General features: G+C 45.3%; 4 protein-coding genes across 13 annotated transcripts; 2 read left to right on the top strand and 2 right to left on the bottom strand.

Annotated features, from left to right (window-relative positions):
• Window positions 1–813: 813 nt before the first annotated feature.
• Window positions 814–31,731, top strand: LOC125466730 (tumor necrosis factor receptor superfamily member 1B-like). The gene is made up of 8 exons (XM_048561663.2): window positions 814–928; window positions 10,738–10,840; window positions 20,427–20,555; window positions 25,067–25,216; window positions 25,682–25,769; window positions 27,475–27,656; window positions 28,628–28,756; window positions 29,652–31,731. The coding sequence occupies exons 1-8, from the start codon at window positions 860–862 to the stop codon at window positions 29,873–29,875; spliced, it is 1,074 nt and encodes a 357-aa protein (XP_048417620.1). The 5' UTR covers window positions 814–859; the 3' UTR covers window positions 29,876–31,731.
• A 9,235-nt stretch (window positions 31,732–40,966) lies between these two features.
• Window positions 40,967–78,846, top strand: LOC125466641 (tumor necrosis factor receptor superfamily member 1B-like). Of its 5 annotated transcripts, none has more exons than XM_048561437.1 (11): window positions 40,967–41,143; window positions 55,683–55,782; window positions 63,278–63,406; window positions 65,814–65,963; window positions 66,093–66,186; window positions 70,900–71,047; window positions 71,254–71,368; window positions 71,671–71,745; window positions 74,878–74,915; window positions 75,718–76,048; window positions 76,959–78,846. In XM_048561437.1, the coding sequence occupies exons 1-11, from the start codon at window positions 41,063–41,065 to the stop codon at window positions 77,309–77,311; spliced, it is 1,614 nt and encodes a 537-aa protein (XP_048417394.1). In that variant the 5' UTR covers window positions 40,967–41,062; the 3' UTR covers window positions 77,312–78,846. The 5 variants fall into 5 exon arrangements, with proteins under 5 accessions (XP_048417394.1, XP_048417393.1, XP_059494022.1 ...); XM_048561436.1 differs by having other exon boundaries at window positions 76,956–78,846; XM_059638039.1 differs by lacking the exon at window positions 55,683–55,782 and having other exon boundaries at window positions 41,063–41,143; window positions 76,956–78,846.
• Window positions 78,847–82,459: 3,613 nt separating this feature from the next.
• On the bottom strand, window positions 82,460–110,696 carry LOC125466638 (tumor necrosis factor receptor superfamily member 25-like). The gene is made up of 10 exons (XM_048561430.2): window positions 110,083–110,696; window positions 92,270–92,498; window positions 88,750–88,878; window positions 87,972–88,124; window positions 86,559–86,640; window positions 85,504–85,577; window positions 84,990–85,118; window positions 84,190–84,233; window positions 83,275–83,395; window positions 82,460–83,113 (listed from the first exon to the last, which is right to left on the bottom strand). The coding sequence occupies exons 1-10, from the start codon at window positions 110,134–110,136 to the stop codon at window positions 82,824–82,826; spliced, it is 1,305 nt and encodes a 434-aa protein (XP_048417387.1). The 5' UTR covers window positions 110,137–110,696; the 3' UTR covers window positions 82,460–82,823.
• A 123-nt stretch (window positions 110,697–110,819) lies between these two features.
• LOC125466637 (pleckstrin homology domain-containing family G member 5) lies at window positions 110,820–230,534 on the bottom strand. Of its 6 annotated transcripts, none has more exons than XM_059655610.1 (22): window positions 229,949–230,534; window positions 200,868–200,944; window positions 169,952–170,081; window positions 168,546–168,648; window positions 167,978–168,038; window positions 167,196–167,287; window positions 166,057–166,196; window positions 147,382–147,545; window positions 136,935–137,120; window positions 135,398–135,562; window positions 128,605–128,700; window positions 126,936–126,986; window positions 126,221–126,370; window positions 125,491–125,601; window positions 125,153–125,302; window positions 124,541–124,678; window positions 121,416–121,535; window positions 120,534–120,666; window positions 119,933–120,048; window positions 119,418–119,566; window positions 117,155–118,162; window positions 110,820–112,111 (listed from the first exon to the last, which is right to left on the bottom strand). In XM_059655610.1, the coding sequence occupies exons 1-22, from the start codon at window positions 230,019–230,021 to the stop codon at window positions 112,102–112,104; spliced, it is 3,423 nt and encodes a 1,140-aa protein (XP_059511593.1). In that variant the 5' UTR covers window positions 230,022–230,534; the 3' UTR covers window positions 110,820–112,101. The 6 variants fall into 6 exon arrangements, with proteins under 6 accessions (XP_059511593.1, XP_048417386.2, XP_059511594.1 ...); XM_048561429.2 differs by lacking the exon at window positions 229,949–230,534 and adding an exon at window positions 216,332–216,349 and having other exon boundaries at window positions 166,057–166,193; XM_059655611.1 differs by lacking the exon at window positions 229,949–230,534 and adding an exon at window positions 209,422–209,687.
• Between the last annotated feature and the right edge of the window lie 3,012 nt (window positions 230,535–233,546).

Below are 233,546 nucleotides of genomic sequence, written 5' to 3'. Positions count from 1 at the left end.
ATATTTATATAGCAACTTTAATGTAATAAAATATCCCATGGCATTTTGTTTCATTGCAGGACCATTAGGAAGCAAAATTGTCCACGAAGCTACATTAGGAGATATTGGGACAGGTTACCAAAAGCATGTTAAAATATAAATTTTAAGGAGCATCTAAGGGGATGTTAGATTGGCAGACAGGTGTAGGGAGTGAATTGCGAAGTAGCTGATGATGCAGTGGTGAAGATGATGTGATTAAAATCAGAGATGCTGAAGAAGAGGCAAGAATTGGAGGAGTACAGTATTTTGGTGAATTGTAGAGGTGGGGGATAGTACAGAGGTAGAAAAGTTGAAGTTATGGAAGGATTTGAAAACAAGATTGGGAATTGTAATTGGCCAGAGTAAACGAGGAGAAAGTATTCCCATTGGCTGGAGGATGGAGAACCAGAGGCCGCTATTTGAAATGATTGGCAAAAAGACCAGAGCCAACATGAGGAAAATTGCTATGTGGCCAGTGGTGATGATTTGGAATGCGTGGCTTGAGAGTGCGCTAGAGGCAGATTTAACTGAGACATTCAAAGAGAGCATTGGATAATTAACTGAAAGAGAAGATTTGCAAGTCAACGGGAAAAAGCAGGAGCGTGGCACCAGTTGGGTTGGACCCTGTGAGTCAGGACGGACACAGTGGGCCGAACGGCAGTTCCTTCCGTCAGTTGCAAACCATTTCCATGGATCTGTTTTACAGTCCATACATCGATGTTGAGCCTTGCGCCTAGCTCCTCCCACCCAATTCTGCATAACACGTGCTCCTGTTCTTGCAGTCGAATTAAAAGTGGGTCTGCAGAGTTAGTCGTGCGGGACCGATATCTCCAGCCCAGGGATGGTTCGTCCCCGGAGCGTGGCGGCTCTTTTCTGGATGTGCCTTTGGATCGCAGTGGCGGCAAGACAGGTACTGATGCAAATGGATGTGAATGCGATGGATGAGACGCGTCAGTGCAGCCAATTCTGTAACTTAATCTGCACAGTTCGGGGCAAAATTTGAATCTGGGGTTTGCTAAAGGTTTTAAATCCGGTTTGGGGATGAGGGTCTGGGTTCGCGGGTACCATCCCTCGGGAGATGCATCGTTGCCCCGGCTCCTAAGCGTACCTCAGTCGCTCAAACTGAAAACCTAGGTCTGTTGTGGTCTCGGACCCTCTGCGCGTTTGGGGCGCTGTTCATCCCTGGTCATTGATCCCAACGAGTCCCCCCCCCCCCCCACCTCCCACCCCCACTCCCACACCTCCCCCCCCCCGCCGGTGGTTTGGCTGATCGCCGTCAGAGCGAATGTCAAACCCACGGCTGTCTCTTGCTCTAACATGTCTAATTGTGAACTGACCAAAGAAGCTACCAGGGATAAGGAGCAATTTAGGAGGAAAACCATGAGATATTGGAACGTTTTGTCCCGGAGAGGCGGTTCCAAAGAGAGTTATTAAAAAAAAATTTTGTCCGGACAGTTTTCGCATTAATACAAGCCCATAGAATTGTTCCTTGGGAAAGTATGTGGGTGATTTGTTTTTAGGGACGTGACCTGGAAATGTTTCTGAGGGTGCACAGAACGAAATCTTAAAACATCAAGAGGAAAACAAAATGTTAAAAGGAGAAAGGTAAAGGAGGGATTGCTGTTGCCTCCGGATGCTCATCGTGTCTACCCTATGTCCCTATTCCCCACATGGAGGAATATAAACTCGGCTACTGCTGGGGAGTAACAGAGGGGAATGGGGACTGTAACATGGTGGGGGGGGGGGGGGGGTGGTGCGAGCGGAGGCGTGGATATCACAGAATTACCAATCCCGATGTTCAGTCACCGCTCCGGGAACCGCCAGTGAAATTTCCATTCAGTTCAAATACTTAAGGAAATGAAATGTGAGGCTGGGTGAACACAGCAGGCCAAGCAGCATCTCAGGAGCACAGAAGCTGACGTTTCGGGCCTAGACCCTTCATCTCCTGAGATGCTGCTTGGCCTGCTGTGTTCATCCAGCCTCACATTGTATTGTCTCGGAATCTCCAGCATCTGCAGTTCCCAGTGAGAAACGGTGACCATTCACCGGGCGCAATTCTTTACCGCCCTCTGAAGCGGCCGAGCGAGCGATTGAGCTCAAGAGCAATTAGGGCTGAGCAGCAAATGTTGCCCTTTGTATAAATATATAAAGAGGGTCCGAAACTGGTGAGGTGGAAGGTGATGGTATCCCTAGATAGAGTCCGCCCTCGGAGCTGTATCCTATGGGGGAGGTATTCTGGAGATGCTCACATTGGTACGTTGTAAGAGGTTGAAGCGAAATTTCCTGGTATTGTAGGAGTATAATTGATAAACACTGATTTCCATGGAGTTGATTTAGCTTTATGGATAGCTCCTGGTGGTGTAACTTTTGTTGTTTCATTGTTCCTGGAACAGTCTGAAGTCATTAACTGTAGACCGATGTGATTCATGCGGCTAGGAGCGAAGATCAAACAACTCACATAGCCGCCAGATCGATTTTCAGACTGACTTCTCTGAACCTGTATAAGTCACTTTCTGAAAATCAGATGGGTCTCGGGGAAAAGATAGTGGAGTCAACACCCCAACCATTTCATGAACACATTCTAATTACATACTAGCGGAATTAAAAACAAAACTATGTTATCAGAGGTCAGACCGCCAAGTGTCCCCAACTTTTTATTTGTAAATTCACTGCCCCTTGGTGACATAAACTTGTCTCGCCACGTTTGTTCCGTTTTCTCTGCTCCCAGATCTGCTGAGTTTCTCCAGCAATTTCTGTGTGTTTCACGCGTGAAGCCCGAACTCCCAGCTCCGTCACATCACTTCAAGCTCTCTCATCTGTTACCCAGCTGGCCCCAACCTGGGTGAGCTTAAACTCTCTAAATTTTCTGAACTCAAATGTTGGGAATTTTGAAACAATTTCGTTTCTGCTCCTATTCCCGGTTGCTCCCCGCAGCCCACTCCCACCCGGATTTCAGTAATGAGTTGCTGCTTGAGTTAAGGCCCATTGCACTGACATTACACAACAAGCGCCCAGTTAAGTCTTTCTTGGGCAACGGCACCACAATGTAGGTGTCTATGGAAGGGACGGTTCAGTGCAGGCTGGTTTACGGACCCGGCAAAGGGCTAGGGAATCTGTAATATCCATCTGTACCAGCTGTCGGCAAGTTTGGCTCGGTCCTTTCCTCCATCTCTGGGTAATCTCGTCTTCTGACGTGAAGCCGGGCCTGCAATGACCCATCCGCTATAACGAAGCAAAGAACAGCGGATGCTGGAAATCTGAAACAAAACCAGAAATTACTTGGGGGGGCAAAAACCCCCCAGCAGATCAGGCAACACCTGAAAACGGCAGCATCTGAAGTTGACTCTGCTGCCCATCCGTTTATGCTGCCAGAGATGCTGAGATTTTCCGATGATCAAGGCAATTTGTCTTCATTTGGATAGCCTGCAGGTTTTTCGTCATTAAACATAAAGTAAATTTAATTACTGTACAGTCTTTTTGCAGGTCACCTTCATGAACAGTCAAATGCAACACGATATCAGTTATTTGCATTTTCAATCCAGCCAATTTACATAGTACTTTCAAGACTCCAAACTCTGAAATCAAATCTCAGAAATGCTTAACTCTGCAGTTTTGCTAGCATTAACTGTCTCTGCACCGAGGATCCTGTCGCTGCTGATTTGCCCTTCTGACCAGAACTTTATGATGTGACTCTATTTCAACAATTTGTCGAGAATGCTGGAAACCGGGGTATCGAGGGTTAATTATTCCCTACATGGTACAGCAGTGACAATTTCAAAGTGAAACACCTTTTTTTTAGAAAAGTGACTGCTTCCTCTTTCATCGGACTATGGGACGGTTTAAAATAATATCAAACGGATTCCCAATTCCACTTTATTGGCCGTCAGCAGAAGCTTAGTTGGCTGGGCAGATAGCCCCGTCATAACTGGACATTACAGTTTGGCGACAGGAGAAAAGCGATTCAGTGACATTCGTCGTCCTCTGAACGCATGGCCCCTAACATTGGGTGATAGATCTGACGCACAACGTGCTGCTTCATTCCTGCCCTCCGTCTAGATCCTTAGTTCTGATAACACGCTGAGAATTGTCAGCTCGGACTGACCATATGTTCAGTCAGTGACCTCAGGTTTCTTTTCACATTCATCTCAGACTCACAGAATGAGAAAACAACATACACATGACTGAGCTCCCCTCCCTATCCAGCTAGCTGTGTAACCGGGGACAGCAACTGGGCAGCGACTCGCTGGGGACAGAGTGAGGCTTGGAGACGCGGCACCCCGTTAAGATGAATGGAGTTATCACATCCGTAGCCTTAGGGGGTGCCCTTCACTACTCGGCGCCCGACAGCCCCCGGAGTTTGGCCTCTTGCAGGTAGCAGAGTAAACATGCTTTGAACGCTTGCCGACTCTGCTGTCCCTCCGACAGTGCAGCGCTCCCTCACTAATACAGTCATGTCTCAACCTCGGGTGAATCTTTAAAACCAAAAAGTGGCTGTTTTGGGAATTAAACCAACGCTGACGCAAAATGGTGAGTCATAATGACTACGTTAGAGTTGGCTCCATTGTAGAAGTGCCATTCACATTAAGTAATTACAGTGCCTGATTCGGACAGTCTTTTCACATGAAGCAAGGATTCCTCCTACAGTTGGATTACATGAAGAAGTGTGGCTAGAGGTGGTGGCAAAAGAAGGAAACTGGAGAATCGCAGGGGGCGGTGGGAGTTTGCAAGGATGGGGGTTGGTGGTGGGGCTCCTGGAGGGTGGAGACTGTAACAGAGTGTTAGGCTCATAGGAACAGGAATAGATTGTTTAATCCTTTGAGCTTGCTGTGCCATTCAATAACATAATGGTTGATCATTAAACTTAGTGCCTTGTTCCTGCTTTCTTCCCATCCTTTTGGCCCTTTACTCCTAAGAACTATACATAGAACATAGAACATTACAGCACAGTACAGGCCCTTCGGCTCTTGATGTTGTGCCGACCTGTCATACCGATCTCAAGCCCATCTAACCTACACTATTCCATGTACGTCCATATGCTTATCCAATGACGACTTAAATGTACCTAAAGTTGGCGAATCTACTACCGTTGCAGGCAAAGCGTTCCATTCCCTTACTACTCTCTGAGTAAAGAAACCACCTCTGCCAGCTGTCCTATATCTTTCACCCCTCAATTTAAAGCTGTGCCCCTTCATGCTCGCCGTCACCATCCTAGGAAAAAGGCTCTCCCTATCCACCCTATCTAACCCTCTGATTATTTTATATGTTTCAATTAAGTCACCTCTCAACCTTCTTCTCTCTAATGAAAACAGCCTCAAGTCCCTCAGCCTTTCCTCATAAGACCTTCCCTCCATACCAGGCAACATCCTAGTAAATCTCCTCTGCACCCTTTCCAAAGCTTCCACATCCTTCTTATAATGCGATGACCAGAACTGTACGCAATACTCCAAGCGCGGCCACACCAGAGTTTTGTAGTTTTATACCTGACTCCTTCTTGAAAATGTTCAATGTTTTAGCTTCAACCACTTTTTGTGGCAGAGAATTCCACAGGCTCACTGGAAAAAGCTTTGTCTCATCTCAGTACTACATAGCCTAGCCTGTACCCTTCAGCTGTGACCCCGGCTCTGGATTCCTGGATCATCACTTCTTGCATTTACCAAGTCTAAACCTGTTAGAATTTTACAGGTTTCTATAATTTCCCCACTCATTCTTTGAATTCCAATGAATATAGTCCTAAGCAATCCAGCCTCTCTTCATGCTTCAGTCCTACCATCCTATAAATCAGCCTTGGGAATCTTCGTTGCCCTCCCTCCATAACCAGAACACCCTTCCTCAGGTAAGGAGATCAAAACTGCACACAGTATTCCAGATGTGGTTTCACCAAGGTGCTGTACAATTGCAACAAGACATCCTTGTTCCTGTGTTGAAATTGTCTTGCTATAAAGGCCAACACATCATTTCTCTTCTTCACTGCCTGCTGCACCTGAAAGCTTACATTCAGCGACTGGTGTACAAGGACTCCCTCAGGCTCATTGCACCTCTTCCTTTCCCAATTTGCCGACATAATATCACTAATAATGTTGCTACCAAACTGGATAATCTCACATTTATCCACATTATATTTTATCTGCCATACATTTGCCTACTCACTTGACTTGTTCAAATCACACTGAAGCATCTTTGCACCTCCCCATGGCTCACTGTCCCATTCAGCTTTGTGTCTTCTGCAAACTTGGAGATAATATTATTTATCTATATTGTTAATAGTTGGGGTCCAAGCACTGATCCCTGTGGTACTTCACTAGTCATTGCTGGTGACTCAGAAAAAGATCCATTTGTCTCCAGTCTGCCAACCAGATCTCCATCCATGTCAGTTCACTATCCAAAATCCCATGAATTTTAATTTTACATGTTAATATCTTAAGTCTTCGGAATGTACAAGTAAACCACTTCCATTGACTCCCTTTTATCAACTCAACTGGTTACATCCTCAAAAAATTCCTGTAGATCAGTCAAGCGTGATTTCCTTTTCATAAATCCATGCTGACTCCATCTAATCTTGTCACTGTTTTCCAACTGCTCTGCTATTAAATCTATAATGGTCTCTGGCATTCTCCACATTAGCAATGTTAGGCTAACTGGTCTACAATTTTCTGTTTTCTCTCAACATTTGGTTAAAATAATGGTGTTCCACTTAAGCGGCCGACACAGTGGCTCAATGTTTAACACTGTTGCCTCACAGCACCAAGGACGTGGATTCGATTTCAACCTCAAGTGACTGTCCATGTGGAGTTTGCATATCCTCCCCATGCCTGTGTGGATTTTATCCAGATGCTCCAGTTTCCTTGCACAATGCAAAGATATGCAGGTTAGGTGGATTGGCCATGCTAAATTGCCCCTAGTGTCCAGGGATGTGCAGGCTAAGTGAATTTTACATAGGAAATGCAGGGTTACAGGGATAGGGTAGGATGAGGGTCAATGTGGACTCAATGGGCTGAATAGCCTGCTTCCATTCTGTGGGGATTCAACGATAAACAACCTTTTCATCCAGCAGCTCAAACTGTCCCTGCTGACCCTAACTCTAACCCAGGTCCAGCTACTGTTCAGGGGGCAGATAATGTTTAGCTGTTAAAGAAAGAAAACAGTGTGCAGTATTTAATAAAGTTTGTTCTTTTTATGAAGTCTAAAGCTGTTGCTCTCAAATCACCTCCCATTGCTCTCCATCTCCTAGTACTTTTCTGACTACTTGCTGAGTATCTGAGCAGTTTTGTCATTAAATTCTGGAACCTTAAAACTACTAGGGAATGAGATGGGGTGATCCTCAGAAATAGTGTGAATAGAAGGACAGATGAGGATGCTTCTGAAGTTAAAGAGAGCAGGTTAATTAGACAAGGCAGGCGTGAGCATGTTTGAGAATGAGATAACTCTAGAGAATTAAACTGCATTTATTTCAATGCAGAAAACAGAAAATTATAGACCAGTTAGCCCTACATTGCTAGTGGGGAGAATGTCAGAGACCATTATAGATTTCATAGCAGAGCACTTTGGGACCAGTGATCATAATTCGATTAGTTTTAAAATAGTTATAGAAAAGGATGGACCTTGTATAAAAGTAAAAGTTCTTAATTGGAATAAGACAAATTTTGATGGTATGAGACAGGAACTTTCAGGACTTAGAGTAGACTGTTTGCAGTTAAAGGTGCGACCAACAAGTTGGAGGCTTTCAACAGTGAGAAAACAAAACTTCAGAGGCAGCATGTTCCTGTTAGAGTGAAGGGTAAGGCTGGTAGGAGTAGGGAACAATGGATGAATAAAGATATTGAGGTTCTGGGCAAGAAGAGGAAGGAGGCATCTGCTAGGTATAGACAACTTGGGATCAAGTGAATCTCTTGAAAAACTATAAGGGTTATAGGGCACTTGTAACACAGAAATCAGGAGGGCCAAAAAAGGAGATGAGATGGCCTTGGTGGATAAGGTTAATGATAATCTAAAGACATCCTACAAGTACATTACGCGTAAAAGAGCAACTAGGGAGTGAATAGGACCCCTTAAATATCAACAAGGACATCTATGTGTGGAACCTCAGAAGACGGGAGAGATTCTAATTGAATATTTCATGTTAATTTTTACTGTGGAGAAAGACATGGGGGCCAGGGAAGCTTGGGGCCAAATGGCTTGAAAACAGTCCAAATTACAGAAGAGGAGATGCTGCAGGTCTAAAAAAAACGTAAAGCTGGATAAATTTCCAGGACTTGAACATTTGTGTTCCAGGACTTTGTGGAAAGCTAGGGAAGAAGTTGTGGGGCCCCTAGCAAAGATATTTGCTAGATCATCTACAGCCGTGGATGAAGTACCAGAAGACTGGAGAGTGGCTAATGTTGTTCCTTCATTTAAAAAGGCTGTAAGGAGAAGCTTGTGAATTATAGACCACTGAGTCAGATAACAGTGGCTGGTAAGTTGAAAGAGGGGACTGTAAGAGATAGAATTTACATGCATTTGAAGAGGCAAAGACTGATTAGTTAGCATGGCTTTGTGCATAGGAAATCGTGTTTCACAAACGTGATTGAGTTTTTTGAGGATACAACCAAAATGATAGATGAGGGCAAGTTGTAGATGTTAGCTACATGGACTTTAGTAAAGCCATTGACAAGGTTCTACATGATAGACTGATTAGTAAAGTTAGATCACATGGGATTCAGGGAGAACTTGCCACTTGGATACAAAATTGGTTTGACAGAAGGTGATAGTGGAGAGTTGCTTTTTGGACTGGAGGCCTGAGGCCTGTGACCAGCAGTGTTCAGCAGAGATTGGCACTGAGTCCATTGTTGTTTGTCATTTATGTAGATGATTTGGATGAGATCCTCATACAGGAGGCATGGCAAATGACACCAAAATTGGTCGTATACTGCTCAGTGAAGATTGTTATCTAAGATTACAATGGGATTTTGATCAATTGAGCCAATAGAATGAGGAGTGGCAGATGGAGTTTAATTTAGATAAATGCAACATATTGCATTTTGGTTAAAGAACCAAGTGCAGGACTTGTACAGTTAATGGAAGGGCCCTGGGTAGTGTTGTCAAACAGAGAGACCTATGGGTTCTGGTACTTAGTTCTTTGAAAGTTGCGTCACAGTTGTACAGGGTGTTTAAGAAGGCATTTAACATGCTTGTCTTCATTGCTCAGACCATTGAGTATGGGAGTTCTTTTAATAATCTCCTCCTTTCAGTTTGCACATACAAGGCTTCTTAATGATATCTTCGGTTAATATAAAGATAAAACAAAACATTTTCACGGAGAGAAATCAGAGTCAACATTTCAGAACAGATATAATGGGAACCGCAGATGCTGGAGAATCCAAGATAACAAAGTGTGGAGCTGGATGAACACAGCAGGCCAAGCAGCATCTCAGGAGCACAAAAGCTTTTCTGATGAAGGGTCTAGGCCCAAAACGTCAGCTTTTGTGCTCCTGAGATGCTGCTTGCCCTGCTGTGTTCATCCAGCTCCACACTTCGTTATCCCCAACATTTCAGAACCGTTCTGATTTCTTTTCAGGAATGCTGCCAGACCTGCTGAGCTTTTCCAGCAATTTCTGTTTCTGTTTCTGATTTACAGCATCTTCAGTTCTTTCAGTTTTTATTATATATTCTATAAATATTTACCTTGATATTTCACTGATTAAACTGGAGGACTTCTAGGCACACTTACACATCTTATAGTCACAATCCTCACAATCGCTTACTGGCACTGCATGTGAATGTCTTGTCATGCATAGTGTCCTTAATGGACAGCATGTAGCCTAAAAGGGAGCCAGTTGAGATTGAGGCAGGGAGGGATAAGGACTAAGTCTTTAAAACCTTTAAAACTTGAGCAACCGAGCTAAAATTCTCACTTTGGTTCATGTTGCCTTCTCTCTTGGAGGTCTACGGAGTTTGACCTTTACAATGGGATTGTTCAAGTTACTTCCTGGGTACTAGCTTTTTTATATCAATGTATATTACTGTTGTCTGCAGATTGGGTTCCTCCTACTGTGGTTAGCTGCCTCAGTCTACACTATCTATCAGAGCCTTGAATTCAGAATTGTTTTTTCACAATTATACCATGTCACTGATCCATTTCAATTGACTGGAATATTTGTTTAATACAGGCAAATGCCCTTCTGTTTAAATTTAACCAACCATGTCCAACATCCTGGTGGAAAATATTCCAGTCAATCATTTGCATATAATATAACCGTGAGGTTTGCAAGGTGGAGAAAATAGCCAGCGGCGAAACTGGAGTAATAAATTTTTGGCTCATTTCTTTAGTTTCCAAATGAGACTTTTTTCCACTAGACCCTTTTCACAATGAAAAAATGAGATGAAAAGTATAACATGAAATCTACTTGAGCCTTGTGTCACAAACAGTTGGGACAAGGGAGCTGTTTGGTGTGATCTGACAGTCCTCCTTCTGCCTTGCCCCATTCCTCTCTGTGCCAACTACCTAGCTTCCTTGTCTCATCTCTCAAATCCCTGAAACTGACAATCAGCATTGTGACTCCTCTCTTCTTTGTTTCCAATGAATAAATGTTTCATGGTGTCATTTGACTGGAATTGGATCAAGCCTTCAAGGTGTTCTTGCTGCTGTGGATGGGCAGAGGATTTGAGGCAATGGAATCTTTATCACAGGTATTTGGAGTTTCCTGAAGTTTATCAACAGTGGACCGTTCTGTTTATCTCTTTCAGTCTCACCAGTGGTCTAGATCTCTCTGCCAAAAAGATAATGTGTGCCCTGAGAATGAATACTGTTATGAAGCGGAGAACCGGTGCTGCTCCAATTGTCCTCCAGGTGAGCATCATCTTTAACACTGTCTCGTGATCACTCCTACAACCCTGCTGTCATCTCACCAATGCAACTAGATAGGTTTGTATTGGGTTATTATTCAGCCGAAGTAGCATAAGAAGCACTTAGAACAGTTTCCATGACAGTGGATACAGTGTAAAACACTGATTGGTCTTACTTTGGGGAAATGTGAGCAGGTCACACCTTAGCAGGGATATATTGGCCTTGGAGGGAGTACAACATAGGTTTACAAGAATGATGCCCAGACTTTAGGGGTTAAGTTATGAGGAGAGATTCCACAAATTAGGCTTTTCTTTTTCTAGAATTCATAAGATTAAGGGGTGGTCTGATCAAAGAAAAGACAGGAGAGATAAACATAAACTATTTATACTGGTTGTAAATACTACATTCGGGGACATTGTCCAAAATGTTAGGACCAGACCATTCAGGGCAGATGTTAGGAAGAACCACAAGGGGGTGGTATCTGTCTGGAACTTTCTTCCATTAGCAGTAGATTAGATATTAGTTTTAAATTTGAGGTAGGTACATCTTTGTTAAGCAAATGTATTAAGGGATATGGGCCAAAAGCAGGTATATGGCAATAGATCACAGATCAGCTATGATCCCATTGAATGGAAGAACAGGGTCAAGGGGCTGAATGGCCTGATCATGGTCCTATACTCCCATCTGTACACTGTCTAACCAAACACTTCCATACCAGCTGCTGCAGGTCTATGTTCTCACTACACTGTACGTAAACTTTCCCAGGATACATGCGGCATGCACATGTTGGGGGGGGAGGGGCAGGAAAGAAGTGTGGACCAGGGTGTTCCGGAGGGAATAGTCCCTGTGGAAAAGGGAGGGGAGAGGAATATATGTCTGCTGGTGGCATCTTACTCTCCCCTCCCTCGTCTGCAGCGACCATTCGCTCCGGGACATGCGGGTCCACACTTACTTCACCCCCAACACCTCCTCACAGCCTTATGGCACCTTCCCCTATAACCGGTGAAGGTGCAACACCTGCCCATTTACCTCCCCCTGCCTCCCCAGTATCCAAGGGCCCAAACATACCTTCCAGGTGAAGCAACACTTCACCTGCACTTCCCAGAATCTAGTCGACTGCATTCGCTGCTCACAATGTGGTCTCCTGTACATTGGGGAAATGAAGCGTAGACTTGGCAACTGCTTTGCAGAACATTTACATTCTGCTCATAAAAAAAAGACCCTGAACTACCCGTTGCCTGCCACTTCAATGCACCACCTTGCTCCCTGGCCAACATCTGTGTCTCTGGCTTGCTACAGTGTTCCAGTGAAGCACAACGCAAACTGGAGGAACAACACCTCATTTTCCACTTGGGGACCCTACAGCCCTCCAGGCTCAATATTGAATTCAATAATTTTAGGGCCTAAACTCTCCCATGTCCCAGGTCCCCACCCCACACACCAGGCCTTGTTACCACATAGCCTGCCACTACACACCTCCAGTTGTTAGTCACTAACAGTCCCCATTAACAACTACTCACCCTCCCAGCCTGATCGTTAGCAACTCCTTTGTCTGTCCAACTGTCTTTCTCTCTTTTTGGGCTCTATCCTATCGTTTACTCCCTGCCCCCACCCACCTCCCTATTTTCTGCATATAAACTGACGTTTTCCCAGCCACCATCAGTTCTGAGGAAGGATCACCGGACCCGAAATGTTAACTCTGTTTTCTCCTTCACAGTTGCTGCCAGACCTGCTGGGCTTTTCCAACAACTTTGTTTTTGTTCCTGATTTACACTATCTGCAGTTCTTTTGGTTTTTATTAGAGCACAGAACTACAGCCAAAGTACCAGCACTAGTAATGATAGGCTGATTGGCCTCCCTCAATGTTGTGAATGTTTTGATTTTTCTGAAGTCTTTTGGGAAGGATCCTGTGTATTTCAGAGACAGTAATTCTTCTGTAAGAGTCATTGGAAATTCAACCCCACGGCATGTCAACATCTTGCTTATCCTAACTTCCTGGTTCTGCTTATTAAAAAATACACTGAGCCATTTCCTACTGTGATGAGACTGCATGCAATTTCAGGTTCCTATCTTGCATCACATAGATCAATGTCCTTTCGCTGAGATAAGATAACGCAGCAGCACATTTGGGCCAGACAGTTTAGACCAGTTGAATCAAGCAGTTAAATGGTCAGTACTGCCCTAAGTAACATAATCCATCATTTGTCTGCCCCTGTCCTGCAGCGCAGAGGCTCCATGTCAATTAAAACAGACTTAAATCCCAGTATCAGGTTATATTAGCTGGGTCTTCCTAACACATCCTACAAATTCTGCAATCATATCTATTTTAAATGAAAATGTCTAGAGGAAGAAATAAACCTGGATACACACCTGATCAATGATTTAAACACCAGAAGCATCAGCAAACCTTGTTTTGTTGATTCTGACTGATGAACACTTGGGGGCACGTGTTAAAACTGAGAGAGCTGTACCACAGATCAGGCAGGCAACAGCCCAACAATGTCTGCATGATTCCATGATTTTTTTCCTAGGAACTGCTACCTAGAAAAAAAATTTAAGAGCAGCCGGTGGCTCAGTGGTTAGCACTGCTGCTGTACAACGCCAGGGACCCAGGTTTGATTCCACCCTCAGGCGATGGTCCATGTGGAGTTTGCACATTCTGATTGTGTGTACATGGGTTTCCTTCGGGTGCCCCAGTTTCCTCTCAGTCCCAAGATGTGCTGGATTGGCTATGCTAATTTGCCCATAGTATTCGGGGATGTGTAGATTAGGTGGGTTATAGGGATGGGTCTGGGTGGGATGCTGTCAGGACTGGTGTGGACTTGTTGGGCTGAAGGGCCTGTTTCCACATTGTAGGGGTTCTATGATCTGCTATTCTATGAATGACTGTGTCCCAGACAGCAACATTACTATCCCTGGGTTTGTCCTGTCCTATTGGCAGATCAGATCCAATTGCATATACAATTGCGCCCCTGGGAGCACTCAACATTGACTCCAGACCCCCTTAAGTCTTAGGGCATCAGGTCAAACAAGGATAAGGAAGCCTCCTGCTGCTTGTCATGTGTCGCTTCCCCCCTCAGCTGATAAATCAACAGTCCGATGTTGAACACAATTCGGAAGTGTTGAACGGAGCAAGAGTGCAGAATGTACTCTGGGTAGGGGACTTCAATGTCCATTCAAAGAGTGGCACAGTATTGCCACTACTGATCAAGCTGGCTGAGTCCTAACAGACATACCTGCTAGACTGGGACTTCAGTAGTGGACAAGAAGCCAGGAGGGAAAAACTTACTTGCTCATCTTCACATTGAAGATCCCCTCCATCATGTGCAGTGGCATTATTACCAAGCTAAAAGGAACAAACTTTGAACAAATCTAGCAATTCAAAGCTGGGCATCCATAAAGGTGCTTTGGGCCATCACCTAGCAGGTGTTTCTGTATTCTCATGGCCAGGCATATTTCTCACTTTCCATTACCATCAAGTCAGGAGATCCACCCAGGTTCCGATGAAGCATGCCAGGAGCAGCATCATTCTTAAAAATGAGCTGTCAATTTGATGAAGCTACAACACAGGACAATTTCACGCCAAACAACAAAAGCAACATGAAGCAGACATTATGAAACATCCTAAAACCAATGGATCAGACCTAAGTTCCGAGGTCCTGCCTCATCCAATTGTGAATGGTGGTGGGCAGTTAAACAACTAGCTGGAAGTGAGGTTTCCCAAATTTTCCTATCCTCGATGATGGTGCCCAGCACATCAGTGGAAAAGACATGGCTGAAATATTTGCAACAATCTTTGATCAGACGTAGTGAGTAGATGATTCATCTATTCCTCTTCCTGAGGTCACCAGCATCACAGAAGCTAGTCTTCAGCGAATTTGATTCACTCCACTTGATATCAAAAAATTGCTGAAGTATTAGATAATGCATAAGCTAAGAGCCCTGACAAAGGAAGATGGTTGTTGTAGGTTAATTTTGTCATTCTCTGCAGGAATTCTTCCAGAAAGTGTCCTATGCTCACCCATCTTTAGCTGCTTCACCAATGACCTTCCCTGCATCATGAGGTCAGAGATGAGAACGCTTGCTAATCATTGTACAAATGTTCAGAACCATTTGTGACTCCTTAGAAAGCACAGCAGTCTTTGTCCATATGCAGCAAGATCTGGACAATATCCAGTTTAGGGCTGATAAGTGCCACACAAGTGCCAGTCAATTACCAACAAAATCTAATCATCTCCTTTTGGCACTACCATTGCTGAATCCTCCATTATCACATTCTGGAGTTAACACTGACCAGAAATTGACCTGGACCAGCTCTTTTAAACACTGACTACAAGAGCAGGTCAGAGTCAGTACTGATACATTCTGCAGTGTGTAACTCTTCCCACCGCCGCGCAGCCCCCCCCCCCCCACTCCGAACCTCCACAGTCTGTCCACAGTCTACCAGGCACAAGTCAGAAGTGTGATGGAATACTCTCTACTTGTCTGGTCGAATGCAGCTTTCATAATACTTAAGTAACTTGATGTCATCCAGTATAATGCATTATGCTGATTGACACCCCTTTTATCACCTTTAACATCAGGGCCCTTACCATCAATGGATAGTGGTAGCAGTGTGTACCATTGACTAAGATGCAGTGCAGTAACTCAAAGTCTCCTTTGACAGCTCCTTCCAAATATGTGACCTCTACCATCTTGAAGGACAGGGCAACATTGCCACCTGCAAGTTCACTTCCAAACCACTCACCAACCTGACTTGGAACTTAATCACTATTTCTGCACTTTTGCCAGGTCAAATTCTTGGAACTCCCTTCCTAGTAGCACAGTGGGTGTTCCTTCTTCTTAGCTCACTATCATCTCTTCCTAGATAGTTAAGTGCCAGCAAAAATGCTGGACTAGCCAACAATACCCATTTCCGTACATGAATAATAGAGACTTTTCCCCAGGGCAGGATTGACTGCCACGAGGGGTCATAGTTTTAAGGTGTTAGGAGGAAGGTATAGAGGAGACATCAGAGGGAGGTTCTTTACCCAGAGAGTTGTGAGCACATGGAATAGTTTGCCAGTGGAAGTCGTGGAAGCGGAGTCATTAGTGACATTTAAGTGACTGCTGGACATGCACATAGACAGCAGTGAATTGAGGGGAATGTAGGTTAGGTTATTTTATTTTTGGATTGGATTATTCCACGGCACAGCATCGTGGGCCGAAGGGCCTGTACTTTGCTGTACTTTTCTATGTTCTATGTTCTATAAAAGTATAGAAATGTGGCTAATCTCAGTTGTGTTAGACTTTCCTCTCGCTTTCCTTTTTTATTAGTTTAGTTTGCTTCTGATCAGCTTGTGAACTGGACTACCTGCATTATCATTCAAGTTTTGTGATCTTGTCACTTTCCAGCACAGCCTGCAGCCACATAACATGTGAGGAATAGGAACCCCTTGTGGTAAATATTTTGTTCATCAGGCAGACAGCTCCTAGTGTTGGGAATGAAACACATTACACTGAAGCAGCTAGTATCAACTACAGTGTGGGTTAGTTACCAAGTAAAGTTCCTCTACACTGCGCCCCATTAAAACACTTTCAGGGCAAATACATCACAGGTTGGATATAAAGTAAAGCTCACTGTATTTGTAAATACTTTAGTTATTTCACCTTTATCACTTTGCTGAGTAGATTGATTCTAATCATTCACTTGAGCTTGAGCTGATAAATATTTTCTGATATTTGTTCTAATTTCCTCTGCCCTAATTTCTGTTGTGGCCTCTGCCCACTTGATCCCCTGCTTTAAATGACATTGTAGATTCCCCTTCGTTGCCCCATGCAATCTTTGCATCTCATTCACACACTGTAGATACTGCGACCCAATGTCTTAGCTCGATTGTCTCAGTTATCTGCTGAATGCAGAGTCTTAAAACATAGTTGCATTCTGGGAAGGCTGTGCAAAGCCAGCATCCAGATCCAGGCTTCAATTTGTCAGCTTTAAAGTCACAGTAATTACTCTGAAGTGGTGGATATGTCAAACACTCCTCCTCTCTTTCTCATTTGTTGCAATTGATCTGATTTTTCTTTCTGACTGGGTAGATTTTAATCTGCAATTGTGGTGTAGTGCAGCCTCCTACACACCGTTCACTCTATCCCCATCTTACTTTCACTATTATTTTCAAACCAAAACAGTGGCAGTAATGAGGCTGGTATGGAGCATGCAGCAGTCAGAGCTGGAGTGAGGGCAGTGTTGTATTACTCGAATATCAGTAACTTGACCACATGCTGTATCTTGAGGTTCCCAGAAGAACATTTACAAAACTATGGCCATTAAAACAGAAACACTGTCCCCTATTAACCTAGCCCTGCTCATTCAGAACTGCACGAAATGCTGAATAATTTCCTGGAACACGAGAAGTGACGATAGCATGATATCGCACAGAAGGAGGTCAATCTCCTTTGTGCTTTTGACTGCTCATTGAAAGAGATATATAATTAGCTTACTCTGCTGTTTACAGAAAACCTTACTTCTTCAAATATTTATTCAATTCCTTTGTGAAAGTTCTTATTTAAAGTATGTTTCCACCACATTTTAGGCACTGCATTCCATATCACAAGTAGCTTTTGCTTTGTTTCATCTGTTGTCTCGTTCATTTTCCTAAGAAGCTTAAATGTGTGTTCTGTGGCTGCCAACCCTTCTGCCACTGAAAATTGTTTTGATTAACCTTATTTGCTCCGTCAAAACCCTTCATTATTTTAAAAATCTTCACTCAAATTTCCCTTTAATTTTCTCTGCTGTAAGGAGTACAAACCCAGTTTCTCTCTTCTTTTCGTTTAACTAAAGTCTTTCATTGCTGCATTTTCTCATAAATCTTCTCTCCAACTTTTCCAATGCCTTGACATCCTTCCTTAAACTTGGTGCCTAAGATTTGACACAATATCAGTGACATAATTAGCAACTTATAGAGGCTTAGAATAGCTTACTTGCTTTTATAATCTATACCCTTATTTATAAAGCCAATGAATGTACATATCTTTGATTTGCACTGCCATGTTCACAGACTCATGTAGACCCCTGGTCATTTGTGATTCTGCCTCCTCTTCATATTAAGCCATTTACTTTATGTTTACCTCTGTTTATCCTTACAAAATGTATAACTTCTCACGTCTATGCATTAAATTTCATCAGTCTCATCATGTCCTGCTGAAGTCTCTTTAAATTTTGCATACATTGTTTGATGTATACTTGTGAACTTTTAAATGATGTTCTTTGAATCTAGCTAATTTAAATACATCAAAAAGAGCTGTGGGCCCAGTGCTGAGCAGTGGAAGATACCAATGCTCACTCCAGTCTGGAAAAACAATCATTTTCCACTTTGTTTCCTGATTTCAGTTTGATTTGTATCTGCACCTACACTCCCTTTCATCTCTTCCACTTCATTAACATTTTTATTTTGCTTTATTCTACATTATGAAACAAATTTTGCAAGACCGGACACACAACAACAAATGCATTAGCTTAATCAAATTTGTTCCTTACTTTATTAAATAAGACATTACAAGATACGCAGACATAATTTGTATTTAGTAGATCTGCATTGCATTTCAGTTATTATGCCATACTTTTCCAACTGCCAATTAATTTTTGCCCAATTTACTGTCTTTTAGCATTTCCCCAACATCAATATTAAGCTGGTTGATCTATCATTATTGGACTTATTCCCCTTCCTTTTGCTGAAGCGGGCCAGAACATTTCTAATTCTCTAGTCCACTAACACCACTCCCATATAGAAGGATGATCACAAGATTGTGGCTAAAACCCGTGCAATTTTGAGCTTTACATTTTTCAACAATTTAGGATGCAGCCATTTAGACCCAATGATTTTTCTATATTGAAAAATGCCATCATTTTACAAGTTACTCCTTTGTATCTATTCTTATCTTATTCAATTTCTCTAGTAGCTTCTCCTTTGTGGTAGTATTGGCATTTAGTGAAGTCAGAACCAAGGGGAAGTTACTTACATCAACACAATGTGAAGCCGACAAGAGAGTGGGCTATACTAGAAACAAATAAAAACAGAAATTGCTGAAGAAACTCAGCAAGCCTGGCAGCAGCTTTAGAGAGAAAGTAGTTTGCTGTCACAGGAGAATCTATAATTCGGGGTCACTTTAAAATGTCAGGAGTCACCCATTTTTAAAACAGATTAGACAATATCTTAGATCTCAGAAGGTCTTGAGTGCTTAGAACACTGTTCCTCAAAAGGTGGTGAAAGGAGAGACCTTTATACTTTTAAGGAAGAGGTAGACCAATTCTTATTGGGCAAGAGATTGAAAGGTTATCAGGGGTAAGTGGCCATGATGATGAGGTGCTGTCCTAGACTGGGGTGGACAAATTCAGAAGTCACACGATACCAGGTTATAATCCAACACGTTTATTTGATATCACAAGCTTTCAGAGCGCTGCTCCATCGTCAGGTGAAGGGAACATGGGAATGTGATTAAGATGTTATAATCAGATTTGTCCAATCTTATTGAATGGCAGAGCAGCTCAATGCCTACTCCTGCTCCCGATGCATGTGTTTTCTTCATCATCTCTTTCTTCCCACAGACCTCCTTCTTGGTCTCAAATCAGCCTCACCTCTCTTTTGACTATACATTTACTATTTATAGGTTGCTGAAATATTTTGGCTTTCTCTCGATTTCCTTTGCATTTCTTCTCAGACTCTGTCTTTGTGCCTCGCTACTTTCTATTTCAGTTCCACTGTGTGGTTTCTACATTCTGCTTGATTCCCAACTGAACTATGAACCAAATTTATTATAAGTCTCTAAATCTCTGTTTACTTTAGAGATAATGGGAACTGCAGATGCTGGAGAATCCAAGATAATAAAATGTGAGGCTGGATGAACACAGCAGGCCCAGCAGCATCTCAGGAGCACAAAAGCTGACGTTTCGGGCCTAGACCCTTCATCAGAGTCTCTGATGAAGGGTCTAGGCCCGAAAAGTCAGCTTTTGTGCTCCTGAGATGCTGCTTGGCCTGCTGTGTTCATCCAGCTTCACATTCTATTATCTCTGTTTAGTTTAGTCCCTTTTTCTTTTGTCGTCTTAAGGAAGTTCTAAATTTGGATAGGTCTTCTTTTCATCCTCTTGGTCATGTTATTGATTAAGTATCTCCTTTCTGAGGGTTTCCCATTACTTTTTTACTGATTTGCCCGTTTTCCTTTGTGTCCAGTCCAGCTGGGCCAAAACTCTTTGCACCCCACTGAAACTAGCTCTCCTCTAATTAAGATCCACTACCACTTCATGCATCAATGCATCAAGCCAAAATTCTACACCCACCCATATTTCTCAAACCAGATCAATGACCTACACTGTCACTCCTGACTTGTCCCCATCCTAACAATACCATGACCATACACGTTAATTCACATCTACACATGCACTCACGCTCTCTTTCTCTTACTCTCACTTATTTACCTTGCGTTGGAAATCAGTTGTTTCACAAGCCTGTTGCTGTGGGCAATCCTGTACAGCATATTAACAGGCTGAGCTCTGCTTTTGAGCTCGTTCTCACCAAATGTAATTTCAAACTTTTTGTGTTTTCGTTTCCAGGATTCTACCGAAAAGATTTCTGCTCGTCCAAATCTGATACAGCCTGTGAACCTTGTAATCACCAATCATACAATGAGGACTGGAATAATTCGTACGAGTGCACAGTTTGTGTGGGAACTTGTGCAAATGGTAACTCTTCTTCTATCTCTTAACATATCATAGTCTGAATTCAGAGAATTAGATTGTCAACTGTCAGATCCAAAATTGTCTCAATACAGATTCAAAAGTATGCTGAGGCCCTTCCACAGACCTCAAGATCCACAAATATATCAGGTATAATAGGAACTGCACTTGCTGGAGAATCCGAGCTAACAAGGTGTAGAGCTGGATGAACACAGCAGGCCAAGCAGCATCAGACGAGCAGGAAGACTGACGTTGATGAAGGGTCCAGGCCCGAAACATCAGCCTTCCTGCTCCTATGATGCTGCTTGGCCTGCTGTGTTCATTCTGCTCTACACCTCAATATCAAAACCTTTCTTTATTGTTTGGACAGAGGACATGGTCAAGCTGGCTGGGCCAGCACTTATCCTGGAAAAGGCAGTGGTGACCTGTCTGCTTGCTGTCATCCATGTGGTGTAGGTGCATTAATGGCACTGTCAGAGAAGGAGTTCCAGGATATTGACTCAGCAATAGTGTTGGATCTGCAATATATTTCCAAGTCAGGATGATGTGTGACCTAGCAGGCAACTTGCAGGTGCTGGTGTTCCTGTATCCATCAATGTGGCAGAGGATGAGGGTTTGGTAAGTGCTTTGAAGGGATCCTCAGCCGGTTGCTGCAGTGTATCTTGTAGACAGCACACACCACTGCCTCAGTGCATCAGTGGTGGCGGCAGTGAATGTTGAAGATGGAAGATGTGGTTTGTCCTGGATGGTGTTGAGCTTCTTGAGCACTGCTGAAACTGCACGAGGCAAGTGAAGAGTATTCCATCACACTCCTGACTTGTGCTTTGTAGATGGAGGACAGGGTTTGGGGAGTCTGAAGTGAAATACTTGTCACAGAACCCTAAGCCTGGCTTTTGTAGCTATAGTATTTACTTCAGTAATCCAGCTCAGTTTCTGGATAATGGCAACAGCCAGGATTTTGCTCGTGGGAATTCAGCAATGGCAATTCCATTGAATGTCAGTGGTAGCTGGTTAGATTCTCTTTTGTTGGAGATGGTCATTGCCTGGCTCTTGGGGTGAAGTGGGTGACATGAATGTTACTTTTTACTTAGCAGCCCAAGCCTGGATGTTATCTTCTTCTTGCTCCATATGGGCATAGATGATTCAGTATCTGAGGACTCCCTTAGGGGCAATGGTTATGTAGCTGTAATGTCATTAGTCTGGTAATCCAGAAACCAGACTATTCACCTGAGGATATGGTTTCGAATCTCACCAGGGCAGCTGGTGGAATTTAAATTCAACTAATGCATTTGATATAGAAAGCCAGTCTCCGTAACAGTGACCATGAAACTATCATTTTTTTATCATAAAGGCAATCTGGTTCTTTTGGGAAGGCAATCTACCATCTTTAACATGGTTTGGCCTACATGTGACTACAGATCCACGGCAATGTGGTTGACTCATAATTGCCTCTCTGAAATGGCCTTGCAAATCAAGTTCAAGTGCAACTAGGGATGGGATCAAAAATGGCGGCCCAGTCAGTGATGCCCATAATCTCAGAAAAGAATTAATTGTAAGAAATCTTGAATGGTCTTGAACATCATGCAATCACTAGCAAACATCCTCACTTATGAGCTTTTGATCAAAGGAAGGTCATTGGTGAAGCACCTGTGGATGATCGGGCCTAGGACACTACCCTGCGGAACTTTGGGCTTTTGTGGTATGCTGGTAGTGTCTCTACCTCTGATTCAGGGATGCTTGGGTTCAAAACCCTGTTGCTCCAGTGGTGTGTAATTACCTCTGTGATCAATTTGAGAAAACATCTATCCTGAAGAGCTCCTGCTGAGATATCCTAAACTGATTATAGACCTCCGACAACCACAACCACCTTAGATACCAACCAGTGGAGAGGTTCCCCTTGATTCCCATTGACTTCAGTTTTGCTAGGCCTCTGTGATACCACACTGAGACAAATGTTGCCTTGATATCAAGGATAATCACTCTCACCTCAGCTCTCTTGTCCATATTTGGCCCAGGGCTATAATGAGACCAAGGGCTGATTGGCCCTGGCAGATTTCACAGGTTATTGCTGATAAGTGCCATTTGATAGCATTGTTGACACTTCTGCCAGTTTGAGAGTAGGCTGGCAGGGTGATAATTGGCCTTAAATTGGAATTAATCCTGCTTTGTGTGAACAGGACATACTATGGCAATTTTCCACTTTGTTGGGTTGTTGCCACGCTTGTAGCTGTACTGGAAAAGCTTGGCTAAGGGTGTGACTATTTCTGAGTCACAAATCTGCATTACTCTTACAGGAATGTTGTCAGGGCCCACCATCATTGAAATATATATATTCACTCATATGATTGTGCATCAGTGGCTGGGCCACCATTTATTTGCCCATTCTTACTGGCCCTTGAAAAGGTGGTGATGAGCTGCTTTTTTGAACCACTGCTGTCCATTTGCTGTACGTAGACCCATAATGGCATTGTGAATAGTGGTCATCTAGGATTTTGACCCAGGAACACTGAATTGACAGTGATATATTTCCAAGTCAGGATGGTGTGAGGCATGGAGGGGATATAGCAGGTGGTGGTGGGTGGTGGTGTTCCTATGTATTCTCTGCCCTTGTCCATCTAGATGGTGGCGTTGGAACATGCTATCTAAGGAACCTCAAATAATTCCTGCAGTGTATCTTGTATATGGTATACACTGTCACTGGTGTACTTCGTTGATGGAGGGACTGGATGTTTGTGGATGTGGTGCTTTGTCCCCAGTCATCTCAAGCATCTTGAGAATGTTGGAGTACCCAATGTCTCCATCTGTTCCTTGACATCATATGTAGTGAAATGAATTGGCTGAGGACGGGTGTTTGTGTTGATTACCAACTACTGTCATCCCTTTCTCCCACCACCAACATCCCCCACACCCCCTTGCCACTTCATTCAGCTGTTGACACAATACTCCGCCACGTTGAACACCAGTTGGAATACATCATCCCTGGTCTGTAGGAGAAGTGCTGGGAACCTCAGAAGGAGATCAAATGGATCATCCACTTGACTTTTCTGGCTGATACAGATTCTTCAGCCTTGCCTTTCACAGGGCTCTCCCATCACCGAAGATGGAGTTATTTATGGAGCATCCTTTCCTATTATTTTTTAAAAGGTCCATCACTGTACATGACTAAATGTGGCTAGACCACAGAGAGCTTGCATTTGATCCATTGTTTGTGGGATCTCTTAACATTGTCTGTTGAGTGCTGCTTTTGCAGTTTGCTGTGCAAGAACTCCTGTATGGTCACCTCATCAGGTTGACACCTCGTTTTCAGGTATGCCTACTGCTTCTCTTGGCATGCCCCCCTGTTACCCTCCATTGAGCCAAGATCGACGATCTGGCTGGGTGGCGATGGTAGAGTGGTGAAGTACCAAATCCAAAGAGATTGCAGATTATGGCTGAATACAATTCTGCTGCTAATGGCTCACGGGTGCCCAGTTTTGAATTGCTAGATTCTTTAAAATCTGCCCTACTCAACATGGCAGTAGTGCCACACAACACAATGGAGGGTATCCTCAGGGTGACGCTGGACTTGTCGCCACATGGACTATGTGATAGTCATTGTGATCAATACTGTCATGGGACAGATCCATCAGCGACAGGGAGATTGCTGAGGATGGCATCAAGTGGGATTTACCCTCTTGGTTTTCTCAGCACTTGCTGCAGACCCACTATAGCAACTTTGTCCTTTAGAACTTGCGTGGCCCAGACAGAAGAGATACAGTTGAGTCACTGTTATTGAGGGACATTGAAGGCCCCCTCCACAGTACATTTTGTGCCCTTGCCGCCTTCAGTGCATAATCCAAGTGGTATTAAACATGGAGAAGTACAGGTTCATCATTAGTTGAATTCAAGCTTCACTTCCAGTGAAATATAACTTGGGTATGGCAGTGACTATTTATCCCCCCACTCTAGTACTGACCTCTACCTGTCCTTTACACTTTTGGAATGGTACTAAACATTACAAACTTGGATGTTCAGCTGCGGTAACAAAAGTGACAATTGGGCTCAGTACCTCTGGATTAAGGATGAGCAGATCACCAAGAACCCCTTATTCCGAACACAAGCTAGGAAACGCACCAATGTCTCTGGGTTGAGGTGTCTGTGCCTCTTTAGGTAGGAGCAGGAGCTGTACCTCCTGTGATGCCCCCAAAGTTGAATATCACATGCACAAATATCTGTAATCTGGCTCGGATACACTGTCAACAACAAGAAAACTGGACTGGGGAGATCATAGATCATAGAAAAGTACAGCACAGTACAGGCCCTTCGGCCCACGATGTTGTGCCGTGGAATAATCCTAATCCAAAAATAAAATAACCTAACCTACATTTTCCTCAATTCACTGCTGTCCATGTGCATGTCCAGCAAACTCTAAATAAAGGATCAAGACCAGAGGGGTTGGGTTCCAAAATGAGGTGTAGTCTCCCAACGCACCAGAGAGTGATTAGTCTGACTTCTGTCTCTTGATATCTATTCTTTAGATCAGGTCGAAGTTCAAAGCTGTTCCCGAACAAGAAGACAGAAGTGTGAGTGTAAACCAGGAATGTACTGTAAATCTCCGAGTCTCAACTACTGTGATCAGTGTGTTCACCACACCAAGTGCACGGTGGGAGAAGAGCTGATCGAAGCAGGTGTGAAAGAGATGGTTTGGGTCTCAACAAATGCAAAAGAACAAATCTTTAAATAAATCAGTAAACTTGGCTGAAGGAGCACTGGTAGAGGGGAGGAGATGGTGGATGGGCGGAGGGTGAGAGACTGGTGTCCCAGAACAGGAGGCTGGGCAGGCAATGATAGTGATGTGGTACAAACAGGACTGGGCAGAGTGTGAACCGGGCCGGTGGCGGACGGGGGGAAGGGTGAACCGGGCCGGGGGCGGACGGGGGGAAGGGTGAACCGGGCCGGTGGCGGACGGGGGGAAGGGTGAACCGGACTGATGGTAGACTGGGGGAAGCTCAGAATGTGATTGCTATGATCAGAAGTTTAGCGCAGCTGTTGTTTCTTGGTGACTTTTTTGATTGAGTTTAATGTTGATCAAGCCATATCATGCAGTGATTATTGCCCATTGCTTGCTCACATTCTTTCTGTTTTATTCCCAGGAAACCACCACAAGGACAATGTTTGCAAACCCTGCCCCATGGGCACCTTTTCTGATGTACCGGGTGCCAAATGCCGATCTCATACCAAGTGAGTGGTGACCCAGGTCCCTGATTGATCAGTCTCAGCTAGGGAAGCCGTCCCACAACAGGCACCATTTGGGATTGAGCAGAGACACTGTGATGGTGAGACTGAGAGAGAGGGATTTGCAGTCAGCAGGAGAGGGCCAGGATTCGCCCTTGCTTGGTCTTTGCTTTAAGGTGAAACAGGAGCTACAATTGGCATCAGTGCTCCTTTCTTTGGCCAGTAAAAGTCATTCTGGTTTGGGATCACTGGTGGGAAGGATATTGAACATAAGAAATAGGAGCAAGAGTAGGACATTAAATGACAGAGCAGTTTCATTTAACAAGATCATGGTTGATCTGCGCAAGGCCTCTTTTATGCCAGCCCAGCATAGTCCTCAAGTCCCTGATACTGCCATACCCACAATGTAATCTTTTTGTGGTCACTCAGATCCCTCTGAACCTTTTTTGGAATTTCTCTCCATTTAACTAATAGTGTATCTTTTGATTCTTCCGATCAAATTACATGACCTCACACCTTCCTACATTAAACTCCATCTGACAAGTTTTTGCCCATTCACTCAACCTATCCATATCCCCTTTCAGATTCTTTATGTCCTCATCACACGTGCTCTCTCTCCCCCTTTTTATTGATATTGTCAGTGTATTTGAATTGAGGCTCAAGGACTGATCCTTCTGACACTTTGCCAGTTACATCTTTCCAATCTGAAAAAGACCCATTAATCTAGACTCTCTGTCTTGTGGGGGGTTACTAGTTGTCAATCTATGCTGGTGTGTTTCTTACAATCCCGTGAGCTCTTACCTTGTGCAGTTACTTTTTTTATGTGGCACTTTATCGAATACTATCTGGAAATCCAATACACCACATCCATCAGTTCCCCTTTATCTGCGCTGCTTGTTATATCCTCAAAGAACTTGAGCAAATTTGTTAAATATGATTTCCATTTCACAAAACAATGTTAACGGGGTTGTCATAGAGGCAGGTTTACAATCTGCTGGAACTCTGTCTGAATTCCAGTGAGTTCTGGAATATTTTAACTGATGCCTCCACTATCCCTTGCACACTTCTTTTAAGGCATATTTATCTCTCCATCAATATGATTAAGACAGATTAACTGGTAATTTAGCGAGCTGCCAAATCTGTTAACATTATGACATTTCAACTGCTGGGGACATTCAGTGCTCCCTCACCCTGGACCTGCTTCACAACCTTTCCCTGATTGAGGGGAGCGCGATGGCTCACTGGTTAGCACTGTAGTCCTACAGCACCAGGGACCCAGGTTTGATTGTACCCTTGGGCGACTGTTTGTGTGGAGTCTGCACATTCTCCCCATGTCTGTGTGGGTTTCCTCCCACGGTCCAAAGATGTGCAGGTTAGGTAGATTGGCCATGCTAAAATGCAATGTTAGGTGGATTAGTCATGGGAAATGTAGGGTTATGGGATTAGGGTGCGTCTGGTTTCAAATGGGTCAGTGTGGACTCGATGGGCCAAATGGCCTGCTTCTGCACTGTAGGCATTCTATGTTTCAGTAGGCCACAAATATGTTAACTGTTGAGTTTGACCTTCTCAGCATGGCTCTGTGTAGGTTCCAGGCTTTCAAACCACAACACTAACTCTTTATTCCTCTCACAATAACAAAACATTCACATTCCCGGAAACCAATGTCCAGGTATTTTTAGTGACTTTGCTTTATCATCTGTCCTTCCTCCAGCTGCACCCTGCTGAAGAAGCATTTAGTGAAAGAAGGTACGGCATCTGAAGATGCTCTCTGTGGCCAAGTAACTACCAGCACCATGGCAACGAGTGTCCTCACCATCTCCAACCTGCAGCCCACTGATGATAAAGTGAACCTCACAACCATTTCCACGTCAGTCACAACACCCAAAGGAAACAGTGAGTCAACTTAGGATCTCTTTAAAACTGGATGATTTCTCCTTTCTTTGCCTCAACAAGAAACCCAATTATAATTGCTCCTGTCTCCACCTTTTCACGAACAGACAAATTTTTGAATAAGTAAGTTCAGGGTGAAGGTGCCAACAGGGCTTGAGATAAGGCTGAACTTCTGAGGCTGACTACATCAATGAATCCGAACTCCAGCCAATAGAGACTTCTGTGGCAGAAACCAAGATGTAAATAGCATTAAATGACCCACCTGCACAAAACAGTAAACATTCAGAACAAACACCAGGGATGCCCTGAGAAAAATACTTCCTCTCACTGTAAGGTCAACAATTGTGATTAATGCATTAAATGACCCACCTGCACAAAACAGTAAACATTCAGAACAAACACCAGGGATGCCCTGAGAAAAATACTTCCTCTCACTGTAAGGTCAACAATTGTGATTAATGGGATGGAAGTCTGAGACAGGTCATTATAGAAATTGCTTATCCTAAGGAGACTAAGGAACAAGATTTGCGAGACTATCATTACAAGACACACGCCAGATCCTGGCTGCCTATCACTGGGACTGGGGGAGAAGGTGTGATCTGTGTCTCTCACTTTCTGCCTTGTGCTCTTGCTATTGGACTTAAAAGAGAGTTAGCAAATGACACAGAGAAAGTCAGAGGCATTCTCAGTTTTATGGAGAGCTCTGCTTTTCCCCACTGCCTTGCACACTGCCTCTGCACTCTTTTTTTGACTGTCATTCTTTCTCTCTCTCTGGACTGTCCTTAGTCGCTGATCTTATTTTCCATCCTCCATCCTTTCAAGATGCTCTTAAAACTTTCCTAATCTTCCATGGCATGGTATCCACGTCCAATTGATTCCATTCGTATGAAATATTACTACATTAAAGCTGCCATTTAAATGCAGATTATTGTAAGTCTTGCTGTGTTCTGATATCTCTCTTGTGATGCTCCCAGGACAGATGGTTGATTTGTTTTTGGCGATTGGGTTAATTCTTGCATTCCTACTCATCCTCATTGTTTCAAGTTTGCTGTTCAGACGCAAGGAATATTTCAAAAGCTTGTTTTTATCCAACAAGACTAAAGGTGAGAATTTTCCAGTGCTGTCCAACAGTCTTTTTATTCTTTCTCTTGCTTTGTTCCCTTTTTTATCTGCCCTGCAATCTGAATTCTTTGATTATAGAGTCAAAAAACATGCAAACAGACACTTACCCTAACCCTAACCAGCTCATACTTACCAAAATTCCCAACCAAACTAGTCCTTGCCTTCCTATGGTCGGCCCAAATCTCTCCCAACATTTCTTATTGATGTATTTATCTATGTCTCTTTTAAACATTGTAACTGTACCCAAGTCCATCTCTTCCTCCGGAAATTCATTGTACACATGAACTATTCTCTCGAAAAGAAAATACCCGTCTGTTCTTTTGTTAAATCTTTCCCCTCTCACCATAAAAATATGCTCCCTAGTCTTGGAATTTCCCACCCAGGGGAAAAGGCACCTGCCATTTGTATTATCTATACCCTTAATTATTTTGTAAACTCCTATAAGTCACCTCTCCTAGGCTCCAATAAAAAAAGTCCCAGACTATCCAGCCTCTCCTTACAACTCAAACTCTCAGTTCCCAGCAACATCCCAATAAATCTTTTCTGAGCCCTCTAGTTAATAATATCGTTCCTATAACAGGAGGACCAGAACTGGACACAGGACTGCAGAAGAGGCCTCACCAACATCCTATACAACCTCAACATAATGTCCCAGCTCCTATACTCAGTGGTCTGAGCAATGAAGTCATCCTCCACTTCCTTTTCTCTCATGTGCTTCTGGAATCCATGTTCTCATTTTCCTTCATAGTCCACTTTCTACTCCTGTCTGAATCTGGCTCCCTTTGCTTCTTTGATGTTGAAAGGTTGGCAGTAGGTGATGATATTGGAGCAAACTTTTTCTCTACTAACTGGAGTCACTTTCTGTCTGTCTTTCAGGCCCCGTCTATATTGTGACCCCTTACCCCATATACTTAGGTATGGGCACCAGCAGCAGTGCCAATCCCGATCAGGAAGATCCCATCATTCAACATCCCGAATCCCATGTTCACTTTCCACAGCAGGAGTCAGTGAAGTTGCAGAATGTGGGAGAGAGCCACATCTGCCCAGTGGAGGAGGAAGGGAAACTGTTCCGGGACCCTGTGCCTGCTGCTGACTATTAGGAGCTGGACTGAGCTGAACTGCTGCTGACCGACAAACGTCAGGAATAGTGAAAACTGCTGGTAAATCTGGAGCGGTGTCTTCGGCTGGGAACTTGATACCTGGACCAATACAGCAGTTCCTAATATCGGACAGAATGAAGCTGCTTTGCTGTGTTGGGTTGATCCCTCAGTGCTGACTGTGAGACTCAATGTTTTTCCTTTAAGACCTGTTTTCCTGCTGTGTATTAGATTGCCTCTCAGAGCTGGGTTTAACTGGCTGAGGGGTTGCATTTCAGGGATTTCTTTGAGATTAGCCGCAATCTAGCCCGTATATGCACTATCATGGGCTCTTCATCACAGCCCACACGCTTGGAACTCACTAAGTGTAGCTGAACATTATGTGCAGAATCTGAATTGAGAATGATGGCAATGGGTTTTAGGTTCCTGGTGATTCTTTGACCTGAGCGGTACTTAGGGTAACAGCTGAACCAGTGATAAGCACATGGTGAGTTCACACTCACTGTCACACCCAGATTAGGGAGCTTTTCTGGGAATGTATGGATAGATAGATAGATTGGGGCCGTGATTCCATGAAACATCAACAAGATTTGTCTTGCACTGAAGCAAATTTGCTGACTCTTGAGTATTTGGTGTTAGCACTCGGAAACATTTCTTTTTATCTTTTCATGGAATGTGTGAATGACTGGCAAGGTCTATGTTTGTTACCTATGCCTAATTGCCCTTCAATGGAGCTGCTCACCTACTTCCTTTTTGAATAGCCATGAGACACATGAAAGAGGGTGGAGGAAGCAAGAGGTGATTAATCTCTAGGTTATTTCAGGAAGCTATTAAGAGTCAATCACTTTAGGTCTGGAGCTGCATGCAAGCCAGGCTGAGTAGGAATGGCAGATTCCCGTACCTAAAGGACATTAGTGTACCTGATAATAGCTTGCAAAAATGGACAATGGTTTTACGGTCACTATTGCTGAAGCAAGCTTTTAATTCCTGATTTTATTAGTTCAATTTAAATTCCATCATTTACTGTTTAAGAATATCTATCTGATCATTCGAGGTGGCAGTGTGCTCAGTCGGTAAAGTTATCAAATTCAGACATCACCACCATCCATCTACAATCATGGGTGAGCCAGGATGGTGGTGCCAGTCTGTCCCAAGTTGTGTCTGCGCCAATTGAAAACACCATCCCTCAATCCAGTTTCTCCCCCAGCGTGTTATATGTTATCACTGCATCAAAACAAGATGTTGTTTCTAACTGGGTTCTATGGACTCTTCCCTTGTCACTGACACTTGTCCTTACAGCCTGGTCCGTGGATTCCAAGTACAGTGCCTGGGCATGTGTCCTGGACGGATGGAAAAGTGCTGACTGACTGGGCCCAGGGACTGCTGGATCATTGTAATAAATGAATCCAACTGCCTCCACATACCCCATAATCTGTATTATAGAGTCCTACTGCATGGAAACAGACCCTATAGTCCAATTCATCCACGCCAACTACACATCCTAATTGGACCTATTTACCAGCATTGGGCCTATATCCCTCTAAACCCTTCCTATTCATACCCATGCAAATGCCTTTTTAAATATTGCAATTGTACCTTCCTCCCCCACATTCTATGGCAGTTTGTTCCATCCATCCTTTGCATGAAAATTGCTCAAGAATACGTAAGGAGAATTCAATTCTCTTCCTGTAAAATTTTGCAAGAGGACAGAAGACATCAGCTTTATAATTGAAATACTGAAATACTGAAGTAAGCCAGTAGGGGGAACTTGTGTTCCATTTAAATATTCTGATTGCGAATCAGGATGGGAACTGCAAACCTCCTTCTGAGCAGCTGAACACTCACCCCCCCACCCCACCCCACCCCCGCACTGTCCCCTGGACAGACTTAGTACAGAATTGGATACAAAGTAAAGCTCTGCCTGTACTGTTCCACTAAATACTCTGAGGGAATGCACAGCAGAGGTTAAATATAAGCAAAACTCCTAGTCTACATTGCCCCATCACTCATTCAGAGTGAACAATAAAGCCTCTTCAGACTAAGCTATGTAGAATGTGGGTTACATGCAAAATAAAGCTCTGCCCGCTTCACTGCCCCATTAGCAAAGTAATTCATATTTATAAGGTACCTTTAACACAGTAAACCAGCCTTATGCACTGTTTTTTTTTCAAACAAACATTGACACAACCATATATTATGATTACTGATCAAAGCTTGGTTCGAGAGGTACATTTTAAAAAAAAATGTTTCATAAGTGTCATAAAGAGCAAGAGAGAGCTTTAGGAATGGAATTTCATAACTTACAAACTAGGCAAGTGAGGCATGCTGGCTAATGTTACAGTGATTTAAATTATAATTGCACAAGAGGTCAGCATTAGAGGAGTTTGGCAATCTTGGGAAGTTTGGGGTTGGAGGAAGTGAGGGGCAGGGCTTTGAAAACAAGAATGAGAATTTTAAAAAATGTGCCACTGAGCTGAGAATCAATGGACATCATGGAGCTATACGGCATAGAAACAAACCCTTTGGTCCGACCAATTCATGTCATATGTAATCCCAAACTAAACTAGTCTCACCTGCATGCACTTGGCCCATGTCCTTCCAAACATTTCTTATTCATGTACTTGTCTAAATGTCTTTAACCTTTGTAACTAACTGTATCCACATCCACCACTTCATCTGGAAGGTCATTCCACACGTGAACTACTCTGTTTAAAACAAAAGGTGCCTGTCGTGTCTTTTTCACTTTAAAAATATGCCCTCTAGTCCTGAAATCTCCCACACTAGGGAAAATATATCAGCCATTCACCTTGCTGACATACCTCATCATTCTATAAACCTCGAAAAGACGCAATATTCTTCCATTAAAAGCTATGCAACACTTCTGGTTTTAAGATCAAAATTGCTAGCAATAGAAAGTATCTCTCAGTCCATTCTCATTTTACAATGTTAGCAAGGATCATATCACAATGAAAATCACACCAAGCTTCAGATGCTTTGGTTCTTCAATGTAATGGCTTGTGTCAAATAAAATGATGCAAAATTTTGATTCATTTGCAAAAGAGGTGATCTCAACAAAGAAATAGTAGAATAATGATTTACAAGAATGGTTTCATGAATAAAAAGCTTTATCTTATGAGGAAGGATTGGAGAAGTTGGGACTTTTTTCCCTGGAGAGGCGAGGGTTGAGAGATTTGACGGAAGTTTTCAAAATCATGAGGGGCCTTGACAGAGTGGATAGATGAGGAGAAACAGTTCTCACTCACAAGATGATCAAGAACCAGTGAGCACAGATTTAAAATGTTTTGAAAAAGAAACAAATGTAAGGTGTAAAAAAAAATTTGCACACTGCAAGTGGCTGGATTCTGCAATGTACTGCCTGGAAATGTGGTGGAGACAGATTCAATTGAAGTTTTCATGAGGATATTAGATAATTATTTAAATAGAAATGATGTGCAGGTATATAGGAAAAAGGCAGGAGATTGGCACCAAGCCAAAGTGTTCTGAGAGCTGGTGTGGGCGCATTGGGTTGAATAGTCCACTTCTGATCTTTGATCTCAGCAACCTTAAGCTAAACAACAGGAAGACGAAGCCAGATCAGCAAGGGTGCCTACTGTTGACTGTACATCAGCACCACTTGCTGGAAAACTGTTGCATCATTACATCTGATAAAACAAGAAGATGTTTGATTTGGTTGTAATGCTACCTGTAGTAGCACAATCTGTTAATATTAGTTAACGTGAATTATCCAATCTTGAGGAACACAGGTACATGCTGGAGCAGAAGTGATAAATTTAAGGCAAAACTCAAACAACCGAAGTTCAGTATTAATCAAATGTAACAGAATACTGTACCTTGGCCTTATTGCTCCATATGCATAAGATGACCATCAGGTCTAGATTTCTCCCAACACTTTTGATATTGATTCAGATTTGATTGAATACTTGTCCTCCTTCTGGAATTTACATCTGCATCTTTAAAAGGTCAATGTGCAAAAGGGGAATGTTGGGTGACCGGGACCTAGTGCAACTTAGGTTAGGGGCAGGAGAGTTTTGGATGAACTCAAGTTTGTGAAGGGGGTAAGATCTCAATGTCTTTCAAGGCAGGGAAAGAAGAGGGAGATGGCCCAGGTACACTCAGATGAGTTCTGAGACTGGGCGTTGACCTCAAACTGCAAGATGATATGCAACTATTTCTTGGTATTTTCTGTTTAACATTTTAACAACTGATCTAATCAGGGTCGAACAGTTTCCTGTTATACTCAGCTCTGAGATGAAAACCTTCTTGATTTGGCTAAATGAAATTTCAAATTACATGCCGGATAATTTGCTCTCATAAAGAATGATAGCACAGTGTTTGAGAAAGGTTGAGGAACAATGACAAAGACAATTTCTTAAGAATATCTATCTGAGGTGGCAGTGTGCTCAGTTAGTAAAGTTATCAAATCCAGACATCACCATCCTCCATCTACAACATGGGTGAGCCAGGATGGTAATGCCAGTCTGATCCAAGTTGTGTCTGCGCCAATTGTGTATCGGGCTAGTGATGTAATGGATAATGTGCCCAACTTTGGATCGGAAGACTGTGGGTTCAAGACCTACCTGCCTCAAGTGCACCTTGCTGCTTTAGCCCTCAGGTAGTGTGGCTGAGCAGTCTAAGGAGCTGGATGAAGGTTCCAGTCTCTTACGGGGGCGTGGCTTTGAATTCTACCACTACCACTTGTGCTGGTGCTTTGTCATGCTGAGCCTTTGTGAAGACACCTCCCTCAATCCAATTTCTCTCCCATCATGCTATATGTTGTCACTGCATCAAAACAAGATGTTGTTTTTAGTTGGGTTCAGTAGGCATGGCCCCACACCCACCCACTTCTTGAATAGCAAGGAGACAAAGGAAGCTGGGGGAGTGGAGAAAAGGTGACTAATTTCTAGGAGATTTGGGGGAAACCCCTCCACTGTTTCTGGACCTTTTTATCTCTCTCTGCAGGGACCTGTAACAGGAAATGTAACAATTGGTGTCCCAAAATGTTTCACTCCCAATACATTACTTTGGAGTCCCACAGCTGAGGATACTAATAGTTGTGGTGCACACAGATTTCTAAAGGGCATTTAATAACATGACATAAAACACTTGCCAAACAGTTGTAGCCCATGGAATAAGAGGGTCAGTGGCAGCTTGGTTGGGGATTCGATTGACTGACAGGAAACACGGGAATGTAGTGAAATTTACTTTTCAGACTGGAAGATCTCCAGCGGTGTTCCCTGAGGGTTGGTGCTTTTCTTCATAGATATTACTGATACAGACTTGGGTATGCAGGGCAAGATTTCTACATTTGCAGACGACACTAAACTTTAGAGGAAGTCTTAATGGATGTCAAGAAGGCATAAACAGGCTGTGAAATGGACAAAGATATGGAAATTCAAATTTAGTTCAGAGAAGTATACATTTTGGTAGAAGAATGTGTCGCATCAGTAACACAAGGGATAGGATTCTAAATGTGGTGCCGAAGCAGAATGCCTCAGATTACATTTGCAAAAATTCTTGGAGTAAGCAATATAGATTGAAAAAGTGATGAAAAAGGTGCAGAGTCCAGTGCTTTATAGAAACAAACACAAATCCAGGAAGTTATGACTAATTGTTTATATAAGTTTGGCTCAATTGGACTATTGTGCTCAGTTCTGGGCAGCACTCTTTAGGAAGGATGTGAGGACTTTCGAAAGGGTGTAGAAAAGTCTTATGAAAATGGTTCTCGGAAACAGAGACTTCAATTGTGTGGATAGATTAGAGGAGCTGGAGTTGTTCATTTTCAAACATAAAAGCTTGAGAAAATGTTTGATAGAAACGTTCAAATTCATAAGGGAATCTATGCAAAGTATGTAGAGTTAAGCTGTTCCCATTTGTGGAATGGCTGAGAACCAAAGAACACAAATTCATGGTAATTGCCAAGTGAACCAAAGGTGACAGGAAAATAACCCTAACTCAGGGAGCAGTTGAATCTGGGAAGCACAACTCAAACTCATAGAGTCACAATGACAGAGAACAAGACCATTCAGTCCACCAGGTCCGTGCTGAAACTTTGTAGAGTAATTCTGTCAGTCTCATTCCCCTGAACTCATTTATTTCCCTCAAATACCCAATCACCTTCCTTTTGAAATGATCTATTCCACCACTCGGACCAGTACTAAGTTCCAGGCCATTGAATCTTGCCACGTTCAAAGATTTCTCTTCACAACACCTTACCCCCCCACCACCGCATCTCTTGTTAAACATTTTTCTTTTCCTTTTTTTTGACATTTCTGTTTCCAATTCCTTTGTCCATGATTGGTCTGTCCTCCTCACTCTCACTATAGTGTCAGACTTGCTGTAACACTAATCGTTAAGCTCACTCGTGCTCTCACCGCTGACATGGCTCTCAAAATGGAATTAGATAAATACTGAAGTGAGAACTTTGCAGGGATTTAGATTTATTCATTTGTCACATGTACTAAGTACAGGAATACATAAGTACAGCAAAAACTGCACAGAGTCGCCATTCACTGGCACCCACTTGGTTACAAAACCCAGAATTAAAAGATTTAACAGAGCCAAAAGGTAAGAAAGAGAAAACAAATAGCCCTGATTACAGGGTCCCAGGTCTCATCTCCAGCATGGTGCAGGAGTTGCTCCAATCACTAGAACAACCAGGAGGCTGCTGCCATGCGAAAGGCCCATTCTCACTGCCATTGCTACCTACCCACGAGAAAGACAGAAAGAGAAAGGAAGAGAAAAGGGATAACACAGTGAGGACCTGCATGAACACAGTGGGCCAGGCAGCATCAGAGGGAGAAGAAAGCTGATGTTTCGGGTCGGGACCCTTCTTCAGAAATGCCGACCTGAAACGTCAGCTTTCCCACTCCTCTGACGCTGCCTGGCCTGCTGTGTTCCTGCAGCTCCGCACTGTGTTATCTCTGAGTCCAGCATTGGCAGTTCCTACTGTCTCTGGAAAAGGAAAGAGAACTGGCGAAACTGACTGGAGCTCTGAATGGAGCGATTTACCCTGACACCAGCTTGCCGGAAACCTGCCAGGATTTGGGATTAGGGATTAGGTGAGCTGCTCTTGCAGTCGGCCAGAATGGACAGAACAATATGAATGGCTTCCTCAGGGCTGTAACTATTCCATGATTCCTGAAGATAAATACACCAGCTAATGGAAATAAAAAACAATTGGCAGTGGTAGCCACCTGAAAGTGTGAAGACCCTCACTATTTTTACTTTTCTTTTTTTTGTTTGGAACTGAGAGTTGAAGTTAAGAGTTAAACTTTGAACAGCAGTTTGTTTTGAAAGAAAAGAACAACAACAACTGTTTGCTATGGAACGGGCCGTGAAGATAATTCAATCTAATTACTGTTCTCAGGAGGCCATAAATGAATTGGCATTGAGTTGTTGCTATCATCATAGGAACGTAAGATATAGGACAAGAGTAGACCATTCACCCCCTCGAGCCTGTTCCACCATTCAATGAGATCAGGGCTGATCTGTGGCCTAACTCCCTGCACCCGCAACTGACCCACATCACATAATACCTTTGCTTTACTAAAATTTATTGATCTCAGATTTAAAATTAACAACTGATCCAGCATTTACTCCCATTTGGGGAAAACAGTTCCAAATGTCTACCACCCTTTGTGTGTAGAAGCGTTTCCTAATATCTCTCATCAATGGTCTGGCCTTAATTCTAGAATCCCCGACCAGTGGAAGTAGTTTATCTGTATGTCCCTGTTAATATTTCAAAGGCTTTGATCGGATCATCTCCTAGCCTTTCAAATTCTGGAGAAAACAGATGTAATTTGTATCGTCTACCCTGGTAACCCAACCCCTTATGTCCAGGCATCGTTCTGTTACTACGCTCAGGGAAGGTAGCTGATTGGATGTTGAATTGGTCAATGAAGGAAGGACCGAAGCTAATCAGCCAATCACAGAAAACGTTGACTGGAAATGAAAAATCACAGTTCTGACTGGGTTTTGGCAACAAAGTGATTTTTGGGAGTCCTGGAGAATGCTGTTTTATTTTGTTCTCTCCAGTTTTCTATTGAGGTCCTGAATTGCTGAATGTTCTGGGAAAATAATCCCAGTCTGTAAGAAATAAGTGAGTCTGTCTGGGAAAACAAAACTACGAATGATGGGAATCAGAAATAAAAACAAATTGCTGGGAAAATTCAGCAGAGTTAATGTTTCAGGCTCAGTTCTGATAGGGGTCACTAACCCTGAAATGTTAACTCTGCTTTCTCTCCACAGATAGCTGCTAGAATTGCTGAGATTTCCAGCAATTTCTGTTTTTGCGTCTTTCTGGAAGTCTGCTAAAGCTGTTTGCATTTACCAGTGACTTCAGAATTCAAGCAATATATGCAATACTACTTGTGTGTGAAGAAACCACTGTCCAAGGACATTATGAAGTTGTGGTATTCATCGCTTGAAAAGGTTTATTGAACTGGAAAATTACAACATTTTCATTTTCTTTTCTACTTTATCCTTTAACTGTGTCTATATGTCTGAGAAAGTGGGGTTTATGATCAAAGAAAATTGGGCTTTAGATTGTAGATATTAATTAGATTTACTTGTTTCTGTGTTCAGCTAAAGTTCCATTAGCAACAATAAATGTAAGATAGAAACTTGGTGTCCAAGATCTGTTGTTCATAAAGTTTGGTGTAGAACAACTGAGAAGTTTTGAGGGTCATTAAATGTCTTAATTTCATTTTATTGCAAATCCAGTGACAGTGAGGCTAATTGGGTTTAGCTTATGCTGTAACAAAGGTCACAAGCTGAAATGGATGAAGGAAGCTATTTGATTCATCTATTCATGAAAAACATCCGACACCTCTCCAAAGTTCAATCTAGTTCTTTCTTATATGATTTCCAGGACTTCAATCTCCTCACTCATCCAGCATGTGTTCCAAGTATTGGTCACTCTCTGCAAATAACTATCAATTTCAATCCCAGAATATGAGTCTGTATCTGTGAGTTTTATCCTGAAGGTTGATTTAAAGTAACAATCATGATTTAACTTGCTATTTGCTTTACTCTTTTGGATAGTTCCCTAAGACCTCCTCCTCAACTTCTCACCTCATGGTATATAGCCAAAGTCTCTCCCCATAACTCATACAACTCAAGAGATTCTTGATATGATAAATTAGTCTTGAGACTCCATAAGTGCTTAAATACCTCTTTGGGTTTTAGTGACCTGAAGTATCCAGTGTTCAAGGCAGATCTGACAAAAGCCTTATGCCATTTATCAGTCTAGGCCACATAGTGTCCTGTTCAGCAATGAATTTCAACTAATTATTGACGTTGTAAGGAAAACTGGCATTGCTGGACATGTTGTTCGTTGAACTACTCTGTAACCTGGGCCTCAGTCTGGCAGCATCAGTGGAGAAAGAAACTGAACTAACACTTCAAGTCCAATATGATATCAAATCCTCACCAACTTGATTCCACTCTCTAATTCCCTGATATTCACATGGACCTCAAACTCATGTGGAATTTGATCCCTTAAATTGCTTTTTTGTGCCAGAATTTTGGAACAGAAACAGAATTTCATGTTTCACTGCAAAATAGTGATTTTGGTGAAGCATTGTGTTTTGTCATTACAATAATTCTATTCTTATAAAACAATTCATCTTCCAGTACCATAAAGATATGCTACTAGATGAAAAATTGTGCACCTAGTTTACAACTGCATCTTGTCACAGGACTGCAGGTGCATAGCTCCTTGAAAATGGGGTTGCAGGTAGGCAGGGTGGTGAAGGCAGCATTTGGTATGCCTGCCTCCATTGTTTAGTGCATTAAGTGTAGGAGTTGGGATGTCATGTTGCAGCTGTACAGGATGTTGATTAGGTCACTTTTGGAATACTGTGTTCAATTCTGGTCTCCAGGATGTTGCCAGGATTGGAGGGTTTGAGCTAAAGGGAGGAGGTGAGTAGGCCGGGGCTTTTTCCTCTGGAGCATCGGATGCTGAGGGGTGACCTTATAGAGATTTATCGAATCATGAGGGTAATGGATAGGTGAATAGCCAAGGTCTTTTCTTTCCTCCAGAGTAGGGGACTCCAAACTACAGGGCATAGGTCTAAGGTGAGAGGGGAATGATTTAAAAGGGACTGAGGTGCAATGTTTTCAGATAGAGGGTGGTGTGTGCATGGAATGAGCTGCCAGAGGAAGTGTGGAGGCAGGTATAATTACAACATTTAAAATGTATCTGGATAGTACATGAATTGGAAGGGTTTAAGAGGGGTTTGCACCAAATACTGGCAAATAAGTCTGGAACAAATTAGGATATCTGGTCAACATGGACGAGTTGGATCAAAGGGTCTGTTTCCATGTTTGAAATAACTCCATGGAGGCCTGTGTCCTGTCACCAAGTCACCCTTTCTTCCCATGTGCACAGTCCATGGACTCTGACCAGCTAGCTGAGAGCTAGTCCCCAGAGTGAGGGGAATCCCTGAGACTCCTGTTCACAACTGTCAGCCAGGGCTCCCTGTTTGGCCCACATTAACAACCCCAATCAGGGATGTCATATCAAAGAGATCCACCAGCCCAACCTCCTTTCAACCACTACAGAGAGCGCTACACCTTTCAGATTTCCAGCAGCCGCAGTATTTTGCTTTCAGAGAGAGAGATGAAAGGCCGTCCGATGCGATGTGGCTCAATCCTTCCTTCTAAGGGCAGTTAAGAGCTCAGCAAGATGTAGGAGTTTTGCCAGCAACTCTCACTTCCCACGACTGAGCACTAACAAACACAAATCCAGGCTGCAGTTATCTTTACACAAGCACTCACAAGTCTGTAAACTAAACAGACAGCAGCAGCCAGCCTGACTCTCTTATTAAGTATTTCACCTGCACCCCTCTAATTCTCACTCCTGGGACACAGCCTACTTTAAACCAGCGAGTTCCTGAGATACCTTTCCATATTCCCTGCCCCATCAACCCTCCGTTGTTTTTTCAGCAAATACCCTCGGAACGGTTTGAAGACGTTTCACCGGTGAATTTGCTCATTGACCATGTGCTTCTGGACTGTCCCTTTTATTGGCCCGGCCCCTCCCCCCGGAAATTCGGACTCGTTCGCCGTGTTTCGGTTTCGGAGAGCGCTGAGCGCTTTGAACCCGTCCTTCAAAGTCACTTGTTTATCTTCTGGCCTTGTACTGGCGCTGCAGTGCCCCGGGTTACCATGAACTCTAAGCCCATTCTCTGGCTGTTCCTGAGCCTGAGCTGCGCAGCGCTGATCCGGATCGGCACCGGGACTCTCAAGGTGGGTGGTTGATTTAACACATAGAGCGGGGGTACTCAGACCAGACTTAACTGGGGACAGGACAGAAATGAAAGAGACCGAATCAGAAAGAAGAAAATTGGGAATTCGAAAGTGTGAAGTGTAGGTAGATGGGGAGTTAGAAAAAGGTTAAAAACAAGTCAAAGGAATAGACAAATGAATGACATAGTGAATGAGAATATTCCGCGATCTGTTCGGTTGCTCAAAGGTGAGAGGCTAGTCTGTTTTATGCTTGGAGCACTGTGCTCCTGCCCAGTCTATTATCTGCAGTGTACACTGGACGGTACACAAACACATGTACACTCCACTGCCTCCTGCCCAGCTTACTGCCCGCACTGCCTCCTGCCCTGTCTGCCCGCACTGCCTCCTGCCCAGCTTACTGCCCGCACTGCCTCCTGCCCTGTGTACCCACTCTGCCTCCTGCCCAGCTTACTGCCCGCACTGCCTCCTGCCCTGTGTACCCACTCTGCCTCCTGCCCAGCTTACTGCCCGCACTGCCCCCTGCCCAGCATGATAAAAGTGAGGTGCTGGAAAGGAAAATCAGGCAGGACTTATACACTAAATAGTAAGGACCTGAGGAGTGTTGCTGAACAAAGAGACCATGGCATGCAGGTTCATGGTTCCTTGAAAGTGGAGTTGCAGGGAGTTAGGGTAGTAAAGAAAGCATTTGACACACTTGCCTTTATTGGTTAGCCATCGAGTATAGCAGCTGGGAGGTCATGTTGCGGCTGCACAGGACATTGTTTAGGCCACATTTGGAATACTGCATTCGATTCTGGTCTCCCTGCTTTAACAAAGATGTTGTTAAACTTGAAATAGTTCAGAAAAGATTTACAAGGTTGTTGCCAGGGTTGGAGGGCTTGGGCTACAGGCACAGGCTGAGTAGACTGGGGCTGTTTTCCCTGGAGCATTGAAGACTGAGGGGTGACCCTAAAGAAGTTTATAAAATCATGAGGAGCATAGACAGGGGGAATACTCAAGGCCTTTTCCCAAGGGTAGGGAAGTCCAAAACTAGAGGATTTAAGATGAGAAGGAAAAGATTTAACAGGGACCTAAGTGGCAACTTGTTCACGCTGAGGGTGGTGCGTGTATGGAATGAATTGCTAGAGGAGGTGGTGGAGGTGGGTGTAATTACAACATTTATTAAAGGATCTAGATGAATATATGAATACGAAGGGTTTAGAGGGATACGGACCAAATGCTGGCAAATGGGACTAGATTAATTTAGGAGAGGATATCTGGTCAGCATGGATGAGCTGGACCGAAGGGTCTGTTTCTTGCTGTCCAGATCTATGATTTTATGACTGTATCCGCATGGTCCCGTGGCCAGTGTACGGCCCAGTGTGTGGTTGGTGATGTAGAAGTGATACCAACAGTGTGGGTTAAATTTCCGGGCTGGCTAAGGGAACTGGGAAGATCGTGCCTTCTCGGCCTCATGGCTGGTGTCACTATTTGGATGTGTGAGTGTCTGTAAGTAGTTTCCAGGCTCTGGAAAGTTAACCTTCCAGAATATGTCTGTGTTCTTCAAGCAGGACTGGCCTGATAGCATTGACCAGGTGATTATTGACCCAGAGTAGAGGATAGGAATGGACTATTTAAAAAACTTTTAAATGGGGCCTCATACTGAACTGGAATTTCTATTATGCAAATTGAAGACTGTATTGGTACATGTGCTTTTGAATTTTACGCTTGTGGTTAAACATCAGATCGGTCAGTGACCTTTAGTAAAAGAATTACCTGGTAGTTAAAATAGGAATCTTTCAACCAGTAGATGCTCTACCGTCATCTCCAGCCTGTTCTGTGTTAGCTGATTGATATTTTTAAAAAACGTCAGAGAATGAAAAGGAGTCTTGACCTCCAATCTTGTGTTTCCTTCCTGGAAATTATGCAGATTTTGGCTGAGAGCCAGGAGTGGTTGATGTGAAGCCCCCACACTTGGATATCATGCGAGTACATATTTAAGTTAATGTTGGAAACCAGACCCCATGGTTTTAATGAAGGGGAGTGTTAACTCCTTCCGGAGGAATGTGGAGCTGAGCCGCAGAAATTAACAACACCTTTAGGAGGTGGCGGTTGGTTTATGGTGGGAGGTCATAACACCCTGGGCTATCAATAAACCATTAATCTAGAAACCTAGGGACCAAAGCTCAATCTGAAATTAAGAGTCTAATAATGACTACGGGATCATTGCTGATTGTCAGAAAAGGAATTTGGTTTACTAATGACCTTTAGGGAAGGAAATCTGTTGCTCTTAACTTGGTCTGACCTACACGTGACTTCAGACCCACAACAATGTGGTTGACTCTTAACTGCTCTCTGTGCAATAAGTGCTGTCCTAGCTGGTGACACGCTCATCATGCTAATGAATTTAGAAAAAATTGTTCTGGGGTTGAAAGAGGATTTCTGAAGAAGGGTCTAGGCCAGAAACGTCAGCCTTCCTGCTCCTCTGATGCTGTTTGGCCTGCTGTGTTCATCCAGCTCTACACCTTGTTATTTCTGTTTTGGGGATGTAGGTGTTTATCGTTTATTCCAGGCACCCATTCAATGAAGGTTTGTTAACTCTCTGATAAAACGTGATTGCAACATAAGACAGTGTGATGCAATTGGCTTAGTGCCATTGTGCCATTGGGGATGTATAGTTAGGAAATGTTGTTGCCTAACAGCAGTGCAGTGTCATATGAATGAGGAGAAAGTAGGCCACTAGCCTTTGAGCTAGGTCCACCATCCAACAAAATCATGGCTGATTTGATTTTAACCCAAGCTCTACATTCTTGCATTTCCTTGATAGTCTTTCATCCCCTTGGTAATCAAACGTCTATCCACCTCTGCATCCACTGCCTTTTGAGGAAGGGAATTTCAAAGACTCTCAACTCTCGGAGAGGGACAAAATGAATCCTCATCTCTGGTTAAATGGGTGACCCCCTTATTTTTAAACAATGACCATTGGTTCTAGATTTTCCCATGGGGGCTGCAGTCTGAGGATTCGAGGTAGACCATTTAGGACGGAGATGAGGAGACATTTCTTCACAGAGTGGTGAGCCTGTGAAATTCATTACTACAGGAAGTAGTTGATCCAAAACATTGAATGTATTAAAGAGGCGGCTAAATATAGCACTCGGGGTGAATGGGATCGAAGGTTATGGGGAGACGGCTGGATAAGGCTATTGATTTGGACGATCGTGATGAATGGCAGGGCCGGCCTCCTCCTGCTCCTGTTTCCTTGTTTCTAAAAGGAAGTATTCTTTTGAAATTGACCCAGTAAAACCCCTTCAGAATCTTACTTTTTTTTTCTTTACTCGTTCATGGGATGAGGGTGTCGCTGACCAGGCAGCATTTATTGCCCAGAGGGCAATTTAGAGACAACCACATTGCTGTGAGTTTGGAGTCACATATAGGCCAGACCAGGTAAAGACATTAGTGAACCAGATGGGTTTTTCCTGACAATTAGCAATGGATTCACAGTCACCATTAGATTCTTAATTCCAGATATTTTTATTGAATTTAAATTCCACCATCTGGGATTCGAACCTGTGTTGCCAGAACGTTATCTGGGCCTCGGGATTAACAGATCAGTGATAATACGACTAGGCCATCACCTCCCAATTATATGTTTCAATTAAGCCACCGCTGACTCTTTGAAACTCCAGAAGAGATCCTTGGATGTTTTGGGTGAGGGTGTGGGGGTACGGAGGGTGAGTGCATGCAGAGAAGGTGCTAAGACAGCCGATCATGGCTAGTGCAATTTGCCGGAGCGTCACGAGGTTCATTAACCAGAGAGCCAGCCTGACAACCTTGCTGGATGTTGTTGAGAGACGAATGTTAATTCAGAATCTAGTGACTGGTACTTGTGAGCTGGACAGTCTGCGTCAGCGCAATCTGGGTTACAGGGAGTTTCATAACCGCCTGTCACCCCAATTATACTTTGCTTGTTCAGCATTCAGGAAACAGAAGGATGGTGCTGTAAATAGAAAGAAAGCAATGCAGCAGTTTGACAAGTATCTGACATGTGATATCTTGTGTTTTTTCAAAATGTCTTTCTTGTTCTGGCCTACCCTGAGTGAAACCTGTGGGTCGCCCAGTCTCTCACGCTTTGTGTTTTCAGGGATAGCATACATTTCCTGTTTCCAGTTGCTGGAATGTTTGCAAAGCTGGATGATTTTCTGTAAGCCTATTTATATGTTCTCAGTGGACCTTGTTTGCTTTCAGACTGTCATATTCGTACGCGGTCTTTACTAATATTATCTCATCTTACAACTAGCAGAAGGATACACACAAGACTTAAAGCTGTAGGTCACACACTTGACTTTGGCCTTTCTCCCCTCTGTTCCTCTGTTTTTATGCTGCAGCTGTACAAAACTCTGGTGCGGCCGCACTTGGAGTATTGTGTACAGTTCTGGTCACCGCATTATAAGTAGGATGTGGAAGCTTTGGAAAGGGTGCAGAGGAGATTTACTAGGATGTTGCCTGGTATGGAGGGAAGGTCTTACAAGGAAAGGCTGAGGGACTTGAGGCTGTTTTCATTAGAGAGAAGAAGGTTGAGAGGTGACTTAATTGAAACATATAAAATAAACAGAGGGTTAGATAGGGTGGGTAGGGAGCGCCTTTTTCCTAGGATGGTGACAGCAAGCGCAAGGGGGCATAGCTTTAAATTGAGGGGTGAAAGATATAGGACAGATGTCAGAGGTAGTTCCTTTACTCAGAGAGTAGTAAGGGAATGGAACGCTTTGCCTGCAACGGTAGTAGATTCGCCAACTTTAAGTACATTTAAGTCGTCATTGGATAAGCATATGGACATAAATGGAATAGTGTAGGTTAGATGGGCTTGAGATCGGTATGACAGGTTGGCACAACATCGAGGGCCGAAGGGCCTGTACTGTGCTGTAATGTTCTGTGTTCCTCTGCCTAAGACATTTCCCCAATACGTATTGGTTCATCTGAAGCTCAGTGTGTTAGCAAGCTATCGGATTGTCATCAGTCCACCGATATGCTCACCAACCTCCTTCAGGAGAGGAGGAAGAGCTGTACCCTGGGGAGAGTCAGCACCTTCAGGAGAGGAGGAAGAGCTGTACCCCGGGGAAAGTCAGCACCTTCAGGAGAGGAGGAAGAGCTGTACCCCGGGGAAAGTCAGCACCTTCAGGAGAGGAGGAAGAGCTGTACCCCGGGGAAAGTCAGCACCTTCAGGAGAGGAGGAAGAGTTGTACCCCGGGGAAAGTCAGCACCTTCAGGAGAGGAGGAAGAGCTGTACCCCGGGGAAAGTCAGCACCTTCAAGAGGGGAGGGAGAGCTGTACCCCAGGGAGAGTCAGCACCTTTAGGAGGGGAGGAGGGGAGGGGGAGCTGTACCCTAGGGAGAGTCAGCGCCTTCAGGAGGGAGGGGGAGCTGTACCCCAGTGAGAGTCAGCACCTTTAGGAGGGGAGGAGGAGCTGTACCCCAGGGAGAGTCAGCACCTTCAGGAGGGAGGGGGAGCTGTACCCCAGGGAGAGTCAGCATCTTCAGGAGGGGAGGGGGAGCTGTACCCCAGGGAGAGTCAGCACCTTCAGTGGGGGAGGGGGAGCTGTACCCCAGGGAGAGTCAGCGCCTTCAGGAGGGGAGGGGGAGCTGTACCCCAGGGAGAGTCAGCATCTTCAGGAGGGAGGGGGAGCTGTACCCCAGGGAGAGTCAGCACCTTCAGTGGGGGAGGGGGAGCTGTACCCCAGGGAGAGTCAGCGCCTTCAGGAGGGAGGGGGAGCTGTACCCCAGGGAGAGTCAGCATCTTCAGGAGGGGAGGGGGAGCTGTACCCCAGGGAGTGTCAGCGCCTTCAGGAGGGAAGGGGGAGCTGTACCCCAGGGAGAGTCAGCGCCTTCAGGAGGGGAGGGGGAGCTGTACCCCAGGGAGAATCAGCACCTTCAGGAGGGGAGAGGGAGCTGTACCCCGGGAGAGTCAGCACCTTCAGGAGAGGAGGAGGAGCTGTACCCCAGGGAGAGTCAGCATCTTCAGGAGGGGAGGGGGAGCTGTACCCCAGGGAGAGTCAGCACCTTCAGGAGAGGAGGAGGAGCTGTACCCCAGGGAGAGTCAGCACCTTCAGGAGAGGAGGGGGAGCTGTACCCCAGGGAGAGTCAGCACCTTCAGGAGGGGAGGAGGAGCTGTACCCCGAGAGAGTCAGCACCTTCAGGAGAGGAGGAGGAGCTGTACCCCAGGGAGAGTCAGCATCTTCAGGAGGGGAGGGGGAGTTGTACCCCAGGGAGGGTCAGCACCTTCAGGAAGGGAGGGGGAGCTGTACCCCAGGGAGAGTCAGCGCCTTCAGGAGGGGAGGGGGAGCTGTACCCCAGGGAGAGTCAGCACCTTCAGGAGGGGAGAGGGAGCTGTACCCCGGGAGAGTCAGCACCTTCAGGAGAGGAGGAGGAGCTGTACCCCAGGGAGAGTCAGCATCTTCAGGAGGGGAGGGGGAGCTGTACCCCAGGGAGAGTCAGCACCTTCAGGAGAGGAGGAGGAGCTGTACCCCAGGGAGAGTCAGCACCTTCAGGAGAGGAGGGGGAGCTGTACCCCAGGGAGAGTCAGCACCTTCAGGAGAGGAGGAGGAGCTTTACCCCAGGGAGAGTCAGCATCTTCAGGAGGGGAGGGGGAGCTGTACCCCAGGGAGAGTCAGCACCTTCAGGAGAGGAGGAGGAGCTGTACCCCAGGGAGAGTCAGCACCTTCAGGAGGGGAGGAGGAGCTGTACCCCGGGAGAGTCAGCACCTTCAGGAGAGGAGGAGGAGCTGTACCCCAGGGAGAGTCAGCATCTTCAGGAGGGGAGGGGGAGTTGTACCCCAGGGAGGGTCAGCACCTTCAGGAAGGGAGGGGGAGCTGTACCCCAGGGAGAGTCAGCGCCTTCAGGAGGGGAGGGGGAGCTGTACCCCAGGGAGAGTCAGCACCTTCAGGAGGGGAGAGGGAGCTGTACCCCGGGAGAGTCAGCACCTTCAGGAGAGGAGGAGGAGCTGTACCCCAGGGAGAGTCAGCATCTTCAGGAGGGGAGGGGGAGCTGTACCCCAGGGAGAGTCAGCACCTTCAGGAGAGGAGGAGGAGCTGTACCCCAGGGAGAGTCAGCACCTTCAGGAGAGGAGGGGGAGCTGTACCCCAGGGAGAGTCAGCACCTTCAGGAGAGGAGGAGGAGCTTTACCCCAGGGAGAGTCAGCATCTTCAGGAGGGGAGGGGGAGTTGTACCCCAGGGAGGGTCAGCACCTTCAGGAGGGGAGGGGGAGCTCTACCCCAGTAATAGCTGGCACCTTTAGGAAAGGAAGTAAGAAGATTGAAAGATGGTGACAGTTCGTTAGACTGGCTGGACCACACTGACATAACTCTTAGCACAGGAAATGACCTACATATTGCAATATCGGAAATGATCTGAATATCTAGAAGACATTGTCTCCCTTTGTTGGTCTCTGTCCCTCTCTTTGTCTCTTGTGTCTCCCAGTCTGCGTATATGTGTGGGTCTGTTTCTGGCTTATCTCTCTTCCATTCCCATATCTGCCTCTCTCTGAAATGTGAAACACAGTTCTGTCCAGGCCACAGTAACTGGAGCTTACTTCATCTGCTATTACATGGATCTGCCACATGCAATATTCTCCCCCCAAGATCCCTCGTGGAAAGGAGGAGGTCTCCCCGCTCCTGCAACCTGCAGAGGGTCCATTGCTGTGGATCTCTGCAGCTGAATGGTAGGATGTTATGCCCAGTTGTATTTGAGTGATGACAAAGTTGAGGAAGTGGATAGTGTACAGCAGCATCTGCCCATACAGGAAACACCTCTGTGCCAATTTTCTTGAAATGGTTCAAATAGTGTGGTGCAGGATTGCAGTTCTGGGCCCAATGTCAAATTCTGGACCAGTGGGTGTCAGTTCATCTGAAGCTCAGTGTGTGCCTGGGCTGCCTCAATCTCCCGGAAATTCTCGGGGCCAGGTACTATATTCAGGAGGTTCTGGATAGATTTGGTCATTTACTGGACTCTAGCCAGTGCTCTAAAAGCTAATTTTTCCACGTCACCCAGCCCATTCCTCTACCATTAAGCACATCACTGAGTCTGATGACTTTAGCATCCAGAGCCCTTTCCTCCTCCCGTCACCTAAAATTCCACAGACCCTGGGCAGCAGCCACGTTATCGCAGGCCTCGGTCCCATGGTGGGGAGAGCTCCACTGTGAGGTGGTCTCATCCCAAATCTTAGGCCCAGATCTAGGTTTAAATAAAAAGCAATTCTTGGAAGAAGGAAAGCATACTCCATCTGATTTTCGCAAGACTATTGTGGGAAAGTGAGTTCTGGTTTGTGGGCCATTGGCACAATTTCCTGGAGAAAGTGGGAACTGTAAAGATGGGATGATCTCCACCAGAAACGAGCTGGAACCAGTGCTCTTGCCAACCACCCAACTAGGGACGTAGAGAGGATTTCAAACTGAATCGTGGGGCAAGATATCAAGTTTGGGAAGACTTAGTAAATCAAAGAGTAAAATTGAGGTTAAACAGAAAGCTACTAAAATGGGAAATGATAAAAATGACGGTGATGGGAAGGGGTAGAGAATGTGAATGGCAAGAGTCAACCAGCAATTAAGGAAGAATTTATAGAGGAAGTAAAAGGATAAAGCTAAAGGGTCTGTATCTGAATGCAGTAGCATTTAAAAAAAAATAACAGATTGTGAATTGAAATGATTAAATATAATCCAACAGCCCTTATAGGGTCATAGCTACAGGATAAATTAGGTTGGGATCTGAATATTGAAGGATACAGGATACAGGAAACTAGGAAAAAGCGAAAGGGTGGGTTGCTAGTTCATGATGGCGTATGCCTAAAGGAGGGATAAGCGGAATAAAAACCGAAAGCACTGTGGATGCTGGAAATCAGAGACAAAAACAGGTGTTGTTGGAAAGGCTGAGCAAGGCTGGCAGCATCTGTGGAGGGAAATCAGAGTTAACGTTATGGGTTGAGTGACTTGATCTGAGGAAGGGTCACTCAACTGGAATTGTTAACTGTGATTTCTCTCCACAGATGCTGCCAGCCCTGCTGAGCTTTTCCAACCATTTCTGTTGAGGGACAACCTAAGTTCAGGGAGCCATGATGTGGAAGCAGTTTGGTTAGAAATGAGAATGATTAAAACAAGAAATCACTTGTGCAAATGGTGTACAAACTCCGAATAATAACCACACAGTAAGGTGGTGTACAGAGGAAGAAATAAATAGAGCTTGTCAGGATAATGTGCCGATAATCATGAAGATTTTAATTGACATATCAACTGGGAAAATCAGATGGGCAAAGGTAGCCTTTGAGAGTTCATAGATTGTTTTAAGGATAGTTTCTTTATAACATCCTGTTCTGGAGCTGATCAGAGAATAGGCATTATTAGGAGACATTTAGCATGTGTGCCTTGTTCAGACCTTTGAGTTTAGGAGTTGGGACATCATGTTGAGGTTGTACAGGACATTGGTGAGGCCTGTTCTGGAAAACTGTGTGCAGTTCTGGTTGCCTTGCTGTGGAAGGATTTTAATAAATTGGAGAGGATTCAGAAAAGATTTACCAGGATGTTGCCAGGAATGGTTGGTTTGAGTTATTAAAATAGGATGGGTAGGCTAGGACTTTTTCACTAGAGCCTAGGAGGTTGAGAGTGACCTTTATGGAGTTTTATAAAAATATACCAGGCATAGATAAGGTTAAATACAAAGGGTCTTTTCCCTAGGGTAGGGGGGTTCAAATCTAGGGAGCGTATTTTTGCAGTGAGAGTGCGTGGAATGAACTGCCAGAGGAGGGGATGGTTATGGGTTCAGTTAGAACTTTTTAAAAAGACATTTGGATAATTACATGAGTAGGAAAGATTTGGAGGGACATGGACTAAATGTGGGCCAGTGGGACAAGTTTAGTTTGGGAACATGGTCGGCATGGACTAGTTGGACCAAAGAGTCTGTTTCCATGCTGTATGACTCTGTGACCTGATATTGTGAAATGAAATAGCAGTAATTTCAGTGGAAGTGGCCCTAGCGGCAACTGCATTATGGTTGAATTTTACATTCAGTTTGAGGGAGAGAGGAGTGAGTCTAAGATTAGAAATAAAATTAGTTAAGGACATCTGTGAGGGCATGAAATCAGAGCTGGGTATAATGAATTGTCAAATTAGGTTAAAGGATAAGTCAATGTGGATGCAATGGCAGACATTCAGTGGATCTTTCAGAATACATCAGATAGATATATTCCAATGACTAGGAAAAATTCCAAGCATTGGATGTGCCCACCTGATATAACTAAAATGTTAAAGATAACATCAATCTAAAGAAAAAGCTTGTGTTCTAATATATTTGAACAGGTTGACTAAAAATATCTTCATTGTGTAAAGACAGGTGGCAGGTCGGAAGATTAGACAGAATATCAGAATGAGTGAAAAAAGCAAAGAAAGTGTTGGCCATACAGAAATTGAGCCTGGAGAATTATTAATACAAATTTAGGGAGTAGCAGATGAATTTATCAGGTAATTTTCACTCCCAGTATCAAATTCCTAGAGGCTACCATTGCCCTGAAACTGAACTGGACTAGCAATACAAATATGGCTACAAGAGCCGGTTCAAGTTAGGAATACTGCACCAACTAACCCACCATCTGACTCTGCAAACCTGTCCATTATCCACAAGGCACAAGTCAGGAATATGGTGGAATACTCCCCACTTCCCTGCATGTATGCAGCACAACTGTCCCTAGATGGTCTTACACTATCCAGGACAAAGCAGTCCCTGCTTGATTGGCATCACATCCACAAACATTCAGAGGGCACTCAGTAGCAGCAGTGTGTACGATCTACAAGTTGCAGAAACGCCTCAAAGCTCCTTAGACAGCATCTTGTAAACCCACACTACTTATATCTGGAAGGACAAGGGCAGCAGGTAAATGGGAACACCACCATTTACAAGTTCCTCTCCAAGCCACTTGGTGCCCTGACTCGGAAATGTATTGCTGTTGTATCACTGTTGCTGGGTCAAAATCCAATAAATGAATTTTTAAAAAGGCCTTCGCTACAGAAAATACAATAAACTTCCCAGAAGCACCAACAAAAAATCAGGATATGGAGAGAGGAACTCTGGAAAACCATCGTCACTAGATAAGTGATAGAGTCAATTATTGGAGCTGTGGGCTGACAAATGCCCATGTCTTGACAGATTCATTGTGGAAGCTTAGTAGAAATGGTTAGTGAGATAATTAAGGTTTTAGTTTTAATTTTCCAAAAACACTTCCCTGATTCAGATTCTGTGCCCATTAGCTTGGGAGACAGTGAATGTAACTCTTAGTTAAAAAAGGAGGGAAACAGAAATTAGGAAACTGCTTGCCAGTCATGGGGATGTTTTAGAAGCGGTTAGTAAAGAAATTATAGCAGGCATTTGGATAAACTGAAACGAATTGGACAGAGTCAACATAGTTTTGTAAAAGGGCAGCCATGTGTGGCCAATCTGCTGGAGTTCTTAGAGGAGCTAGCATGTACTGTGAATGAAGAGGAACTGGTGGATGTATTTCAATTCTAGAAGGCATTTGATAAAGTGCTACATCGAAGATGACTGCAGAAAATAAAAGTTCTTGGAGTTGGAGTAGCATATTGGCATGAATAAAAGATTAGTCTAGCTAGCAGGAAGCAGAAAATAGATGTAAATGCGTATCTTTCACGTTGGCAAGATGTGCCACAGGGATGGAACTTCAACTGTTTGTAATTTATTTATTTATATGACTTGAACATAGGGACAGAAGGTATCGTTCCAAATTTGCGGATGACACAAAGGTAAGTAGGAAAGTAAGTTGAGAAGAGGACATAAAGAAGTTACAAAAGGATATTGATGAGTTCAGTGAATAGACAAAGATGTGGTAAATGGAATATAATGTGAGGAAAATGAAGTTATCCATTTTGGCAGGAAGAATGAAAAAGAAGTATATTATGTAATATGAGTCCTGTGAGGCAGACTGATCTAGGTGTCACGGTGCATGAATTACTAAAAGGATAGTATGCAGGTACTGCAAGTAATTAGGAAAGCCAATAGAATGCTGATATTTAACACAAGAGGAATTGTATTCTAAAGTTAGAGAGGTTATGCTTCAATTATACAGGACACTGGTGAGACAGCATCTGAAACATTGTGTACAACGTTGGTCACCTTATTTAAGGAAAATAAAAATGTGCTGGATGCAATTCAGAGAGGACTTAACAGTCTAAAACATGGAAGGGGTAGGCTGTTTTATGAAAAATAGTTGAGCTGGCGAGGCCCTTATCTGTTTGGTTTTAGAGGAGTAAGAGGCAACTTGATTGAAACTGTTTAAATTACAAAGGGTCTTGACAGGGTAAATGTGGAATAGATGTTTCCTGTTGTAGGAGAAACTAGAACTGGGGGTCACTGAAATCAGTGGCCGCCATTTAAAGCAGAGATTAGGCAAACTATTTACTCTGAGACGAAAACAGAGGTCGCTGGAAAAGCTCAGCTGGCCTGGCAGCATCTGTGGTGAGAAATCAGAGCTAACATTTCTGGTCGAGTGGTCCCATCCTCGGTACTCAATGTTCTGAGGAAGGGTCATTCGAGCCGAAACATTAACTGATTTCTCTCCACAGATGCTGTCAGACCTGCTGAGCTTTTCGAGCCATGTCGGTTTTTGTTTCTGATTTACAGCATCCACAGTTCTTCCAGTTTTAATGTACTCTGAGGTTTGAGAGTCTCTAGACTTTCTCCCTGAAAAAGTATAAAAAGAGAGTCCTTGAATATTTTTAAGTTGGAGGAACGTAGATTTTTGTTATGTATGGGAGGGGTTGAAAGGTTATCATGGTAAGGCAGAAATATGCATTTGAGAATATGATCAGATCAGGTATGATTTTACAGAATAATTGAGCAGGCTCAAGGTGATAAGTAGTCTATTCCTATCCCTGATTTGTAGGTTTAGACCATAAAACTGTAAGAAATAGGAACAGGAGTAGGCTGTTCAATTTCTTGAGCCTTTGCTCCGACATTCCTAATGTGCTCTTTCCTGAATTTTTCCCACTAACCCTTGATTCCCTGACTGATCAAGAATCTACCATCTCAGCCTTAAAGAGACACAAAGACTCTGCCCCCACAGCTCTCTATGGCCAGGAGTTCTAAAGACTCTCAACCCTCAGAGAGAATAAACTCCCTCACATCTCGGGCTTAAATTAGCACCACTTTATTCTGAGACTTAGCCGTCTGGTTCTAGACTGCCCAATGAGGGGTAACATCCTTTCAGCATTTCTCCTGTTCATACCTGCTTTGCTATAATGAGATGTTTTAATAATTTTTAATCCTATATGTTTTAGTGAGATCACTTCTCATTCTTTTAAACTCCAGTGAGTAGAGTCCCAGCCTGTTTAATCTTTGCTGATAAGACATTCCCTCCATATCAGGGATCATCTGAGTGAATTTTCTCTGAACTGCCTTCAATGAAATAATATCTTTCCTTAAATAAGGGAATCAAAACAGCTCGCAGAAGTCCAAATGTGATCTCACCAGGACCTTGTTCAGTTGCAGTAAGACTTCCCTACTCTTGTATTCAAACTCCCTTGGAGGGCCAAAATTCCATTAACCTTCCAGATTATCTGCTGCTGCTGTGTGCTAGCTTTCTGTCTCGTGTACAAGTACCCCCAAGCCCTTTTGTGTTGCAGCTTTCTGCAATTTTTCCCCCACTTAAATAGTATTCTGTTCTTTTATCCTTCCGTCCAAAGTGAACAACTTCACATTTTCCCACATTGTACTTCATTTGCCCACTTATTCAACCTATCAATATCTCTATAACTGGTTTGTATCTGTCTGTATTTGATTACCTGTCCATATGGATTAACCACGCTTGTGTTTATACCATAGGTTGGTTAGTTCAGTTGGTTGGACGGTTGGTTTGCAATACAGAATGGCCCCAATGGTGTGGGTTCAGTTCCTGGTTACCATGAAGGTCCTGCCTTCTCAACCTCACTCCTTGCCTGAGGAGTGGTGACCCTCAAGTTAAACCACCACAAAGTCATCACCCTCTCTAACAAGAGCGTTTATGGTCTGTGGTCTAGTGGGACAATAGCAACTTGACTTTCATGTGTTTGTGATGGACTACCTGCTTTCGTGTTTGTGCTTACTGTATCACCTACATCAGTTCCTGCCCTGAGGACTACTCCCCACCTATCTGTCTGTACTAGATTACTACACTGTGTGTCTATACTGGATTATCCTCCAACTGTCTGTCATTACTGGGATTACCACCCTGTATATCTATACTGCATTATCCATTCAGCCTTTGTGTCTATACCAGATCACCCATGCTGTGTCCGTGTGCCTGTACTGAATTATCCCATCCAGTGTGCCCGTCCTGGATTATCCGCACACATGTGTCCGTGGCCATCCTAGATTACCAGTGGGCCATGTGTGTCTTGCACTGGATTACCTATATGTCTGTACTAGATTGATCGTCCACCTCTACACGATAATTGATCTTGTGGCTGTTACGCATTACCTGTGTGTGTTTTCACTTGATCGGCACTGGAACACCCATCTTGTGTCTGCATTTGCAGGTTTACCTACCATATAGAAGCGAATCATCAAGCTGTCAGAATACAGTCTCAGAATACTTCGACAGAACAATATCGATGTGCTGCAGCAAATGTCCTCCAGGTAATTCTCTCCCATTAACATTGCCCTGTCTACCTCTCTCTAAAACACAACATCTTTATCTTCTCATTCACGCAATTTATTAACAGTTTCTCTTCTTTTACTAAAGTTGAACTGGCTAGACTATGGAAACGGATTGCATAAACTGACCTAACGTACTTCCTTGAGGTTACAGGATTGAGGAGTGAATTATTTTAAATATTTAAATGATATTGTATTCATTGGGATACAGATACATTGGGACTTAGACACGATATTTTAATGACACTTAGAGTGAAAACCCTGAGGAAATATTTACATCCAAAGTTTTTCATAAACTTAGAATTCTGTCCTGTAGAAGACTGAATATTGAGGCCTAATTGGAACTTTCAAGATTGAGGTGAATAGAGTTTAGTTGAGTAGAGTATTGAAGGAAATGGGCCAAGGTAGATAGATGGAGGTATGTTACAGATCAGTCACAATTAAATTGAATTACCGTGCTGGCTGGAACAGAACATAGCAACAGAGCAACATGGCAATTAGGGGTGGGAGGAGGCAATTTGGTTCTTCAAGCTGACTTTGCCATTAATATGGCCTTTACTGATCTTATCCTGATCTCAACTCTATTTTCCTGCCTGCTCCCCATAACCGTTTATCTGATATTTCATCAGAGACATATCTATTTCTTTTCTTGAACCTGTTGATTGATACTCCCTCTTGTCTCATTTTCTTTCTGCTGCTATATTTATTTATTTATTTCTCCCATTTTGTGTATCTGTCTTCCTCATGCACTCTGCCATGGAGTCATAGAGTTGTACAGCTCAGAAACAGACCCTTCGGCCCGTCGTCCGTGCCAACTAGATATCCTAAACTGATCTAGTCCCATTTGACAGTATTTGTCTCCTGTCCATCTAAACTGTTCCTATTCATGTACCCATTCAGATGCTTTTTAAATATCGTACACCCCCTCCTCTAGCAACTCGTTCCACAAATACACACTACCAGCAGTGTGGAAAAAGTTGCCCCTCAGGTCCTTTTTAAATCTTTCCTTTCTCTCCTTAAACCTCTGCCCTCTTGTTTTGGACTCCTCCCCCCACCCTAGGAAAAAGACCTTCGCTATTCATCCCACCCATGGCCCTCGTTACTCTCATTTGAATCATGTCTCTCTCGTTGCATTGCCAACACTGAGCATATTCTGAGAGGTTCCTGTGGAAGGGAAGCATATCACTGAGATTATTTTAAAAAGAGAATTTTTTGGGAAGAAAATAATGAAAAGAATGTAGCAGATCATCATGGGCGTGGGATTTTGTCTTGTTTATTTTCATGGCTGAGCATTCTAGCTGTCCATCTTTGCTCCATGTTTAGCCCTGTTCCTTGGTGAAATGTCAGTCGATGCTGTCAGGGGATTTGGACTGGGGCCCTCTCGCAGTGTCTCCATTGTTCGAGATTCTGTGGGGGACCATCCTGAGAATCTGCTCAACACCCGTCACATAGACTGTGTTTGATCAGACTGATCGGCTTCTGAACTGCAATATTTTATGGACTGTTAAAGGGCCTTGTCCTTTCCTTTTTGAGATGCCTATTATTTCCTTTCCAACTGGTTGGTGTTTCTCCCTTGAGTCTGCTTAATGTGCCTATGAAACTCTAACCCCATCAATCTTACCCAAAATTCGAGCCCTCCAGTCATAGCTTCCTTTTTCCTCTTGTAGATGATGCTGGGGAGTCAGGAGTTAAGTTAATCACTGCAGGGTCTCTAGCCATTGACCTGTTCTTGTAGCCACAGCACTTATATAGCTAATCCAGTTGGGTTTCTGGTCAATGGTAAACCACAGAATGTTGATTATGGGGGAATTCAGGGATAGTAACTCTGAGCATAAAGGGATAATGGTTAGATTATCTTTTGTTTGAGATGGTCATGAATGATCACAGAATCACAGACTTTTAGAACATAGAGCATAGGACAGTACAGCACAGAACAGGCCCTTCAGCCCACAATGTTGTGCCGACCATTGATCCTCATGTATGCCCCCTCAAATTTCTGTGACCATATGCATGTCCAGCAGTCTCTTAAATGTCCCCAATGACCTTGCTTCCACAACTGCTGCTGGCAACGCATTCCATGCTCTCTCAACTCTCTGTGTAAAGAACCCGCCTCTGACATCCCCTCTATACTTTCCTCCAACCAGCTTAAAACTATGACCCCTCGAGCTAGCCATTTCTGCCCTGGGAAATAGTCTCTGGCTGTCAACTCTATCTATGCCTCTCATTGTATACCTCAATTAGGTCCCCTCTCCTCCTCCTTTTCTCCAATGAAAAGAGACCGAGCTCAGTCAACCTCTCTTCATAAGATAAGCCCTCCAGTCCAGGCAGCATCCTGATAAACCTCCTCTGAACCCTCTCCAAAGCATCCACATCTTTCCTATTTTGTTATGTTTGTTCATGTGGCATGGACTTCACTGGCTCTTTCTAAATCCTTCGTGTATTTGAATGTACCTCATTTGCTTAAAACAACATTTATAAACTTTCGGGATTGTTTTTTTTAGCCACTGAGGGACTGCTGCTGATTCCAGTAGAATCTAAACATTGAGAGTTGGCAAGCCTGTACTGTCTTACTGTCTATCTCTTTGACATTGTTATTGGAGCCCAGAAACAGGATGTGCATTTCTACATGGGTAGTGCCATGTTTGGTATATGGAATGCTGCTGCCCTTGGAGTATTCCCCAGTCAGAGCTAACTTGGATCACATTTGCACTTAACACCTGAAGAGTGTGTTTTGTAGAATGTGGGGTCTACATTCTGGGGGAGAAAAACCCAAGAGACATCAGACTTTTATGCTGAAGGAATGTGTTTGGTGAAATGTAGGTTATTCTACTACTCCTCATACTGGATGTAACAATGTGACTTTTTACAAGGAGCGAGTTTCATTTGAGTCGCAGTGTTTGTTGATATTGAGCCTTTCAATAAAAGCTGGAAACCAAAGACTGGGGTTTATGCGATGGGAAGTGGTGGAGATAGGAAGTGTGATAACAACGCAATGTTCAGATATCAAATCAGTGATGCTTTCTTGTCCTGACTTGTGTCAAATGATTCAGATAACGTGAAAAAAGCCTGTCTCGTCTGATTGTCAAGGAAATTGGGTTATTTTGCTGACTTTAGTTTTGAAGTCAGTACGCAGCAGTGAAATTGAGAATGTGAACAGTGTCTGGGCAGTGGGGGGTTAATGCTTGCAAATTACATTATAGCATCAGTATCTCTGTGGAATTAAACACAAAACCCGGACATCGTGTTCCACATGATTAATTTCATTAGATGTGGGGAAGCAGGAGAACAGGCAATTTTCATTAAAATTCTGTTTAGGCCCTTCAGGGAGGAGGTTTTACATACACATACAACGACCTTGATGATAACATGTTTCAGACCCATTTCTGTCTCACACTGTCTCTGAAAGGGAGAAGGTTTACAGTTGAATATCGATGAGGCCAGGATTACCCAGAGTTCATTATCAATTTTATTTAACAGGCCATAATCCCACCCCCTAACCTCCAATCCCTGGCTCCAGCCATCCTAACATCCTGAGGTAAATACACTCATTAAGGAGCAGAAACAATACATGGAACGATTCCATAGATCACAGGCTTCTTCAGGGGAAGAGGGGGAACTGTACCTCAGGGAGAGTTAGCACCTTCAGGCAAGGGGGGAAGATTATATCCAATGCAATGCAAACAGGACAAGGGCACAGAAAGTAATTGAAACTGTATACTTGGGCTCAATCCAGAATCACATTTTGGAGTCTTTCATGGTGTCTGGTTGAAGTGAATTTGAAAGCTTCAGATTGTTTTGGTTCAGTTTGGTCAATGATCCAGAGTTAAAATAATATAAAAAAACACAAAAACAGAACCTGATGTAACAGTAGAGTGGCTTGACCCTTATGGCAGAGTGGGGATTGGAGCCTGAGGACAGAGTGAGGATTGGAGCCAGGGGCAGTGGGGCTTGGGGCAATGATGAGCTGAACCTGGGGGGCAGTAGGGGATTGGGGCCCTGGGGGCAGAGGGGAAGTGGGGTTTGGGGACAGTGTGGGATTGGGGGTCCCGGGGCAATGGGCTTTGGGGCAGTGTGGGATTGGGGGTCCCGGGGCAGTGGGCTTTGGGTGCCCTGGGGACAGTGGGACAGTGGGCTTTGGGGGCCCTGGGGTTCGGGAAAGGATGGGAATGCGTTTAGGCCTAGGGCTAGATTTGAGGGTAAGGAACTGGATAATGAGGTATCGGGGACAGGTTTGAAATGAGAGCCCAATGTAAGGTGATGGAGAGGGCGCTTGTTGAGGAGGGATGACTGTGTTCGGTTTGCTAGGAATGGAAGGGGGTCCAAGATGTGGAGGCTGATTGGTAGGGTGCAGATCTAGGATAGAATGAGTCATTCAGACATGCATTGAAAATTGTTTCGTCTGGAACCGAAGCAGTAACCGCTTGTCGTCTCTCGGTAGCAGTTTGTTGCGCTGATTTCACGGTGTGAGGTAATTGTTGATCTCCCCATATCACGTTTTCCATTCCTGCCCCTCTCCCCACCCCCACACATCCTGGCTAATTGCACCCACAGCTCACCACATCATATTGCAGGCAAATCACTTCGTTTCAAATTCAGTGAAACATTGTGTTTAGAATCTGAATCTAATTCTGGGGCAGCACAAGGACAGGGTACGAGAGGAGACTGCAGTTTATATTTCTATGAAAGGAAAATATTGACATTATATTTGCAGGAATAGTAAGTGAGATTGTTAGGGCTTATAATGTAAACTGTAAAACTAACAAGCAGTGCATTCACACAGGCACAGTTAAACATAAAAATATGAAAGTCTTTTTTTCTCAATGATGTCCTGTCCATATAGATTGCACTGCTGCAATTTTCACAATGGAATCAATTAGATGTGAGATCGCGTTGAGACTGTATAATATTCACACATTATCCTTGCTGTAAAGATCAAAAGAAAGATCAGCCTTGCTCTGTAAGAATTAGTTGCGGGTTTTAACAGCGTTATTAGTGTTGAACATGCTCTCTGGCTCCAAAAAAGTACGTGTGGGGTTTCATTCCATTGGAAGTAATTTCAAACATATAACTTTTTAATGTTTTGAGGAAGCTTTAACGTTTATGTTTCTCCCTGAAGTTCATGTTTATGTGCTAAACATTATTCCTGTACAATGACATAAATTTGATATATAATTCCTGCGTTTTACTTGCCTGTAGAGGATTGGAGCGCAAGGGTACAGAAGCTGTGCTCCAGTTATACAAAACCCAGGATAGACCCCCAGTTGGAGTACTGTGGGCAGACACCGCAACTTTGGAAGGGGACACTGGCCTTGGAGGGAGTACTGTGTAGATTTACAAGAATGATATCTGGCCTCCAGGCGTTATGAGGGGAGACATTACAAATTAGGCCTGCCCTCTGGAATGTAGAAGGTTAAAGGGCGAACTGATTGATGTCTTCAGAATGTTAACAGGAAAAAACAGGGTAGATAAAGTAAAGCTATTTCCTGTGGTTGGAGATTCTAGTCTAGGAGGCACAGTTTGAGAATTACGGCCAGGACTGTTCAGAAGAGATATTAGGAAGCACTTATACTCAGAAAGGTGGTGGTGATTTGGAATTCTCTTCCAGAAACGGCAGTGAAGTGGAGATGATCAGTTGTTAACTTTAAATCTGAGATGTATTTTTGTTAAACAAAGGTGTCAAGGGTGATGGGCTAAAAGCAGGTGTATGGAGATTGGCCAGAGATCAGCCATGATCTCAGTGAATGGTTGAACAAGGCCTACAGTTCCTATGTGTGAGAGAGTTCTTTAATGATTAGCTTCTGTGCCCTGTGCCTATGCCACTGATCCATTTTAGAATGCCCTAAATTCTAATAATTACAGTGGAGGTAAAGAGGAAGCCTGATTAAATCTTACTGTCTGGTTTTAATGATAAGAATGTTACTTTGCCATTGACCGCGTTATAGATCATTATTTGCTAATAATAACATAATGCCTGGCTGCAAGCCTGTGGACCGAGTATGAGTCTTCTGTATATGCAAACTTCAACTATTAAATTTTGGCAACTTGAGGGGTACTTCAGGTCATAGAGTATGTGAGGTGATCCCACGAGAATGCCTGAATGTACGATATTCAATTTGCTATTTGTGATTATAGTTAAGGTATAAATGAATTATAGTTAAGCTATAAACAACGGTGTTTCTGTGAATAGTAATCAGGTTGACACAGTACCGCGTTAGACGTTAGACTGTTATTGTACTTTCTGCTTCGTCTTCCAGACCTTTAACTTGTTTTGCAATTTGTGCAGTTCAGAAACTGCATCAGTTTCTCAGACCCAGATTTTACGGAAATGCCGAGTGTGTATGGCCTGGGCTTCAGGTTACATGTGGAGCTCCGGCTCGCCCCGAACCAGTGGCCTCAGATTATATCTGTGAAACTCGAAGGCCATCGCCACCCCACTCCGACACCCCGAGCTCTGCATTTGGGCTGTGCCCGCTATTATGAACTGCAGTTGAAACCGCAGTGACGCTTTTCACAGAAATTGCCCGCAGGGTTTTTTTTCTCCTCCCCCCCCCCCTTCATGTTCACTTCCTGTAAGAGATCTGCAGTTTGTGGTGAAACGCTGAACTATGATGAGTAAGGAGCGCCTGGTGACTGTGCAGGGTGCTAAACAGACTAGGAGCATGAGAAAACTTGCAGATTCAGGCGCTTTAAACAAAGCAGCGCTCTCTCTCTCTCTCTCCCTGATAAAACTGTACCACTTCTGTTATTTTTGTTAGCCTGTTTCCTGTCCTTGCGCTCAGAGTTGTTTAAAATAAACATTTGGATCCTTGCAATGCAAACTGCCCAGATACAGGTAAGGAGTAAAGCAAGCTACCCCCGCCCTTCTGTAGCATTGCCCCAGAGGCTCTGGTGTGCTGCCGGTATCCGAGAGCTCGGTGACCCACGGCAGGTCTGGATTAACCTCCATTAACATCACACAATTGACATTCTGTGTCCTCCCTTTGTTCTCCATTGCCCCTTCCCTGTCTCCTGTCTGCTTTTCCTGATCCAGCTTCCTGTCTCCCCTCCCCCGGGACTTGAACACGCAAGGCCCGGCTAATGGGAGTCTTATGAAACTGTCTGGTTAACAGAAAGTAAACGTTTCCGAGCAGAGACACGATTGAAAGATGGCCAGGAAATGATGATTGAGGACCTGGAGCCAGAGAGGGTTCGGGGGAGTGTGAGACTGCGTTAAATTATAAACTTTGCAGCTGTGTTTATTTTCAAGGATTTGAATCTCCAAATCCTGTTTGACAAACGTCATTAACCCCTTTCACTGGAGATGTGCTTAGGGCGATGGCAGTGCACCCGGGCTTGTCCATCTGTTTTTTTTCGCTTGAGATCTTTAAGGTGGAAGGTCAGGGTCTATTGAGAGTGGGGTGAAAGGTCATAGCGGTGTATTACCCTCTGCCTGACCCTAAAGTTTTACACATGACCGACGAGTTTTATTTAATTTCAGGTATGAAGAGGGAAGTGATGTGCACCAACAACGCAGACACTATGTGTAAACCCTGTGGCCTGAACCAGTACACTGCCTACTGGAACATGCTGAAGAAATGCATGTCCTGTCAAGCCCCCTGCAAAGAAGGTGAGTCACAGGAACCCGCTCCATCACTGGGCCCCAGCATTGGGCCTCCAATAGCCTCTCAGTGCCCTGGGCCAATACAGGGAAGATGCTGGAGATTGAGCCATTGGGGTTTGGGCTTGAGTTCGGATCGGGTTTTGTACTAGTGCCCTCGCTTGGGTTATGGGTCCTGCAACCCTTTCCCTGTATCAAAGGGGGATCTCACAGTGGGAAGGGAGGGCGGCTGGAGTGGGTGCCCCGCAGACGTGGGCAGCAGAGGATTTCACTGGTGTCAGAGCATTTCTGGGAGAGCGGTCAACACCAAGCGTAACTGAAAGATGTGTATAACTGATCATCACTCACCAAGAACCCTCGGTGACAGACTGATGTGATTTCCCTTGCGCATTCACAAAAACCCCTGTGTCTCTGCCCACCAGGGAACCCATTAGCCATAAACCCTGCAACATAAACAGTGATAACAAGGCGTAGAGCTGGATGAACACAGCAGGCCAGGCAGCATCAGAGGAGCAAGAAACTGATGTTTCGGATCTGGGAAAAAATAACACACCAGCATAAACAGTGGCTACCTGTGCCCCCATCTTCATTAACCCTTAACCCACTGAGCTCTGAACCGTATCAAACCTCATGCCCTTTGAACTCTCATCCTTGTCAACCTTCCAAATCCAGTCCTGGCTTTGAACTGATGCTGTAGGATTTCCCCATACCTTATTGAGCTCCTGTATTCACTCCACCATGGGGAAAGGAAGCCAGTGGTATCAGGCTGGGTATCCTTGTGCTGACCCATGCCTGGTGTAACTCATCCAACTTGATTGTCTCAGATAATAAAATGTGAGGCTGGATGAACACAGCAGGCCAAGCAGCATCTTAGGACCACAAAAGCTGACGTTTCGGGCCTAGCCCCTTCATCAGAGAGGGGGATGGGGTGAGGGTTCTGGAATAAATAGAGAGAGGGGGAGGCGGACCGAAGATGGAGAGAAAAGAAGATAGGTGGAGAGAGGGTAGGTGGGGAGGTAGAGAGGGGATAGGTCAGTCCAGGGAAGACGGACAGGTCAAGGAGGTGGGATGAGGTTAGTAGGTAGGAGATGGAGGTGCGGCTTGGGGTGGGAGGAAGGGATGGGTGAGAGGAAGAACCGGTGAGGGAGGCAGAGACTGGTTTTGGGATGCAGTGGGTGGAGGGGAAGAGCTGGGCTGGTTGTGTGGTGCAGTGGGGGGAGGGGACGAACTGGGCTGGTTTAGGGATGCGGTGGGAGAAGGGGAGATTTTGAAGCTGGTGAAGTCCACATTGATACCATTGGGCTGCAGGGTTCCCAGGCGGAATATGAGTTGCTGTTCCTGCAACCTTCGCGTGGCATCATTGTGGCACTGCAGGAGGCCCATGATGGACATGTCATCTAAAGAATGGGAGGGGGAGTGGCAATGGTTTGCGACTCGGAGGTGCAGTTGTTTGTTGCGAACCGAGCGGAGGTGTTCTGCAAAGCGGTCCCCAAGCCTCCGCTTGGTTTCCCCAATGTAGAGGAAGCCACACCAGGTACAGTGGATGCAGTATACCACATTGGCAGATGTGCAGGTGAACCTCTGCTTAACGTGGAATGTCATCTTGGGGCCTGGGATAGGGGTGAGGGAGGAGGTGTGGGGGCAAGTGTAGCATTTCCTGCGGTTGCAGGGGAAGGTGCCGGGTGTGGTGGGGTTGGAGGGCAGTGTGCCATCATGGGCCTCCTGCAGTGCCACAATGATGCCACCCGAAGGTTGCAGGAACAGCAACTCATATTCCGCCTGGGAACCCTGCAGCCTAATGGTATCAATGTGGACTTCACCAGCTTCAAAATCTCCCCTTCTCCCACCGCATCCCTAAACCAGCCCAGTTCGTCCCCTCCCCCCACTGCACCACACAACCAGCCCAGCTCTTCCCCTCCACCCACTGCATCCCAAAACCAGTCCAACCTGTCTCTGCCTCCCTAACCTGTTCTTCCTCTCACCCATCCCTTCCTCCCACCCCAAGCCGCACCTCCATCTCCTACCTACTAACCTCATCCCACCTCCTTGACCTGTCCGTCTTCCCTGGACTGACCTATCCCCTCCCTACCTCCCCACCTACACTCTCTCCACCTATCTTCTTTTCTCTCCATCTTCGGTCCGCCTCCCCCTCTCCCTATTTATTCCAGAACCCTCACCCCATCCCCCTCTCTGATGAAGGGCCTAGGCCCGAAACGTCAGCTTTGGTGCTCCTGAGATGCTGCTTGGCCTGCTGTGTTCATCCAGCCTCACATTTTATTATCTTGGATTCTCCAGCATCTGCAGTTCCCATTATCTTTGATTGTCTCACGTTGTTTGTTGGATAACTCTGTTACAGCTCAGTCTGTGCACTCATTGACCTCCAGCTCCACCTTTTCATTGTCTCCCATTGTTATAGACCAGGACATGGTTCAGGACTGCACTTCATCCACCAAGAGAATCTGTCAATGCAAACAGGGCCTGCATTGCATCGATTCTGCAAAGGATACATGTAACCAGTGCCGGAAAAACACCGAATGCAAGGAGGGTCAGGGTGTTGTTAAACAAGGTGAGATGGTGTCAGGTCTGCTGCTGTATTGATGCTGTTTGCAGGGCTTTTCTGAGCTTGTTCAGGAATTGCCACCATTTCCCATGATGGGATATTGTCACCAAAAATAACTGTGTTTGTGCCTCACAGGAACAAAAGATACTGATGTAAAATGTGCGCCATGCCCTCCTGGAACATTCTCCAATAAGGTCTCTTCCACAAAGCCGTGCCAACCACACATTGAGTAAGTGTGCCCTCGTTGAAAGGGGAGATGATGGTCTATGGGAGAGGTGATGGCCTAGTGGAATGATCAGTGGACTGTTAAGCCAGAGACTAGGGTAATATTCCAGGGACGTGTGTTTGAATCCTGCCACAGTGGATGGTGGAATTTGAATTCAATATAAATCTAGAATGCAGAGTATCACATTGACCATGAATCTGTTGTTGGATTGTTGGCTTGCTAGTGTCCTTTAGGGAATGAAACTGCCATCCTTACCTGGTCTAGCCGTATGTGACTCCAGACCCACAGCAATGTGGTAGACTTTCAATTACTGGCCTTGTCAGCGACCTTCCTGTGAATGAATTTTTTAGAAAATCGATAATGCAACAGACACAGGCTCCTTCCTGGCAATGGAATTCTTTTTAACCCAGGGACTAAGTGACAGCATCAGACACTTCAGAGGCAGTTACAATGTGGGTTAGATACATAGAAAAGTTACCTCCTAATTCTTTCAACCAAAAGTAAAGCACCCTTGAATTTTTTAAACAGAAAGCAAAGTTCCCTTAACGCTATCCCCATTAAACACCCCCAGGACAGGAGCAGCACAAGGTGAAGTACAGTATAAAGCTCCTACGCTTGATCAAAACAGGAAGTCAAAAATAGTCATGAGCAAAATTAAAACAATGATGGCTGGCCTGATAAGGCACCCTAGTCTCTGCAGTGCCCTTCAGTCTTGAAAGACCCTGATTGTGCCACTGAGTCCAATGCGCTGCTGCCCCAGGGACACCCGATTGCAGTTGTAACTGTGAAAGAGGGGCAGACGCTCAGCAATGATAAGCCCCTCCATGGCCACCTTGGCCAGGTCAGGGTACAGACCCACTAGAAGGCCTTTAGACCAGCCAACCCCTCCCTGCACCAGGTGCCTGTAGACCTGGAGTGTGGGGCTGAATTGAAACCAAAATCAAAGGAGCAGCCCCATCAGAAAAATCCCAAAATAGCGCTGCAAATGGAGACATTCTACACAGACGCAAAATATCGCCTTTTCCAAGCTTCAGAAATGAGGTGTGGCCTGGCACCCTGTGAACGTACTCACATAAAGATTGTATGAGACCCCCGTGTGCAGCACTGTCCACCCCAGACCCCCAGTGGAAAAGGGAGGGAACCAGGGCAGTGATCCATTATCTGGGAATCTATGCCACTGGAGGGCACAATGTTATGCAACGGTGTATCCTGGCAGCGGGCAAAGGTGGAGAAGCAGAGAGTGTGTGGCACCAGCCTGTACAGGAAGCACCATTTGGAAGGATACAGGGAGGATTTCCCAGCGGTGGCTCAGAACGTCAGGGGAGGGTCTAATGTGTGCAGCCGATGTTGAGTTCTGAACAGACTAGTTGTTTCATCAAGGAGAGGTCAAGGAGAGAAAGGCACTTGACAGACCAGCCCTCTGGGAATGATGGATCACATCCTGGACCAGGTGGATGATAGTATGAATGCTGTGGCCTGGGACAGTGTAGGACTGGACTGAGTGGATTGTGTGATCCGGTACGGTGCCAAAGGCAAGTTGACCCTTGCGAGGACCTCATAGTCCATGCTGAGGAGGGAGACTGGATGCCAGTTTTTTAACAAATGGAGACCCACTTCTTGGGCAATAGAACACACATGGCCCTGTGCCAAGTTGGAGGCCATCTCTCTGAGTGCCGATACATTCCCCCAGGGCTACAGGTCTTGGAGTGTGGCCTCCTTCTCTTCATACACCCTCTACAGGGCCAGATCCATATCAGGATCCAGCATCCCTCAGGGCCTGGGAACACAGCAAGCCTCCTGCAAGAAGTCCTCACCATGGTGGGAGACAAAGCCCTGGAGTGGCAGGGAGGGGGTCTACATCAGTCGCCTGGCCTCTAATTCCGGGAGGGGGAGGGGAACAGGGAGCTACCTTGCTGGCCAATTCTGGATGCCCCAACTCTAGGCCCCACAAAGGTAATGGCAATAGAGCCAAGATGCAAATCCCTGAACTTCCCCACCGATGGTGAACCTACCCAGGTACCGCCATGGTCCCTGCTCCTGAGGCTACAGTCAAAATCTCCCTCGAGGAGAATACCTTCACCCTCATTGATGGAGCTGAGGGGACGTAGACACTTCGTAGAAGCAGCTCACCTGCTGCACTCCCAGCAGTGGCACATATCTGTTCACCGCGCTTCTGAACCAAACCAGCATGTGCTCCTTCACCTTCAAGATCTGTGTGGAAGAAAGGAGCCAGCAAGGTAGCACCCTGTTCCCCTCCCCCTCCCGGAATTAGAGGCCAGGCGACTGATGTAGAACCCCTCCCTGCCACTCCAGGGCTTTGTCTCCCGCCATGGTGAGGATTTCTTGCAGGAGGCTCGCCATGTTCCCCGTCCCTAAGGGACAGGAGGATACTCAATCTACACTGTGTCTCTTTGCTGCCGTTGACGTTGAGGCTGGCTACAGATATCTTCTCATCCATAGTTTAACACCTGTTAGATGGGTGGAGGGACTTTTGTGTTGGTCCCTCCGCTCCCCAAGCACACTGCAGAGGGACTCTTGGCATTGCCACGTCATGGTCTTGTCCACTCCCAGGGCTGCCAGTAGTCGCCAGGCAGAGGGGACCAGTCGTGGGAGGGAATCTCAACAGTCCAATACTGACTGAACTGTAACTCGATGACCTGGTGTTGCTGGTTTAAACAAAAGTCCCAGAGGTCCTCTGTGGGGATGAGGGGAAACTTGTCCACAAGTGTTGTGTCTCCCGTCACTTCATCTAACTCAGTGCTCATGACCGACACTCCATCACCCTCCAAACCCCGACCCTTCCCCTGCATTGAGTGTTAAGGGTGGTCTGGGGGTCACCAGTCAGACACACCCCTGCCTTGAGGCCACCCCCAGGGTTGACTGCAGGAGGATCCCCCGGAGTGACAGTTTCACCTTAACCATCGGGACCAATAGGTGGCAGCACCCCTGTATCAGGAAGAAATCCCCATTTAGGGTGGAGGTACCTGGCTTTAAGGCCTGGGAACGAGTGAGGGTTATGGGCACCACCCCTGTCCTCTCCTCCCTAAGCTGGTGGAGGTGGGGCAGCCGGAGCTCGGATGGACCGAAGGGTGGGATGTTTGACAAAATGACCCTCTGAGCCATGACCTCTAAAGGGTCAATGGGCAATCACCTCCAGTCCACAGTGAGCCCCTTTTTCTGGGTGAGGTGCACTGCCTTCTCAGTTTTTAGGAGGAGCACTGCCTTCCTGTATGTTGTAGACACAGCGACAGCGGTGGGGACTCTGACCCACAACCACCGCCATGCACCCCACCATGGGCACTGTGTAAGGTAGGTGTAACCTTTTACCCCAAGCTGCTTGATTGTGAGGCCCCCCTGAGGTGCAGGTGCTACAGAAGATGTAGCATCTTCCTCATTTCCCGCACCCCCCCCCGCCCCCGCCCCCGCCAAACCTGCGTGCTGTGTAGGCGCAGCCACACCCTGAAGCTGATATTAGATTAGATTCCCTACAGTATTGAAACAGGCCCTTCGGCCCAACAAGTCCACACCGCCCCTTGGAGCATCCCACCCAGACCCGTTCCCCTATAACCCACACACTCCTGAACACTATGGGCAATTTGGCATAGCCGACCCACCTAACCCGCACATCTTTGGACTGTGGGAGGAAACCGGAGCGCCCGGAGGAAACCCACGATAACACAGGGAGAATGTGCAAACTCTGCTCAGATAGTCGCCCAAGGCTGGAATCGAACCCGGGTTCCTGGTGCTGTGAGGCTGCAGTGCTAACCACTGAGCCACCGTGCCACCCCATTGATGGTCCATCTGTCACTGTATCCCCATGGGAATGTTATCCCCTCTTTTCCAAACAGCACCAAGTCCATTCCAGCACCATTTGCCAGCCCAGTTCTTTAGGCATCATAGCTCTCCCTCCCCGAGCTTTGGCCAGTAACTGTTGTACAATTCACAAGTCCCAAAACAGTCCCTTAATAAGGAGGGCCGCAGTCAGAAGCCGGGACAGGAGCGGGCCCGGGCATGACAGGAGAGGTTCCAAGCTCCAGATTCCAATGGCAGCAGAGTAAAGTTAGCTCTAATCATTAAAACTGAAATAATTCTCTTTTTACACCGCCCCCATCAAACAGTCCCCAGGGCACAGGGTTAGATAGAGAGTAAAGGTTCCTCTGTACTGTTAAAGTTAAACACTCCCAGGGTACAGGTACAGCATGGATTAGATACAGAGCAAAGCCATTGCAGGACAGGTTAGAGTATAGCTCCCCATGATATTTTTCAGTGCCTTATGGTTGCTCAGTGTGAGGATGATGACCCAGTGCCAAATTGGTGCCTGTATTCCATGTTGGTTTGGGAATTTCTAGAATTGGCTGTGACTGTGTCAGCTTATCTCTCGTGGCTGTTTGGCCCAAGAACTGAGCACCTTGACTGTAACAACTGAACTTCTAACCATCACACGGTCTGCTTTGTGTCTTTGTTGGGGTGACTGGGTACGGAGTCTCTATGTAGCTGGTTATTTGGTAGCTGTTCTGAGCTAAGGAAGCTCCCTCAGAAGTTTGCCCCCTGGAACAGCTGTGCCCTCTGTTGACATGTTACTGTTGTTGTATTTAACGATTGTAAGATCACAATTCCATTGCAAACATTGGTTACATTGCAAACCTGCTGGTGTCAGCCACTGGTAGAGCTGCCTTTGAGCGAGTCACAACAGTTAATACAGTTGCTTCTTTGCAGTTGTACAATGCTGAGGAGAAAGATTTTACAAAACGGGACCAGCACCAGGGATGCAGTTTGCAGCGATGAATTACTACCCCTGCCCCCTGCATTGAGCTGGACGCCTTCAGCACTTCAAACTAGCTCTCTCACTCCGACACCACAACAGGTACGTGATCCCACGTCCTCTTAATTAATTTAAATCATTGATGTCCGACTACTACCCCTCACTAGATTGTGGAATGGTCCTGATAGACTGGATCAGCATCAGGAACATACCCAGTCCAGTTCTGGGGACTGCTTCAGCTTACATTATGTGTTGCTGCAGTCTGTGTGCAAGCACTTCATCGCTGCTATGTTTGTGTTTCTGTCCAGCTCACGTATTTGACTGAAGTTCAACCAGTAAGTATCACCAGTTGGACTCCGGTTAGCACGACACCCAACAGGAAACCATCCACTGAAGAACTCCTACCTGGCCAATGGGCAGTGGGTAAGTTTGCGAACTCCTTTAATACACACACACACACACACGCACGCGCGCGCGCGCACACACACACGCACACACGCGCGCACCCCTTGTGTCCCACGGATTGTTTGCCTGCTCACCCTACACTGTGGAGCTTTTGCCCTTTGTAGTCAAATTGCCTCCCGTTAAGAATCTGGGCCTGAAAAATTCATTAAACCACTACACTCTTTCTCTCCCCCCTCCCCTCCCCCACCCTCCACCGACCCCAGTCCAAATGTTCAGTTTGATCTCGTTTTAAAACAGTTAACATTTTTGTTGTTTTTCAGTGATCTGTGTTTCTTCTGTCATTATGATCTTTGTCATAATAGTGATGCTGGCCTGTGTCCTTCGCAGAAGAGCAGGTACTGTGAGATTGGATTCCAGCTGCTAATTCATCTAGCGCATTTCTGCAAACTCAATCCCAAATATTTCTTTGTCTGTAAAGAAACTAACCAAAGCCCTTGATTAAGTTAGTGCCTGTTACTCCCACTGTTTGCCCGAAGTTGGTGTTACGGCCAACTCCACTGTAAGTATAAAATTTTGTTTTCATTTCATTGGAGGCAGTTCAGAGAAGGCTACCTAGACAGAAAGTAAGAACTGCCAATGGTGGAGTCAGATAGTACAGTGTGGACCTGGACGAGCACAGTAGGCCAGGCAGCGTCAGAGGAACAGGAAAGCTGACATTTTTTTTGCTGAAGAAGGGTTCTGACCTGAAACAACCGCTTTCCTGCTCCTCTGATGTTGCCTGGCCGGCTGTGTTCCTCCAGCTCCACACGGTATTATCTCTGACTAAATAGATCCCCAGTATGAAGAGATTGTCCTATGAGTAAAGGTTGAACAAATTGGGACTCTATTCGGTGGGGTTTAAAAGAATGAGATGTGCTCTCATTGAAACGTTGAGAATTCTTCAAGGGCTTGACAGGGTAAATGTTGAGAGGACGTTTCCCTTCATGGGAGAGTCTAAGACTAAAGAACATAGCCTCAAAATAAAGGGGTGCCAATTTAACACTTGAGATGAGGAGCAATTTCTCTGACAATTGAGGTACTTTGGAACTCCTTGCCACAGAGAGGTCTGGGGAAGAGTCCTGGTGTGTATTCAATACTGGGATGGATAGATAGATAGATTTTTTGACCACTAAGGGGAATCGGGTGTTATGGGGAGATAGGGTTAAGTGGATGTGAGAAATAAAAATCAGCCAGGATCCTATTGAATGGTGGAGGTGGCTTGAGGGGCAAAATAGCTTATTCCTGTTCCAATTTCTTATGGTCTTAATTGAGTGTTGCTTTTATATTTACATCCAGCAGCAAATGTTATAGGGAATCCAGTCAACATGACAAACTTAATTCCAGGAATTCTGTATCATGTCATTATATTATCAGGATTGAGTAATCCCAATTCTGTGGAATTCTATGGTAAAATGAATCAGTTACAGGAATGTGGGTCATGGGTCACGCACAGGCCTGTAAAGATATTAGGGAGCTGGATGGGAACAGTGGTTTCACGGTCATTACTAAATTATTTAATTCCAGGTTTTTTTAGAGTGAGTTAGATTCTGTCATCTGCTACAGTGGGTTTCAAACCTGGAACCTCAGAACATTATCCGGGTTCCTGGATTAATCGTCTAGCAATAATATCACTAGGCCGTCATGTCCCTTCTTTACAAGGGCTTCCCCAAATGCTAAAATGCTGCTGCAAAAGAGCATATCTGAACCCTGTTATGTTTCATTTTCTGAGCAAGGGTCTAAGCCCGAAATGTCAGCTTTCCTGCTCCTCTGATGCTGCTTGGCCTGCTGTGTTCCTCCAGCTCTACACCTTGTTATCTCGCATTCTCCAGCATCTGCAGTTACTGCTATCCCTGTTATGTTAAATCCAGTGATAATGGGAACTGCAGATGCTGGAGAATCCAAGATAATGAAATGAGGCTGGATGAACACATCAGGCCAGCAGCATCTCAGGAGCACAAAAGCTGACGATTCGGGCCTAGACCCCTCATCAGAGAGGGGGATAGGGTGAGGGTTCTGGAATAAATAGGGAGAGAGGGGGAGGCGGACCGAAGATGGAGAGAAAAGAAGATAGGTGGAGAGGAGAGTATAGGTGGGGAGGTAGGGAGGGGATAGGTCAGTCCAGGGAAGACGGACAGGTCAAGGAGGTGGGATGAGATTAGTAGGTAGGAAATGGAGGTGCGGCTTGGGGTGGGAGGAAGGGATGGGTGAGAGGAAGAACAGGTTAGGGAGGCAGAGACAGGTTGGACTGGTTTTGGGATGCAGTGGGTGGAGGGGAAGAGCTGGGCTGGTTGTGTGGTGCATTGGGGGGAGGGGATGAACTGGGCTGGTTTAGGGATGCCGTGGGGGAAGGGGAGATTTTGAAGCTGGTGAAGTCCACATTGATACCATTGGGCTGCAGGGTTCCCAAGCGGAATATGAGTTGCCGTTCCTGCAACCTTCGGGTGGCATCATTGTGGCACTGCAGGAGGCCCATGATGGACATGTCATCTAAAGAATGGGAGGGGGAGTGGAAATGGTTTGCGACCCCGCTCGGTTTGCAATAAACAACTGCACCTCCCAGTCGCAAACCATTTCCACTCCCCCTCCCATTCTTTAGATGACATGTCCATCATGGGCCTCCTGCAGTGCCACAATGATGCCACCCGAAGGTTGCAGGAACAGCAACTCATATTCCACTTGGGAACCCTGCAGCCCAATGGTATCAATGTGGACTTTACCAGCTTCAAAATCTCCCCTTCCCCCACCACATCACAAAACCAGCCCAGTTCATCCCCTCCCCCCACTGCACCACACAACCAGCCCAGCTCTTCCCCTCCACCCACTGCATCCCAAAACCAGTCCAACCTGTCTCTGCCTCCCTAACCTGTTCTTCCTCTCACCCATCCCTTCCTCCCACCCCAAGCCGCACCTCCATTTCCTACCTACTAACCTCATCCCACCTCCTTGACCTGTCCGTCTTCCCTGGACTGACCTATCCCCTCCCTACCTCCCCACCTATACTCTCCTCTCCACCTATCTTCTTTTCTCTCCATCTTCGGTCCGCCTCCCCCTCTCTCCTTATTTATTCCAGAACCCTCTCCCCATCCCCCTCTCTGATCAGGGGTCTAGGCCCGAAACGTCAGCTTTTGTGCTCCTGAGATGCTGCTGGGCCTGCTGTGTTCATCCAGCCTCACATTTCATTACGTTAAATCCAGGTAGGCATTTGCCCTCTGGTGGCCGTCTATGGGTTCTGCGGGTTTATATGCCTTTTCTGCATTTCAGAGTCTGGAGCTAACAATATGTGATGATCAGCTCTCTGCTTGCTCCCAGTGCCCTCAGTTTGGGGTTTTTCACTGGTTTGAAGAGAATGACCTCTCTCCATTATCCTATTCTTCCCCTTGCACGAGGGCTGAGCTGATCCCATCTCCTAGAATCCACCCAGACACTGGTAGCTTGATCAATTCCATGGCATTGATTTTAATTCTTTATTCTTTGTTTTTTCTTTGAAGGGAGGAAGCCTGATCTCTGGAATCAGAATCCAAATATAGTAAGGATTAAAATTCTACTTTTCAGCAAAGTTGAGTGGTGTGGCACATGGGCTGCTGGAATCTGTCACACAGTGCTTGTTTCATTTAGATACCACACTCAGTATTAACAGCGTTAGTACACAGTCAGGGTCCAGAGGGTCAGAGCATTGTTGACCCTGCAAGCTAGCTCTCACCACAGTCCAAATATTACGGAATATTTGGATTGCAAGCCAAACCCAATGAATGAGGTAGAAGGTGGAAGGTCTGTGTGTGTTATATAATCCCTACCGTGCAGGTAGAGGCATTTTGGCCCATCGAGCCTGCACCGACCATCTGAAGAGCAGCTCACCCAGACCCAACCCCAACCTATCCCTGTAACCCTCTACTTCCCATGACTCATCCATCAAACCTGTACTGCCTTGGATATCACAGGGTAATTTATGATGGCCAACCCTCCTAAGTCTGCCCATCTTTGGACTGTGGGAGGAAACTAGAGGACACGGGGAGAATGTGCAAACTCCTCACAGACAGTTGTCTGAGGGTGGAATCAAATCTGGGTCCCTGGTGCTGTAAAGTAACAGTGCGAACCACTAAGCCACCGTGCCACTCACAGAACAAATGAAAACTACATAAAACAGTAACAGTGGACAACAAATGACCCATTTTCCCACTCGTTAAACTAGTGCCCAGTTAGAGAGGCCTGGTTCGGTTTGACAGGGGGGGTTTGTGTGGCAGTCAGTTTATAGACAACTGTTGACTCTCTCTTTTTTGTTTTGATTCTTGGTGGTTTTTTATTTTAATGTGAATTCTTTTCCTCAACAGCCCATGAAGAAGACTGACCCAGGCGAGATGGTTTTTTTAATTGGTGTAAATGAGAGTGACCTGGAAGCAGCGAAAGCGCAGATTGGTTCAATTGAGCAGAAGGAATATCAAATAGAATCTGTGCCTGGGACAGAGCATTCCTGCTCGCTGTCCAGATCCAGCAGCGGCAGTGGCTCAGGGGGTGTCCGAAGGAAACCAGGCATAGGATACAGCTCAAAGGAGGAGGAGTGCACTCAGACCCATCATGCTCTTGCCCATTTCAACAACTGTTCACACATCGATTCCCAGGAAGATCAGGGATACATTAGCAGAGAATCCCGGCCCAGTTCAGGTAGGACAACTCTATTTTTAAAAAAGAAATTACTGTCTTTCATTGAGGGGTAAGGGCATTGCTGGTAAGGGTTGCCAGTCCTTAAGTGCCAGTAAACAGAGTAGTCTTCTAGACTATTACAGAGGGTATTAAACAGTGGACCACACTGCTGAGAGTCAGGAGTGATGGGTAGGCCAGACCAGTTAAGAATGGCAGATTTCCTTCCCTGAAGTACCTCACTGAATCAGATGGGTTTTTACAACAATCCATAATACTCTTAGTAATGGTGACTTTGAAATAGTTTTAATTCTAGATTTTATTAATTGAATTTGAACCAATTCCGTCTCCCTGAGCAGTAGTGTGGGCCTCTGGAGGGCTAGACCAGTGAGATTACTGTGGAACTATCACTTTCCCCCAGGCCCATCAGGGCTAATTTGCAGAGGGCTAGAGTTTGGGGCGACCTCTATGCAGAAGCTTGCTCAATGCGGCTACACTCCTGTTGTCCTCAGATCTCTGGGCTCAGGCTGATCCTACGTTGGGCCTAATATTTAAAGGCACCTGAGAATGTCAGAGTGTTTAATGTATCACAAACAGATTCTGTATTCTGTTCCCAAACACACACTCACAGAAGGGAGGGAATAGCCTGGGAATTCATCGTATTATCTGGCACCATCTGCCAATGTGACTGAATGGGTCAGAGTGTGTGTCTGTGTCTGGGTGAATAAATGTAAGTGGAAATTGTGTGTGTTACCAGAGGGCACCTGTTGCTCAGAGAGACGGTATCTTGACCCAGTGCCTTCAGTGGGAAGCAGCAGCTCTTCCATTCCCCACCCTGGCCCTACTCGGAGACAGGCTCCTTCCCGTGAATTCCGTGCTGTCCTAGTCAGGTGAGCAAAGATGTTGAGTGTAACTGATTGTTATGTTTAAGCAGGAGCTCCGTCCCCCGTGATGGAATTCAGTGGAAACCCAACGGTGAGCGTTACAATAAACACCGGCAAATGTTACGTCAACTGCTGTCACCGCCTGGGAGCTGGGAGCTCTGGGCCAGTCTCTGCTGAGGAGGATTGTCCGGCTCCAGCCGAGGAGGAAGGAACTGAAGTGGATGAAGGGTTTCCAATCCAGGAGGAACACAAGGACTCTGAGTCGGAGAATTGGAAAGTGGCTGGTGTTCCAGTGGAAGCTGAGAGCGAAGATTGCTGGCAAACGTGCAGCTCAGTGCAGCAGCTGGAGGATGTGAAGGAGTTGCAGCTTCCAATCCAGGATACTTCTGGGAACATGTACTGATCAAGGAATGGAGGCCTTACGGAAAGGCCTATGTCCTTGTGTTGAAGACAGCTTGTGCCTCTAAGGGCTTGTGACTGAGGCCTTTGCTTACCAGCAATTGATTCCTGATTTTAAAGCTTATTAGGATGATCAAGGCCCAGGTTATGATGTGGGGCTGGAGCAGTGTCAAGCTGTCCTGAGAAACATGAGTTGAAAGCTCGCACCAACCCCCCCCCCACTGTACCCCAACATCACTGAGAGTGTGGACTTAGTGACAGATCAACAGCTCCTGAGCTGATGGTGACTTGGGATTGGGTGATACTGCACTGACCTTAAAGTGACCATGCTAAATAATGGCAGCTTTCGTGACTCTGCTTGCTGAGGGTCATTGCTGAACCTGGCAGAAACTGATATGTGTCCTGGTCAGGCCTGGACAAACTGCCCGCATTAGGAGGGAAAAAAGCTATCCATCCGGCTCCACACAGTTGTGATGCCTAGTAGTTTTCCAGTTCATCACCAAAACTTCTGATTATGGAAGAGGCCAAAATATTTTTAAGATGTCAGTTTGGGGATAAGATTGAGAAATTGCTCCCTGAGCTGCCCCTTGGGGAATCAAAATTAGCCCAGGAAATTGCCCTGAATTCCCTGCAGGGCTATCCTGAAGTACAGGGTGACATCCATGCAACCAGAAAGGTCTCTGTCTCTCAGGTGAAGGGTTTCGGCTGGCAACCTGTTCCAGAGTTTGACTGTTTTCTATGAAAAAAAAATCATTTCCTGACATCCATCGAAGATCTGACTCTATAGACCTTACAATTGTACCTTTTCCAACTTATTTATCGGTTTTAAAAAAATTCAAATAGAACACGGTCCGTTCCTTTTACCATTCTACAAAGCTCAGTCAGATCACCTTTCGGATTTTACTTATCTTGAAGTGTAGAGTCCCAGTTCTTTTAGCCCAATTAAAAATTCTGTTCAGTCTCAGCAGAACTCTGTCCCACGGGTTGAATGTTGAATAGGAAACTGAACCCGCTCCAGAGTTTCAGACACACAATGATATTGGTCTGAATCTGCACCACTTTCAGTTAACATGGGCATTAGCCTGAGTTCCTGCTTATACTGTTATTCTGATTAAACTGTATCCACACTGGCATCCCAGAGTACACTGGAATACAAACAGCTAATGTAAACACATTAAACCCAGATTAGGATGGTTTTTGGTATTCTCTGTATTCAACAAATTGTGTAAAACTAAACCACCCTTGCGTTCTCCATTCCACTATCCCCATCTGCTCCCACCCCTTTCTTTCACTCCCAACCCCCCCTTTTCTTGGCTGCTCCATTCATCCCTGTCCTCCTCTCCCTTTATTCCTTCTACAGCCTCCCTCTTGTCCACCTCCTCTCATCGATTTTCTGTCCTCTCTGCTACATTCCTTTTTTTTCTCTCCATTTGTGTGAATATCATAGTTTGTTTTTATCAGTTTGTAATGAGTTGATAGTAATATAAAGGAGAGAGTTACTGATGCAGGTGTGTTAATAAGCTGATACTTTTTGTACCATGGCACAAATAATAAATATTTTTATATTTTTCTTGCATTTTATGTAAAACAAAGGCGACCAAAGAAACATCAAAATGTCTCCCTTTCATCTGTCCAGTCTTGAACATTAACTTGAGGTTCATTCAGCACATTGCATGTTGCCTGTGGTAATGATCCCACAGTATTTTTGTGATATTAGCCATCCTAAATCCCTTTGCTGCTGCTTCCCAATCACTCCTGAAGAATATGATGGATCCAGTTCAGTGAAGATACCTTGCTGTATGAGACTGAGCTGTTATTGATTATGCCTGAGACCCCTTTCATCCCATTCTGTACCAGCCATTTCAAGAAAGTTACTGAGTCAATATGATGGAAATCCCACCTTACTTTTTTTAAAAAAAAATTCATTCATTACACTTGGGAGCTGCTGTCCAGGCCAGCAATTCTTGCCCCTCTCTAATTATTGTGGAGAATTGCTCTGGTGAGCAGTATTTTTGAACTGCTGCAGTGATGCTGTTGTGCTATTGGAAAGGGAGTTCCAGGGTTTTGATCCAGTGACAATGCAGGAACAACGATATAGTTCCACACGAGGATGCTGGTGTTCCTGTACATCTGCTGCCCTTTCCTGCAGAAGAAGTCGTTGGTTTGGAATGTGCTGTTGAAGTAGCCTGGCTGGGTTGCTGTAGAGTATTTTATAAGTGGTACACACTATTGCCACTGTGGGCCACTGAGGAGAGTGAATGTTGAAGGTAGTGAATGGGCTGCCAGGCAAGAGTGTTGTTAGAACTGTACTCATCCAGGCAAAAGGGAAGTATTCCATCACACATCAGACTCGTCTTGTAGATGGTGTACCGGCTTTGGGGAGATAGGACGGAGCGACTCACCTTTGACCTGTTCTTGTAGCCAAGGTAAGTATATAGCTGGTTCAGTTTCCAGTCGACAGTAACCACCTGGAAACTGTTAGTAGAGAAATTCAGCAATAGTGAGTTTTGAGAAGATTTGTAGCTCAGGTTGAGGTTCTGGATGTGAGTTTGCTCACATGTCCTCCTTTCTATTTATAAATAGAAAGCGGGACATGACACCAGTGCTTCGTCGGAGGCTCACTGATGATGTTACCTAGAATGGTGACGAAACGTCTGAAAACGAACCTTCCAGCTCAGCGAGCAAACTCACACCCAGAAATTCAGCAATGACAATGCCAATAATTTAATATTAAGGGCAGAGGGTGAGATTCCTCTTTGTTTGAAATGGTTATTCCTGGCACTTGTGTGGTGTGAATATTACATGATCTGATTGTTGGAAGGATGAAGGACAGGTCATTGAGATGCTCCTGAGGACAGTAGCTTCAGCTTTTCCCAACGTTTATCCAAAAGAAATCAATGCTTGTTCGAGACTGAATGTTGGTCTGACAGAACAGAGGCTGAGTGGCATCAGCCACACAGTTTAAATCCTACGTAGTTTCCCTAAGGAGCTACAGGTAGGTATCAGAATGGAAGGGATCAAGAATAGCTACTTGTGGCCCTCTAAAGAAAATGGTGTGGCCACAGGAAGTTAAGTCCAATCCAGATGATAAGAGCAAACTACTGCAAATGCTGGAGATCTGAAATTTAAAAAAGAACAAGGGACTGGAGAAACTCCGCAGGTCTGGCAGCATTTGTGGAGAGAGAATTGGTTGATGCTTCAAGTTCGATACAACTTTGGGTGATGCTTCGGTAACAATCCAGTAGAAATGACGGAATTGGCACTGCCCGCAAGTTGAGGAAGATAGTGGAGACAGCCATGTCAAGCAGACAAAAGCAGTTTACCATAATCCCAGATAGGATATTGTGTGACATTGATACGATGGGTAGAAACATAGTTGTAGTTACTCAAACCTGGAATTCCTGGAAAAAAAATGGGTATGGACTTGAAATGCAATGAGAGTGAAGTTGCAACTAGGGGTGACTTCTCTGCATAAACAATCAGGTCAACAATGTTTTTGCGAAAGAGGGCATTAAGACAGCAGCTATAAAGGTGAAGCTATTGTATCAGAGAGTAAGAAATAATGCCATATATTTGGAAGGGAAGACAAGTACTCAGCAGTTTGTAGAAATAAGATTGAGGGAACAGGAGATTTTTTTGCTGTGGAAGAGATGTGCTTGGAGAGGAAATGAAGGAAGATAGATTGGAAAGAAATTGGAAATATGTAAAAGTTCAAAAATTGGGCATGGTGCAAAATGTAGGGAAAGTGAGGGGGCTTGGAGAAATGAGGAATGCAGAATAGATGGTCCCAATTTTAATGACATGAATGATGTGCATATCTTGGTGTTGAGAGAGTTGAAGATGCAAGCAGCGAGGTCTCGTAGGATGGCGGGTTGTGAAGAGAAAACCAGGGCTATCTTTGCATTCCTGGGTATGCCTGAATGAGCTAGTGGTTGTAACACAGGGACAACAAGCCAAACAAAATCAGCCTCCCTACCCCTGAATTTGCAACAAATTTAAAATTGAAACATTCAGTTCAAAATTATCTCAATAATTCCTAACCAGACTTTACAAATAAAATGAAATCACCTTATATAGCACATGCATTTGAAACGGATTAATGTAGTGGAGAGCTCTTTCAAAGACTGACATAACATCATAGGCTGAATGGCATCTTTCATCATCATGGGTTGAACGGCCTCTTTCCTGATCGTGATTTCATGATACTCCTGTTTGCTTATCTTTGAAATGCCTGTGGTCGAGTGAGTGATATATTCACAATGTCACCACCAGAGAGCACAAAGTACAAGGATGAGTTTCATGCTCCAATGTTGCACCATTGCCTCGGACACTCGTCATGTGGGAGGACACCAGGGAATAACATGATGAAGAAACCCCGGGTGCAGGACTGGGACACAGTTGCACACACCGCCTTGCGGTGAGTCCTATCCGCTAATATGTATCTCTTACAGCGTTTACCGTCACCCAATAATATGTAATTCTGAGCACTGCACAGCAGATGGCAGCTCTGGTACAGTTTGTGACACATCCCCTGAGTCTAAACGCTATGCTGCTGATAGCTACATCACAAATTAGTGAATATAATTCAGGCTGACATACGATTCCCACTGTACCGTGAGAGGACCAGTCAGCCCCCAGGGGACTTGTAATGTTAGACTGATGTCCTGATGGCCTTCCTGGGTTGCTGTCAAAGATCCCATGACAGGAATTCTCAGAAAAGCAGGGAAATTCTTCGTCACGTCCTTGTCAATATTTATTCATGGACTACCTCAAAGAAATTATCTGGTAGTTGTAGGTTCTTGAATTGTGTAAACTGGGAGGTAGGTTCCCTACATTATAATAATTCAGAGAGAGATATCTGATTGACCGCATGCTGTTTGGATCTGAAGGTCAGTGTTACGTTTTCTAAGCATTATTCAGAGTTGCTCACTGACCAATTGAGGCTGCAAGGTTTAACGTACTGAGCTCCTGTGGGAGTTAATCAGTTATGGAACATGTTTTCACAGTTATAAACATTTTATAATAACAGATTTATATAACAGAGTAATTCACAGATACGCTGTGCATCAGTCATTTACCGTCTTGTCCCTAACACCCTGACCCTCACACCCCGCCCCCATCACCATCCCTGTCACCCACTGCCTTGCCCACATGACATTCCAGCTTCGAGGACGAGATTGAAGGCAGAAAGTTGATAAATGTGCCTCCAAAACTGACCTGTCCCCCAGCCCCATAAGGAACAGCCTCCCAAAAGCTGCTGGATTCTCAAGGCATGTGCTGTAGATGGACCTCTCCATTTGGAATAAGCTGACAGAGGTCGGTGACAGGGGCTGCTTGAACTCAGTGCTTGCCTGTCCCAGAGATCCACTGGGGACCTCGGGGTGGGGGCTCCTTGAATCTTGTCAGCCAGTTCTGATAATCCTGGGCTGTAAGACAGACCCAGAAGGTGGCTTCGATGAAAGTAGTGAATTTGTAATTCCAAGCCTTGCTGTGCTGAGTTGTGGCTGTGTGCGGCTTTAACAGGGTGAGTTAGTTTTGTGGAGCAGTTTGTTTTGAAGTTCCTCCACTATCCCAGAGAGGTTCATGCTCTCTAAGGCCTGGTACACTGACTCCATTGAGGCCGCCTGTTGCTGGCTCCACTGCCGCAGCATTTCATATTGCTGGTCGCGGGACTGAACAACGTCCATCTCAATCCGCTCGATATCGCAGTCCCTCAGCTCTAACAACCGCATCAACTCTTTCCACCTTCGCACGGGCACCACATTGATGATCTCGTACAAAGTCTTTCCATCTAGGGTCATGGCTGCTGGAATAAGAGAGAGTGAGTCAAACACTACCCACCTCCAGTATCACACCACCTGCCTCCGGCCACAGTTCCCCAGTGCTGGCACAGCACGGCTTCAAGACACAGTACTAGCTCCCGTCAGAAGCCCCCAGGTCAGGTACATGTTGCCGAAAAGTCCTCACCTTGTGTCTCAGGTTGAACCAGTGTTGGCTGAGGACTAGTCCCATAGATGTTGCAGTTTGCCAGTGGCTGGGTCATGACTTCGACAATGATGTCAGATTTCCGATCGGGAATCTCAAAGGGCTGCAGGATGGAGAAGGAAATGAAATGAATGAGAGCCGACCCAGAGCCCAGAGCCCAGAGGCCAGTGACCTGCTCAGCGATTACAATGTCTTACTATACCCCACTGTTTGACAGGGATAGACTGTGAGGACACAGGGTCCAACAGAGAGTGAAGGATGAGATGGATAGTCTGGAGGGTGTTTACTAATTGGACAGATTTGTACCATTTGTGTGGTGGTGGTGGTGGTGGCGGCGATGGGTGGGGGTTAATCATTGTGCTATGCCAGTCTCACCTCCACGATTGCACTTGGCTTACAGTCTCCCTCATGTGCATCAGATCTAATTGGCATACCTGGTGTGGTATCACCCAGTCACAGAATGTAACGTGGGCAGGTTGGAAGAGACACAATCTCAAGTTGAGGGGTTGGAGCACCAGTTCCCGAACTTTCTTCCCAATTTCTACCTCATTTTGAGGGGGTAAAATTGTTGTGACCACCTCAGTGGGAATAGGGGCCCGGTAGAATGGGAGCACAGCTATTCTAACTTGGTTGGAACTCCATGGCAACTATCATTGCCTCAGATCTTGCTATCCCAATGTTTTGGCTCACAACTGCACTTGGAATTTCACTAACTCAAAATGCTCAGACAGCTGTTGCAAACATGTTGGGCTGAATGGCCTCCTTCTAGAGTATAACAACTCTGTGATTCTGGGTCATGACCCCTACTTTAGGAATCCTGGGTTAGAGGGTGTGGGAAGTACTTCTCATGTCAGCAACATTGGTCATGTGACCAACCTGACAAAACACATTACTCACTATGTTCTTGTCTTCGTTCTTTATCGTCTTGACTTCTTCAGAAGCTGAAACACAAATACCAAGACTGAGAATCCCTTGTGAATAATTTGATTCTCTCCTTTCTCATTTTCATTGCTAGCTATCTGTTATCGATTGCCTGCTGCCCAATGCCAACTACCTATGACATATTGTCCTTATCCCACTGCCCTCTGACATCTGCACTAAGTTTTGCAATCAAATGGCCACAAGCTTGCAGGTGATTGTTTAAATAAAAAGTCTGGAACCCCCTTGGAATAAAGTTTACTCACCAGGAGCACAGATTTTACTCTGAGCTATCAGCCTGGATCAGTTGGTAGCATTCATGCCTAACAGTCACAAGGTTCCAGACTCAAGTCCCACTCCAGGACTTGCGTGGACACATCAGGACAGGCATTCCAGTCCTGAGGGAGTGCTGCATTGTCAGAGGTGCTGCCTATTGGACAAGATGTTAAACTGAGGTCCTATTGTTGGCTGCTGTGCGTCGCTGGGGTGTTGCTGCACTGATCTGGGGTGACTAGGAGTCACTTGCCCCATTGTTCAATGGAGTTGAGGGACCAAATACTGCCTGATTTGTGTCTGAGCGAATAGTGACACATCAATCTGTAATCAGCAAACAGTATGGCCTATAATATCAGATAAAATGCAGTCAACTCAAAGAGTATCGCTCTGTGAGATTCATTTTGCACACAGCAAATCCCACAATGCACTAGATGACCAGTTACTCCATTATTAGGTGATGCTGGAAGAGGGATGGCTCAGGACAGTTTTCTGGCTGAAATTACCTGTAACAGTTAGAATCTCCAGTTTGTCTGAACGCTGCTCACGTTGAAATTTAAGGTGCAAAAACTGAAGTATCCCAAGTAGAATGAAGAGACAGCCCACAATAGCCAAAATCAGAATGGGCTTCAATCCTGGAGACAACAGAACAATCTATAACAATTGGCCTTCCTCGCACAGAGACCATAGTCAGTAACAAATTCCCTCATTGACATGTTAGACAGTTAGTTACAGTCACTCAGGACAACTCATAGTTGACATTCCACAATCTTCATAGCGACACATGGACTGCACTTCGTAATAATTACACTTGACAACACTGAGACTACATCAATAATAAACCGCCCTTGTCAAGGTACAGTCTATAGTCAATTACAATCATCCAAGGCAAGACAGGGGACTGCAGTCAGTATCACTCACTCAGGCCAACACAGGGATACAGTCAGTGACAACTGTCTTAGGCAGCCCAGGTTCTACAGTCAGTAACTAACTGCAGCTCCGAGGGCTTGAAAGAGATACCTGTGTGAGCCAAAGGTGGTTCTGGAGTCGTACACCTGGAACAATTGGCAGAGGAGTCATTCTTACACTGTGCACTAAAAGAAATATGAGACACAGAAATCAGCAATAGTCACAAAAATACATTTCAGTTAAATAATCAAACCCTTAGGAGTAGCAGCTGGGTGAACAAAGGTGGCAGGCACTGCATTTCCTGAAGTTCAGGGTTTAGAATGTTCCTTTCCTCACACAACCACCTAGCCAGAGACAGAATCTCAGAAATTAAAGAAATTCATTAATTCTACAGAAAGACAATTATTCTACTTCCTCTGTCTGAAAGCTAGGCGGTGCAAAAATAATAATGGGTTCTGTGCTCATTAAATGAAAGCAAGTGTTAGAAACAGAGTTAACCTCCCTCTATGTTGTCCCAGGACAAGTACAGTGTGGTTTAGATATGGAGTAAGTCTCCTTTTTCTCTATTACAACAACATCACTTTTAGACCAAGATTTCCGTTTTGTGCTTTGGACTGGGGTGGCATGGTGGCACAATGGTTAGCACTGCTGCCTCACAGCACCAGGGACCCGGGTTCAATTCTTACCCTCAGGCAGCTGCCTGTATGGAGTTTGCACATTCTCCGTGTGTCTGTGTGGGTTTCCTCTGGGTGCTCCAGTTCCCTCCCACAGTCCAAAGCTGTGCAGGTTAGGTGGATTGCCTGTGCTAAATTGCCCATTTTATCCAGGGATTTGTAGATTAGGTGGGTTATAGGGGGATGGGATGGGTGGGATTCTCCGAGGATTGGTGTGGACTTGTTAGGCTGAAAGGCCTGTTTCCACACTGTAGGGATGCTAAGATGTAAGACTCAGTTTTGATTAGAGGGCCCTGAATCCATCAACATTGCACTCATTCCTCCAGCAGCAACTTAACACAAAAGTCCCAATATCCTGGCTGAATTACAATCTGAATTCCTGGTGAAAAGTCAGTGTCACCCAGGTCACATGTGGTCTCAGCATCTCATCCCTTACTCTGCTTTAGGATGCAGGTGACTAATAGAAACAGATAGAATAAGTATAAGACTCACTCTGTGCAGGCTTTGCACTGGTTGCCATGCTCATAGAATCCTGGTAGACACGGTCCACATTGAGCATCTGTATTATTCAAACCTGAAGTGACACATGGAACTGGGAGTCAGCTCAGAGTTATTGGTCAGTAAACCATGTAGCTGAAGCACTGTGATAGGTTAAGAAGCATCTAACCACAATGCGTGTTGTACGTGCCCATTGGCTTGAAAGGGGAACTCAGAGCTTTGGTATTGCTCCAGCCACAGAAATATAAATGACTGTCTTGAGAAGGAGCAAGTCAGTTATACATTGCTGTTAATTGTTGGCCACTTCGCAATCTATAGCCATGTAGAACAGTCCTAGTAACTATCTCTTAGGAAATCACCAATGTCTCTGACCTGGTCTTAATGTAGTTACTAGTCTAATAATAAGCTGATATAATCTGCTATCTTACTATAATGTAATGAACTACTTCTTGTTACTCAAGTATGTGCCTCTTCTGCCAAAGTGATTAAAACTTCAGCATTTAATAGCGGTAAGCCCCATAGACTAATATTATGAGAAGGGTAGGTCGACCCAAATCTATCCAAAGAATCAGGTGCCAGCTGTGGGCATCTATATTAAATACACATGCCCAAAGAAATGAATGACCCAGTTGTGGGACAGAGCATGAGATGATCTATTCATCCTCAGTTTGACTTCATTCCCACTTTATTCTCTCCCAGACACCAATTTGACTCCAACTCGTTATTGAAGCCAGAGTCTCATGCAGAGGGTAACATATTCACCAAAGTGATCCACAAAAATAGTTACATGGAGAGACCAGAGAAACTGCACTAAGAAAACTAAAGACATTTGATAGAAGGCACAAGCATTATAACCAGTTTTAATGTAGCTAACAAGAACAGCAATTTGCACTGTGCTGTAATGTTCTATGTTCTATGAATATCTAGAATTTAGGGTCAGGGGACCAGCCCTGATTTTCTCTCCTACTGCACAACCATCCCCCCTGCCAATTCTCCACCTTCAACCATGTCCTTGATTCTAATTCTGTACCCCCCTCCCACAACTACACTCTCCTAATTCTCCGCTGCAGCCACCTCCCAATTCTGCACCCCACCAGCCCCCGATTCTCTCCCGTATAACCCTACCTCTACCCACGCATAATTATATTTATCCACTCGTTACTTCCTGGAAAACCCCTCCCTCACTAACTTGACTCACCGATGTCCCACCCCTTCACCAAGCTAAGACTCCACAAAAAAGCCTGCCTCCTCACTGTACTGATCCCTTCTCCCAAATAGCCTGACCTTCCCAATAAGCTCTACTTCACAATAACGCCTTCGCTATAACCAAAATAAGATGCTCCTTAAACTGACTTATCAACATCCTTTCAAAACTTTGCCACTGTCACTAAGATGGTCAGTACTCACAGGATTTAGTGACGTGCCTGTTGTTACATTTGGAACAATTCTGACAGTAGAAGCTCAGACAGTTGACATGATGACATTGCTTGAATTGGTGGGGTTGGCAGCCACACACTGTGTTATTGTCAGCGTTGCAGTTACGAAGAACAATTTGGAACTCTTGAGGGAAAGAAACACATCAGTCAACCACCGGATCCAATCCCAATAAGCGGAAAAGATCAGGAGAGGAGAGAAATACAGTGAGTGTGACACATGAGGAAAATTAACAAGATACACAGAGATGTAAAGAAATGGATGTGAGTTTGCTCGCTGAGCTGGAAGGTTCGTTTTCAGACGTTTCATCACCATTCTAGGTAACATCATCAGTGAGCCTCCGACGAAGCGCTGGTGTTATGTCCCGCTTTCTATTTATCTGGTTAGGTTTCCCTGGGTTGGTGATGCCATTTCCTGGATTGGTGATGTCATTTCCTGTTCTTTTTCTCAGGGGATGGTAGATTGGTTGGAGGCTCACTGATGACGTTACCTAGAATGGTGACAAAACGTCTGAAAACGAACCTTCCAGCTCAGCGAGCAAACTCACATCCAGAACCTCAACCTGAGCTACAAATCTTCTCAAAACTCATGTAAAGAAATGGATACAAAAAGGCTTGAACTTCAATATTTACAAATTGTAGGCTGACGCATGAGACATTCCCAGTACAAACACGTTGCTAGAGGATTTACCATGTGAGTTGCAGAACACAACTGGTTAAAGAGCCAGCTGGAGAAGGTGGAACCCACTTACCTTTATCACACAGGGTACAGCTCTGACACTTGCTGCTATAGTTCTCAAAAGCGAGATAAGTGTCCTTTGGGCATCTCTTGCAAACTGGCATCTCACCATTCTTCACACATGAGCTGGTTACATAGGAACCTGAAAATATCAAACCCAACACAGTCAACAGCTGTTCCCAACATTGACCAATCATTAGCACTCCTCAGATGATGCACTCATCTAATTCCTGCACTGTTCCACATGCCCAGATGGGTATAAAATGATTAATCTGCATGTGTAATGGATGTGGAAGGGACACACAGGTTAATGGGGATACAGGGAATGGCCCTATGATTGGCTGTAGTGTATTGAGGGGATACAGATGAAGTCAGTACTGAGTGTAGATGGGTACAAAAGGTATAAGTGTGGAAGCAGAGGCAGTACATGAGCATGAATTGTATCAGAGATAATGGGAACTGCAGATGCTGGAGAATCCAAGATAACAAGGTGTGGGGCTGGATGAACACAGCAGGCCAAGCAGCATCCTTGTGCTCCTGAGATGCTGCTGGGCCTGCTGTGTTCATCCAGCTTCACACTTTGTTATCTTACATGAGCATGAATGTTTGTTTTCAATTGATTTTACTTTCCTTTGTACAAAATTTAATGGAACCCTTGGACAGATCTCATGGAACACCAGTGTACTGTGGCACACTGGTTTAAAACCACTGTCCTGGGGTGATTGGTGGCAAAGTGATTAGAGACGTTACTCTGGGACAAAATTAATTGATACTTGGAAAAATGAATTAAATAAAGATAAACATAAAACATAAGTAAACTAAAGTCAACTTGGATTTGTTAAAGGCAACTTGATTGAATCTGTGATGAAGCAATAGAATGGGTTAATGAAGATATTTCAGTTCATGTTACATTAATGAACTTTCAAAGGGTATGAGTAATATATCAAATAATAGGCCTGTTAGTAAAATAAAAGTGCAAGAGAGCAGAGGGAAGTGGCAAAAATTTGGTTTTAGACTGTGGAAATGTGCACAGTGACATTACTCAGAGGATGGTACAAGGTTCATAACTTTGAAGTGTGATACAAATGTAAATGTAATAAACAATGAGGACCGAAATATCAGTGAAGTGGGAAGACACATGGCCAATTAATTTTATCTCACTAAAGTGTTAAGCGATTCATTTGCAATGAATTGGAAGGTCAATATATACCAAATTTTAAATGACATGCAGGAACAAAGAGACCTGGGGGTGTGCACACAAAAATCCCTGAGGGTGGCAGGACCTGCTGAGAAGTCCGTTCGTCAGGGAGAGAGGTTCCATGGTTTTCTAAAAAGCAGAATAGTCCACCAAACTAATGAAGCTGGGACGCAAAGAAAGAGAATGAGAAGAGACTGATAACTAACATAAAAGGGCAGAATAAGTCTTCTCTGAGCATTTAACTAGGAAAAGGGTGGTAAGAAGTGAACTGGAGCTAATACTGGGACTACAAAATGGATTAAACGTGGAGGTGGAAGCATAGCTGAGATATCTGTATCTATCTTTGACAAGGAAGAAGCTGCTGCCCAGGTCATACTGAAGAAGAAAATAGTTTAGATATTTCAAGGGTTTAAAATTGAAAATGAGAGGGTACCAGTTAACTGTCCATACTCTAAGTTGATGATTACAAGGTGTGAAGGAGAGTGGAATTTACAGAGGCCATAATTTCCTGATCTTTCTTAGACTCAGGGTGGTGCCAGATTAGGATTGTTACATCTGTGGTCAAGAAGGAGGGTATAAAGTTAAACTCAGCAAATATAGGCATATCAGTTTAAGCCTGTATAATTTAGGACAAAATAAATAGTCACATGAGCAAACAAATGTAGGTTAAGTAAGGAGAGCTGGCAAAGATTAGTTAAGGGCAAATCAAGTTTGATTAACTTACTTCAATATTTTAATAAAATAGTAGACAGGATTGTTGAGGGTAATGATGTACATGGACTTACACAAAGGATTTAAAACAAATGCACAACAGATTTGAGAATAAATTTAGTGTTTGTGGAATAAAAGGGGTAGTGGCAACATGGAAATGAAACTGGCTGAGTGATGGGAAACAAAGGGTAGTGGTGAACATGTGTTTATCAGATAGGCGGAAAGTTTATAGTCGATTCCTCAGGGACTGGTTTTAGGATCTCTGCTCTTCCAGATATTTATCAAGACCTAGAGTAGCAGATGGAGTTTAATTTGGATAAGCATGACTTATTGAATTTTGCTAAAGTGAACAAGGGCAGGACTTACACAGGGACCCTGGGTAGTGTTGTCAAACAGAGAGACCTAGGGTTTCAGGTACATAGATCTGTGAAAGTTGTGTCACAGATAGTCAGGGTGTTTAAGAAGATGTTTAGCACACTTGTCTTCATTGGTCAGACTATTGAATATGGGAGTTGGGACATCATGTTAAGGTTGGACAAGATATTGGTGAGGCCACTTTTGCAGTACTGTGCACAGTTCCAGGCACCCAGTTATAGGAAGGATGTTATTAATTTGGAGAGGGTTCACAACATTGCTGGGACTGGAGGGTTTGTGTTATAAGAAGAGGCTGGATGGGCTGGGCCATTTTTCACTGCAGCATAGAAGGTTGAGGAGTGACCTTATGGAGGTTTATAAGATCAAGAGGGGTACAAATAAGCTGAACAGCAAAGATCTTTCCCATAGAGTGGGGAAGTTCAAGACCGGGGGTGGGGGATAATTTTAAGATGAGAGGAGAAAGATTTAAAAGGGAACTGAGGGGGTAACTTTTCCACAATGAGTGTAGTTCAATGTGGAAGTGACCTGCCAGAGGGAGTGGTAGAGGCAGGTACAATTCCAACATTTAAAAGACATTCGGACAGGTACACGAATAGAAAAGGTTTCGAGAGATGTGGGCCAAATGCCTTAGGAATAATGTGAAGCAAGAGAGAGGGTGCAGAAGAAAATTCATTGGGACAATTCTAGGGATGAGGAACATCAGTTATGAGGGTAGACTGGAGATGATTGGACTATTCTATTTTCGATCACAGAAGGTCAAGAGGAGGTTTGACAGAAGTATCCAAAATGAAGAGGGATCTGAACAGGGAAACTGGGAGAAATTATTCCTATGTGTGGAAGAATTGAGAATGAGAAGACGTAGATTTAAGCAAGGGAAGCCATGCTGTCATGAGAAAAAGAACTTTCACACAGCAAATAGGATCTGAAAGTGCAGTAGATGGAGACTCAATTGAGACTTTAAAAGGGGACTTGAATAATTATTTGAATAAGAGAGAAGCACTGCAAGAGAAAAAGGCAGGGGAGCAATTAGAATCATAAGATCCCCACAGTGTGGAAGCAGGCTATTCAGCCCATCGAATGCTTGGGTGGATTGCTCCTTCAGAGAGTCAACCCAAACATAGTGGGTCAAATTGCCACTTTCTGTGCTGTAACCATTCTATGATTTGGTTGCGAAAAACATTACAAGCCTCAGATGGAGTGATGCATATAATTCTGGGCACCAAGTTTTAGTGCACAGAGTAAAACCAACCTGCAGGGCACTTTTTGCAGCAGAGCGATGTTTTTGCATCCGGATATAAGTTGTTTGGACAAGCTGGGACGCTTCGCTTCCCTCGTCTCTGCTCTCCATTATTCCAAAGTCCCAGCTGCCTGCCTTCCCTCAAACTTATCATCATATCCAATCCTGTTTGCGATTGATTCCAGGAGACACCCGCTGTCCAATGACTGGAGTTTCCAGAAGCAGATATTGTGACACAAAGCTAGGAAGTGGAGAACTTGAGTTAGGCTGCAACTCTTCACGATCACAGAAGAACAGGTAATGTTTCCAGCTGACAGACACCAGCCTCTGTAGTCCTAGCTGATATGCACCAACATCTCTACATATCTTTAGGTTCCTGGCTGGGACACAGGAATGCTGGCTCTGTTACAGCAGACAATATCTGTTCTCTAAGTGAATATATATTTTTAACCAACCTGATCAGACATGTAATGAAACACCTCTGAGGCAGTCAGGATTTGAACCTAGACCTTCTGGCCCAGAGGTAATGACACTACACTTTGGCTAATTTACAGCAACACCCTGCACTTCCTGGCTAATATTCAGCAATTTCAGCTAGTATACACCAAGATATGTATCTCTTGACAAACATACTGCAGCACCTGTCCCTTGCAACTAATGTCTGTTATTGATAAAACATTAGTTCTATTATGAAAGAGGTAGTGACAGAGCATTTAAAAATACATAATATGAACAAGTGGAGTCAGCATGGCTTTTTGACAGGAATATCATGCCTGACAAGTTTGTGAGAGTTCTTTGAGAACATAACAAGTAGGATGAATAAAGTAGAAGCTGTGGACGTAATGTACTCAGATTTTTCAGAAGGCATTTGATAAGGTACCACATATTGGGTTCTCATAAGAGTCCATGGTGTTGGAGGTAGTACATTAGCTAACTAGTAGAAGACAGAGTTGGGATAGTGGGGGACAACCGGTAACTATTGGTGTGCCACAGGAATCACTGCTGGAGTCATAGTTATTAACAAATTGAATGGGGGAAGTAAATGCTCTGTTGCTTAGTTTGGGGCTGAAATAAAAATTGGCAAGAAGGCAAACAGTGAAAGATTATACAAAGAGTCTATAAAGGAATATAGGCAGGTTGAGTGATTGGGCAAAAACTTGGAGATAGAATACAATGTAGGGAAACATAGGGTTATGCACTTTAGCAGGAAGAATAGAGTGGGTGAATATTATTTAAATGTAGAAAGCCTGGAGAAAACTGCAGAACAGAGGGATTTTTTAGTCCTCATCCTTGAATCACAAAATAAACTAGCATCCAAGTTCAGTGGTGAAATAATTACACAGAGACCAGTATCCTGTTACCAAGTCACAATTTATTTACATGTATACAGTATGTGCCCTCTGACTCGCCAACTCCAAGCCAGTCCATAGACTGAGAAGACCTTTTGAATCTCTTGTTTATATGTCAACCAGGGCTCCCTGATTGGCTCATGTAGACAGCAACAGTCAAGGATCTCATAGTCAATGGATCCACCTGGCCATGCTACAAATCGCTACAAGTCGGTAATAGGGAAGGCAAATATTGACCTTTACTTCAAAGGGAATGGGGTATAAAAGTAAGGAGGTTTTGCTTAAACGATTCAGCATTAGTTAGATCATAGCTGGAACACTGTGAACAGTTTTAGGCCCCTTATTGAAGGAACAATATATTGGCATTGGAGGCAATCCAGAGAAGGTTCACTAGGTTGCTGCTACTTATGGAGGAGTGTATTATGAGGAGAGATTGAGTAGATTAGGCATGCGCTCAATGGAATATAGAAGAATGAGAGAAACTTACAAGTTTCTTAGAGGGCTTGCAGAGGGCAGTTGCAGAAAGCTTGTTTACCATTGTAGGAGAATATCAGACCACAGGGCATAATCTTAGAATAAGGGATCACACATTTAAGATAGAGATAAGGAGGAATATTCTCTCTTAGAGGGTTGTAAATCTGTAGAATTCTTTACCACAGGGCACTGTTGAGGCTGGGTCATTAATTATATTCAAGGCTAAGGTAGATGAATTTTTTAATCAATAATGGGATCAAGGGTCACAACCATAAAAACAAAATCACAAATTACTGGAAAAACTCAGCAGGTCTGGCAGCATCTATGGAGAGAAATCAATGTCAGCATTTCAGGTCCAGTGGCCCTTCTTCAGAACTGATAGTCGCTGGGAAAAAATTTGCTTATTTATGTGGAAGATGGGGGGGTGCAGGGGAGGGGGGAGTGTAAACAATTAGTGGAGATAGAGCCCAAAGAGAGGAAAACAGTTGGTCAGACAAAGGGGTGGGTAAAGGTCAGCCTGGGGGGATGAATAACTGCTAATGGGGACTACCAGTAGCTGACAGTGGGTTGTGTGTGGTGGCAGCCCCATGTGAAGACAAGGCCTGGGTGTGTGGGTTTGAGGTAAGGACATGTCCTCATGCCCTAAAATTATTGAACTCGGGTGTTATGGGGAAAAAGCAAGAAAGTGGAGGTGAAGATCATCAGATCAGCCACAATCTCATTGAATGGTAGAACAGACTTGATCGTCTAAATGGCCACCTTCTGCTCCAATGTTTTGTATTATACAATAATACCCAGAATACCTGTGCCAGCTAATATATAACAACATCTGTACCTCCTAGCCAAAGCATAGCAACACCTGCACCCTTTGCTATTTTACAGCAAGCATTTTCCAGCCAAGCAGGTTTATTAAAGCAACAGCTGAGTCCTCCAGATATACAACAAAGCCTTTATGCTGAACATACAGATTAATATTGACTCACCCTTGCAGGCTAATATATTATATATCATCTGCAATCTTAGATAATATTAGGGTAGTTTCAGAAATGAGTGGAGGATTATTTTCCAGCATTGCGTTCTCAGAAATGTTGTTGAAATGCCCACCTAAAATATCCTATTCTGTTTGGGCACAGGTCGCTGTAAGTGCCCTCCTGATGCCCTTACTCCAACCCATTTGCTTTGGTTCCACTTTTTTTCACATTGACCCTTCCAGACTGGCCCACCACTGTCGATCTGTTGGATTTTCTCTTTCATTCATACTTCATCCCCTTCAGCCCCATTCACAGGCTGCCACAGAGACATTTACAATGCTGTGATGTCATTGGTTTGGTGGCCAGGATGTTACATATACTTTTTTCTAAAAAAAAGCTAAACTATCAAACACCCATTATTCACTATCTAGCAGCTCTGAAGAGATCATGCTGGGAAAATGTTCACTTTCTCGCCCCTCAGGTGCTGCCAGACCTGCTTAGTTTCCACAATGTTCTGTGTTCGTTACGTTGTTAGGTGCAAAACTTGACCTTTATTAAAGGGGAGGTAGTCCGGAGGAATTTGTTTTATTTTACTGGCAGCTACACAGTCAGAATTAGCTGAAGATTGCCTTTCTCCGTTCACGTCGCGCCAGTAGTTATGTAACGCAGCACTGTTTCCCCAAATTCGTCTCACTGGGGCTTTGAAAGTGTTTTGGGAAACTGCTTGATGTGATTGTGCTGTGCCACCGAGGAGATAGTTTGACTGATTAACGCCACTTCTGAGAAGTGCTGACTGGAGGGTGAGGGGCAAAGTGAGGAAATGCTGTGTCTGTGTCACACTTCCGCTCAATTCGCCTCCACCACATCACCTCTCGGGGCCCTGACAGGGGCGACGAAGCAGTGCTGGAGATCTAGAGTATGTGGGCAAAGCCTAGATTGTGTCTCTCTAGAACCGACTGCTGGAAATCCCCCGCGATTTCCACAGCCTGCGTACTATGTAACAGCTTATTGTAGCTCAACTGTCACCCATTGATAGAAAATCCACCCAAGTTCCAGCACTGGTCAGCTGATCTAAAAAAAAGTCGTCAGCGATGGAAAATGTAAGTAGGTTGGTGTCACTGGGACAGGAGCAGGTCATAAACTCATTTAACTGCGACATTCTGTAACAGTAACTCGGCAGGGCCAAGGCTCGTTGGTAACAGAGTCTGTAGGTTCAGTTCCCACTCTGATTACTCAATGACATATTCCAGACTGACCCTTTGGAAGGGGGAAGAAATGAGGGAGTGCTGCACTGATTGTGGGGCATTATAAAGTGAGTGCCACATTGTTGGTGGGATAGGGTTGAAGGAGTGCTGCATTATGGAAGATACTTTGAGAGGTTAAACTGATGCCTCATCTACCCTCATAGATAGATGCAAAGCTTCCCTACCACACTAAGGATTTTCCCCATTGTTCTGATCAATATAACCAATACAGAATTCTTGGGCGTGGGAGCTCACTATGCGCAAAATGGTTGCTGTGTTTTCTTCACAAAGTGACTATACCTCAAACAGAATTAACTGGTAATAAAATGCTTTAGGATGCCTTGTGGATGTACAAAGTGTCATTTTAAATCAATGCCTTTCCGTATAACTACTAGATTTCTCCCTACAAGATCATATTCTTGGTAAACCCTTTATACTGCAACCCCAGTATTGTTCAATTTAGCAGTATGATCCTTATACCACTTAGTGCATTGATCACAGTAACATTCTTTATAATGTTCTCAGTGCTACTAGGAATATTGATCCTATCTTGTTTATGTTGACAAGTCCTTTATTCCTCCCACCTTGTTGACAAAACTGTGTTGGTCTTTGTTGCTTTTATATTCTGTCTAATCTTCTGACCTACCACCTGTCTTTGTAAATTATACGTGTGTTTTCTTTAAGTTGGATACAATCATTGATATTTCTAGTTAACCATGGATGGTGGGTTGTTCATTTTAATTCTTCTCATTTATGAAAATGTATCTATTCTATGTATCCTGAAATATCCTCTTAAATACCTGCCACTACATCTCCATTTACTCATTCTTTAACCTAATTTGACAATTCACTTTAGCCAGCTCTGCTTTCATGTCCTTATAATAGCCCCAGTCTAAATTGTAAACAAATTTTTAGCCCCAGACTGAATATAAAATTAATTTATTTTACTATTGCTGCTAGCTAGGGGCAAGGTAACGGTCCAGTCGCCATTGTCTAACCAGACCATAACGCTGCTGTCTCAGAAAGAGACAAATAGTGGTCACCATGCAAAAAGTGAAGGGAGAGGTTGAAATGGACAGTCCTTCATGGTAACTTCAGCTAGTGCAGAAATTGAATCCACAATGTTGACATCACTCTGTATCACAAATCAGATGTCTGGACAACTAAGCTAACCATTACTATGAGATTGTTAACTATCCCTCTGTCAATGCACAATACCAGGTCTAGTAATGCTTCCTTTCTGATCAGCTCCAGAACATGGCATTCTAACAACCTATCCTGAAAACATTCTAGGAACTCCTCATCCAGGTTATCCTGACTTTTCCAGGCAACATGTAGATTAAAATCTCCCAGGCTTACTGCTGTGCCTTTCTGACGTGCACTCATTATTTCTTCCCTTATGTACACTTAACCAGACAGTTACTGGTAGGAACCTGTACGCCATAAGCACAAGCGACTTGTTGAATGTTTTATTCCTAAATTCTATGCAAACTGTTTCCAAATCTTGTTTTCTATAACTTAGGCTTTGCCTCTCCATTGTGCTAATACCATCATCACCATTTTGTATTTTCCTGTCATTCCTAAGTATCCACTACCCTTAAAGATTCAAAGCCTTCAAATTTCCATTTATCACCTTTGTAAATTCTGTTTTATCTGTTAGTTAACTTTTAGGTTCATCATTTCTAACCCCCCTCCCTGTCATGGTCTGTTTACCATTTCCAATACTAATAACTTTCTCTTTGGCCTTGACTCTACGCTTCAATTTACCACGTTTTCCCAAATTTCTTTGCTTCCACTATTTAGTTTGGAATTCTCTCTACTTTCCTAGTTGTGTGGTTGACAAGAACATGGCCTTCTCACAGTTCAGGTGTAGACCACCCCATCTTTATAAATCTTACTTTCTCCAGTAATGGTGCCAGTGCCTTTGTCTCTAATTGGAAGCCATCTCTACTACACCAGTCTTTAAGCCGTAAGGTCACAGTAACCGACCAGCGCCTGTCCTAAGAACTTCTCCCCTTTGACATCCCCCTGTACTGTCTACCAGCTTAGGATCCATTCCTCTTCTGACACTCCCATCCCCACCCAGGAAACCAATTGCTCTCTGCACTTGTCCAGGAATTAGAGTCGTCTAACACAGAAACATATCTTTCAGTCCAACTCGTCCATGCTGGCCAAGTTTCCCAAACTAAATTAGCCCCATTTGCCAGCACTTGACCCATATCATTCTGAACCTTTTCTGTTCATGGACCTATCCAAATGTCTAATAGATATTGTAACTGTACCTGTATCTACCACTTCCTCTGGCAATTCATTGCACATATGAACTACCCTCGGTGTGAAATAGTTGCCCCTCAGGTCCCTTTTAAATCTTTCTCCTCTCACCTTAAAATTCTGCCCTCAAATTTTGAACTCCCCTATCCTGGGGGGAAAAAAACTTTGCTTTTCACCTTACCCATATCCCTCATATTTTGATAAATCTCTACAAAGTCATCCCTCAACCTCTGTGTTCCAGTGAAAAAAGTCCCAGGTTATCCAGCCTCTCCATTTAACTCAAACCCTCCAGTCCTGGTAGCATCATTGTAAATCTTTTCTGCACCCTCTACAATTTTTTTTGGGGAGAGATACTAATGGTGACTCCTTACAAAACCATCAGGTGAGTTGGGTAGGAGTAAGAAAAAGTAGTTCCTGTCCAGTGAGACACACTTCCTATTTTCAAACTACCCTGCTCTGTTCAAGCCCACCTCACTATGTGATGAGCTGGTATCTTTTCTGCTACTATGCTGACCCAGGAGATCAATGAAACAAAGGCCACAATCCAACTCCCAACTAAATACAGCAATTTAACGTAATCTCAAGAAATTAGGTCATGGCTCTTTCCAGCGTGGGGTTGCATCAGGGACGTTATCTGAAACCTTATCTTCATGTACACACACTCACACACACGCACACACATACACACACACAAACACACACACGCTGAGATATTCAAGTGAGATCTCCTTACTGTGCAATAACTCACTGTAAAAGTCAAGCAGGACATTCCCCCTCCTTTCTCAGGCACCTACTCTCGGGGTCCCAGCTATATTGTGCTGGCTTTTCATTACATAACTTTAAAAACTAAGTGTGATCCAGCTCTTCAACTGAGTGAGCACTGCAGCCAGAGTGCAGCAAGGATTAGTCATCCCAGGCCAATAGGGATGTCCCCAAACTGGGTAACAACACAGTCTGGCATCTTAGTTTGATGCTTTGTATTTGCCTCAAATACAATTAGTCACTTCCAAAAGTGAGGCTGGTTAGTGTAAGGTCATCTCAATGACCATCTGCTGGACTATCAGCTGTCATGTTAACCTGGGGACAGAGCCTGAGTGATGGAGAACAGAAGACTGTGTCGAATGAAATATCAATGCAGTCATACCTTTATCAAACACAATTCACCAGAACTGGCACGGGTTTGCCTTCACCCTCGTGTCTAATCCACATTTCACCTTTGCCTTTATTTTGATACCCCACTCAGCCTTGACCCTGCGCTAATTGTGACCTCCTCAACTCCTCCTCAAAATCCTGACAAGGTTGATCCCACTCTGTTAAAAGTGGAAAGGGACTTGTTGTCAGGATTGCGAGGAGGAGCTGATGCACTGGCTTTTCTGAGATGGGTTATTTTTAGATTTTGATTTCTTATTTCATTTGTGGGATTTGGATCACACAAGACCAGCACTTATTGTCCATACTTCACTATTCCTTGAGAAGATTGCAAGCCACCTGCTTGAACAAAGGCACTTGGGAAGTATAAGCACACCCACCGCATCTTCGGGAGTTGCAGAATTTTGACCCAGTGACTGTAATTTAATGGTGAAATGGTGACTTCCAAGTCAGACTAATATACAACTTAGATGGGAACCTGCAGACAGTGGTATATCCTTTGTGCTGATGTCCCTGTCGACCTAATGTGATGCTGATGGTGGGATTGGGAGGTGCTGTTGAAGAAAGTTTGATGCATTGCACCAAGTTTAGAACACAGACCTCAGGGTCTTGGGATTGATTCCAGCCTCACAGATGTAAGTTTTACACTGAATGGATGGACAATCCTGAATGGAATGATAAAACTAACTGCTCAGACCAAAACACAATGATGCTGGCACACATCAGTTAATATTCTATGAAAGCTCGTGGTTAGATTCATTGATGGTTGAGTTCTGCACTATTCTGTAACCACCTTGCCCGTACATCTCGGCTAGAAGTCTAGGTTCAAGTCCCACCTCAGGGCTCAATGGCCACTATATGTCATAGCATGGTCAAACACATTGACATTCCAATACACCTATGGCAGGCTATAAGAGTGGACAAGTCTCGTAGCCAGCCAGGATAGTTGCAGAACAATAGCTGCCTCATGTTTGAAAAAACATATGTAGGTTCTTGGCATGACCAAGGATCTTTCTTGTTCCAAGGGACTGCCCCACACACACACACACACTGGGGTCTTTCCTGGGGGCAGTGTAGTGGGAGCATTACTCTGCAAACTATGCTATACCTCCCCACAGAATATTTGATGGAATTTTACAGAGGGAGCATTCCTCTGCATTTAATTCTTGCTGTAGATGCCCTGTGATCATTTGATGATAACACTGGTCCCTGATCTACTTTTCCTCAGTGATCCTTGTATAAAATATTTGTTAAAATTAAACTTAAAAGCTAGAATGTCAGGGAAAGTTATATTTAGAGACTTTTACTTAATAGCGGACTGTTTCAATCAATGGTGATGCAGTATTCTGTTTACTTCATGGATACAGTGTGTGCAGGAACCAGTTATACAAATAATGGCACATAGGCGCTTCACAAAGCGAGGAAACTAGCTGTTACATAACTACTCTAATATACTGCGATTATAAAGGCAGTAGACTAAAAACAGCAACAACATCTACACACCCTTGGGAGATGGAATCTTGCAGCATATATCGCCTCCTCACATATTTTCCTATGAGAGAGACCAGGTCTTTGACATCTAATTGGCTTCTGACTCCATTTAAACAGTCTGCTTCACTTGTCTTCATATTCCACGGCTCGATTTGCCTTTGTGGGAAAGAGTTCCAGCTGTCCTCTTTCTCATCTCCTCTTCTGACGCTTCAGCGCACCATTTGCTGAGTCAGTTTTACTGATTTCTGCATCTCTTTGAAATCTTCAATATTAACGAATGAACTTCAGCCCAAGAGAGAATAACCGGCTATAAAATCACTAGGTAAGGATGCTAATTATTCAGACATTAGTGCAAGCCCCTGCTCTGGCACCAATATCCCCTGGAGGCCCTGAGCTGGCAAGCAGTTGTTTTCCCGGTAGTGTCCTGTTGGAAGTTGGTCAAGTTTTATGGAGCAGAATTTTAAACTTCTTGTAAATTAGATAAACTTAACAGTCAGAAAGCACGGCTGTGAGCAGTCCCAAATCTAGTGAAAATATCTGTCGGAACGAGGATTGAGAGTTAGATGAATTACTGATCCCACTTTGTGTGGGGCAGTTTGGTTCATGCATTAACAAGTTTCTGGAATGTTAGGATCCAGGCACTGAGCTTAGATCAGAGGGAGCTCAGAAAATTAAGACCAGTGCAAAGAGATCATCATAAAATAGGTGTATACAAGGTACAGGAGTGGCATCAATAGCTCAGTGGTGTTTCTTCTATGGCGCAATCTTACTGCTGATAAAACATTATGCAGAACAACTGGGATTTTGGACTCCACGTGAAACTGTTACTTGTTTCAATACATTTCACTCATTTTTTTCCCCCCAAAGTTTCCCATCGCTGTAAACTGAGTGTCTCAGCTTCCTGCTTTACAATGTGTACCCACCCCACTCTAGAGTTACACAGCACAGAAACAGACCCGTCAGTCTAACATGTCCCTGCCAACCCGATATCCTAAATTAATCCAGTCCCATTTGCCAGTGTTCGGCCCATGTCCCTCTAAACCCTTCCTATTCATGTGCCCATTCAGATGCCTTTTAAATGTTGTAATTGTACCAGCCTCCACCACTTCCTCTGGCAGCTCATTCCATTAATGCACCACCCTCTGCATGAAGAAGTTGTCCCTTAGGTCCCTTTTAAATCTTTCCTCTCTCACCTTAAATCTAAGGCCTCCAGTTCTGAACTCCCTCATCCTGGAGAAAACACCTTGGCGATTCACTCTATCCATGCCCCCCCATGATTTTATAAACCTCCACAAGGTCACTCCTCAGCCTCTGATGCTCCAGAGAAATAGTCGCAGCCTATTCAGCTTCTCCATATAGCTGCTTAGGCACATGTGGGCTGTGTGTAAATAAGGGAAGGTGGATGGAGGATTGTAATGGAGGTTGGTTAGCTCCCCCCTCAAACTGTAATACCAGTCATACTCAACCGTTATGGGGTCATAGAAAACTGGATAAACCCCAATACAAAAATAATTCTTACTCTGCAGGCAGCTGTTCACACACAGCAAGGAAGAATGGAGTACGCAGCACACTCAATCAAGTGAAATGAGTGATGGACAGCCCAGGAGGTGGTCACTCTGCCTGAGTCCATGCTGGTACTCAGCCAAGTAAAATAATCAATCTTGGTCCCCTGCTCGATTCATTTAGCCCTGCAGATCTATTTTGTTCAACTGCCAGACCAATTTTCTTTTGGAATCCACTTGCACACCCTTGTCGGCAGAGACTCCCAGGTCAAGAACATTGAAATGAAAAGTTATCCTTTAAAAAGAATTGCATCACCTACTCTACAAAACTATCCTTCTGCCAAGTGTGGAATAATCCCAGTGTGTGGAGGGATGGCAGGGCAGTACAGCATGCTGGCTATGGAAATGTATCAGTAGTCATCAGTGGACACCATATCCAGGAGCCTAAATACCCTACACACAAACCTAACACAGAGATTAAACAAAATGTGCAGATGTTGTAAGACTATCAGACAGCAGTCTGAAACTTTCCTCCAACTGAAGATGTTCCATTCATGTTTGTCCCTCACATTTCTCTGTTTGTTTAGTCACGGTTTTTCAGTTTCCAAAAAAACAAATATTTTCCATACATCTCATTTCAATTTGAAAAATAAGCAAAGGATGCAATTCAAAATAAGGCACATCATAAAACACAAACAAGAGATAGATAAATGTGAGCTCATCTACCTTGCACAAAGAATAGAACAAAGTACATTCTAAACAGTGAGATGCTACAAACAGTGAAGGACCAGGGACACATCGTTAAAATGTCACAAACAGATACAGAAAAGAATCAAACAGACTAAGGGAATGGTAGTTTTTACACGTAAGAAATAGAATACAAATGAGTAGAAGTCATGCTTAGCTACACAAAGCGCTGGGTAGATAACACCTGGAATAATGAGTGTAGTTCTGTGCCGCATACTTCAGGAAGGATATATTTGAGGGAGTTCTCTATAACTGATCAAATTATGCAGGCGGTTTGCAAAAATCAGAGTTGCAGTCTCTGGAATTTGGAAATTTCAGGGTGATTTAATGAAGGTTTTCAAGGGCTTAATGAGATTGGGCGATGTAGATCAAGAGAAATTATTTCTACTATTTGGGAAGTCTGCAACAAGAGGTCATAGTCAAAAGTTGTGATCATTTCAGGATCAAATAATAAAAAAAACACTCTATGAAAGGCAAAGGTTGGAACTGTTTTCAGCCAATGGAAATTGATGCTGGCTCAGTTATTAATTTTAAATCCAAGATTGAGTGTTTTCTTATTAATTAAAGATCTAAATGGACATTGGCAAGGGAAGGTATATACACCTAATTAACCAAACAACCAAAATTTAACTGAATGACAGGACAGGCCCTGTGGGTTCAAAAGGTCTTGTCATGCTTCTATTTTCCCTTAACACCTAGCCCAAGACAGGACCCTGTCTGTTGTGATTAGAATGAAGTTAGCCAGCTGGACATCATAGAATCAGAGTTCCCTGAATGGGGCTGTTAAACTGGTCCAATCGGGGAGCCCTGGCTGACAGATATAAACAGGAGGGTCAGAGGTTCTGTTCACTCCAGGAGCCAGCTCCAAGGTAGGTGGATCAATGTCAAGTATAATGTGTAAATAAAGGGTGACTTGCTGATGGAATATCAGCCTCTCTGGAGTTAATTCAGTGATAACGAGAGACAAACACTAAAACTTGCCATCTTTGAGTTAGAGTAAACATTTCTGGCATCATGCCACCATTTGGGAAGCTTGCCTTATTTGATCCTGCCATTGAAGACCATGCCCAGTATGTAGAAAGAATGCATTATTTTTTCCACACAAGTGATGTTTAGGTAACAGAAAAGCAGTGAGTAATTTTTCCTGACAGCATGTGGACCCGCAGCTTTACTGGTTATTTGGAGTCTAACTTTCCCTGAGGCACCAGACACTAAGACCTTTCAAGAGTTGACGGATTTAACAAAGGAATTGTGACCTCAAGCCTCCTCAATTTCTGAGATGCGATCAATTTTACACAACAGTTCAAGAATCAGGGGAATCTTATTGAGATTTTTGACAAGGTTCGGATGACTGGCAGAGGCATGTCACTTGGGTCTAACCCTTAATGAGATGCTGAGGTTCTGTTTGTTCAGTATGTGGGATTAATGATGTAACTGTGCACAAGTACCTGTTAGGTAATGCCCAATTGGACTTCAGTCAGGCGCTACAGCTGGCTTTGTTGTTAGAAAATGTGGCAAGTGGAGCTTAAGAGTTACAGATTATTCTGATGGAATGGACACCCTCGCCAGTCTGACTGGGCTTGGGGGACACTATTTGAGTAAAGGTACTTGCATAATCCCAGTCAGGACATAACCTGAACAGAGGCACTCTGGGTCAGCACACAGCAAAACCCCAAAACAAAGCAACGCCTCAGCCAAATGATTAACATCTTCAGGGTCTGGACTGGCAAACCATTGTAGTTGCTGCTGATATGCGGACTCGAGACAGAAAAACAGTCCCATGAGACCTAAATTGAGTAAGAGTACTCACAGGCTGGTATCCAGGAGAGTACACACCTTGGAAAGCCCATCTACATCTGGGCTGGAACAGTTAAATTGCTGAGCAACATTCAAATCCGAACTACTCCAAATAAACGTCTGGTTAAATGGTCACCCAGTTCTAATGGAGGTTGATAGCTGCACAGCTGTTTCAGTGCTGGCAGAAGCAATCTTTAACAAAACCTGCTCTGGATTCCAACCCTTAAGTTTGCATAAGACCTCGGCTAGACTGTGAACCTATACTGGGGAATGTTCACAGATTAAGGGTACAACTTTGTGGTTTTGGTCTCATATGAGAAGCAGCTGGTTCAGTTACTGCTGATTGTAATATAAGGCTCAGGCCCAAGCCTGATGGGGTGAAACTGGTTGAGAAAGATTCAATTTGAATGGTACATTTTCAATTAGCAAATGTCTGCCTGAGTGGGGTCTGAATTAAATACCAGGAAGGTTTTCAGGAATGTCTAGGGAGTATCAAAGGAGCCAAGGCCACCTTACCTGTTGTCTTGAAGCCATCCCATGATTCTGCATGGCCCACACAGTGCCATTTGCCTCACGAGAAAAAATAGAGGCAGAAATATGAAGCTACCATCAAAACAGTACAGTTTGTGGAATGTGCAGCTCAAGTAGCATAGATTGTGAGGTCTGATGGGTCGGTTTGCCTTAGTGGGGGCTTTTAAACAAGTGGTAACCTACTTCTCACAGCTGGATAAATACCCAATCCCTCACACAGAGGACTTAAATGCAAAGCTGGCAGGGGGCCTATTCTTCATGAAGCAGGACATGACCATGTGTATTTGCACCTGAGGTTAGATGAGGATCCCAGACATATGCTAAAATTAATACCCGTAAGGGTTTGTACCAATAAACGAAACTGCGAATTAGGGTATCATCAGTCTGTGTCATTTTTCAGAAGATGAAGGAGAACATTTTACAAGGTCTACCTCAGGTCGCCATTTATCTGGGTGATGTGCTAATACCTGGGAAGACCAATAAAGTGCAGTTAGACAACTTCGACATGGTGCTTAAAACATTTCTCCAAAGCTAGAGTACACCTTAGGAGGGAAATCTGTATGTTCCAGGTACTTGAAGTGACCTACTTGAGCTACAGAGTCAATAAGAGTAGGGTACACCCATTGGAAGATGAGGTGATGGTGATCAAAGGTGCCCTGGCTCCCACATCTGTGCCAGAGGTTACGCCTTTCCTTGATTTGGTGAATTATTACAGAATGTTCATACGTAACTTGTCCTCCACCCTGGCACCTTTATATCTGCTGTTGAAAAAGGGGCAGCATTGGAAATGGCCTTGTAGCCAAGACATAGCCTTTAGGGGAATGAAGAAGAAGCTATTATTGTTGAAGGAGATGGCCCACTACGATCCCAAGTGAGGTCTGATACTGACATGCGCAACCTCCACGTATGGTATCGGGTTAGTATTGCTCATTCGGCCAGCACAGAGGAATGCCTGACAGTGTATGCTTCCTGGACTTTGGCTGATGACAAATGAAGGTAACACTCAGATAGAGTAGGAAGGTTTGGCAGTCATCTTTGGTGTGAGATACTTCCACTGAGACCTTTACAGACATAAAGTTCTAACAATAACGGACTACAAAGCCCTGCTAGGTCTAGTCAGAGAAGACCGGGCAATGCTGCCCATTGCTTCAGGTCAAATTCAGTGTTGGGCTCTCATTCTAAGTGAGTACAATTACAAGTTGGAACACCGTCCAGGAGGCTAAGTAGCAAATGCAGGTGCCTCTTGCTGCCCCTCACTGGCAGATACATCTTGGTGGTGCCGCCACTAGAAGAGTCCATTCTGGTTTGAAGCTTTCTGGACACCCTTTTGTCACTGACAATATCAGGCTGAGAGTGTAAAATGATCCCATCATGGCAAAACTAGAACAACTGGTGCTGATGGGGGAAACAGAGGGGCCATCACAAACAGAATTGAAACCTTTCTGGACCCAGTGAGACCAGATCACCATACAGGATGGCATATAGTAATGGCGAGCAAGAGTGATTGTTCTGAATAAATGTTCCCACCAGATACTGGCTGAAACCCCCCAGGGTCATCTATGGGCTTCCAAAATGAAATGTTAGCAAGAGGTTATGTCTGGTGGCCAGGATTGTATGCCAAAATAGACATGTTGGTGGGGCAGTGCCCTGAGTGGCAACAAGGTCAAAAATTACTGTCAGAAGTGTCCTCACATTCATGGGAATGGCCGGGTAAACCCTGGACTTGGTTACACACTGACATTGCCAGCCCTTTCATGAGGTCAGTGTTCTTAGTCATTGAGGATACACATTAACAGTGGTTGGACGTGCATAGAGATAACAGAGTGTGGAGCTGGATGGACACAGCAGGCCAAACAGCATCTTAGAAGAACAAAAGCTGGTGTTTCGGGCCGAGACCCTTTTTTTCTGATGAAGGGTCGAGGCCCAAAACGCCAGCTTTTGTGCTCCTAAGATGCTGTTTGGCCTGCTGTGTTCATCCAGCTGCACACTTTGTTATCTTGGATTCTCCAGTATCTGCAGTTCCCATTATTTCTAGATGTGCATACAGTTCATTTGTCAAACATAGGATGATGATAGAAAGGCTGCGAGCAACGTTTGCAATACACAGGCTCCCAAAAGTGTTGGTCACAGACATCAGGCCATCATCTACCAGTAGGGAATTCAGGTATTTCCCAAAGTCAAATGGCATTTAGCATGTAAGGATAGCTCCATACCATCCATCGTCCAATGGTCTGGCAGAAACAGCAGTCCAAACTTTGAAGTCTCCAGCTTCACGAAATACCAAACTGTGCCAGTTCCTGTTTGATTCTAGGACCATTCCTCATGCAACTACAGGGATAGCTCCAGCAGAGTTGCTGGTGGGGAGAAAATTCCTCACCAGGTTAAATCTGATCTTCCCAGACCTGGGGGGGTGGGGGTGGTGGGTAGGGTGAAATGGTATCAGGAATTCTCTCACTCTAAGTGAGAGAGACAATTTACTTCAGGGGATGAGGTTTCATGTAGGAACCATGGAAGTGGCCCTGCATGGGTAAGAGATCAGGTCCTGTGACATACAAAGTTCAGGTAGGTGAGGCAGTCCTGAACAAGCACGTGGACTGTGTGAAAGCTGCAAACTCACAAGCGGGGCAAGAACAAAACCTGCCCGGCCCCTCAGAACAGCTACAAAGGCTGTCGGAACCTGTACGTCCTCCCCCTCGATCTAGCAATGAAGAAAACTCTTCACAGTGAGGTGGACACAGCAGATGTCGCAGCCTCAATCCCATTATCACCCAAAGAAACTCCAGGTGCAAGAACCAGGCTATAATCCAGTAAATGCCACCAGTATCTGAGTCGGAATCAGAGAAACCAGACTGTGTGAAAACACCCTAGGAGCAGTTACAAGAAAAAAGATCAGGCGTATGTCTTGGACTTAGAAGGGGAGAGATGCAGTGATTGGAATGACGTCAGACAGGTTGACCTCATAGAATATGAGTTCCATGATTGGGGCTGTTAACTTGGTCCAGTCAGGGAGCCGTGGCTGACAGATATTGACAGAAGTGTCAGAGGTTCTGCTCACTCTAGGAGCCAGCTCTGTGTTAGCTGGGTCAGTGTCATGTATTGTGCTCGTACCGGTCTCTGTGGAGTTATTTCACTGCGCTCACACCTAACCTGAGACATTGCCAGGTCTGAAACCAAATAGACCGAGGGCATGCTTATGTATCCAGTCTGGGACAAAGACCTTTCCTCAGACTCAGACCTGTACAGGGGCTTGATCATTCGGCCCTAGTCAAGAGTCTGCTCACAGCTAGCCAGAGACAGCGATCTTTCACTCAGATCAGTAGGGCCCTCTCCTCAGACTTTGACTGTGATTGTGGCCTGCACCAACCCCAGTTCTTGTCACCATGCTGTCAATAAACCAACATGACCCAATTTGGATTGGAAATAGTGAACCACAAGGGCCCAATTCTCACAGTTGGTTCGCTGTCAATGTGATTATTTAACCAGTTCGCTTTCACTCGGGCTTCTGTGAACAGAGCAAATGTGGTTTTCAGATCGACCTAAGAATAGACTTAGGGGTTAGCGCAATGAGGTTTCACCCGTTTAATGACCGTAAGTAATAAACTCTGGGATTTATGATTTTGAAACAAATTGATGTCTCTGAGTGCAACTATTTGAGTCCAAAATACTCCAGCAGTCATTTCCGTGAGAAAGGGAGACCCGTGGAGTATTTATGGTTCTGTAGCTTAGCCCAATAACTTCAGCCTGCTCTGCATCCTGCCAGATATGAAAACAGGTCACTTTCAAAGGAGTTACAAGGTTCAGTACTTGCGTTGCCTGGAGATAAGAATTCTGCCTGGTCTCCCTATTTTAAACCTGTGATTACTGCTTTGATTTGATTCCCTACATCAACATTGAATCACTTAAATCACAAGCCGATCCCCATCGAAAGGTAAACGCAATAAGACAAGTTAAACGAACCGGCCTTTTGAGAAAGCTTCCCGTGTTTATGAGTGGTTCACATGGTTGTGTATAAATCATTGTCAGAGCACACTGTTGCAAAATTTACAGACTTCAGGGAGGCAAAATGGACAGAAAAAGCCCGACCAAGCTTTGAGTGCATTGCGGCCTTACCTTCACCAGCCAGAAATTAATGGGATAAAGTTGTACTTTGTGAAACTCAATGGAAAAATTAAAAATGAATCTAAGCCATAGAAATTATTTTGCCAGTTTTACATGATACCAAAGACTCCAACAGCAACCTCAACTATGTTTAAAATTGTTTCTCTAGTTCCTGCTTCTTAATCAACCTTGATAACTCACCCCAATGCAGATCCACACCCAGCCGCTCCTCCTGGTTCCCATACCAGTCCCCATGGTACTGAGCTCCAGCTTCGGCCTTGAGCTGATTCTCAAAATCTAAGTGAAGCCGTTTGTCAGTTCGGCACGCAAACACACTCAGAACACCAGCTTTCTGATAAAAGTGGCTTTTTCATATTCATAAGAGATTGTGAAACAGGCAGTGGGTGAAGGGGAGGAGACAGGAACAGGCAGAGCCACAGAGATGTCTAAAAAGACCAGAAACTCTGACACAGAGAGGGAGAGAAAGAATGGAGACAGCCCATGGTAATGACGGACTGAGAGAAGCAGAGACACTGACAGATAAAAATAGAAAGACTGAGATGGGGATAGGTAGAGTGATGAAGTTAGTGCCTGACAGCAGATAAACAGGAGAAAACACACACACAAACACAGAGAGGAGAAACAGAGACTGCAACAGTCAATCAGGAGAAATGAGAGAAGGAAATTTTGAGAAATGAACAGCTACAGAGATAGGGGAAAGTGTAAGAGAAACTCAGACATTGGAAGAGAAAGAGACAAGAATATGGAAAGGGGAGAGAAATAGAAGGAGTTGGAGAGAGACAGAGAGAGATACATTTAGACAGTAGTGACAGACTTTATAATAGGAGGCAGTGAAAATGGTTGGTGTTGAGGATGATGAGTAGAGTTCAACACAAAATGCAATGGCCAGTATACAAACACAAAATAAACACAAAAGCTTAATAAATATGAAACTTTATACATTATTAAGGGGAATAAACAATATTGCAGGTTTAAGGGAAGCAAACAGCAACTGCACATCAACAAGAGGAAATGTTCTCCACTATCCAAGTCCTTTTTGTCTTCACCATGTTCAGGGGTTAACAGTTTGGTGAGGGGGCTTTCATTTTTGGAGCGGCTCAGTACACAAGCGGGAAGCTGACAGTGGGAGATTCTTAGAATAACTGAGAGTTTGAAATCTGCGTGGAGAAGTTTCCTCGTGTGGGTTCGGACAGTGATTGAGACCATGTGCAAATCCACACAGGTGTGAACATGCCACTGGGTGGTTCGTGAACCCTGGCTGGATTTCCCATTGCCTAACACCGGGGGAGTGGGGGGACGGGGCAGGGGCTGCGTGCTCACCGAGGATTGCGAATCAGCCCCCTAACATTTCGCCCACCCTCAGGCCACCCAGCTCAGATCAGCTAACTCACCACAGACTGACAATGAAGCCAGCCACGTAGTACCTGACATGATGCCCTGTGCAGTTTCAATCAGCTGCATCAGTATCTCTTTCTCCATTGGAGTGGGGACACTGGCTCGCTCCTTGGTCTCTGCCAACCCCATGACCAATGGACAGACCAATATGCTCACAGTTAACAAAGTCGCATGCTGGCCCGTGCCATTCTTTACTCAGACATGTGGCTTCTCTGGAAGCAAGTGAGGAGTGGGATGAGGGAGAGACTCTTGGGGACAACAGAGTGGAGGAGAGAGGACAGGAGACAGTAGTAGAGAGGGGAGGAAAGTCAAGAGGGAAGAAGATGAGGAGTAAGGACAGGGAGAAGAGAAGGAAGCTGGAGAAAACAGGGAGCTTAGAGAGATCAACAAAAGGAGAGGAAAGAGATGGAAACAGAGAAAGGACTCAAACTTTCGGTTCCTTTTCATTGCCGCATACAACAGGCAGCCCAGACACCGCTGGTAGCTGGATGTTGTTTTATACATTAAAATGTTACGGTGCATTTTTAATTCTCATAAGAGTGAATGTTGGGACAGGTCACCAGCTTGACACACACATTCATCACTCCCACAGCTCTACATCCACGTTCATTCATTGCCTGCTCTCCACACCGATTCTGTAACAGGTCCACAAGCATTGACAGAACTCTCAGCTCCTTTCTGAGCATGTGCAGGAATGCTCCATGGATCATGATGGTGGTGCCTCAGAAGGTCAAAGTTCACGTTCCATGCCTTTCCATCCATTTGAGTTCCAGCCAAGCCCCATTGCTCATGCCCAATGCAAGGCTACACTTCCCTGTTAATGGAGCAAAGAGATTGTTCAGAATAAATTAGAACAGCTCAATATTACACAGTTAAAAATGAGACATTTGCAGGGTTATATGGAAAGAGCCGTAGAACAGGACCAATTACCCAGAAGGTTCAGTGAATCAACAGATGCTCAATGGGTCATATTGTCCCTTTTGGTGCTGTAAGTTTATAACATGCTTCTGTCCCAGCTTATAACATAACATCTTCAGAAGAATAAGCAGGATGGAAGGCACTTACAACAGGAAAGGGGGCTGGCAAGAAGAAGGTGTGGGGAGAGGAAAAGGCAGGAGTGACCCCTGCATGGAGGAAGACACATTGAGAAGAAGGGATGGCATTTAGACCTGGTGGCAGTGGAGGGCAGAGTGTGAGAGGCATCTGTGGGGAGAGGGGGATATCTGGGGAGGGGTTGGAAAGAGCACCTGGGAAGGGGGTGTTGAAACCTGGGGAGGGTGATATCTCTGAGGGGAAGAGAGGGAGACAGAGGGACAGGACAACCGACTGGAGGGCCGAAGCCCCATGTCAATATAGGAGAAGAGAAAAAGAGATGGTGGGGGGGTGTTGGATGAAAACACCTGTTGGAGGGAGAACATGGAGTTCAAAGACACATCTGGGGGTAGACAATTGAGGAACAAGATATTTTGTTTGCGTGTGTGCGTGTATGTTTGTGTGTGTGTGTTTTTGTGTGTTGGTGTCTGTCTCTGTGTGTATGTCTCTGTGTGTCTGTGTGTGCCTGTCTGTGTTTGTGAGCCTGTGTGTGTGTGTGTACTTTTGTGTGTCAATATGTGTGTGTGTGTTTTTGCGTGTTGGTGTCTGTCTCTGTGTGTATGTCTCTGTGTGTCTGTGTGTGTACATGTGTGTGTATGTGCATCTGTTTGTGTTTATGTATGTTGGTGTCTGTCTCTGCATGTGACTGCGTGCGTGCATGTGTGTGTCGATGTCTGTATGTGCGTGTGTGTTTTTGTATGTTGTGGTGTGTGTGTGTGTGTTTTTGTGTGTTGGTGTCTGTCTCTGTGTGTATGTTTCTGCGTGTCTGTGTGTGCCTGTCTGTGTTCGTGAGCCTCTGTGTGTGTGTGCTTTTGTGTGTCAATATGTGTGTGCGTGTGTGTTTTTGTGTGTTGTGGTGTGTGTGTGTGTCCATCTGTCTGTCTGTGTTGGGGAGGGACAGAGAAAAGAGGGGAGATTTCTGCAGGGGAAGATGCAGACACTGAATGATGGGAGTAGATGTCAGAGTAGGTGGGTGACTTATATCAGGGGAATATGAACCAGAGTGACATGTGAAAGATACTCAGGAATGGAGAATGATATCCAAGGCATGGGGATGGTGACAGGAGCAAGTTGGTGGGAGCTAACATACTGCAGGGGTGAGGCTCAATGTATGGTTAAAGAGAAAAGACAGCTTTTTGGACAAAGGCACCAGTGCATGCAGGGAGAAAGACAATTTGGGCACGGGTTGGGGAAAACACTTTAGGGAGGCGAGTGTTTAGTGGGAGGCCTGCTGGTTGGTTTGCTTATTACTATGTTTGCTGTTGTGCTTGCTCAGCCACATGATATAGCCTCTGCTCACGATACTCTCCAGCTGATGTCAGAAAGGTTTGTGTCAGATGATTACGATCTCCAATGAGAAAGAATCTAACCATCTGCACATGACCTTTAATGGCATTGATATCAGTGTCATGCAGCCATACAGCACAGAAACAACCCCTTCGGTCCAACTCATCCATGCTAGCCAAGTTTCACACTTAACTTGTCTCTTTTGACTGTATATGGCCCATTTCCCTCTGAACCTTTCCTATTCATGTACTTGTCCAAATGTCTTTTAAATGTCATAACTGTTCCTGCATCTACCACTTCCTGTGGCAGTTCATTCCACATATGAACCACTCTCTGTGTGAAAAAGTTGATCTTTCTCATCTGACCGTAAAAATATGCCTCCTAGCTTTGAACTCCCCCACTCTGGGGAAATGACCTTTGCTATTCACCTCATGTATGCCCCTCATGATTTTATAAATCTCTATAAGGTCCCCCTCAACCTCCTAAATTCCAGTGAAAATTGTCCCAGTCTATCCACCCTCTCCTCATAACTCAAATCTTCCAGTCCCGGTAACATCTATGTAAATCTTTCCTGCACCTCTCCAAAGTAATAATATTCATCCTACAGCAGCATGACCAGAACTTCACACAGTACTCCAGAAATGGCCTCACCTCAACATGATGTGCCAACTCCTATACTCAATAGTCTGAGCAATGAAGGCAAGTGTGCCAAATGCCTTCTTAACCATCCTGTCTATTCTTGATGCAACTTTCAAAGAACCAAATATTACCCATGCCCCTAGCATTAACTGTATAAGTCCTGCCCTTGTTCACTTTACTAAAATGCAATACCATACATTTATCTAAATTAAATTCCATTTGCTACATCTCAGCCCTCAGGCCCAATTGATAAAGATCCCATTGTAATCATGGATTACCTTCTGTACTGTTAACTATGCTACCAATTTTTCTGTCATCTGCAACCTTCCTAACCATGCTTCTTAACTTCTCATCAAATCATTGATATAAATGACAAATAAAAGTGGACCCAGCACCAGTCCCTGCGGTACACCGCTGGTCACAGGCATCCAGTAACTTCTCATCTTCAAGATATGAGGAGTCAGCTATCAACCAGAAGCTTAGCTGGACCGGCATTCTGCAATGAGTGACTCATCTCCAGACTGTCCAAAGCTTTGGTCCACTATCCATAAGACAAGGTCAGGAAAATGACTGAATACTTTCCACTGCCTGGATGCGTTCGGCTCCAACAGTACTCATGGAAACTTGGTAGTTTTGGGAAAAAGCAATCTGCTTGATCAGTACACCATCTGCCATCTTCACTGTCAGTGCACAGTTTTGCAATGTGTACATCTACAAGAGGCGCTGCAGCAATTCACCATGCCTTCTTTAGCAACACTTCCCAAATAAGACCATAAGACCAAGAGACATAGGCACAGAGGTAGACCATTCAGCCATCACGTCTGTTCCACCATTCACTGGCCTGCCTTATCCCCATACTAGTTTCCTTACTGAGAGATACATTTCTATCTCAGCCATTTTCTACAGTCCTTTGTGGTAAAGAATTCCACAGATTCATCACCCTCTAAAAGAAAAGAATTCCATCTCATCTCTGTCTTAAATAGGTGGGGCCTTAATCTGAAATAATGCTCTCTGGTTCCAGGCTCTTCCACAAGAAGAAATGCCTCTTGGCTTCCACTCTATCAAGAGCCACCCCCCACCCCCCACCAAACCCTGACACCCCCCACCCCGGAAATCTTCAAGACTTCAGACTTTTATATACCGTTCCCTTTGAAATAAAGGTCAAACTTTCCATTTGCCTCCTCAAGTACCTGTTGAATCTGTATGCAAACCTTATGTGATTCATACATGAGGGCCCTGAATCCTTTCTTCTGTAGGTTTCTGCAGTCATTCTTTAATTTAAATATTCAGCCCTTCTATTTTTCCTGCCAAAATGCGAAGCCTCACATTTCCCCAGAGGGGAATGATTTAAAAGTGACCCAAGGGGCAACTTTTTCACACAGAGAGTAGTGCGAGTATGGAATGAGCTGCCAGAGGAAGTGGTGGAGGTGGTTAAAATTACAATATTTAAAAGACACCTGGATGAATACATGAATATGAAATACTTACAGGGATATGGTCCAAACACAGGCAAATGGGACTAGTTCAGTTTAGGAAATCAGGTCAATCTGGACAAGTTGGGCCGAAGGGCCTGTTTCCATTCTGTATTACCCCATCCCAAGTCTCTTTTTGCCCATTCACTTAACTTGTTTATATCCCTCTATAGACCTTTGCTGTCTTCCTCCCCACTTCCCTCCCACTGATTTTTGTATCAACCTCAAAGTTTATTTTCTTCATCAAAGCCATGAATATTAATTATAATACTCGCAGTCCCAGCACTGATGCTAATGGCAATCTATTACCTACCATTTAGCCATCCCGAAAACGTCTCTTTTATCCGACTCTGGCTTCTAAATAGTTAGCGAATCCCCAAATGCCAGGGGGTCTTATCAACATGTGGTACCTGATCAAACATCAGTTGGAACCTGTGACCTCTGACACCCAGAAGGACAAGAGCAGATACATGGGAGTACTGGCACCTGCAGGTTTCCCTGCCAGTCACAGACAACCTTGACCTGGATATATATTACCGCCGTTCAGTGTCGCTGGGTCAAAATCCTGGAACCCACTCCCTAAAAGCACAGTGTGGTGGTGGTGGTGGTGGGGGGTGGGGGGGGGGGGGAGGGGGAGGGGGTGGGGGTGCTTATATCGCGTGAACTCAGCAGTTCAAGAAGGTGGCTCACCATCAGCTGGAGGGAAATTAGGGACCAGAAGCAGTTACTGGTCTTGCCCGTGACACCCACAGCCTATGAACGAACGTGTATTTAAATTAAAATCACCAAGGAAATGCTGAAATTTAACAATGATAAGATTGCCATGGCTTTGCTCTCTGGCACCTAACACAGCAGCAGTCCAAGTATGAGCGCTCGTACAGTCAGCTTGTACAGACTGTTTGACACTGAAGGCTCCACTTATGTCCCTGTGCTCATTGCTCATTTTCCAGCAGCCATCCCTAGCTTGTTATCCATTGGGCTGCTCACTCCTTTTGGAGTGACCCAGGGGCACTGAGGCCAACTATGTTCCCAATTCTCAGGGGAGATGGATGCACTGATGGATCGGGGATTGGAAAGGATTCGTCTGGTTTACAGGGTTTAATACCTACAAACACTGGCATGAGAGAGCAGACACAGTACTTGGAAAGAGGACTTACTGAGTGTCCACAGGAATAAAAGAAATTCAGTGATATTGCACCCCCCCCTCCCCACTTCAGCTCCTGTTACCTTTATCCCCATTCCCAGCCCTTTCTCACCACCACCCCATTCCACCTCTCTCCCCATTGCTTCCTCAGCTGTAAGCTCCCACTCAAACTCCGTCTCCAGACTCCTTCCACCCCTCAGCCCCTCAGCAGACAGTGACGTACGATGCAGTCAGTGTGGAGTTTAGCAGCAGGCTGGTCCGCATTCTGTACAGTTCGGCCAGGGTCAGTTTGCGATGCTGCCCAGCTTGAGGGCCCGACATTGTCCGTTTGGAAAGTTCCGATGGACTGCTGCCGCTCAGCTGCCCGCCGGCCTGGCCGGGAGGGTCCATGAGCTGTTCGTCTGTACCAGACAGAGAGTTACACTCAGTCTCTGTGTCGGAGGGTGACAACGCATGGGGCTCAGAGCCTGGCTCCAAACGTGGTGCATCTACAGAGGGTGCCGCACAGTTCAGCTCCCCCTCCTCAGACAGCTCACTGTCACTGGTGTCCACAGCCCTCCCGAGGGAGCTGGGGCTTGGGCCCGTCCTCCGTTGTTGAGCCTCTGCCCGTCTGAGAACTTCCATCACTTTGGTGGTTGTGGAGGAATAAGGAGCGGGGAGCATGGTCTGACTGGTGCAGAGCTGGAATGTTCCTCCTTCAGTGGGCACACAGAGTTTAGTCAGGCTCCTACTCAGGGGTGACTGACTCTGTACACAGGGTTCTGGGGAAATGAGCTGGTGAAGGTTGGTCTCTGACTTTGATTTGAGGTTATTGAGTTTGAGAGACAGGGGCTGCTCCAGGCTCTGGCAGTGAGCTGGCGGTGAGGCTGGTCTCTGTCGGGGAGTCAACGCGCCATCATCATCATCATCATCATCATCATCATCATCATCATCATCCACGGACTCCTGCCGCTGCCGCTCAAACTCTGGCATGGAGCTCGGCGACAAGGTGCCGTAAGCGCTGTCCACGGAGGCCGAGCGGGAGGCGTCAGTCTTCAGCAGCTGGCCTCTGGTGCTGGGAATCGAGAGGCCAGAGGGGGTGACCCCACAGTGGCTTGGGGGGCTGGAGGAGCCTGTACTCTGGAATGAGGCATCGTCTGACTGAGAGGTGGCTCTTTCTGTGTCAGGCGAGGAGAGATCTTCATTCACATCAATCATTACCGCAACTCTCTCTGGCACACGGTCTGGATGACTGCAAGCAACAGAGAAATGGATAAATAAAACAAGGAAGAGACAGCACCAGAGAGAGACAGAGAGAGATGGAATAAGAGACAGAAAGAGAGATGGGGCAAGAGAGAAATGGGGTGAGAGAGAGATGGGGCCAGAGAGATACAGAGATGGAAAGATGGGGCAAGACGGATAGAGAGACAGAAAAGGATGGGGCAAGAGAGAAATGTGTGAGAGAGAGATGGGGCAACAGAGACACAGAGACGGAAAGAGGGATGGGGGAAGAGAGAAATGGGGTGTGTGAAAGAGAGAAAAATGGGGCAAGAGAGATACAGAGAGAGGGACAGGACAAGATAAAGATGGGGGAAGAGAGCGAGTTGGGGAAAAAGAGAGAGAGGGTGAGAGAGAGAGACAGGGAAAGAGAGAGATGGAGAGATGGGGTAAAGACAGTCCAAGAGATAGGCAAGGAGAAAGATAGAGATGGGGAAAGAGAAATGGGGCAAGACAGCGAAAGAGAGAGGGACGAGAGAGAGAGAAACTTGGGGGAGAAAAGAGTGATGGAGAAAGAGAGAAAGTGATAGGGAAAGAATGAGAGAGAAATGGGGAAAGAGAGAGGGTGATGAGGAAAGAGAGAGGGTGATGGGGAAAGAGAGGGTGATGGGGAAAGAGAGAGGGTGATGGGGAAATAGAGAGGGTGATGGGGAAACAGAGGCACAAGGATAAAAGAGACAGGCTAAGAAAGAGAGAGAAAGTTGCTGAAAAAGAGAAGATTGACAATCAGAGAAAAGTGGGTGGAAGGGAGAATCAAGGATGGGAGAAAAGGAAGAGGGGGGAAAGGGCATCAGAGAGCGAGAGACAGAGAGATGAACAAAGAAAGAGGGAGAGAGAGATAAGACAGACAGAAAGTGGGCAGGAAACATGTATAACTTTCAGGATCATGAATACAATTTCATTAATTAAGACAGTTCTATTTCTGTTGTTGACAGTCTTAAAATTGGTGAATTTTAAAGCTTAAGTTGGAAAAAGGTAACTTCAACAGTGAGATCAGGAATTACATAGAAATGGAGACTTGAAGGGAGCGTCAGAATCCGCAATCATTTGAGAAATCAGTCGGGGAGCGTGTGAGGAGATAGTGGGATGACATAAATGACACCTTCCTGTACTGGAGTGTGATGGGAATTACTGAGGTCAGACACAGCCTGAAGGGTAAGCTCATCTGAGAGTGAGCCGATCTCAGTAACAACCTGAGGAAGGGGGCTGAGATAAGTTTCCGTACTTACACGTTCTCTGAATCAAGTATGGTGTCAGTGTACGTGTGTAGAAGAGGTGGTGACTGGGCTGATGAGATCCCACTCTCCACGTCTTCTTCATTAGGTAGCTGACTCTGTCTCTGCGCAGTCTCCAGGTGCCGTAATCTCTCCAGAAGATTCTAGTTTGTTCAATAAAATGGAGGTGTGTTAGATCAGCCGCTTTAAATGGATGGTCAGGCACATGTGCAAGATTTGTTCAATGTTTTGTTGTTACTTTAAGATGTTGAACACTCAGCCTTGTGAATGTCAAAGGTCAATCTATGTAACTGCTCACTGGCCTTTACCGACACTTCAATACACAGGACAAGTGTATGTGGTGATGAGCTGTCGTGAGGTTCCCACATAGCTGTAGTACACCGGTGACCCACTCTCTGTTTGATTTGCATCAGTGTATACTCAGGAATTGAATCCCCTCACCACACCGCGCCTCCCCCCCCCGCCCCACCCCCTGCAGGTAGAGCTCCTCCCTATCAGTCGCCCATTACCTGAGCATTGAATATGGCCTCAATCCATGCTCTGGACTGCGCAGTCACACTGGCCTGAAAGGTAAAGGCACCGACAGCACTGCGGAACTCATTCAGGTAAATCAGCAGGAAGGAGCCTAGGAATTGGTGTTGTTAAACATGAGAAATAGAAAACAGAAACAGAGACGCATGCTCTAAATGTGTCCTGAAACACACATGTTTTTGTAACTGAAGATGTTGGGATGGATTCTGATGACAAGCAAAAATATTCAGCTCCATTCCTTGGTTGCTGAAGCAGCCTAGGCCCACATTCATTGAGATGTGCTTGACATTCATGCTTGGGCTGATGTGTAACAAGTAAGATTCAGATTGCACTAGTGTCAGACACTGACCTCCCCATGGAGAAAGAGTCTATTCACCACTTTGCAATGGCATCAGCATTGTTCAGTCTCCCACTGCCGAGAAACTTAACTGCTGCATCGATATTATGTGTGCAAGAGCAGGTTGGATATTGGATATTATTTTGCAAACAATTCCTCCGTGACTTCCCAAAGCTTTCCCTGGATCTACAAGGTACAAGAAAGGACTATGATGGAATACTCTGAGTTTTGGTGAAACTCACCGGGATCTCTCAGTTCCCTGCAAATTATTTTATCCACTAACAATGGTTGACGGATTACTTTAGTCTTCTCTATCTTCTTCACTGGTTTGGTGATAAGGAAAATATCCGTGAAGAGGAAACAGTAAACATCCATCTGTAACAGAAAGTGATTGTGGAGTAAACGTCGGGGATGATCCCACCCAACAGCGTGCAGACAGAGACACCAAGGGACCAAACGCATGACAAGTCTGGATGCTAAGAAATTCAGAAACCCGGTGACTGTTTACAGGAATCCCACACGCTGCGAGACCAGACACTGATAAACGCACAGACAGAAATACAGGACAGTGAGAAACCCCGACACTGAGAAATTGCACTGAGAAACACAGAAACTGAGAAACTGGACCAAAAAACCCAGAGACCGAGAAACTGGACCTGGAAAACCCAGAGACCGTGAAACCCAGAGACTGAGAAACTGGACCGAGAAACTGAGAAATTAGACCAATAAACCCACAGTCCAAGAAATTGGATATTGATAAAGGTAGAGAACCAAAATATAGGACAGTGAGAAGCCTAGAGACTGAGAAACTGAACTGAGAAACCCAGAGACTGAAAACTGAACCAAGAAACCCACAGACTGAGAAAAATTGGACATTAAGAAACCCAGTGAGTAAACATTGAGAAACCCAGAGACCAAAAAAAACAAAGCACTGCTGTGGAACTTCTTGTACGCAGTGAACACTGAGGGCAGCCAGCAATTCAGCATTCAGACAATAAACACAAACACAGCAACCAAGGGGAGATGGTTGAAAAGATAATTTGTGGCCAAGCATTTTGACCATAGACTCACCCAAGTCCCTCCAATGCTCTTAACCCCTCAGTTTCTCTCAAGTGTTGGCTCACCTTACTGTCTTTTCCTTCTTTCATTCTCAGGCTTCCCTCGAGCAGCAGTTGCCGAGTATGGTCAGGTGAAGTACCGAGCATCGGAGCCATCAGGTCTAAGTGGCAGAACTCCTTCAGTGCCTAACACAGCAAAAAGCCCTGTTAGAACCTGGCTGCTTTGCTGACAAAGATGACAAAGACTCTGATTGACTTGTGACCGCTGCTCGCATGCTATATCAGAACCTGGCAGTCTAGACACATTCACAGCAGAAGTTCTGGGCTCCCCTGCAATGTCATCATATTCTCTCAGAAGTGGCTAATAATAATTTCAGTAAATTAATGGATGTTAAAAGGACTCAATGTATATATTTGTTGCAAGAGCTTCTCTTGAGATTTGAGAGCTATGTTTTGATTTTCAGGGGTTACTTTTTGGTTTTCAGGGATCCTTTATCAATGTCTAACTCCGTCATGAGGAGACGCAGTCATTTAGTAACAGTGCCCCTGCACTTGTGTTGACATATGGGTGATTTGGACACCTTGAAAAACAGAATTAGAAGTATTCCTCAATATCCCTAACAATTATCACTGCTCCTTACACATAAAGCCTGAACACTCAGAGAAGACACAAATCTCATAGATACTACTGCATTTAAATCAACAAACGTCAACAGGCAGAAGTTGGCAATAAATGATATTTTGAAAAAAAATGTCTGACACACTGTAATGCACCAAAATCCATTGCCAACACATGCTATCTGCAGATTGATGGGGATCGTACCTAAACTGTTACGTTTCTCTCAAACAGTCACTGCATTTCAAATAATTCATAAAATGCAAATCACTTTGAGATGTGCTAATTCATGAATGCAAATCTTTTTGAATATGTTTAATGAACATTAAATTATACAATTGACACAGTGTTCATCACAATTACATCCAAGTCATTTTCTCCCATATAATAGCTCCTAAACTTCTGCAACTTTAACCTGGAGATTCCACATCAAGTTGCAAGGAAATCGTTATCTCAGTCTTCTTGTACCCAGTTAGCTAAGTACTTCTGAACTGGAATTTTAAAATTGTATTTCCCTGATATAGTCCATCACTCCTTTCAGAACCTCCCTATCATTTGCAGCCCCACATACCACATTTCAAACCCCCAATACCCTTTCTAGCCCCTCTCCTGACTTTATAAACTGTCACCCCTCCTATGCTGCTTCTTTTTTTTTCATTTTGCAACTCTTCGACCTTGTCCTCACATTGCAGCACTTTACCCCTACCTTTGTGCAGGGCCTTTTCCACAACACTTCTACCTGTCCCCTTCCTCATCCACAGCTCTGTTCCCTAATCATTTCCCCCTCTGCAGCTCTCCTTTCTCGACTTTGCAGCCTCTGTAAACCCACAGGTCCCAGGCCAGACTCCCCAGCCTTTGGCCTTGCTCCCTTGTGACAGCCTTGCTTCCTATTCTGGCCCCTGTTTCGTCAGTACTGCCACTCACGCTGTTCCTCTAATCAGAGGCTAGTTGTCTCCCACCTTTGCTCCTGACAGGTTCATTATTAACTTATGTGAGCAGCTCTACACCATTTTCTTCTATTTTAATTATGAGGATGACTGCTCTCGGACTGGTCACTCTGTGAGAAGATCATCAATATAATTTGAGGATTCTGGAGGCAGGTTTGCATGCAATCCCCACGAATTTTGAGGCCTGGTTTGTGCATCTGTATCTCTGAATTTATCTGCTTCACTACCCCATTTAGATACTTAGTCTTTTCAAAAAGTAAGTGGCCTGCTGATGCTGTCGACTGAACTGAACTCCCTCACGCGTATCTAACGTTCAAATTCAATTGGCAATAGCTGTACCCATCACCTTGTGTATTGTTCTAGTTCTCAGAATTGCCCAACTTCTGTGTGATTCAATTCCCAAGTCTACATCATTTATGCAAATGGTGAACAATACAGATCCTTGTACTGATTGCGGAACTCCATGCCCCTGAACTCTGCCAGTCAATGACTATCTCCACTAAGAGAAACGCCAACCATCGCTCCATGATGGCACTACAATTGCTGAATTCCCCCACTATCAACCTCTTGGGGGTCACCATTAACTAGACACTGTAAATGTACTGCGGCTACAAAGTCAAGCTCAAGATTCTGTAGCGCGTAACTCTGTCCCTTTTTCCCCAATGTCTGTCCACCTATGAGGCACAAGTCAAGAGAGTGGTGAAATGCTCTCCACTGGTCTGGATGAGTGCAGTTCCAACAACACTCAAGGACCTTGGTACCATCCAGGGCAGAGAGGCTGACTTGACTGCCATCCCATCTTTCCCAGCAATGCACAGTGTTGCAGTGTGTAACACCTACAAGATGCACTGCAGCACCTCGCCAATGCTCCATTGACTGTGCCTTCCAAGCCCATAACCTGTAATATCAGAAGGACAAGGATAGGAGATACAGGGAACACTATCACCTGCAAACTCCTCACAAAATCACAACCCATCCTGACTTCAAACTAAATCACTGTGACTTTATTAAGTCTGAGTCAAAATCTTGGAACTGCTTCCTAACAGCATTGTGTGAGTCCATACACTTCAAGGATTGCAGTGGTTCAAGAGGACAGCTCACCACTAACTTTCCCAAAGATAACAAGGAGTGGGCAATAAATGCCAGCCTAACCAGTGAAGCCGAATTCCCAAGTACAAATTTAAAAAATCAGTAAAGTATCCTTTCAATACTAGAGATAGCTAAGGGGATCAATGGGGCCTGTACTCAGCCATTTTAATACTCGGGAAATTGTGAATTACAAAATTATCATTGTATGTTTTTTGCTCTAAGCTGAAGAAAGAATGTACGGAGCCAACAGAGTAAGACTCTGACAAGGCTGGTTGAAGCTTGTGATTTGCTCCTATTCCGACTTTTTAATGATAAACCAGACTTAGTCCTATACCAAGTTATGGGAAAGGATGGTTTACTCTGACCTTTAACCTTTGCAGAAGGGAAAGGTAACTTGCTTCATGAAACATCTAAAGGCTTCACTGCCCCCCACCATGGCTCACTCTCTCTCATGCCTCAGTATTTCTCTATGTCCCCCTGTTTTCATTACTCTCTCTCACCTCTCTGTGCTTCAATTTCCTGCCAACTGCCTCGCTTACCTTTTCCACTTCATCTGAGCTCCCATCTACCACCTCATAAGAATCAATACGATTGATAATCTCTGCCAGTTTCTGTTGCTCCTGCCGCTGATGCATTCGGGAATTCACATGCGCGATGAAACTCTCAACGGAACTGACCTGGAGATGAAAGAACGATTCGTGTTAAGGTCCAAAGAGACAGCCCAAATGAATCACAGGTCTCAGAGCCATTGGATGGGCTCAGAGTGTTTGACCAAGTCAAATACCAGCTACTATGGATAGATAAGGATTACCATCTATAGAGACAAGACTGGGTCCAAGCTAGTATCCACAAACCACAGCAGGACCATAATTGGCAATGTGACCATGGGTGAAGGCATGACAGAGCAAGACAATTATCAAAGGGGTGAGTACTAGAGGGCAATGATAAGCATGACTGACAGGCACAGCCTGACCTAGAGCATGGATCCGACAAACAATGTGTGCAAAAATGGCACCATGAGTGAAACCAATAGAATGAAGCGTGTACATCATGTGATAATGATCATGAGTGAATGAGCGTGGCTGACTGTGGCCAACAGCATGAGTAGGATCAACTGGGTGTCAGTGACTGTGACTACAAGGTGTACGTACCATGCAAACGATGGCATCCCTGGCGTGAGAATCGTCAGTTTTTTTGAGGATAGACTTGAGAAGCAGCGGATACTTGGTGAGTCGTTGATGAGGTTTTACCAACATGTCACTGAGCTTGAGGCGGTTACACTGTTTATGAGTCTCTGCCCACTGCAAATGAACACAAAAGTAATTAGACAGGGGGAGCACACTGCCTCATTCTCAGTGCTACTCTGTTAACCTCTCTGCCTCTGGATACTATCTCTTTCTGTAGCCTCGACAGCAAATCTGTGAAACCCTCCCCGTCCACTCCCTATCCTATCACTTGGAGCAGGGAGAGGTGGCTGGATGACACTGACCGTTATATAGACCCTGAAGAGTTCGTTGTCACGGAGAAGGTTTCTCATGTATTCCATGCAGCTCTCCTCCTCCATGCAGTATTGGATATAAGGCTTAAAGTGCACATCAAACTGTGAAGAGTGAAGGGAAGAAACAAATAATTAATACAGACGTTGTCTAGCATGTGAGCGCTAACAGTGTGCGCTATTTGTGCAAATTATAACCAAACAAGGAGATTCCCTTTAGGTTTGGCTAACTGGGGCCTAGTTTTGATGTTGAGACTAATCTCAGAGAGAAATTTAGAGTTGATTAAAATGCGCAGCTTCTGGGCTTTTGCACATGGAAGGCCACTCTGGTTCTATGAGTAATGGGTCTTCCCATTTCTTTTCAATCTCACTGTCCTCCTTCTCTACAGAGCCCTCATTATTGGCCTTCACCTACAGCACTGCATTGTCCATGTTGACAGCAGGAAGGCCAGGCAGTGAATATTGTCGCACCAACAGATGGTGTATTGCTGCAGCTTGTGCGTGTCTCAGATGGTGGGATGTAGAACTGTAGGTACACAGTAGCTTAGCAATGGCTTGTCCCACCAGCATTGAGACACTTTGAGAGAGACACAGTCAACTGCATCTTATTGCTCACCATAGTCCAGCAGATGTACCACCAGCTCCTGATGAGTACTGAACGCATCTAACTGCACCAGCCCAACCCTACCATCCGCCGTCAGCCTGTATGTCACATGTGACTTACTGTCTTGAATCCCTTGTGCAAATAGATGGGGTTGAGTAGTGCTTTGCTTTCCCTGGATGCTTGCAACATTGGAGTCATCACCTCTTGCCACAGCTTCTGGTGCAGTTGGATAATCTCCTGCACGTTACAGAACAGTTTCTTCGGCTCCACCTGCATGGCACCATGGGTAAAGTTAGTTCTCAGTATTTCACATTCAATAATCAAATGCTCACATCTGTGTACAGACAATCACTAGAGTCTGTGTACAGACGATAACTCGGGCCACAGTACTGGTAACCACCAACAAGTGAACAGGCGAACACCAAGGCTGAAGTACAGGCAAACACCAAGGGTCAGTGTACAGGCCAACACCAGGATCAATCGAGTCAAACATCAGAGCCTATGTACAAGCACACATCAGGCCCAGTGCACTGGCACATGCCAGCATTAGTATACAGACAAACACCAAAGCCAATATACAAGTAAACATTAGGACAATGCAATGATAATAACCAGACCTTGTACACAGGCAAACATAAACACCTATGTACACATAATATCCAGGGATGGAATACAGGCGATAACCAGGGCCAGAGTATAGGCAATACCATGGTTTAGCTACATTTCCAGGAAATGTTGCATCCTGGGAAGGTGATCTTGCTCCATATACATTGTTCACTATCAACAAAAGTGATGAACTTTTTGGTTTGATCAATGTGAAAGAAGACAGCCTCACCTCAGTCAGCAGACCCGATTCTTGCAGGTTTATCAGGCAGCACAGGAAAAGCTAGAAGTGAGGAGACTCAAAGTGAGAGACATGCATTGTCTAAGCAATGACATCCAGTTCAGGCCAGCACTGAGCTCACAGGAAACCTCATGCAAAAATCATTCATATTGATGGATTGGTGAACGGGAAATTAGTGAATCCCAGGGGGACTCAGCACTTCATGAGGGGAGGGGGAAGTTGTACCCCGGGAGAGTCAGCACCTTCAGGAGGGGAGGAGGAGCTGTACCCCGGGAGAGTCAGCACCTTCAGGAGGGGAGGAGGAGCTGTACCCCGGGAGAGTCAGCACCTTCAGGAGGGGAGGGGAAGTTGTACCCCGGGAGCGTCACCACCTTCAGGAGGGGAGGGGAAGTTGTACCCCGGGAGAGTCAGCACCTTCAGGAGGGGAGGGGGTGTTGTACCCCGGGAGAGTCAGCACCTTCAGGAGGGGAGGAGGAGCTGTACCCCGGGAGAGTCAGCACCTTCAGGAGGGGAGGAGGAGCTGTACCCCAGGAGAGTCAGCACCTTCAGGAGGGGAGGGGAAGTTGTACCCCGGGAGAGTCAGCACCTTCAGGAGGGGGGGAGGAGCTGTACCCCAGGAGAGTCAGCACCTTCAGGAGGGGAGGGGAAGTTGTACCCCGGGAGAGTCAGCACCTTCAGGAGTGGAGGGGGAGCTGAACCCCAGGGAGAGTCAGCACCTTCAGGAGGGGAGGGGGAGCTGTACCCCAGGGAGAGTCAACACCTTCAGGAGGGGAGGGGGAGTTGTACCCCAGGGAGAGTCAGCACCTTCAGGAGGGGAGGGGGAGCTGTACCCCGGGAGAGTCAGCACCTTCAGGAGGGGAGGGGGAGTTGTACCCCAGGGAGAGTCAGCACCTTCAGGAGTGGAGGGGGAGCTGTACCCCAGGGAGAGTCAGCACCTTCAAGGGGAGGGGGAGCTGTACCCCAGTGAGAGTCAGCACCTTTAGGAGGGGAGGGGGAGCTGTACCTCGGGGAGAGTCAGCACCGTCAGGAAGGGAGGGGGAGCTGTACCCCGGGAGAGTCAACACCTTCAGGAGGGGAGGGGGAGTTGTACCCCGGGAGAGTCAACACCTTCAGGAGGGGAGGGGGAGCTGTACCCTGGGGAGAGTCAGCACCTTCAGGAGGGGGGGAGGAGCTGTATCGTGGCAAGAGTCAGCACCTTCAAGAGTAAGTATGACCTGAGTTTCTCTGCTATATTGCGACTCCAGAACCCCAGAAATGTTAGTGATTCTTAACTGCCCTCTGACATAATCTCATAAAGCCCTCTGCTGAAGTGCTTTTAAGGCACAGGCAACAAGTACTGGCTTTGCAGTGACAACCCCTTCCATTGAAATAATACATTAAAAAATTCAAAAAGATGAGCTTTCGATTGAATTGAGAGTTTCACCCAAACAGACCATTGATGATGTGCTTTTTGTGTGTATGAGGTAGATCGATAGATCACAAAGTGATGATCTGTCCAGTTAGGACCATAAGCACAACCTCATACCACTTACAATGGACAAGGGACTGAGCAATGGCTGACGACAGTAATTTTACAGAATCAGGCAGTTTCACTTCGTTATCCACTGACCCCTGGGGTACTCTACCCGTGTGCCAATAGGAGGGCAGGACAGAGACTCACATCTGTGATAACACGCAGCTTCTTCATGTAGGCAACCTCTGTGTTCAGCAGCTCCCAGAGGGCCTCCTGTTGATGGCATTGCTTCCGAGTCAGTTTCTGTTCAAGAGAAGAAGACACAGGAAGGTGGTGAAATTGCAGTGCCTAAGCAACCTCAGCTCCCTTTTCTAAATTTCCCCCATGACTGCTGGCCATCTGCATTCCCCTGGCACATAGGGATGTTACTCAGAGGAGCTTGGGTATGAGAGGTTCACGTGGGTGTGGAGGCAGCTTGGCTACAGAAGGTATCAATGCAGGACATCAGTTTTCCTAATCTGCTCCCATTAATACCAACCTCATAATCAGGCTCCTTCTATTAAAATCGCCTAAATATCTCTATAATCAGGCTCCATCCATCAATACTGCTGCCTGTTGGGCTCCCTCCACACACCCTGGCTCTCCGGACACATCACCCTCAAACTCAGGATGACTGACAAAATAACACAACATAACTGGGCATGTCCCTATAAATACCACCACAATTCCTGAGGTCCCCAGATAAATAACCATGTAAACCCACTCTCCCCATCATACTTGGAATTGTCCATTTCTTTAGCCCCCATTTTGTCCAAATACCCATGCTCCCATATCCTTTGAGGAACAACTCTCCTTTATGAATTCACTTTACTCCCTTTTGAACTCAACACTGAATTCATTAATTTCAGACTGTAATCACTGTGTTCATCATCTCAGATAACATTTCCTGGTAATGACTTTGCTGTTGCCATTTCCACTTCCTCTGGACCCATCTTTTATTTCTTTTCTCACCCACTTTTGCTTTCCACAATCAGCTCTTTTGTTACTTAATTACCGTAAGACCATAAGAAATAGGAAGGGAAGTAGGCCATTCCACCACTTGATTCCACCATTCACTAGGATCATGGCTGACCTGACATTGCTCATATCCACTTTTTCTGCATTTTCCCCGTGACCCTCAATTGTCTTCCTGGTCAAAGTTGCCCTTCCCTCCACTTTATTACACACTTTCCTTTCTCTTCATTCCCTTTCCCTTGCTTGAGGCATAAGATATCTCAGCACGGTGGCCCAGTGGTTAGGACTGTAGTCTCAAGGTGCCAGGGACCCGAGTTTGATACCACCCTCGGACAACTGTCTGTGCGGAGTTTGCACATTCTCCCCGTGTCTGCGTGGGTTTCCTCTGGGTGCTCTGGTTACCCCTACAGTCTAAAGATGTGCAGGTTAGGTGGATTGGCCATGCTAAATTGTCCACAGTGTTCAGGGGTGTGTTGGGTATAGGGGAACGGGTCTGGGCGGGATGGTCCAAGGGTTGGTATGGACTTGTTGGGCCGAAGGGCCTGTTTCTATGATTCTTTACCAGTTCTGGTGAACAGTCATTGATCTGAAATTTCAACCCTATTTCTCTCTTCACGGTGCTGCCCAACATACTCAAATGTTGCCAGAATTTTATGCTTTTATGAACCTGATTCCTCTTCCCTCTCTCACTTTATGGTCCCACACCCTGTATCCCTCCATAAACAGCAAGCAAGGGGCTGGCATGGCAGAGAAAAGGCAGGTGAACAACTTGGGCTGAAAGCCTCTGAATTAGGGAGAGAGAGTGCACCTGGCAGAATTGGCCAGGACTCCTGAGTTTGAATTATCCATGCCCTCATGATGGAAAATCAATGGGTTGCAAATGTTGAGGTATCTGGGGGTACTTCAAAGCTCTCTTCTCACTGTGACCTCCTTAATATGTCAGCAGGGTAGATGAATGCGCAAGTTCTTTCCCACACATGGTGCAGATGAAAGGTTTCTTCCCAGGGAGAGTTTCTGTGTGTCAGTAAGTTGGAAAACTGAGTGATAACTGACCGAAAGTTTGGTTCCCACTATCCACGCACACTCATGGATAATACCCAGGGAACCTATACTTCCATGAGAGTCAACATCTATCCAACTGTACCCGAGGGAGAGCCAGTGCCCAGGAAGAGTCAATGTGTATGGGACCCATATCCCATTGAAACTCAATGTGTGTGGCACCAATACCCCAGTGAGAGTCAGTGTCTATGGGACCTATACCCCAGTGAGAGTCAGTATCTATTGGACCTATACCCCAGTGAGAGTCAGTGTGTATGGGACCTATACCCCAGTGAGAGTCAGTGTCTAGGGGACCTATACCCCAGTGAGAGTCAGTGTCTAGGGGACCTATACCCCAGTGAGAGTCAGTGTCTATAGGACCTATACCCCAGTGAGAGTCAGTGTCTAGGGGACCTATACCTCAGTGAGAGTCAGTGTCTAGGGGACCTATACCCCAGTGAGAGTCAGTGTCTATGGGACGTATACCCCAGTGAGAGTCAGTGTCTATTGGACCTATACCCCAGTGAGAGTCAGTGTCTATGGGACCTATACCCCAGTGAGAGTCAGTGTCTAGGGGACCTATACCCCAGTGAGAGTCAGTATCTATTGGGCCTATACCCCAGTGAGAGTCAGTGTCCATGAGACCTATACCCCAGTGAGAGTCAGTGTCTATTGGACCTATACCCCAGTGAGAGTTAGTGTCTAGGGGACCTATACCTCAGTGAGAGTCAGTGTCTATAGGACCTATACCCCAGTGAGAGTCAGTGTCTATGGGACCTATACCTCAGTGAGAGTCAGTGTCGAGGGAACCTATACCTCAGTGAGAGTCAGTGTCTATAGGACCTAGACACCAGTGAGATTCAGTGTCTATGGGACCATTACCTCAGTGAGGGTCAGTGTCTGGAGGACCCGATACACCAGTGAGGGTCAGTGTCTTTGGGACATATACCCCAGTGAGAGATAATGGGAACTGCAGATGCTGGAGAATTCCAAGATAATAAAATGTGAGACTGGATGAACACAGCAGGCCAAGCAGCATCTCAGGAGCACAAAAGCTGACGTTTCGGGCCTAGACCCTTCATCAGAGAGGGGGATGGGGAGAGGGAACTGGAATAAATAGGGAGAGAGGGGGAGGCGGACCGAAGGTGGAGAGTAAAGAAGATAGGTGGAGAGAGTATAGGTTGGGAGGTAGGGAGGGGATAGGTCAGTCCAGGGAAGACGGACAGGTCAAGGAGGTGGGATGAGGTTAGTAGTTAGATGGGGGTGCGGCTTGTGGTGGGAGGAAGGGATGGGTGAGAGGAAGAACCGGTGAGGGAGGCAGAGACAGGTTGGACTGGTTTTGGGATGCTGTGGGTGGGGGGGAAGAGCTGGGCTGGTTGTGTGGTGCAGTGGGGGGAGGGGACGAACTGGGCTGGTTTAGGGATGCAGTTGGGGAAGGGGAGATTTTGAAACTGGTGAAGTCCACATTGATACCATTAGGCTGCAGGGTTCCCAGGCGGAATATGAGTTGCTGTTCCTGCAACCTTCGGGTGGCATCATTGTGGCACTGCAGGAGGCCCATGATGGACATGTCATCGAAAGAATGGGAGGGGGAGTGGAAATAGTTTGCGACTGGGAGGTGCAGTTGTTTGTTGCGAACTGAGCGGAGGTGTTCTGCAAAGCGGTCTCCAAGCCTCCGCTTGGTTTCCCCAATGTAGAGGAAGCCACACTGGTTACAGTGGATGCAGTATACCACATTGGCAGATGTGCAGGTGAACCTCTGCTTAATGTGGAATGTCAATTGGGGCCTGGGATAGGGGTGAGGGAGGAGGTGTGGGGGCAAGTGTAGCATTTCCTGCGGTTGCAGGGGAAGGTGCCGGGTGTGGTGGGGTTGGAGGGCAGTGTGGAGCGAACAAGGGAGTTACAGAGAGAGTGGTCTCTCCGGAAAGCAGACAGGGGTGTGGATGGAAAAATGTCTTGGGTGGTGGGGTCGAATTGTAAATGGCGGAAGTGTCGGAGGATGATGCGTTGTATCCGGAGGTTGGTAGGGTGGTGTGGGAGAACGAGGGGGATCCTCTTAGGGCTGTTGTGGTGGGGGCGGAGTGTGAGGGATGTGTTGCAGGAAATACGGGAGACGCGGTCAAGGGCGTTCTCGATCACTGTGGGGGGAATGTTGCGGTCCTTGAAGAACTTGGACATCTGGGATGTGCGGGAGTGGAATGTCTTATCGTGGGAGCAGATGCGGCGGAGGCGGAGGAATTGGGAATAGGGGATGGAATTTTTGCAGGAGGGTGGGTGGGAGGAGGTGTATTCTAGGTAGCTGTGGGAGTCGGTGGGCTTGAAATGGACATCAGTCATCGATGTACCGGAGGAAGAGGTGGGGTTTGGGGCCTGTGTAGGTGCGGAAGAGGGACTGTTCCACGTAACCTACAAAGAGGCAGGCATTGCTGGGACCCATGCGGGTGCCCATGGCCACCCCCTTAGTCTGTAGGAAGTGGGAGGAGTCAAAAGAGAAGTTGTTGAGGGTGAGGACGAGTTCAGCTAGGCGGATGAGGGTGTCGGTGGAGGGGGACTGGTCGGGCCTGCGGGACAGGAAGAAGCGGAGGGCCTTGAGGCCATCCGCTTCTTCCTGTCCCGCAGGCCCGACCAGTCCCCCTCCACCGACACCCTCATCCGCCTAGCTGAACTCGTCCTCACCCTCAACAACTTCTCTTTTGACTCCTCCCACTTCCTACAGACTAAGGGGGTGGCCATGGGCACCCGCATGGGCCCCAGCTATGCCTGCCTCTTTGTAGGTTACGTGGAACAGTCCCTCTTCCGCACCTACACAGGCCCCAAACCCCACCTCTTCCTCCGGTACATCGATGACTGTATCGGCGCCGCCTCTTGCTCCCTAGAGGAGCTCGAACAGTTCATCTACTTCACCAACACCTTCCACCCCAACCTTCAGTTCACCTGGGCCATCTCCAGCAAATCCCTCACCTTCCAGGACCTCTCAGTCTCCATCTCAGGCAACCAGCTTGTAACTGATGTCCATTTCAAGCCCACCGACTCCCACAGCTACCTAGAATACACCTCCTCCCACCCACCCTCCTGCAAAAATTCCATCCCCTATTCCCAATTCCTCCGCCTCCGCCGCATCTGCTCCCACGATAAGACATTCCACTCCCGCACATCCCAGATGTCCAAGTTCTTCAAGGACCGCAACTTTCCCCCCACAGTGATCGAGAACGCCCTTGACTGCGTCTCCCGTATTTCCCGCAACACATCCCTCACAGCCCGCCCCCGCCACAACCGCCCAAAGAGGATCCCCCTCGTTCTCACACACCACCCTACCAACCTCCGGTTACAACGCAACATCCTCCGACACTTCCGCCATTTACAATCCGATCCCACCACCCAAGACATTTTTCCATCCACACCCCTGTCTGCTTTCCGGAGAGACCACTCTCTCCGTAACTCCCTTGTTCGCTCCACACTGCCCTCTAACCCCACCACACCTGGCACCTTCCCCTGCAACCGCAGGAAATGCTACACTTGCCCCCACACCTCCTCCCTCACCCCTATCCCAGGCCCCAAGATGACATTCCACATTAAGCAGAGGTTCACCTGCACATCTGCCAATGTGGTATACTGCATCCACTGTAACCGGTGTGGCTTCCTCTACATTGGGGAAACCAAGCGGAGGCTTGGAGATCGCTTTGCAGAACACCTCCGCTCAGTTCGCAACAAACAACTGCACCTCCCAGTCGCAAACCATTTCCACTCCCCCTCCCATTCTCTAGATGACATGTCCATCATGGGCCTCCTGCAGTGCCACAATGATGCCACCCGAAGGTTGCAGGAACAGCAACTCATATTCCGCCTGGGAACCCTGCAGCCTAATGGTATTAATGTGGACTTCACCAGTTTCAAAATCTCCCCTTCCCCAACTGCATCCCTAAACCAGCCCAGTTCGTCCCCTCCCCCCGCTGCACCACACAACCAGCCCAGCTCTTCCCCCCCACCCACTGCATCCCAAAACCAGTCCAACCTGTCTCTGCCTCCCTAACCGGTTCTTCCTCTCACCCATCCCTTCCTCCCGCCCCAAGCCGCACCCCCAGCTACCTACTAACCTCATCCCACCTCCTTGACCTGTCCGTCTTCCCTGGACTGACCTATCCCCTCCCTACCTCCCAACCTATACTCTCTCCACCTATCTTCTTTACTCTCCATCTTCGGTCCGCCTCCCCCTCTCTCCCTATTTATTCCAGTTCCCTCTCCCCATCCCCCTCTCTGATGAAGGGTCTAGGCCCGAAACGTCAGCTTTGTGCTCCTGAGATGCTGCTTGGCCTGCTGTGTTCATCCAGCCTCACATTTTATTACCCCAGTGAGAGTCACTGTCTATGGGACCTATCCCCCAGTGAGAGTCAGCGTCTGGGGACCCTATACCCCAGTGAGAGTCAGTGTCTATTGGACCTATACCCCAGTGAGAGTCAGTGTCTACGGGACCTATACCCCAGTGAGAGTCAGTGTCTATTGGACCTATACCCCAGTGAGAGTTCGTGTCTAGGGAACCTATACCCCAGTGAGAGTCAGTGTCTCGGGGACCGTATACCCCAGTGAGAGTCAGTGTCTTTGGGACCTATACCCCAGTGAGAGTCAGTGTCTGTGGGACCTATACCCCAGTGAGAGTCAGTGTCTAGGGGACCTATACCCCAGTGAGAGTCAGTGTCTATGGGACCTATACCCCAGTGAGAGTCAGTGTCTATGGGACCTATACCCCAGTGAGAGTCGGTGTCTATTGGACCTATACCCCAGTGAGAGTCAGTGTCTAGGGGACCTATATCCCAGTGAGAGTCAGTGTCTATGGGACCTATACCCCAGTGAGAGTCAGTGTCTATGGGACCTATACCTCAGTGTGAGTCAGTGTCTAGGGGACCTGTACCCCAGTGAGCTCCAGTCTTGCCTGATCCAGTAAACAATTTACCTCAGGAGCCTCAATGATTTCCTGCCATGAACATTCGAGGTACAAGCTGGTCTCTTCCTCTTCCCAGGAGTCCTGGTCGAACCGTAGTTGTGCTGGCAGCTTGGGTAGCCCGAACATGCTGTAGGTGTGAAGCTTACTCTGCAGCTGGTCCATTTTGTCCATTTCCTGTAGAGGGAGAGAGAGAGAGAGAGAGAGAGAGAGAGGAGGGATAAACAAGAAGCTGCTCGAGTCTAGAAGACATAATCTTACTTTCCCCTTGCCCCGAAGATGCTAAAATGTTGCGATTCAGGTACCTCTAGAAGAAGAACATCTGATCCCAGATAGCAAGCGTCAGTGGGCTAGCTGACCATGAGAGGCATCACTGCTGAATCTGAACAGCACACATTGTGACCGGTGGGGGGTCGCCGATCACGAGCGGGATCTCTGGCTGATATTCCTCCTCTCTGACCCAGGGCTCACTGGGCAGTGATGAGGAGCAGAGACTGAGTTTATTTCCCGTTTCTCTAATCCAGGGCTCACTGGGCAGTGATGAGGAGCAGAGACTGAGTTTATTTCCCCTCTCTCTGACCCAGGACTCACTGGGCACTGATCAGGAGCAGGGACCTGGGTTTATTTCCCCTCTCTCTGACCCAGGGATCACTGAACTCATTTGGTGCATCAGCTAACTGAACAGGAAGAGGCTGCTGGTCCTTGGGGTCCTGCTGATTTGTATGTGCTTTAGTCCTGTACTGGTTTGGAATCTGGGCCCCAGCTCAAGCACAATGCTCTGAAATCTAAGCTCCTTTGAGTCCCAGGTCAGTGAACAAAAGCTACTTGGAATATCCACAGCAATGCTGTCAATAACAAATGCGCCCGCCGCCCCAACTCCCCGCTTTACCCATGGAAGTGCAATTGCTCCTCAGAATGACTGGGTGATCTCCCTTACTTCCCATTGGGTTCATTCAGTAGCTCCTCCCCACCACATGAAGTTGAGGGCACAGCTGTTTGTCACTTGGGTCCATGTCCTGAGAATTCTTTCAGTTTCTCTGCCTGATCCACACCCCACCTGGGCTTCCACAAACCACAGAAACTGCATAACAGAGAATGGAATCCAACACCGTTCGATCCCTGATCAATCACATCAGCACCCACTGAGCCAGCTGTAGCCCACCCACTGCCTGGTACACACAGTGGGAGGGGTCTGAACTCCAGAGCAGCTCAGACAGGCTCCATCACTCCCAACTAAACTTTTTATCAACAGCTCATACATTTCTGCCTAATTACTGTCAACGGCAGGCCTTGCTTGATACAGTTCATGTGGGCCAGAGCTTACTGAGCCCAGTCAGCAGCCATTTCTAGGCTATTTGCTAACACAGGTTGACTTTTATACATTCACACTCAGTACAACCTCTCCCACCCTTTACCCTACCTCGACTTCTACAATCCCCAAACCTGAGACCTACCCCATTCTGCCACCCTTTCACGGTGATTACTCCCGGAACTATGGGGAATGATGAGTGGTTGGCAGGGGCAGAGGGCAGCGTTGGTCATCACCTACCCGACCAAATGGTCCCATGCCAGCACCAGAACCAAATAACCCACTGAAGCGACTTGCAGCTCGATTCTTCCAACTGTCAGCTCCACCGCTGGGCAGCGACGAGCTGAGGGGGGAGAAGGAATCCGGCAATGGCAGAGTGGACTCTCCCAGGAACTCCATCATATTCTTCCTCCTCCTGCCCACCGCCTGAAACACACAAACTGGCCAAAGTGATGACAGACAATCTGACTGACATTCTCGGGGAAAGGAGAGGAGAGGGACAGTGGAGGGCCAGAAAGTCAGTGAAGAAGGTGAAGGGACAGAGAAGCAGAGACACAGGATGGGGGAAAAGGGGATCAGATGGTTAATGTACACAATGCAGTCTAGCACAGGATGACAAGAGGACCCAGTTGTCCACAAAACAGAGATTACAGCAATAGGTTAATTGGCACTGTGGCATGGCAACGCTCGGTTTGCAATTGATGACTGTGCAATGTTAAATCAGCCTCAGTACAGGCTATAACATGAAGCCAAATGGTTTCAGCACTGTTCCTTCCTGATAGTGGATCAATCTCGAGCTTCCTCCTAATCACATGGAAGCTGGCAGTTCTGGACAAGTCTATTTAGAAATCTGTTTCACTCATAAACTGCACTCAAAATTCTCAGGTTAAGAGCAAAACAACTGATAACAGAGACCCCAGTGAGAGTCAGTGTCTTCAGGAGAACAGCATACTCCCTTAATAGCTCCATAACTAATTATTTGTTCAGACCCGCTATTACAACATTCACAAACGTAGTGAATGACTGCACTACAAAAGTAATTAATTTGATATGAAGAAATTTGATTTGTTTCCAAAAGGAGATCTGATTAGCTTCAAATTAGATACAGATCTTCCTGTTCAGGGCAAGAAGGGAAGTTCAAGATCCTACATTACCCCAAAAACGGCCAGACTGTACTTGGTGAACATTCAGGGCAGGGGTATTGACGGTTTGTAATTGTCCTCAGTATTTTGAAATGGGCAGTAGACAATCATCTGATTCCTGATTCCTAAATCCAGGAAATAGGTGGGCTCTGGGCAGGGCTGATATAGTGTAGATTGCAGTCTGATCCAAAAGACGAACATCTGACAGTGCAGCAGTCCCTTGGTACTGCATTGGGCTGTTAACTGAGAGTTCTGTGATTATGGCCTTGACTCCTCAACCATCTAATTTGGGGGGGAAGAGTGTTACTAGCTGAGCTCTGGCTAAGACATTAATTTGGATAAATGCAAGGTACTGCATATTCCCCTTATACAGTTAATGAAAGGCCCTGGGCAGAACAGAGAGGCCTAGGGGTTCAGGTACTTAGTTCTTTGGAAGTTGCATCACAGGTAGACAGGATGGGTAAGATGTTTGGAACACTTACCTTCATTGCTCAGACTGTTGAGTGTAGGAGTTGGGACGTCATGATGAGTTTGTACAGGATGTTGGTGAGGCCACTTTTGGAGTGCTGTGCACTCTGATCTCTGTTCTGATCTCCCTGCTGTTGGAGGGATATATTAAACTGGAGAGGGTTCAGAAAAGACTTACCAGAATGTTGCCAGGACTGGAGGGTTTGAATTATAGGAATAGGCTGGACAGGCTGTGATTTCTTTCACTGGACTGTAGGAGGTTGAGGGGTGACCTTATAGAGGTTTATAAAATCTTGAGGGCCATAGGTAAGGTGAACAGCAAAGGTCTTTCCCCTGGGGTGAGTGAGTTCAAACTAGGGGGCATATTTTTAAGGTAAGAGGAAAAGATTTAAAAGGGATCTGAGGGGCGACTTTTTTGCACACAGGGTAGTTTCTGTGTGGAATGAAGACATTTAGATCGGTACATGAATAGATGGTTTAGATGGATATGGGCCAAATGCAGGAAAGTGGGGCTCGATTAGATTGGGAAGCTTGGTTGGCAAGTTGGTCCAGAGGGTCTGTTTCTGTACTGTATGACTCCATGAAAAACCTGCCACCTGCCAATTTGAGGAATAGTAATTGAAATAACTGCATTAAGCCCAGTATCGTGTCACAAAGTCACCTTTTATTTACATATGGAAAGTCCTTGACACTGATCCAGCTCCCTTAGAGCCAGCTCTCAAAATTAATTGAGTAAAACTTTCCCAGCTGTCAAAGTGGGCTTTGAACCTGTGTATCCACATCATGAAAATGCAGCCCTGTATCTCTCGGTCCAACAGCCCCACTGCCAGCTTTGCATAGAAATCTTCAATATGAGGGATTGGGTATCTTTCCAGCTTTGAAAAGCAATTTACTGTTTGTTTAAAATTCCCACAAAGGTGAACAGACCCTTCGAGCTTCACAATCTGTACATCTCGAGCTGCTCATTCTGCAAACTGTACTGGTTTGATGACTCCTTCACATTCCAGCCTCCTGATTCCTCCCTCTACTTCTGCACACAAGGCAAATAGCACTGGGTGGGATTTGCAGAATCATGGAATTGCTTCCGGGTCAACACGAAAGATGGTCTTGGATACTCTGCTAGTCTCTGGACCTTACTGAAAACCCCTGGGTATTTAACTAGGACTTCACTCCGACAGCCATTTTCTAATCAAGGAATATTGAGCCAATCTAGGAGAATTTTTCTCAACCAATTTTGCCCCATCAAGTTTGGGTCTGAGCCTTTTACTACAATTAGTTGTTTCTCATAAGAGACCAGAACTGCAGGTGAACCCTCAATGTGTACAAGTTCCCTGATATAGGCTCTCAGTCTAGCTCAGGGTTGTGCAAACGTGAGGGTTGGTATCCAGAATGAACTGGGTTAAATACTGATTATGCAATGGTATCAATTTCCATTAGAACCGGGTGACCATTTAACCAGATGTTGATTCGGATTGGTACAAGTTTGGATGTTGCTAAACAATTCAACTGTTCCAAATCTGATGTAGGTGGGCTTTCCAGGGCATGCACTCTCCCCGATATGAGTTCTATTACTCACTATAGGTCTAATGGGACTGTTTCACTGTCTTAAGTTAGTGTACTGGCAGCAGCAACAACAGCTTGCTGGCCTCAATCCTGAAGAAAATTTGAATCATTTGTTCCAAGCTTTTTGTTCCAGGGTTTTGCTGTGGGCTGATCTAAAGTCCCTCTGTTCAGGATATGTCCTGAGTGAGGCTATGCAATTACCTTCACTCAAGTGATGACCCCCAAGCTCAGTTGGCCTGGTGACAATGTCCACTTCCATTGCCATATCCTGTAACTCATAATCCACTTGCCGCATTTTCTAATGACAAGGCCAGCTGTAGTGCCTGTTCGAAGTTCAGTTGGGCTCCACCCAGTAGGCACTTTTGCCTGCAGACATCGGTAATCCCACAAGCCAAACGGTCTCTCTGTATCTCATTAAGGGTTAAACCAAAGACACATGCCTCTGCCAGTCATCTGAACCTTATCAAAAATCTCCATATGATTCTCCTAGAGCTTTAATTGCCCAGGAGGCCTGCATTCATTATATTTGTTAGCTAAATCCATCAACTCTTGAAAAATTTCTGTTTCTGATTCCTCAGGAAACGTTAGGCTTCTAATCATCGAAAAAGTTTGCTTTGCATCCGCCCCCAAGACATTTGCCCAGAAAAAAATAACACATTCTTTCCACACAGTGGGCCCAGTGTTTGATGGCCTAGTTTCAAGCTTCCCAAATAGCAGCATGACACCAGAAATGCTTATCCCCATCTCAAAGACGACTGTTGTGAGTAAATTTCTTCAGGAGCATGCTTTACTCTCATCACTACTGAAATAATTCCAGTGACCAGTATGCCATCGCCAAGCCGCCCTTTCTTTATATGACACTGATCCAGCTTCCTCAGAGCCAGATCTCAGAGTGTACGGAACCTACAGCCCTCCTGTTTATATCTGTCAGCCAGGGCTTCCTGCTTGGACCAGGTTAACAGCCCCAAATCGGGGAACTCATTTTCTATGAGGTCCACTTGGCAGACCTCATTACAATCACTACAGGCAAATTGACTGAGTTGCTGTAGCAAAAACACCTTCAAATAATGGGATGGTGAAAGACCCAGACATATCTGGGTTGAGAGTTAGAGCAGGCTGTTTGCATGGTGCTGAGAAAAAGATTTCATGCGAATCTGGATCAGTAATTAGTCCAAGATATTGTTCACTGACTCAGGCCCAAAGCCAAGCTGAGAATAAATCCTACGCACATAAGAGGATCAATGGCGTCAAGGGAAGCAATGTCAGGAAACAGCTAAACTGTTGCTCCGCTGACCCTGTCATGTTTACCACAGCAGTTACTGTTTGATGGAGCCTGTTAGCTCCCAACTTTGCCTGATCTTCTAATCAGATATATAGCAGCGTGAGCGAGTGGTCCAGATAGGTTATCAGGCCCTTATTTACACGGGCAGATGCTGGACAATGGAAGCAAATTGGGTTTTGTTAATTTAATCAATGAGACCAGCTACTGAGGCTAATTTCTCATCCACTGATCAGCCTCTCTCTCACTCAGCATTCCCTGCTGCTGGTAAACCAGCTGATATCAGTCTTGATGAAGATTCATTTTCTGCGAGTGATTCTGAACATACAAATCCCAGTGACCAGCCTGAGCTCCTGGCTCTGTGCCTCACACGCTAGCTTTATGTCCCTGTTCCCACTTCCAATCCCCACCCCCTTTGGAGTTGTGTTCCTGGTCCTGTGTTGACTTCCTGATGGTGATGCATAGACTGAACATTTACAGCATATACTGCTCTTAGCAAAGTGACCCAAAGCTCCCACTAGCCACAAAATTGTCAAAATCTGAGATGCAAGATGCACTATGGATGGCTTGAAGGTTGGGTACTATCTTTTGAGTCATAAGAGGACCTTTGGCCCATCGAGTCTGCATCTACAAAAAGTTTCCCTATCTACGTAATCCCAGTTCCCAGCACTTGGTCCATAGCCTTGCATGTTAGGATATTTTTAGCACTCATCCAGGTACCTTTTAAAGGTTGGGAGGTTTCCTCACCCTACTGCCTTTCTTGGCAGTGTATTCCAGACTTCCATCACCCTCTGGGTGAAAATATTTTTTTGTGAAAGCCCCTCTAACCCTCTAGCCTTTCAACTTAAAATTACAGCCTCATTGGAGTGTCCCATCTACCCTGTCCATGCCCGTCATAATCTTAAGCCCTTCAGTCAGACCTCTGTCAGCCTTCTCTGTTTCACAGAAAACAACCTGAGTATACCCTGAGCTAAAGTGTACCATCCCAGGCAGTATCCTGGTGAATCTCCTCTGCACCCCTTCCAGTGCAGTCACATCCTTCCTACTGTGTGGCAACCAGGAATGAGCACAGTACTGCAGCTGGGGTCTAACCAATGTTTTGTACAGCTCCAACATAACCTCCCTGCTCTTATAATCGAAAAACACAAATCTATACTGCTCTGAAAAATTCAAATTCGATTGCAACCAATCGATTTCGGTGTTTCACAGACAGTACCACTACTGTACTTCTCACATCACATCACTGCCACACATTCTCTTCCACAATGCAAACCCATTCCTTGCCTCAATCCTCACCTGCAAATCTGATGGATCGATGGCAAAGTCGGTGTCCTCACGGACAGAATCCCAGTGTGGCCACATGGAAACTCTGAGCAACTCGACAGCCCCAGGGCCTGAGCAGTCCTCCATCTTGGGTCAAAGGTCAGAGGTGCAGTGGGACTGAGGGACCAAGCCAGGAGAACAGTTCCTCGCAATTCCAAACCAGGAATCTGCCCTTGACCAGAACCCCACTGCCACTACAGGGCAGAAGGAGACAGGGACACTCTGGAACTGATGAGCTATCTGTCGACAGCTCTGTCCCTAAATGCTGCCAAATGGTTCTTATCGGAAGCGGGAGGAGCTAGACAGCAGGGGGAACCTCAACTCATAACCCAGACCAATCACATCAATTCCCCAACAGGACAGCAGGGTCAGACTGTGAAAACCTCACTCAACAAAAACTCTCCACGCATCATTTCCACTCCTAAACATCCTATCAGCATAGAGTGAGAGTTAGTGCAACGACAAGCAGAGGGTTAGCTCAGAGACAGAGAGAGAGAGAGAGAGGGTTAGCTCAGAGAGAGAGAGATAGAGAGAGAGAGGGGGGTGTTAACTCAGAGAGAGAGAGAGAGAGAGAGAGAGAGAGGGTTAGTTCAGACAGACAGAAAGAGAGAGAGAGAGAGAGAGAGAGGATTAGCTCAGAGAGAGGGAGGATTAGCTCAGAGAGAGAGAGAGAGGGTTAGCTCAGAGAGAGAGAGAGAGGGTTAGCTCAGATAGAGAGAGAGAGAGAGGGTTAACTCAGAGAGAGAGAGGGTTAGTTCAGACAGACAGAAAGAGAGAGAGAGAGGATTAGCTCAGAGAGAGGGAGGATTTGCTCAGAGAGAAGGGTTAGCTCAAAGAGAGAGAAGGGGTTAGCTCAAAGACAGAGAACGGGTTAGCTCAGAGAGAGAGGGAAAAACAGACAGAGGGTTAGCTCAGAAAGAGAGAGAGGGAGAAAGAGAGAGACAGAGGGTTAGTTTAGAGAGAGAGACAGAGGGTTAGCTTAGAGAGAGAGGTTTAGCTCAGAGAGAGGGACAGAGAGGGTTAGCTCAGAGAAAGGGAGGGGGGGTTAGTTCAGAGAGAGAGAGGGTTGGCTCAGAGAGAAAAGGAGAGAGAGAGGTTTATCTCAGAGAGAGAGAGATAGAGAGAGCAAGCTCAGAAAGACAAAGAGAGAGGGAGAGAGGGTTAGCTCTGAAAGAGAGGGATTTAGGTTAGAGGAAGAAGGGGGAGCTAGCTCAGAGACAGAGAGGGAAAGAGGGTTAGTTCAGAGAGAGATGGAGAGAGAGGAGCTAGCTCAGAGAGAGAAAGGGAGAGGGTGAAGGAGAGAGAGAGGTGTGGGTGTGCTAGCTCACAGAGAAAGGATATTAATTGGAGAGAGAGGGTTAGCTTTGAGAGAAAGTTAATTGGAGACAGGTTCAGCACAAAGAGAGAGGGTCAGTTTAGCTTAAGGCAAGACAGAGTTAATGTGAGACAGTTAGCTCACAGACAGACTTAATTGGAAGTACAGAGAGAAAGGATTAGCTCGTGGGAGACTGTGAGTTAACTTGTGAGCGGGAGAGAGGATTAGCTCGAGAAAGAGAGACGTAGTTAGCTTATGGACAGAGAGGGTAGACTGGAAGATAGACTCTTGATAAGCAAGACAGTGAAAGATTATCCTGGGTAGGCCTAAATGTGCAGCCATGATCACAATGATTGGTGGTGCAGGCTCAAGGGCCTACTCCTGCCCCGAGGAGGCATGTACCAAGCTGGTCAATGTATAAGCATGGCTCAAAGGGCTATTCCCTGAACTCTGTACTTTTCATTAGATTATTCAAAAAGCTCATGGCCCCCACATCAAATGAGGAACCTAAGGATGTCTGAGCCTGAAATCCAGGTCCTTTTCACAGCCAGCTCTTTCCATTCTCAGGAAAGAAGGGGAGAAAATGGACTGTTACAGACAGTGATATCATGGGAGTTAAACTCGGGACAGTGTGCAATGAAAGTCTAGCGTAGACACTCGGAGCTCCAGGAGAACCCAGAGGAGCAAAGGTTAATCACTCAAATCAAAGCAAAATACTGCCAATGCTGGAAAACTGAAACAAACACAGGGAGTGCTGGAGAATCTCAGCAGATGTGTCAGCATGCATAGGAACAGAAACGCAGCAAACATTTCGAGCCCAGTACCACTGTTTTTCAGAATACAAGTGTTTGTTTAAGGTTAATCACTGTTATCTTTCAGATATCCATCACAATCACCGAAATAAAATCTTGGTGACTGAACAGGGAGCAGAGAGTGGATGGTCCAAGGTGAATTTGCCCAATAACTGGTTATGTAAGTGTTAGACACAGCGGATTACTGCTCTGCAGAAATTATGCAACTGGAGCCATAAGTCCAAAGTCACCTGTTCTTCCCAAACAAGCTGTGCTTACTGCCTCATTTCTCAAATTACTCATAAATAGCGCTCCATAATGTTTGTTTTTGTAAGCCATCTCTCCGATTTACATTTGTATAAAACAATAGTAACCATAGCATCCCTACAGTGCAGAAACAGGCCATTCAGCCCAACAAATCCACACTGCCCCTCAGAGCATCCCATCCAGACCCATTCCGCTATGCTTCCGGTTCCTCGTGTCTAACCCACCTAATTACACGTTCCGCTACGCTTCCGGTTCCTCGTGTCTAACCCACCTAATTACACGTTCCGCTACGCTTCCGGTTCCTCGTGTCTAACCCACCTAATTACACGTTCCGCTACGCTTCCGGTTCCTCGTGTCTAACCCACCTAATTACACGTTCCGCTACGCTTCCGGTTCCTCGTGTCTAACCCACCTAATTACACATCCCTGAACACTACGGGCAACTTAGCATGGCTAATCCACCTCGCCTGCACATCTTTGGGCTGTGGGAGGAAACCCTTTCACAACCTTCCCCAGTCTATCCTGAGAAGTGAAGCTTCTCTCCCTCCAACTGTTCTTCCACAATCCTTCCGATGCATTCAGATTCTCCTCAGAGGGTGGTGCCCACACCTGAGCACAAGACCCCAGCTGAGCTCTAACCAATGACCTTGGCATGTTCAGTGAAACTCATCTAGGACAAGCGACTATTGGCTCTTTGTATGCCACACACTTGCCACACTGCCCATCTCTGAGGGAGGAAAGCCGCTCTCTCATTTTACCTGGATTCCTTTGCTGCTCCATCCCACTTTGGCTGAGCAATTCAGGCTGGGAGCTGGGCTGAGTAAACTTCCCTCCAAATCGGGGGGCAGCGTCTGTGCAGCAATGATCTTGGACGTGGCATCATATTGCTGAACCTTCGCTGCGACCAGGCCACGTAACACCAGCTTCTCTGTCAGCCTGATGGCTGGTGCGGCAAGCTGTGACTCATTATTGACACAAGGTGAGCGGAGGCATATAAAACCGCTATCAGAGAAACAGAGGGACTGGCCTTCTGGCAGCTGCCACATCTGGGGACACAGGCTGAACATAACAGCTTGCTGTTACTCTGCTGGCCCTCTCCAACGACAACACACAGAGCCAGGCAACTCCGTGCCGTCACACTACACTCGACAAGTGAGTTACGATTAGCATGACATGTTAATCAGTCACAGGCAATGATGAGGCAAAGGGCAGCTTTCATGTGAGCACTTCCTGGATTCCTGTGTGTTGGAAATCACCTTGGCTTTCCCAAAGCATCAGTTAACCTTCTGAGTACCAACTAAATCCTTCACCTTGGTCAGTTCTCTTTAAAACTGCTCTCACTCCCTGTAAACTTTTTAAGAAGCCACATTTCCAGCTGTTGTGCAGGATATGAATCTGTGTAAAATCCAGCTCAGAATGGGGAGATTTGATCAAAGTTTGAAGGTACGTCAGCATAAGTAAACCAGCACGCCAAAGGAAGAGTTCAAATACTGCCAAGCAAGTCCAAGGTGTGCGATAGGGCCAGACAATTATGAAAATGTTGCACTGTTTTAAAAGTCCAACCCATTCAGGAATGTCCTTCAAAGAAGGGCACCTGTTGTACTGATCTGGCCTGGTATGTAGGGAACCCCAATCCTACATATATCACTCACTCTCACTGCCTCCCAAAGCGGGGTAAACCATACAGTCATATCAAATCAGGAGGAGAAGGCCCATCAGAACCAGTCTGTGATAATCTGGGATCAACAAATATTACAGTCGTGGCTTGTGCATTGCAAAGGGAGAGCATGTCAAGGTGAGAGAGGAATTCCGCAGACTACAGGGGGATTATTGCAGACAGAGTGTGGGGATGGGTAGGAGAGGGTGAAGGAGGGGAGAATGAGTGAAAGATTGAAAAAAGGCCACGCTCTCTGAACCGATGAACAATAGCTAGAACTTATAACCATAGCAACTAGAAAGTACCAAAGTTTTATGTTTTACAGGGCTGTGAATAATTAACTGGTTTAACAACTCATGCATTCAGCAATGATCAGGCTTCCATGGAATGACCAGGCCCTTGAAGTGGCACAGTGCCATCCCGCTGTCAGGAAGGATCCCCTCCCACCCCAGTTATACTGCCCTGGGCACCGGGCATAGTCTACAGTCTCCCAGGCAGTCTTGAGTCCCACATGCACAGTTTGCATGCTAGATTCTCACAATCTAGGGTCTTACAGGCATAATCTACAGTCTCACAGGCACAGTCTATAGTCTAGACTCTCATAACCACAGTCAGCATGCTAGAGTCTATGAGTTTAGGGTCTCACAGGCATAGTCTACAGTCTGGAATTTTGCAGGCACAGTCTGAAGTCAATAGATTCACAGTCTGCAGTCCAGTGTGTCATGGGCACTATAAACCCTGATGAGACTGGTTACCTGACACCGTATTAATAAACTGCCAATCACAGTCCTTCCACCCGAGCCACCTCTGAGCCTTTATCATTGAAGTGGTTGGTGACGATCCAGGAACCTGTAAAAATACAAAAGGCAGAGAATATCTCACCCCTAAATCCGCTGCATCTCGGCCCTGCAGAGGCTGCTCTGCTCTGTCCATCAGTGGGGTGCAGATAAATGTGGGATTGGCTGTCGAAGGCCGCATGATGGGCAAGCTCAAAGATTTTATCTCCTTAACCGACTGTTCCACTTTCAGCTCACTGCCAGGTTTTGCTGCAGAGTCAGGTCAGAGAACGTGATTAGAGCTGGAGCCAGAGAGAGTGTGCTTCCTCTCCCCACGTTAGCCTCATAAAGCGGTCACAGCACTGATCGATATAAACACATCCTTAGGCCACAATCTATCAAACCCGCCCCCCGAGTGGCCGCAGACAATATTCACTCCTGCCAGCTCCTGCTTCAGAATTCCCCTGGGGTCAGTTACTGATGAACGTGCTAACAAGGACATGCACATCCAATTCGCTGCCATTTCTCATCTGTCAGCACTGGTGGAAGAGACAAACTACAGCCATATTGTCACTTCCCACGCAGACCCAACATCTCAGTCACTAATCCCATTCTGCAATCATTCTCAAACTGCTCACACCCTCTGCATCGGCTGCAGTCCAGTACAGTCACCTGCACAAGGACCAGGCAATGACCATCTCCATGATGGGAGGATATAACAATTCCTCTTTGCCACTTAATGGCATTATAATCACCAAATCATGTATCATCAACATCTAGGGGGGAATCACCATTGGCAAAACGCTGCGTTGGACCAGCCACATAAATACTGACTATAAAAGCAGGTTAGAGCCTGGGAATACTGACTCAAGCATCTCCCCTTCAAACTATCAAATACCTGGCACCCCATCTGAAAGGCACACATGAGGAGGAAGAGGGAGTTACGCTCACTCGCCTGGATGACAAGAGGTACAGCATTCAGGAAGCTTGGCACCATCCAGGAAAAAGGGGCCCGGTGACAGGCACTTCACCCTCCACTGTCATCATTCACACCCTTTACCGCCACAAAGTCACTGCACGGTGCCCTCTACAGAAGATGTCCTGCAGGAATTCATCAAGAACCTCAAATAACAGCACCATCCAAAACCTCACCTCAATTGTAAAGATTTAGTAACAGCTGCAATAACAATCGCAGGGCGATACAGCCTCGACAACAGGCACACTGAGACACAGCCTCAACAACACTCACACTGCAACACAGCCTTGACAACACCCGACTGCGACACAGCCTTGACAACAATTGCACTGCAACACAGCCTTGGCAACACTCGACTGCGACACAGCTTTGACAACAATCGCACTGTGACACAGCCTCAACAACAATCGCACTGTGACACAGCCTTGACAACAATCGCACTGCGACACAGCCTTGACAACACTCGACTGCGACACAGCCTTGACAACACTCGCACTGCGACACAGCCTTGACAACACTCGCACTGCTACATAGCCTCAAAAACGTTTGCACTGTGACATAGCCTCAACAACAATCGCACTGTGATACAACCTCAACAACAATCGCACTGCGACACAGCCTTGACAACAATCACACGGCAACACAGCCTTGACAACAATCGCACTATTACACTGCTTCGACAACACTCTCACTGTGACACAGCCTCAACAACACACACTGCGACACAGCCGTGACAACAATCGCAATGCTACACTGCTTTGACAATACTCACAATGCGACACAACCGCACTGCGACATAGCCTCGAAAACGCCCGCTCTGTAACACAGCCTCAACAACACTCCCACTGCGACACAGCCTCGACAATACGTGCACTATGACACAGCCTTGACAACAATCACACTGCTACACTGCTTTGACAACACTCGCACTGCGACACAGCCTCGACAACACTTGCACCGCAACACAGCCTTGACGACACTCGCACTGCGACACAGCATCAACAAAAACCGCACTGTGACACAAACTCAACAGCGCTCGCCATGCCACACAGCTTCAACAATACTCGTAATGCAACGAAGATTCCACAACAATCACACTGTGACACAGCCTCGACAACAATCGCACTGCAACACAGCCTCGACAACAATCGCACTGCGACACAGATTCGACTACAATCGCACTGTGAAACTGTCTCAACAACAATCACACTGTGACACAGCCTCGACTACAATCGCACTGCGACACTGTCTCGACAACAATCACACTGCGACACAGTCTCGACAACACTCACACTGCGACACAGCCTCACCAACAATCACACTGTGACACAGCCTCGACAACAATCACACTGCGACACAGCCTCGACAACAATCGCACTGCGACACAGCCTCAACAACAATCACACTGTGACACAGCTCGACAACAATCACACTGTGACACAGCCTCGACAACAATCGCACTGCGACACAGCCTCGACAACAATCGCACTGTGACACAGCCTCGACAACAATTGCACTGTGACACAGCTTGACAACAATCACATTGTGACACAGCCTCGACAACAATCACACTGCGACACAGCCTCGACAACAATTGCACTGCGACACAGCCTCGACAACAATCACACTGTGACACAGCCTCAACAACAATCGCACTGTGACACAGCCTCGACAACAATCGCACTGCGACACAGCCTTGGCAACAATTGCACTGGGACACAGTCTCGACAACACTCGCACTGCGACACAGCCTTGGCAACAATGACACTGCGACACAGCCTCAACAACAATCGCACTACGACACAGCCTCGAAAATACCTGCGCTGCGACACATATTCGACAACACTCGCACTGCGACACAGCCTCAACAACACTCGCACTGCGACACAGCCTCGACAACAATTGCACAGGGACACAGCCTCGATAACGCTTGCTCTGTAACACAGCCTCGACAACACTCAGACTGTGACACAGCCTCGACAAAAATCACACTGTGACACAAACTCAACAGCGCTCGCCATGCCACACAGCCTCAACAACACTCGTAATGCAACGAAGATTCGACAACAATCACACTGTGACACAGCCTTGGCAACAATCGCACTGTGACACAAATCGACAACACTCACACTGCGACACAGCCTCGAAAACACTGCCACTGTGACACAAATCGACAACACACACACTGCGACACAGCCTCGACAACACTCGTACTGCAACACAGCTCGACAACAATTGCACTGTGACACAGTCTCGACAACGCCCGCTGTGCAACACAGCCTCAACAATACTCGTAAATAAGATTCGACAACAATTACACTGTGACATTGCCTCGACAACAATCGCACTGCGACACAGCCTGAACAACAATCACAGTGTGACACAGCCTTGGCAACAGTCACTCTGCGACACAGTCTCACCAACACACCCACTGTGACACAGCCTCGATAACAATCGCACTGTGACACAGATTCGACAACACTCGCACTGCGACACAGCCTCAACAAAAATCACACTGCGACACAAACTCAACGGTGCTCACCATGCCACACAGCCTCAACAACACTCGTAATGCGACGAAGATTCGACAACACTCACACTGCGACACAGCCTCAACAACAGTCGCACTGCGACACAGCCTCGAAAACACCTGCACTGCGACACAGATTCGACAACACTCGTACTGTGACACAGCCTCGACAACAATGGCACCGCGACACAACCTCACAACAATTACACTGTGACACAGCTTCGACAACACGCACACTGCAACACAGACTCAACAACACTCGCACTGCGACATACCCTCGGCAACACTTGTACTGCGACACAGCTCGACAACAATTGCACAGGGACACAGTCTTGACAACGCCCGCTCTGCAACACAGCCTCGACAACACTCGCACTGCGACACAGCCTCGACAACGCCCGCACTGCGACACAGCCTCGACAACACTCGCACTGCGACACAACCCCGACAACGCCCGCACTGCGAAACAGCCTCGACAACGCCCGCTCTGCAACACAGCCTCGACAACACTCGCACTGCGACACAGCCTCGACAATGCCCGCTCTGCAACACTGCCTCGACAACACCCTGACTGCGACACAGCCTCGACAACGCCCGTTCTGCAACACAGCCTTGACAACACTCGCACTGCGACACAGCCTCGACAACGCCTGCTCTGCAACACAGCCTCGACAACACTCGCACTGCGACACAGCCTCGACAACGCCCGCACTGCCACACAGCCTCGACAACACCCGCACTGCGACGCAGATTCAATAACAATCGCACTGTGACACTGATTCGACAACACTCAGACTGCGACACAGCCTTGGCAACAATCACACTGCGACACAGCTCGACAACACTCGCACGGTGACACAGCCTCAACAATGATTGCACTGCGACACAGCCTGGGTAACACTCCCACTGCTAAACAGCTTTGACAACACTCGCACTGCGACACACCCTTGGCAACAATTGCACTGCGACAAAACCTCAACAACACTCGCACTGCGACACAGCCTTGGCAACAATCCCACTGCTACTGAGCTTTGACAACACTCGAACTGCGATACTGCCTCAAGAACAATCGCACTGCGACACAGCCTCGACAACAATCACACTGCGACACAAACTCAACAGCGTTCGCTGAGCCACGCAGCCTCAACAACACTCATAATGCAATGAAGATTCGACAACACACCCACTGTGACACAGATTCGACAACAATCACACTGTGACACAGCCTGGACAACACTCGCACTGCAACACAGACTCGACAACACTCACAATGCCACACAGACTCGACAACACTCACAATGCCACACAGATTCAACAACAATCACACTGCTACACAGCTTCGACAACAATTGCACTGTGACACAACCTCAACAACAATCGCGCTGCGACACAGTCTCGACAACAATCGCACTGTGACACAACCTCGACAACAATTGGACTGTGACACACCCTCGACAACAATCGCACTGCGACACAGTCTCAACAACAATCGCACTGTGACACAACCTCAACAACAATAGCACTGTGACACAACCTCGACAACAATCGCACTGCGACACAGTCTCAACAACAATCGCACTGTGACACAACCTCGACAACAATTGCGCTGTGACAGAGCCTTGACAACAATAGCACTCTTACACTGCTTCGACAACACTCGCAATGCGACACAGACTCGACAACACTTGCACTGCAACACAGACTCGACAACACTCACACTGCCACACAGATTCAACAACACTCACACTGCGACACTGCCTTGACAACAATTGCACTGTGACACAACCTCGACAACAATCGCACTGCGACACAGCCTTGACAACAATCGCACTATTATACTGCTTCAACAACACTCGCACTGCGACACAGCCTCGACAACACTGCGACTCAGTCTTGACAACAATCGCACTGCTACACAGCTTTTCCAACACTCGCAATGCGACACAGATTCGACAACACTCGCACTGCGACACAGCCTCAACAACAATCGCACTGCAACACAGCCTCGACAACACTCACACTGTAACACAACCTCGACAACAATCGCACTGCTACACAGCTTTGACAACACTCGCAATGCGACACAGATTCGACAACACTCGCACTAAGACACAGCCTTGACAACAATCGCACTGCAACACAGCCTCGACAACACTCACACTGTAACACAACCTCGACAACAATCGCACTGCTACACAGCTTTGACAACACTCGCAACACGACACAGACTCGGCAACACTCGCACTGCTACACCGCCTTGACAACACTCACACTGCGACACAGCTCGACAACACTTGTACTGCTACACAGATTTGACAACAATTACACTGCCACACAGCCTCGACAACTATCGCACTGCTACACAGCTTTGACAACACTCGCAACACGACACAGACTTGTCAACACTCGCACTGCTACAGCGCCTCGACAACATTCACACTGCGACACAGTCTCAACAACACACCCACTGCGACACAGTCTCAACAACAATCGCACTGTGACACAACCTCAACAACAATAGCACTGTGACACAACCTCGACAACAATCGCACTGCGACACAGTCTCAACAACAATCGCACTGTGACACAACCTCAACAACAATAGCACTGTGACACAACCTCGACAACACTCACACTGCCACACAGATTCAACAACACTCACACTGCGACACTGCCTTGACAACAATTGCACTGTGACACAACCTCGACAACAATCGCACTGCGACACAGCCTTGACAACAATCGCACTATTATACTGCTTCAACAACACTCGCACTGCGACACAGCCTCGACAACACTGCGACTCAGTCTTGACAACAATCGCACTGCTACACAGCTTTTCCAACACTCGCAATGCGACACAGATTCGACAACACTCGCACTGCGACACAGCCTCAACAACAATCGCACTGCAACACAGCCTCGACAACACTCACACTGTAACACAACCTCGACAACAATCGCACTGCTACACAGCTTTGACAACACTCGCAATGCGACACAGATTCGACAACACTCGCACTGCGACACAGCCTTGACAACAATCGCACTGCAACACAGCCTCGACAACACTCACACTGTAACACAACCTCGACAACAATCGCACTGCTACACAGCTTTGACAACACTCGCAACACGACACAGACTCGGCAACACTCGCACTGCTACACCGCCTTGACAACACTCACACTGCGACACAGCTCGACAACACTTGTACTGCTACACAGATTTGACAACAATTACACTGCCACACAGCCTCGACAACTATCGCACTGCTACACAGCTTTGACAACACTCGCAACACGACACAGACTTGTCAACACTCGCACTGCTACAGCGCCTCGACAACATTCACACTGCGACACAGTCTCAACAACACACCCACTGCGACACAGCCTCGATAACAATCACACTGTGACACAGCCTCGACAACACTTGCACTGCGACATAGATTTGACAACAATTACACTGCCACACAGCCTCGACAACTATCGCACTGCTACACTGCTTTGACAACACTCGCAATGCGACACAGACTCGACAACACTCGCACTGCAACACAGACTCGACAACACTCACGATGCCACACAGATTCAACAACACTCACACTGCCACACAGATTCAACAACACTCACACTGCGACACAGCCTTGACAACAATTGCACTGTGACACAACCTCGACGACAATCACACCGAGACACAACCTCAACAACAATTGCACTGCTACACTGCTTTGACAACACTCGCAATGCGACAGATTCGACAACACTCGGACTGCGACACAACCTTGACAACAATCACACTGCGACTCAGCCTTGACAACAAACGCACTGCGACACAGTCTCGACAACAATCGCACTGTGACACAACCTCGACAACAATCGCACTATTATACTGCTTCAACAACACTCGCAATGCGACACAGCCTCGACAACACTGCGACTCAGTCTTGACAACAATCGCACTGCTACACAGCTTTTCCAACACTCGCAATGCGAAACAGATTTGACAACACTCGCACTGCGACACAGCCTCAACAACAATCGCACTGCAACACAGCCTCGACAACACTCACACTGTAACACAACCTCGACAACAATCGCACTGCTACACAGCTTTGACAACACTCGCAATGCGACACAGATTCGACAACACTCGCACTAAGACACAGCCTCAACAACAATCGCACTGCAACACAGCCTCGACAACACTCACACTGTAACACAACCTCGACAACAATCGCACTGCTACACAGCTTTGACAACACTCGCAACACGACACAGACTCGGCAACACTCGCACTGCTACACCGCCTTGACAGCACTCACACTGCGACACAGCTCGACAACACTTGTACTGCTACACAGATTTGACAACAATTACACTGCCACACAGCCTCGACAACTATCGCACTGCTACACAGCTTTGACAACACTCGCAACACGACACAGACTCGTCAACACTCGCACTGCTACAGCGCCTCGACAACATTCACACTGCGACACAGTCTCAACAACACACCCACTGCGACACAGCCTCGATAACAATCACACTGTGACACAGCCTCGACAACACTTGCACTGCGACATAGATTTGACAACAATTACACTGCCACACAGCCTCGACAACTATCGCACTGCTACACTGCTTTGACAACACTCGCAATGCGACACAGACTCGACAACACTCGCACTGCAACACAGACTCGACAACACTCACGATGCCACACAGATTCAACAACACTCACACTGCCACACAGATTCAACGACACTCACACTGCGACACAGCCTTGACAACAATTGCACTGTGACACAACCTCGACGACAATCGCACTGAGACACAACCTCAACAACAATTGCACTGCTACACTGCTTTGACAACACTCGCAATGCGACAGATTCGACAACACTCGGACTGCGACACAACCTTGACAACAATCACACTGCGACTCAGCCTTGACAACAAACGCACTGCGACACAGTCTCGACAACAATCGCACTGTGACACAACCTCGACAACAATCGCACTATTATACTGCTTCAACAACACTCGCAATGCGACACAGCCTCGACAACACTGCGACTCAGTCTTGACAACAATCGCACTGCTACACAGCTTTTCCAACACTCGCAATGCGACACAGATTTGACAACACTCGCACTGCGACACAGCCTCAACAACAATCGCACTGCAACACAGCCTCGACAACACTCACACTGTAACACAACCTCGACAACAATCGCACTGCTACACAGCTTTGACAACACTCGCAATGCGACACAGATTCGACAACACTCGCACTGCGACACAGCCTTGACAACAATCGCACTGCAACACAGCCTCGACAACACTCACACTGTAACACAACCTCGACAACAATCGCACTGCTACACAGCTTTGACAACACTCGCAACACGACACAGACTCGGCAACACTCGCACTGCTACACCGCCTTGACAACACTCACACTGTGACACAGCCTCGACAACACTTGTACTGCGACATAGATTTGACAACAATTACACTGCCACACAGCCTCGACAACTATCGCACTGCTACACTGCTTTGACAACACTCGCAATGCGACACAGCCTCAACAACAATCGCACTGCAACACAGCCTCGACAACACTCACACTGTAACACAACCTCGACAACAATCGCACTGCTACACAGCTTTGACAACACTCGCAATGCGACACAGATTCGACAACACTCGCACTGCGACATAGCCTTGACAACAATCGCACTGCAACACAGCCTCGACAACACTCACACTGTAACACAACCTCGACAACAATCGCACTGCTACACAGCTTTGACAACACTCGCAACACGACACAGACTCGGCAACACTCGCACTGCTACACCGCCTTGACAACACTCACACTGCGACACAGCTCGACAACACTTGTACTGCTACACAGATTTGACAACAATTACACTGCCACACAGCCTCGACAGCTATCGCACTGCTACACAGCTTTGACAACACTCGCAACACGACACAGACTCGTCAACACTCGCACTGCTACAGCGCCTCGACAACATTCACACTGCGACACAGTCTCAACAACACACCCACTGCGACACAGCCTCGATAACAATCACACTGTGACACAGCCTCGACAACACTTGCACTGCGACATAGATTTGACAACAATTACACTGCCACACAGCCTCGACAACTATCGCACTGCTACACTGCTTTGACAACACTCGCAATGCGACACAGACTCGACAACACTCGCACTGCAACACAGACTCGACAACACTCACGATGCCACACAGATTCAACAACACTCACACTGCCACACAGATTCAACAACACTCACACTGCGACACAGCCTTGACAACAATTGCACTGTGACACAACTTCGACGACAATCGCACTGAGACACAACCTCAACAACAATTGCACTGCTACACTGCTTTGACAACACTCGCAATGCGACAGATTCGACAACACTCGGACTGCGACACAACCTTGACAACAATCACACTGCGACTCAGCCTTGACAACAAACGCACTGCGACACAGTCTCGACAACAATCGCACTGTGACACAACCTCGACAACAATCACACTGCGACACAGCCTTGACAACAATAGCACTGTGACACAACCTCAACAACAATCGCACTGTGACACAACCTCGCCAACAATCGCACTGTGACACAGCCTTGACAACAATAGCACTCTTACACTGCTTCGACAACACTTGCACTGTGACACAGCCTTGACAACAATAGTACTGTGACACAACCTCGACAACAATCGCACTGCGACACAGCCTTGACAACAATCGCACTGTGACACAACCTCACCAACAATCGCACTGTGACACAATCTTGACAACAATAGCACTCTTACACTGCTTCAACAACACTCGCACTGCGACACAACCTCGACAACTATCGCACTGCTACACAGCTTTGACAACAATCGCAACATGACACAGACTCGGCAACACTCAGACTGTGACACAGCCTTGACAACAATCGCAATGTGACACTGATTCGACAACACTCGTACTGCGACACAGACTCGGCAACACTCAGACTGCGACACAGCCTTGACAATAATCACACGGCGACACAGCCTCAACAACACTTGCACTGCGACACAGCCTTGACAACAATCACACTGCGACACGGCTTCAACAACAATTGCACTGTGATGCAGATTCGACAACACTCGTACTGCGACACTGTCTTGACAACAATTGCACTGCTATACAGCTTCATCAACACTCACATTGCTACACAGCTTCGACAACAACCTCACTGTGACACAACCTCGACATCAATTGCACTGTGACACAGCCTCGACAACAATCGCACTGTGACACAACCTCGACAACAATCGCACTGCGACACAGCCTTGACAACAATCGCACTATTACACAGCTTCAACAACACTTGCAATGCGACACAGCCTCGACAACACTGCGACTCAGTCTTGACAACAATCGCACTGCTACACAACTTTTCCAACACTCGAAATGCGACACAGATTCGACAACACACACACTGCGACATAGCCTCGACAACAATCGCACTGCGACACAGCCTCGACAACACTCACACTGCGACACAGTCTCAACAACACTCACACTGTAACACAACCTCGACAACAATCGCAATGTGACACAGACTCGACAACGCTTGCATTGCAACACAGCCTCGACAACAATCGCACTGCGACACAGCCTCAACAACACACCCACTGCGACACAGCCTTGATAACAATCGCACTGTGACACAGATTCGACAACACTCGCACTGCGACACAGCCTCAACAAAAATCGCACTGCGACACAAACTCAACGGCGCTCGCCATGCGACACAGCCTCAACAATACTCGTAATGCAACGAAGATTCGACAACAATCACACTGCGACACAGCCTCGACAACAATCGCACTGCGACACAGCCTTGACAACAATAGCACTGTGACACAACCTTGACAACAATCACACTGCAACACAGCTTCGTCAACACTCGCACTGCGACACAGCCTCAACAACGATTGCACTGCTACACTGCTTTGACAACACTCGCACTGCGACACAGATTCGACAACACTCGCACTGCGACACAGCCTCGACAACACTCGCACTGTGACAAAGCCCAAACAACACTCACACTGTAACACAACCTCGACAACAATCGCAATGTGACACAGACTCGACAACACTCGGACTGCGACACAGCTTCGTCAACACTCGCACTGCGACACAGCCTCAACAACAATTGCACTGCTACACTGCTTTGACAACACTCGCAATGCGACACAGATTCGACAACACTCGCACTGCGACAAAATGTCAACAACACTCACACTGTAACACAACCTCGACAACACTCGCAATGCGACACAGATTCGACAACACTCGGACTGCGACACAGCCTAGACAACAATCACACTGCACCACAGCCTCGACAACTATCTCACTGCGACGCAACTCGACAACACTCGCACTGTGACACAACTTGACAACACTCGCACTGCAACACAGCCTCGACAACAATTGCACTGTGACGCAGACTTGACAACACCCGCACTTTGACACAGATTCGATAACACTCGTACTGCGACACTGCCTCGACAGCAATTACACTGCGATGCAACTCGACAACAATTGCACTGTGACACAGCTTCATCAACACTCACACTGCGACACAGCTTCACCAACAATCGCACTGTGACACAGCCTTGACAAAAATCTCACTGTGTCACAACTCGACAACAATTGCACTGTGAGGCAGACTCCACAAAGCTTGCATTGCGACACAGCCTTGGCAACAGTCGCACTGCAACACAGCCTCGACAACACTCGCATGTGACACAGTCTCAACAACACTCGCACTGCGACATAGCCTCGACAACAATTGCACTGCTACACTGCTTTGACAACAGTCACAACGCGACACACACTCGGCAATACTCGCACGGCAACACATATTCGACAAGACCCGCACTGCGACACAGCCTCGACAACAATTACACTGCCACACAGCCTCGACAACTATCGCACTACAACACTGCTTTGACAACAATCGCAATGCGACACAGCCTCGACAACAATCGCACTGCAACACAGCTTCAACAACAATCTCACTGTGACACAACTCGACAACAATCGCACTATGACACAACCTCGACAACCCACACACTGTAACACAAATTCGACAACAATCGCACTGTGACACAGATTCGACGACACTCGCACTGCGACACAGCCTTGACAACTATCGCACTGTGACACAAACTCAACAGCGCACGCCATGTCACACAGCTTCAACAATACTCGTAATGCAACGAAGATGCCACAACAATCACACTGCAACACAGCCTCGACAACAATCGCACTGCGACACAGCCTCGACAACAATCACACTGCGACGCAGCCTCGACAACAATCGCACTGTGACACAGCCTCGACAACAATCACACTGCAACACAGCCTCGACAACAATCACACTGCGACACAGCCTCGACGACAATGGCACCGCGACACAGCCTCGATAACAATCACGCTGTGACACAGCCTTGACAACGTTTACACTGCGATGCAACTCGACAACAATCACACTGCGACACAGATTCGACAACACTCCTACAGCGACACTGCCTCGACAACACTCACACTGCGACACAGATTCGACAACACTCCTACAGCGACACTGCCTCGACAACACTCACACTGCGACACAGCCTTGACAACAATCGCACTGCGACACCGCTTCGCCAACAATCGCATTGTGACGCAGATTCGACAACACTCGCACTGCGATACAGCCTCAACAACAATTGCACTGCTACACTGCTTTGACAACACTCGCACTGTGACACAACCTCGACAACACTCACACTGCGACACAGCCTCGAAAACACTCACACTGTGACACAACCTTGACAACAATTACACTGTGACACAACCTCGACAACAATTACACTGCGACACAGCCTTGACAACACTCACACTGCGACAGAACCTCGACAACACTCACACTGCGACACAACCTCGACAACAATTACACTGCAACACAGCCTTGACAACAATCGCACTATTACACTGCTTCAACAACACTCGCAAGGCGACACAGACTCGACAACACTGCGACTCAGTCTTGACAACAATCACACTGCTACACAGCTTTTCCAACACTCGCAATGCGACACAGATTCGACAACACTCGCACTGCGATACAGCCTCAACAACAATTGCACTGCTACACTGCTTCGACAACACTCGCAATGCGACACAGACTCGACAACACTGCGACTCAGTCTTGACAACAATCGCACTGCTACACAGCTTTTCCAACACTTGCAATGCGACACAGCCTCGACAACAATCGCACTGCGACACAGCCTTGACAACAATCGCACTATTACACTGCTTCGACAACACTCGCAATGCGACACAGACTCGACAACACTCGCACTGCTACACCGCCTTGACAACACTCACACTGCAGCACAGCTCGACAACACTCACACTGCGACACAGTCTCAACAACACACCCACTGCGACACAGACTCGACAACACCCGCACTGCGACACAGCCTCGACAACAATCTCACTGTGACACAGCCTCGACAACAATTACACTGCCACACAGCCTCGACAACTATCGCACTGCTACACTGCTTTGACAACACTCGCAATGCGACACAGACTCGACGACACTCGCAATGCCACACAGATTCAACAACAATCAGATTGTGACACAGCCTCGACAACAATTACACTGCCACACAGCCTCGACAACTATCGCACTACGACACTGCTTTGACAACAATCGCAATGCGACACAGACTCGACGACACTCGCAATGCCACACAGATTCAACAACAATCAGATTGTGACACAGCCTCGACAACAATTACACTGCCACACAGCCTCGACAACTATTGCACTACGACACTGCTTTGACAACAATCGCAATGCGACATAGCCTCGACAATAATCGCACTGCAACACAGCTTCAACAACAATCTCACTGGACACAACTGGACAACAATCGCACTATGACACAACCTCGACAACCCACACACTGTAACACAAATTCGACAACAATCGCACTGTGACACAAACTCAACAGCGCTCGCCATGCCACACAGCCTCAACAATACTCGTAATGCAACGAAGATTCGACAACATTCACACTGCGACACAGCCTCGACGACACTCGCACTGCGACACTGCCTCAACAACAATCGCACTGCGACACAGCCTCAACAACAATCGCACTGCGACACAAACTCAATGGTGCTCGCCATGCCACACAGCCACGACAATACTCACAATGCAACGAAGATTCGACAACACCCTCGCTGCGACACAGCCTTGACAACACTCGTACTGCGACACTGCCTCGACGACAATGGCACCGTGACACAGCCTCGACAACAATCAGACTGTGACACAGCCTTGACAACGATTACACTGCGATGCAACTTGACAACAATTGCACTGCGACACAGATTCGACAACACTCCTACTGCGACACTGCCTCAACAACACTCGCACTGCGACACAGCCTTGACAACAATCGCACTGCGACACCACTTCGTCAACAATCTCACTGTGACACAACCTCGCCAACAATCGCACTGTGATGCAGATTCGACAACACTCGCACTGCGATACAGCCTCAACAACAGCTGCACTGCGACACTGCTTTGACAACACTCGCAATGCGACACAGCCTCGACAACACTCGCAATGCAACACAGACTCGACGACACTCACAATGCCACACAGATTCAACAACAATCAGATTGTGACACTGCCTCGACAACAATTGCACTGCGACACAACCTCAACAACAATCGCACTGTGACACAACCTCGACAACACTCACACTGTGAAACAGGCTCGACAACAATTGCACTGTGACACAACCTCAGCAACAATCGCACTGTGACACAACCTCGACAACAATAGAACTGTGACACAACCTCGACAACACTCACACTGTGACACAGCCTAGACAACAATTGCACTGTGACACAGCCTTGACAACAATCGCACTGTGACACAGCCTAGACAACAATCGCACTGCGACACTACTTTGACAACACTCGCACTGTGACACAACCTCGACAACAAGTACACTGCTACATGACCTCAACAACACTCACACTGCGACACAACCTCGACAACAATTACACTGCGACACAGCCTTGACAACAATCGCACTATTACACTGCTTCAACAACACTCGCAATGCGACACAGACTCGACAACACTGCGACTCAGTCTTGACAACAGCTTTTCCAACACTTGCAACGCAGTCTCGACAACAATTGCACTGTGACACAACCTCGACAACAATTACACTGCCACACAGCCTTGACAACAATTACACTGCCACACAGCCTCGACAACTATCGCACTGCTACACCGCCTTGACAACACTCACACTGCAGCACAGCTCGACAACACTCACACTGCGACACAGTCTCAACAACACACCCACTGCGACACAGACTCGACAACACCCGCACTGCGACACAGCCTCGACAACAATTACACTGCGACACAGCCTCGACAACACTCGCACTGCAACACAGACTCGACGACACTCGCAATGCCACACAGATTCAACAACAATCAGATTGTGACACTGCCTCGACAACAATTGCACTGTGACATAACCTCAACAACAATCGCACTGTGACACAACCTCGACAAACACTCACACTGTGACACAGGCTCGACAACAATTGCACTGTGACACAGCCTAGACAACAATCGCACTGTGACACAACCTCGACAACAATAGAACTGTGACACAACCTCGACAACACTCACACTGTGACATAGCCTAGACAACAATTGCACTGTGACACAGCCTTGACAACAATCGCACTGCGACACAGCCTTGACAACAATCGCACTGTGACACAGCCTAGACAACAATTGCACTGTGACACAGCCTTGACAACAATTGCACTGTGACACAGCCTAGACAACAATCGCACTGCGACACTGCTTTGACAACACTCGCACTGTGACACAACCTCGACAACAAGTACACTGCTACACGACCTCGACAACACTCACACTGCGACACAGCCTTCACAACAATCGCACTGCTACACAACTTTTCCAACACTCGCAATGCGACACAGATTCGACCACACTCGCACTGCGACACAGCCTTGACAACAATCGCACTGCTACACAGTTTTTCCAACACTTGCAATGCGACACAGCCTCGACAACAATTGCACTGTCACACAACCTCGACAACAATTACATTGCGACACAGCCTTGACAACAATTGCACTATTACACTGCTTTGACAACACTCGCAATGCGACACAGACTCGACAACACTGCGACTCAGTCTTGACAACAATCGCACTGCTACACAACTTTTACAACACTCGCAATGCGACACAGATTCGACCACACTCGCACTGCGACACAGCCTTGACAACAATCGCACTGCTACACAGCTTTTCCAACACTTGCAATGCGACACAGCCTCGACAACAATTGCACTGTGACACAACCTCGACAACAATTACACTGCGACACAGCCTTGACAACAATTGCACTATTACACTGCTTTGACAACACTCGCAATGCGACACAGACTCGACAACACTCGCACTGCTACACCGCCTTGACAACACTCACACTGCAGCACAGCTCGACAACACTCACACTGCGACACAGACTCGACAACACCCGCACTGCGATACAGCCTCGACAACAATTACACTGCCACACGGCCTTGACAACAATTACACTGCCACACAGCCTCGACAACTATCGCACTGCTACACCGCCTTGACAACACTCACACTGCAGCACAGCTCGACAACACTCACACTGCGACACAGTCTCAACAACACACCCACTGCGACACAGACTCGACAACACCCGCACTGCGACACAGCCTCGACAACAATTACACTGCGACACAGCCTCGACAACTATCGCACTGCTACACTGCTTTGACAACACTCGCAATGCGACACAGCCTCGACAACACTCGCACTGCAACACAGACTCGACGACACTCGCAATGCCACACAGATTCAACAACAATCAGATTGTGACACTGCCTCGACAACAGTTGCACTGTGACATAACCTCAACAACAATCGCACTGTGACACAACCTCGACAACACTCACACTGTGACACAGGCTCGACAACAATTGCACTGTGACACAGCCTAGACAACAATTGCACTGTGACACAGCCTTGACAACAATCGCACAGTGACACAGCCTAGACAACAATCGCACAGTGACACAGCCTAGACAACAACTGCACTGCGACACAGCCTTGACAACAATTGCACTGTGACACAACCTCGACAACAATCATACTGTGACACAACCTCGACAACAATCGCACTGCGACACAGCCTTGACAACAATCGCACTGTGACACAGCCTAGACAACAATTGCACTGTAACACAGCCTCAACAACAATCGCACTGTGACACAGCCTCGACAACAATCGCACTGTGACACAGCCCCGACAACAATCGCACTGTGACACAGCCTCGACAACAATTGCACTGCGACACAGCTTTGACAACAATCGCACTGCGACACAGCCTCGACAACAATCACACTGTGACACTGCCTGAACAACAATCACACTGCGACACAGCCTCAACAACAATTGCACTGCGACACGGCTTCGACAACACTCACACTGTGACACAGCCTCGAGAACACTTGCACTGCGACCTAGCCCCGTCAACACTGAATTGATCTTGATAACATAGATTACCACTTTATTGCTTGGCGGGGTTTGGTGTGTGCAATTTGGCTGCTGTGTTGCTTGTATTCGAACAGTACCTGCATCTCAAATTCTGTTCATTGGCTTAAAATACTTTGGAACATTTTGATGTCCTGAGCTGTGATCTTTGGGTGCGGGTTTCTCCCCACCTCTGTTCATAATATTGAGATGAGTATAGTCTCTCACCTAATGCTGGCTTTGGAGTGAAGCCCACTCAGCCCCAGCCGGATACAGGGTGTTTTGCTTTTGCCACACTGAGTAGTGCGGATATGATCTTAGCTGTGAGGACCCATGTCAATTCTGCCCATCACCTCAGAGGCTCGTTTGTGAATCAAGCCTGGGCTGTTAGGACAAGAATGCTTCTCCTCTGACAGTGTGGTGAATGCAGGACAATCTAGTTCTGGCCTTGCGTACTATCCTCAATGCTGGCTATCCATACTGGGCCACTGTCTTTGTAGCAACGCCACATGCAGTCTGAGGTCAATCACCTACCTTTTACTTTCAGATAGTGTCCCCCAAAACGATATGCCTCAAAGTTCAGGGTTAGAGGTGTGTATGAATGGTCCAAGTAAACCTCCACCTGATTCAACTCAATGCCGTGCCTCTCGAACATAGGCAACAGTGCTTCCCTGCTTGAGAAAAGCAAACATTTCAGGAGGCATATTCAGATTGGACAGTCACAATTCATGCACACGTTTAGCTCAGGCTTTGTCAGTGTGTTGTATTCAATCAGATGGCTCTGACCTACTTTACACTGTGCCTGACCAGAATTTCAGACAGACGACAGAAAGGGGAAACCACAAGATATTAGCGGCAGTTGGAGCGGGTCACGGGTCATACTGGGGCAAGGCTCCCAGAAACAATGTGACCCAGTTCAGGATTTCCTTTGGATAACAGGCCTCCCCCCCACTCCCCGCACCCCGGAATGCTGTGACAGTACTCCTGATCCAACTGGGACAGGGGCCTGGATATCCGGAATTTGAGACTCCCAACAATACAGAGGCAAGGCCTCTGATAAAACTGGGACAGGACCCTGAAATAGGTGGGGCAGGAGCCTGGAAATGCTGGGCTGGACACAAAAAATGGTGGGCCAGAATCCCTGGTAACGTTGGAACAGTGCCCCTTATAACATTGAGGCACGCACCCAGTATGACTTGGGTGGCAAACTCAGAGGGAATCTCGATCATCTCTGTTTTCTCCAGTGCTGCTCCACTTGAATAATGCACGGGAATCCCACCTGTCCGAGGAAAGGTGTTTGGGAAAATTGATATGCATGTGAGCAAAGCAGCAGAAGTAGCAGTCTGAGATAACAAGGTGTAGAGCTGGATGAACACAGCAGGGCAAGCAGCATCAGAGGAGCAGGAAAGCTGATGTTTCGGGCCTAGACCGTTCTTTTGCAATTCAGAGAAGGCAGCTGAATCGTGCAAAGCAAGAAGGTTCTGGGTTAAACCCTTGGCCTAACTTTGGAAATGATGTGAATATCTGGTGTGCTGAGTCTGGGGGCCTAACAGCACAAACGTGACTTGCACTGTGTCACTGTAACAGGGAGACCCTACAGAACGCAGTCCTCCCAGGGCAGCCTGGCGCAGGGGGGTGCGGACTGGGAGTGATTGAGAATCTCGTGGACGTACCCCAGAGTTCTTTTCTTCATTGCAGGGACAATCTCTGTATCAATGTTGACATTCAAATCAAACTTCAAAGTGAAACACTCCTTGCTGGGATCCTGCAGAACGAAGAAAAACAGTTAGCATTGGCGAGTAAGACTGGGCAGGAACTGAGAGGCTTCCCAGTATTATGGAGAGTAACTAGAAACTAGCACAGTTACAATACTGCCAATTATCCTGTCATTTTCCATCGTGCCAAACTCAGCCAATAATCTTCAGCATTGGATACTGGAGCCAGATTTGATACAGGCTTTAGAGCCTGTACTTCTACAGTGTATCCACGTGTCTTTAACATTCATTACTACAACATTAAGCTGCAATTAAATACCAGTAAGGACATGAGTCTACAGCACAAAACTGCTATCAATATAAAGCTGGGCAACTCACTCAGTCTCACCCAATGTAGAGAGAACTTTACTCTGTATTTAATCTCATCTTCTACCTATCTGGGTAATAGTTGTTGGAACTGTTTTGAAGGACATTTACTCTGCATTGAATCTGTGTGGTTCCTGCCCTGGGTATGTTTGATGGGGTAGTATTGAGGGAAACTTATGCCCTGCCGCACTCACAGGACCCAAGTCGAAGATGAAATGGTGTCCTAGGCATCTCGAATTAGATTGTGGAGAGACGGGGTAAGTCTAGCCTGAGATTTAAAGAGGAGTTGGGAAGGATCCTGAAAAGTCTGGGGTATTTGGGAGAGAAGCTTGCTCACGATACTGAGCACAGAATGATCTGAAGGTATTTCTTACATCCGTGTGTCGGCGACGAGGCTTCTTCTTGCTCAGCTTCAGTGCAGAATTCCTCTTGTCACTGCAGAAGTGGGAAAATTGAGAACGTTTTACCATAAAAACAGCACATTGCTCTGCTCACGCTGAGACCGAGCCACCCTCACTCACTCTTCACCCTCACCCTCAGTAACTCAGCCAATGTCATATTATCGACGCTGTCACCTTGCAGCATTATCTCAAGGAAAGGAATGTCCCCTTCTGGCCTGAGGCCTTGGGCAGGTCAATGGCCCATGGTCACGGTCAGGATCGGTGTGAATTGTTTCAAATTAAAGCACTGACAGTGTGACCAAAGTCATGCCACGTACAGGAAAGTGGATAACACCCTCACTCCCTAAAACTCCCTGATCAGCATCACTCACTGTCATGCTCAATATTTACACAGCATTGTTTAAACTAAAACAAGTGCTTGCAGGGGAGATGTTTCTCGGGCATTTGGTGAAACCACAGATTAGAATTCCTGCTCTTTTCAATGAAATGGAACCTGATGATCTTTGCAGACTGCACTGGTCACAGACAAATGACTTTTTACCTTCTGCTGTCCATTCCGCTTTCATCCTCATCCTCCCTGTCAGATGACTGCCTGGTCCGGGGTGGGCATGAGCGGGTTGAGACATTCCTGGCCAGAACTGACCCTGCGACAACAACAGGAGATCAAAGTGTTTCTAAATCTCTCCACGGCCTTGCCGCGCTCTAGTTCTGTTTTCCCCTCCGGCTGCACAGTCCCCTAAGATTTCCACACTCCCAAATTTCTGGCCTCTTTCACATTCTCGATTTCCACTGCGGTGCCATTGGCGGCCTCACCTTCAGCTGTCTAGGCCCTAGGCCTCTCTCCAATCCCCCCATCTTTCTCGATCTTTCCCCCACCTGTCCTAACGCCACCTCATGTGGCTCAGTGTCTACATTTTACTTTATTACATTCCTGTGAAGTGCCATGAGATACAGTAATTAAATGATATAAATGTAACTTGTTCTTGTGCTGGATTTATTATCTTTCAAGTCAAGAACACCCCTTTACAAAATTGATGGCTTGAATCATAGGATCCCTACAGTGTGGAAACAGGCCATTTGGCCCATTAAGTCCAACTGACCCTCCGAAGAGCATCCCACCCAGACTCAACCCCTACCCTATCTCTGTAAATCTGCATTTCCCATGGCTAATCCACTTAACCTGCACAGTAGGGGAAATTTAGCATTGCCAACCCACCTAACCTGCACATTTTTGGACAATGGGAGGAAACCTATGCAGACATGGAGAGAATATGCAAACTCCACACAGGCAGCTGCTCGAGGATGGAACTGAGCCCACATCCCTGGTGCTGTGAGGTAGCAGTGCTAACCACTAAGCCACCGTGCCGCCCAGCTCCCATATGGGCTACACTCAGACTGTGTGGTTCCGTAACCTGAAGTTATGTCTGGAGCTCAGTTCATTGACTCAATTGCGTAGTTACCATGGAGCCAGGGCTGGGGTGTGGGACAATCCCAGGCTCCTGAAGCATTGGTGAGAATTACTGAAGAGGAAGAGATTCAGGATAAAAAGGATCATGAGAAATCTTCACCAGCGGGGGAAAGTAGCCCGGCTATTTAACAGGATATCTAACAGGAATCTCAAACTCACTTTAGAAATAGACAGGAGCTTGCCTGGCAATGGATCAATGTGATGTCTGGGTGGCAGTATCTCAGACAGACTGGATTACAGGGTCACACCTGACTGGATCACAGGACAAGTTAGGTCACAGACAAGTTGATCATCCTGACAGGAAAGCCACCAAGGGTCTTACTGTTTCTTCCTGGTCCACCCCTAATACGATCCTCACCCTTTAATACTGATGGCACTGCAACTGGCATCCTGCCAATGCAGTCAGGGAAACACAGCATTTCAACACAACGGGAGCAGTGAAAAGCTGCAAGAAAGCAGTCAGGGCATGAGGGGCTGACCTTGGGGTGGGAGGTCAAAGCGGATGTGTCGGTCAAAGTGCATTGTGTCATGGAGTTTGCTGTCACAGGACGCACAGAGATTCAGTGGAGTTTGATTGTTAATCTCCTGGCAATCACCATGGTGACATACCTGAAAGATAAAGGGACACTCTCAGTAACATCGAACGTGGAGCAACATGACAAATAGGGAACAATATATCAAACACAGGACTGTACACTGTTCAAAAATCAATACATTTTGTTTGAGATTTGTATGCGTTCAAAAGGGCTCTCTTCCCCAAGTGAGCCGCAGGTTATATCTGCACTTTCACTGACCATGGAGAAGAAAATCGCAGCATGCCTGTCCCCACCCAGCTGAAATAACTCTTGTAGTGTATTCTTTTACCCTCCTCAGCTACAAAGCTCTTTATCAGAAAGGACAAAGCCATGTTATCTCAATTTCAGCTGTCATGTTGTCCACCTGTCAGTTTTAACACATGGTCACACTAATAGGAGCAGGCAACAAGGTTGCTGAGTACATACACGATCTGTTACAGGCAGATAATGTGACAACTGAAGTTTGGTCAGCCTTTCAAGCTACAACAGGGAAATGATTCACTGACATATTCAGCATTCTACCACCACCAAAAAGCCTCAAACAGATTCAGTGTGAAACCTCCATTTCCCCAAATATATGCTGTTCCCCAGGTGGCCTGAGGCTGACTGTTCAGTGTTTGACCCACAATGCCTTCCTGACAGGGTATTTAGTGAGGGTCCGATTCTCAGATATAGGGAGGGCAGTTCATGGATAACAGGCCCCTCCTCACCCTTACCCCAACATGTATCTCTCCAAAGATGCTGTGAGAATTAGAATCATACTCTGCTGAATAAAGACCTTAAAATCTTCCTTAGTTTCCACTGCCATGACCGGACGTGCAGTGCCAGATTGGTGTCAGGGAGGTGAGAGCTGGGACTGGAGAAATCTTAATGTCAGAACAGTGACTGAGAACATCTTGTAAATTCTGCTGTTGATATCCACTTATTGTGGTGAGGTCTGAACCAGTATAGGTCTAGTCCAGTACTCTATGCACCTCACGCGAACACATGAGAGCTGCCATTCTGTTTCCTAACAGCTAAGGAAAGCTCCTTGTTCGCAGGCACACTGTGTCTGGGACAGTTTTCTGCAACATGTCCCAGGGGCATGTCATACTTAATTTAATAATGTGTTAAATTTAGTTAAAAGCTTAATGTGCGTGAACACTTATCAAACAGCAATTGTAATACAGTTAATGTTCTGGTTGAGAGAGAGAAACTTGAAACAGTGACTAAGATTCTAGATGTAAGTAAGGCCTCAATGAATGAGACAGAGTTTGTTGACAATAAGCTGGGCAACTGCATTTGTGGGTAAAATAAGTGATTAATGGGGGGTGGGTGTTCAAAAAGATTAATACGATATTGAACCAATTTATACCCCTAAATACGCAAAAATTCTCCTGTCAAAAGAAAAGAAAGTCAGGAAGACAGGATGAGATAAGAAACAAAACCAAAAGAAAAAGAGTACAAATACAATCTGGTACCTGTGAATGGGGAAGATATAAAGAAAGGAAAGGGTGGCAAAGCAGCCAGCACATGCAAGAGATTTCAAAATCAACTCAAAAATATTTACAATGACATGAAGGGGATAAAAGAGAGGTTGGTCTGAAGCATTATGGCACCATAGAAAATATAGGAAGGCAGATAACATCAATGAAATCAGGGAATGGTAAACAATGTGGAATTATTTTGCATTAGTATATAACAGAGGAAGAGGTTAGCCTGTCAGTCATCCAAAGGAATCTCTTGATGAACCATGGACATGGAATCACAAATTAACGTGTACAAAATTTTTAAGAAGTAGAAATTACTCACACTAAAGAATGTCAAATCAAGGTTTACAAAAAGGAGCTACAAAAGAAAAAGCGAGAACCCTGAATGTTACAGTGTCCATGAAGTTCTCTCAATTCAGCACCATTCTTTAGAAAATGATGCATCCTATTCTGCAATTTAACAAGAGTGACGGAGGGCAATCCCAAGCAATTATTAGTCTAATACCTGTTGTTGGGAAACTGCGAAAGTCTACATAATGATAGGGTGACTGAGCACTTGAACATTTTCAGCTGCTTGGAGAGAGCCGATGTGAATATGAAGGCGGCGGTCATTCCTGATATGTCTGGTACAATGACAACATTTAGAAGGCATCTAGATGAGCACATTAATAGGAAGAGTTTAGAAGCACACCAGCCAAATGCTGGCCAATGAAACCAGATTAATTTAGCATATCTGATAGGCACAGATGAGTTGGACAAAAGGGTCTATTTCCATGCTATAAGACTCTATGACTTAAATAACGAATGGAGGAATGTCAGGTGGTTCTCCTTGTATATTACACTTGAAAAAGGGGAATCGTTGTAAAATAGCACCATTATTGGCCCAGTAATCCAGAGGCCCAGGTTAATGCTCTGCAGACACAAGTACAAATCTCACCACAGCAAATTCAAATAAATTAAAATACATCGGGCATTTGTAGCCTGTCTCAGTAACGGTGACAGTGAAAACTATCAGCAAATATCATAAAAACCCAGCTGGTTCACTCATGCTTTTAGGTAAGAGAATCCGCTATCCTCTCTGTTCTGAGCTACATGTGACTCCAGGCCCACAGCAATTTGCCTGATTCTGAACTGACTTCTGAAATGGCCAAGCGAGTCACTAAGTTCAAGGGCAATTGGGGATGGGCAACAAATACCGGCCTTGCAGGTGACGCCCCCCCCCCCCCCCCCCCCGCCCCATTCAATGAAGAATAAAAGACTATGGCAAAGATTTTCTTAAAACTCTGTTGGAGAGAGTCAGAGGGTCATACAACATGAAAACAGACCCTTTGGCTCAACTCTTCCGTATCAACCAGGTTTCCCAAACTAAACCAGTCCCATTTGCCTGCGTTTGGCCCATGTCCCTCTATCCCTGTCCTATTCACACACCTGTGAAACTCATGAAATCATTGGGAAATCAGCAACCTCGTTATAGAATTGCAGAAAGAAGGAGGCAAGGAGTCAGAGTACAGACAGGGCTCTCTTTGGCAGGATGTGATGAATGGTGCCTGCAAGGATTGAGGTAGGGTCCTTCAAACTGCAATAAATTCATTAACATTTTAGAGAGTGGAATAGAAGGCCATATGTCCAAATATGCTAATGTCAGAAAGATAACAGCACTGTAGGCTGATTAGCTGGAAATGTAAAATTATAAAGTGATAGTGATTAATTTAGCAAGTGGGTAAAATTATGGCAAACAAATCACAATATAGGCAAAGATATGATCATCCACTATGGACCTAGAAAGGATATTTTCTAAATTGTGAAAACCTAAAGGCAAAGGAATGTAGAGGATCCAAGAACACAGATCACGTCACAGATTGGGGAAGAAGTGACTTTGGGAAAAGGATGTAGCTGATTGGATGAGTAAAGTCAGGTTAATATTTGTACTATTTTTATCGCTCATAGTTTATAAGGTCTTTATTTTGGATTGATATTGCAGAGTTGAGAGAAGAAAGGCTCTAAAGGAATTGATATTATTGGATTTTAATAAAAATCTGGAAGTTTAATTTGAAACAGTAAGTCAGGGAAGGAGAGCTCGGGTGTGCTCCCCTTGCTTGCAGTCCTGAGGTAGGTATGGGACCAGAATGTGTGCACAAAATGCCTGCACCTACCGCTCCCGGTACCTGAGTGTCAGAGTCAGAGTGGTGGCTCGGTACAGTGTTGTGCCTCCACATCGCTGGCAGTATTGTGGAGAACCTGTACAGAGAGCTGGTCACTTCACTGGCCAACACTCCCCAGGCAGGGAGGGAACAGATGATCCCATGTGGCAGGGAACGAGCAGGTGGCATATGATTCAGAGATGTCCTGTGGCCATTTCCTGCAGTAAGGATGTACCATTTTGGATAATGTTTGGGTGAGTGCCCTCTCACAAGAAAATGGCAACAGCCAAATTCATTTATAGTGTTGGCTCTGCAGTCAGAGAGAGATGGATCAAGTGTGAGAATGCTATAGGAATAGTGGATTCAACTGTAAGGAGAATCAATAGATTTCTCTGTGATGGTAAACTCAACTCCAGGAAGACACGTTGCCTCCTGGGTGCTAGGATCAAGGATGCCTTGGAATGGTTACAGGGCATATCTTTACTTACCTCTAGAGGGTTGGAATATAAAAGCAGTGATGTGCTTCTGAGACTTTATAAAACTCTAGTTAGGTCCCATTTAGAATACTGTGTCTAATTTTGGGCCCCACACCTCAGGAAGGACATACTGGTGCCAGAGCATGTCCAGCGGAGATTCTCATGGATGATCCCTGGAATAGTAGGTTTAACAAATGATGAACGGCTGAGGATCCTGGGATTGTATTCATTAGAGTTTAGAAGGTTGAGGGGAGATCTAATAGAAACTTACAAGATAATGTATGGCTTAGAAAGAGTGGACGCTGGGAAGTTGTTTCCATTAGGCGGGAGACTAGCACCCGTGGCCACAGCCTTAGGATTAGAGGGGGTAAATTTAGAACAGAAATGAGGAGACATTTCTCCAGCCAGAGAGTGGTGGGCCTGTGGAATTCATTGCCATGGAGCGCAGTGGAGGCCGGGACATTAAATGTCTTCAAGGCAGAGATTGATAAATTCTTGATCTCGCAACGAATCAAGGGCTACGGGGAGAGTGCGGGGAAGTGGAGTTGAAATGCCTGTCAGCCATGATTAACTGGCAGAGTGGACTTGATGGGCCGAATGGCCTTTACGCCACTCGCATGTCTTATGGTCTCAAGGTCTTCTGGACATTGTGGAGTGCGAATAGCAACAGCCAGTCATGTTGGACACATTGATTCTGAAGGAATAGGTACAGAAAGGGATGAGGTCCTAGAAGTAGAATATGGAGGTTGATGAATCAAGGCAAAAGGTAGCACCTCAAGATAATGATCTCTGGATTGCTACCAGGGCCACATGCTAGTCAGAGAAAAATGGTATATCAGATGAATACATGGCTGGGTAGATGGAGTGAGGGGAATGATTTCAGATTCCTGGGCCATTGGGACCAATTCTGGGGAAGATGGGGGACAGGTTGAACCTGGGCAGGACCAGAGCTGATGTCCTGGGGGAATATTTCCAGCGTGGTTGAAGAAGGTTTAAACTAAAATGGCAGGGGGTTGGGAATCTCTACAGGGAGACAGAAAAGAGGGAAATAAGGGCAAAAACAGTAGATACGATGGGAAATAAGTAAAGTGATAGCAAGAATCAAACAGGGCCATTGTGCAAAATAATGTGGACAAGACTAAGACTGTTAAAAAGACAAGCTTTAAGGCGTTGTGGCTTAATGCGTGGAACGTTCACAACAAAATGATAAATTAGATATGAAGATTGATATAAACAGTATAATATAGTTTGGGTTACGGAGACATGGTTGCAGGGCGGCCAGGGACGTACACTGGAATCTTCACTTTTTTAGAAGGACAGACAAAAAGGAAAAAGATGGTGGACTAGCATTTCTGGTTAAAGAGTAAAATTAACACAGTAATGAGGAAGGATATTAGCTCTGGTGAAGTGGAATGTGTAAGGGTAGAGATAGAAAAACCAAGGGACAAAAATGATATATAGACCGCCACAATGTAGCGGTAATGTTGGGGGAGGCGATAAACAGGGAATTAGAGATGCAAGTAATAAAGGTACTGTTGTAATTATGGATGACTTTAATCTGCATATAGATTAGGCAAATCAAATCAGTAACAATACACTGAGGACCCAAGGACAGAATATTTCAAAATAAAAACCGGTAGAGCTGTGGATGCTATAAATCAGACAAGAAAACAGAAATTGCTGGGAAATCTCAGCAGGTCTGGCAGCATCTGTGGAGAGAAATCAGAGTTAACGTTTCATGTGTAGTGACCGTTCCTCAGAATTGACAGACGTCAGCCTTGACTGGGATTGTGTAATCGGAAAGGAATACCTAGCAGTCTATCTAAGCGAGACTCCTTGTGGAAGAGTGATCATAATATAATAGAGTGTTTCATTCAGATGGAGAGTGCTGCAGTTGATTCTGTGACCAGGGTCCTGAGTCTAAATAAAGGAAATTACAATTGTATGAGGCACCAGCTAGTCTCGATAAATTAGAGAATGTTACTTAAAGGGACACTGGTGGATAAACAAGGGTGAACATTGAAAACATGGATGGGGGAATAACCTTGTTAATTCCAGTCTGGGACAAAGGTGAATGCAAAAGTGGCCCAAACATGGGTAATAAGGAAAATCAGGGATGGTATTCGATCCAAGGAAGGAATAGACAAATCAGACAAAAAAGCATCAGACATGTGGATTTGAAGCAGATTAGATTTCAGCAAAAGAAGACAAAAGGGTAAATTAATAGAGTATAGAGCCCAAGGCAGCATGTGCGGGGAACATACAAACCAGTTACAAGAGCTCAACACCATACTCCCTCCTGTTCTCTCTTAAATATATTCAGTAACTTGGCCTCCACAGCCTCAAATGATGGAGCTCTCCACAGGTTCACCATTCCACGTAAGGAAAGTCTCTTTATTTAAGTTCTAAATGGCCTACCCCATAGCCTGAGACCCTTGTACTAAACCATCCAGCCAGGAGAAATATCATCCCCGCATCAAGCCTCTCCAGCCTGTCAGAATTACATACGTATCAATTAAATCTCCTCTCATTTTTGTGAACTCCAATTAATGCAGACTTAGACAATCCAGTCTTGCCTCATACTACAATCCTGCTATTCCATGAATCAGTCTGGTGACCTTCACTCCACTCACCCTATGGGAAATGTATCCTTTCTTGAGTAAGGAGATCAAAACTGTACAGAATACACCAGATGTGGTCTCACCAAAGCACTGTACAGATGCAGTAAGACAACGTTACTGTTTTACTCAAATCCTCTTGCAATGAAGACCAACATGCCATTTGGCTTCCTAACTGTTAACTGCACTTGCATCCTTGCTTTCAGTGACTGCTGTATAAGTCAAGACCCTTTATACATAGAGGCATAGAGCTGTACAGCATAGAAACAGACCCTTCACTCCAACCCAGCCACGCCGACTAGATATCCCAAATCAGTCTAGTCCCATTTGCCAACATTTGGCCCATATCTCTCCAAACCCTTCCTATTCATACACCCATGCATATGCTGCTTAGATGCTGTAATTGTAGCAGCTTCTACTGCTTCCTTTGTCAGCTCATTCCATACATGCACCATTTTCTGTATGAGCAAGTTGCCCTTTAGGTCCTTTTAAAATCTTTCCCCTCTCACCTTAAAGCTATGCTGTCTAGTATTAAACTCTGCTACTGTGGGGAAAAGATCTTGGTTATTCACCCTGGGGAAGACATCGACACTTCCCGTTTCGATAAAACTCTGTCACTCTGTTTTTCCTATTAAAGAGGATAACTTTGCACTGATCCATGTGACAGTGCAGCTGCCATGTATTTCCCCATTCATTCAATTGGTCTAAATCATCCTAAACCTCTTTACGACATCCTCACCATCCCACCTAGTATTGTGTTACCAGCAAAATTATGCACCAGTTGCTATTGTGGTAAACAAAGGTGTGTCAACATTTCTAAAGAGACCAGAAGTTGCTTAATTTTGTCAAAAGCCTTTTCCTGGTCAGCGTTCCAGAATCACTGTTCATCCTGGTGTAAAAGCTGTCTCAAGGGCACATTAATATCCGCCAAGTTCGAGAGAAACCTGTTTATTTGATGTACCATCCCGGGAATCTTTGAAGTTCTGCGGTGTTCCGAGGCAGTGGAAATTTTCTTACAGTTTTTTCTTCTTGCAGATTAACCGCAAATCCAGTAGCTTGGATAATGTGTCCAAGAAGTTTTAGTTTAGGTCTTGCAAACTTGCACTTCGCTTTTGATGTGAGTCCTCACAGTGGTCCAGTAACTGAGTGTGGAAAGAAATGACCCAAATCATCTGAGAAAAGAAATACCTTCTCAAAGAGCTTGCCAGCCTATTTTACACTGACTGCTGCCCTTCCTCCAACACTGGGCCAGCTTGAATGACAGATAGTACCAGGAATGAAGCCCAATGAGGTGTCAGTAGCTCCTGCTGAAGTCTCTGGCCATTCTGTGCCATCATCACTTCAGTTAGATGCCCAATGATGGAACTGGATTCTCCAAGAATCTACCACAAATATCAGCACAGTGGAGCCTAGAGCCCAAAGAAACACGAGGACCCTTCATCTCCATCTCCACTGGCTGGAAATAAGGCAGGGACCCAGGCTGGAAACAGTCTGTAAGCGCCACGGGACACATTGTTCTTGCAGTTTAGATAAGTGGTGTCATAGGGCACTGCAGTGAATGTTTGACTTTTAACATCCTCTGTCTGCTATGAATGTCTCAGTAAGCAGAGACAGAATGGTCTCTAACCCAGCTTTGGGCACACCTCTCATAGGAAGACATGGAGCTTGGCACAGAGTGGCACAGGTTGGCAGTCGAGGTGGTCAGCGGATGTTAGAAATCCTCCAACTTGATAATTTACCAGAGCATTGAGTAAATCCTGCCATGGAAGGGCAGTAACACAGAGCCTAAACCAGCAGCTGGAGGTAAAGAACGGAGCCATTTCAAAGTTCGTGCTGGAGCGGGATCAGCCAGCTGTGTAAATATTGTGCTCTGGGCAGAGTTCTCTCTCATAGTTACTCAGTACACCAAGTATATCATCAACTGGCTCTACAAACAGGCCCAACATCAAATGACAGGTCTAGCTGCATCTACTCAGCAATGAACTGCTCAGCAACAGTGCAAACACCTTTCACCCTTCCAATGTTAAACTGAAGCTAGGCTTGAAGTTCGAGTTATTATTATTCCAGTTTTCTTCCCCTTTTCCTGAAGACGGAGCTCAGTCTTCCTCTGATACTGGGAATGTGTCCCAAGGCCTTGTGCACGAATAGCCGATCCTTGTGTGTGAGTCGTAACACAATACAATGAAAAAGCTTTCAGCTTCTAGCCTGATCCTGTCCATATTTGATCACAAAATCCTAAAATGATACTTCCTGGGCAATACTGGGCGAGTACTGAACTGTCAGGGACTCTCTAATTGAGAGGGTGTTGAACTGCCAGAGGGGCAAAATAAAGGGAGCACTGAGTTCTGACAGAGGAGTGCGGAGGGAACACAGAGATGAAAGGGAAATATTGAGGGAGACCTGAGCTGCCGGGGGATAAAATTTGATGTGAAGTGAGAGTAATTACTCCTGACATCAAGGAAACATTTGACCGAATATGGCATCAAGAAGCCCTAGCAAACTGGAGTCAATGGGAGAGATAATGGGAACTGCAGATGCTGGAGAATCTGATATAACAAAGTGTGGAGCTGGATGAACACAGCAGGCCAAGCAGCATCTTAGGACCACAAAAGCTGACGTTTCGGGCCTAGACCCTTCATCAGAAAAAAAATGATGAAGGGCCTAGGCCTGAAACTTCGGCTTTTGTGGTCCTAAGATGCTGCTTGGCCTGCTGTGTTCATCCAGCTCCACACTTTGTTATCTTGGAGTCAATGGGAATCAGGCTGTGGTTATTGGAAATCAATCATCATGTTCCTTGCCATCACACAAAAAATCCTCAAGGTGGTGTCTCAGGCTCAACCATCTTCAGCTGCTTCAGCAATGACCTCCCCTCCATCATGATGTCCAAAGTGGGAATGCTGGCTGATGATTGCACAATGTTCAGGACCATTTGAAACTCCTCTGAACCTGTAGGCAGACTGGGTAACTTTCGGACTCAGACTGGTAAGTGGTAAATAACATTCACCCCACACGAGTTCCATGCAATGACCATCTCCAACAAGACAGAATCTAACAATCACCCTGAATTTGCATTGGCATTACCATCGCTAAATCCCCAGCTATCAACATTCCGGGAATTACAATTGACCAGGAATCAAACTGGACCTGCCATATGAATACAGTGGCTACAAGAGCGGGCCAGAGATGAGGAATTCTGTTGCATGCAACTCACTTCCCATTTCCTCAATGTCTTTCACCATTTATAAGGCACAAGTCAGGATTGTGGTGGTATACTCTTCATATTCCTGAATAGGCATAGCCCTAGATAGGTATAGTTCCAACAACACTCAAGAAGCTTAACACCAATGAGGACAAAAATGCCCACTTGATTGACACCACATCCTCAAACATTCACTTCCCTCCACCACTGGCATTCAGGAGCAGCGGTGTGTACTAGCTACAAGATGCACTGCTGAATTCACAAGCTTCCTGTGACAGCACCTTCCAAACCTGTGACTACAACCACTTAGAAGAACAAGGATATGAACACTGGCACCTATAAGTTTTCCTCTGAGCAACAATGCATACAAGGCTATGGGCTCAGTGCTGGAAAGTGGGATTAGAATCATTATGTATTTGTTTTTGACTGGCATGGACATAGTGGGCCAAAGGACCTCTTTCTATGCTGTAGATCACTCTGACTCTATAACATCTAAACTTGGGAAAATACCACTGTTCTTTCATTGGTGCTGAATCTGAATCCTGAACTCCCTTCTCAATCGCACTGTTCCTATCCTACATCCCAAGCATTGCAGCAGGTCACATTTACCTTCTCAAGGGCAATTGGGGATGGGCAACAAATACTGGCTCATCCAGCAATCCCCAAGCCCCATAAACAAATATTTACATAGAAATCTGGGTGGGTACTGACCTATCAGGGAGGTGATACCATGAGAGTGCTGAGCTCTCTAAGGGGAGTACTGAGGGAACACAGAACCATCAGAGGGGCTTTTCTGAGGCAGTGCTCAGCCATTAGAGTGGTAATACTGAGGGAGCAATGAACTATCACAGGGTATTTCTACAGGTGAACTGTACTGTTGAAGAGACGGCTCTGAGGGAGCACTGTGCTGTTAAAGGGGCAAGTATGATGGCATTGTCATCAGAGATTGCATCATTTGGGCAAGACACTGACCTGGAACCCCCTCTTCCCTGTCAGATTGCACAAAATATCTCAGGGCACTTTTTGAATAAGAGCAAGGGAATTCACTTGATGTACTGGCCATGATTTATTCTTCAGTCGACTTCTGTCTAACTGGTCATTCTCACCTTTCTACTTGCATGACCTTGCTGTGTGCAAATTGATTGCTCTGTTTTTTACATTACAACAGTGCCTAAAAGTCAGAGGCATTTGTTTGGCTGAAAATTACTTTGAGATGTTCTGAGATCATAAAGGTCCTATATAAATTAAAATCTGCCATTTGTTAAGTTAGGGAGAAAGGGAATCAGCCTGAATCCAGCTTCTGTTCACCGGCCAGTGACCTACTCTCACTGTCCATCCCAGAGTCTCGGAGAGTTTTAAGTCAACGTTCTTGCTTCTGATCAATGTCAAGTAATACCTGCATTAAAAAGAGCAGACATCAGCAAAGGTCTCTGTTCCTGATCATTGTCAAATAACCCACCCCAGGCTACAGAGATGGGAGGTCAGCTAATGCTTTGTCTTCCAGATTATTGCCCAAAACAGAGTGGCACGCACGGTGGCTCAGTGGGTAACACTGCAGCCTTGCAGCACCAGGGGCCCAGGTTTGATTCCACCCTTGAGCAATTGTCTCTGTGGAGTTTGCACATTCTCCCCGTGTCTGCGTGGGTTTGCTCCCATTTCTTTGCACAGTCCAAAGATATGTAGGCTGGGTACCTTGGTCATGCTAAATTCCCTGTAGTGTTCAGAGATGTATAGATTTAGGTGGATCACAGGGGGATGGTTCTGGGTGGGATGCTTTGAGGGTCAATGTGGACTTGTTAAGGCGAACGGCCTGTCTCCACAATGTAGGGATTCTATGAACACTGGGAAGTGTGTGAGAGAGAATGTTGATATGGTCGGGAACAATGCAAAAGATTTTTATTTGCTGGTCTGTGAATAATTCAGAAATCAATTGTGATCTTGTAGAGCCATCACCCAGTGATTCAACATCATACCAGACCCTTCAGTTCTCTAATGCCTGACTGCCTGAGTTAATCAACTGTAAACTTTGCAGCTGATATCAACTCTAAAGCAATAATTGAATGCATCGCAGAACAGCTGTAACCTTAAGACTCCTCAGACTGTCAGTGTCTGGCTGTATGTAAAATTTGCCAGTCTTTTCATATTCAACATCGTGATGTGGTTCTGGTATTGAGTATGCATGCTATTAAACCTGCCTCATTTATCCAGCATGAAAAGGTAGAGAGATTTAGACAGAGAGGAAGGACAGAGAGTGAAGGAGTCGGAGGGTGAGAGAAATTAATTGAGAACTGGTGAGACGCACAGAAATATACAGAGTAACAAACAAAAAGAGCAAGGAGAGAAATAAATGGAGAGAAAACAGCTATGAGAAATAAACAGGAAGAAAGAGTAAAAGGAAACCAGAGAAAGAGAGAGAATGAGAAGGAAAAACGGAGAGATTAGCAGCAGGATAAACTGTGTTGCGCAGTGCCAGTTGGCTCTCTGCCATCTACCCTGTGGCTGGCCAGTCTCACAAACTGAATGTACTGGAGTAGCTCAGTGATAAATCATTCCATGACCTTGACTTCAGCCTGGCCTGAAATTACAGGGCACTGAGCAGCCCACAGACCTGATCCAAACTCCCAAACCATTTATACTTCCTTGTTTATTAGACCAGGACCATAGAGGAGCTGAACCCCAGGGAGAGTCAGCACCTTCAGGAGAGGAGGGGGAGCTGGACCCCAGGGAGAGTCAGCACCTTCAGGAGAGGAGGGGGAGCTGGACCCCAGGGAGAGTCAGCACCTTCAGGAGAGGAGGGGGAGCTGGACCCCAGGGAGGGTCAGCACCTTCAGGAGAGGAAGGGGTGAGAAAGGGGATATGCATGAAACTCTTTAGGATGATTGATACAGATAATTAATGTACCAGCCAGCTGATCGACATGCACTGATTCAGACCAAAAACACATGGAGCTCAAGAGCAGGGTCAGCTGTGTTGCACAGCTGTGTGGTGAGAAGCATACCCTGGACTTGGTCAGGACCCTGTCTCCAAGCTAAAATAGGGCCCCGTTGTGTCATTACCAGATCAGTAGTTGGAGCCTTTTTCTGTCAGTGTCAAAGAGCCATAAGCTGACAATAATTAACCGCTGAAGTAGCAAAGAACTCCCAATCATCACAGATAAACTTCTGGTCCAACCTGCAATATGACAGACTCAGTATAGTCTGATTGAATTGACCACAGGGTGTTGTAACACAGCTACTGTTATATTTCACCCTCTATTTGCCCCAGTCTCATCTCTCAGTCACTTCTATCACTGTTCCCACTGCTGCTGCACCATACACCCGACCCTGCCTGGGTTTCCCATCAATACATCATTTGCACAAGAAGGGTTGAGGCATGTTCACACCCACACCCTCCCCAGCGAGGTTTCATCAATGGGCTGGCCTAGTCCATGGCATCTCTCACTCATCTCCCACACATCACTCAACCACAGGCAGAGTTAATGCAAGAAATGTCTCATTTTGTGAAGCGTCAGAACTGGAGTCTCCCAGTTTTCACTCTGATGGAACTGACAGAGAAAGAACTGCAACAAATAGTGCCCGAATATCATGGTGACATTTCTGCTTCAGGCATGTAGTACTCACTCCAGGCAAGAAACACTTGCATTTTTAGAGTCTTTCTGCAACTTTTGGATGCACCAAAGCATTTTATTGAACAGCAGAATCACAGTACGTCAAATTTGCAAGTGTCCCTTTCACAAATTTGTGTTAAACAGAGCTTCATGGTGACTGACAAAGTCCCTAAGTAACCTGATTTGCCTCCAAAGAAACCACAGAAATCCAGTGACACAGTAATTTGTGAAAAATGTCTTTATTTTTTGATTTGTTCACTTCTTATAAAGGCCTGTTCAGTGTACAGTGAAAGGCTTCCAAAAACATTGGGAGCTACTCTGGTAAGACTGTAAACCTCTTCTGCTCAGCATGCTGTCTCGGACATGTCCACCATTTGTCAATGCAGTCAAAGATGTTTCCCATGCTTCTCAGTTGCAGTGAAAAATCCCAAAGCATTCCTATGGTCCTCAGGGAAAATGTGGGTGGCCAGATGGGCTCACGTAGAACTCCGATGGATCCTTGTGGTGACCATCTTCATTTTGTCTATTGAAACATTTGCCCACATTCTTGATTCATGCCTCAAAAAGGCTGGAGGTCATCCAGGTGGTTTTATCAGTGTCATACTCCGAGGCAAGTATCTTGTAATTCACAAAGCAACGTGGCTTCCTGGACTTTCCTATCACAAGAAGCAGTAGCTTTTAAGCACCATCCATATTGGCATAGACCTTAGCTGTGACACAGTCCTCATTTCAATATCCCTCATTACACGTGTCATCTTTAAACAAAGAGTGGGCTGATAAAAGATGATAACCTGTCCAGTTTAACTGAGGTTAAAAAGCAGCAATATCCTAATAACCAGGTAACATTTTAGTGTTGCTGTTGGAGGGAATGTATCTGATTCAGGATATTGCTTTTCTGAAATAGTGACATTGGAGCCTTTGTATTGTTGAGAAAGTGGTGCATAAGTCACTGAGAACGTAACTTGAAGTTTTAGTGTGAATCAAGTTCACCAGTCCCTGGAGTGAGACTTGAACCTACAATCTTCAGGCTCACACGACAGAGCTAGCAACTCAGCCACAACTGAGACCTAAGGCACTAGCAGTGTGCCCCACTGTGAGCCTACAGATTTGGATGGGGCAGTGGGATGGTTTAGCACAAAGCAGGAAGTGGTGCGCTCAGTACAAAGCAGGAGAAAAGGTGGGGCTTAGAAGGCAACAGTGACCTTAACACCCTGTGCAGTGCCAGTGGAAATCCTTTTTGTAAAGTAAGATACTTATTTGTCAAATGTTCATGGAAAGATTTGAGCACAGGAATTCTTCCATCGCAGAGTCATACAGCATGGAAACAGACCCTTTGGTCTAACCAGTCCACGTCAAACATAATCCCAAACTAAACCAGTCCCACCAGCCTGCTTGTGGCCCACATCCCTCTAAACCTTTCCTATTCACATAATTATGTAAGTATCTCTGAAACATTGAAACCATGCCCGCATCCACCAGTTCCTCAGGAAGTTCATTCCACACGTGAACCTCTGCGCAAAAAAATGCCCCTCATGACTTTTTAAAATCAATCTCCTCTCACCTTAAAAATATGCCCCCATGTCCTCTCACATTTGCTCTCAGCCACACTCAATCACATTTACAGATCACCATCTATTCATTGTTGACTTTGGAAAGATCACTGACTGATCACAGTTCATGGCACTTCTATTTGGTGTTAAATCAACTTTGCTGGTGGACAAATAAATCAAGACCCTCACTCACGGTCAACAACAAATTTTTCAATCAAGTGACGGTGGATATTTTGGCTGTGGGTGGAATCACGTTGAGAGACAATTCCGGATAACCAGGGGCACTGTAAAAGGAGGGAAAAGTTTAAAGTGCATTTATTTCAATGCATGAGGCCTGACTGGTAAGGCAGATAAGCTCAAAGCATGAATTAGCTCTGGGAACTGGGATATTATACCCATAACAGAAACATGGCTGAGAGAAGGGCAGGACTGGCAGCTCAATGTTCCAGGATACACAAGCTACAGGTATGACAGAGTACAAGTAAGAGAGGAGGGAGAGTTGCCCTTTTGATAAGGGAGGGCATAGCAACAATTCTTACAGAAGATATTCTTAAGGGGTCATCAAATGAGACCAAATGGCTAGAACTTAGAGACTAGACCATGGCGGGGGATGGTAACTCTATTGTGACTGTGTTGTTGATGGGCAAATAGCCAGTGGGTACTAGAGGAGTAGATGTGTAGGGAGATTGCAGATACCTGTAGGAATAGAGTTATATTGGTTGGAGATTTTAATTTCCCCTGTAATGACTGGGCCACCCAGAGTGTAAAATACCCAGACAGGGTGGAATTTGTCAAATGTGTCCAAGAAAGTTTCCGACATCAGTATCTAGAGAGCCCTGCTCGTGAGGGTGCACCATTGGACCTCCTGTTAGGAAATGAGGTTGGGCAAGTGACTGAAGTATCAGTTGGGCAGCATTTTGGGTCCAGTGAACATAACTCTTAGTTATGGAAAAAGGTAGAAAAGGCCCACAGGCTAAGGTGCTAAACCAAAGCAGGACCAATTTTAGGGTCATTAGATAGCATGTAGCAGAGGTCGATCGGGCGAATCTGTTTGAAGGAAAAAGGAACAACTGGAAAATGGGACACTTTTAAAAGTATGATATCAAGAATCCACGACAGTATGACCCTGTTAGGGTGGAGGGAAAAGCTGGCAGGTTTAGAAATCCCTGGCTGACGAGGTATATTGAGGCTCTGGTCAGGAAAAAGGTGACATACATTGGTTTTAAGCTATTGGGCTTAAATGAATCCCTGGATGACTATAAAAAGTGTAGGAGCAAACTTAAGAGGGAAGTCATAAGAGCAAAAAGAAGGTATGAGATTGATCTGACAGATAAGGTTAAAGATAATCCAAAGAGGTTCTATAGCTATATTAAGAGTAAGAGGGTTGCTAGGGAGTAAATAGGGTCACTTAAAGATCAGCATGGCTGTCTATGTGTGGAGCCACAGGAGATGGGAAGAGATTTTTAATGATTATTTCTCCTCAGTGTTTACTGAGGATGCTAAGGAAATGAGGGAAATAAGTGGAGATATTTCGGACTGTATTCATATTAACAGAGAGGTGGCATTTGCACCCTTTAGTACGTTAAAGTGGATAAATCCCCTGGGCCTGATCGAGTCCATCCTCGGGCATTGTGGGAGACTAGGGAAGAAATCGCAGAGGCCCTTTCAGAGATTTTTGCTTCATCTTTAGCCACTGGTGATGTTCTGGAAGACTGGAGGGTGGCTAATGGTGTTCTATTGTTTAAGAATGGTAGCAAAGCCAAGCCAGGGAACTATGAGCCAGTGAGCCTGACATCAGTGGGAGGCAAGTTATTGGAGAGGATACCGAGGGACGGGATCAACCAACGTTTGGATAGTCAAGGTCTGATTAGGGATAGTCAGCATGGATTTGTGTAGGGGAAGTCATGTCCAACAAATCGTTTGAGTTTTTCAGAAAAGTAACCAAAAGGATAGATAAGGGTAGGGCAGTGGATATTGTCTATATTGACTTCAGTAAGGTCTTTGACAACGTCCTGCACTGCAGGCTAGTCATGATGGTAAGGTCACATGGGATCCAGGGAGAGCTAATTGGATTCAAAATTGGCTTGATGGTAGGAAGCAGAGGGTGATGATTAAAGGTTGTTTCTCAGACTTGAGGCCTGTGGCTAGTGGTGTACCACAGGGATCGGTGCTGGGGCTTTTGTTATTTGTGATTCACAGAAATGATCTGAATGTGAATGTACAAAGCATGGTTAGTAAGTTGAAGATGATATAAAATTAGGAGGCATTGTTGATAGTAAGGAAGGTTATCAAAAATTACAGAGGGATCTTGATCAGATGGGGAAGTGGGCTGAGGATTGGCAAATGTAATTCAATACAGATAAATGTGAGATGTTGCACTTTCAAAATTCAAACCAAGGTAGGACTTATACAGTAAATGGTAAGGTCCTGAGGAGTGTTGTGGAACAGAGGGACCAAGGAGCACAAATACACAGTTTGTTGAAAGCAGAGTCACAGGTGGACAGGATGGTGAAGAAGGCATCAAGTATGCTGGCCTTCATTGGTCAGGCATTGAGTATAAGAGTTGGGATGTTATGTTACAGCTGTATAAGTTGTTGGTGAAGCTGCACTTGGAGTATTGTGTACAGTTTTGGTCACCCTGTTATAGGAAAAGCATAGTTAAACTAAAGTGTGCAAAGAAAATTTACGAGGACGTTGCCAGGACTGAGTTATAGGGAGAGGTTGGCCAGGGTAGGACTGTATTCCATGCGAAGTGGGAGAATGGGGGGAATGAGCTTATTGACGTGTGCAAAATCAGAATGAATGTGTATAGTCTTTTCCCCAGGGATGGGAAATTGATAACTACAGGGCATAGGTTTAAGGTGAGAGAGGATAGATTTAAGAAGAACCTGAGGGGCAACTTCTTCACACAGAGAATGGTGTGTACATGGAATGGGCAGCTGGAGAAAGTGGTTAAGGCAGGTACAATGGTAACATTTAAAAAAAATTTGGAAAGGTATATGGATGAGAAGGGTTTAGAGGGATATGGACCAAATTCAGGCAACTGGAACTAAGTGAGTGGGCAGCTTGGACCAGTTTGGGCCGAAGGGTCTGTTTCCATGCTATATTACTCTATGACTCTATAATTGGAGCTGGAGGAAGTTATTCAGCTATGGAATCAGACCATGGCTGCCTGAGCTTTCATTCTGTTTTCCATCTACTCCAGAGCCCTCAACACACCTTCCTGTGTAGTCCAACTATCCCAGTCATGAAAACTCCAACTGATCCCAGCACCCAAATGCTGTTTATTTTGGGGTGGGGAGGGCTCAGCATATATGAGTGGAGAGGAGATTTCCATCAGGCTCTGTGTGCAGAAAGCATTTCCTGGTTTCACTCCAAAATGGCCTAATTTTAACAACAAAAACAAAATTGCTGAGAAAGCTCAGCAGGTCTGGCAGCATGTGTGGAGGAGAAAACAGAGTTAACGTTTCGGGTCTGGTGACCCTAGTTGGGTCTGGATTTCCGATCAGCAGGAATCCATTTCACTCTCTTTCTGGAGACCGACCATAACTTTAAATGATCCTTTATCATTAGATCACTCCCTAATCTTCTAAAAGACATTCTGAGGTTACTTAATGCAACACGTCCTCCTAATTTAGCCTTTAATCCCCGGTGTCATTCCAGTGAATCTGCACTGCACGTTCTTTTATGACCAATGGTCTTTACTGCCTCCTCAAACACAGTTGCTGCAGATGGTCCAGACCAGAGCAATGTACAATTGAAATTCAAACCAAAAAGACTCCATAAAGGAATTTTTGTTTTCTGAAGAAGAGTCCCGACCCGAAACATCAACTTCCCTGCTCCTCTGATGCTGCCTGGCCTGCTGTGCTCCTCCAGCTCCACACCTTGTTCTCCATAAAGGAATATGCCAACAACTGCAGCCTCCCTGTTGCTCTAATTAGTCTGATCCTCATAAGTCAGTGTTGCTGTGAACACAGCCCTGAAATACAGTGCTGTTTGATAATTTAGGGCCACATTATCTAGGACCGTAGGCGTCAGTGAGGTGAGAAACATTTAAATATGCAATGTTTGAGCAGACTCTCAGATCCTCTGCGATTGCCCACAGGCAAATGTTTGATCAGTGGATTGAATCACACTTCAATGCTGTCACGGCAGGGCTGTGCAATCCTCACCTCCTACACACCAGCTATTAATTTCCAAACCCTCTGTCACCGAAACGCTTAATTCCCACTTCCTGGTTTCTCTCCTATTCTTTATTAGTGATTCTAAATCTGGGTCAGTGGCCATAAGCTCGCTACAGATCTACCGCCTGTAACTGTCAGAACAGCCAGGAGCTAACCCAATACAAAAGCTGTGCTGCCACAGGCAGCCATGTTTTAAACCTGTTTCATTCAGTCACGTGTCCTCAGCAAGGATCCCAGCAGCCAATCAACAGCACTGCAAGCCTTGCTTGAAAATTAGAGAGTCTGAGTGTCAAAGAGGCAGGTAGCAAAGAAAGACAAGATCGGACTTCATTGCGATGCTCTGTGTGATTCAATAGCCTGTTTTAGCTTATACAATGGCATGCTGCATGGCGTTTCAGGGAAGCAGCAGTAGCTGCAGCTGCCCTGGAAGGGCGGAATGGTGAAGAGGTTATTAACTTGTTTCAGAGATAGCAGGAACTGCAGATGCTGGAGAATCTGAGATAACAAGGTGTAGAGCTGGATGAACACAGCAGGCCGAGCAGCATCAGGGGAGCAGGAAAGCTGACATTTCGGGCCAAGACCATTTGTCAGAAAAAAACCTTTTTTCTGAAGAAGGGTTTAGGCCCAAAACACCAGCTTTCCTGCTCCCCTGATGCTGTAGTGTTCATCCAGCTCTACACCTTGTTATCTTAGGCTATTAACTTGTGTTCTGTTTGGTTTCATCAGAAACTGCACACAGTTTGGCAGCTGCAGCTCCCCATCGTGGCACCTCAACAAGTTGCTCACACCACCTGCTGGTCACGGTGCCCACTCTCCACTCACCTGGATGGGTGCAGCTCCAATCACACTCAAGAAGCTCAACACCACCCAGGACAAACCAGCCTGTCTTCAACATTCACTGCCTTCACTATTGTAGCAGGTTGCGCCATCTGTTAAGATGCATCGCAACAACTCACAAAGACTCCGACCAAACCCATCATCTATTTTATTCTGAATGACAAGGGCAGTAGATGCAATGAGAACACTGTCACCTCCAAGTAGAGGGGGGGGGGGGGGGGGGGGGGGTGGGCAGGAAACTTAGTACCAGTCCCAGTTAAACGAGGTTACTGAGGAAGTCAGATCCAACATGTCAGTCTCCACACTGGAGGGATCAGCTGATTTACACATTTACACAGAAAAAGCTAAACATGATCCAAAATGCACTCCTTCAACATAGAGCCACAGGGGAATGAAGAAAGTAAGCAAACTAAGATAGATTAACAGAGATAGATTGTGATCGTTGGAAGGGAAACAGCTACTCACTGCTGGCAGCACCAAGAAGATCAGTCTATTCTGTCCACTTTCTGAAGACTGTCTGGACAGGAGCCACATACGTCAGAATCTTTAGAATGTTTGTTCAGCAACCAATGCCTGAGTGAGAAACAAGACTCCACAGACGACAGAGCCAGCCACTCACTTCCTTTCCCTCTGTCATGTGTTCCCATTGTCTGGGGTGAAAATTACTTTCCAGGAAGGATTTACTCCAAAATAGCTGCAACAAAAGGAGGGTCAGAGGGAGCTGGGGAGCCCTCAGCTCGCACTTTTCCCAGAGAGGAAAGGATCATTTTCTGGGAAGGAAATTACAAAGGAGGCAAACACATCACAGAGATTGGACTGTACACGGCCACAATCAAAAACCATGAGTGCTTCTCAAAATAAACTGCAAATATTTCTATCGTCTTTTTTGTGTCAGTGTAACTTTCAAAATTTCATTTCTGATCATTGTCACTGTAACTATCACAAACTCAGCTCCATTCACTATCTGTGTATTACTACATGCTGATCCCTGTTCACTATCCGTGTAATATTACACACTGATCCCTGCTCACTATCTGTGTAATACTACAAGATGATCCCTGTTCACTATCCATGTAATATTACACACTGAACCCTGCTCACTATTTGTGTAATATTATACGCTGATCCCTGTTTACTATCTATGTAATATTACACTCTAACCCCTGGTCACTATTACACACTGATCCCTGCTCACTATCCATGTAATATTACACACTGCTCCCTGTTCACTATCTGTGTAATATTACACACGGACCCCGTTCACTGTCCGTGTAATATTACATGCTGATCCCTGTTCACTATCTATGTAATATTACATGCTGGTCCCTGTTCACAGCCCGTATAATAATACACGCTGATCACTGTTCACCATCTGTATAATAATACATGCTGATCCCTGCTCACTATCTGTGTAATATGACACGCTGATCCCTGCTCACTATCTGTGTAATATTACGCGCTGGTCCCTGTTCACTGTCTGTATAATAATACACGCTGATCCCTGTTCACTATCTATGTTATATTATGCGCTGATATGTTCTTTCACTACTGGACACTGGTACGACACCTAAAAGACCGAATGAGTGTGCATTCTAATTCTATGAAAAATGTAGGTTATCTGCTCACACATTTGTATGTGAGCTGCTTGAGATGGATATTTATGAAGGGATGGAGTAGAGAGGAGGAGTCCCTGAAAGTTTAAACAGGGGACAGATGTTTCCTGCAGAAAGAATAGAACCTAAATAGAATGGAGTGAGCTGGGAATGACTATTGTTCATTTATGTTGCTGCCAGGAACTCCTGTCTAAAAATATTTGCTCGAGCTGCTTCATGTTGTCTTGCATGCAGGTGGGTCAATAATAGCAATGACTAGAATTTAAAAATCCAACGTAGCAGAATAAAACATTGTAAATCACTTCACAGAGCATTATAAAACAAAACATAACACCAAGTTGTGTAGAGAAATATTAGGGCAGATGACCAAAAGCTTGGCTTAAACGGTAGGTTTAAGAAGTGCCCTAAAGGATGAAAGAGCCTCAGAGACATTTCGGAAGGAGAGCTTAGAGATGAGGCAACTGAAGATATGGTGACAATTGAAACCAAGAATGCTCAAGAGGCCAGAACTATGCAATGAAGAGATGCAAAGCATTAAGACTAGAGAAGGGTGAAGCAAGGGAAAGAATGAAAGTTGGGCAAGGGGTAATCTTTTTAAATTTGAAGTCTCTGATCAGCAAGGACAAAGGCATGGGACTTGATGTAAGTAAAGGGATGGATGGCAGAGTTTTGAAAGACCCCAGCTTTGTGGAGATTGGAACATGATCTCAAGAATCTGCAGTAATTTGCACATATTATAACAAAGTCAAAGACTTTGGTGAAGGAGGGATATTTGGAGATGGGGTCATACTTTGCCAGACCTGTTTTGTTTCAAGGAGAGGGGTGATGTTGACATTTTAAAGGGGAAGGGAACATTACCTTCAGAAAGAGAGGATCAGAAATAACGAAGCATATTGTTTGGCATCTCGATAACCCTAGCAGTACCTCTAGTGAACACCCTTTAGTATAACAGGAGTTGGCTATGACACCTCTCCCCATCTCAGCTCCCTTCTTCCCACCAGCTGCCTCTACCCTCCTTCCTCTGCTTTGTTATAGATGCAGAGATGACTTTATTTACTTATTGATGCTGTCTGATGGTTTATTCTGGTTATGGGGGATAGTCAGATAACACCATGAAATAAATCAAGTAAATTTTACACCAGAAAGGAAACTGGGGGCATTCTGGAGGCAGTCATCAGGATTAGTTAATGGCAGGGAACAGTGAGTGAGGATGGGGCTGGAGAAGCGGAACCTATGAACAGCCTCAACTCTACTTAAGCCTGATCGTCTCATTAACAATTATCCGTTTTTGCACACAATACTAGCAAATGGGGCAGTCATTTTATGCACAGCAAGATCCCACAAATAGCCTCAAGTTGATCAGTTGGGTCAAAAGGGAATGTTTCCCAGGGTTCTGAAAGAGCTCCCTGCTTTCTCACCAACACTGGTGGTGGGATCATTAACGCTAGCCCAAAGCAGTAGGTGAGACCACGGCTTACCATCTCATTCTCCTACACGATATGATACTGTCCTCCTGACTCGGGGCTGTGAGGGTAATCAAGCTGAAAGGCTGAGGGGGAACAGCCTGTGAGTTCCACAATCTCCACCACTCCTGAAGGCAAGGCAAAAGATTTTGTAACTTACCTTTTCACTCCGGGATTTGCTGGAGATTGACAGAGCCTCAGGAATCTGGTGAGCTGGGCTCAGCCAAGGATTTTGCTGCATTTGCTTCTTCGCCAATCCAAACACAATGGCTTTTAAAATTAGAATAAAATTCAGGAGGGATACATTGTGAAGATGGTTAGCAGCATCCCAGTCTGGAAGCTGGATCCTGCCTGCATTGGGAGAATGTAATAAAAACTGCGCTGGTGTGAGTGTTGCTTTAATTTTCAATCCTCAGCAGGTTGAAAGCTGTGGATCGGTGAGGCAGCGGGCAGGAGGAGGGTGCTGGGCTGTTGTTGAAGCTCTTTGTGCAAGCAGGAACCTCACTGTCTGCCCTCTGCTCCCTGGGGCAATGACTGACTGAACACAGCAACTAGGGACGATTAGCGTTGCGTGGCTTTCAGGGAGGAGCTGTTTGATACGGCACACACTGTCTGAGGATTCTGTACACACAGAGAAAAAAACTACACAGACAAAACTGGGAGCAGTGCCCAGGTGTGTTAACCCTTGACAGTCTGGGCCCACTACAACTTGGGAAACACAATCAGCTAAGCAGCCATGAACTGCAAGTTCATAATCACTGCTTGCTGTTTTACCCATTGGTGCTGGAGACTCTCCCAGAACTAGCTGGGGGAGGAGGTCCATTGGGATAGACGCCCGTAGCTTAATTTTACAAAAATGTGATTCTCCCTTCACATCTTCTACAGTACCTTTCTTTACCCACCTCATGTCATATTTCTTGTTTGTTGGTTAACCACACAGGTTAAGGAGGTGGGGATTCAATTTACTTGAAAATCTTATACAGCTCCGTTTAAGAGCTCCAACTATAACTTGCAGTTACAGGTAACAAAGTTCATTTTCCCTTCTGCTGGGCTGCGCAGGGCAGCTGCTCAGGTGGTTTTTCACTCTGGTCCCTAGCTCATTAATATATCCACTCCTTAAAACAATAATACCTTTTCTTCCCCCCCCCCCCCCCCCCCAACTCCCGGTACAATTATATACACTAAGAGCGCATATATATATATACGTTCAGACAACTTATTGAGAAACAATAATTTTAAAATGTAAAAATTTAAGAATCTAAGAATGAAGAAATGAATTCCTCCTGATCTTGGTCTTAAATGGCCTACTGCTTATCCTGAGAATGCGTCCCCTGGTTATAGGCTCACCAGCTCAGGGAATATCTTAACTAAGTAAAACCCAAAAGATCTGTGCATGCTGGAAATCAAAAACAAAAACAGAAGTTGTTGGAAAGGCTCAGCAGGTCTGGCAGCATCCATGGACAGAAATCAGGGTTAACGTTAGCTCCAATTTCTCTCCACAGATGCTGCCAGATCTGCTGAGCCTTTCCAGCAACTTCTGTTTTTGTAATATCTTACGTACACCCACCATGTCACAACTTGTAAGAATTTTGTAAGTTTTGTTCTATAGACTGATATCCAGACAATGAATTAGGCACCAGCAATGCTTTTTAAGGATTTGCAAAGGTTTTGCTGTAAATCTATAGTTTAGCACAAACACCTGTTCCCATCTTTCCCTTCTGAATCACTTTCATGTGCAGCAGCCAACTCCCCACTGGGGAAGATCCCATTCCTTATTCTCTTAATAGAACTAATTAACCAAGATTCCAGACCATTCAAAAAACAGAAACCTAATTGCAAACAAAAAAAAAGGCCTACCAACTGGGGCTCTGTAACAAAATCAACAAAAAACTAAGGGGAACCAAATAACAATATCACCAAAGGAGGAAGTAATGACCCCTGGCTCCCTGATGCACACATATCCTGAAAATCTTTAATAAGTACCAGTAGACACCTTATGTGTTCTCACTCCAAGAAAACCCCAGTGCAGACATAGCCACAGAAAGGAGGCAGATAGTCAGGGAATACAAGCCCCTTCACAGTCTGCTGCCTGGACATTGATGACTATAAGACCCCAGCTCTTCCTCCTTTGCCAGAGCAGGTTAGCCAAACTGAATCGAATAGCAGCCCCCTATGTGCACTGTAACCTCAAGCAAAGTTGTAAAGGAAACTTAAACAAAAATCAAATCGATGTTTTCTGATCAACCTGTTCAGAGATGTTATTACACATCTCTGGAGCAGGTGGTTCCTGGATTCTGTCCTCCTAAGCTCAGAGTAGGGGCATTACTACTGCAGCAATTACAGCTTATAGAAAACACCAAATAAATGCAAAGCCCAATGGGCATCACCTGTTCTCGACCAAATCTCGAACGGTTCTGGTGGATAGCAGGTTCGTGTGGTACAGTGGTACTGTCCCTAATTCAGGGCCAGGAGTCCAGGTTTCAAGTTCCACCTGCTCCAGAGGTCTGTCATAATGTCGCTGAATGGGTCAGTTAAGATATCTTCTAGTCGATCCTGACGGTTCTTGTGCAGAGTGATAGTAGTAATGCTACTGTGAATGGGATTCACATCCCATCTGCTCCAGAGGTAACAACATCTGAGCAGATTAATTCAGAAGATACCCCTTAAAAGGACCTGCATTTAACAGAATGCCTATCATTTCAGAAAAATGTTACATTTATACATAGGTACAAAGATTGGAATAAAAAACACAGCTTCCAGTTTCCTTCTGTAATATGGCAAGACATCTTCTTCTAGACACTGCAACAATGTTTCTGTAGAAGCATTCCTTTTTGTGAAACAATCCACTAGCTGGCAACTGCTATCTTCTCACCTAACCTTTGAGATATTTTTTCCCTCTCTGCTTTAACTCAGCTACATCTACATTCTTTCTCACTCACACATTTTGTAAGATGGACGTTATCCCACAGAGACTGATTATCAATGTAACATTCCATTGGTATTATGCTTTCAGTCCCTTTTACCTGGAGCTGTACAGCACGGAAGCAGACCTTCGGTCCATGCTGACCAGATATTCTACATCAATCTACTCCCATTTGCCAGCATTTGACCCATATCCCTCTAAACCCTTCCTAATCATATACCCAACCAGGTGTCTTTCAAATGTTGTAATTGTACCAGCCCCCACCACCATTTCCTCTGGCTGCTTATTCCATTCACGCACCACCCTCTGCATGAAAAAGTTGCCCCTTAGGTCCCCTTTAAATCACTCCCTTTGTGCCTTAAAATTATGCCCTCTAGTTTTGGACCCCCCCGACTCTGGGGAAAAAACCTTGACTATTCATCGCATCCATGCCCCTCATGAGTTTATAAACCTCTATAAGGTCACCCCTCATCCTCAGACGCTCCAGGGAAAATAGCCCTCAGCCTATTCAGCCTTTCCCTGTATCTCAAACCTTCCAATGCTGGTAACTCCCTTGTAAATCTTTTCTGAGCTCTTTCAAGCCTCACAACATCTTTCCTTTGGAGAGTGACCAGAACTGATCGCACTATTCCAAAAGTGGCCTAACCAATGTCCTGTAAAGCTCTAACATGACATCCCAGCTCCTATCATGTAGCATTTCCCATGTGACCTGAGTAAATAGAATGCTATGTCAGTGACATCAATAAGAGACAAAATTTCAGCAACTAATATGATCTTCACCACTGTTCAATTCTTTCCCTCCCATATATCAAGTGCCAACTGTTCCCATTTTCTCTCACAAGGAATATCACTAATACTCCTGCAATGGAAAATCCATTGCTAAGATTTGGATATGATGCATCACCAAAAATGATTCTTTTTAAAGTCATTCACAGGTTGTGGGTGACACAGTCCAGTTTAACATTTATTGTCCATCCCAGTTAAGATTCTAGAACTCTAGAACTAGGATCAGGAGTAGGCCATCTGGACCTTTCGAACCTGCCCCGCTATTCAATAAGATCATGGCTGATCTTTTTGTGGACTCAGATCCACTTACCCACGCTCTCACCATATCCCTTAATTCCTTCATTGTTAAAAAAAAGTCTACCTTAGCTTTAAAAAAGTTTACTGAAGTAGCGTCAACTACTTCACTGGGCAAGGAATTCCATAGATTAACAACCCTCTGAGGGAAGAAGTTCCTTCTGAATGCAGTCCTAAATCTGCTCCCTCTAGACTTCAGGCTATGCTCTCTTGTCCTAGCTTCACCTACTAGTGGGAACATCCTCTCTACTTCTATCTTATCTATTCCCTGCATAATTTTATATGTTTCTATAAGATCCCCCCTCAATCTTCTGAATTCCAATGAATATAATCCCAATCTACTCAGTCTCTCCTCATAAACCAACCCCCTCAACTCCAGAATCAACCTACTGGACCTCCTTTTGCACCCCCTCCAGTGCCGGTACATCCTTTCTCAAGTAAGGAGACCAAAACTGCACACAGTACTCCAGGTGTGGCCTCAACAGCACCTTGTACAGCTGCAACATAATCTCTCTGCTTTTAAACTCAATCCCTTTAGCAATGAAGGTCAAAATTCCATTTGCCTTCCTAATTACTTGTTGTACCTACAGACCAAACTTCTGTGATTCATGCACAAGGACACCCAGGTCCCTCTGCGTGGCAGCATGCTGCAACTATTTACCATTCAAGTAATAATCCTTTTTACTATTACTCCTACCAAAATATATGACTGCACATTTATTTACATTGTATTCCATCTGCCAGACCTTTTCCCACTCACTCAATGTATCTATGTTCCTCTGCAAAGTTTCACAGTCCTCTGCACACTCTGCTCTACCACTCATCTTAGTGTCATCTGCAAACTTGGACACCCTATATGTAGTCCCCAACTCCAAATCATCTCCAAATTGTAAATAATTGCGGTTCCAACACCAATCCCTGAGGCACACCACTAGTCACTGATTGCCAGCCAGAATAGCATTCATTTATCCCCACATTCAACAACATTGTTGTGGGTCTGGAGTCACATGTAGGCCAGGCCAGGTAAGAACAGCAGTTTCCTTCCCTAAAAGAAGGGCAATAGTGAATCAGATGAGTTTTTCCTGGCAATCAACATTACACTGTTAATTCCTGATTTTTATTGAATTCAAATTCCATCATCTGCCATGCTGGGATTCAAACCTGGATTCCCAGACCATTACTCTGGTCTCTGAATTAATAGTTTAACAATAATACCACTCAGCCATCATCTCCCCATATGATTAATGTCATATTACCGGGATTAACCAAAGCTGAGAACTTCACCATACATTTCTCTATTTTAACCCTTTTAAAAGTTTTACTTGATCTTTTAATATCCTCCACCACTGGATCTTGCATGCCCAGACCATGTTCCAGCACATCGAAACTTACCTCTCATTCAGTCTGTGTTCTGTCCAATAAAACTGCTCAGCTGTTCCATATTGTCTTTGCTAGCAGCCTATCTTTATGTCCTGACCTCGCACCATTAGTTGCAATGGGGTTGAGATTGTCCAAGATACATCACAAGATACCTAGTTCCTTGCTGTTTGGTTAAAATCATCTGAATGTGTCTGGCAGCTCTTTTATCATGTCAAACCATCCAGCCTTCCCTGAAAATATTTCCTAGTGCTTTCAGTTAGGAATCACCAGCTGTTTCTTCCTGAGGTTTGGCTGGTCGAAAGATCTTAAGGACACCCCCCACTTCGATGTCAATATTGTCTACACGTACGTTTAATGCAATATTTGTATTCTGCTCAGTTTGTCTGTGGTAATTATTTTGGTACCAGGGAACTGCAGAGAAAGTGTTTCACACGCTATTTTGGATGACACTTGCGATAGGCGTTTGGATCCAAACTCAAATGGTTTGACAGCTTGTGCCCTGTGTTTGTTTTTGGTCAATATGATGTTAGGAAGTTAAAAATTCTGAGATAGCTCTGCAGATCTTCGTTGTCTTGGGGACTACATGTATCTTCCATCTTTCGATTTGCCTGGGTCAGTTTGGATCCCACAACCTGTTGTTGGGGACATGTCCCTCACAATGAGCTACTGCCATTGGCAAGTGTATACTTTACTGGTTTAGTTTCGCTCATCAGTGCAATATGATCAACAAGACACACATGCAGGAAAATTTTAACTAATTCAGTTCATGTGCTAAGAAAACAAATCTTAACTGACAAACAAACCAAGAGGTAGCCTCTGTAAGCAATATCTATTAAACTGTGCTCTGAAAGTAGGGATTTCCTGAGATTCCTTTGCAAAATGGATGAAGCAATATTACTGTTTGACATCATGCTTGGAGAAGAATTTAGCTCCTCTGAATTTGACAAAACATGCTATTTCCATTCGGGTTGCCATAGCCGTATTTCAGTAAGTACATTAAGCAAGGGATAGTGTCTCATTCTGGGCAGCTTATTTTCCTGTTGTCGTTGTGTCATTGACTTCCATTGATCCAGGTGCATATGTTGCAGAATTCTGATTGATAGGATGTTTGCACCAGCTTTTGTATCAACTTTGATCAAGTGTTTTGTGTGTGTGTGTGTGTGTGTGTGTGTGTGTGTGTGTGTGTCTGTGTGTGTGTGTGTGTGTGTGTGTGTTAATGTTTCATATTCACAAAGTGGAAGACCTCTTTAACTTCTGGGTAAAGGTTCTTTCACCTTTACACCCCACCCTAAAGCAGTGGTCGGAGACCAGGGAAACTCCTCCCAAGTGAATGACACTCAGGGATTGAATATAAATTGACAGATAAATAGATTAAAATGATTCTCCTGGAACTTTGCTTGAAATCTCCAGCCAAAGTCCCCAGAGGTTTAACCCTTCCTTACAGAGATTGACAGTCCAGGGAGTCAATGGAATGATGCTGCCCTCACTTGGTCTGTGAGCTAACTGCACCACCCCTAAACTCCTGGGGTCCAAGCCTTGATGTGATACTGTAATTCATCTGTCTCGGCATCACAAAGCTCTCACTGAGTGAATTACTTCTTGGCGCAGTCTTGCTTTTGTTACTAGATAAACACAGTAGTCATTACACCCACTGCAAGATGCTCTTCCCATAATGAAATCAATGACTGGTTAATCTACTGTTGAGGAGAAATGTTGGCTAGGCCACTGGGGAGCTCCCTGCCTCTCCAACAATATTGCCTTGGAAATGAGCAAACAACAGTCAAGATCACAACTTATTGTTTCTCCCAAAAAACATATGGCCATATTTTCTGAAGATTTTCTGAAGAAGGGTCTAGGCCCAAAACGTCAGCCTTCCTGCTCCTCTGATGCTGCTTGGCCTCCTGTGTTCGTCCAGCTCTACACCTTGTTATCTCTATGGCCATATTCGCTGGCTTATCATTTTCTCTGGTTTACAGAATATAGTTACAAAATGCTATGGATAAATCCCATAAAATCTCAGATCATAAAAATGTTCACAGGTCCAGCTCACCACTGCTTATAAAACAGAAGTACAGTACCATTCATTTCTGAACCCTTGTCATGGTTGACCTAAGCACAAATGCTTTATTACCCAATTAGCACATGAGTGAAAGGTACAGAGGCAAAACGCAAGAATAGAAAATGGAAAAGAGAAGGGGAGAAAGTGCCTTTGCACGTTTGAGGGAGAGTGAGTATAGCGGTGTGTATGTGCTGGTCACAAGGAGGAAGAAAAGCCCTTACCTTGACGGCCCTCCGTTTGTCCACACATTCTTCATGCTGACAGAGCAGAACCTTCTCTTCTGTTACACTCCGTTCATCTGAAAAAGAACACTTTGGTTGGTTCCACCAGAAAACATTAGGACACTAATGCAGTTTGCTGACGGTGACAGGGCAGAAAGGCAGTGCCCATAGGTGACAGGGCAGTAATGCTTTTTACCAAGGGTTACTGGTCAGTAATGCAATGTACTGAGAGTGACAGGATAGCAATGCAGTGATCTGAGGGTTATAGGGCAGTAATGCAGTGTACCAAGGGTGACAGAGCAATAATGCAATGTACTGAGAGTGATAGGGTAGTAACGCAGTGTATCAATGGTGACAGGGCAGCAATGCAGTGTACTGAGGGTGATAGGGTAGTAATAAAATGTACTGAGAGTGACAGGGCAGTAATGCAGTGCCCCCTGGGACAGGGTAGTGTTGCAGTGATCTGAGAGTAACAGGGTGGTAATGAAGTGTACTGAGGGCGACAGGGAAGTAATACAGTGATCTGAGGGTAACAGGGCAGTAATACAGTGTGCTAAGGGTAAAAGGGCAGTAATGCAGTGTTTCTGAGGGTGATACGGCAGTAATGCGGTGTTACTGAGGGTGATAGGACAGTAATGCAGTACCCCGTGTGACAGGGTAGTAACGCAGTGATCTGAGGGTAACAGGGTGGTAATGCAGTGTAGTGAGGGTAATAGATCAGTAATGCAGTGTTACTGAGGGTGACAGGGCAATAATGCAGTACCTTGTAGGTGACAGGACAGTAATGCTGTGTACTGAGAGTGATGGTACAGTTACACAGTTTACTGAAAGTGCTGAAGCAAAAATGTACTGCTGCAGGAACGTTCCATGGGCGGGCAGGAGGAGAGTCTTGTGTCAGTCATGGGCAGGTAAGAGCTATGGATCATTGATGAACAGAAATCATTGATAGGTTCATCATCAGTCAATATACAAAGGTATGAGAAGTTTGTCAAAATGCTTGTTCTGTTTGTGTGGGGAACTAGAAACTCAGTCACATGATTCACGAGACAGAGAGTCACTTGGCAATTCCAGTGAGTTAATTTGTCTTGTCTCGAACATTCTGTGGCATATTGTTACAAAGCTTGTCAGCCCATTGAGATGAATGTTGTAGAACTCCCACCAGTGTGCAGTGAGCCAAACAAGCTGCTCTGTAATTAAGACGCAGCACAGTAGGCGCTGTGTTTAGTAGGAGCTCCCCACTTGGCAGCTCAGTTGCACGCATTGCAACAGATCTCTGTCAGTATCTCCCACACAGCCTCCAAGAAAATATTTCACAATCCCTCCATTTAAAGGGACAGCACTCAGAATCCAGCAACTACCTTGGGAGAAGAACAGATTATCAGTTCAATTACTGCACTGGATCCAAATCTGTCAATTTGAATAATCCAACAGAGAGGATCAATTGAAAATGAGTCTGCCCAGACTCTAATCACACCCCCCACACTCAGTTTGTTAGAGGGAGAGACAGAAGGTGACCAAGAGACAGACTGGGTAGAAAAGCAAAAGTGACCGACAGGAAGCCAAATAAAGTGAGAAACTGTGTAAGAAAAAGAGTGAAAATAACACAGAGACCGCTAGAGACTGGGAGAGGCAAAATAAGAGCAAGAGTGAGGAGAAACGGAGTCAAGAGAGAAAGTGAATGGAGACAGAGTGAGACACAAACAGACAGAGAAATCAAGAAGCAGCAAACAGAAACAGTAACTGGAAAATGTTGTCAATACAGTGTGGAGCTGGAGACAGCAGGTCAGGCAGTATTAGAGGAACAGAAAAGTTGACATTTCAGATTTACACCCTTCATCACGACTGGTGAAAACCTGAAACATCAACTTTCCTGCTCCTCTGATGCTGCCTGACCTGCTGTGTTCCTCTGCTTCCGCACTGTATTGACTCTGACTCCAGCATCTTCGGTTCTTCCTATCTCCTAGTAACTGGAAAACACTCCTGCACATAATTTACAATAATGCACCTAATCTTGCTGGATGTTATATTACTGTGTAAATTAAAATATTACGTATCTATTAAAAATCAGTTTAAAATGGTGTACAATGTCTGAAGTGTGCAATATTTCTGCTCAGTTTGTGTTTTTCAGAGTTTCTGTTGTTCTCTGAATGTGCAGATGTGGTTTATTACCGATCAGTGAGACAATAATGAGCAGTGACAGGTAGGTTCGTCAGCCTGATCCCAAGTGATGCCCCACCCATTTCACTGCTTATTCTTGCAGTTTTAATTTCTCCATTAAGTGTTAAGAATATGAGGAATGTGGAGTGAAGTGACCCAGAAACAAGGTAGCTTTCATCAGACAAAGCTGTGTAAACTGAGAGGAGAGAGGGATTACAAGAGAAACAGTGCTGAGTAATGCTGCCCGGGAGAGGGTGAGGCCACGGTGTTAAAAACAGCAGCATCAGGACACATAGCATCAGGCTCCCCGTGAGTACAACACATGAACAGGAAACTAGAATCTTCCATTTGGCTCTTTTCCATTTTAAAACTCTGCTTAAATGAATTCCATCCTGGCCAGCCGAACCTAGACACTGCCAGGTTCCCACTCCCAAGGTCCAATCTATGTACAGTACAAGTGCAGACAGATAGCTAGTCAGTCAGAAAAGCAGACAAGCAGCAACAGACAAAAAGACATTAAGCAGACAGACAAAGCATGCACGGGCACATTTAGGCTTATGCATGCAACTGACACACATGAGGGTTCACAAGTATTAGTCTCCAGATGGATCAGCTGATACACTCCTGGAAAAATATTTAACACAAACTTGCTGGAGTCTATTTCTTAGCCAATCACATGTTAAGATTCTAAAACAAATCAAATCATATCAAAATGTAGTGGGATGCTTTACCACTGTAAACTGTTAATGAGACTCAATGGTGAATCAATATCTCCAGAGTAGGAGGGACCCTGAACTCTGTGAGGGTTAGTGCCTTCAATGTCTCAATAACCAGTTAGTTCACTGGGAGGGGTGGTGGTGGGGGTGGGTCGGGGGTGGTGTTGCTATCTGATGAAGCTGCCAGTGTATGGCCTTTTCACACCTGTGCTGTGTGAGATGGTCCATAATAATTTGGTATGCCTCAGAGCATGATCTCTGAATCAGTGATAACCAGACAAGATTTGATTATCTTCAGTTAGACCAGAATGTTTACAGGTAGAATCAGCCGTTCCTCCCAAGCAAATCAGCTCTGTGCCTCAGTAAGATCTTGGGTGATCTGATAATCCTCAACTCAACCTTCCTCCTTTATCCCCATACCTCTTCATTCCATTACTGAGTAAAAATTTGTCCATCTCAATCTCGAATATACTCAACAACACAATCTCAACAGTTCTCTGTGGTAAGGAATTCCATAGATTCATTACCCTTTAAGAGTGGTAATTCCTCCTTGTTTTTGTGGGGTAATCCCTTATTTTGAGATAATGCCTTCTGGCCCTAGACTCTTTTACAAGGGGAAATAACCTCGCTGCTTGCCTCCTGTCAAGTCTCCTAGGATATCTCTACGTTGCAATAGGCCTCCTCTCATTCTTCTTAACTCACATGAGTAGAAGTCCAACTTACGCAACCACTTCTCATGAGAAAATCCCACCATAACTGGAATCTATCTAGTGAACTCTGTCTGGACTGCTTACAATGTCAGTATATATTTCCTTTCATAAGGGGGCTAAAACTGTTCTTAGTATTCCAGGTGTGAAATGACTAGTGCCTTGCACAGTTTTAGCAAGAGTTCCATACTTTTATATTCGATTCCCCTTGAAAAGCAGGTCAACATTCCACTTGCCTTCACTATTACCCACTAAAACTGGAGACTAGTTCTTTTGTGATTTGTGGATGAAGACTCCCAAGCCCTCTGGGCTGTAGTCTTTCCCCATTAAATAATATTCACGTCCTCTATTCTCCTGTCAAAGAGCACAACCTCACATTTTCTCCACTTTATATTCCACCTGCCAGGTTTTTGACCACTCGCCCTGTCTATTTCCATCTGTAGCCTCTGTGTGTTATCTTCCTCATTACTCTTTCCATTGATTTTCAACAGCATCTGCAAACTTGCCAATAGTACATTCACCTCACTCATCTGAATCATTAATAGATAGCTTAAATAATTGTGGACCCTTCACTGATCCTTGTGGGGCTACTAGTTACAGGTTGCCATCTTGAAAATACTTCCCTAATCCAACTCTGTCATGGAATCCCAACAGTGTGGGAACAGGCCAGTTGGCCCATCAAGTACACACCAATCCTCTGAAGAGCATTCCACCCAGACCATCCTGCAATTCCCATGGCTAATCCTTCTAGCCTGCACATCCCTGGGCACTATGTTCAATTTAGCATGGCCAATCCACATAACCTGCACATCTTCGGACTGTGGGAGGAAACCAGAACGCCTGCAGGATACCTGCACAGATGTGGGACAATGTACAAACTCCACACAGATAGTCACCCTAGGCTAGAATCAAACCCAGGTCCCTGATGCTGTGAGGCAGCAGTGTTAATCATTGAGCCACCATGCCTCCTCTCTACCTACTGTTAGAAAACCAATTTCCCTCAACACCTTGTCCTTTTATCTTATTAAGGAGTCTTATGCACCTTACTGAATTCCTTTTGGCAATTTAGATATGTTACATCTACTGGCTCTGCTTTATCTAACCTACTTGCTACCTCCTTAAAAGAAGTGTAATAAATTTTCAAGGCATAGTTTTCCCTTCATGAAGCCATGCTGACTCTCCTTGACTACATTATGTATTTCTAAGCTTGACTTATTACACACTTTATAATGGACTCCAACATTTTCCCAATGACAAACATTTAGTCAAAACAAATAGTTTCTATTTTTTTTTGTCTCCCTCTCTTATTGGTGTGTAACAGACTGATCTATGCCCTCCCTAACTTCCCACCTACACTCACCTTTACTGGCTCCATCCCTGGCTCTTTGATCTGTCTGTCCCCCTTCACCTATCTTCTCCTTTATCCATCTTCTATCAGCCTCCCACTCTCTCCACATGTATTTCAGAACCCTCTTCCCCTGCCGCAGTTCTGAAGAAGGGTCTAGGCCCGAAACGTCAGCCTTCCTGCTCCTCTGATGCTGCTTGATCAGCTGTGTTTATCCAGCTCTACACCTTATTATCATGGAAGGATGGAATCAGGTTCTAAAGTTATTGAACTCGATGTTGAATCTGAGAAGCTGCAGGGACTCCAAGCAAAAAAGAACAAGACAATCTTCATTCACTTGCACTGAAGCTAACTGGAATGCTGCAGCAGGCCTGTGACAGAAATGTTGGCATGGGAACACACTGGGTCATTTTTGCAGACAGCATATAGGTGTTCTACAAAGTGGTCACTCAGTCTGCGTTTTGTCTCTCTGGTGTAAAGGAGACCACAATGAACAGCAAATGTGGTAGTCAAAACTGAGAGAAGTACAGGTATGTCACTGCTTCACCTGGAAGTTCTGTCTGGGGCCAAGGAGGGAGAAGGCAAATGGGCAATTGTTACACCATCTGCTGTTTAATGGGAAGGTGCCCTGGGGGTGTGGAGAGGTGTTGGGAATGGAGGAGGAGTGGACCCGTCCACAGGGAATGGTCCCTGCGGATTGCTGACAAGTGAGAGGAGGGGAATGCGTGTTCTGTTGAAGATGATGGGAATGGTGGCTTATGAGTCTGGTGGGCTGGTAAGTAAGGATTGGGGGAACCTTATGTTGTTGTGAAAGGGAAGGGAAGGGTGAGGGCAGAAATGCGAGAGATGGGTCAGATGCAGCTAAAGAGCAGAGAATCCTTGGTTGAGGAAAAAGTTGGCATTTCCAGAAACTGGGAGAATGGGATGATGTCCTTTCAGGAAGCAGTGTGTGAGGATGAACAGTTGAGGTAACTGTGGGTGTCAGTTGGTTTGTAATGGATAACAGTGGCCAGCCTATCCTTAGAAGTGGAAAACGTGATGTCAAGGGAGGAAAGGAAGGAGTGAGGATGGACCAAGTGAAGGTGAAGGCAGGGTTAAAATTGGAAGCAAAATTGATAAACATATCCAGTTCAGAATGAGGAGGGAAGCAGCACCAAGTATGTTATCACATATTGGAGAAAGAGGAAAGGGTTGTGGGGAGGGCCTGCTATCCATTACCTCCTTGTTTACCTACCCTTTCATCTCTCTCTCTCTCGCTCTCTCTCTCTCTCTCTCTCTCTCTCTGGGCTCCATATTTACCTAGATAACAAAATGTGAGGCTGGATGAACACAGCAGGCCAAGCAGCATCTCAGGAGCACAAAAGCTGACGTTTCGGGTCTAGGCCCGAAACGTCAGCTTTTGTGCTCCTCGCTGCTTGGCCTGCTGTGTTCATCCAGCCTCACATTTTGTTATCTTGGATTCTCCAGCATCTGCAGTTCCCATTATCTCCATATTTACCTATCTGCTCATTTCTCTCTCTCCCTCCCCCTCCATTCTCCTTTGTATTCAGTGTAAATACCACTATTTCCTAACTACTAACTGTATTGAAACAGTGACTCTGCTTTCTTCCTACAGGTGCTGCCTTTCTTTATGAGTTTTGTCAGCAACTTCTGTTTTTGTTTCAGATCTTCGACATCTGCAGTTCTTTGTTTTATTCCAGTAAGACTCGATGTTGAACCTCAGAATTTCATCTGTTACCATGTCATGTCACAAATTACTCATATGCCAGAATACAAAATATTATTTACTGAAGGCAACTGATCTTTTAGTATTTGAATGAATTGACACTTAGAGCTTCCACAGCCCTCCATGTGAGCTGGTTCCACTGATTGTTCGCTTGCTCACTGAAGTGTCATACCAGGTATCAGCCCTGGGATGGTATTGAGAGCTTTCTCAGCAGTGGGACCAAATGTGGATGGGCTGCCCACTGAATGATGGTGGACATTCAAATTAAATTATTGAAGGTCCAGCTAAAGAGACTTTTCTGGCCTGCCAGCATCTTTCAGAGAGTGTTACAACTCTCTGCCATCAAAGGCTACCAGCTTCATTGAGGCAATCTCCCTTTGCCCATCCAGGCCATCACTGAAAGTGAAGTCTCCACATCCCAAGAAGGTCCAAAGATGAGAGATAATTGGAACTGCAGATGCTGAAAAATCTGAGATAACAAAGTGCAGAGCTGGATGAAGACAGCAGGCCAAGCAGCATCTTAGGAGCAGAAAGGTCGACGTTTTGAGATGTGCAGGTTAGATGGATTGGCCATGCTAAATTGCCCATAGTACCCAGGGATCTTCAGGTTAGATAAATTCGCCATGGGAAATGCAGGGTTTCAGAGATAGGGTAGGGGGTGAGTCTGGGTGGGATGTTCTTCTGAGGGTCAGTATGGAGTGAGTGGGCTGAATGGCCTACTTCCATACTACAGGGATTCTATGATTCTATGAAGGTAATGTGGGAAGGGAATGCTGTTCTAACTGGCCATTGAAGTGGCCCTGCTGATTTTAACTTTTATTTTTACAGACTTCTCGATTCGTTCAATCTCTGAAAAACCTTAGCAATGGCCACATTTTTCAGTGGGGCTGTGAGGCGTTCGAATTATTTGGCCCTCTGTTTGCTGCTAGTGGTACCAAATGACAGTGCAATTACAGGCAGTCAGTTCAGGATTCTATTGCTGGCAAGTGTATAATCAATTTGGCCCCAAAGACCACAGCAAAACCCCACTCATTTATTTCTACAAATCAGTTTTGAATTTATTTTCCTATCAATGCAGACCATATCTTCTAGTCCTTCTGGAGAAAGTAAATGTGTCTGTCATGCTCAGCATTATGGAGTTAGTTTAGAACATATCCAATTTACATAATTTGCCCCACAGTTCTGAAGAAGTCATACTGGACTGAAGACATTAACTCCACTCTCCGCAAATACTGCCAGATTGAAGGGTTTCTCCAGCAATTTTGCTTTTTATTTCAGATCTCTAGCATCCACAATCATTTGTTCTAACTTTGTTACTGAGGCTCAGAATCCAATCCCTCCATTCCCTTCATCATTCTTCCTCCCATGTCCTTTCAACAAATGCAAAATCTTTTCCATGTATACACAGTACTCCAACTGCAGTCTCACAAATGATTAATAAAATGATAGGATTGCCTCATTTTGTCAGTGAATCCTTTCATACAGCCTAACATCTGACTTTCAAAGATAAAGAGGCTGACAAAACCCATTACATTTCAGGCATATTTCAAAGGACAGTTGGTGCATGTCAAAATCCGCAACCTTCTTTCTGTCCCATCGTCTGGTCTTTATTGCTTATTCCACGTCAGATCATAAACAGGGCAAGAATCCACACAATAGCCACTGCTCATTGATAAGATAAGGGTTGGCCCAACCACAGTAAACAAGGGTTGTTTGTAATGTGCCATTATATTTTGACGCAAGTTACACAAATGTATTGCAGCAAGCAGCAAACCAACCCAAAGTTTACGAGGCATATCCTCTGTACCTGACCTGCAGTCAGGATGACGATCAGACAAGCATTTGGTCTGGTTCTTATTACAAATTACTCATGTCAAATCCCATTCGTCACACTTTCTCTCACCTGCAATCATTCTTGGATAGCTTGTCATTGTGCACTTCAAAACATAAATTTAAGCACAGGATGATTTAACAACTCCTGGTCAATCTTCAGCAGGGATAATGCACTGTTAGGGAATTGCAGACAAAGCAAACCTCTTGCTAGGCCTGAAGATCAGCCTCTCGGTGATGCTCGAGGAGCTGATTACCTGCAGGACAGTGGCAGCTTCTGCAGCCTTCAATGCCAGCAGCTGTAAGCTAGGATGTGAAACCCAATCAGCTCTTCGAATGCCTTGGTGCATCAGTAGCACAGATAACGTAAAGGTTAGCCAGCAGTATTAGTCAGTCTTACGCAAACAGGGAGAGGAGGCACAACAACAGATGTTCAATGTGATTTGTCAAGGGCTCACTGCGGCTTGCAGAACAGGTGGAACAGATAATAGCTCAAGCCAATCAAACACAGACTCAGTAACTCCTCCCAGTCTGCTCACACAACCATCCCCAGCTTCACTGTTTACAGAAGTGGAAATAATCTCGAAATGGGAACTGTCAAGCTGCAGAACAATCCACATTTGTCTGAACTCAGGATCACAAAAACAGAAATTTCTGGAAAAGCTCAGCAGGTCTGGCAGCATCTATGGAGAGAAAACAGAGTTAACATCTGGGGTGCAATAACATTTCTTCAGTTCAGTTCTCTCCACAGATGTTGCCTGAACTGATCAGTTTCTTCAGCAATTTCTGTTTCGGTTTCAGGTTTCCAACATCCACAGCTCTCTGGGTTTTATGCAGAGTTTTTCAGCAGGTGAAGGTACAGGTTGCCAGCGGTCCAAACTGTAATAAAAAGTGAAAGACACGTGGAAACTGGAAATCAGAAACAAAAACTGAAATTGCTGAGTTTCGAAAGCTCTGCAATTCTCTACTAAATCTCGTCTCCGCCTCATTGTGTTCAAATTTAAAAATGTTCTTTAAAGCCCACTTCTTTGAGCAACTTTGGGGTTATCTGTCCTCGTATCACTTTATGTGGTAATTATGTTTGATAAGCTGCATAAAATGTTGATAAGGCCGCATTTGGAGTACTGTGCACAATTCTAGTCGCCCTGCTATAGGAAGGATGCTATTAAACTGGAAAGGGTGTAAAGATTTACAAGGATGTTACCAAGACTGGAAGGTTTGAATTACAAGGAGAGGCTGGGTAGGCTGGGACAATGATTTTTTCCCTGGAGTACAGGAGGCCAATGGGTGACCTTAAAATAGTTTATAAATTCACGAGGGGCATAGATAAGGTGAGCAGCCAAGGTCTTTTTCACAGGGTAGAGGTGTCCAAAACTAGCGGGCATAAGTTTAAGGTGAGAGGGGAAAGATTTAAAAGGTACCTGAGGAACATTGTTTTCATGCAGAGGGTGGTGCACTAATGGAATGAGCTGTCAGAAGAAGTGTTAAAGGTGGGTACACATGCAACATTTAGAAGATATTTGGACTAGTATGTGGAAATGAGAGGTTTAGAGCTATATGGGCCAAACGCAGAAAAATGGGACTGGTTCAATTTTGGAAACCTGCTCAGCATTGGACAAGTTCAGCTATGATTTTCATGCTGTGTGACTCTTTAACGCTCCTTCTGAAGCTGCTTCAGACAACTTCCTACTATAAAAGCACTATATAAATGCATTTGTTGTTGAGCAGAGGCCCAGCCAAGGCCAAATCTCCTCTTCCTTCTTGTTCCATGGGAAATCCTCTTCAGATTTGGCTGAGTGGGAGGTGGTGAGAAAGTTTCCTGAGGAGCAGATGTCCCTGTGGAGTGGCTGAATGTTACATCAGAAATTCTCATCACCAAACCACAATAGAGACTTTTCAGTTACCACCGACTGGAAATGACCAGGGGTCAACCAGAGGAAGAAACCCCCAACAGAAGCCTCGAGAGGTCACTGTAACAGCACATTTACGTCCTGCTGCTGAAAGTTCAGTATCCAGGCCTTGGGTATGAACCAGACCGAGGTTAAAGGTCATGCAGAACAGAAAGGACAGACTTAAAAGGAGAGGGTAAGGGGGAATAATGCAGGGTGCAGTTCTCATCCTCTGCTTCACAGGAATAAGCAGAGAGAAATATCAATGTAAAATGCTTTGGTTAGCAGAAATATTACAGCCAGGACCACAGCCTGAGGAGGCGAAGGTCAGGACCTGCTGACGTCAGGTGCCTTGACGAACGTATTTATGCAGTTTATTTCTCATCAGTGAGTACAGTCTCTCACTGTCTGCTTGGAACAGTTGAAATCACAATTAAATTCAAAGAAACTATTACATAAATATTCAGCAAACTCTGTAATGACAAGCATACAAATGTGCAATTAAGGAGAGGAACATCAATTGGGACTAGGGACAGCAACAATCCCAGAGTTCCTCCTGATCATTTAGCAGTGGTGACAATTGAAAACCTTCTGTGTTTGGTACTAGTTTCATGGAATCACACTGAGAATCCGTAGTATTCACAACCCATCCCATAACAGCACATCCATACAGTCCAATCACTCTAAGCAACTCAGTTCATCCCGAAGTATTGTTTCCCATCATGAACAAGAGGCCACTGGATAGATGGAGTGTGACACAAAGTCATAGACCTGGAGAGGACAGGATCTTCAGCAAGGCAAAAACAAAACTTGTCCCAGGAACAGAATGACCTGTAGGCAAGGAGTGGCCTGTCCCTGGTTATGTGGAGGACAGTGACTGACTGTGGTGGTAGAAGAGCGACAGGTCCTTAATCAATGCAAGGGAAGGAGAACCAGCTCATGGGAGAGTGAATTGCTTCAGCTCAATAGCACTCTATCTTTTCCAGTGGGAACAAACCATAGCGGGACCAAAACACACAGGTGGCAATTCAAGTCAGCTCAAGCAAAGTGTCAAAACTGCACAACTGTGCTCTCTATGTAGGGCTCACTAAAGCTGAGAGTGACCAGAGGTAAAGATATGACAGCATTCCAGTGTCCCACCTTCCTATCCCAGTTTGGGCCCTACTCTCACTCTCTAACGCCCACCTCAGCTCCTAATCCCATCCTCTGACCCTCATCTCCTCCCTACACACCAATCTTTGATCCCATCCTCACTATATGGCCCAAATGGCACTAGGTCCTTTTGACTCAGTTCCAATGGAGGCATAGTTAAATAGCTGTCAATGACGTGGTATCCACTGCTTTACTTAAAGTTGTTTCTATTATAAATACCCAGAGCTCAGCCAACAGCAGGAGCCTCTGAATCACAGGCCACAGCTGTGAGGACACAGAATCCATTCATCTATTGTATTGGAGGTGGCTGAATATCACAAAGTGCAGGAGGAGTTGATGTATTTGAGAGGAAAACGCTGCTCATTGTTGTTCCTCCAACTCGCCTAAGCTGGATAGTTAACCCTTTCATATGCCGAGCTATCGAGCAGAGAAGTTTATTCTGTGAATTAATAGAGTGTTCACAACCTACTAATTTAAAATGATCGGCTCACCATGGGCAGTTACTCACCATGGGCAGCTACATATCACGGGCAGTTACCCACCACGGGCAGTTACTCACCACGGGCAGTTACTCACCATGGGCAGTTACTCACCATGGGCAGCAACATATCACGGGCAGCTACATATCACGGGCAGTTACCCACCACGGGCAGTTACCCACCACGGGCAGTTACCCACCACGGGCAGTTACTCACCACGCACACCTACTCACCACAGGCAGTTACTCGCGGTGGGCAGTTACACACCATGAGCAGTTACTCACCGTGGGTAGTTACTCACTATGGGCAGTTACTCACCATGGGCAGTTACTCACCATGGGCAGTTACTCACCACGGGCAGTTGCTCACCATGGGCAGTTACTCACCACGGGCAGTTGCTCACCATGGGCAGTAACTCACCGTGGGCAGTTACTCACCACGAGCAGTTACACACCACGGGCAGTTACTCACCACGGGCAGTTACTCACCACGGACAGTTACTCACCACTGGCAGTTACTCGCCACGGGCAGTTACTCGCCACGGGCAGTTACTCACCACGGACAGTTTCTCATCATGGGCAGTCACTCACCATAGGCAGTTACTCACCACAGGCAGTTACTCACCACTGGCAGTTACTCACCACGGGCAGTTACTCACCACTGGCAGTTACTCGCCACGGGCAGTTACTCACCACGGACAGTTTCTCATCATGGGCAGTCACTCACCATAGGCAGTTACTCACCACAGGCAGTTACTCACCACGGGCAGTCACTCACCATAGGCAGTTACACACCACAGGCAGTTACTCACCACTGGCAGTTACTCACCACTGGCAGTTACTCACCACGGGCAGTTACTCACCACGGGCAGTTACTCACCATGGGCAGTCACTCACCACGGGCAGTTACTCACCACGGGCAGTTACTCACCACTGGTAGTTACTCACCACAGGCAGTTACTCACCACGGACAGTTACTCACGATGGGCAGTCACTCACCACAGGCAGTTACTCACCACGGGCAGTTACCCACCACGGGCAGTTACTCACCACGCACACCTACTCACCACAGGCAGTTACTCGCGATGGGCAGTTACACACCATGAGCAGTTACTCACCGTGGGCAGTTACTCACCATGGGGAGTTACTCACCATGGGTAGTTACTCACCACAGGCAGTTACCCACAATGGGCAGTTGTTCACCATGGGCAGTTACTCACCGTGGGCAGTTACTCACCACGAGCAGTTACACACCACAGGGAGTTGCTCACCACGGACAGTTACTCACTATGGGAAGTTACTCACCACGGGCAGTTACTCACCACTGGCAGTTACTCACCACGGGCAGTTACTCACCATGGGCAGTCACTCACCATAGGCAGTTACTCACCACGGGCAGTTACTCACCACTGGCAGTTACTCACGATGGGCAGTTACACACCACAGGCAGTTACTCACCACGGGCAGTTACACACCACAGGCAGTTACTCACCACGGGCAGTTACTCACCATGGGCAGTTACTCACCACGGGCAGTTACACACCACAGGCAGTTACTCACCACGGGCACTTACTCACCATGGGCAGTTACTCACCACGGACAGTTACTCACCATGGGCAGTCACTCACCATAGGCAGTTACTCACCACGGGCAGTTACTCACCACAGGCAGTTACTCACCACGGGCAGTTACTCACCATGGGCAGTTACTCACCACGGGCAGTTACTCACCATGGACAGTTACTCACCACAGGCAGTTACTCATGATGGGCAGTTACACACCGTAGGCAGTTACTCAGCAATTAACAGACTACACGCTGACCAAGGCAATTGATTAGATCTAAGCCAATGTGTACATTTGGTTTCTTCATTATTTCTTGATGTCTTTTCATGTTTCACACTCCCGCCCGAGCTAAGATCAGCCTTCAGAAAATATTTTCTCTTGTTCAGATTCCCAAGTAAAGTCATATGGTGCATTAGCCTATTTCAGTGATCAATTTAATCACTTGTTTTCTTATCAAATTCATCATTTCTGGAAATGATGTAATCCTGAACTTTTCTTACTTTGCTCAGAAAATTAGTTAAACAAGGGAAAAGTATCAGTAATGGAACATACTGGTTAATTATTAATGTAATTCATAGGAAATAATTACTTGCAACTTTTGATCTGAACTCAACATCAATAATACTCACAATCTGACAATAATAAATCAAATCAAATCAAATTCAATCAAAAAGTTAGCACTTTCACTTTCTCACCATCAGTTTGATCACCATCTATATATCTATTCACTGAAGGTCTGACTTAAACAATTTCTTCAAAAGAGCAAACATTTATCAAATCATCCAAAACGTTACAAAGAAAAAGATGCCAATGAAAATTATACTTCAACAAATTTCAAAATTTCTTGCATTTGAATTGAACGCCTTAGTTTCTTCCACAAACATGTGAACACAAGCTAATTAGAAATTGTAGCCATCAGATTGCTAACGTGGGCTGTAATGTCTGCAGATGCTGATTTGTAACTCATTTTTTGAAAATTATTTGATGGGATATGAATGGCATGTCAAGAACAACATTTATTCTTCATTCCTGGTTACCATTGAGTGGGTTTTCTTGAACCACAGTGGTCTGACTGGTGAAGGTACTTCCACAATTTTGTCACATGGAAAGCTGCAAGAATTTGACTCAAATGATGACAAACAAATGACTGACATACTCTCAGTAAAGATGGAATGTGAGGCTCAGATTCCTAATCTGGCAATTGCAATGATTGGCAATGGGTGTATATCTTCCTGTTGCTGAGTGTAATTGCAGCAAGGGGATTTGGACAACATTATCTATAATTTGTTTATACATTTCACTATTGGTTCTTCACAATTTTCCTGGCACTTAAACACTCTGTTTTAATTTCTGGAAAAATCCCTTCTTGAGGCTGTAGCTCAAAACACAGGTGAATGATATTTGCACTCACCTAGCACCAGAAATAAGATCACTGTTCAATGTAACAGTTGGATTTTGAAATCCCAGTAATAACACAGACTAGCCAGCATGGGTTCTGACACCCGGCCTGACCCATGTATGGTGATTTAGATACAGTATCACAGAGACACTGACTTTAACCATTTTTACTTCAAAAATCCACCATACCTTGCTCAATTTGCAACTTTTGAGCTAAACTCAACATCAGTGGTATTCACAATCTGACAATAAATCAAATCAAAATCAAATTAAATCAAAAAGCTAGTAGTTACTTTCACGTTCTCGCCATCAGTTTGATCACTACTTATATATCACCACCTAGAATGAGGAACATGCTCCCAGTAAGACTGAGGTTCACTCATGAGCACGGCGATAAATTTACTCACAGGTGAAGTGAAACCATCAGCTGCCTCAACCCATTATATATTCCCCCCACTCAGTTTCCCTATGCTACAGATTGCCCTATAGCATAACTCTCCTACCATCCTCCCACTCCTCCAGAATATCCAGTGTGGATGACCAGACATATCTCTCTGCGATGGGGCTGTATTGCTCCAATGGTGGCAAGCTCTCCAGTTCATACGCTCCACGTTTCTTCCAATAAAGAAACATTTCGGTTGGATTCTGAAACAATTCTCAAATAGCATTCCCAAATACCCCTCGGCTCCAACAGACAGAAAATAACAGCTCAGTGCTCCCTGACAACGCTGGCTTATTGTTGCACAGTTCCACTGTCCCACTGCAGGGGCCAACGCAGGAGGCACAATCTATGACCTGAAGTCTTCCTCACTTGCACAGAGAGCTGTATTCATCTACTGAAAGTCTGGGACTGTGGGATGGCTGCGGGTGGCACACAGAAAAGCACTGGCCACTGCGGCACTGACTCAGACAAAGGCTTTCTTCATCTTTAACAATTCATCTTAAAAAATGGCTACTTTATAGTTAAGGAGGAATAGGGGAGGGTTTAAATTTTCGCCCTCATTAGTATTGATTTTATTTATTGCGGCTCAGGAACGTGAAGATTCAGCGCATTCTACAAGGCGAGGACAACTCAGGCAGCGGTTCATGCAAGAGCTTGGTGTTGGGGTAATGGGCTGAGAGATATGCTGAAGGGGAGTGAGCAAACAGCACAGTAAGTGCAACACTCTTGGTATCACAGCACAATCACAGAGAGTCGAAATATTCGCTATCAATTAATTCACAGGAGGCCATGGATGATTATCATTCTGTGCCCGCAGGATAATGACTGCGATTAATAATAACCCACATATTTGAGGGTGGACCACACGAACAGGAGGAGGCCATTCAGCCCCTCGAGCCATTCAATCATAGATCATACCTTAAGTCCACCTATCCACCAAGGTTATGTAATTCTTAAATACCCTAAACCAACAAAAATCAATTTCAGTTTTGACATTTGCAATGATCCCTAGTCTCAAGTGTTTTAGAGGAAGAGTTCCACATTTCCAATACTTGAACAGCGTCCAGATATAACCCTGGAATAGCTCCAATTTTAAGTCTATCAGCTCCTTTAATTGTTATAGGTTTACCCCTTTAAGATTTAAAAGAAAACATATGCCTAGTTTATGCAACCAGCCTTAATATTTAATCCTTTTCGCTCTGCCATCATTCTAGCGAATCTATGCTACATCTCATCCAAAGCTATTACATCATTCCTCAGCTGCAGCGTCTAGTCCTTCACCAGGGGCCTGACCAAGAGTTTTGCACAGCTGAAAGACAATCTCTCAAATATCTGTATTTTATCCCTTCGGGCTAAAGGATAACATTCTATTTGCTTCTATTTTTTTACTGGAGGGTATGGGTTTGTAATAAGTATTTGCTGACTTATTTTTGAAATCTCCCCATCGGTTATTTGAGGACTAGATTATTCTCTCTCTCTATTCTCCATTTCAGCCTCCCTCTACCATCCACGCTCACCCTCCCAATGCTGAACCACTTTCTTATTTGTGGTAAGATCTGGACCTGTTTCACCCGGTGTGAGAGGGCCTGGCATCGCTGCTACACTGTAGGAGGAGTCAGAATCTGACTGTGCCAGTGTGGAAAGACCTGGGGTATGACTTCCAGTGTGAGGGGGGCTGGGCTCTGACTGTGCCAATGCGGGGGGACCCAGGGTCTGGCTGTGCCAATGTGGGAGGGGCCAGGGTCTGGCTGTAGCAATGTGGGAGGGGCCAGAATCTGGCTAGCTAACTGTTGCACGTAACGTGAGATGAGAGTAATGTGAGATCTGAGTAATGTGAGATCAACATTGTTGCGAGTTTATAACAATAGATTTTGTTGAACATACATACCGACACAGAGAAGATAGCAAGAAAGGATGTCTGCATTACAGACCCTAGTTCCATTTCTGTGTGATCCATCACAATGACATAGATGCTTCCACACATACTTCAGTGGCCATGCTTAAAGGGAAAAATAATCCTTTTACTCTTTGTCTCCCCTCAAAGCTCATTTACAGTATTTTAACGTTAACATTTATTGATGGGCACTTAGGTGTTTTATTCCACATCCCGTCCCTGCCATAAATCTCTTTTGCTAAAAGCACTAATCTCAAATAGCACTGTCCATTGGAAGGGTACGTAGGACAAATGAGCTTTCTTATCTTCTCCTTGAATGGCCAACACATTGATGGATTGAGATGAAAGTGTTTGACTAATGGCTAGGCTTTGGGCATTGACACGTACAAAGATTTAAATGCAGTAGCAGTGAAGAGCAAGTGAGGAGGAAATTATCCAAAGCAGAAGATTTCAGCACTCAAATGGCAATGTCTTCAAAAGAAAGTCGAGGAAATCAAAATCTCACTCTCTTTACTATTTGCTTTAGTCTCAATCTAGGGATGAATGTAATAGAAACATACTGTTCACCACAAGCTTTTGTGGTTGCTGCATCTCTGACTGTGCAATAAGAAGACAACTTTGCTTAGTATGTATATTTTTCAAGTAAGGACCGATAAAAGACAGTTGAGTTTCAGGAGCAGTACCACCTGAATTCAGGAAGATCAGAAGTTTCAGATTCAAGTAAGTTAATGACTTGAATGGTGCTTTCCTTCTCTGTAACTAAATGCAGAGTGAACACCACTGTCCAGGATATCTTCTGGTCCTCTTTTGTGTTTAATTTTCCTGCTGTTTTCAGTCAGGTGGATGGTCTGCTGTACTCTGCTTACCACATACTCTGCAGAGTTGCCTTCTCCTGCTCATTCTTCAGCACCTGCGTCAGTCTGGTGCCTGGATATGCGTTGAATCCATCACTTGCCAGCCATACCACCATTGAGCTTCATCTTGTGCATTTCCCCAACCTCCCAGTTTGGATTGGAGCTAGCCTTGGAGTTTTCCCCTTCTCATTATATTATCACTGGGTTTCACTTTAGTCTCTTGTGTCTATTTAACTCCTGCTCTGTGGGTCTAGTGACCATTGCCACCATATATTGATGCCAGATCTACGGTCTTGTGAGTGAGCAGTAAGAGACTTAATAACCACAGGAGATCGTAAGCGAGTTCATTTTATTCGAAGCCATACAGACCCAGGCTCCAGTTTCATTTGATCTGATGTCATTATGACACAGCTTGATTCGCACATGGACAAGGAGCTAAAAGAGTAATAGAGAATAAAAAGTAAGCCCCATTAGTTTATAATATGGGAGGGACTTGTGATTATCCCTGGGTTCTCTGCCCCCCACTGCGAGAGTACCTAGGATGTTAGAAAGGAACATATATTGCAATATTGACTGGCTGTCAACAATCAAAATAAGACAACTCCTGAAGATAAAATGAGAGATGACATTCTCAAGAATTACAACATTAACATAAACACTCGCACGAGATTGTCTTTGTGGAATTTATATATACGCATTTCTTCCAGATGCTCTGGTATCCTCCCACAGCCCAAAGGTGTGTAGGTTAGGCAGATTGGTCATGGCAAACAAAAACAAGGATGCTGGAAAAGCTCAGCAGATCTGTCAGCATCTGTGAAGGAGAAAACGTTTTGGGTCCCTTCCTCACACTCAGGTCATTGGAAATGCAGAGTTAACAGGATAGGGTTGGATCTGAATGGGATGCTCTTCAGAAGGTCAGTGTGAACTTGATGGACTAAATGGCCAGTTTCCACACTCAAGGGATTCTTTGATTCTGTGATGTAGGGAGAAAATTGCTAGAAAAGAGTAAGAAACAAATAGGATTTAGTTAATGGGGAACGTAGCCTAGTGCATTACTATCAGGAAAAGTACCCTCTTTCTGGTTTTCTGCATCTCTCCAAAAGTCAGTCACTTGGTCACACCCATTGCCACCAAGCCTGGCCCCAGTGGGTTTTTCATTCACTAAGCCACAACATGTACTGCTTCCTTTACTGAACATCTCAATGAATATACTGAAAGAGAGAGAGGGAAATGAAAGAGAGGGGATGGTATGACAGTGAAAGGAAATGAATAAATGAGGAGGTGAAGAAAGGCAGGAAAAGAGAGGGTGCAGGGAAAAGGCAGTTGGGGTGAGAGTCAGGCTGAAGAAGGAAAAGCAGGGGAGTGTAGCTGTTAATAGATGCCAGGAAAGAGGATGAATGAGGCAGTGGAGAGATAAAGGAAGAAGGAAGGAACATGCTGAAAAGAGGTAGGGAAGGAGAGCCAAAGTGAACTATGCTAGATGAGGAAGACATAAACAGAGAGGGAAGCAACTGAGGGTGGGTGGAGAACCCTAGAATCCTAACTGTTTGTAAGCAGGCCATTCAGACCATCAGGTCTACGCTGACCCTCTGAAGAGCATCCCATCCAGATCCACCCTTCCCTAATCTGTCCCTGTAACCCTGCATTTCTGATGGCTAATCTAGGGGCAATTTTGCATGGCCCATCCACCTCACCTGCACATCTTTGAACTGTGGGAGGAAACCCATGTAGACAGAGGGACATATGTGCAAACTCCACACAGACAATTACCTGAAGCTGGAATCGAACCCAGGTTCCTGGCATTGTGAGGCAGTAGAGCTAACCACTGAGTCCCCGCGCAGTGGCTGTATATAGAATCATCGGATGGGTAGGCGTGAGATGTGATGTGAAAAAGATAAAGACGGAAGAAGGAAATGTGGATCTATATAGTGGGAGGAACATTTGAAAAATGGTATAAGCATTGAGGGAGAAAAGGATAAAGGAAAGAGGGAGAGAGAAAAGGGGAGGAAGGAATGGAGAGAAACAGAGACAGTGGGAAGATTAAAGGGACAGTGTTAGAAAGCAGGGCGACATTGGAGAAATAGAGAAATGACAGAAATGGGAACAGAATCAGGGGAGATGGAGAAACAAAGAATACTAAAGGGAGATGGAGAGAGAAATGGAAAAGAGGAAAGGAGAGCAGTAGAATGAAAGTCAAAGGGAAGAAGATGAAAAGCCAAGATGAGGGAGTTATGAGCGAGTTGAGAAAGGAAATGAGAGAACACGGAAATAAATGTGGACAGGAAAGACATAGGCAGTGGGGAGGTAAACAATATTCAATTTTGCTCTGACAAGTGGCAAGTAACATTAGCATAAGGCATGTGCCAGCAATGATCATCTCAAAGGTCAGAGAATCCCACCTCTTGCCATTCAATAATATTACCATTGTTAATTACCTCAGCAACACCCCCCTCACCCCCGGCCCCAGCAACATGGGGGTTACCATTAATGATCCCCCCAATTTTGCTTCCTTCTGCATGGATTGCTGAAGTCTGTATGCAGCAGGGACTTCCAGAGTAGAAAGCCAGTAGCAGCATGGCAATTAACATGCATTGGATTCCCCAGTGATTGCACAGCCCTATGTTAGCACAGGCTTAGAGAGAATGTTGGTTGCCATTAAACAGAATCTGAACCGGACTAGCCACATAAATATTGTGGCGACAAAAGCAGGTCAGAGCCTAGGAATCCTGTGAGTGAGCCACCTCCTGACTCCCAAAAGCCTGTCCACTATCTCCAAGGCACGGTAAGCAGTGGCTGGAGTCACCTGTCTGGATAGAAATAGGTCTGACAACATTCGAGCGGCTTGACACCATCCAGAAGTAGTGGTCCACTTGATTGGCTCCACACCCACAAACATCCACTCCCTCCATCACTGGCCCTCAGCCAGCAGTATGTACCATTTACAAGAGGTACTGTAGAAATTCAGCACCTTCCAAAGTCACAGACACTCCCACCTGGAAGGACAAAGACAACAGATACATGGGAATACCACCACCTGAAAATTCTTCTCCAAAACACTCACCAGCATGATTCGAAAATATGTCGCTGTTTCTTCGGTGTCACTGGGCCAAAATCCTCAAAACGTCCCTGCAATGCCATTGTGGATGGCATTCTCCTGCTCTCCTTTCCTCTTTTCCATTTCTCTCTCCATCTCCCTTTAGTATTCTTTGTTTCTCCATCTCCCCTGATTCTGTTCCCTTTTCTGTCATTTCTCTATTTCTCCAATGTCACCCTGCTTTCTAACACTGTCCCCTTAATCTTCCCACTGTCTCTGTTTCTCTCCATTCCTTCCTCCCCTTTTCTGTCTCCCTCTTTCCTTTATCCTTTTCTCCCTCAATGCTTATACCATTTTTCAAATGTTTCTCCCACTATATAGATCCACATTTCCTTCTTCCGTCTTTATCTTTTTCACATCACATCTCACGCCTACCCATCCGATGATTCTATAGCACATGGAATACACTGGTTCAAGAGGACAGCTCACCACACTCACCACAGCTCCTCAAGGGCAACTACGGATGAGTAATAAATGGGGCCCAGCCAGCGATGCCCACATCCCGTGAATGAATGTGAAAAATGCTTAAGAGAAAAACCCATTCATTCCTCTATCCATGACCCCACTGCACAAACAAATCAATAAACATACATCCAGTTAAAACTGAAACAGCTGTAAATCAGGAACAAAAACAAAGTTGTTGGAAAAGCTCAGCAGGTCTGGCAGCATCTGTGAAGGAATAAACAGAGTTAATGTTTCAGGTACAGTGGGGAAAGGTCACCGGATCTGAAACATTAACTCTGTTTTTTCCTTCACAGATGCTGCCAGACCTGCTGAGCTTCTCCAGCAACTTTGTTTTTGATTCTAACATCAACCAATCCCATGCAATAGAATCTAAAATCAGCTGTGGCCCCAGCAGAGCTGGGCTGAGCTAGAAATTGAGCCTGAACAAGATGTGCTATTCTATTGGGATGTGTTCTATATGTGAATGTTCTATCAATACTTGCTTTCTAGGCCCTAGTGAAGAACAGGAAAGTAGGGGAGCCAGCTACTTCCCACAACTTCCTCCTCATTTCAGATAGTCTCCCATTGGGCATGTGCCAAACAAATGGCCAATAAAGACAGAGGAAAGCACCACACTTTGCTCTCAGGTACTTCCAACCAGTGACACTGCAATATATCAGAGACCTGCAGTGCAGCAAAATACTTCAGTATTGTATAGTTGGTCTAAAGACAACAGGATTACACAAGCTGAACAAATCTTAGCTTCTAAGTAATACTCTTTTGATGTTGGTTAGCAGGAATAGTGATGCCCCTGTGTTTAGGTGAATTATTTTCTTCTGATGCATCCCAAACAGCATCTTTACCTCATTTACTTCCAGCTGCATAAGTTATTCCAGATGGGTGCGTGGATTCTGTGCCCCACCCTGAGCAGAAACAGGATCCTGTTCAAAATGTTCAAATTTGAACTCCATCAGCTTTTGTATTGTCTGGGGCTAGAGATCAAGTCTGGATCCTGAATAATGAAACTGTTACCCGTCAATGTGGAAAACATGGGACTGCATATCATGGGACTAGCCAGGGATGAGAGACAGCAGTTGCATCCAACCTACTGAAACCCTGGCCCGTGCTATACCTGCTCTGAGAATATTTGATGCCAATGTAGGGAGAGGTTTAGTATGTACCTAACCCGGGTGTATCTATCCTGGGGATGTCTGGTGGGATGGAGTAGACAGATTTTCTTTGTATCTAATTTGGGCTATGCCTGCTCTGGAAATGTTTAATGAGAGGGGTTATAAAGGGAAGTTTTGCTTAGTTTCCAACTTGCCTTGGGAGTATTTGATCGGTGTAGAGCGTGTTTCTCTTTACATCTGAACCAGGCTGTACTTACCCTGGGAGTGCTTGATGAGTTGGGCTAAAGGGAACTTCATTCTCTAACTATCCTATGTTCTATCTGTCCTAGACAAATTCAATGGAATTGTATTCATAGCGATTTTCTCCCTGAATCTAACCCATGCTGTACCTGCCCCTGGCATTTCTGAAGGCACTGTACAGAGCGAATTCCTCCATCTACAATCACATATTCTTCACCTTGGATTTTGACCATTGTTCTGCGTTTCTCAAAAGAATTTTTTTCTAGAAAAATGAGAACTGAGTATTTTTTTGAACTGCTCCAGAAGGGCAGGCAAATTGAGGAAGTAGGTCTCAGTGCCAAATCTAAGCAGCATGATCACAATCTGCTGCAGAGGTGAAAACAAGTGTGTTTTTCCCTTTTTTGGGAGGAGAAAAGTCCGATGACTTCACTGTCTGGTTAGCTTAGCCTTACATTGCACATATCATTTTCTGTTTCTTCTGAGTATCAAGTCCAATTTCTTTTGGCTTGGGAACTTTGGGTTTGTGTCAGATGAGGCCTAATAAACAGGAAAGAAATACCTGAGCAAAAAAAATCCCAGAAGAAAGTATTGACCCAGTCACCAGAACCCAGCATTGCCAGGAACTCTGACCATATCCTGCTGAAGTTTCAAATCCTAACAAATTGGACTCAGATTCAATGCCAGCCTGAGCCCCTGCCCTCTCATACACTCCAAGTCCTCTTTGCATATCAGTAGGAACTTGGGCCTGACTGTGAGTGAAAGTTGAGATCAGGGTGTATATAAAGACATCTAGGGCCAAAGGATTGGTACAAGCTGCCAATTTCAGCAGTTGCTAGTCAAGTGGAAAAAGCTATTGACCTGTTTATTTAAGATCATAAGAAATAGAAGCCATCTGGCCCCCCGATCCGGCCCCACTATTCAATAAGATCATGTCTGATCTATTCATGGAATCTGTTCCAGTTACCCGCCCACTCACCACAACCCTCAATTCCCTTACTGTTTAAAATCGATTTTTGCCTTACAAACATTCAATGAGCTAACTTCAGTTACTTCACTGGGCAGGGAATTCCACAAATTCACAGCCCTTTGGTTGAAGAGGTTTCCCCTCAACTCAGACCTAAATCTGCTCCCTCCTTATTTAGAGGCTATGTCCCCAGTTCTAGTTTCACCCACCAGTGGAAGCAACCTCTCTGCTTCTACCTTGTCTATTCCCTTCATAATGTTATAGGCATCTATAAGATTCCCCACTTGTTCCTCTAAATTCCAATGAGTTTGGTTCCAGTCTACTCAATCTCTCCTCAAAATCAACCCTCTCACCTCTGGAATCAACCTCCTCTGTAACCCTCCAGTATGTCCTTTCCCAGGTAAGGAGAACGAAAACTGTACACAGTACTCCAACTGTGGCCTCACAAGCCCCTTTTATATATTAATGATATAGACAAAGGCATTAAAAGTAATATTAGCAAATTTGCTGATGACGCAAAGCTGGGTGGCAGTGTGAAATGTGAGGAGGATGTTATGAGAATACAGGGTGACTTGGACAGGCTAGGTGAGTGGACGGATGCATAGCAGATGCAGTTTAATGTCGATAAATGTGCGGTTATACACTTTGGTGGCAAGAACAGAAAGGCAGATTACTATCTCAATGGAGTCGTTAGGTAAAAGGGAAGTACAACGAGATCGAGGTGTTCTTGTACATCAGTCAATGAAAGCAAACATGCAGGTACAGCAGGCAGTGAAGAAAGCTAATAGCATGCTAGCCTTCATAACAAGAGGAATTGAGTATAGGAGCAAAGAGGTCAGGGCCCTGGTGAGACCGCACCTGGAGTATTGTGTGCAGTTTTGGTCTCCAAATTTGAGGAAGGACATTCTTGCTATTGAGGGAGTGCAGCGTAGGTTCACAAGGTCAATTCCCGGAATGGCGGGACTATCATATGTTGAAAGATTGGAGCGACTGGGCTTGTATACACTTGAGTTTAGAAGGATGGGAGGGGATCTGATTGAGGCGTATAAGATTATTAAGGGATTGGACACTCTGGAGGCAGGAAGCATGTTTCTGTTGCTGGGAGAGTCCAGAACCAGAGGACACAGTTTAAAAATAAGGGGTAGGCCATTTCGAACAGAGTTGAGGAAAAACTTCTTCACCCAGAGAGTGATGGATATATGGAATGCTCTGCCCCAGAAGGCAGTGGAGGCCAACTCTCTGGATACTTTCAAGAAAGAGATAGATAGAGCTCTTAAAGAGAGTGGAATCAAGGGTTATAGGGGTAAGGTAGGAACAGGATACTGATTGTGGATGATCAGCCATGATCATAATGAATGGTAGTGCTGGCTCGAAGGGCCGAAGAGCCTACTCCAGCACCTATTATCTATTGTCTATTGTCTATTATACAGTTTCAGCATAACCTCCCTGTTTTTAAATTCCATCCCTCCAGCAATGAAGGTCAATATTTCATTTGCCTTCTTCATTACCTGATGTACCTACAAACCAATGTTTTGAGATTCATGCACATTAAATCTCATCTGATTTACACTTCCTGATGGCTTGTAGCTGTGTTTGCTGTAATGACTGTGAGAACTTATGACCTCAACCTCTGGACAAAATACAAACAACGGCTACTATCTTCGACAGCATTGCCATGTTTCCTACTAATTTCCCACTGAGAACATGACAAAGACAAAATTTAAAATGTAGAAATAACAGATTGATAAAAAGAATTTTGCTATGAAAAACTTAGATCAAAACTGATTTCTTGAATTCTTCATAATTTCTGACACTTCAGAATTGTACTGGAGGGGCTCAGCAGAAAGAATCAACAATAAATAAAGAAAACATTTAATAACATGGAGTCAATTGACTCTGTCATTACACAGGGGAATACTGTGAGTACAGGAATGGGGGTGGGGTGGGAGATTGGGATGTAGGGGGTGATATTCAGTCTTGAGCCCTTACAGAGGAAAAAGAGCAGGCCATTTGGCTCCAAAGTCTATGGCACAAGAACAGGCCTATCAGCTTCTTAAACATGTTATGGAGGAATAAGGAGACTATTCAGCTTCTTCATCCTGTTATAGAGGAACGAGAAGCTCCTCACCTGCTTAAGCCTGTTTTGCAGGAACACGAGGGGGACATTCAGCCTGTTCCAGAAGAAGAAGAAGCTATGCAGCCCATCATACCTATAGGGAAGGTCATCCAATTCCTTAAACTTGTTAGATTGACATATGACGAGACTATTCATCCCTTCAAGTCCACTAAAGTATTTCAACTAGGGTCATAGCAGATCTGCACCTTAAGTAAATTTAACCAACTGTGCACAATGTCCCTGGTTACCCTTATTTTAAAAAAATCCATTGATCTCCATCTGAAAAATCCCAATTGATCCTCAGCATCCAGTCATTTAAAGGAGACCGTTCCAGATTTCTATGAACTTTTATGTGAAGAAGTGCTACCTTAATTTGATCCTATATGGCTAGGTTGTGTCCCCTTGTTCTAGGTTACCCCAGCAAGGATTTTTTTCCCTCTATTTCAAACTAATTAAATTCCTTTTCATTCAAAATGTCCCAATTGGATCCCCCTTTGAATTTTTAAACTCATGTGAATAAGAGGGAAGTTTATGCAACCTGTGATCGCTGAGCCCTGATATTGTTCTGGGGAATCTGTGTTGTACTGTCTCCAAAATCAATATATTATTCTTTAGTTGTCGTGCCCAAAACTGGATGCAGTTCCGCAGGTCCCAGAGCAGGTTAAACGGAAATGAAATTTACTGCTAACAGGCCATTCAAATAAAATATTTGTTGCAAATCATCGAGTGTTATTCCTTCAGTTGGGTGTCCTATTTCAATGCAGGAAAAGTCATGGACAGAATGTTAAGGGGAGTATGGTTCCATAGCAGCCAACAGCACGTTCCGTATAGACCGCCGGGAAACTCTCCTTTCCAAATGGCTTCTCCCCTTTTTCCGAAAACAGGAAGGAGAATGTCCTGGCTGGAAAATACAGCAGTGTTGTCCAATAAGTGAGCCACAACTGACTAATTCAGACTCCAGATGTGGATAATTGCATTTCTGATTAGTAAATTAGTAATTGGCCACTTTGTTGAGCCCATGATCTCGATGATCGTATCTTGTGAAATGCACATTTGTGAACTTTAAACTTTCTAGCAATTTATGGTGAAATGGTAAAACAAAAGTAGTGCTGCGTGAGTAGTGTTGTTCATTAAGTGTTTTAGTTCCTTGGTTATGAATGGGTGGCAAGTGTGGAAGTAAATATCCACATGTGACATACGCTTACCTGTGTTGTGAGCTAGACAGCTTTAGATAAGGGGTCTGGTAGTGCAGTGGTAGTATCTCCACCTCTGAGCCAGGAGGCCCAGATTCGAGTCCCACCCGCTCCAGAGATGTGTCGTAACATTCCTGAGCAGGTTGATTAAAATATCTGAGAAGTTTTATACTAAAATTAGTAACTGTGGCTAGACTTCTGGTTTGTTAAGAGGCTTCTATGAACAATACTGAATGACAGATTAAAAAATGAAAAATACCTAGATCAGGTGACATTTGTGACAACAGAAAATAGAGTTAATAGAGGACAGATGTCAGAGGTAGATTCTTTACTCAGAGAGTAGTAAGGGCTTCAAATACCCTGCCTGCAACAGTAGTAGACTCGCCAACTTCAAGGGCCTTTAAATGGTCATTGGATAAGCATATGGATGATAATGGAATAGTGTAGGTTAGATGGGCTTCAGATTGGTTTCACAGGTCGGTGCAGCATCGAGGGCTGAAGGGCCTGTACTGTGCTGTAATGTTCTATGTTCTAATATCCCAGATCATTACTGTCAACATTAGCCCTGTTTCCCTCTCCTCAGATGCTGCCGGACCTGCTGAACATTTCTAGCATTTTGTTTATTTCAGATTTCCTGCATTCACAGTATTTGGCTTTTAGATTGTGTTATCTGTAAAAACAGCTCAAGAAATGATTCACAGAGAAAAACTGTATGGATTATGCTCCTGATTTTCTGTCTCGTCATCTACTCCCTGTTTAATATCTCATTAATCCATTGATTTCCCCCACCATCTCTGTATTGATCATTGATAATGGGAACTGCAGATGCTGGAGAATCCAGGATAATAAAATGTGAGGCTGGATGAACAGGAAGGGTCTAGGCCTGAAGCGTCAGCTTTTGTGCTCCTGAGATGCTGCTGGGCCTGGCTGTGTTCATCCAGCCTCACATTTTATACTCTGTACTGATCATTGTTGGGTTGCGGGTTTTATAGGTACTGATCATTCTTGGAATGCCATCCCAGTAAAGCAAATTGATCAGGGAATTTGACTTTGGAAGGCAGCGCATCTGAGACTGTTCTGTTTTCCAAGGTGGGGGAAGAGGCTGGCAGTGGGGATGGGAGCTCAAAGGGAACAGAAGTGAGATTCAACATCTTCAAGAGAAGAATGGAGTCAAATCACAGTGAAAGCCAGCTCCTTCTGGATTGGAGGAGACAAAATTTTAAAACCAGCTGGTTCCAGAAGTTTAATGTTAAGTATAAATCTTACATAAAGATGTATAACACATGTTCAACAATTATTCTAATCTGAATAGTTCATGGTTGCAACTGATATGGCTCCTTTAGCAACTAAAACAAAGCACACTGCCATCACAGGGACCTCATCAGTAGCTTCCTTGACAGAAAGGTTAAGTTTAATAATTTTAATGGCCAACAATAATGAATGAACAAACAAACTGCTATTGAACGCTTGATTATAATTGCAGTAATACTTAGGCAAGTTTAAATTCTCAGAGTTTTACATCACAGGATGAAGCCTGTGCCTGGTTCTTTGAAAGAGCTATCCAGTTAGTCCCACACCATGTTCATTGCCTTGGAAATTTCTTCTTTGCAAACATATCTCCAATTTAAGTTGAAAGTTTGCGCTGAAAATTTCTATCAAAGCAATGTGTTTAATAAAATAATTTCATTTTTCCCAATTGCACCCTCTGAAGTCACTGGCCCATTATTAGGGGTTAATCAGAGTACTTACTTGGCTGCATTCTGAGGCGCAGGTTAAACCAGTTTCGAGGTGGGGATCCGTATTTATAAAGGACAGAGTTCATGGTCAGCCCTGCAGACAATGCCACCTTAAGTCAAATGCTGAGCTCCAAACAACTGCTGGACAGGCAGCTTTAGAGTAACTTTCTCTCCACACATCAACCTAAAAATATCCACAAGCTTCAACAGGAGGGACTAAATTCTTCTCATCAAATTCCCAGGGTCAGTATATTTCGTTATCTTCCATTTCACTCAATCTTGCCTGTATTGCTGTCAGTCTTCCTTATTTGGTGCCTGTCTCATTTTGGTGGTCTCCCTTCCCACTCTCATTTTGCTCCTTTCTAGCAGACCTGAGTATCACTCTCATTCATCCTTTCTTTAAAATCTCTTTTTGCTTTCCTCTGTCTTTATTCGGTTTTCACTGTTCAACGTTTTTCTCTCATAATCCACCTTTTACCCCGTTTCTTTCGTTTTCCTTCACTGCCTCTCTTTTCTTCTGCATCTTCTTCTCACTGTACTTTTTTCTTTCACTGCATTGCTTCCTTTCTGTCGTTCCTTTTCCCTTTATGCCACTCCCTTTTCTCTTCTCACCCTTTCTTTCCCTCCGTCCCTCCCTTTTTCTCTGTTGCTCCCCTTTTGGCTATTCTTTTTTTAACTTGACTCACTCAGACAGTTTCACTGAAGCCAAACCCTCCAATATCTGACCAACATTCACAAAGTTCGATTTCTTCAGCATCACCCACATGATGCCCATCACCATAGCAGCAAGAGTTCTTCACAATACGGTAGTACCATTCTGCAGCCTGAGCACTGTCTCGCTGTGCAGACCCTGAAAGTTTGTCTCTGTTTCGTATACCACTGCCGCGTCCTGTTCCTCTGACTAGACTGCAGATTAATTTCCTCTCCAATATGTTTACCTTTACAGGATCTGTCTGAAGCAGCCCAAATATTTCAGAGATGGAATTTTCTCCCCAGCCACAAACATGCGGTGCCCATATTTATTTTCTGCCACTGTGCAGTCCGATTCTTGTGCCAAGTCCTTCTGCAACAGCCAGGATCAACATATGGAGATAATTAAATCGGCTGAAGCTTTCTGTCTCTTAAAAAGGCAGCACAAAGGTTTCCAGGAGATAATCCGGCATTGGGTTCTAAAGCTCAACAATTTTCTCCAAAATTTTCCAATTAAATAAAAGTAAAAACAATTTCACCAGTTCATTCCTAAATCAAACTGTTAGGTATATTTTTTCAAAAAACTGTAACTTTAAAAGACATGTCCAAGACTCCTGTTTTTGTAAAGTGTGCTTTAACAAAGAGTTTCCTGTGGATTGTACCTCATTACATCTGCAAAAAGGCTAAAAGGAAGCTAAATCGTTGAGCTGGTTTGAATCGCGAGCCAGGATTTCACTGAGGGTGGAGTGAAGGGGTTCCTGGTTGGATCTATCCCATACAATGAACCAAAGAAAAGCAACGATCAGCATAGTGAAGCAACTTACAGTCATTGGGGACCCCACAAACGAGTACAGCTCAGTGCTGGATTCTACTGGGAAAATTCACAGCACAAATAAAGTGTTTACTCCACTCTCTTCACTGGGATTAAGGTTCCCTGCCCTCATGAAGGCACTGACTCTCAGATGTGTTCAAGAGCTTCCTAACCAGAAGGTGTTGGTCTACACAAGATTCAGTACCTCCCTCTTCTCCTGAAGGTGCCAGCTCTCACAGTAGTTCATACCCCTGCTCTCTTGAAGGTATGGAATCTCGCTGGGGTTTAAGTCATTTCCCCTCCTGAAAATGCTGACTCCTGAAGTTTCTTTGTCACATTTCTTCTCCCCCTGACATCTCACCATGCCATTCATCAGCTGTGACCACAGATGATATGCATCAACAGGAAACTTGACCAGAAATCATCACACACAGTACAATTCTACCCATCAACTTTCCAGCAGGAGTTAGTGGTCAGCATTGAGTGGTCACACTTACTCCCTCCCTCAACCCATGGTCAAACCACAAAAACAAACAAAAATCAGTGGAGCTCAGAAGATTGTCCTGAAATAGGTAACTGAATGTTAAAACTGGGAATCCAATTAGAACGAGGGACTGTCGCTGCAGTAACACTGATATATGAATAATGAAAATATTCACTTTAGGATGAATGCATTTGCAAAGACCAGATGGTAGTTATCGCTTGGTGAAATACCTCCCCTCTTGTCTGTCAGACCAACTCTGGCCTTCCTGTTGTTTGTCACTGCGATAAAGCACCTTGCTCCCATGCCAACTTTTCTGAGTGGGGCCTCCAACAAAACTGAATACAAGCTATCCGAACACCTCATTTTCCACTTGGGTAATTCACAGCCTTCAGGACTCAACACCGAATTCCACAACTTTGGAGCATGACCTCTGTCTCTATTTTTCTTACATACTGCCAATGTATCCTGTAATGCTGACATTTGTCTCAATAGACTGGACCCATTTTCTCCTTTAATCACATTCATTTATACCTGTTTTACATCTCCATCACCAACATTAGCACCCCTCTTGTCTTTCACTCTGGGCTCCCTCGCAATTTGTTCCAACTACGCAACCTCCATCTTTGTCAGCAACATAAAAACAATCACTCTCCAGTTCCGTTCAGCTCTGGAGAAATCAAATCAGACTGAAAACATTAACTGTCTTTCTCTCCATTGATGTTGCCAGACTTGCTGAATTTCTCCAGTTCTTTGTTTCTAGCGATTTTTGAGAAGATTTATAGCTCAGGTTGAGTTTCTGGATGTGAGTTTGCTCGCTGAGCTGGAAGGTTAGTTTTCAGACGATTCGTCACCATTCTAGGTAACATCATCAGTGAGCCTCCGATTGTCTTAGTTTCTATTCTAAAAGACTAGCTAAGCAGCAGGAAGCAGAGAGGCAGGATAATGATCAGGGACTGTAATTGGCAGAATGTGATTGGGGTAGAAACGTCTAGTCAAACTTTTCCTTTGTTATAGATGTCCTATGTTTAAAGTGCATTCTTATACATTAGTTTGGGTGCAGATTTATTTAATAAAAGGCAACATTCCTGAATAACAACATCAGCCACCACCTTGCTTTTCAATTTAATGCAATTATTACAGTACTATGTGTATTGCAAGTGCACCAAAATTTAGTATCCATTTCAGGGCTGACCTGGTCTTTTTTTTGCTTTCAACTTCCACAACTAAGCATTTGTACTCGACAATAAAATAAGAACAAAACTCATGACGCAGAGGAGCTGCTTTCTGGCTTCAGGAGCTGCATTGAACTTCTTTCTCCTTTCCCATGGAGGTGACAAGTGGAAAAGGAGAGTGTAACAGAGAGGCCGCCATTGCTGTGTTTACTGAGGCAATCCAGCCTGAGTTCATGGCTCACAGGAGCGACATTAAGTCATAGGTAATGCCATTAAAGAAGGCAAATTGAAATTGGGAGGTAGCTACTTGCCAAGTAAGATTCAGAAGCCTTTGACAAAAACCAAAAGAATTGCGGATGCTGTAAATCAGGAACAAAAACAAAGTTGCTGGAAAAGCTCAGTAGGTCTGGCAGCATCTGTGGAGGAGAAAACAGAGTTAACATTTCAGGTCCGG

The sequence above is a fragment of the Stegostoma tigrinum genome, chromosome 28, assembly GCF_030684315.1.
Source record: "Stegostoma tigrinum isolate sSteTig4 chromosome 28, sSteTig4.hap1, whole genome shotgun sequence".
In the NCBI taxonomy this organism is placed as follows: Eukaryota; Metazoa; Chordata; class Chondrichthyes; order Orectolobiformes; family Stegostomatidae; genus Stegostoma; species Stegostoma tigrinum.
Note: the sequence above shows the minus strand (reverse complement) of the source record. Positions and strands in the feature narration are given on the sequence as shown.

Coding starts and splice junctions, on each gene's coding strand:
- LOC125466730 (XM_048561663.2), top strand. CDS start 860: ATGGTTCGTCCCCGGAGCGTGGCGGCTCTTTTCTGGATGTGCCTTTGG. Junction 10,841..20,426: donor CTGCTCCAATTGTCCTCCAG/GTGAGCATCATC, acceptor TTTCGTTTCCAG/GATTCTACCGAAAAGATTTC. Junction 25,770..27,474: donor AAATGCCGATCTCATACCAA/GTGAGTGGTGAC, acceptor TCCTTCCTCCAG/CTGCACCCTGCTGAAGAAGC.
- LOC125466641 (XM_048561436.1), top strand. CDS start 41,063: ATGAACTCTAAGCCCATTCTCTGGCTGTTCCTGAGCCTGAGCTGCGCA. Junction 41,144..55,682: donor TCGGCACCGGGACTCTCAAG/GTGGGTGGTTGA, acceptor CTGCATTTGCAG/GTTTACCTACCATATAGAAG. Junction 76,049..76,955: donor AGAATCCCGGCCCAGTTCAG/GTAGGACAACTC, acceptor GTTATGTTTAAG/CAGGAGCTCCGTCCCCCGTG.
- LOC125466638 (XM_048561430.2), bottom strand. CDS start 110,136: ATGGGGACTGGTATGGGAACCAGGAGGAGCGGCTGGGTGTGGATCTGC. Junction 88,125..88,749: donor CTGTACCCTGTGTGATAAAG/GTAAGTGGGTTC, acceptor CTTTCCCTCAAG/AGTTCCAAATTGTTCTTCGT. Junction 83,114..83,274: donor GGTTCAACCTGAGACACAAG/GTGAGGACTTTT, acceptor CTCTTATTCCAG/CAGCCATGACCCTAGATGGA.
- LOC125466637 (XM_059655610.1), bottom strand. CDS start 230,021: ATGAACTCTGTCCTTTATAAATACGGATCCCCACCTCGAAACTGGTTT. Junction 168,039..168,545: donor AGCGGAATGGACAGCAGAAG/GTAAAAAGTCAT, acceptor CCACTTCTGCAG/TGACAAGAGGAATTCTGCAC. Junction 128,701..135,397: donor AAATCATTGAGGCTCCTGAG/GTAAATTGTTTA, acceptor TCTCTTGAACAG/AAACTGACTCGGAAGCAATG.